We start from the raw sequence: 288,358 nt of genomic DNA on the forward strand, positions 1-288,358 counted from the left end.
AGGAAACCCTTACCCACTTGTTCATAGATTCCCAAAGTACCTGAACTGTCTCATCACAATGTACAGCACTGGTAGCTATACCGAAGTCCACTCAAAACTCCAAATGCTGTAGCCCTCCGGCTCATTTTGGGCTGCTTATACCTGTAGTTCTATCAGTAATTGAGGATGCAGTTTGACCACTGAATCTGAGATGTTTACTTGAGAATATAGTTCCTACAGCTCCTCTCCTGTCCACTGTAAATCTCTTCAGCAATGACACTGCTACATCAATCTATTAGTCAGTCTTATAATTTAATAACTATTTTTTCACCTGACCACATAACACATGTTTGAGGGTTTCTCAGGTAGGAACTGGAAATGACAGTTAGATAAGGTCAAGAGGACAAACCCATCTGACAATAACAAAAATGCATTCCTGTAGTTTCCCCGATTGGCTATTGTTCAAACATTAGCTATGCTCTGATATTCTGAGTATGTGATGTGAGATCCTTAGAGTTATGGTGTCTTAAGAAAGTTCTCCTGATAGGATTAACCTAGATGTATTGGTTTCATAGGAAAACCCAGACAAAGAGAGAGAGATATCTAAAAGTTCAATTTCCACCACCATTCAACCAAAAGGTAAGATATCTGCGTCCGTAGTGCTCCCAGTGTTTTCCTGTAAGCATTTGATCTTCAGGTGACCAACACATGCAGGTTTGTACAGATAACATCTGCAATGTACTCTCCTCCTCCTCCTCTTCCTTCTTCAGTTAAGGTTATTCTGAGCAAACCTAGTGAATCTGTGGTTGGGATTCAGTTTTGATGGCGTTTGTGGTGAAAAAGGTCCAATATGAGCATATTTCCTTGAAAGTGTCTTAGTAATACACATCTTCAGTGTCATGAGCAAATTATTTATTACCTTACAGTGCCAAATGACAAGCTTTCATTGTCTTGCAATCCCAAACTTAAGTTCTGATTTCAAAAAATGCTGAGGAAAATCATTGGGGTACTTTGAATAAATTTTAAAATTCAATGTTTCTCATGAGTAGGGTGGTGTAATTTTTTTTGAGTTGGGGCATATCATCACTTAGGGTTTTGGTTGAGTACTTGCTAACATAAGTTGGTTGATTATGGAGCTTGCTTATTGCCATATATTTATTGAGAACCACCAAGTGTGAGCTAGGAGTTTTGCTTGAAGAGGGTATGTTGATGGATTTACAAACAATAATGATGAGGAATCTGGAAGCCTGCTGTACAGTTGCCACACTTCCTCTTGAATGAATGTTCAAAGGACTGGTCTCACTCATTCCTGCCATACAATAGTAATTTGGACCTTTGTGTAGTTCATGAAAGCACTGGAATCATAGCTCTTCATCAGACCCCCTAAGTGTGCATTTCATTTGCATAGTAATAGAAACAAGCAGCCTTGACAATAAGCATGGCAAGTAGTAACGTGTAAACAGTAATTAGTTACGCGTCATTGACTCTTCCCTTAGGATAATCTACCGTACGGTTACAACAGTTGCACAGAAGGAAGGGGTTGTTTCCCTGTGGTCTAAAATGTCACAAAATATCAAGTTGGAATGGGGAAACGGAAGACAAATTAATGGGCATGGCTGCTGAATTGTGCAGAGATACTAAAAAAAACTGGTCTGATATTCACTTTATGCTGTGCAAAATGAGCATCAGGAGTGACAAACTGAATTCTTTTATTTATTTTATAAATTTCCAACTGTTGGTTAAACAGTGCCTGGTGTATTTTTAAGACCTTGACAGTTGTTAATTGGCTTTACATATTTTTGTAAATAATATTTTGAATCCGTATTTCTGGCTGTAGAGTTGTTAATGAACTTTTAATACTGGTGATGAGATGGCACTGAAATGCAGTTTGATCATTAACCAGAGCATATACCTGTCCTCCATTTTTCTCATATTTTCAGCAAGTTTGTTAAACAAAGCTTTTGTATGTAATTGTAATTTGTAATACTGTATGAAACTCCTATGCACAAATCTATTCTGCACATGGGCACAGACTGTTAAACACCTTTTTTTTTCTTGCCCAGTCAAGCTATATATGCATCGTTTAATTCAGCTCTTGCTAGATTGCAAAATGACTGCTTTTTAAAGCATCTTTAAATGCTCAGTTGAATGAAATGAGAAGACTGTTTAAAGAGTTGACAGCTGCATGGGCTGGGGGCAGACATTTTATGCATTGTCATGGCACCTTTGACAGCCTTCAGCTTCTGTTGCTTAGACAGTAATACTTCTACAATTATGGTTGAGCTGGTAAAACTCTGAAAACTGTGGGTAAGCGCACATTCTCCTATTCTGGCTTGTGTGGAAAGTCTAGCAACCGTGTTGAGTCTAGCAATAAACTGTCAATGTGACCAAAACTGTTTTATTATTTTGTTTTCATTTTAGTAGAGAAAGGTGCATTTTCGAGTGGATTAAGTAGTTGGAGAAAAAAAAGAGTTGAATTTATTGTGGATGTATTATTTGTGATTTTCAGTCTGAAATTTGCAAGTGAACTGAATGCAAGTATTGTATATTGAAATATTGCACCATTTAATAAGCATCATCAATGAAATGTAATTAGAAAGATACATCTATAGATAGACAGACCTTTATTTTTCCCCAGGAGGAAATTTGGCTTTTTGCAAAAGCTCTTTCAATAAATAAATACATAAATAGATAAATGAATATATGTACACACACCAGAATGACCAAACAGGAAGAAAATTTTAAAAATTTAAGAAAACATGTGACTTGGCAGCTCCAGTGCCAGTGAGGCACTATACAGGCATACTGCTGTATGTAAAAAGGAGCTCCATAGCATTTCTTGACACACTTCTGCTCAATAATTCATTGGCTCAAAGTCCTCAGTGTTAGTGCTCATTGTGAAGGATTATATAGGCACATCCTCTGTCTGACACACTATTATAAAGCACTTCACTGAACAAAAGTACGTTCAGGGCTCTGAAATAAATGTTGTTATACATAACTTCATAAAACTGTGAAACTGAGTATAAGAAAGCAGGAGTCATTTTCGGTTGTAAAGAAATGCTATGCTTAATCATGAGATATAAACGGGTGAAATTTGTAGGCCACCCTAACAGATCAATGACCAGTATAATCTGTGGTAGAATTATGACTGCTGGCACAACAGTCACTGCCAAGCATTGCCATGTAAACGCTGTACTCATACTTGGCATATTTTTAACGACAGCAGGACTGTGATGAGTTTAGCTAGAGCTGAGACAAGCTGGCCTAGGCAGGCAGAAATAAAATGAAAGTGAATTGAATGGCCAACTGCTCCTGGTGTCATACTGCTAAGAGGATCACAATTGATCTGTGTGCCCATGATTAGTTTACAATAGACCAGAAAGGGATAAGATAAATAGATATGTCTTTACAAAGGGAGGATTATAATGTGAGAGAGTTGCTTGCAGTGCTGGTCATGTAGAACTGCTCAAACCTTTTAGGTGCATTTCCAGTTTTTGGAAAAGATTGCAGTGACAACTCTCTGTCTGGATCAGTGGCACAGTGCATTAATCTGTAGCAGGGTAATGTGGCCAAAAAAAACTACAGCTGTGCTCCATAGCAGATGGGAATGTAACTGGCGGCTAATATTTATCATAAGGGTAAATAAAATTAAACACTGCTTTTATGTTATTTGTGGAAATGAGGGACTATTGCCATTTGCCTATCAGACCAAACTTGGAGTGGAGGGTGCAATTATTTATCTGCTCCACAAGGCTTACTTCCATCTGGACAAAACTAGTAGCATTGTGAGGTCTGTGGTTTTTGATTTCTCCAATACCTTCAATAGCATCCAGCCATCTTTTGTTTGGGGGGAGTCTCTGTACTTATGGGGTGTATTGATAAAGGGGATGAGACAGAGGAGAGGAGTCAGGTGGAGAACTTTGTTCTTGTTTCTCTTTGCAAAGAGAACTGTCTGCAACTTAATATCAGCAAAACCAAGGAACTGTTTATTGACTTTCACTGCATCAAAGAGCCTCTATGTCTGGTCACTATTCAAGGAGTGGATGTTGAAGTGGTCCACAACTACAAGTACCTGGGGGTCCACATCAATAACAAACTGGCTCGTCTTGTATAACAGAGGAACAATGTAAGAAAGGGCAGAACATGCTCTTTTTTCTTAGGAGAATGTGCTCCTTTTAATGTGGGAAGTGACATCCTTCATATCTTCTATAGCTTTGTGATGGTGAGTGTGATTTTCTAAAGAATGGTGTGCTTGGCCAGTAACATCATCTCATGAGTTGCTTCACCAAATCAACTAGCTAATATAGACTGCAGGCTCAGGACTTGCACTTAATCCACTGGAGGTAGTAGTGGAGAGGAGAATGAAAATAAAACCATCATTTAATGCCGTTATGAACAGTCCTGCACATTCTCTCTGACAAACTAACAAGGAGGACTTTCAGCCACCAGCTTATTCATCAGAAATGTGTCCGGAAATGTGAATGGGGCTGCCTCATACCTGTGCCAGCACTCCTTCGTAATGCTTCACTCTGACTGCTTTGTTACAACAATTTATTTAAACCGTAACAGCTACAATGTAGCTCAAGAATGCACTAGTGGGGAACAATAAAGTTTAAATGTTCTGGTGTCAGTGCCCATTATGCATGCTGATGTTTGAAACCTGTTACCTTTGAACTATGATCCGGTCACCATTCGCAACTTCTTTTTAGATTAGATAAACATTACTGATCCTAAGAGTATATTTAGATGCATACAGAAGCGGAAACATAACACGAAAGATGCAGACCCACAAGACCAATAATACAATCAATCAAACAGTAATAAATACATAATGAAATAAATAATAAATGTATATTGTGCAGAAATTGCAAAATGAAATTAGAGTAACAGCCTTTAGTTTAGAGGAAGCTTTGAATTACCTGATTGCAGTGGACAGAAAAGACCCCCAGAGGTGCTTCTTAGCATACTTGTGGTGGAATGAGCCTGTGTCAAAAAGTGTTCCAACAGAGCGCCTCCTGGAGGGGTGGAGGTGCGTTTTCTTGATGGCACCTAATTTTGACACCCTCCTCTTTTCCACAACAGCTTCTAGTGTGTCCAGTGTTCATCCTGTGATGGAGCAGGCTTTCCTGATAAGTTTGTTCAGGCATTGTGATCTTTTGTTGCTTCCCAAGAGACCAAAGCATAGAACACCACACTGGCTCTTATGGACTGGTAGGGCATTTCCGGCAGCTTGCTGCACCTATCAAAAGACCCGAGTCTCCTTAGCAAGTCCAGTCTGCTCTATCAGACCAGTCCAGAATGCCCAAGTACTTGTAGCTCTGCACCACTTCCAGACAGGACCAATAAATGAGGGGGAGAGACAGGTCTTCAACTCAAAACAGTTTTATGGGAATGTGTGTTTCTGTTTACTATGTACATTCCTTTTTCCAGAAATAACTGTTAATATTTTAGCAAAAAGTGGTTGGTCATACAACTGGATAATGGACATGTGGATTATGTGACACAAATAATGTGGGAAATTTTTTCTTTTTTCCATAGTCATTTTTCCACATCGTTTGCCATTGTACAACATGGATTGCCGTTATGCTCTATTACATCATAAACTTTTTTCTCATTCTGCCTGAAAACATGAGATTAAAGTTTTTTTTCTCTTTGACATCATTATAAACTTCATGGGGTAAGAACACATAAAAAATATTTTTGGGTTGTGTATTCCTTTATGTATGAAAATATGCAAATATCTCAAACAAACATACACAATCATGCATAAGCACTAGGCCTGGTGTGGAACATGAGCGTATCTCTAGGAAAATCAAGTCCCCTGTATTCACTCCTGTATGCACTTGTAGACTTGACTACTCAACCATGCATGCCTTTGATCATAGGCTGCTAGATCCACTTTGCCACTGTAGTTTTAAGTTGGAAAATTCATATTCTTACTTCATTAGTATGTTACTTGGAACAAAAAGTACTCTATTAAAATCATCTCTGCCTTCTCACCTATTTACTTTTTTAAGTTACCAATTATAGGGTGTTTTCTTACAATAGGTTCTTGACATGCTGATATAGGCAAGGCATGCAGTCAAGTGTGATTGATTACTTCCGAGCTTTACACCATGTGACCATTATATCCGAGAAGAAATATGACCCGTCTGTCTATAAAAGACTCTTAGGAAGCGAAATGAGAGCAAGTGCTCTTTAGCTGCAACTGTATCCCCTGTGTGTCCAAATTATAAGACATTAGGAGGCTAATTAGGTTTACAACACCAAGGGTATGTGTATTGGCTTATAGGACACAAATGCTTGTTTCCTTTTATGGCAGACCAATTTTCTCTTTTACTGTGTGTACGTGTGTATACTTATTTATTTATTTTTATGTACATTGTTTTAAAGCATCAGATACATTTAAAGTCAAAGTGAACAGTAAGAGTGTAGAGATTGTTGATGTGAAGCATTACTTCAGATTGAAATAATGTTTCATCTGATTGCCACCCCCCCCACCCTATTTCTAATTTTATTTTTCTCTTCCCGCCTTCTTGTTCTGAGTATGGTCCTAGTGAAGATGTGTACAGTGCATTGCAGCCATGTCTCTTTGTATACCCCACAGTGGCTCCTTACTGTATTTTCATTTTAAGAAATATGAAATGTTCAGATCAAGGCTTATGTTTATAGGTATGAATACACAGATGCGGCATGAAACCACTGATCTAATTAATTTTGCATTGCAGTCTCCAGTTATCCGCAGGATGACTTTTATTTTCCTTTTTTAGAATGTGTTTGCATATTTGTAGAGATTCATGTACATCTTCCACAGTAAAAGACTTTTGTTCCCAACTGTCAGACTAGAATAATACTGTATCTCTACAGATAAAATATTCCAATTTTTCTGCTATAGTGAGGGTGAGGGAAAAAAACCTGATAGAGCACTTGTACCTTTTTATCTGAATTATCTAGAATTCTTCCCTGTCAATAACCCTAAAGCTCAATGAAAAAACTAATGTGTACATGTTGTATCAAAACAACAGTTACCTTAGGAAGCAGTGGCCCAGTTTGCGTAAAAATAATCATACATTAAAGTTGTAATGATTTGGATTGAACAAACAAACAACTTATGTACAGCAAGGCTGCAAAACAAGTAGCTGAATTGTACAAGTAAGTTATTCTTCTGGCATATCTACTATTCATACAGGATGGAGTTTACAATTTTACTGTTTCTTTTTAAGTCCCTGAATAGTCTAGCCCCTTTTATCTTACTGAACTCTTATACCCTTACTCTCCTTCATGATCGCTGAGGTCTTCTGACCAGAAGCTATTGGTCATGCACTTGACTTGATCTACCAAAACGCGGTTCAGTCGCTCATCCAGGCAGATGGTGATCATGGAATGTTTGGTCAATAGTTGGCTTTTCAGAATGTCTCACGTCTTTTCTGTAGGCTTCTGGGGATGTAGCAGAACAGAATAAAGTGCCATCATGTGTATCTGGGTATTGTTGTTTTAAAGGTTTCTGCAAGGCTAGAGGATGTAGAACAGCATTTTCCAGGAGCATATCATTGAATTGCTTGCTAAAATCTGCCATGGCAGAGGATGCAGGTTACCACAGATACTGCCTCCCACACCAGGACAACCACTGTTCTAACAGAATTTTGTTTGAAAATGTTACTGTGGATAACATTGTAGTCCAAATATCTCCATATGTAAATCTGTTTCTCATTCCTTTAACTCGCTTGTCACTAACTGTGACCTGATGCCAATCCATGGACATCCTAAACTAGATAATCTGTGTAGACCGTTTTCACAATGACCAGAATTAAGTGACAAATGTTCATGTTGGTTTACTCAACTTCACTTCTTGTGCTCAAATAGGCCAGGTGTAAATTATCATAATTAAGTGCTTGTGATTGTTTCCATATCTAGTATCTGTCACAGAAAGTATACGACTGAGTACAGCCATATATACTTCTCTTAATGTTAATTGTTCTTGATTGTACCGTAGTGAAGTTGGAATTGGTTTAAAAGTGCAAGGTCAAAGGGAAGCAGATGCTCTCTATGTGGAATTGTGTATTATGCACAAGGAATGCTAATTTTTGACAAAGCAGTTTTTCATGTTGGTTTTTATTTAGCTGCAACTCCATCAACAGGAGCAGGAAGCATGTCTTGAAGTTATGTTCTTTTGTATTAACTATAGAAGTGATTTGCCAGTAAAGCCACATAGCACATTCAAATTTTCATGGGGACAGGAAAATTTCAGAATAGTGTAACATATGTGTCCCAATGTTGTTTTACTTATCCACACATTTAAAATAAAAATAGATCTAAATAACCTTTATCAACCTCTATAAGCCATAACATTGGCAAACTTCCATTCAATAGTGATTATCTTACTTTTCCTTGACCTGGATTTTTTTTTTTTTTGGGGGTATGTTTACCTTCCTTTTCCTCATACACTGATCTGCTGCAGTTCCCTCATATTCAATTTCTGCCATCTGTTTTAGTTTTCTGCTGCTTGCATTTCCCATAGCAAAACCTGACTTTATGTTAAAAGTAGGCTCATGTTGTTTCTAAAAAAAAATCAAACAAAAAAACTAAGTTCTTACCTTAGCTGGAAGGCAAAGGCGAGACTTAAAGAATAAGTTTTGTATTTATCAAGTCAAAGTTCTTCCTTCACAAACATGGTATATATGCATCTGCCACATAAAATTGTAATGTTAAAGGTTTTCTATAAATTACAAAAAAAAAAATTTACTCTTATTGGCATTTTACGGTAGATGCATAAGGCATCACCGGAAAATAAAAACTTAAAAACTTACTGAATATGCCCAAAACAGTTGTTGAGATTTAATCCATGTTTTGCAATTGCACACACATTGTAAAATAGTTTATATGTGTTGTTTTTAAATGGAAAAACAAATATTATGTGATTCAACCATTTTCAAAAGAAGACCTGAGTGCACGCCATCTCAATATTAGTCGTCTTCTGCATGAATCCTTCACCCTTCTGGGGTTTGATTTACTTTTGAAAGACCAAAGTACAGTAAACATTTTGTGCCACGTGGTTGGTTTTGCTTTGATTTACTTCAGTGTTTCTTTGAGAACTCACTCAGACAAACAGAAAATGTGTCCTTACCACAAGAGAAATACTACTAGGAATATATGATAAGATGAGTATTTGCGAATCCCTTTTCTTGTCACAAATGCTCATTGGAAACATGGAAGATGTGTTGTTTTATATCAAAACTTTTACCACTTGATCAGTGGGCTTTTATTTTCTAGATTTGCCTGATTAGTCTGTATTGTAAAATGCCAGTGAGGGCAGGGTATTTTTTTAACGATATATGGAAAATGCTTTATTTTAGAACTCAGTTTTGCAGATGCATATATACAACATTCGTGAAGAAATAAGTTTGACTTGAAAATACCTAAAAACAGGAGTTATATAGTCATACTGCCTAGTTTCAATAAAGATCCCAGCAGCAGGATTTTAGATTAACTGCCGGCTATAAAGAGAGCAATTTAAATTTTAGTAGTCTGTTCCTTTGTTTTTTTTGAGAAAATGCTTCAATTTTCCTTTATTTCTTTCAAAAAAAAACCCAAAAAAAAACAGGTCTTGAAGCCATGCCAATGTTGATTGATAGACCAGTATGAACAAGCAAGTTGCCTTCTAATTCAGCAAAACTTAATGAGTTGATATTATTATGGTAGTACAGCCATCCATTTTCAAACCTAGTGAATTCATTAGCTGGGTTGCAGGGATCTGGAGCCTATCCTGGATACACCGGATGCAAGGCAGCAACCAAATGTGAACAGTGACACAGCCCAACGCTGATACTTTTACATCATCAGATACTGTCTTTTTTTAGAAGTCCTAACACACACCAAATGGACCAAAGATTGCCCTCAGCACTGACTGCTTGCAGATCAATATCTATATATATAATTCACTAAGCCGCCGCCAGAGCAAGCAAGACACCCATGGAAGCACGCAGGACGGGGCCACGTCCACCAACTCTAAGACCATTGGATACGACGACAACTCGCAGAGCCACGCCCACCAACTCGGACGCAACGACACAGAAAAAACGGCGTAATTTATGTTTGTCTGTGGTAGAGTCCACATGAACCTCTGAGCCACGTTGACTGTTCATAGAGGCATGTTTCTCGCGGATGTGAATCGTTATATGCAGCGTGTAAAACAGTTTGCGAGGGGTATCCCATGGGATCCTTAAAACAATCCTTTAAAACTGAGGTTAAAACACAATGAAGGAAGCAGTCTTTAAAAACCAATAAGCCCTGTGCCTCTGTTTCATTAGCGTCTCACCTGCTTCACCGATGCAGGCCCTGCAACAGTCGAGATGCTCTCTCAGCAGCTGACCTTCTCTGTGCCTGACTCCACTACTGTCAGTCGCCTGATTAAAAATGGCCTTTTGAAGGGGAGCTATGGACCTGCTATACCACAGGAACACATTGTCTTCGAGCCTGCTCTCGCTCACTCTAATGTACCGGCTTTCTCTCTCTCCTCACTCGCTCGCACACTGCACAGGGGAGAAATACCCGCAGCATGACTCCACCCGGAAACCATTTCAGCCACACTTCCACGGCCCTCGCTACGGTGTGAGCGCGATGATTATTTATTTAAAAATGGCCTTTTGAAGGGGAGCTGTGGACCCGCTATACCACATGAACACCTGTGACATTGCCTTCACATTGTTTTCCTTTTATTTCTGATCCCGTCGAGCAGATCAGACACACAGGCAAACAACACTGAATAATCAATAGCTGCAACTACTTTGCCCGCCCCAACTCCTCACCTGAGTCAGTTTCGTCTGTGTTCAGCAATGTTTCCCAAACTCGGTCCTGGTGAACCCCTGTGCAGAGAGGCGTGGGTAAGCTGTTGAACCCCATTCGTGCTGGAAACCAGGGCTTGCAATTGTTCCCCACGAACGAGGAATTCCCAGTAAGTGCAGGTCATACGCTCGCACTGATTACGTCCCTGCCCTTTGTACACCCCCTAACACCCCCCCCCCCCAACCACAACCATCCCCCCCACCCCCCCCGCTATTACCATGGTCGGGTGACACAAAACACGGCGTCAATCCAGCTGTGAGCCACGTTGACTGTTCATTTGCCTTCCATTGCCACCGCTTCAAATGTATTTCATGGAAACAACACTTCTTTCAATGTTATACAGATTCCTGCATCACGCAACTGCACGCACGCTACACTGAATTGATCAACGTGTGTCTACCCGGCACAGAGAGGCATGGGTAAGCCATTGAACCTGATTACGTCCCTGCCCTTTGTACACCCAAGCTACTACCATGGTCAGGTGACTTGGTGGATTATATATAGAAAAGCAGCCAGAACCGCAAAGAACAATGAAAAGTCTACGTGGCTCAGAGGTGCATGTGGACTGTGCAAAGACGACAACGACTCAGGTGAGGAGTTGCGGGTGGGCACATGAGCAGGCAGTGCGTACTGAACGAGAAATCAGCAGACTAGCATGACGGAGAGGGCGGAATGGGCGTCCTTCCCCTCTCCTCCCATTCCACCCTGCGCGCCTGAGCGCCGTCCACCTCCGTCCCTTGCTCTGGGAGGAGAAGGCGCGACGGCGGTCCTCCAGTTTTCAGTCACGGACAATTGTATGTTGGTTCGTACTGTGCATTGTTGCAATGTTACTTTTCTTGGTGGTTTATTAAATTACGGATTTTTCAAATGTTCATTTTTTCCCTGTGCCTAAAAATCATTAAAAAAGCGGTCTTATTATGCGGCGTATGCTACGCCGCGGGTTGGCTTGTGTAATATAATTAGGAAATTCAACATACAGGTGATTAAATAGCAAAAAATCTAGGGAAAAAGTAGGTGTCCTGTACAGAGTAAAACAGTGGTTAGAAAAAATAAAAAAGGGCATAGCAAGAAAGAAGAATTATTAGCACAGTTGCTCCCGTCATATCTTTCTTGTGGGTAAAAAGTGAAAATATTTATTGCTTACGTTAGATGTAGTTACAGGTTTTAATTAAAAAAAGACATTGAGCTAAGCTGTTAGCTGCTGCCTTTTTCCTGGTATTGTTGCCAAAGAGGGATTATCTGTGTTTAAATTCCCATTTGTTGTACCATAGTATAATATTCACTTACCTGACTGTTGATTCTTCCGCCTAGAAAAAAAAATATATTTTTTTACCTAGATACAGGCCATCTTAGTGATGGTGTTTCAGAATGACATATTTCCCAGGCAGCTGAAAACAGTCTGTTTTCACATCTTTTAAGTACCTGTTGCAAAATAACAAAAAAATAATATTGGTTTTGAGTCGTGATTAAATGCAATAAAAGTGTTCCAGTTCACCAGAGGTTTTAATTTGTCTTATTGATTTTGTTTATGTTGCAAAGAACTTTATGGTTTTATTACTGAAACTGGCTATCATTTTAAGTGTTGTTAATCCTTCCATTAAGTCTTCAATCTATTAATCAGTAAAATTGTTTTAGGTTAAATGGTATTTGAAATTTTCCCCATTTAAAATAATTCAGGGCACAAAAGTAAGGACCTTGGTCGTCTTGTATGAAAAACATATTTAGCTTCCTTTTTAGATATTAGAGCTACTATGTCTGTGTTCATTGAATCATTATTTAGTTTACCTATGAAATAGAATGTACTAACCATGGTACCTGTCAAAGGCAAGTAATAGAATAATTAAAAAATGTTATCTTTTGCCCTCTATCTACCTTCAGCAACATTCCTCTGTATTTGCACATGTGAATGACTCTTCACTGATACTCCCTCTCTCAAACAAGTTTGCATAAAGCCGCCTTCTCAGAATCTCATTATTTTTGAGACACCTATCTTGCCTCCTGTCCAGTTTTATACTTGCCATCTTTGAAGGGAACTCTCTCTGCATGCCTCACATGCCTTTACTCCTTCTCATCCTTCTCACACTTGCAGTTCCTCTTTCGTCATGTCACCAAAGCCAAACTGACCAATCAGACCTTCATGTTTTATTATACAATAGATAAGTGTAATGCACCTTCAAAAATTATGATTTGCAATGAGAAATCAGATACTAATCTGATTTGAGAAAAAAACACATTACTACAGTACAGTATATTACTATAGACTATAGTAATACATAGGGAAAAGTAAATACATCCCATGAACGATATAAGTGATTCTGATTAGACGCTTAACTCTTAGACCAATAGGGAGGATCTATTGGTGGCTTGTTTTGCTTTAAGCATGTCCGAGCTCCTGTAGTTATCAGTTATTTAACTCTAAGAGGCACAACCTTCTTGCTGATACTTTTAAAATTCAGGTTTCATTCTGATTTTTCTTTTTGGTTTACCTCCATTAAACCACTTTCAAATCTGCTAACTCCTTTTGGGAATAATGACCCATTTAGAATGGTGAGTAGGCCAGGCAGCAATTGACACCTTTGCAGCTAAAGGCTGTCCTCTCACTTTTAAACACAGTGTAAAGTATAAAGTAAGTAAACCCCATGGAATGTTTTTTCTTTTTCAACATACAGTATGTGGACATATCAAAATGTGATCTTCATTTAAACAGTATCTATAAATAAAAGTGGTATAATATAGCACACATTAGGCCATGTTTACATTTTTTAATCCGTTGTTTAATTTAAATAAACATAAATGTAAACCTACCCATTCATTTACCAAACCTCAAATATCTTAAAGTGGAATCAGGTTCACCAGATGAGATGTAACTAATTCGAACATCATTACAGAGAGGGTATTGTGCAAACCTGTCTTTGGTTTGCTCTTTGTTGTTGACATGGGTGTTATCACCATGCCAAGATCAAAAGAGCTCTCTGAGGCTTTCAGAAAGAAGGTTATAAACCATATGAGTCTGGAAATGAACATTAAAAGATCTCAGAATAGTTGGAAATCAACCATTCCACTATTCTGTACAAGTGGGGAAAATTTCAAACAACTGTCAGTTTTTTCAAGCCATCCACCCCAGAAAGTTCAGGCCTAGAGCAGAATGTGAGATGTTGACAGAAGCCCAAGACCCCAGAATTTCATCATGAAACCTACTGGCAGATTTTTCCTGTATTGATGATGAGTCTACAAAGAGGTTTCAGAAATACGATTCTTGTGGAGGTGTGCCAGGAGAAAACCTATGCTGTCAAGAAACAACATCAGGGCAACAACAAAGTTTAGACATGTACAGCTAGGCAAAGACTAGGGCTTCTGGAGCAAAGTGCTTGTCACAGATGAGGCAAAGATAGTTAATTGACCACAAAACCAGAAGACATTTTTGGTGAAAACCAAAGACCGCATCAGAGTTGAAATGATTCAACTTTGTCATTGTACAGGTACAACAAAATGTAGTTCTTGCATACCACTTGGGGTCAGAGTGCAGGGTCAGCACTCCTGGGGCAATTTCAGGTTAAGTCCTAGCTCAAATCCCAACAGAACTCCCTTCTGGCAGTAATGGGATTCAAACTGGCAACCTTCTGGATACCAGTGCAGATCCTTAGTCTCAGAGCCACCAACCTGATAACAACTGTAAAGCATGGTAGAAATGTTATGGTTTGCTTTGCTGCATCTGGGCCTGTGTAGCTCACCATCATGGAATCCACTAGGAATTCTTTATTGGTCCGGTGGGTGCTTGAGGATAATGTCAGGCCATCAGTTGGAAGACTGAAGGTGGTCTTTGTAACATGACAATGACTGTAAACATACCAGTAAATCCAAAAATGGATGGCTGATGAAAAAGAAATTGAGGGTTCTGAAATGGCCCAGTCAAAGCTTGGATCCAAGCCCATATTTATGAAGTGTTTCAGAATAGGAAACTGTCCTGACTGACTCAAAAATCTAAGTGTGATGTAAATTCAGTCTTACTCTTAGGAGCTGGAATAAAGACATTTTGTTTTTTTCTCTAACTTCGCCAGGATTTGGGTTAAATTCTCGCTAGGAAATGCCACAAAATTGTGTTCAGGCAGAGATTCCCAAGTAAATCCCAGGAAAGGCTGAATGGTCTGGGAACTCTGGACAATGAACTCATAAAAATACATTGATTTTACAGGGATTGAATAATTTTTGTAACATTATAATATTCTTGTATACGTTATGTGATTGATCCATCTATTCGGAGATGCCATGTGCGGTTAGCCGAAATTAAAATGTTGGTACTATTATGTTTTTTGGCCACTGGGAAAAGGCAGGCAGTAGCAATGAATTAAGTATGTTACATCCAAGCATTTCTTTATAACAAAGTTTGAACCCCCTTGCACCACATGAGTTAATATGCAGATTCATACCTTTCACTACCCCTTCCACATAAGGTAATATTAAAGCAAGCTGCATTAATGCAAATTGGCACACACATCAAGATCATTAACCCAATGGGGGGTGAGTACTTATATGTCAATCGCATACAGTATCACAGTATCAACACCAAGGTGGCCATAGACATAAATTGTACTGTCACTGGTGATTGGCAGTGAATGTCACACAGGTATGCTGAGCTCTGCAGTCCACAAACCCCTGGAACATGTGCTTTACACCTTATAAGCCGGGAAGGTTCAAGAAGGCAGGTCTCACACGACTTTGGAAGATAATCGGGACAGTGCAAGAGTTAATGAAACTTTGGTAACAGTGCAGGAATAGCCGTGTCTAGTTTCATTAATTGTTTCTTTATCAGGTGTTTCCCATTTCAGTAACAGTGAGAAGGTGATTCTTCTGAAAATATGGCTGTAGATCATCCATCCATTTTCCAACCCGCTGAATCCGAACACAGGGTCACGGGGGTCTGCTGGAGCCAATCCCAGCCAACACAGGGCACAAGGCAGGGAACCAATCCCGGGCAGGGTGCCAACCCACCGCAGGACACACACAAACACACCCACACACCAAGCACACACTAGGGCCAATTTAGAATCGCCAATCCACCTAACCTGCATGTCTTTGGACTGTGGGAGGAAACCGGAGCGCCCGGAGGAAACCCACGCAGACATGGGGAGAACATGCAAACTCCACGCAGGGTGGACTCGGGAAGCGATCCCGGGTCTCCTAACTGCGAGGCAGGCTGTAGATCATTCATGGTTAAATATTCCTGTTATAGTTCTGAACTCTGCCTTCTCTTCTTCTTGTTCTTCTTTTTTGCTGTCTTTTATTGTTCTTCTATTTTCTTTCTTCTTTTTTCCTTTTCTTCTTCGTTGAATATTATTATTACCATTATTGTCTTTGTGGTTATCCCTCAGCATTAATATCAGAAAGCTACAAAAAACATCATCATGAGTGTTAATTTGTGACAAGAAGTGCCATAGAATCGTGACCCCATTCATTTTCAGTTGTTGTTTCAGCTGTTACTGGACCAGGATGCTTTGTAGCTTTTCACATCCTACTCTGAGGCAGGACAAATTCTGATCCTAGTCTGACATGTAGGGCAATTCCTGGGAATAATGCTGAGATGCTTGATAAATATGGGCCCTGGATCGCATTGGAATTTGAAGCGGGCTGTGCACTCAAGATACCCCTCAAATGTCACACAGCTGAAGGATTTCTGCATGGATTAGTGAGAAAAACTGTCACCCAGTCGATGTCAGTGACTGCTAGACAATTATGGGAAATGTTGCTTGAGGGGACAACACCAGCCAAGGATGTACTTACTTTTTCATAGATGTAAATGGCATATCTGTTCATTTTTTTCATTAAATAAATTATTGCAAAGTCACATTGTTTCATTTTTTCCATTTACATCACCTTCATCTACAGATACTATTTAAATAAAAACAACTCTTGCCATTTGTAAAAAGAGAAAAAAAAACATTTTATGGGGTGAGCTTACTTTTTCAAATGACTGTGCTACTATTGCATACCTATTGCATCTAATGTATAAAATACAATATACTATATGCATAGACATAGCCAGTTGTCAGATTCCAGGTTTTAACCCCGACTTGAAATCTATTTTATGACAGTTCTGATTGATCAAAGACATAATTATCATTCATGTCATTTCTCTCCTGTAATTAACTCCTGGCTATGCCCTTCCATATATGTAATATAAGTACATGCACATTTGATGAGATTTATTCATTTTCTGTGCCTACTCTATGCAATTCATGGTGACAGGAAAATGATGCAAACATATATACAATGCCTATTTGTACTTTATAATACACAATTTCAGCCTTCCAGCTGCTAATGGCAGTAATCAATTACTTTTTCTAATTATCTATATAGTCTTCAGTAATTCAGACTTTACGTAGTGTGATCGAGTGACAAATCCCAAACAATAAATATTGGGGCACCAACTTGGTTGTCCTCGTTTACTTCTGAACAAAAATAACAAAAATAAAAATGGTGCAGAGGCAGTGAAATAAACAAAAATAAAAAGGATTTGAAGCCAAAATTCAAATCTCTTTCTTGCTTTACAGCAGGTAAATCATACAGGAGCTCCTCCCGTGTTGTGCTCTCTTCACAGAGTGATGCCTCCTTCCATCAACCCCATGACTTATAGGTGGGAGACTAGAAGGGGCGGAGTCAGGTGCCTTCTTTGAATGTCTTCTCACTGCTGTGGACATAATAGGAAAGGACATGGTTAGTGACAGTGCTACCTCTTGACCTGGGGTGGTATTGCATACCTTAGAGGAGCCCAGAGAATGATCCGTAGACGCACATGTGGGACAATAGATACTGGTAGGGTGGAAATTGCACCCAGGTGTCTGTACTCGCAAAGTAAAAAATTACCACAGTTCTATACTGATTTAAACCAAAAACCTAAAATTAATAAATTAGACATTTAATTTTATTATTTATAAATTTTGCACAGGTGAAGATTGTTTTGTTAATTCAGTGTTAGTGCAATGTTTTTAATTCTGAAACTATGATGTTTTTTTTCTCACAAGTATTATGTTAATAACCAGGGAGTTCTAATTTGTCATTGTTGTGGTTTTAAAACAACAACTTTTAACAAATTATGCATGCCCAATGAGAAAAATACATATTTTTCATGTTTCAGATTTGAATACACTAGTGTAGACAGACAGCTTTTGAAAATACAGTAGAACAGCATTTTCTGATTCATCCATGCTAATGTGGACTAAGCCTAAGTTGCTCCTAGTCAAAGAAATGTTTTATTCAGAACTTATGCTTGAAGCACAGATGTCTGAAAGACGCACGTATTAGTTCAATATAAAATCTCTAGATTTTCTTATGCAGACTTTCCTCCATATCTTAAATCTTGTGTATTTTAGGGGAAATGGGCATGCCATTGTCTCATAATGGTGTAATGTAAGAGTAACACTCTCAGTATCAGGTTTATTTATTTTGTGAGTGAGTGTTGAATGATGTGTAACTTGGTATTCTGAGCCACTTAGTAACGATTGAAAAACAACTCTGACTTTTTCATTATTGTATGAAGAGACATGAAACATTACTGTTGAGTACCAGTTCACTCACACACTGTGCTTTTTACAGTGTCAAAATCTCGGTTAACTGCTGCTACTGTATTATATCTTTTATGTAACCTGATTTCTACAATTTTACAGCATACATAGAAAACAATATTTCTCACATTCTGGTTAAGTTAGGAAGACTTATTATCTCAGAGGGGAGTTTGTTTGCAGTGGGGAAAGTACAAATTATAAGCTGTACATAAGTTACACAGATAAAAGAAAGGCAAGAGACAACGTACAAAAACCATTGTTTACAATCAATTAACAAACCATAAAATTTCTACAAATAAAAATAATGAACTCCATACCAGTACATCATAATAATTCAGAATTCAACAGGATGCCTCCAAGTATTAGAATTAAAAATACATATAGCCCTAATGATGCTGGAGAATAGTAACAAGTTGCGTGTTGATTAACCCATGCAATTAAGAATTTTACTGTCAGTCGAGGGAAGGACAGAACTCGAAAGAAACGTTGAGGTGCCATCCAGGCCACTCTGTTTATGTGCAAGGCAAAAATTCTAAAAATAAGAGGCACATGGTTCTGCAAAGGGTAAACAAAACTAAGTTTAGCTGTTGGCTTCAAAAAGATCAGAGTCTAAGTCCATAACGTGGTCAGCTTGTCTCCTGAGTGAGACCCCACCTTTCGGGAACACCTTGTTTTTATAGCTTCCAGACCTGAAAGGGTGTGTGTGTTGCCCAAAGTTGACATCTTCTCCGAGCTGTGGGTAATAAGAGAGATGTTGGCGATCATTCCATTTGGTGTGATGGAGTAGTAGTGCTTACCTCAGACGAGCCCAGAAGATGACCCTCATATGTGCATGCGTGACTCTGTAATCTGTGTATGTGTCAAAAAAGATGGTTCTTCAGTCTGTTGCTATTGGGTGCCTAAACCTGCAGGCTGAATGGCAGCAAATGAAAATTTGGTTGAACTGATTAAACAGAAATAGAAACCAACAATTTCTGTCCATTAATTAACTGAGGAATTATAGTCCGTTGACAACGGTGGAGATTAAAATTGTAAATGAGAAAGTCAAAAATAAAGTCACAGTCTCTGAGACCTCAGACAACTGGCTATCTAGCCGCTCGTGGATTTTCTATAATGGAGTCTGTGCTGGCTGTCCAGTCTGATGAGTCTTTCCATCCAGTGATTCCAACGCTCCTTTATCCGAATTGACTTTTTCAAATGCAGGAGAGCAGCCTGGCAATACAGTACATATCAAGATACAGAGAAAAAAAAAGAATAGAGGAGGGTTAGTTAAGGGCAATAATTATTTTATTACTTATACAGTTAGGTCCATAAATATTTGGACAGAGACAACTTTTTCTAATTTTGGTTCTGTACATTACCACAATGAATTTTAAATGAAACAACTCAGATGCAGTTGAAGTGCAGACTTTCAGCTTTAATTCAGTGGGGTGAACAAAACGATTGCATAAAAATGTGAGGCAACTAAAGCATTTTTTTAACACAATCCCTTCATTTCAGGGGCTCAAAAGTAATAGGACAATTGACTCAAAGGCTATTTCATGGGCAGGTGTGGGCAAGTCCGTCGTTATGTCATTATCAATTAAGCAGATAAAAGGCCTGGAGTTGATTTGAGGTGTGGTGCTTGCATGTGGAAGATTTGCTGTGAACAGACAACATACGGTCAAAGGAGCTCTCCATGCAGGTGAAAGAAGCCATCCTTAAGCCGCAAAAACAGAAAAAACCCATCTGAGAAACTGCTACAATATTACGAGTGGCAAAATCTACAGTTTGGTACATCCTGAGAAAGAAAGCAAGCACTGGTGAACTCAGCAACGCAAAAAGACCTGGACATCCACAGAAGACAACAGTGGTGGATGATCGCAGAATCATTTCCATGGTGAAGAGAAACCCCTTCACAACAGCCAACCAAGTGAACAACACTCTCCAGGGGGTAGGCGTATCGATATCCAAGTCTACCATAATGAGAAGACTGCATGAAAGTAAATACAGAAGGTGCACTGCAAGGTGCAAGCTACTCATAAGCCTCAGGAATAGAAAGGCTAGATTGGACTTTGCTAAAGAACATCTAAAAAAGCCAGCACAATTCTGGAAAAAACATTCTTTGGACAGATGAAACCAAGATCAACCTCTACCAGAATGATGGCAAGAAAAAAGTATGGAGAAGGCGTGGAACAGCTCATTATCCAAATTATCCAGTGTGATGGCTTGAGCGAGCATGGCTGCCAGTGGCACTGGGACACTAGTGTTTATTGATGATGTGACACAGGAAAGAAGCAGCCGAATTAATTCTGAGGTGTTAAGAGACATACTGTCTGCTCAAATCCAGGTAAATGCAATCAAATTGATTGGGCGGCGTTTCATGATACAGATGGACAATGACCCAAAACATACAGCCAAAGCAACCCAGGAGTTTATTAAAGCAAAGAAGTGGAAAATCCTTGAATGGCCAAGTCAGTCGCCTGGGGCCTCATGTATAACGCCGTGCCTAGAACTCACACTATAACATGGCGTAAGCACAAAAGCGTACGCACAGAAAAATCCAGATGCAGGAATCTGTACATACGCAAACTTCCACGTTCTTCCGCTACATAAATCCCGATCAGCGCGGAAATTAACGCACATGCACGCGCCTTCGGTCCTGCCCCAACTCCTCCCAGAATTACGCCTCTTTGAATATGCAAATCAATATAAATAGCCTTCTGTGAAAAGACAACGGGAAAAGCACGGTGGAAAATAGAAGAATTTCAGCGAATACCAAGTGGAGGCAAAGGAATAACGTACTGTTTGTTGGTTTAAACAGTGGTATAAGTATAATCAACAAAAGGAAGTTGATCGAGTGACAGAGTGTCGGAGAAACTCGAAGGCTCAAGTTCACAAAGTCGCACAGTGCCCGAAATAAAAAAGAAATCACATGTCAAAGTCGCTGTGAAAAGGCAAGTCGTAGCCCACGATCTGAGTGTCATATGAAAGCTTATTAGGGTACAGACAAAAAAAATAGGCACACAGTGGGGAAAAAAGCACGAAATGTCAACTTTAATCTTGAAATTTCCACTTTAATCACGTAGTTTATTTTGCCATTAAAGTAGAACATCATAGACTTCATCTTAAAATCGTTTAATTTACTAGTTTCTCAAATCCCATTGTAACTAAAGTGGTATGTTAAATGCTTTGTTCTGTATTTGATCTTCTGTGTGCTCTATGTGTGTGAATCATTACCTGCTTCTTAAACGGGCTTTCTCTTTCTCCGACAGGACACATAATCCATTACATTCATGATATTACAGCTCTCTGAATAATTAAAATACTGAGATGTATACGTGATATCTTTTTCATGATGATAGGAATGAAAGCATGTCTCTTTTAGGGCGATTGTCGACAAAAGTCGACATCCAGGGATAGAGGGCGACAATCAGCTGTTAATGGCGACAAAACTCACTGTCACGTCGCAGGCATTCCCTCTGTGCTTGGAGGAATGCTAGACTCGTTGACTCGGCAGCTAATCCTTGCGTGTGCGTGAGTTGCGAAATGTAAACAATGGCAAGATGGCATCGACATGTCACAAGGGAGTGAAGCGAGTGCAGAAAAGAAAACACTCGGCAGACAATGTTTTGCGCATTATCGCGGAGTCGGACTCTGATTTTTCAGAATCGGATTTTATTGACAGTGATCAGGAGCTCGAACAAGAGAGTGAGAAGCCGGCATCAGCTGATCGGACACCAGCTGATGCCGTGCCAGCTGAACGCATTCGTGCAGCTGATGCATCTACGGCAAGGTTCGCGTGGGAGGAATACACAGACATTGATCCGTGGGAGCCGAACTCAAGCCGAACAGCAAGATGGCATGGCTTGCTGTTGGACACGACAGATCACCAGCTGCTGAACTACTTCAGGCTGCTCTCTCCTGATGCTGCTTTTCAGCTACTGTCAGACGAGACAAACAGGTAGGCAGAGAAATTTTTTGAATCGCGGGCTGCGCTTGCATCGCATTCTCATTTTTCAAAGTGGAAACCCACAACAAAAGATGAGATGAAGCGTGCTGTGGCATTACAAATAGAGATGGGACAGAACTGGTGATATAACTTCAGGGAGCATTGGTCCAAACATGCTTTGTCCCCTGGGGTCTTTGGACAGGTTATGCAGCGTGATGATAGGTACGTGATGCTGCAAAGTTTTATTCACTTCTGTAATAAACAGAAGCAAATCCCATGGGGTGAGCCAGGCTATAACGCCATGCATAAAGTTCAGCCCCTGCTTGACATTGTGGAACCAACATAGAAACAATTTTATCAGCCTGGCTGTGATTTGTCTGTGCATGAATCTATGCTAAAATTAAAGGGACACCTTTTTTTCTGCAAATATATGCCAGACAAGCCCACAAAGTATGGCATAAAGGATTTTGTACTGGCAGAAGCAAACACTGGTTTCTGCCTGAAAGTAATTACATATACAGTAAAGTATTTCTTTCAAAGAGAGAACTGTCCCTTGACAAGTCAGGTTGTGCTGGAGCTGCTTCAGGGCTATGAACATTTGGGTCATGTTGTGTACATTTGGACAATTTTTATACATGCCCAGAATTGTTCATGGAGCCATAGAGCAGAGGAATTGGAGCTTGTGGCACAGTGAGGGTGAACAGGATACACATGAAGCCAGACAGGCTGAAGATGAAAAGAGGTGACAATACGGTTTTCATGCGGGCAGAAGACTTGGTGGCAGTGGCATGGCACGATGGCAAACGGGTGACTTGTCTCTCTACAGTACACACTAACAATATATGTGAGAAAGTGCAGCAACAGACAATTGAAAAGTAGGCACCAAAGCAACACATATTGTAAGCAGTGCAATGTGACAATGACTGAAATTGGCTGTTTTGAGCGAGATCAGACTTTGCAGGACTTTGCTCTGTAAAATATATGTGATATGTATGTGAAATCATAGAGTATGCAGGCTCATACAACATGCAAGACAGTAACATTTGTCAAAAGTAAATATTTTTTTGTTGATTTCAATTGCTTTGTGTTCTTTTTTTAAAAAAAGTTAGTTTTTGGAAAAATATTCAGCCCTGGGAGAAAAGAAACAAAAAAAAAAATTAGCCCTAAAAGAGTTAAACATGGGAACACGGTGACGCAGTGCTTGTTCATGTCTCACGCAAGAGGCTTGCTGCGCCATACGTGACCTTCAATGAAATAATTTATCACAGCAGTACTGTCTCTTTCAAACGTACTAACCCTCCAATTCCTGTCCTTACTTTTCTTTCTCCAAAAACCCAATCGCCACACAATCAGCTATGTAATAGACGTGAAGCCATTTGTAAACTTAAAACGCCGATTCTTGAAAACTTTTAAGGAACATTGAAATATCTTTGTAGTACATGTTTAATTATTCTATCCGTCTATCCTTCCAGTGTCGCGTCAGCACCAGCAAGAGTACAACGCAATGCAGGAACAATCCCTGAACTAGCTAGCGCTGTGGCACCGTGTCCTCACATGTTTAATTATTAACAATACAGATTATTTAAATGAATTTAAAGTTTTATCTATACTAATAAAAAGGCAAAGCCCTCACTGACTGACTGACTAACTCATCACTAATTCTCCAACTTCCCGTGTAGGTGGAAGGCTGAAATTTGGCAGGCTCATTCCTTACAGCTTACTTACAAAAGTTAGGCAGGTTTCATTTCGAAATTCAAAGCGTAACGGTCATAACTGGAACCTCTTTTTTGTCCATATACTGTAATGGACTGCAGCTCGCTGGCCGTGGGAGGCTGAGTTGCGTATCGCGTCATCACGCCTCCCACGTAATCACGTGAACTGACTGTGAACGCAGTACGTACAAAACAAGGAAGAGCCCCAAAGAGCGCTGAAGAAAACATTCATTACACAATTGAGAAGGCAGCGAAACAATAAGAAGCGAAGCACGGTGTAAACCGTAAGTTTAAATTAAGTTTATAGAAACGCTCCCGCTGCCGTTTGCAATACCATATTCGCGAGATACAAGTTTAATCAGAAGACACAAGGTATAAACGAGACTTTGGATGACTTTGTAACGGAGTTAAAATTGCTGTAGCGAGAAACTTTTAAGTGCCGGGTCTTAGCTAACATTAAATAAAGCTGTGGACATCGCAACATCACACAAGAGAGCGGCTCACATGAACTGACTGAACGCAGCACGTCGGAAACAAAGCACCGTGTAAACGTAAAGTTTAAATTAAGTTCATAGACCTACAAAAGGTTGCCATTGATTTGAGGCAAGATTGCTTTTCTCCTGTACAACTATACGTTGCATTCTCAAGAGTGTGCTTGCACGGCTTGGTCATATTACAACCGGAGTGCTGAACTGACAACGTGGTATACATAGAGAACTATAACAATCCTAATAAACGAACAAAAAAACAGCGGAGAACCCATGGATTAAATAAAAAGGCTGCTTCCTTGGCGAAGCAAGGAAAAAGGAAGACCTTATATGGCGTTCGTTTATAAAACAGCGGAAAAGCTGTGTAAAGGCTGCTTCACAAAAAAACAGCAGAGCGCCTTATATGAGCAGGCAGTCAGCTAAAGAAGGGAATCAATAAATAACTATAATCGTAATAAACGAACAAAAAATAGCGTAGAATCCGCGGACTACATAAAGGAAATGGGTACCTGAACAGAAAAGTGAGTCTCAAATAGCTACACAATAACTATAACAATCGTAATAAACGAACAATAAAAGAATACACAACCGCTAAGCAAGGAGAAAGGACGGCCTTATATGGCATTCGTTTATAAAACAGCGGAGAGGCTGTATAAAGGCAGCTTCACAAAAAAACAGATCCTTAACAAATTGTTATTGGTATATTTTCCCTCAATTTAAAAAGGTTTTCTTTTCTTCTTAATAAAAATTTAAAAGCAGTACTTCGCCGCTGCCAAGCGCGGGGATTTGGCTATATATATATATATATATATATCCAGTAATCCCTCCTCCATCGCGGGGGTTGCGTTCCAGAGCCACCCGCGAAATAAGAAAATCCGCGAAGTAGAAACCATATGTTTATATGGTTATTTTTATATTGTCATGCTTGGGTCACAGATTTGCGCAGAAACACAGGAGGTTGTAGAGAGACAGGAACGTTATTCAAACACTGCAAACAAACATTTGTCTCTTTTTCAAAAGTTTAAACTGTGCTCCATGACAAGACAGAGATGACAGTTCCGTCTCACAAGTAAAAGAATGCAAACATATCTTCCTCTTCAAAGGAGTGCGTGTCAGGAGCACAGAATGTCACATAGATAGAGAAAACAATCTCTAGCAAACAAATCAATAGGGCTGTTTGGCTTTTAAGTATGCGAAGCACCGCGGCACAAAGCTGTTGAAGGCGGCAGCTCACACCCCCTCCGTCAGGATCAGGGAGAGAGAGAGAGAGAGAGAGACAGAGTTTGTTTTTCAGTCAAAAATCAATACGTGCCCTTCGAGCTTTTAAGTATGCGAAGCACCGTGCAGCATGTCGTTTCAGGAAGCAGCTGCACAAAAGATAGCAACGTGAAGATAATCTTTCAGCATTTTTAGACGAGCGTCCATATCGTCTAGGTGTGCGAACAGCCCCCCTGCTCAATCCCCATACGTCAGGATCAGAGAAAGTCAGCGCAAGAGAGAGAGAAAAGTAAGCAATCTAGCTTCTCAGCCATCTGCCAATAGCGTCCCTTGTATGAAATCAACTGGGCAAACCAACTGAGGAAGCATGTACCAGAAATTAAAAGACCCATTGTCCGCAGAAATCCGCGAACCAGCAAAAAATCCGCGATATATATTTAAATATGCTTACATATAAATCCGCGATGGAGTGAAGCCGCGAAAGGCGAAGTGCGATATAGCGAGGGATCACTGTATATATATATATATATATATATATATATATATATATATATATATATATATATAATATATATATATATATATATATATGTGTGTGTGTGAATGTATGTATGTATATATGTATGTCTATATATATATATGTAGATATGTGTATATATATATATATATATATATATGTATATATATATATATGTAGATATGTTTATATATATATGTAGATATGTTTATATATATATATGTAGATATGTAAATATGTATATGTATATATATGTGTCTGTATGTGTATATATATATAAATATATATGTGTGTATGTATGTATGTATGTATGCATATACACATTCATACATACACATACATATATATATATGTATATATGTATGTGTATGTATGAATGTGTATATGTATGTGTATATATATGTTGATATGTGTATATGTAGATATGTATATATATGTATATTTGCATATGTATATATATGTTTACATAACCTCTTTAACACACTACTTCTCTGCTGCGAAGCGCGGGTATTTTGCTAGTCTGTATAATATAATCAACATATTTTGCTGCATTTCATCTTAAAAATGATATCGTCATCATATATAAATACGCGCTTTATAAAGTGGCGCAGGTTGTGCAATATTATAACTGTAGTGCAAGTTTACAGTGAGGTAATTGTACTTATAAGTACAAACAGTTCTACAAGGAGCACTTGATGGACTGATTGAGTGCGTTTATAGCTCTTGTGATGAAACTTTTTCTAAACCGCGAAGTCTGTACAGGGAAGTCTCTGAAGCGTTTTGCCGTGGCTCAGGCAGCGTCTGCTTCATGCTGTGTACCGATAATTCTCTTTCCGATCAGCTGCTGCTGTGATTCCCCATTCAGATATAAATACTCCGAGTGGTGCAGTGAGAGTAATATGGAAAAAGATGATCTGCTGTGGCAACCCTTAGCGGGAGCAGCTGAAAGAAGAAGAAGATGCAGTGAGAGTTACAATGCTAAAGCAGTTAAGGTATTTGGAATACTATGGCTATTCCCTGGACCATTATATTGCTGCAGGTTAATTACAATCAGATGCATTACACTAATAAACAATATGCAGTTAGTTTCAGTGTATTTATAAAGCCACGTCAGGAATGTGGAGCTAAGAAAGAAAGGGTGACCACACAGGAACAGTAGCACTGCTTTGACGCTGGGTGCCGCCAGTCTGCAAAACCGAGCGGAGAAATTGCGTACGCCATGGTATGAGGTACCGTGGAAATGTGCGTGGCTTTACACCAAGTTTAGGTTTTATACATCGCGATTTGAGTGTGGAAATGTTCGTACGCAACATTTCTGTGCATACGCACCTTTATACATGAGGCCCCTGATCTTAACCCAATTGAGCATGCATTTCACTTGTTGAAGACTAAACTTCAGACAGAAAGGCCCACAAACAAACAGCAACTGAAAGCTGCTGCAGTAAAGGCCTGGCAGAGCATTAAAAAGGAGGAAACCTAGCATCTGGTGATGTCCATGAGTTCAAGACTTCAGGCCGTCATTGCTAAAGGGTTTTCAACCAAGTATTAGAAATGAACATTTTATTTCCAGTTATTTAATTTGTCCTATTACTTTTGAGCCCCTGAAATGAAGGGATTGTGTTAATAAAATGCTTTAGTTGCCTCACATTTTTATGCAATCGTTTTGTTCACCCCACTGAATTAAAGCTGAAAGTCTGCACTTCAACTGCATCTGAGTTGTGTCATTTAAAATTCATTGTGGTAATGTACAGAACCAAAATTAGAAAAAAGTTGTCTCTGTCCAAATATTTATGGACCTAACTGTATGTTTGTACAAATGAGTAACATATAGAAATGGAGTATGCACAGTTAATCAGCAGTTCTAGTCATGGCATTCTAGACTAAAGTATTAAGCTTTCAGCCTGGATTTAAAACATGAGATTATCTGGAAGATTGAATTTGTCTGAATAGTTCAGTAATGATATTGTGATGTTATAGTGTATCATTTATTTATAACAGTTGTGCACAGCTTGATCACTGATAAACAGATGAGGGTTGAGTGACATGCATGCCTTCACTCCCCGAGCAGCATTTCAAGTGGATTCCCATAAATAGTCTGTATCCCTCGATCCTGCCGTCTCAGAAGAATTTTCTTATTCTAGCTCAAGCATGCTTCAGGCCTGAAGGAGGGACTTGAGTTGCCTTGAAAGCTTGCATATTGTAATATTTTTAGCTAACCAATAAAAGATCTCCTTTATATATATATATATATATATATATATATATATATATATATATATATATATATATATATAATATATGGTGGTCCAGATCTAATTATGCAACTCTTAATGTAATGCAGGAAAACAATACAATTTCGGGTGATTGCCACTACCAGTCCGGTCAAACATTTCGTTGATTTGGGAGATCGTCTTCCTATGCACTGCAGGCGGTCCAAATTCCTCCAGCATCCTGCGCTGCACGTTGTTATAGTGTAATGAAAATTGCATAATTAGATCTGGACCACCCTATATATACTGTATATAATATATAGTTAATCTAGAGGTCCTTCAAGACCCCTGAGGTCATAATATAAGCCCTATTACCAGGTTTGAGGTTCCCGAGACTGCTTGGGGGCAAAGGTTTGAGGCCTCATGGGTGTAGTGGGGGTGGACAACCAATCTGGCCCTCTCCAGTAAACCTCTATAGGGGGGCTAACATCCATCAATCTCTGGTGCTGCTAGGGTGAGTCCTACCCATACAACATCAGAGATGAATGTCAGCTAGGACCTGGAAGTACTTATAGAAGGGTTCCTGTACTTACCTCATTTGCTCAGAGGATTTAAAGTTGGCAGTCAGTTGGTGACAAGAGCTTAGGTTGACAGAAAGAAGGTGGAAGGTAAACAAAACAGTAGAAGGTGAGCAGGGGAAATGTGTTAACAAAATAGTCAGGGGTTACTATTGTGTTGTTAGGCTCTGGTGGGAAGAGGTGTTTATTATATTCTGTTTATTAATAATAAACATTCTGAGCATTTTCAGAAAATTGCACTAAAAACCTGTTGCTGTCATCTAGCAGATATGTAGTGCTATTTAGTATTATTTCAGCTGATAATGGCAACTTTTAACGAGGTTGTGTCAGTTTTTATTTTTTTCTAGAATTTATGTGTAGAAAGTATAAAGTGTTATTTACTTATATTTAAAGGAATACTATACTGTAAATAACTAAATGTTTCTAGAGAAAGATGTGTTAGTTTTTTCCTGATGCTTGGACAGGCAGAAGTTCAGTTTTATATTTATAGATTATTTATGGATGGTGATGAATTGTGTTCTGAAATGTCTACTGAGCAGCGCCTTTTACCAGCATGTATCCCTTTTTCACTTTTATTAGTTTTATAAATTGCACTGCAGTTAATGAATTAGAAATCAATCAGACATACTGTGTGTTCTTCTCCTCCAATTTGCTGTGAAATTAGTTCTTACCGTGGCATCTCCATTTTATTCTCAGATGTTACAGCCAAACAAATATGCAGATATAGGGTGGCCAATTAATATTTTGTGTATCATGCTAATTTATAAACAGAACTGCGTTGGCAAGCAAAAACATAAATCAGGATTTTTTTTTTCAAATTCACAGTATGTAATTTTTTTTATTTTGTCCTAAAATTAAAATTGTAAGGTTTTGTAGCATAGCTTATTATTTGTTGTAGCACAGTGTATTATGTGATGTTTAATTTCAAAATGGGAAATTTTATTTTGCTAATAATACTATACTGTAAATTTTAATACAAAGCAACAAGTGATAGTCAAGTCAGGGGAAGATTTAAGAGCACTTTCTAGAAGAATCCGTCCTAATATAACGGCAGGGTTAATATTAGTGAATTCAGGAGGATATAGTCAGGTATTCTTTAATTAGTCATACCCACTAATGCAAACATTAGGTTTGTTCAATTGATTTGGTTTTGTAAAAAAACTTACTAGCCATTCATTACAGAAGTCTGTCTCCTTCGATGAGCTGCACTTAACCTTATCTTGCTGGATATCACCTGTGGCAGTGTCAGAGGTTTTACACTGTTGTGCAAATTCCTTGTTTGATGGGCCTGAAAATGTAAACATCATTTTAAAGATTCAGACACTTGTTGGAAGGATGTAGGTTAATTAGACACAGTAATTCAGTTAGTAGGCACAGCATGTGCACTCTCTGGTCCTTTTAACGGCATTCTTTTTGTCCAACTTAAAGTTGCCCATGAAGACGTTTAGAAGAAAAAAGCTGCAGTCTTCTATTTTGACTTGATAGCTTGTATTATTTATTGCTTTCCAATGAGATGAATAATACAGACATACAGTATGTACATTACTTAGGAGGAAAGCTTAGATAGTTAGGTGGATAGATAAAACTTTATTTATGACCAAGGTAAAATCTTACTTTACAGAAGCTCTCAACACTAGAATTACCAAAGCCTACAAAAAAAACTTGTAAACCCGGCCCACCTTAAATCTCTTTGCACCTCTCCGTCAGCGTCTTTGGTCTTGTAAATATGTTGATCAACACAAGCAGCAAGCAGCCTATTATCCTTTTCCCCCACCCACCGCTGCAGTTCAACTCGTAAAGGAGAATCTTGGAGTGAAGTGCTGGAGTTTTAGAGGGTAAATAATAGATCGTTATTTGGAACACATGCATTTCATATGTTTTCCATATCTACAACAATCTATGTAAACACATTGTTAAAACAGAAGTATTTTTCATGTTTTAGTAATAAATGACAAAATGTAGACATAAACTGTATAATGTGTGAAGGCTGATGTCTAAATATCAAACAAACACTTTCACAAAAGATGCAAGGATAATCCGATAGTTTTTGTGGTGCAGCGTTAAGAACTGCTGACATGTAATCCAGAGGTTGCGAGTTCAAAACCAGCTTTCTCGCAAATTTGATTTGTGTCTGTAACAGCCGGTGTAAATTTATAGTATTTGTAAAAGTTAGCATTTTTTTTTTTATTTTATTTTCTTAGTCACGATCATGATACAACAGTAAATACCCCCCACACCCACACCCTCCCCAGGCATTCACGGGTCCACTGAGAAAAGAAAAGAGTGTTCTTTGCTGACCTTGCAGAGGAACTTCGTCATCGCTTCTTACAAAAAAAGGCAATGGTAAAAGAGGATGCAACATCGACAAGCTTCTATTCCAAGAGCGCCGCTTCCCCCAAGAAAGCAAACTCGGTCAGTGTCGGACACCCCTTCAGTGTAATAGGAATCACAGCATAGAGAGAAGTGTGTACTTTGTAACAGGTACACATGTCGTAAATGTAGGAAGGACGGTCCTTTGGTGTGTGGGAACTGTTAACATTTGAATTTGATGATTGCATATAGCGCGTAACTGACCTCTCTGTACTATTCTTTCCTCTGCATGTCCTGGAGTACAAAAGAAACACCACCATGTAGATAAATTAATACGCACACACACATGCACACGCATACACACACACACAGTGCCAGTGAGGCATTATGCAAGGTGTATTGCTGTTGGTATAAGGAGCCCCAGTAATTGTTTCAAAGTGATTATTTTCATTTTGGGGATAGCATAGTATTTACACAGAATAAAGAACTGGAAAATAGCTTTAAAATGATATGAGAACCATTTCTATGCAACTTATATTTAGGGAGTTCTAGCGAGTTAAAGTCATAAAGACCCCCCACCCCCATGAGTTCAAGTTTATCTTAAATCTCCCTTAATAATGATCCAAGACATGTGTAATTTCAGTTCCACTAGTTACTCATATGACCAAATCAGCATGCCAAGTATCGTTAAAATCTATGACGATGATGTCCAAAAGTGTGATGATTTGACATGGAATTACCCCACTTTGGCCTGATCCAGTTGTACTAAAGAGAACCCTGTTATAATATTTGAGCTGGTTCACCAATTGATCCCAACCACAGAGAGCTCAAGAAAGGTAAAATGATGAAGATTGAATTACTAAATACTAACTGAAAATCAGTCTGTAAACTTCCAGTGTGAGTCTATGAAAACATTTTTGTCTATTCTATTATTAAAAATAAGAAAGAGAAGGAAAAGATAAGTCTAGGATGCAAAAGATTTGTGGCAAGTAGGGAAAGTTAACCAGCAGAATGCAGGGCAGAAAACTGGGAGCTGGAGACCAGAAGGTGAGCATGGGAAGGCATTCTCAGAACATATAGTAGGTGTAGTCAATTGTCCTCTTTCACAGTGGTTACATTCCTAGGAGGAGGTGTAAATGTTAATACAGTGAACCTGTGGGAAGTCCCAGCGACCACAAAAAACTGTAATCTTTCTCAAGAGATTTCTCAAAATACACTTCATGAAATTGTTTCTAAATAACAAAACACTATTTTTGATAATGTGCACTTTTCATAACACAAGTAACCAAGAAATAACCCCTAAAATGCAATTCGCATAATATAATTGTTAACATGCAAAAAACATTTTTTTTCTCAGCAGTCATTCCTTACAAATCTGTGACCTTTAGGCTAACATTTCCCAGAAAAAAAAAATAACTTGAGTCACTGCTATCGGGAAACATAGAGGCTGGCAAGGTCTCAACATCTCATCCAACACTCTGTCCTTCATGGTTGGAGATTATGAAGGATGCACTGGCTTGAAATAATCCCTTACTGATGTCTGTTTTATGTGCTGCTTGAGATTCTTCGGGTCTCACCGTCTGGGAGCACAGCAGAGGAGAACTGATGTTTAACCTTGAGGCTGTGATCGATGATGGAATCAGCAGCCTCAAAGTCTCCAGCCAACTGGTTGATTTGTTAACAACCTGCCGACATTCCATCACAAAGTTTATCTGACACCTTTATTTTCTCACTACACTGCATCACTGACTTAGCATGGTTGGATTTAGAGCCTGAAGGACTCGTACTATGCTTTTGGGGCACAATTGCAATACACAACTTGGTTTTTTAAGCAAAACATTGAAAATTTGCAACAGAAGGAGCTCTTTACTGTACAACGGTATGGTGAACCAGACAGGTATTGTAACTAGTTGAGTCCTCCTTGGAAAAAATGTCAAACATACCTCAAAATCTGACACGTTTTACGATCGGGGCTTGCACAGAAATCAGTAATTCAGCACTCCCTTTCCTATGGGTAAGTGCAAGTACAAATTCCATTCTCTTAATAAAAAAAAAAAATATTGCCGGTCCCTAAACTTGCACCTGTACTGTGCATAGCCGTGAATCCCTCAAATATGCAAGATTGCCAACGTGAAAGTAGAAAAGAGGTCACAAATGAAATTGTGTGTATACTTGGAAGTTGTAAAGTTAAACACGCAAATGTTGAGGAATTAATGTATCTCTAATGTTATACAGTTTATTCTACTTGAAATCTTTGATAGGAAAATGCCTTTTGAGGAAGAGTGCACCTATCGCAGGAACTTTGTTTTCAGGACCCAGTGAGTTTCTATACGATATAGGCCCAGGCCACTTATGGTTCCAGGCTACTTTCATGTGTTGCATTCCCATTGCACAACAGAAACTGTAACCTTAATGCAAAAATATGAGACGTTCAAAGAAGAGTGATGCAAGTGCGAAGTGAGCTTCAGAGGTTCACAACCCCCCTTTCTTATTTCTTTGGTGCAGCGTATGGCATGGCACACCAAGGAAGTGGCTGTGAGACCCCCCACCCTTAGTTTTTTTGAAGCATTATTGCTTCAGTGCTGTGCATAGTGCAGCACACCAGGGAAGTGGCTGTGAATAGTGAAGCAGTGCAAAGTGTGGTGCGATTGAGAGTTCACAACAACCCAATATTTCTTTGACACAAATGTGACTCAACGTAGGAGAGTATTGCATTGATTTGGTTTATGGCATGGCACACAAGGTAGGTGGCTGTGAAGAGCAATACAGTGTTAACTGTGGTGCTCCATCCTCACTGATGAACTCTCCTAACTACTAAAAGATAGGTAAGATGGGGCCAGTGCTTGTGGTCAACCAATCGGCACAATTCATGGACCAAGGCCCACACATGATGGCTGTTGTCTGAACGAACAGTACATTACTCTGGAGTAGGAGCTAAAACAAATAAATAAATATCAGGAACTACAAATGGCCAGCATTCCTGTGGTGGGAATGCTGCAAAAGTTTGAGTTTCTAAAAAGTCCCTAGTTTCAGGAAAAATTCCCTGTAGTGGGAAAGCACGTAAAGGCAACTTAAAGCCAAAGTGCAGCTTCTCCTTTATCCATGACTCTCATATAATATGGACCATGGCTACATTACATTGAATCTTCCAGAATTTTTGCCGTAATTGCCTTAAGCAATTACTGAATTACTGATATCTCAAGAGCTGCAGTGAAGATGTATTTATTTCTCCTTTATTCTTTAAGCTCAATTTTTTTTTTTATAGAAGAACTTGTTTTGATTATTTTTTGAAGGGTTTTTTTGAAGGGTTTAAGAAGATAGATAGATAGATAGATACTTTATTAATCCCAAGGGGAAATTCACATACTCCAGCAGCAGCATACTGATAAAGAACAATATTAAATTAAAGAGTGATAACAATGCAGGTATATAGACAGACAATAACTTTGTATGATTTTAACGTTTACCCCCCTGATTGGAATTGAAGAGTCGCATAGTGTGGGGGAGGAACAATCTCCTCAGTCTGTCAGTGGAGCAGGACAGTGACAGCAGTCTGTCGCTGAATCTGCTCCTCTGTCTGGAGATGATACTGTTTAGTGGATGCAGTGGATTCTCCATGATTGACAGGAGCCTGCTCGTCGCTCTGCCACGGATGTCAAACTGTCCAGTTCTGTGCCTACAATAGAGCCTGCCTTCCTCACCAGTTTGTCCAGGTGTGAGGCGTCCCTCTTCTTTATGCTGCTTCCCCAGCACACCACCGCGTAGAAGAGGGTGCTCGCCACAACCGTCTGATAGAACATCTGCAGCATCTTATTGCAGATGCTGAAGGACGCCAACCTTCTAAGGAAGTATAGTCGGCTCTGTCCTTTCTTACCCAGAGCATCAGTATTGGCAGTCCAGTCCAATTTATCATCATCATCCAGCTGCACTCCCAGGTATTTATAGGTCTGTACCCTCTGCACACAGTCACCTCTGATGATCACGGGGTCCATGAGGGGCCTGGTCCTCCTAAAATCCACCACCAGCTCCTTGGTTTTGCTGGTGTTCAGTTGTAGGTGGTTTGAGTCGCACCATTTAACAAAGTCCTTGATTAAGTTCCTATACTCCTCTTCTTGCTCATTCCTGATGCAGCCCACGATAGAAGTGTCGTCAGCGAACTTTTGCATGTGGCAGGACTCCGAGTTGTATTGGAAGTCCGATGTATATAGGCTGAACAGGACCAGAGAAATTACAGTCCCCTGCGGCGCTCCTGTGTTGCTGATCACAATGTCAGACCTGCAATTCCTGAGACGCACATACTGAGGTCTGTCTGTAAGATAATCCACGATCCATGCCAAAAGGTATGAATCGGCTCCCATCTCTGTCAGCTTGTCCCTAAGGAGCATAGGTTGGATGGTGTTGAAGGCTCTAGAGAAGTCTAGAAACATAATTCTTACAGCACCACTGCCTCTGTCCAAGTGGGAGAGGGATCGGTGTAGCATGTAGATGTGTAGATCAAAGGTGTACCTAACATTGATTCTGAAAGACAAAGCCCTCGTTCCCTCACATACATCTTAGCTCTTGCCTTGGTTTATATGACGAGATCTCAATCTTATATTCAGTACATACCTGTGATGTAGATTTTTGGTTAAAAATGGACTTGTCTACTGTTAGTAAAAGGCAGCATGTTGGTGTAGTGTGTAATGACGTGAAGAAACTACGTTCAAATTCTGAGCCAACTCAGTATCTGTGTGGGGTTTGCATGTTCTCATTGTGGCTGATTAGAGCTTATGCTGCATTCACGTTCTGGCAATCACAGGGATCTAAGATTCACACCATCTGAAGACGGTGATTTGGTATTTTTATTGTAGGGAACACGCACAGCCTTGAACCGGCTTGCACACACTTGCACAGAGATGACTGACAAGCGCAACAATGAATTGATAAATAATAAAGTTAATAAAGGATGTATTAATCAAATAATGAAAAGAAAAAACAATATTACACAAAACACATATGCAAATAACCTTCCCAGTTCCCCAAACAGCGATAATAATTTACCTTGTGATGTGTGGGTCACAGACTTGCACCAGGGAGTAGGTGAGTCAATGTTTCCCAAAAAAAAAAAATAGCTTTATTCTTGTCAAGATAGGAATATTATTAGAGTATTTATCCAAACGGGAGCCATCACTTCCGCACACGCAAACACAGCACGTAGTTCCCTTCTTCTGATTAAAAGAACAGATAGCTTTCCTTGAACGTGAGCCCTACGGCCAGGTCAGTGTCAGTTTTTAAGTGTTACCCGCATTAGTCTGCAGGTGACGGATGCATTATCCGGGAGGCCAGCGAACTTGCAGTTGCAGTGGCAGCGGACAAGCGGTCCCTGCTTGGGTTAACCCAGTGTCACTGCACAGCACATTTGGGACTTTATCAAGGTCTCAATCTCACAACATGCACAAAACTGAATGAAACAACAGGCACTGCTCAATAAACCATTAATACTAACAACAAAGTCCAAAACGGTCCACTAAAGCAGAAGCAGTTGATGTTGGATATTGGAATGAAAAACCCTGTGAGCAGCCTTCTGAATGAAGTGTCAAGTTTTTGTCCTACCAGGTTCCAGTTGTAGCGTGATCTGGCATTATTGGGCGCTTCCCAGACAAAGACATATCCAACCAAGACAAACTCTCATGGACAATAAGGCAATAAGGACAAGCACATTTATTCAGACATACTTTAATCCAATGTAGCTGTAGTTCTGGTTGTAATCCAAAGGTGTACTGATAGAAGTAACAAAAACAGACAGATGATCGCAATCCCTTGGGCATCTTTTTGGCTCTTTTTCAAACACCCTACTTGATTAATCTCCTTTCTAGCAACTCATGCACTCTGCAAATCTGGCCAATAGTGCTATGCTGCTGGGCAATGAAAGCAATTTTAAGTAATGCTGCTACAATGCACTACCAGAGCTTTCAGAGTTCAGACGTTTCTGAATTCAGTGCATGTATGTGAGTTTACAGTTGGAATTTAGGGAGATATATGAGGCTGCTGTATATTTGTTACTTGATGCGGAAATAAAAAGCAACTATTTTGTGAAAATAAGGAGTAAACTACGCGTATTAAATGTGTATTGTGTCACTCCAAATGCAGTTCAACCACAAAAATGCTTTTTCTGCTTGACCAGGTTATATTTTTTATTTTACACCATAGAATGACATGACATGTCAGCATTATACAACAAATTTGAGGATTTGATTAGCATTGTTTGATCCGAATTTTCCGACTTGGTATTTCAAATTCAAAGGCCAGTCGCACTAAATTTCTGAGTTAGGAACTTGGGTTTCCCCCTCTGTCCAAAATCACGTGAGTGCAGCATTATCTCAGAGTACTTATGTTTTCCTTCTGTGAATGGCCCTTATGATGGAGAGTATAGACTGCATCCAACAACCCTGCATATCAACTAACTGGGTTTGATAATGTTTTAATGGATAATAGTAGTTAATTACAAATTTGCAAAATGTACAATTTGGAGATTTTTTTAGTTCCTTTTTGCATTATAGGGATGGATAAAATAACAGAAGCATCACTGAAAATAGTTCATCTTTGAAGTAACTAAATCACAATTACAAATGCAGCTGCAATGATGAGCCATATTGGGTTGATTTTCAATTAGCAGAGGGTCATGAGGTCATTGGAAAGGGGTGTGTGGCAATCCCAATATCTATGCAAAAGGACGAAGGTCCAAGTCTTTAGAGTCCTGGTGCTTCCTATCTTGCTATATGGTTGCGAAACATGGACAGTAACCAGTGACCTGAGACGAAGACTAGACTCCTTTGGTACTGAGACGTGTGTCTGCCTGGGGGATTGCCAGCTAGGATCCCGAGTTGTTTTGTCGTATGATGTGTGTGGCAACACGCTGTACCAGTGCATGCTCTCTGGCCTGGCCTGACCTGACCTGACCTGATATGTTGGCCATAAAAGAGGTATGACGATCGACATTTTGATATGCGACTTTTCAAAGAAAAATGAAGTAACTAAAAGGTTAAATAGTTAGTCCTCAAATTGCAGGCGCATTGGTCACAAAGACTGCAAAATTAATTCATATGTCAAAGAGGAGCAGTCTTGAAAGTAATGAGAATGTATGCCAAACATGGATAAACTGCATTGACAAAGAGAAACTGCAAGACCTCTTACACGAATAGACTGATTCTTCACAAAAATATAGTCTCACAGATTACTACTCCAATGAATCGGTGCATCTGAGAACCAGTGTCAGAAAAAAGTGTATCCTGGGATCTTCACAAATCTGGAAATTACACCAGGGCTATCAGAAGCATACTGATTATAATTGAGGCCAATCCCCTAACCTGGCAAAGTAGGAAAAAATAATATGGCCTGATAAGACTTTCGCCCAATGGCGGTCTTCAGCCTACAATGTCTTTTGCCAGGTGGAGTCTACAATAGTTTGTGCAGACCTATTGTGGCGGTCATTGGGTCTGGCAATTACTATACGTGGTTGCATAACAGAAAAGTAATCGACCATCTTGCAGGATCAAATCTGATGATCATTGAACCTATATGTGAAGTTCTGAAGCATGGAGTGTGAAGTTGACTTCCACCTCTGTCATTCCACTAAGACTTGAGGGCTTTTCCTCTTGAAGAATGGTGGAACATCCCAACACCCACAGTTGAGGACTTATAAGATAGCATTTCAAGAAGGACTGAAGCTGTTCTGAAAGCCAAGGATAGTCCCTGATGTTAATATATTGTTAGGTGTTTCAAGTACAGGGTGGCCCACGAAAAAGTAGCCCACGTTACTATAGTATTACTGGCGGCCTTCCGTAAAGAAAGAAAGAACTTCTGTATTGCGCGCTTTGCTGGGACACCAGCGGCAGGAAACTTTGCAGCAAAAATGTCCCGCGTTTCCTTAATGGAACCCGTGAGAACGTACGCCTCCACTATCGCGATTCTTTGTGGAATGGGATACATGTCGCTCCGCTCGTACTCACGTTCGCACCTCTACTGTTCCTTCAACCCGGCAATATGATGCCTCCTTTGTCGCCGTTTCCCCAGACTAACAGGACCCGGGGGCGGGGAAGCGTGACGCAAGCCGCCAACGCGCCGTCCCCCAATAAACTCGGTGGAATGGTTGGGTTGACAAGGTGCTACGGGGAAGGATTCACTCGGCGCGCCACTCTGGCAGGAAGGTGGGCTACTTTTTCGTGAGCCACCCTGTACTTTTTTCTATTCTGTGTATGTAACCAATTCCTGGTTTTTGTGTTCTGCTTTGCACACATACTGTATGTGAAGGTCCAGAATTATAAGCTTTACATGAAATGCAGACACATGTTGTTTAGCAAGCTCCGCCTGAGAGAGATTGTCACCCTTTCAATGTTTTGTCAGGAGATTGCTTTTAGTATTATAGGATTCGTTTTATTTATTTATTAATTAATTTATTTAGAATAACACACTTTCCCCTGAAGCGGACGATAATTAGCACATGCAAGATCCCTCCCTGCTGTTTTCTTCTACATCAGACATGTCTATATCCATGGAGAATCAAAGCAGAAAGGATATAATCAGTAAGAGTCAACTTTTTCATTAGTCTACTTAGCGTCTAGAGAGCAGACTTTTAATTTCAGCTTTGAACAGGGAGCGAGCTGCAGCAGCTATACTGCCGACAGAGTATAATTGAACTTAGTTGGTTCTTTTTAGCTATGATTTTTTTTTAATTATGTGGATTAATGCTTATAAGTTTGAGATAATTCTGGTCTGTATTATTTGTTGATGAGCTTGTCTTTTTGTACTGTATGAATGCATGTACCCCTCATTACTTAATTGCAGTCCTCATTGCATAAAAAAGGCAACAAAATTTTTTTCTCCTTGAGTGCTACAGTGTATAACATTTCAAATCTAAAACAAATGTTGTCTTTTTGGCATACAGTCATATCTTGTTTTTCCAACCATTAGCATTTTTTTAAAGATTAATTTGGTGTTTACAGTTGGGACGGAACTCAAGGTTTTTTCAGTTGGCGGACAGCACCTTTGAGGCTACATGGTTTCAGTTTCCTGAGTGTGGAGGCGCGTCTTCTAGCTGAAGAGCCTTTCCTTTAGCTCCGAGTTCAGCAATGTTGTACTGTTTTCTACCACAAAATTTAAATATTGTCTAGTCTTACTGCTCCTGGCACAAAATATAGAGAGTAGGAGTATTACGCTTGATTTGCTATGTGTTTCTATTGTGGACATAACATAATAATTAAGTCATTACATGGTTGTCATGGTATTTTTTGGCAAAGGTTGACACAAGACAGGAACAAGCCATAGACACTATGACAGATACAGTGCCTTCCATAATGTTTGGGACAAAGACACATTTTTCCTTGATTTAATGCTCTGCTGCACAGTTTAAAATTGCAAAACAACCAATTCAGACATGATTGAAGTGTACATTTTAATATAATGGTATTTGCATATATTTTGGTGACAACACTTTTTCCACATGGTCAAGATTTTGTGCCATTTTTCAACTTTTAAAAGTTCCTGTGTTGCCTTAGCAATATGTTTGGATTGTTATCTTGTTGTAAGATGAAGCACCGTCCAATGCGTTTGGAGGCATTTACTGGAACTTGAGCAGATCAGATGTTTCTATACACTTCAGAATTCATTGTGCCCCTGTCGTCAGCGGCTCCATCATCAATGAAGATAAGTGTGCCAGTACCTGTGGCAGCTATACATGCCCAAGCTATAAGACCCTCACCCCCACCTTATTTAATAGATGAGGTGGTCTACTTTGGATCTTGAGCAGTTCCTTTTCGTCTCCACACTTTGCTCTTGCCACCACTCTGATAAGGTTCATCTTTGTCTAGTTTGTCCACAAGACCTTTTTCCAGAATTCTGGAGGCTCTAAGTCCTTTTTCACAAACTGTAATCTGGCCATGCTGTTTGTGTGGCTAACTAGTGGTTTGTATCTATTAGTGTGGCCTCTGTATTTCTGTTCATGACGTCTTCTGTGGTGGATAGTTGTCTCTGACACACACACATCTGCCTCCTGAAGACTGTTTCTGATCTGTCAGACAGGCATTTGGGGCTTTTTCTTTATCTACAGTGAGAATTCTACAACTACAGACTCTAAAGGGTACAAGCAAGCTGGAGTATCTTATAGCAGTGCTAATGAAACACACCTGAGGAATCACAAACATCTGGGATGCTGTGTGTCCCAAACATTATGGTGTCCTGAAATGCGGGACAATGTATAAAAAGTTTTGTTTTTTTTTTTGTAAAAAGACCTTCTTTGCTTTATTTATTTGTTGCTAGTATTGTTTAATTATTTATCGGTGCCACCTCTCTTATACACCATCCATACTAGCATGTTTTTATTTAAAAGAGCAGACATTAGTCTCCATTTTCACCTTTTATACACACTGCTCCAACATTTTCAACCCCCAAAACAAATGACACTTGTTCTGTTGTATCTAAATAATATTTAGTACGGATTGAATCCTGCATACATGTGCAATAGGAAAACAATTTACCGGTCGCTACTGTTTTGTGTTTGGTTTGGTGGCAGTCACTTCAAGGATTTTTCCACTTATGTGCACATGTCCATTATAGGCCAATGTCTGCATCATGCATTTTTGGTAGTGGATACTTTCATAAACAATGTCAAAACACTAGTGTGGACAGAGATTGTTATTATTTAGACATGCCATTTTTTAAATGAAAAGATCGTAGTTTAAATGTCTACCATGATTGCACCAATCCCAAGCAGCAACCACTAATAAGAATTTTAATAAGAAACACAGAGCAGTTTTGTGAGAATACAGAAAGCAGAAGAAATCCTGCGTTGTGTAGCATGCCGTGTGGCAATTATGATCAAGCACTCTTTGTTTTATATTGTGCCTTTATATCACGAAGTACGGGCACAAAGAGCTTACACATTTTTACAATGTAAATGTGATGACGCATATACAAATCTTACTCAGTCCTGTCATTACAGCACAGGAAGGCCAAGTGACTTTCTCAGCCCGACTGAACTGTTATCACATGCTTAACAGTCCAACTGGTTCACTGCTGGGCCACCCTTCCTTTTTTAACCAAGTATGGGATTTTGTCAGTGAGAAAAAGCATTAAGTGGTTTACTTAAAAAGATGGATGACAGGCCTGGGATTGCTCTTTCCTGGAATGGGTCAAAAACAACCTGCTGGTTTATAAAGTAGAAACTACTTAAAAATATTGCAGAAGCCTGTTTTTTTTTTTTAATGAACAAGCCTTAACTGCCCAGTTTGTGAAGTGAATAAAACAAAGAAATCCTTTTCCGGAGAAATTGTGGGGGGAATCTGTATGTCAGGGAGACAAGGGGATAGTTTAACTTTGTCTACGTTATTTTAATGTCCTCCAGATGTTCCAACCTAGTGCCCTCCACTGTGGTGGGGAAACAGCTGTGCAGCTGCTGCTTTACTCAGCTGACAACTCAGTTTGGGAGAGAAATGATGCCAGGAATGGACAGTGCGATCCTGCCTTAAAACAGATTAAGCTGTTCATTTTCTCAGAGCTCCTCTTTTTTTTTATCGATATTGAATAAAAAGCAGTAAAATGGTAAACTTATTGTACTGAGAAATATTCTTTTAAACCCAATGTTTTTATTTTTTATTCTTCCTCTGTTTCATTTGCTGCCTTGTAAGCCTCTGGGGTTTTGTCTTCCTGTTAACTTCAATTAATGTGAGTGAAATAGAACTGCAATAGCCCGATTTAAAGTTTCAGTTTGTTGTGATTGGATGATTTCATTAAAGGAGCCTGTTAGTAAACGTGGAGAATTTTTTGATTGTGAATGACAGAGAGTTTAAACAGTGAAAGGAAAAAGAACTCAGGGAATTAATCCAATTTGAAAAACATGATTCCGCAGTACAGTGGCGACTAGTACCGGGTGCCAGAATTGGCGTGTCTGACTTTAGAGCAGCAGCAACAGGGACGGCAGATAGAAGACATTGAAGCTTATTGTATTCCAATATGCAATTTTAAACCTGATTGATCAACATAATGTAGAAAATCTGACATGGCTACCTTATTCCATATATTTACAACATGAGTACAGTGTAGGGGGCTTTTACTGAAATATTGTGCCTTCAGAAAGGATTCAGACCCACCTCACTGTTTTCACATTTTCTTATGTTGCAGAATTATGTTAAAATAGTTTACATTTATTTTTTCTCTCCTGAAACAACACCCAGTACACCAGAATGATGAAGCATAAACTGGATTTTAGGAATATTTTTCAGATTTATAATAAAAAAAAAAAAAAAAAAACACCTGAAATTTTACCTTGACACAAACATTCAAACCCTTTACTATGGCACTCAAAATTTGTTTCAAGTGCACCCCATTCTATTGATCAATTCAGTTCAATTGATTGCACACAGTTAGAAAAGGCACACACCTGTCTACAGAAGGTCTTGTAGCAGCCGTGAGGTGCTTGGATTCTCATTGTCCCACAATGATGGTTGATTTAATTTGTTGAGAAACAAGGAATACATAGATAGAACTGTACTAGTCCCCAGGGAGAAATTAGATTTTTGTACAGAAGCTCTTTAAATAAATAAATACATACATAAATTGGTAGATAGGTAAATAAATATACATACTGTACATATACACACTTTTTTCTGGACAAAGAAGAAAATTAAAAAGAAAGAAAACTTCTGACTTGGCTGTGCCAGTAAGGCATTATGCAGATGTGGTTTTGTTAAGTTGAGCATGTGCCACAAAAAAATTAAGTGGCCAAAGGAAAGATTGACAAACACTTCTATGAAACATAACAACAAAAAGAAAATCTGTGGAGTCTGGCTACAGACCAATGTTGCCAGACCCTTCTATGGCTGATCCAGTTGCAAAACCCTAGCATTGGTTCACGTAAATAGTCAGTTATTTAACACAAAATTATTTTTAGATATTATGCTAACACTATAGTGTAAGTGTGTGTGTATATATATATATAATATATATAATAAAATATATATTATAAACTGCTCAAAAAAATTAAAGAAACACTTTGAAAACACACCAGATCTCAATGAGGGGAAAAAAAATCCTGCTGGATATCTATACTGATATGGACGAGGTAATGTGTTAGGAATGAAAGGATGCCACAAATGAAAATTATCAACTTACAGAGGGCTGAATTCAAAGACACCCAGAAAATCAAAGTGAACAAATGATGTGGCAGGCTAGTCCATTTGGCTGAAATTTCATTGCAGCAACTCAAAATCGTACTCAACAGTTTGTATGGCCCCCACGTGCTTGTATGCATGCCTGACAACATCGGGGCATGCTCCTAACGAGATGATGGATGGTGTCCTGGAGGATCTCCTCCCAAATCTGGACCAGGGCATCATTGAGCTCCTGGACAGTCTGAGGAGCAACCTGGTGGCGTCGGATGGACTGAAACATAATTGGATTTAGGTCAGGCAAGTGTGGGGGACAGTCAATGGTATCAATTCCTTCAACCTCCAGGAACTGCCTACATACTCTCACCACATGAGGCCGGGCATTGCCGTGAACCAGGAGGAACATATGGTCTGACAGTGGGTCCAAGGATTTCATCCTGATACCTAATGGCAGTCAAGGTGCCATTATCTAGACTGTAGAGGTCTGTGCGTCCCTCCATGGATATGCCTCCCTAGACCATCACTGACCCACCACCAAACTGGTCATGCTGAATGATGTTACAGACAGCATAATGTTCTCCACGGCTTCTCCAGACCCTTTCACATCTGTCACATGTGCTCAGGGTGAACCTGCTCTCATCTGTGAAAAGCACAGGGTGCCAGTGGTGGACCTGCCAATTCTGGTATTCTATGGCAAATGCCAATCGAGCTCCACGGTGCCAGGCAGTGAGCACATGGCCCACTAGAGGACGTTGGGCCCTCAGACCACCCTCATGAAGTCTGTTTGATTGTTTGGTCAGAGACACTCACACCAGTGGCCTGCTGGAGGTAATTTTGTAGGGCCTTGGCAGTGCTCATCCTGTTCCTCCTTGCCCAAAGGAGCAGATGCCAGTACTGCTAATGGGTTAAGGACCTTCTATGGCCCTGTCCAGCTCTCCTAGAGTAACTGCCTGTTTCCTGGAATCTCCTCCTTGCCCATGAGACTGTGCTGGGAGTTGCAGCAAGCCTTCTGGCAATGGCATGTATTGATGTGCCATCCAGGAGAAGTTGGACTACCTGTGCAACCAAACTCTGTAGGGTCCAGGTATCGCCTCATGCTACCAGTAGTGACACTGACCATAGCCAAATGCAAAACTAGTGACAAAACAGTCAGAAAAGATGAGGAGGGAAAAATGTCAGTGGCCTTCACCTGTTGAACCATTCCCGTTACCCCTCTAGTGCACCTGTTGTTAATTTCATGAATACCAAAGCAGCTGAAACTGATTAACAACTCCCTCTGCTACTTAACTGACCAGATCAATAGCCCAGAAGCTTCATTGACTTGATGCTATACTCGGATTAAAAAGTGATATGGAACAAGATGATCCGCTGTAGCAACCCCTAACGGGAGCAGCCAAAAGAGGAAGAAGAATTATACTAACACTATAGTACTTTGGCAGCCCGCTGATTGTGATGAAGATGGGCAGGGCTGTATGTGCGATTGTCAGTAACAGAGGTGCACAGTGTGCTGCACAGAACAAGTTTCGGAAAGGTTTGTGCTACATTATACAAGCCTGAGAACATTCAAGAATGCAGGAAGAGGCTTTCAAGTTAGAGAAAAAATATCAGCCTCATGCAGATGGTAAGGGTGTTCATTAGTGAATTGCAGGGAAGGAGCACAACAGTGTAAATGACAATCAGAGATCTTAGCCATGCTACATGATGGGAAACAGTGCAGGCATAGCTGTATTTGGTGATTTTATGAGCCATTTTCCTTGGCCTGTAACTGCGGGAAAACCCGACTAGGGACGTTAGGCTTCCCAAGACCCAGGCAGACAAGCTGTCCTTGTTAGATAAAAGCGCCCATTGTTGTGCTTAAAGGCTATTCAATGTGTGTCTCAATCTTTCCATCTCATTATTTCTTACAGTAGTTTTTAACATGAGAGTATTTCTAGATAATACAGCACCTGGTTAAATGCACATGCAATGTAATGATTTTAGCAAATGTAGAAATTAACTATCGTTTACTATCATGGATGTTACATGCTCATTAATTTATGGTGTTAGGCTTTATTTACAAAATGCAGCTACATTTATTTCTTTATGGTCAGCATCCATATCTTCCCTTGCATGCACACATATCTTTATACACTAAGTAAATGTTTTAGTCCTTGGGGAAACACTGAATGATGCATTTTCATGATATCCCTGTTCCAAGACTTTCAATTTTGCACCTTCAGCTGCATACCTCTGAATGGATTTACAGGGTCCTGAGGTTGGAGCAGCCACAAACAACAACAACATTTATTTATATAGCACATTTTCATACAAAAAAGTAGCTCAAAGTGCTTTACATAATGAAGAAAAGAAAAATAAAAGACAAAGTAAGAAATTAAAATAAGACAACATTAGTTAACATAGAATAAGAGTAAGGTCCGATGGCCAGGGAGGACAGAAAAAACAAAAACTCCACACGGCTGGAGAAAAAAATAAAATCTGCAGGGGTTCCAGGCCACGAGACCGCTCAGTCCCATTCTGGGTATTCTACTTAACAAAAATGAAATAGTCCTCTTTGTATTTAAGGTTCACCGGAAGGACTTGATGATGATGGTCATGCAGACTCTTGGCTTTTAATCCATCAAAGTTGGAACATCACGGTGCTTTGAGTAGATGGTGGTGGCGCAAGCCGCCACCACAAAGAAACTGGAAAAAGGAACAGAAGAGAGAGTAGGGGTTAGTACGGATTTTAGAGCCACCATGAATAGTTATTACAATGAATTGGATATACAGAGTATCAGGATTAAATTAAATTAAAGTGAAGTTATGAGAAAGCCATGTTAAAATAATGTGTTTTTAGCAGTTTTTTAAAATGCTCCACTGTATTAGCCTGGCGAATTCCTATTGGCAGGCTATTCCAGATCTTAGGTGCATAACAGCAGAAGGCCGCCTCACCACTTCTTTTAAGTTTTGCTCTTGGAATTCTAAGGAGACACTCATTTGAGGATCTAAGGTTACGATTTGGAATATAAGATGTCAGACATTCCGATATATAAAATGGGGCAAGATTATTTAAGGCTTTATAAACCATAAGCAGAATTTTAAAGTCAATCCTGAATGACACAGGTAACCAGTGTAGTGACATTAAAACTGGAGAAATGTGCTCAGATTTTCTTTTCCTAGTTAGGATTCTAGCAGCTGCATTCTGCACTAGTTGCAAATGATTTATGTCTTTTTTGGGTAGTCCTGAGAGGAGAGCGTTATAGTAATCTAGCCGACTGAAAACAAACGCATGAACTCATTTCTCAGCATCTTTCAATGATATAAGAGGTCTAACATTTGTTATGGTTCTTAAGTGAAAAAATGCTGTCCTAGTGGTCTGATGAATATGCGATTTAAAATTCAGATTACATTCAACAGTTACCCCTAAGCTTTTTACCTCCGTCTTGACTTTTAATCCTAATGCATCCAGTTTGTTTCTAATAGCCTCATTGTATCCATTATTGCCAATCACTAAAATTTTAGTTTTCTCTTTATTTAGCTTTAGAAAATTACTATTCATCCATTCAGAAATACAAGTAAGACATTGTGTTAGTGAATCAAGAGAATCGGGGTCATCAGGTGCAATTGATAAATACAGCGGTGTGTCATCAGCATAGCTGTGGTAGCTCAAGTTGTGCCCTGAGATAATCTGACCTAACGGAAGCATGTAGATTGAGAAGAGCAGCGGACCCAGGATAGAGCCTTGTGGAACACCATATATGATATCATGTGTCTTTGAGTTGTAATTACCACAACTAACAAAGAATTTTCTCCCTGCCAGGTAGGATTCAAACCAATTTAAGACACTGCCCGAGAGGCCCACCCATTGACTAAGGCAATTTCTAAGAATATTATGATCAATGGTATCAAATGCGGCACTCAGATCTAGGAGGATGAGAACAGATAAATGGCCTCTGTCTGCATTTACCCACAAGTCATTTACTACTCTAACGAGTGCAGTTTCTGTGCTGTGATTTGTTCTAAAACCTGACTGAAATTTGTCAAGAATAGCATGTTTATTGAGGTGGTCATTTAACTGCATAATGACTGCCTTCTCTAGAATTTTACTTAAGAAAGGCAGGTTAGAGATGGGTCTAAAATTTTCAAGAGCAGAGGGGTCAAGATTATTTTTCTTAAGTAGGGGTTTAACTACAGCAGTCTTAAGACAGTCTGGGAAGACCCCTGTATCTAATGACGAATTTACTATGTCAAGAATATTATCAATTAGCACACCCGATACTTCTTTGAAAAAACTTGTTGGTATTGGGTCAAGGACGCAGGTGGAGGGTTTCAGTTGAGAAATTATTTTATGTAAATCAGTTAAATCTATCTTGGTGAAAGAATTTAATTTGTTTGTAACGGAGTACTGGGGTTTAAGAGGATCCTCGGTGTTGGGGAGATATACAATGTTATTTCTAATATCATTAATTTTTTGATTGAAAAATACAGCAATAGCCTCACAGGTTTTACTGGAAGTACTTTGGAGGCATTCCTTTGAGTTACCTGGGTTTAGCAGACGATCAATCGTCGAGAATAAGACTCTGGGATTACTAGCATTGTTATTTATAATCTTAGAGAAATAGCAGCGCCTCTCAAGACGGACTGTGTTATTGTATTCTGTTATTTTAACCTTTAATATTTCATAGTGGATAGTTAGTTTAGTTTTCCTCCATTTACGCTCAGCTCTACGGCATGTTCTCTTTAAATCAGGCAATCTCTTACATGGTATAACAATGCTAGAAGATTTTTTAACTGTCTTTTCAGGTGCAACTATGTCAACAGCAGCTCTCACTTTAGTATTAAATTTTTCCACCTTACTATTTACATTATCGTCGCTATTATAGTTGGCACTATAAACGGACTGATTGCTTAGAATGTTTGTACGTTTTAAAGCTGCTGATGAGTCAAAGAAGCGTTTTTTAACAATATGCTTCTCATTAATGTTTTCTATCAATATTTCTACATTAAATAGTAGAAGAAAATGGTCTGATAGACCAATATCAATGACCTGCCCTAAATCAACTTTTAGTCCTTTAGTAATTACTAAGTCTAATGTATGACCTGCTTTATGTGTAGGTTGATTAACGAGCTGTCTCAAATCAAGAGTCCAGGAGGTTCATGAATTCTTTTTCTTTTTGGTCACACTGATTATCTATATGAAAGTTACTATTAAGAGTGTGTCATAGTTCGTAATTAAAACTGACATTAAGTCAGAGAATTCCTCAAAGAAAGACGCATTAAATTTAGGAGGTCTATACACGGATAATACTAGAACGTGAGAATCTCCATGAATAACAATGGCGAGATACTCAAAGGACTTGAATTTACCAAAACTGACATCTTTAACCGGCTTGAGTCAATGCTTGGCAAGCCGCAGCCTCTTTTTCCTTGGTGATCCGCACGAGTAAAACTGTAATCCGGAGGCGCAGATTCGATTAAAACTGCCGCGCCATCAGAGCCAAGCCACGTTTCACTTAGTGCAATAAACTCAATTTTTCTATTACAAATAAGATTGTTGATAAAAACGTCTTGTTAGTTAAAGCTCTAACATTTAATAGTGGCATATTTAATGTTTCGGAGGGACAAAGATGAATACTATGTGCGTAGTACAGGAACTAAGTTATTTTTGTTAGCGCCAACTCTGTGTGTATTTTTTATTTAATCTATAGTCTGTTTTTATAGTTTTAATACATTGTTCATCTAAAATAGTAATTGTAATTAAATTATTGGTGTTTATGCCGTATTGCCTAGATTTTATACGTGCATTTAGATTGGTTACTAGAGTATTAATGTTGTGTACTTTTGCAGACAAAGGGGTCTGCAGCTAAACCATTCTCTTGAGGCTTTCATCGTCAACTCCGAAAATGTAGGTGCTGAATTCAAAACTCAAAACAAAAAGACGTCCTGATAATTAAATAAATTAGATTAAATTTGGCATATTTAAAGGCATACTATGTAATCAAAATTTCTTCATAAATAGAGCTTGGCTGCTGTGACTACAAATTTGAACTTTCTTTTAAAGTTACAAATGCAGATGCCAAATTTTGTGACATTATGAACAGTGGTTTGGCCATTTTTGGTATTAGCCTTAAAAACACTCAACTTTGAAAGCTTCAGGCTGAATAGTTGGAATTTGCTCAAAGTCTAAGCAGCACTTAAGACTGCACATTGTGCATAAAACTTAGGAAGAATCGTTTTATTTATTTTTGAGTGAAAGGGTCCACAAAATTTTTACCGAAGTTTTAAAGCTTGTGAACAGAACAAAGCTGAAAGGTGTGACTTCCATCATTCATTGTTATGCTGGTGTCACATTATGATTATGTGACTTTTAGTCATGGGGCCCATCAGATTTTCTGACTGTAGTTGCTGATTTTGTTGCCAGACCATGTCTGTTTAAACAAATGACAGTCACTGGGAATGTCTAATTTAGTGACTGCTCACTGACCTTCTAGCATAGTCTTGCTTGCGCTTTTTTATGACAACCAATAACGTGCTCCCGGATGGAGCCAGTGCTGTATGAAGGGTTAACATGTATGGCAAGTTCGGCCCCAGTATCAGCCCTTTCTACCAAGGTAGGTCAAACATGAAACATCATGCAGATGAGCTTCTCTTCTGTTTGTGAGGTCCTAAACATCCATGCTCCTTATTCCTCATCACTACATTCAATTAATTATACGTCCAGTTGAGCATTCATTGGTTGTCAGCTCTCATGTGTGCAGAGCTTGGCTCAACGACTAGAGACAAAATTTGGCCTGTTTAATTTTGGGGTGAGTCGTGGAGTAGTTGGTATAAAACTGGTCACGTCACATTATGTGACTGAATCCCCTGGAGGATGCCACGCATTGCCTCTGAATCGCTAAGATTATGTAATAAAGGCTACGACTGAAGATCATCTGAAAAGTTCTGAAATGTAACATAGCCTTTAGTGATACTCTTTTATAGCAGTGATACTCTTTTATAGTTTTGAACGTTGCCCACGTACATGTGCAGAAAACCATCTTCCATGGCCTAACAGCTAACACCATGCTGTTCATTGTGTTAGGGTATCATTCTCACAAAAACCTGTGTTGTTGTGGATGAAAAAGTAAATTTTGGCTTTTTGTGACAAAAATCTGTTTCTTCTTAGTCAAAAAGTAGATAGATAGATACTTTATTAATCCCAAGGGGAAATTCACAGACATCAAAGTATGTCTGACAAACAAATTTACACAAATATCATTTGTTTTTATCCAATGAATTACTTCGTGAGTCGAGAATCTCGACAGTCGCTGTTGTAGGCACAGCTTTTTCCATCCCCCTCACCAGAGACCGTTGACATATTGGTGGCCTGCTTGAGATTGGTAGATGCCTTGTTTTTTTATAGGTTGAATCTAAATTCATGTGAAGAACCTTAATTAGACAGGGGTGAATGCCACTTAGTTTACTGTCTAACCACCAAAGGCAGTTTGTGCACCACTGCTTGTTTCAGTGTGCCTTAGTCAAGCTCATAATGACTTACTAGAACTAATATTTACTTTTTACAGTTAGAATTTGTGAAGATTTGTTTGTCTTTTTGACTTTATTATATTGTAGCAAAATATCCCAGTTAATTATTAGATGATTCCTTATTGTCATACATTGAAATGTGAAAAAAGTCCAATGTGATTTCTTTTTATAGTCGCTGTATGTCAAGGCTGGCAAATTAACCAATTCCCTTATCAGCAGAGCCATTTCTATCTTCGGAATATGAGTGCACTGGGAGGCAAAGTTAGTCAGTGAGTTTTAAAAAGATCAACTGCAGGTATTTCTATCATTCCCTGAAGATTCAGATATCATTCCTGCTGTTCTGGTTCTGTATATCTTGATTAGTGATGCTTCATATTCATCTTGAAACAAAGTGTGCACACTTTTAAACCTAGTGCTACCTCTTAACTTTAAGATGCAAACATGGCATAATGAAAAGGCAGTATTCTGCAATTGTCAGAATCTTGATTTTTGCTCGTCTTCAAACTTTTCTGATTGAGACCCAGCTGGGCTGCTGTTGCTGCGTAGGCAGATGTTGCTTTGTACTTGATGCCCATACTCTTTGGCCAAGGTATGTCCTGTCTGGTTAGACCACTATGTATTAAAGTTGTTATTGAACATCATCCCCATCTTTAGTTTGACGGCCATTTTCTGGGTTTAGCCAGGTCGGTTGGTTGCTCCTTGAATCTTTTTACTCCTCTTTTGTGGCCCTGGCCATCCTTTGGGATGAAACCCATTTTTACATGTCATCCATCACAACCTCTGGAAATCCTCCCCTGCACCTCCACCTTGGTGCACCTCCTCACACAATCATCCTATGCCTTTTGATCTACATGTCTCAACCACTGGAGTTTGTTTCTCCTCTGCTCAGCAGCTATCGGCTCCACACCAAGTCTTTCTTTGACGTCCATTTTTTATCTCTCTCCGCATATGTCTGATCGTTCTTCTATATTCCGTCCAGGTTTGCATTAACATTTTTGTTTAATGGCCACAGAGCATGATTCTCCTAACACACCTTTCGTAAACATTACCCTTCAATGCTGGAGAGAGTCCTACAGATGTCAGGGTGTGAAACAGCTCTAGGAATTTTTTCCATACACACCTTACCTTGGTTATCATTGCTATGTCTGCATGTCTTTAGACACTCATCATGTTGTCTAAGTAGCAGAACTTAACTACTTTCACGAAAACAGTGTCATTGTTGACTCTTAAATTTACACTTAAAATGTTGGCATTTTGGACCCTCTACAAACAAATGTTGCAGCCACTGGCCCAGACTTCCCTGAATGCTTGTGAATATACTGTACAGTGATGTTTAAGATTGGTTACATTTTCTCCACTTGTACTTGTTTTTTAATTAATTGTTTGTTTTTTGTTAATTTTGTTTTGCAGGGGTGCTTTTCACAAAGTTATTTTCTGATGTGAGGTCACTCAAAAAGTCAATCAGGTTAGTGGTTTATTTCTCAATATTTTTCTGGAAAAGGGGAAAAATTGTTGCATCAGCTATATGATGTTTCATGAATGTCTTACGTGCACAGCCCACTTCAAATCCCCCTACAGTATCTTGATGGGATTCAGCACTAGGCTTTGATTTGGCTAATCTAGAACCCTGCATTTCTTTCTTTTCAGATATTCCTTGTTGGAATTTATTGATATTTGTAGGGGGTCATTGTCATGCTGCAAGGTCCACCTTGTTTTGAACTTCATTCTTCTGATAGATGGTTTCAAACACCCTCTGACACAGTGAAGAATTCATAGTGGATTCTGTAATGGTGAGCTGCCCAGGGCTTGATGCAGCAAAGCAGTCCCAAACCATAAGAATCACACCATGTTTTACAATTTAAATGCTGTCTTTAGTTTTCATGTTTGTAGCCGCCTAGTAACTCTACCTTTGCCTTATATGTCCAAAGAACTTTGTTCCAGAAGGTCTGGTCTTTGCCAAGGTGTTCATGGGAAAACTTTAATCTTAACCCTGATGTTGTTTTTCTGAAAGCAAAGGATTTTTCTGGCACACCTCTCATGTGGATCTCATGTATATGTGCTTTAGTATCATCAGTGGCAAGAACTAAGTTTAGGTCCTATGATGAAGATCTAGGGTTTTTAGAGACTTCTTTAGACATTTAGCATTCTTCTCTTGGGCTGAACTTGCTGGGGAGGCCTGGCCTGGAAAAATTGGCAGTTGTTTGAAGTCTTCTCCACTTGTAGATGGTCTTCTGGATAGTGGAATGGTTAATTTCCAATTGTTTGGAGATCTTTTTATACCCCTTCCCAGATTCATAGGCATCAATTACCTTTTTTCTGACGACCTTAGAGAGCTCTTTTGAGTTTGGCATGGTGTTAACACACACTTCAACAACACAGAGCAAACCAAACTAAATGTCTTAGGTTTAAATGAGACGGGCTCAGTCAAGAGCCTCTCTAGTGATGTTCTAAATATTTGCACCTGATTGGACACTCTTAATTCTGCTTTGAAGTATTTGATCTAGTAATAAATGTAGGGGTGGACGTATTTTAACATGCACAGAAGTTGCATTTATGCCATTTTTTTAATTATACAATGCACTACAAATTGTAAATGTAGCATGATGTGTGTTATATTCCTTCACCTTTCTCTATAGATACTGTTTAAATGAAGATCAAATCTGGATATGTCCACATATGTTACAAAAAACAAAATTTCATTTCGTTTATACTTTATGGTGTGTTTAAAAGTGAGAGGATAGCCTTCAGCAGCACAGGCATCAATTGCTGCCTGACTTGTTCACCCTTCTAAATGGGCCATTATTCTCAAAAAGGAATGTGCAAAGTTGGAAATGGTTTGATGGAAGGAGCTAAACAAAAAAAAAAAATTATAATGTAACATGAATTGTAAAAGAATCTGTGAGACACTTGAGTCTCGTAGAATTAGGAAACTGACAGCCATCTTAGACTTGTAAAATAAAACAAGCCACAGATAGTTCCAACTGGTCCAGGAGTTAGTGGTCTAATCACAAACATTGCCTCCACATTTCTTTAACAAACCCCAAAGATGCAAGTGGTAAGAGCAAATTAGAACCTTTAAACAAATGTTATTAGTACTAGAGTGTTGTACCGTGTTAGCCATTATGAATGTAGTGAAAAGTTAAGCAAAATAACACCTTTTATTGGCTAACTAAAAAGATTACAATATGCAAGCTTTCGAGGCAACTCAGGCTGGCCTGAAGAAGGGGCCTGAGTTCTCATAAAGGGTGCTTTCCTGCTTTCGGATTGATTTCATGAGTTTGTGTGCACAATGAAATGCTGTATAAATCATCTTTGTGCCAGCATAGACTTATAGAGTAAAGCACCAATGGCCAGGAAGGTCTGCAGAGCTTCTCACACTTCTAAAGGAAAAGGTTGCTCTTTCAGTCAAATGCTGAAGGTACTCATGCAAGCTGCACCTCTGGAGCGCCAGCTCACTTCTCTTCCTATTTTAGGTTGCTTAACTGTTAAAGTTAAAAAAAACAAAACACACACACACAATCATTTAACTAGAAGTTAATGTAAAAGGAAAGAAATTATGTCATTCTATAAGCATGCAGCGAAGGAATATGTACTCAGTATTTATGCTACACTAAAATCAGTTTCATGGTTTTATTATCTGCACATAATATTGATTCAGTTTTTCTCTGATGCTAAAATTTATCAGAAAAGCACCAGGCCTGTTCTCCATCATTGTCCTGAACTGCCAACAATTTTGACTTGAGACTCTCCATTTGATACTTTTTCAAAAGTAGGTTTAAGAAGTATGAACTACAGTTCTACATTGTTTTCCATTATTATGGAATTTCTCTAAATATATTCAAACTCTGAGATGTTACTGTTTCCTTGTTTTAAAGTGTGCTTTGTATTGGGTAGGACAAAAACACATCAAATGTGATTAATTTATGAACAGAAATAACTAAATTTAAATGAGTAATAATTAAAGATTTTATTTCGGCTTTAAAAAATAATTGTATCTAATATCTGGGGTTGACTATGAGATGGGCAATTAACAATGTATAAACCTTGCTGGGCTTAACAGATAAGTAAAACATTTGCTGAGAGAGTCATTTTCTATATTGTAAACAGGAACGAACATAGGAGCAAAATGTTGGTGCACCAACTCTGTAATTCCCTTTTAATTAACTCGAAATAGGAAGTAGCAGAAAAAAAATTGCCAAATGCACTCTTTCACAGGCTTCTGTTTACTAGCAGCCAGGAACTCAGTCTCCAGCAGTTGCTGTGATGCAAAGACAACCTCCATCCACCAGATCTCCAGTTTATAAATGATCTTGCCCAGAAAGGGTGTGGCTTAGTGCATATGCTAGGGTGGGGCAAGGTGATGTCTCCAGGGAGCTTCTCTGAGGTGCAGAGGAAAGGCTTTTAGCATTACTGCCCTGTCTTGCCACAGGGTGGTATTGCCAGTCTTACCTGAGCCTATAGGCACTTGCATAATAAGATCAATGTGCATATTTAATTCCTGCATCACAGGATTATAATTTATACCTCAATCAGATAAAAGGCTGTCAAATTCAGTCATGAACAATGAATATGGCCCTAGTTTCCTGTATACTAGTACTACAATAGGGCTGAATTCTATTTTAATATCTATTAAGTGTGCCTTTAAATCACCTAAATATTTAGGAGTAGTTTTTAGTTCATCACATAAATCTATCCGAAGTTAATCTCCTCTTTATTTGTGAAAGAATGTATAACCATTTGGTGCTGCCTCAGCTAAGGGAACATCTTTGCTAGGCCAGAATTCAGTAAAAAGTTACAAATCAGATTTTGTACATGATATAATATCATATCCCAAAGAGCGAATGTTTAGCATGCAGTATTTTCAACTGCACAGATATGGTATTATACTTTTTGTTTTAATTTGAACTAAGTTACTAATACAAATAACCCCAAGTGCAGGGTCTGATTCTAACTTTTTATTGTCTGGTTATTGATTGATTTAGATTTTGCTGCAGGATTAAATGTTTAAGTTGTTCTACAGATTCTGGGTAGCAGCTACAGAATAAAACCAGCCTGTATACATAATAGCCAGTGATTTAAAATCACAAGACACTGGCTTAGATGGTGCTCCAGTCAGTTAGCCACGACTGTGCCTTTACCCTGTATTTAAGATCCACGGTGCAGTTCCTTTAACATTTTCACTGTTTCAAAGTAATGTCAGGTGCCTTTGAATTGCATAATATGTATTAGATATGATGACAATGATGGCCCTGTTCCTTTATAGCTTTCTCAAGAGGGGATCAGAGAGGTAAAGTCAATCAGGATGGTTAGTGATTTTAATATTTTACCTCTTCTTGATATACCAGTGACAGAGAGAAGAAAGTTATCCGTGCAGTAAGTTGTGCTTTAAGGCTTCCCTGTAGTTATGGTCAGTAATTTTTGTAGCTCTGAATATCTCTTTCAGACTAGCATCAGATTTACAAATATACTATTTATTTTTATATTCTTTTTGTCTGACTGTGGCAGAGGTTTTAAAACTTTGAAAAACTGACTGAGGAAAAAAAGACAGAAATTTACCCCAGTGTGTATTGCTTACATATGTGAACTGTTTGCCATATGTGAACAATAAATTAAAACCAGATTTAGCTGTAGAAACCACTAATCAAATACTGCTATGATAATGTATGGTTAGGGTTAGCCAGTGTGTTGTACTGACCTATAGCCAGACATTTATGGCTTCTTCTGAGGTTTCCACATCGTAATGTACTCTGTTGAAAATCAGTACTTGCACGTTGTTAATGTTGTATCTAAGTGGTTTTGCTGAAAGACATATTGATTAGAGTCTCCTTTTTTTGTACCACTTTGTAGTTTATTGGTGGATTTCAGTACTTTGCAGCATGACACACTCAGTGGAATTGATAGCTTCATATTTCTTTCTTCACAGTCAGTTTTGTAGCAAGTTATTCGGATCCAGTCAAAGCATTCAAGTACATAATCTTCTTTATTTTAAGTTATGTATAGTCAATCTACTTGCAATGTTCCATAGTATCTTCAGAAAGTATTCAGACATCTTCGGGTTTTTCACATTTTGTTATATGGCAGCCTTTCACTAAATTTATTTTCAATAAATATTTTCTCTCATCAAACAACACTCTGTATTCTAGAATGACAAAGTGAAAACAGGGCTTTATGAATTTTTGCAATGTTTTCCAAAAAAAAAAAAAAAAAAAAAAAAGTCACATTGACACAAGTATTAAGACCCTTTGCTATGACACTTGGAATTTGGCTCCGGTGTTTCCCATTCTATTTATCATCTTTGAGTGGTCCATTCAGTTGACTGGACAAAGGCACACACCTGTCTACAGAAGGTCCTACAGATAACATTGTGTCGGAGCAAAAGCCAAGACTTGAGATTGAACAAATTGATTGCAGAGCTTAGAGACAAGATTGTGTTGAGGCACAGATCTGGGGAAGACTTCAAACAAGTTCCTGCAGCATTGAGGGGTTCCAAGAGCACTTTGGCCTCCACAATTCTTAAATGAATGACGTTTGGAGCAACAATGATTCTTCCTAGAGCAGGCTGCCTAGCCAAACTAAGCATCTGAGGTACATTGGCTTGGTAAGAGAGATGACCAAGAGTTTGATGGTCAAGCTTTTCTGGGCTCCAGTGAACCTGTGTGGAGATAGCAGAAACTTCCGAAAGGACAACTACCACAGCAACACTCCACTAATCTGGAATTTATGGCTGAGTGGCCAGGTGACACTTGAAAGTCCATTTGGAGCTTGTGGAAAGGCACTTAAAGGACTCAAAAGACTTTGAGAAACAATTCTGGTCTAAAGAAACCAAGTTTGAACTGTTTGGCATCAATTTTAAGCATTATGTCTGGTGGAAACCAGACACCGCTCATTATTTGCGCAATACTTTTCCAACTGCTGGTAGCAGTATCATGGGAGACTAGACAGGCTTTAGGGAAATCTGAATGGAGAAAATTGTAGAGATATCCTTAATGAAAACCTTCTCCAGAGCACACTGGATCTCCGACTGAGCCGAAGGTTTACTTTCCAATAGAACAATGACTCCAATCACAAAGCACAGACACAGAAGTCACTTTAGGAACAACTCTGAATGTTCTTGAGTTTCCCACCCAAATCCAGACTTGAACCCAATCAGACATCCATAGAGTGACCTGAAAATTGCTCACCATTGACAATCTTCATCCAACTTGACAGAGCTCGAGATGATCTACAGAGAAGAATAACAGAAAATCTCCACATTCAGGCATGCAAAGCCTGTCGTGTTATACTCAAGGAGACTTCAGGCTGTGATTGCTTTTAAAAGTGATTGAATCAAGTACTGAGTAAAGGGTCTGAATATTTGTGTCAATGTGAGATTTCAGTTTTGTATTTTTAAATTTTGTTTTCACTTTGTCATTCTGGGGTATTGAGTGATCCGTGATGAGAGAAAAAATAAATTTCAATTATTTTGACTTAAGGCTGCAACAAAAGCAAATGTGTAAAAAGTGAAGGGGTCTAAATACTGTAAAATCTCAAATACAATGCAAATAAACTCATGTATAATGCACATGGCTAATTTAGCCCAAACTTTTCAGGTAAAAAAGAAATTAATGTATAATGTGCACCCTTAACTTTTCAAAATTTTATTAGAATTACCAGCCATTTATTTTAAACAATATCAATTATTGGAATAATTTTTTAATTAAATTAGGTTAATAGGTACATTAAATTTTTACAAACCTTATAATAAGAAGTAGATAAGTACTTATTAGGTAATAATTTTTTAATTTTCAATATTTTATTTTAAATTGCATAAATTTTTTTACATATCAGTAATCTATGTATAGGTAATAACAATTATTACCCAATCAAAAATACGTAATTCTAAATATAGATATGCCTAACTGGAAAAACAATTGTCATCACTGCTACTAGTGAGAGACACATCTTATGCTGTTGAGTCAATGCTATTGTCATTGATGCCATCGCAATAAATATCACCATCATTATCTTCATCTGATGATATCTGTTTATCCTTTCACAACACATCATCCTTGCTGCTGTCAAGATTATTAGAAACAATATTTTGGGAAACCATGTTGAATTATAGATGCATGTACAGTAATTGATTTCAAGCTGCAAGTATCCATTCAGCTAGTTCAGAGAGAGTTGGTTGACATATACGGCCACCAACAGTAAATATGTGATTACAGTTGTTTAACCATGCATTCCATTTATCCTTCATTGGCTTATTGACAGAAAGATTATAATAGACTAGACAAAGAACCCGTTTTGACAACGTAAGATGAAACGGGCACGAATGGAATAGTAAGTAATAAGTATAAGCACCACAAACCTGATATAGGTGTATTGAATGAATGCATAATTAGGCCTGGAGCTGTAGTCGACATCGACTTTTAGGCCTCTAGAGCTTTAATCGAAGTCGCCTTTCTGTTTGAATTTTTGCGGCCGTAAATCCGCCGCCTGCCGCGATGATGGTCGAAGTTGCCTTTCTCTTTGAATTTTTGCGGCCGTAAATCCGCCGCCTGCTGCGATGTTGGTAGAAGTCGCCTTTCTTTTTGAATTTTCATGGCCGTAAATCCGCCGCCTGCTGCGATGTCTGTCTCGTAAGGTTTTTCGGGCAGCTGCGCAGAAGGCGACTGCGCATTCGGCTTCGGACATGCGCAGAAGGCGACTGCGCATTCAGCTTTGTACGGACCCTGCCGCAATGTTGGTCGAAGTCGCCTTTCTCTTTGAATTTTCGTGGCCGTAAATCCGCCGCCTGCCGCGATGTTGGTCCCGTAAGGTTTTTCGGGCAGCTGTGCAGAAGGTGATTGCGCATTCGGCTTCGGATGGACGTTAGTGAGTGAGTGAGTGAGTGAAGAGACTGGCAAATTATATATAAGATGGGTCATAAATATAACAAATTCAGATTTTAGAGTTTTAAAGTTCCTCCTTTATAGAAGACATTCCATGTATACAAAATGAGTCAAGCACCAACTAGAAGGTTGTTTCCTTAGACCACTGGGACGTTTTGCCCAATCTCATTTTAACCAGTCAATGGTTAATGCTCCATCCTTTAGCGTGAATACGAATGTGTACTCCACTTGGGAATTTTATTCCTTTGGGTAGACTTTTTCTCTTAAAAAATTATGAAAGGCAGAAACTTTCCTCCATTTGCAGTGCATGCTAACATAACAGTAAAGTGAGACTTCTCATTTCCAGTTGTTTGACACAATTTTTGTGCCTTTTTCGTCTATAGTCCTACTGTAAGGCATATGAGAAGTCAAGGGTATCTGATTGGCGTTTCCAATTTGTGCAAGACCGTACGTGTGTTCCTTTCCCAATTGATAATGTACTTTTGGAACTCTAGGAGCTTTGTTTCATCATCATCTGGAAGATATTGCATGATGGTAATTCTTCTTCGAATTGAAAGACCATTCTGCTTCATAAAACTAACTACCCATGCCCATAAGACGCTTTAAAATCTGTTTTCATCACTAAAGATTTTTTAAGTCAGATTTCAATGCATGAAACACTTTTTCCCTGTACCCTCCAATTTGTTACCTAGTCCATTCTTTTTGTAGGTCTGTAAAACTTGGTGGGGCCCCATGATTTGCCTTTCTTTTCTAGGTAACACTTACAATGGCTCTTTGTTTTTGCGCCACAATCTGATTTTTGACTCAGAAATACAAAAATGCCGACTTGCTGCGCGATATGCTATTAGTTTCTGTATATTTTATTGCTAACAGCTTTTCTGCTGCAGTATAACTTCTGCTTGATTTTATTTTAAGGGTTTAAAATACCAGATGGTATTAAAATTATTAACCTACCAGCACTTGAAGGAACATGACGACCACCTGTCTATCCACTACTATCAAGTCTGTTGTCAGTAATTTCGAAATTACTGACTATAATGTGGTATAATGCACGTATGAATTGAGCGGATAATGTAAGATGTGAGCCGACGTCTTAAGTAGGAGGGGAGAACTGTAATGCAGCTCCTCCCAGCAGCAAAGATGTACCACAAATGGAGCCTAGTTCTTTATACACATACTGAATTTAAGTACCTGCATTCCTACTGTGCAGGCTTTTTGGATATACTTAATTAAAATTATGTCTCGTGTATAATGCACACCCCCATTTAAAAGCGAACTAAAATGAGTAAAAATTACATGCATTATACACAAGACTTTACAGTACTTCTAAAGACACTATGTAGGTGAAGAAAGTTTTCATTGAGAATAGTAACTAAATACCATCTGAATTTGTTGAAACACAGACTTTAGAATGTAAATAAATACACTTCTAAGAAGATGTGAGGTTGATGCAAAGATTAGGTAACTTTGACCTACGAAGTGGCAAGAAATATGTCAAAAACTGTTTTTCATGTCATTATGCTATTTTATGGCTTTAAGTACAACTCATTAATTAGTCGAAACACAAACTGGATGCACTGTTTGTCATTGTGGAAAATGAGAGGACCTATAATAATAGATTGTATGATTTATTTCAATCAGTTTACTTTTAATTCACTTTTTACCACATTCTTATTTATCTTGGCACAGGAATGGTTAGACATGCAAATAAAATTTTCACTGTATTCTGTACACGTGATAGTACTATTTGTAATATGTGGTAAAGGGGTCTTGAATATAATGTATATGTTTGTTTGTTCTTTATTTCACCTTATACAATTTCTTGTATTAGGAATTTGTTAGTTTTCGCATACCCCTTGGGGTCAAAGCGCAGGGTCAGCCATTGTACAGTGCCCCTGGAGCAATTACAGGTTAAGGGTCTTGGTCAAGGGCCCAGCAGAGTAGGATCTCTTTTGGCAGTGATGGGGATTCGAACCAGCAACCTTCTGGATACCAGCGCAGATCCTTAGCCTCAGAGCCACCACTCCGCCCTATAAATGTGAATTAAAGAAAGGTAAAATTTGGTGACTGAATAATAATGTGTCTTACATTTACATGTGGTCAGTTATTAAGCCATATTTTCACTTCTGTACCATCAACTACAAGCTACAACAACTGAGACTACGTAAAACCCAGCTTATTGGCATGTCTATCAGTTTAAAAATATTGAGCCTTAGTTTGGGAAAGTGAAACAGCTGGCTGTGTTAGGGGTTTGCCAGTGGAGTCGGTTGCTTAAATTCACTTTGGAGTGTTGCAGAGAGGAAGATGATGAAAAATGACCAAGCTGTTTTTATTTCATTAGGCTGTGTTTTTAACATTTTTATTTTTCAATGTAGAGTTAACCTTTACCTCTTCCTAATATTTACAGATGCAGGCTTATGCAGCTCATTAGTCTGGTTTTTTACTTGCTGATTACACACACAAGGGAAAAATAGATAAAGGTTAATCTGTCCTTAAAAAAACAGTACAAAGGTTAAGAGCAGAATGTTTTGGTTGTTGAACCTCGATTAATTACAAAACATGCACCTCCCAAAATCATGGTGTCATTAATTAAGGTAAATATCGATCCTCAGCAGCACAAGATCAAGACATCTTGATTTTGAGAAAGCTTTTGATAAAGTTAGAGGCTTGTGATCAAACTAAAAGAAGAGGGTGTTCATGGCTCAGTGTGTATGTAGGTAGGTGCAAAATGGACTTAAACTCGATAAGTAAAAGGTTGTAGTACAAGAAGCTTTTTCAGAATTACAGGTTTATAAAATCACTAGTCATTTAGCCCGTTACAATAACGGACGCTAGAACAGTAGTGCATAAACATTAGTAGGAACGTCTATATTAAATGGCAAGGAACCTTGATCTCATTTTGTTTGTTGGTCGTATTTTTCTTTGTCTTTCAGCCTTTCTTTTGTTGATGTTTACTTGCTGAGCTGACCGTTCTTCGTGGGCTGCCGCAGTGTATTGTGTGTCTTTAATTTTCTGTGACAGTAAAACTGTTTTGTACGTCCGCTGTCTTGTACGTCCGTAATATACCTTTAATTTTCTCTGGCGGTAATACAGGCGTGCGCGTCGGTAATATGCCTTTAATCTCCTCTGCCAGTAATACTGGCTTGTATGTGGCTGTAATATGAGTCACTATATTGTGTACCTTTAATTTCTTCTCGCAGTAATACTGGTTTGTATTTCCGTAAAAACGGCTGCAACTTTCTCTGACAGTAATATCGCGCATCGCACTGTGCCCCTCGCATGCGCACTTCACCAGAAGACACACACACACGGACACCTAGACGCACACAGGGATTTTATTAAAGAGGATTGTTACATGTACAGAGTACAGTGAAATTCTGACATGCTAATCAGCATCCAACATGTCGCTATTCTTTGGCTGTTGTTATTAGTGAGTAGAACTAGCATACCACACAATGCTAAAAGTGGTGTTTCTCAGGGTTAGTGGTGCAGCTGCTGCTCTTTTTAGCATACATAAATGATTCTGATAAGAATATACGTTAGATTAGATTAGATAAACTTTATTAATCACCAGTGGAAATGTAGATGCATTCAGCAGCAGTAACATAACAAACAAAGATGCATTCTCACAGAACAAATTACACAATCAATCATTAAATAATTAATGTACATTGTACACAGATTGCAAAATGAACTTAAAGAGTATAAGAATTTAGTTTGGGACATCTGGAAAGCATTGAATGCCTCAATAACAGCAGGCAGATAAGATTCCTATAGTCATTTCTTAGCATGGCATGGAGGAATGTTAGCCAGGAAAAGCTGGTTAAATTTGTAGATGATACCAAACTTGGTGGAAAGGCAGATAATCGAGAATCAGCTGAATCACCACAGAAATATCTGGACAGAATTCAGGCTTGGGCAGGTTTGCTAAGGTTTAATTTAATGTAAGTACATGTCAAATATTACACTTAGGGAGTAAGATTGGTGGATTTGTATACACAATGGGAGGTTTGAAACTTAAAAGTATAGTCATAGTGCACTTTTCACCATCTACAGTACATTAGATCTTGTGCAGAAGCCTTTAACAAAACTAATTTGATGTTATATAGATCAATGTATAGAGTACACGTCAAGTAAACTTGAGCTTAAGTTATACAATGCAAAAGCAAGACCTCATCTGGAATACTGTGTGTGCAGTTTTGGTCCCTGTGCTACAAAAGCAACAGAATAAAAAGTTCTGAGAAGAACAAATAGGCCGAGTCCAGGACTATGTGGTATATGAGCTATGAGGAAAGATTGAAGAAGACGAGCCTCCTCAGTTTAAGCAAAAGGAGACTTAAGGGGTGACATGATTGAAGTGTTTGCAATTATGAAAGGAATTAGTACAGTGCAACCCCATTTTTACTTGAAAATTATTTCTTCAACAAGAACATGGGAACACAGGTTGGAATTTAAGGGTTAATGTGTTCAAAGGTTTAAAACTGAGAATCATAGACACATGGAATAAATTGCCAAATGGTGTAGTAATGAATAGGGACCTCCAAAACTAAGATATCATTTTGGAGAAGTTCGCTGAATAAGACTGGTGCACACTGCTGGGCTGAATGGCCCATACTTGTGAAAATTGTTCTAATCATTGAATTTTCTTAGTCTATGAGTCTGGCAGCATTGAGCACAAGGCAGGACCTTAATAGTGTATAATATTCATTTGTACAGATCTGTTTGGAATCGTTGATTAATCTAACCTTCATGTTTTTCGGTAGGAGAAAGACTGGAGTACCTGAGGAAAGCTCACCCTAACACTCGTAAATATGCAAATTCAACACAAGGCATGACACAAGACTCTCTTCCACTGGGAGAAAAAGGGGAAAAAAACTGCCTGACCCAACATGCAATTTTTCTGTTGTTGATAGTATTTGATACATCAAGAAATTCAGGGGTCAGTTAAGGATGTTGTTGAACCCATAAAGTATTAATGTCACATTATGTTACTGCTTCTGTTTAGCAAATTTGGATGTTGTGGATTTGTGATATTGATATTCCCAAAGGACAGACACACTGGTTTCTGAAACTTGATTGGTGAGTTGTGTTTAGCTATTTGCACAAATTGTATTTCTTTTTTTGTTTTCTTTATTTTCATGTTATTTTTTATGGCTTCATATCAGCACTGTTTTGTTTTTTTCTGGGGATGCTGCCAATTTTGGGGCTTTCTATGGGCTCCGCCACATTGTTTTTGGCATCACCAGCGCCCATTGCTGGTTACATGGTTCAGATATTTCATTGTGAGTCATCTTATCACATAGCCAGTACAGAAGATATTAGCATCCTTTATTTATTAAAAGAAGACTTTTACCAAAAAAGCAATGCTCTAAAAAGATTTTAGGAAGCATTGCTTTCTCTTTGAAAGGAATTCCTGGTTTTTGCTAGGTTGGTTATATTGGTGGTTCTTAAGCTCAACAATAGTGGGTAGTAAATGAAATAGTGATGTTTTTCTCCTTATTTGTTACTAGTGAACCAATTGGTAAGAGTCTGCTTAGGAGAAAGTTAGCACTCTTCTGTGCAGCTGCACGCACTGAGCTCTCCAGAGAGAGATAAACATGCCCATTTTTTCTTGTCAAGTATTGAATGATATATTGGTTGATATTAGTATTACAAGCATACACCAGTAGTGTAGTAGTAGGAATGTTTTTGTAGTATATATTACTATGCATAAATAAACACATTTAAGAAGAAGCAACCTTTTTTTCTTCTATTTCTTTCTTTTTTTAAAAAAAAAATATTTTCTTCATTCCCAACCTGCCCAAGATGTTCACTTTCCACAGATATCTAGTGGTGGTTGTGTCTACTGGTTTTAAAAGAGAACTTCTCCTGGGCTAATTGCTCAAGATCTCTGTAATTATCAGATTATACAAGTGTAATAAACTATGCCGTTGATTAAAGCGTGTATCAAATTTCACTAATTTCTGCACTTAATATTATGTGCAAAATGCCTCTTGCAGAAAGCAGCAGTAGCAAAATCATACACACATTTGTGTGTTATAAGCAGAAGTGTCAGCTGTGCCCATACTGGTGGCCTGCACAGAAATGTTGGCTATTTGATTAGTTTTTACGATGAATGAAACCAAATCATGACCCAGCCATTTTATGCCTACATGTGTTTCCATGTACTTTAAATACTCATCTTCATAAATAATAATGAATGCAGGGTATTGACATGGGCACATACAATTTGACAGTTGTAAGCTATTCCAGATTTTAGGTGCATAGCAGCAGAAAGCTACCTCACCATTTCTTTTATGTTTAGCTCTTGGAATTCTAAGCAGACACTCATTTGAAGATCTAAAGTTACGATGTGGAGTGTAAGGTGAGAGGCATTCCGAAATATAGGAGCGAGATTATTTAAGGCTTTGTAAACCATAAGCAGTATTTTACACATATAGCTCACATTATTTATTATTTTATATTGTAAAATAATAATATATAATGTTAGTTATATTTCTAAACACAATCCAAGAGGAGACAAAAAGATGTACCATAAAACAAATGAATTCCAGGAAGACAATGAAATTGTTATCCCAAAGTGGCTGGGGAAAAAGAAAATGCAGCAGTTTCTACTTTTGATGACATGTCGTGTTTGTCAATGCTCTTATTTAAACTTTGTAAGTGCTGATGAAATATGCTTACAATATTTGAAATTTTATGATAAATTACTGTAATTCTTTAATAGTGGCCACTGGTCAAAACAAATATATTTTTAATTATCATTAACAAAAGAGAAGTACCAGTCTGTTCATGCAAACTTAGTCCCTGCTGTTTTATCCAAACAGTCTCTTAAGGGAATGTCAAATAAGAAAAAAATTGGATTTGACATTTATAAACATTATGGCTTGTACAATTATCATAATTTGTGATTCATCTATCCATTATTGAACCTGCTTAATCCAGTTCTGGGTAGCGGGGAGCTGAAGCCTATTCTGGCAGCATTGAACGTAAGGCAGGAACCTGCCCTGTGCAGGGCTCACAGTCATCTTTGGTCTCACCTGGCCAGTTTATCTACCACATCTGTCATTGGAGTTTGAGAGGAAAACTGTTAGCAGGAGGGAAAAAAAGCACACAGCAAATTACAATAACTGAATCCCAGTCTCTTGGAGTTGTGAAGCAGCAGATGTTCCACTGTGCTACACTCACTGATAATTTTTAAACATATTTTGAAATGGATTGTGCAGTTTTTTTTCCTGGTGAAAGACAGATGAATATGTGCCATGTTGTACATGTGTGGCTAAAATGTCACCAAGCTAGATGCACAGCGGGGACACCACTTTTATCCTTCATGGAAATTGCCTTTATTAATTGAGCTGGCCATTCAGTTATTTTAATTTGCCTAATTACTTGGTTAATTACATAGTTTAGTTTCTAACTGCCTTTAAAGCCACTTTGGCTAATGGAGATATAAAAATTGTCATAAAACCAGAAGACATAAACTGTCTAGTGCTGGTGTTGATTATGCATGACACAAACAAGTTTGCAAGTGTTCGTTTGAAAAAGCTGCAGCTATTGTACATTAATGAAAGAGCGAGCTGATATGGACCACTGCGAAACCTGTTTACAAAGAGTAGATGTGATTTGGGTTGAATGTCTTTCTAGCTCCTTTTAGTATACTTTTGCCAATAAAGTAAGGCAAGTTTAATTAAACAAAAATGATTGAAATCAAAAGGACAAAGTTGGGCATTTTTGCTAAACTAAAATTTTAAATATACAGAACATCTGAATTTAGGTTGTTATTGGTACAGTTTCCCTTCAAGAATATCTGTGTTAATTAGTTATTTTTTTTTGTTCTGCACTATTATTGCATTATTTACCATTCACTATTCATTATCTTATTTTTAGATTTGTTTCTGTTTGAGTGTTAGGCATTAGACAGAGCTTCCCAGTGTGTAAGATTCTTGTACATTATGGTCTGTGCAGGCATATTCTGACCAGCAAAAGCCAATACTTATCATGTTAAAGGAATACGCAACCCAAAATGTTTTTTTACCCCATATTGTTTGGAGTTATAGCCAAGAAAAAATGTAAACTAATGTTTTCATGGAGAATGGTAATAACAAAATTTCTGATGGAACAGATGACCAATGTTGGACAACCTGAAATGACACAAAATTAGTTTTATTCGTGCAGCCTAATCTCCATGTTAAGTCATTCATTTGTATGCTCACACTGGGGAACACTCGTGTGTGTGTGTGTGTGTGTTGTTTTTTTTTTTTTTTTTTTTTTTTTTTGCTGGAATGTTATTAAGTAAACACTTCTGAAAAATCAGAGCAGTGCATGCAGAGGAAACATTGATACAGGATCAAGCTTTTGATTTAAGTACAGTACCTCCCTTTCCTTCTCATTCATCGGTCAAGAATCCTGTCTCATTCAATGGGCATTATTGTGAAGAGTTATAGAAATTAATTAATTTCATTTTTAAATTTTAGGGATCCTCTCTGAGTAGAAGCTTAGAGCACACATTTACTGGTATTACAATGTAAATGGAGAGGTGACACAAACATGGTATATAAGGCCAAAACATTCACTAACCTGTCCTTACCTCAGGTAGCCTGACTCTAAACTTCACAGGCAGAATTCAGCCTGCACAGGTCCAATAGAGAAAACCGACTTAAAAAGTTAAAAATACTTTTTAAAATGTTCAAAGATATACAAAAATCCCCTTCAGGAGAGTTGATAGCCATTAACCTCTGGCTTGAAAAGACAAGTCCAACCAAGAATCTTTTTTATATAGATTTTAATGAAATAAGCAAAAAAGAAGGACAATAATGGGAAGCAGTTTTAAAGGGCAAAAGGGGATATGCCAAAAAAGACACCCCAGAGAAACTGAGTCCCAGTACTTTTAAAATCCAAGAATCAAAGATCAAATACAAAAATAGATTAGATAGATAGGCATAACTTTATTTGTCCCCAGGTGGAAATTTGGCTTTTTACAAAGCTCTTTAAATAAATAAATAAACAAACACACACTTTCGTCTGATAACCCACGGACCCCATGATCATCAGAGGTGACTGTGTGCAGAGGGTTCGGACCTATAAATACCTGGAAGTGCAGCTTGATGATAAATTGGACTGGACTGTCAATACTGATGCTCTGTGCAAGAGAGGACAGAGCCGACTATACTTTCTTAGAAGGCTGGCGTCCTTCAACATCTGCAATAAGATGCTACAGATGCTCTATCAGACAGTTGTGGCGAGCGCCCTCTTCTACGCAGTGGTGTGCTGGGGAGGCAGCATTAAGAAGAAGGACGCCTCACGCCTGGACAAACTGGTGAGGAAGGCAGGCTCTATTGTAGGCACAGAGCTGGACAGTTTGACATCTGTGGCAGAGCGACGGGCGCTTAGCAGGCTCCTGTCAATCATGGAGAATCCACTGCATCCACTAAACAGTGTCATCTCCAGATAGAAGAGCAGCTTCAGCGACAGACTGCTGTCACTGTCCTGCTCCACTGACAGACTGAGGAGATCGTTCCTCCCCCACACTATGCGACTCTTCAATTCCACCTGGAGGGGTAAACATTAACACTATAGAAGATTATTGACTATTATACCTGCCTCGCACTCTCCACTTTGCATTTTTTTTAACTTGCACTCCACTTTTATTGCTCTTTAATTAATATTGTTTTTATCAGTATGCTGCTGATGGAGTATGTGAATTTCCTCATGGGGATTAATAAAGTGTCTGTCTGTCTTCTCTAGACTAAAAAGCAAGAAAATTTAAAAAGTTACAAAAACATGGTTGTTGGAGTCACAGTGAGGCATCATGCAAGTGTATTGTTGTTCGTATGCAGGGGTTGCCAACTCCGGTCCTGGAGGACCACGCTGGCTGCAGGTTTTCATTCTAACCCTTTTCTTAATGAGTGACCTGTATTTGCTGCTAATTAACTTCTTTTGAACTAATTTTAATTGACTTACTCTTCAAGACTCAGATCCCTTAATTGTTCTTTTTCCTTAATTAGCAGCCAAACAATAATAAGATACAAAATGAGCCAAAATAACTGGTGTCCATCATACAATATCTGAAAATAAAGAAAGATGAAGGTCTCAGGAATGCTGATCTGCTCAGGTCCCCAAAACATTTTAACAGTGCTCTTAGAAAGAGAAAATCAACAATTTCGGAAATGTCTGCTAATGCATCACGAGAGCAGCAACAAGCCACGAAATTAAAGAATTGGTTTAATTAACAGCAAGAATCTGCACCTCCTTAAGCAGCTGGTTGGAGTTTGAGGCCCTGACTTAGTTGGTCTTCTGTTGGCTCCCTCACTTCACATTTCATTTCTGTTTGGGTGCCATTTAAGGAAAGAAATGATGCAATTCAGAGGAACGATGAAGAAATTCAGGGGAACAAATCTTAAGAAAGCAATTCAATTAAATTGAATTCACAAGAAGTTAATTAGCAGCACAAACATGGCACTCATTAAAAAAAGGGTTAGAATGAAAACCTGCAGCCACGATGGTCCTCCAGGACTGGAGTTGGCGACCCCTGGTATAAAGGAGCTCCAGTAACGTTTCTTGACACAGTTAATCCAGATACTGTAGAAACAATACTCCCAAAAGTGCATTCTTCAAACTTAAATGAACCACTGATCAGACCATCTCTCTCAGCTCTATATAAGGGCTAATGGTGGCCCTGCCTCTTGGGGTTTCACACACAAAACACAGGGAATGTAAATATACTTACATACAAAAACCCTGGCTGTAACACAGCGAACACATTGCCAGGAAAGTGCTAGCCCTGTTTGTGTGTCTGGCTGTGTTTTTCCTTTTTCATTATTTTATAAGGTCATATTGTGACATGGTTGTTTCATTATGAGTATGCCATTTCTTCTCTTAACATCACTATTTGTCAGTACTTCAAAACATTGGTAAACATCCTTTCAATGGCAACTTCGAGTTTTTAAGCACAACTGCTCCTGTGCTTTAAGGCCACCCCAAGTTGAGAGTTATTATTATTGGAGGACTTCTTTTTATTTGTTTCTGATAAACATTGTATGCAGATATTGCTTGTTAAAAATGAGGCAGTTTTCACATTTTGAAAAGTGTAAATTACATGGCATTCCAGCAGCTACAAATTAAAATCTTTGCTATTCAGTGGGAAGCTACCATGAACATTTATTATAAGATAAAAAAAATGCACCATTGAAGTGTTTGTTCCAGTTTACCCTGTGCCATACATTATTACTTCAGTGTACACTATATGAGCTTTTTTATTTTCATACATGTATTGTATCCTTTTGTAAATCTACTGTATGTTATTATTGAAAGCTTGGGAATACTGAAAGGGTTGTACTTGCTACCCTTTTCTTACATTTTATATGCAAAGTTTTACAGCCTGAACAATTTTGTTTTATATAATGTTTTTGTATTATTACTGGCCCAGAGGAATTGCAAATTTAGTGCTTTCTCTTAGCAGAACCGTCATTAAGCAGGAGCTCATTGTTGTTCTTGAAAGGTTTATTGTATATGCATTTGGTTATGTGTTCCAGCTAAAAGGGAAAGGAAAAACACAACAGATCAAATATTTATTGCACTTAGTTATGAAGTTTTGGGGAATAATTTGGCAGAACATGTCCAGTATGAAACGTTAATTAAGATGAAGCTGCCAAGAAGCAGGCAGCATTGTTGACGTTTCTATTGCTGCACTGCAGGTCACTTGGATTGTTCCTTAAACAATTCGTGGAAATGTTTTAGAGTTTGAACTTTTATTTTAGTAAGAGTAGTAGCCATGTTCAAGTAAAAACAGTAAGTATCCACTGTAGTATAGTTCCTTTAATTCTTTTCATTCTTAAGTAAAACATGTAATTATAGTGTGAAATGAAATTCAATCTCTGTCTTCCCTTTAGGAAAGTCATGTGTCTGTAGCCGTGATATCCTAAATTGTTCAAAGAAATGAATGCTAACAATGACATCAACTTGTCATAGTGTCAAAATAGTAAATTAATTAATATTTGGTCGATCCATCCTGGCAGTCATCCATATTTTTTAACCCTGTTATCCACTTCAGGGTTTCTGGGAGTGATTGGGAACCAAACCTGCACAGGATGCCAGTCCTTTACAAGTGTAGTCACAGATACACACTCACCCTCCCATGCTCGCTCACTCATGGCCAATTTAGAGTTGTCAAGAGTAGTAAACATGTTTTGTTTCACTTTTTAGTAAACACCACCCAGTTCCATTTTAAAGTGCTCAATTTTTATTTTGGCAGATAGTGGACAGGTTAATGAAAATTAACTAAAGGAACTGAAGTGCTTATTCTTATGTAACATTTTGAAATTCTGGAGATTTTCCTAAAGAAACTGTATATCCAGACTGTAATGGTGATTTAAGAGCCAAATCCTTTACTGTTAATGGTTAGTTTTACTTAGTTTGCTTAGCTTGGACTTGAATATTATATAGCTTAATGTCGATCATGGAAGATTCAGTTTAACCCCCTATAAGTTATAGAAAATCTTAACTCAGTGTGACACTGGAATAGCCCATAGATCGAAGTTAGACAGCTAGAAAGAAACATGAATAATTAGACAGATAGTCATTAAGGGCTGACTGTGTTACATAGCATGCTACATAGAAACCTTAGGACAGTGGTTCTCAAACTGTGGGGTGGTCCCCCTAGGGGGGCACGAAGTAACAAAAAGGGGGCGCTAAGATGTGAAAAAAAGAAAACAAGAATCGAAAATATGAAAAATACATCTATTGAAACCAAAATAAATTAACTTGAACTACATTCTGATACTAGAAAAATAAATATAGAGTTAGATAAATGTCGATAAAAGTTAAGTAGGTATAATAAAATATGCATCTATGATATATCATTAATTAAAAAAGAACAAATTGGTATTATTGGGCTCCTTTCAAAAAAACGTTAGGGGGGCGCGATTAAATCTGTTATGAAAACTCGGGTCGCAAATACTTAAAGGTTGAGAAACGCTGCCTTAGGACATGTATCCTAGATATTTAAACAGAATATCATGCGTTTTTCTTTTTTGTCTGTTTTTTGACTGTATTGTCAACTTTTTTCTTTATTTGTTATGTGAATTGTCTGCTTTGAATTTCACTAAAGTCTTTAAAGATGAAGACACCTGGGGCCTTATGTATAACACTGTGCATAGAATTCACACTATAACATGGCGTATGGACAAAAGCGGAAATGTGCAGATGCATAAATCTGTGTGTATGCCAACTTCCATGTTCTTCTGCTCCATAAATCCCGGTCAGCGTGAAAAGTAACACATGTGCACGCGCCTGCTGTCCTGCCCCAACTCCTCCCAGAATTAAGCCTCTTTGAATATGCAAATCAATATAAATAGCCCTTAAGCTCAGCCTTCTGTGAAAAGACAATGGCAAAAGCACGGGGGTAAATAGAAGAATTTCAGTGAATACCAAATGGAGACAAAGAAAAATGTACTATTTGTTGGTTTATACAGTGATATAATCAACAAAAGGAACTTGATTGAGTGACATAGTATGTTGGAAAAACTCGAAAGCTCAAGTTCACAAAGTTGCACAGTGCCTGAAATAAAAAAGAACTTGTCACATATCAAAGTCACCGTGAAAAGGCGAATCGTAGCCCACCGTCTTAGTGTCATATGAAAGCTTATTAGGGTACAGAGAAAAAAATAGGCACACAGTGGAGGAAAAAGCACGAAATGTCAACTTTAATCTCGAAATTTCCACTTTAATCACTTAGTTTATTTTGTCATTAAAGTAGAACATCATAAACTTCATCTTAAAATCATTTAATTTACGAGTTTCTCAAATCCCATCATAACTAAAGTAGCACGTTTAAATGCTTTGTTTTAAATTTGATCTTCTATGTGCTCTATGTGTGTGAATCACTACGTGCTTCTGGGCTTTCTCTTCCTCCGACAGGACACACAATGCATTACATTTGTAATATTGGAGCTCTCTGAATAATTAAATTACTGAGATGTATACGTGATATTATTTTCATGATGATAGGAGTTAAAGCATGTTATTAAACATGGGAATACGGTGGCTCAGTGATTGTTCATGTCTCACGCAAGATGCTTGCTGCGCCATGTGCGACCTCCAATGAAATACTTTATTGTAGCAGTCCTGTCTCTTTCAAACGTACTAACCCCCAGTTCCTGTCCTTACTTTTCTTTCTCCAAATACCCAATTGCCACACAATCAGCTCTGTAATAGACGTTAAGCCATCTGTAATCTTAGAACGACGATTCTTCAAAACTTTTAAGGAACATTGAAATATCTTTGTAGTATGTGTTTAATTATTCTATACATTCAGTGTCGCGTCAAACCCAGCAAGAATACAGCGCGAGGCAGGAAAAATCTGTGAACGGAGATCCAAATCCTTCCTAACGCAGCGACACCATGTCCTCACATGTTTAATTATTAACAATATAGATTATTTAAATTAAAGTTTTATCTGTATAATATAATAAACATATTTTGCTGCATTTCATCTTAAAAATGATATTGTAATCATATGTAAATACGCGCTTTATAAAGTGGCTCAGGTTGTGCAATATTATAACTGTATCGTAAGTTTACAGTGAGATAATTGTACTTATAAGTACAAACAGTTGTACAAGGAGCACTTGATGGACTGATTGAGTGTGTTTATAGTTCTTGGGATGAAACTGTTTCTGAACCACGAGGTCTGTACAGGAAAGACACTGAAGCGTTTGCTGTGTAAGAGCAGTTCAAATAGGCAGCATGGCTGAGGCAGCATGTGCTTGATGCTGTATACTGATAATTCTCTGCTGTAGATCTGTGATTCCCCACTCAGATATAGTGATATAAATACTCCGAGTGCTGCAGTGAGAGTAATATGGAAAAAGATGATCCGCTGTGGCAACCCCTAATGGGAGCAGCTGAAAGAAGAAGAAGGTGCAGTGAGAGTAACAATACTAAAGTAGCTATGGTATTTAGAATACTTTGGCTATTCCCTGGACCATTATATTGTTCCAGGTTAATTACAATCAGATGCCTTAAACTAATAAGCAATATGCAGTTAGTTTCAGTATATATGATAAAGCCGCGTCAGGGATGTGGATCTAAGAAAGAAAGGGTAACCACGCAGGAACAGTAGCATTGCTTTGATGCTAGGTGCCGCCAGTCTGCAAAACGTACCGTTTATACATAAGGCCCCTGGACAGTGGAGTGTTTTCTTTGTTTTGTATGGTGAGTCATACTGGTGCCTGCATTTGAACTATTGTGAACCATTTGGAAACCTCTCGTCAAATGCGGCTACAGGTGATAAACTACAGAAATGTATTTTATGTAAAATAATGATATACGTTTAATAGACAACCATGCACAAAATGTTCATCTTTTGTGTAAGTTTCTATGGGAGTTGTATATTTTAAAACATTCTTGTTATTGAGGCAATGTGTGGCATGTTAGTTGGATATGTAAGTAAGAATTTCACTGTACTAAAGAACATGACAATAGCCCTACTACTGCTACCAGTACTACTGTCTATTCTTGTTATGTTTTGGAATTTCATCTAAGACAGAATGGGTTAGAGGTCACTTGAAACAAGCCAGGGAGCAGGTCAGAATTTTACCTGGTCTAACCATGCTCCCATGCCCCAGCAAATGCTCACCTATCTTCAGCAGGCCCCTAAGGCTCTCTGTTAGCTTTAACTGAAGCAGGCCCAAAAATGTGGGAACTGCCAAAACTACTATAAATATCCCAAAGATATAACTAAAAGGGGTAGCAACAAACCCTCGGCTTGTATTGTTCATGACAACCTTTTATCATTTATGACCTTTTACATTTATGTGGAAACTGACACTTTTAGCAAATGTTTTACTTATTTGTTAAATTCAGTAGGATTTTGTCAGATTGTGAAAGGTCCAACTCATAATCATAACCACACATTAGATTTAATTATAACTTACAAAGTTGAAATTCAAAATTTAAATATTACTCCATTAAATGAAGTTATTTCTGATCACTACTTAATTACATTTGATTTAGTCTTGCCCTTGCCAACGCACTCACAGATTAAAACAAAGACGACATCTAGATTGTAATTCTGCTTCAAAATTTATAGATACTTTGAGTAAGTCGAGTGTAATTGTGGAAAACCATTTAGATCAGTTAACATCAAATGTAAACATGGAAAACAATTTAGATCAGCTAACATCACATTATAATGTGACCTTGAGAGATGCTCTGGACTCAGTGGCTACCCTTAAAACAAAAGTGATCAAAGCACATAGAAACTCTCCCTGGTTTAATGAAAAAACTCGAACTCTTAAATTAGAGTGTCGAAAACTGGAGCGCAGATGGAGAACAACAAAGCTACATGTCTTTCAAACTGCATGGACAGAGAGTGTTAAAAAATATGAAAAAGCTCTCTTTAAAGCTCGCTCAGAATACTATTCTACAATAATAGATAGCAATAATAAAAATCCTCCTGTACTGTTTAGAACAGTTGCTAAATTAACAAATGGGAATTCAGATCTACAGTGCAAAATACCAACAGATATTTGCAGTACAGACTTTATGAACTTCTTCAATGAGAACATTAAAAATATAAGATCCCAGATCTCAGCATCACAGTACAAACCGCATACTAGCTTAGCAGACCCTGCCTCACATTGCATTCAGCACTTTAGTAATTTTAATCCTGTAACAGAGCAGGAAGTCTTAACTTTAATTTCTAAAATGAATCCCACTACTTGTTCCCTAGATCCAGTGCCAACAAAACTAGTAAAATGTGCAATGGATGTTCTTGCAGCGCCTATCCTAAACATTATCAATAGTTCATTATTGCATGGCACAGTACCTGATGCACTAAAAGTGTCAGTCATTAAATCATTACTTAAAAAGTCAGACCTAAACCCACACATACTAAATAATTATAGGCCTATTTCAAATGTACCCTTTCTCTCTAAAATACTAGAAAAAGTAGTCGCCAATCAGCTTCAGTCACACCTTACGCATTACAATTTATTTGAGAAATTCCAGTCTGGTTTCTGCACTGGTCATAGTACAGAAACGGCACTAACGTGGGTTGTAAACGACATTCTGATATCCTCTGATGAAGGAAACTCCACTGTAATTATGTTAGACTTAAGTGCAACGTTTGACACCATTGACCATTCTATTTTACTGCACAGGCTAGAAAATTATGTTGGGCTTACAGGCACTGTGCTCAATTGGTTTAGTTCTTATTTATCATTATCGATTCCAATATATACAGAAATGTGCTGACAGTACTCCATCATTATACACAGAAATGAGATATGGTGTCCCGCGGGGCTCAGTACTGGGACCTTTACTGTTTTCACTTTACATGCTTCCACTTGGATCTATCATTAAGAAACCATAATGTTAATTTTCACTCATATGCAGATGACACCCTGTTATACCTTTCATTTAGATCAAATGGAGTTTCTCTGAAGTTGTCTTTAATTAGTTGTGTTAGTGAATTAAAGGAGTGGATGGATGATAACTTCTTGTCTCTAAACAGAGATAAAACAGAGATGTTGGAGGAAATGATGCTGATCACAACAATATTTGTCATCATTTACTGTAACTTAGTTGGAATCACCATTAATTTTACTGAATCAGCCCGCAATCTAGGAGTTATCTTTGACTCTAGCATGTCATTTAAAGCACATATTATAAAGTTGTCCAAATCATATTTCTTCCATCTTAAAAATGTGGGGAAATTAAGGCGCTTTCTAAATAAACAGGATTCTGAGAAATTAATTCATGCATTTATTTCTAGTAGGATTGACTACTGCAATGCGGTGTTCACTGGAGGTTTGAACTATTCTTTATATAGCCTCCAGTTAATCCAAAATGTTGCTGCAAGAATTATTACAAGAACAAGAAAGTATGAACATATAACTCCAGTTCTTAAATCCTTACACTGGCTCCTGGTTAAGTTTAGGGCAGATTTCAAAGTCCTCCTTTTAACATCCATCCATCCATTATCCAACCCGCTATATCCTAACTACAGGGTCACGGGGGTCTGCTGGAGCCAATCCCAGCCAACACAGGGCACAAGGCAGGAAACAAACCCCGAGCAGGGCGCCAGCCCACCGCAGGGCACACACACACACACACACACCCACACACCAAGCACACACTAGGGACAATTTAGAATTGCCAATGCACCTAATCTGCATGTCTTTGGACTGTGGGAGGAGACCGGAGTGCCCGGAGGAAACCCACGCAGGCACAGGGAGAACATGCAAACATGCCACCTTGCCACCCTCCTTTTAACATATAAAGCATTAAATGGCCAAGGTCCGGCTTACTTGTCTGAACTTATCATGACTTACAAACCAGAGTGCACATTAAGATCTCAAGATGCTGGTCTGCTTATGATTCCAAAGATTAATAAAATAACAATGGGAGGTCGAACCTTTAGTTACAGGGCCCCTAAACTGTGGAATGGTCTGCCTGCTACTATAAGAGATGCTCCATCGGTCTCAGCTTTTAAATTCCAGCTGAAGACTCACTACTTCAGTTTAGCATATCCTGACTAGAGCTACTGATTAACTGTACAGACTGCATCTCTGTTGTTAGTCATTAGCAGTAAAACATAAGTAACATGACATTTATAATTTGTTATTAACTCTCACCTATTCTGTTTCTCTTCTCGTTACTCAAACGTGGCCCACCTGCCAAGTTGTTTTGCCCACCTAAGGTACAGTCATCCCTGATGGAGGATCGCAGGAATCATGGGATAGAGGGGTCCTTTCATCGGATTGGCTGGCCAAGCAATGTTTCAGCTGTGGAATGGCCAAATGGTTGAGGTAGCTTGATGGTTGAGGTCTCCAGGACTCAAAACAAATCCAAATCATATTATTTTATATGTAACAGTGATATCATCTACTGTTAAATTCTGCTCCGTACTTGTAAAATTTTTATACTGTACTGAGGATTTGTTCTGTGTATTGTATTGTATTAACCCCCTTCTTTTTGACACCCACTGCACGCCCAACCTACCTGGAAAGGGGTCTCTTTTTGATCTGCCTTTCCCAAGGTTTCTTCCATTTTTTCCCTACAAAGGTTTTTTGGGAGTTTTTCCTTGTCTTCTTAGACAGTCAAGGCTGGGGGCCTGTCAAGAGGCAGGGCCTGTTAAAGCCCGTTGCGGCACTTCTTGTGTGATTTTGGGCTGTACAAAAATAAATTGTATTGTATTGTATTAAAGGACAGGTGAAGAGTCTTTTATAAGTTGAGGATTTATTTTGCAGCAAAATATTAAAATACAAACAAAATTTCAAATGAATAAAAAGGGGCACAATGGCGTTCCCTAAAAGGCCATGCTAAGCAAATGACTCCCAAAACATAATCCAAAAAATCAGTATCCTTTAAACGGAGCGCAATAAATCAAGAAAACCAGAAAAGCAGGCACAGAAAACACAATAGTCATAGAAATGCTTAGAAACAAATGACAAATTACCACTACCTTTCTCAACTGGAGTTAAACAAGTATCATATTCCATAAAAAGACCTGTATTCTTGAGAAACTGTTTTAGATAATTTAAAGCCATAATCCTGAGGATCATTCTGTGGAATTTTGCCAATTTGAACTTGTAACTTGTTCCTTTCCAACTCTAACGATCACCATCCTCTCTCTTGAGAATATCTTGAACACTCTACCAGTTCACGTTTGACTGCTTCTTGTTGAGAACAATACGCACACCTTCTATCAATATGTGTTTCACTAAATACAAATTATCATTCAACCTTATTTGCCCAAACCTTAAACTTGATAATATCACTTCCAGCCTTCTGTTCTTGTCCATCCGACTTTCTGAATGTTATACAAATGTCTCCCTGTTTTCTCTTCATCCTACTGCCTCTTCCATCCTCTTCCAATTTCAGTTTTTATTATGCTTTTGTTTCTCCTTTACCATTGGGTATGTGCATATACACTTCCATCCTCCTTGTTGCTTCTTTTGCCAAGATATCTACTTGCTCATTCCCACCCACACCAACATGTGCAGAAATCCACACATAACATACATAAAGTCCAGTCATTTTAATCCTCAATAGGGCTTGCATCATTTTATATTATTTCATATCTAGCCTAGCTTCCAAATAAAAATCTTTCAGATTTGAAAGCATTCAGCTGGAATGCGATAATATTATTGCTTTCAGTGGTCTCACCTCGAGCCTTCTCATCCAACTTAAATAGCCTAAGGGAGGGCTAAGGAGTAGTGATGCCAGGGTGGCCCCGCCTCCTAGGGATCCACCCAGAGAATACAAGGAACATAATGACATTTAAAGAGACAGTACATAATAACAAAACAACATATGAAATCAGCAAAAATAACATATGGACTTGAAAAATAATAACTTAAAATTAACACTGTCACTGTGTATGTCAGACTACATGACTGAATATCATGGGGCGCAACGCAACTGCCTCCAGCGTGCTAAGATTATTTAAGTAAAATCTGCAACTTAAAATTACTGGAAAAGTTGTGCAATGCAACATGACCTTATAGAGTAAATTTGGTATTTTTCAAGTCAAAGTCATTCCTTCACAGTTCTGCTATATATGAACTAGCTGTGCTACCCATCTACGATTAGCTGAAATCTGCGTAACCGATGCAGACTTTCAGTGCTAACGTGTGCAGTGCTCAATGTAATTCACGTGCCACTCTTAGTGTTATGGGAAATGTAAAAGCAGTGTTAACATTTGTTATGCGGCATCTGTTAAAATGACAAATGCAATGCATTTTATTACTAAAAATGTTTGTGATGCACCATCCTTTGTTTCTTCAGCGATTATGTTCTGCCATGGCTTGTAATTACAGACAGATGTGTGCTCAAATCATATGATTATTTTTTCCTAAATGGTGTCTACTTTTTGTTTATTACTTTCTGCGTTATTCTGCCTAGAGTAGGAGTCACGCTGAGTGGTAGAATTGTGGTGAAAAGGACACCTAAGTGTTTTCTTGTACTTTATACACACTACAATAAATCTGAACTGAAATGATTACAATGCATTGTGTATGTGTGTGTGTGTGTATATATATATATATATATCATATCTATCAAATCCTCTGTCTGTATGTCCACTTTTCTCGAGAGAACTAATTAACGGATTTAGATCGTTTTTTTTTCTATAATTTGCTTGAACATTCCGGCTGATTTTGCGACCTTTCTTATCGCGCTAAGTATCATAGTGTGACGATGTGGGTTTGCTACACGCTCCTATCATCCTTCCGGGAGCCCTTGAACCCGACACAGTCAGTAATGTCACCGATGAGCTTGGCAGTGAGGCATAACAATGAAGCAAGGGGATGGTGCAAAAAGTGCAAAGTGCTTTTATTTAAAAACAAAACCAACAACAATCAAAAACAAAGTGTTCAAATAAATAGTGCAGTGTATCCAATCTTTAAATAAATAATCCAATAAAAACAGAGGTGAAAAGTGGAGGTTAAAATCCATTAGAAAAAAAAAATCCCTTTAAAAACAACGAGGCTATAACAATAGCTGGAAGCTGTCCTTTGTACCACAAAGCCTGGTGTGTTTTTTAACTGGTGACTCCCATGCTTCTCCCTTCCAGGTTATGTACCAGGGTAGCCACCCTACATGCAGCTGACCTTCTCACCACTCGACTGGTCTGGCGGCTTCCCGATCCCTGGTTTCGGTTCTGCTCTCTACAGACTGAGACTTTTTGTTTCCCCCCAACGGCCAGGATGCTCACGTTGGGGAATCCACCTTCCAAGCCTCCCCACTCCCACTGTCTTCCGCGAAGAGCCATCCTTCTTCTGGTCACTCCCGCTCCTCACAATGCTCAGTGAGAGCGACCACTACCAACTGCCCTAGGTGTCGGCCAAACACCCCGCTGGGGCCCACTGTCCAGCTGCCTGCGAGCACTCTCTCTCTCTCTCTCTCTCACTCTCTCTCCCTCTCACTCATGCACCGGCTTTCTCCTCGCCACTTTCTGCCACCTTCTTATCCTGCAACCTCCGTCTCTCTCTTTTCTTTTTTCCTTCCTGCTAGCTGCCTTGCATTTCTATTTATCATGGGGACGTGGATCAGCTGTGGCAATCAGCAGCCCCTGGGAACAATTACGGATGCAGACGACTCTTCACCTATGCACTTAAGCAAGGACCGCCTACATCGTGAACACTACCACGCCCCCTTTCTAAGCCGTGAGTGCAGCGATTATTTATTTAAAAAGTGGCCTTTAACATGAGCTGTGGACCCGTTATACCACACATAGTTCACTCATGGTACCGATTTATTTGTGCAAATCCAAGAGACATGCAGCTGGCCGAGGGGAGAGGGCCCTCCTCACTCATGTGCCAACCTTGGGCCGTTGCTTACGTCCACACTTAGCTAGTAAATGAGAGAACTATTTAATGGATTTAGATCAGGTTTTTTACTATAATTTGCTTGAATATTCTGGTTGATTTTGTGACTTATCTCATCAAGCTAAGAGTCATAGTTTGCTTGCAGGAGCGCTATATTCGCACTAATCTGAGACAGAGGCTGCGGGGCGAGGGGAGGGGGATGTGTGACATCAGGAGTGGGAAGCTGGGTAGGGCCCTCCTCACTAACCTGTTTCACTACTTCGCAGGCAGAGGCGTGGGGAACAACTGGTTTTTAATAAAAGCCTTGGATTTTTGAAAGAGCCAAGCCACGTGCACTTTGTACTTTCGATGGCTTGTCTTGTGTATGCACAAAAATAAAATCCAAAAATGAAGTAGGAAGAGTGATAAAGCGAAATGAAGCACTACAAACTGATTATCAAATTTTTTAATGCACAGTGGGCCACTCTTGCTGAAATTATGGTAATAAAAAGGTAAGGTTAGTAAGTAAGTTAGTAAACTAAGGACATTTTTTACTGACTAAAGTCACTAAAACTCATTGATACCAATCATTCTATAAATATATTGGAAGAACCTACCAACTCCATGCACCCCAAGTGCAGTGAGTCAGAAATAACAGCCCTGCGCTACTACACTGCCTATGCTAAAATATCGATACTGAACATCTTAAACTTGAACCTGATTTTAAAATTGGGTGAATTTGCTGATAATTTGGCCCTAGTTTGTGGGTGTGTGTTTGCTGTGCAATGAACTGGTGCCCTGTTCATGAGTTGTTCCAGCCTTGTGCCCGTTGTTAACCAGGGGTAGGCTCTAGCTGCCTCATGACCCTGTTCTGGATAAGTAGGCTTGGAAGATGGATGGGACGATGTATGCCTATAATGTCTGTTCAGTTCTTGTCACTTGATTGCATGCTACAGGTGTGCTTAATATTCTCTCTCACTGAAGCACACCCTTGCTTTTTCAATTCAGCGACAGTAGGCAGTATCTTTGTGAAATAAATAAATAAGCTTCCGTGTAGCAAAAAAATATATGCAAGCACAAGTGTGACTTTTTAAATTATTGTCAAGTTGTGTACAGAACAGAGACAACAATTAACATCTGGGCACCAATAATTAATGCCAATAATGACACTTCTCAATGACTTTCAGAGGTGAATCCATTCAACTACATATTAATGCCTATGGTTTTAGAATGGGATGTCCAACAAGCTTATTATATACAGTAGTTGTGATGGCCAGGAGTCCACAACCATTTGGCCATCTTATATATAAAGGTTCCATTTTATCTTTAAGTCTAATATCAAGTGTATTTTCAAGGAAACATGTTGACTTCTGTGCAGACAACTTAGTATTTTGGCTACTAGAGCTGAGGTCCTTAGTGAAAAAAGGTTGACAACCATTGCTCTGCAGGCTGTCTGCTGTAACACATGACAGACTTCAAATGTATGGCTTCTTATTAAACAAAGTAAAGCATATCTCAAGCTTTTAAGGCAAAGATGTTACATTATAAATATTTTACAGTGCTATATGAAAGAAAATAATATGCAAGTGTTCCATGGAGAAAGAACTTCATCTTGTCTTTGGCATGTAACAGTTGAGGCAACATGAGTAGCGTCTGCAGCTGTTCACTTTTAGTAAATGTTGCATTAAAAGCTGATGGCAGATTGCAGCTGGCAACTGTGAGGTTGCCGGACTTTAAAAATGCTGCTGCAGTGCACAGCACTCATCTGTTACTCAATGTGTCATTGAAAAGTGTGAGCAGATTAGAAAAATCTTGTGCTGTCTAGTGACTGCTAGGATGGGCTCCATCTTCTAGCACCTTGGACTTTGGACTATTTAGGTTTGTTAAAATAATGGAGGTTTACACCAGTCCTTCTTCCTCACTCACTTGGGTGGACTGTTGTATGTCAGCTGTAATGTTATTTCTAAGTCAGTGACAGCACAAAGGCTGCAGTCTTCAAGCCCCTTGCTTTAATAGCACAGAGAGGCTCACTTTCTATACCCTTTGCCTATTCTCAGCAGTTCGTTTTACTTCCTTTTACTCCCTGTCCGTGTCAGTGTCAGAAATGACCAATAGTGTGGGTTGAGATTGCTAGCTGGCACTTTATTTGTTCCCTGGGGGAAATCAAGCTTTTTATAAAAAAAACGTAATAAATTAATAAATCCACCTTAATAAAAGCAAAAGTGTTTGTGTGTTTGTCCTGGTGCTACTATGTCTCTGTCATTCCAAAAGATGGCTCATCACAAACATTGTTTGCCACATCGCAAACATTAAAACTGTTTTTATGAAATCCATGCATGGCATGGTGTGCTGGAATTGTTAATGCTAAGGTCTATGTTGATTCCTTATATTTCAACCCATCTTAGACAGGTTGGATAACCAGTATTATTATATTTTGACAAAGAAGAAACCCCTCTCAAATACACATCAGGAAACTTCTGATCTGCCAGTCACAGTGAGGTATAAAAAGGACCCCCCTTAGTGTTTCTTTATATACTTCTGCTGAATAATTAATTGGCAGGAAGTCCTCATTGTTGGTGTGTCAGAGAGAGGATGTGCGGCGTTGTTCATAATGGTGCTCAGTTTTGTCTTCATTCTGTCCTTTGCTACGACCTCCAGGATGTCCAGAGTTGGTCCTGTAACTGAGCCTGCACTTTTAATTAGCTTGTTGATTCTGTGGGCCTCTCTTTATGTGAAGTTACCAGCCCCGCACACCAGAGTGTAGAAAATCACACTGGCCATCACAGAGTTGTAGAAGATGTGAAGGATGTCACAACTCACGTTAAATGAATGCAGTCTCCTAAGTAAAAGAGCTTGCTCTGCCCTTTCTTCTCTAGTTCCTCTATAATCCAAGACCAGTCCAACTTGTCCTTGATGTGGACCCCAAAGTACTTGTAGCAGTTCCCCACCTCCACATCTGCTCTCTGAATGAACTGCACAAAGACGCTTCATGCTGTTGCACCTTTAGCTCATGTGCTGAAATGTTGCCTGCAGCTTTGCCTGGGGTTTGGCAGATTTTGAAAGAATGACAAGTGATTTTTACTATTTATAATGAATTAAAAAAAGTATGGTCAATTTTAAACATTTTTATCATAGAATCATATTTTTGTATTTCTGTTTCAAAGATTTTATTAATTTATTTTTTGGTTTCCATTTTGCACACTTTATTTTTGTATTATATGATAACTTTTAAAATTTTGGGAGACTGGCAGTATTATGGCAGGCTTAATTCTGTTAATTTAGATATAAGCTCATGCTCATGACAGCCATTTTTCTCATTGTTTCTGAAAGACTTGAAAATTTTTACTCAAGATATTAATATATGTACAGTATATGCCATCATAACAGATCAGGAAATTTATTTTTTTTTTTTTGTTAGTGGCGATTTGGCACAAACTGAAAGATTATGTTGCTTTAAATGTTGCAGCTTCGGCACGTTTGTCTTGCATAGAAAAGCAAGAAACTGAGTAAGGGGTTTGGCTTTTACTTCGATTGAATTCAATTTCTTGTTTTATGGCACTCTTGTCAATGGACGTATCAGGTTTTGATTGTCACGCGTGTTTGGTTGCTTAGCAGCAGCTCCCCGTTACTTCACTATGGTTCTCTGTATTTTACTGCACTACAGAAAGAATCATTAAAACCGCAGGTGCTCACTTCTTTAAGCCTTCTTCCTCAAAACTGAAGAGAGAAGAGTTTGTTAAAATATAAAAAAGATTAATTGTAAAAAAAGAAAGACTCTTCTGGAAAACAGAAAAATAAAAAAAAGAGAATATATTCTTTAATTTAATTCATTCAATATTTTAAAGTTGTGACATTTAAATTTTTCTTTCAAATGTTACTGCTGGTGCCATTTGAGCTGATCAGGATTGTATTGTAAAATCTGAATTATCCAGATCAGCATGTTGGGCCTGGTGAGCTGGCATCAGCCTGATGAGTGTAGGATGTCTGTGTAAATCACCCCTTAGCACACATCACAAAATCCCAGTGTTCCCAGCACACAGACTTGTATAGGTTTATATGTCCATATATTAACTGGCCTAATAAGCTGGCAAAGAGAGCCAGATTATGTTTTTTTTTTTTTTTTTTTTTTTTTAAATTTCTAAATATTTGTTCATCTCTATTTATATTACAGCAGATTTTTGTTCATGTGTCTCTTTCCATTTTTATCTTATACTTTCTGCGAGTTGAGTACACGTAAGCACCTGGAATCAAATGCATGAGTGATCTCCAGCTGACTGAGAAACACCAAGCTTTTAAGAGTAAGGACTTGGGGAATAACATGTAGTAAGGATTACTTGTGTTCTGTGTGTTGTGTGTTGTATTTACCCCATTTGTGACACCCATTGCATGCACAACCTGCCTGGAAAGGGGTCTCTCTCTGCTTTTCCCAATGGCCTGTTATAGCCAATTGAGGTATTCCTTTGTGATTTTGGGCTATACAGTAATCCCTCGCTATATCGCACTTCGACTTTCGCGGCTTCACTCTATCGCGGATTTTATATGTAAACATATTTAAATATATATCGCAGATTTTTTGCCGGTTCGTGGATTTCTGCGGACAATGGGCATTTTAATTTCTGGTATATGCTTCCTCAGTTGGTTTGCCCAGTTGATTTCATACAAGGGACGCTATTGGCAGATGGCTGAGAAGCTACCCAATCAGAGCGCGTATTACGTATTAAATAAAACTCCTCAAATATATTGTGAGCACGGGGGCTGTTCGCACCCCTAGAGGATACGGCTGCTCCTCAAAAAACGCTGAAAGATTACCTTCACATTGCACCCTTCCTTGCTGGGCTTACATGTGGCTGCTTTGTCAAGCGATATGCTTCCCGCACGGTGCTTCGCATACTTAAAAGATCAAACAGCACGTATTGATTTTTGATTGTTTGCTTTTCTCTCTCTCTCTCTCTTGCTCTGACATTCTCTGCTCCTGACGGAGGGGGTGTGAGCAGGGGGACTGTTCACACCCCTAGACGATAGGAACGCTCATCTTAAAATGCTGAAAGATTATCTTCACATTGCTCCCTTCCATGCAGCTGCTTTGTCTGGCGGTGCTTCGCATACTTAAAAGCCAAACAGCCCTATTGATTTTTGATTGTTTGCTTTTTTCTCTCTCTCTCTTTGACATTCTCTGCTCCTGACGCGCACTCCTTTGAAGAGGAAGATATGTTTGTATTCTTTTAATTGTGAGACAGAACTGTCATCTCTGTCTTGTCATGGAGCACAGTTTAAACTTTTGAAAAAGAGACAAATGTTTGTTTGCAGTGTTTGAATAAAGTTCCTGTCTCTCTACAACCTCCTATGTTTCTGTGCAAATCTGTGACCCAAGCATGACAATATAAAAATACCCATATAAACATATGGTTTCTACTTCGCGTATTTTCACCTTTCGCGGGGGGGTTCTGGAACGCAACCCCCGCGATCGAGGAGGGATTACTGTACAAGAAATTAATTGTTGTGGTAGCCAAATAACACATTGATGTCTGTCCCAAATGTTCCATCAAGCCCAAAAGACCAATCAAAATTCAAAGAAACAACTCTCTCAAAGTAATTCACTTTTGCAGTTTTATCCAAATCTATATATATAAAGGAGAGTTGGGATCCGAGAGACTCTGTTTGTGTGTTTGTGGAGGGATGGAGAGTTAAGGCGGGTGTTGGAGTCACATGATCATCTCCCCTCCCAGCTGAGCTCCGCAGCTGATGCGGTCTTGCCGTTCTTTTTCCTTAGTGTTTAGTCCTTTCTCTTTTACTTATTTACTGTTTAGTAGACGCGCTACTTACTGAATAGTATTTTTTCCTTTAGTGTTTCTACTTAGTGTTTCTTAGTGTTTAGTAGACATGGTGTGCGAAAGGAGAGTTGGGATCCAAGAGACTGTCTTTGTGTGTTTGTGGAAGAATGGAGATTTAAGGGGGGGTGGGGGAGTCACGTGATCATCTCCCCTCCCATTCACCTCATTTCATTCACTTCATTTCGTTCTGAGCTGAGCTCCGCAGCTGACGCGGTCTTGCCGTTCTTGATTTGCTTTTCACATGGCCAACTATATGTTGCATGCTCAAGAGTAAGCTCAGTGCACAGCTTGGTCATATTACAACCGGAGGGGTGAACTGATAACATGGTATACAAAGAGATCCTTAACAAATAATTATTGGTATATTTTCCCTCAGTTTATTATTTAAAATTTTAAAGCAGTACTTCGCCGCTGCGAAGCGCGGGTATTTTGCTAGTCTTCTTATATAATACGCTACCATGGCTGTCTGTTTGTCTGTCCAGGATTTTAAATCACCTGTAGCTCGCAAACCATTTTAACTATTGACCTGAAATTTGGTACACATATACTACCACCTTCGCCGTCACTTTCCCTATCTCTTCATATCTTAAATCATTCTTGAGGCAGATTGAAGACTTAAGTGTCAATTTAAGTGACAAATTAAGGAAAACATACTAAGTAATTGCAACGCAAACACTGACTTAATCAGTTTTAACGCAAAAAGATGGCGACGAAAGAAGAGAAGAAGCGGCTGCTAGAGTGGAAAAAAGAACAGCTGCTCAGGAAGCAGCAAGCGCATCAACCTCTGAGCAAACGAATGGTAAACGTACAGAGAAAGAGTTTGAAAACTATGAATGGTCAAGTCAAGTGTATTCACTGCACGTTATCGTACAGTGTGCCGTTACTGGTCTCATATATTACATAAGCAGATGGGTCGATCTTTATACTGTAGTGCCTTTCAGGCATGCACCAATTGTTATGTCATCAATGTTTCTGGCTAAGATCTTCGTGGAAACTGGTGTTGGTGCCCATAACCAAACAAAAATGGTGTTGCAACAGGAAGCAAAGATATTTCAGAATTTAATGGACACATTCCAGAGAGGTGTAATTTTTGACTAAAGCTGTACTACCATTATGAAGGAGAGATACAAAGAACAAAAACTCTTGTCATTAAAAAAATGCATCTGCTTTTACACAAACATTGCATTTTATTTAAAAACACAAACAAAAAAAACACCTGATTGATTAATCAAAATAATAATCAACCAACTAATTTATCAGTAAAGTAGTTGTTAGTTGCAGCCCTACAATGATGATACAAAAAGCATCTCTTATCTACTGTATATTTATGTAGGTATGCACACAAACAAGCAGACAACAGGTAGATACAGTAGTCACCTTTTTAATTTAATATCTATTTTGAAATTGTGTTTCACTTTAGGAGCTAATATTAAATCAGATTTCAATTGTATAACAACCTGACTAGGTTTTATTTATTTATTGTTTTTGTGGCTTGTGTTTAGCTATTTGGCATTTCCAAGACATGTTTCCCCTTTTCTAGGTAATATTTGGGCTAGCAGCATAATACGATGACATTCGCCTACGCCAGCCTAATGTTGCACAAGTAGAAGCATGGAACCTGTAACTTTGAAGATGTCCCCTCTGCAGAGCAGGGCTGTCTCCTTCTGTTGCTCAGGAATATGAAAAGTGATTGCATGTAACCAGAAGGTGGCTGGTGGGGACACCAATGAGAGAATTCATGGATCTGCTGTTAGTGAACTTGTCTGAATTTCATCCAAATAGTGTAACACACTTATTAATATTTTTTAACTTTTAAAATTTATTTAGTTTAACAGTGCAAAGCCAATTTTTACTTTATTATGAAATATGGATAAATGGTGATTTCATTGCTGTCTGGAATTAAGGAAGCTGACCATGGTTTATTGTATAAGGAATTATTGTGTCTTTGGGGAAAAAAATTAATGGAATTATTTTTTTCTGAAAGATGCTAGTGTAATCCTATTTTCTTACTGCCCATGGAGTTGGTCTGCATGAATAGTGACAAAAGAGTAGTGCTGAGAATTAATGAAATATAGTGAAACATAAAGAAGGCACACAATGGACTGTGCTTACATTATGTAAATTGTAGGAGACACTGGAAAATTTACTCAAATGCTGAATTCCAGGATTAACGGGCTCTTTAGAAAGGCTTCCAGCTATAAATCACAGACCTCTGCTAGTATATCATACTTTTAAGGCTATTTATGATTTTATTTTGGATGCATACTCTTAATAAGCCACACAATTTTAATCTGCAATGAGTTAAATTCTAAGCAAATATAAATGAACGTAATATTATTTAAATAATACATTTAGTTTATCTTCTATAGAACCTATTAAATATGTGTGAATTTTTTAGTAAAAGTCTCACAATTTAAAATTGAGCAGTTTATCACAACACTAAAACCCCATGGATATAATGTTATAACTCGGTCATCAGTTCTTTGTTGGAAGTAAGACAGCTTGACTGGTATGATCTTTGCCAATTTTCACTAGCATGAGAAGATTAAAAACAGCTGGTAAAGCATTTTAAACTTGTCAGACACTTTGATAGGAGGTATAGTATGTCATTTATTAATATATTAAAAAGACACACACAGACATAGCTTTTCAGTTCCTGCTTTTGTAGCAAATAAAGAGGTTCTTACTAATGCAGAAATACATTTTCGGAGCCACCTAGCATCTCCTGGAAGTTGATTTTATCGAGTAAACACGAACTAAGCAACAGTCGGCATGTGTAAGCTAGATCCTCTATCTGAATTATTGCTAGTCTGCTTTCTGCTGGTCTGTCCTCACTGTCTTCTCTTCCTTCTAACTTTGAGCTTGACCATCTCTGCCAGGGCAGTGGCCATTTTATACTCCATCTGATGCTCATATCTGGGCATCCCTTCAAAGCTATGATGGCTCCAGATCACTGCTTTGTCTGATGGCCCCTGAGTTATTTGCATCCTTGCATCCAGGACTCAATGATCACCCCAACATGAAGACCTCTAACTTATGTTCCGCAGCTGTCAATGTACCCCAAGCCCTAACTTTTTGGGTCAAGTGTACACTCTCTGGAGATGGTTCCATTAATCAGGATACCTTCTGGGGATTTCCCTTCACTGTCCTGAGGCACACAATAACAGTATGCAACCTCTAGTAGTCCTCTGCTACTCTGTCCTGTCTCTCACAATATTGTTGATTTTTGTTTCCTTCTTCTGGGTTAGGGTTCTGTTCATACTCCAGAGTATGGTGGGTTTCTGCACAGTGTTAGAAACGCCACTTGAATCTTTAGTAAAAAAAAAAAAAAAAAATCTGTCAGGACTTTTACTGTGCTGAGGGGGATTTTACACTTGACATCATCAAAGAGCACATCTTTCACCCTCAGATCTATGTTGCATTAGGGCTTTATTTTCTGGGGAGATGGCAGTAACTTTTAGCTTGTCATGGAGGAATATAAGTTGGCAGAGCAAGCAGTTTCTCTGCCACACTGAATTTGGTTGAATCTAGTCTTTTAGTTCACAGTCCCTCACATATCTTCATGACATCAACTCTCTGACATGCATATTCATTCTTTCTAGTGTCTTTCTCAAATGTAAAGAACAGTTGTTACAAAGCCAAAAATCATCTTGCTCTCTACTCTTTGGCTTTGCATGAGCTGTAGCGCTATGCTGCTTTTCTACAGTGTAAGACTTTGTGATGTGCTGTTCAGCCTAAATCGCATTATCACCAAACACACACCTTACAATAGCGTTTTCTTAATTTTCAAATAAAATGCCCAATGTTACTAGCAAATCACCTTAATGTTCAGAGGAATAAATACCAATGTGTCACTTTCCATACACCCTTCAGTCTGAAGGAGAGAAACTCTGTCAAAAGTTCAAGCAGAAGGAATTATTCTTTCACAAAGACATTTTATTCTCTCCCTCAAGTCATAGCTAGACTATTGCCAGTGAATGAGATTCCTTAGATGAGTCGAGCGCTGGCAAAGACAAAAACGGGTATTATATACCATAAGTGGCTGTTAGTAGCAGTAGGCAGTTGTGAGTAAAGCCCTTTGAATAAGCATGTCCCTCTCGCTGTAAACAGATCAAGCAATAGTAAAATGAGATTTAAAAAGTCACTGGTTGAAAAGAAATGAGTCCTTTGTTGTGTTTATGATGCTTTTATGCATTGGATGCAGTTGTTTTACTGTTTGGAAGAAATTAACACACTTATAATTCTTGATGTTTTTTCAAAATTTGGATGTACTACTGCCCTCCAGGTTTTCTTTAATTAAATTGCCCATCCATCTGCAACAGAGGCCAGTGCGATCTTCTCTCAGTGTTGACGTTTGCTTTGATTTTTTGATTCCATCTTAAGATTCTCATTATTGACTTTGGTGATAAGAGAAGATTGAATTTTGGTCATGAAATTGCTTGAAATCCACTTATAGTGCCCTCTATAATGTTTGGGACAAAGACCCATTTTTCCTTGAGTTATCCCTCTGCTCCATGGTTTGAAATTACAAATCAAACAATTCAGACATGATTAAAGTACACATTGCAGACTTTCATTTAAGGGGATTTGCATACATTTAGATCTCACCATGTAGAAATGACAGCACTCTTTCTTTATGGTCCCAGACCCCACCCCCACCCCCCATTTCAGGGCACCATTAATGTTTGGAACACACTAATGGCAGGTCTATTAAAGCCGTCATATTTAGGACATCATTGCATATTCCATACGTGCAATGACTGCTTGAAGTCCTGTGATTCATAGACACCACCAGGTACTGAGAGTCCTTCTGGTGATGCTCTGCCAAGCCTGTAATGCAGCCATCTTCTGCTCCTGCTTATTTCGGGCCTTGTACCCTTATGTTTTCTTTTCAGCATAAGGAAGGCCTGCTCAGCTGGATTTAAATCGGGTGACAGACTTGTCCATTCAAGAATTTTCCATTTTTTATCGTTGAAAAACTCCTGTGTTACCTTAGCAGTATGTTTGGGATCATTATCTTGTTGTAGTAGGAAGTGCTACCAAATGTGTTTGGAGGAATTTACAGGAATCTGGCCTTCCTGTTTTTGTGGCTAAGTAGTGGTTTGCATCTTGCAGTGTGGCCTCTGTATTTCTGCTCTTGAAGTCCTCTGCAGATAGTCGTCTCGGACACACATCTGCCTCACACAGGTGTTTGGGGCTTTTTCTTTACCAGTGTGAGGATTCTTCTGTCATCAGCCTTCCTTGGCCTGCCAGTCTCTTTGCAATTACTGAGACCACCAGTGTGTTTCTTCTTAAAGATATTCCATAGAGTTGATTTAGGTAATCGTAAGGTTTTACCAGTGTCTCTAATGGTTTTATTCTTGTTTTTTAGTTTCATAATGGCTTCTTTGACTTTCATTGGCATGGCACTTGTCCTCATGTTGAACAATGTCAACCACAGACTCCAAAAGGTAGTCTGCAGGTGGAAACAAGCCAATGTATCTTATGCCTGCACTTAAGAAACAATGAAACACACCTGAAGAATTAAAACAACTGTGGCTCCAGTTGTGCCAAACATTATGGTGCCATGAATTGGGGGGGGGGGGGGGGGGGACATTGAAAAAGTGTTGTCATTCCCACATGGTGAGACCAAAATGCATACAAATAAACTTAAATGAAAGTCTTCAATGTGCACTTTAATCATGTCTGAATTGTTTGATTTGTAATTTCAAACTGTGGAGCAGAGGAGAAAATCAAGGAAAGTGTGTCTTTGTCCCAAACATTATGGAGGGCATTGTACATCTTCTCTTCCGGCCCCTTTAATTAAACTGCCTGTTCTTCAGTGTAGGCAGCATCATGGCACCAGAGTCCTCTTAAAGAATCTTCCTATGATTTATATCAGATCACTTTTTGTACAGTTAAGTTATTCAACTCTCAACAGTATTCTAAATTTTACTGGTTTTCAAATCATCAGTGGGAGTTTTTGTCCTATTAATAATGCATATTATTCTTATGGGACTGGTTATTTGCTTATTTGTTCCCTCCAAGCTAATTATAGTATGTGTGTACTGTACATAAAAAAATGTTGGAATTAAGACCATGGCAAATTTGTTGAATGAAAACACATTTTGCATGCAAGTAAAAAATAGGAATAAAAAGCTTGTTTCCTATATTAATACAGTATATATATTTTTCATAGTCTTTGCACACATGGGACTCTGTTCTATAAAGGCATTCGGATGCTTTCCGCCACAACTTTATGTATTCTTCTTTACATGGCACTCTGCAGATGTTATGAAGGACAAAAAAGAAAAATAATAGAGGAGCCAGGAAATCAAACTACCAAGGGACAAAACAAAGAGTAGTCAGATAAAAGGGCCAAGGTCAATACCAGAAAGTCAAAAATACTAATCATCAAAATGCAACACGTAGGGCTGAATCAGAGGTTGAAGAAACTAAGCAAAAGGTCCTGCCTGTCTAATATCCTTTCCCTTTTCACTAGTAATATGCTTTCTGATGTACTTTTATCTAGAAACTTGGAAGGAAGGAAGGAAGGAACGAACGAACGAACGAACTGTATTTGTTCCCAGGGGGAAATATGACTTTTTACAGATGCCCAATAAATAAAAATTATATTTTGACAAAGAACAAACCCCTTTCAAATACACACCAGAATGACTTTAAAGAAAGAAAATTTAAAAGAGACAGAACTTCTAACTTTGCTAAAGATAAAACAAATAGTCAGTGCCAGTGAGAGATTACACAGACATATTTCTGTTGGTATAAAGGAGCCCCCAAAGTGTTTCTTGACACACTTGTGTTGAATGATTCACTAGCTGAAAGTCCTCAGTGTTAGTGTGTCAGAGAGAGGATGTGTAGCATTATTCATAATGGCAGTAAGTTTTGTCTTCATTCTCTCTCTTCACTACTATCTCCAGGAGGTCCAGAGCTCGCCCCATAACTGATCCTGCCATTTTAATTAGCTTGTTGATTTGGTGGGCCTCTCTTGAGGTGAAGTTACCAGCCCAGCACACCACAGCATAGAAGATGACACTGACCATCACAGAGTTATAGGAAATGTGAAGGATGTCGCTACCCACATTAAAGGAACACAATCTCCTAAGAAAATAACCGTCTGCTCTGCCCTTTCTTATATATTTCATCTGTGCTCTGAGACCAGTACAGCCTTCCATTGATGTGGATCCCCAAGTGTTTGTAGGAGTGCACCACCTCTACATCCATTCTTTGAAAAGTGAATGTACAGAGAGGTTCTATGGTGCCACAAAAGTCAATAACCAGCTCCTTGTTTTTGCAGTAGTTTAGTTGCAGACAATTCTTTCTGCACCAAGAAACAAAATTCTCCATCTGACTCCTCTCGTCTGTTTCATCCCCTTTATCAATACACCCCATAAGTGCAGAGACATCTGAGAGTTTCTACAAGTGACATGGCCTGCTGTTATATTTATAGTTGGAAGTGTACAGAGTGAAGAGAAAAGGAGACAAGACTTTTCCCTGTGGTGCTCAAGGAAGCTGTCCTTCCAACCAAAGAGAAAATCAAACCTGTTTGATTTTTGACCTAGCCAGTCACAGACTAGTTGGTCTCAGTCGTGGGTTATGTCACATTAGATGATTACCTTCACAGGAGCATGCTGCTGCCTTCCTCCAACTGGATAAGCTGATGTAATGAAGGCTGTGACTGCAAATCTATGGAAAAGTAATGTGACATCACTTAAGCAAGTATGTGCAGCTACCCCATATTGATCAAATACTACATGCATCACTTGTGGTCTCTACGGAGTGATACTGAGCCAAACTTAAATGTTGCTTGTGATGTAAAAAGAAAAAATAGTCAGTTACACAAAGCTTTTTCTGGGTCGGTAAGTAAGTATGTCTGGCACCTCTGTATCAATCAGTTGCTACTTATGTTTTACATGCTTGCTTACTACAGCTTGGTGTGCAGTATTCACATTGCATGTTGCATTATGCCTCCATGTATATATTTATGTAAAGCAAACTCTTTATGACCAAATGTATTATACCTGTGCGTGCAGTCAAGTCAACGTTGACGCGGAAAAATTATTTTGCATTAAGCAAAATTGGCTCCTACTTGCAATGAGTGCAGTTCACAACTGTCAGTCAGTAGTCAGCAGTCATTGCACCACAATAATTTCTAAAAGAAGAAATAGTTTTTCCAAAATAACTCCTTCATTACTTTGAGTCCACATCCTGTGCCCGGGGTAATTTTGTGGAATTAGGTGGCATCTTTGCAATACATAACTGTAGAATGAGCACGCTTTAGTTGTGTGTAAAATCTGAAAAAGCCATTAACATTTCTGCACAAAACGTTAAACTAACAATGGGTGAGGTGCCAGTGCATTGCAGTGCATATTTTATGCACATACAACAACTACGCAGACTAACTGTTAATTGCACCAGTGCACTTAGTTATTTCCTTTGAGTTCAGTGTGTCATGTCTCTGCCCTGTGCCTGCCCTGGCCACTGGGTAGTGGCATCAACCAACCGCCTCACCTTTTCAAAGTAGCTGAACAACTTGTGAAAGGATTTTTCTTTTCCCTGTTTGAAGTGTTTGGGTATTCTTAATATACCAGGATAGAATATGAAGAACAAATGTATTTGAAATGTTTTTTATGCTTTTCCTATCTTGTGGAACCAGGCATTGTACATCATTTCCAAGCCCATAGGACTTGCCCAAAGGCCATGTCACATTACACGCCTTTTCCAGTGATATTCATTTGCAGACTTACATACTTTCCATAAACGTAGTGAGTTGGAGTCAGTTGCAGTTCACTCCTTTGACTGCTGTTGTGATTTAGAGGTTTAAACACGGCAAAGTGGGGTTGAGGCCTGTTAAAAGAACCATAAAGGAAGGTCAACAACCTAGCTAGCATATCCTAGGACACTAACTCCAAATTCAGCTAGATCACAACTCCTAGCTGCATGGCTCCAATGCGGATGAGCTGGCAAAACAGCTAGAAAAGTCCCAGAGTATTAGCTTAAAGCCCCACAAGGGTCAGGATGACCTTAAACCCTCCAGTTTGCACACAGAAGGGCAAAACAGGATTGATATAAATAAATAAATAATTTATTCACAAAAATAGAAAAATGCAATTTAAGAGCAAAAATAGGTTAATAGTCTCAGTACATAAAGCATAAACGTAACTCTTAAAACAGAAAACCAGAAAAGTCAAAGGAATTGTAGAAATACAGTCATGCGCTGACTTACGGCTCCATTTGGGGCTCGCCAGTTGGCCATATGTTGGTCACAAAGTATACAGGTCATTGCAATTGAGGGAGGCTCTGGGGGTCTGCTGTGGGTCACAGGTATGCATACATCAACTGCTGGTATGGAGCATCACAAGTCAAGCTTTGAGTCTTGGTGGACACATGCAAGGTCTGTGTAAGGGAGGGTGGTGGGAGCCAAATACGTAAGACTTAGCCACATACAGCAGCGCAGATTAAAACAAACTTTAAAGGACCCTCCAAGAGTCAGAAAATAAACGAGACCCTGTGAATAATAATAATAAGGAAAGATTTCTTACTTTTTGCAAGACATTTCTGTCATCTTTATGGATGAAAAAACTACAAATCACAGGTGTTTTTTTTTTTTTTAAACTCGGCAGGATCTATTCAATAACATTTTAGAATAAGCATTTAGTTTGAGCCAAAGATTTTCTTCCCTTTTTTATTTATTTATTTTTTTCCTACTCTTAAAGTTTTACTCTGTCTGTTGGCCTAGTTTTGTCAACTTTGACTTACTTGTATGGAATGTTACTTGCTTTTAATAAATTCAATAAATTGTTAAGAAAAAAGTACAAACCATCTGCACAGATCAGAAAGAAAAAAGAAATGTGACTTCAAAATGCTGTGTGGCATGAACAATCAGTGCCCTGAAGATTGGAACTCTGTGAGCACAATGATATCATTTTTTTTTTAAACTTATTTCTAGTATGTGACAAATCTTTGGTTGCAGCATCAGTGCAGGAAGGAAGACACAGCCGAATGACTGCTACCTCTGCAGCTCCACCACTGCTTCTCGTACTTCCTTTGTTCAGAGTGTATCATTCTGTGGTTGGAAGCACTAATGCAAGTACATACTAAACAAAAGGTGTACAGACATTGTGGCATGTAGTGTGGCTGGTTTTAACGGAACATTCTTGCCCTGTAGTTTTCATGTGGTACAAGTACAAATGGCCTTTACTTGATTGGCTGTAAATCAGCACATAACTGTATTCATAAAACTCCAACTAATGCTTTGATTTCCCGATCTGAGCGTACTCTGCTGTGGCCTTAAATTACCAAAGTGAGGGCTTAAAGATGGTGCTGTTAGGGTGACCCCACCTCCCAGGGCTTCACCCACAAAACACTAAGAATGCAGGCACTGTTATGTTTGATTTTGTTTTCCTTAGGGTGGCCACCTTGTGTGCTTTGAGTGCACCAAAGCTTGTTCTAGTTGCCAGGGTGACCTTTCCCATCATTAGAGGACATGGCCTCCTGGTAGGTTTGAATAGCCAGCCACTTCACCATGTCTCCAAGTTAAGGGAAAAAGCTTTGCTAAACCTGATGCAGATATGTCTTGTTTTCTGAATTGATATATCGAGTTCCTGATTTTCATTTTGTCCTTCTGATCTTGTTTTTCGTTTTCGTTTTGGTATTTTTCTGTTTTGTGTCTGTCTCCTGGTTTGCTGTTAAAAATCTTGTCAATTTTCTGACATTACAGGCACATTTAAAAGAAAAATACATAATAATTGAAAATATATAACTCACAAAATAACCATAAAATAAACCTAGACTGATGCATAAGAACCAAAATCATGTGGTCTGATATACCTGGTGACTCAGTCCAACCAATCTGTGAGTATCCCCAACAAAATCAAACTGGTTTGATCTGGTCTTAAGTCATAGGGACAGCTCTGTGTGTGAGAGAGCTGACAACCAATGAATTCTCACCTGAAAGTACAATTCATATCATGCAGCTGTCATGAATAAGGAGTGAAAGTGGACCTCACAAACAGAAGAGAGGCTCATCTGTTTGATGCTTCACATTTTACAAATAACAACAAAATGGAACAAAGAATTGAAAAAGCAGAGATTGTGGGTGAACTCGCCATACCTGTAAGCCCTTCGCAGAGTGTCCGGCTCCAGTATGCAGCATATTATTGACTGTCAGAAAAGGGGTGAGCCTGCAATACTTTGCAAATCTGAAACTGTGCTGGAAAGTTATCACATAGTTGTGTAATCTGAAATCCTTAGGTGAGGAGATCAGCAACTACAGTGGTCAAGTTGGATTCCCCCATGACTAGAAGTCTTGTATTGTGATATGAGCTTAAGTGGAAATCTATAATCGTAACCTTAAAGAGACCAAAGGGCAAATAATACGGCTGGTGCAGGAGATGACTGACGCTCCCTTCAATAACATGTGGAGTCCACTGAGTGCTGGCAAAAAGCCACAGTACCTCCTGAACAACAGATGACAACTTAAAGCCGCGAGCTTAGAAAGTTGGGCTTAATTTCCTCATCCAAGGGTACACTTATGGCAGTCCTACAAGTGACCAGTTGTACTTAAACAGTAAGTATGGTGACTTCATCAGAGAAATTTTGTGTTACTCTTTGGAGGAGGAATACAGTAGAGAAGCCTATAGATGCAGCCATTTAAAGAATGAATGAAGTTAGAGCAATCCCCTGACTGACTGGAGGTAGGGAAAAGTGTGGCAGATTGAGCTGCAACAGACCCCAGGTGAACACTGTGAAGCAAAGCTGGTGGTAAAACTGCACAAACAAAGCACCAAGCAGATCTGAGATATTACAGAACAGCAGAGGGAGAGTCTCAAAGCTGAGATCTGGACCCCAAACACTGTTTGCCAACATCACTTCAGTGATAGAAGGCAGCCAAGCGACTGGTACACCTGCAGCTTCATACAAAGAGGTTTGATTTCATGTACATGATGGACAGATCGCCACACTGAAGTGCAGCATTTAGTATTCCTGTTGCATTGTTAGCCAGCACTGCACTTGACATCCCTGCTGTGCCATCTGAGAGTGTAACGCTCAACATCTGCGCTATGCCACCTGGCAGCATAGTGCTTAATATCCTTACTAATCTTTCCTTAAAGAGACCAAAGGACAGGTGATTTAGCTGATGGTGGACATACCTGTCCCACCCTCCATTAAGATGTGGAGTCTGCTGAATGAATGTTGGCAAAAAGGCACATAACCTCCTGAACAATGCGTGGCAGCTTAAGGCCTCTATCTTGAAAAGTTGAGCTTATGCTTCTTATCCAAGGGTACACTTATGACGGTCCTACAAGGTGCCAGTATTTACACTGTAAGACTGGGTTTATACTTTATGTGACACGAAGCGTCACACAAGCGTTGTACTGTTTATATTTGCGCGTATTTTACGTAAATCAGGAAGATTCCACCAGGTGCAGTGCAAGATATCATCCCTTTGCTATGTTGTGAATTGCCTGAAACACCCATTAAATTCCGAGGACACCTTGCAACAATATCTCTGAAAAGGATGGATGTTTAATGATTAAATCCATGAATCCAGGGATGCGCCCATTACAGCAAGCATCGGGCATGAGGCAGAAACAAAATTGTTGGACGGGGCAACAGCTCACTGCAAGGTGAACACAAGCACACACACACACATGCACATACACTAGCATAATTTTAGCCTCATCAAATCCAAAACCTTCATGTCTTTGGAAGGAAACCTGAGCACACTGTGGAAACCATCCAGGAAAACGTGCAAACTCCGCCACTCGCTATTCATTATTTAAATGAAGTTAACAATTTATCTGTAAAATGTAACATACATACTTTAATGCATTTCATCATGAAAGTTATATCAAGTATAAATCTAAGGATTCTAAATGTGCAGAGAGCAAGAATATCATAAATTTAATTTGTTCTGTGTGGTGATTGCTGATGTCAGTTCAAGAGGAAGCCCTATCAGCACGTAGCGATCAACAACTGGGTCGGTTTTAAGATGACATTTATGATGGTCTACTTTTAATAATAAGTAAACTATGAGGTTAAAGTGGACATTTCGAGATTAAAGCTGAAATTTCCACTTTAATCACAAAATACACCTTTTCACTGTGTCCTTAATTTTTTTTCTCTGTGGCTCAAATACATTCTGATGCTGTTGTGCAAAATAAAAAAAAAAAAAACAACACAGGAGATGGTATGTGAGACTTTTAAAATGCATTGTGTCATTATGCTGAGGAATATGCAACGTTTGAATATAAAAGCACTATAAATGCATTTATATGTCGGCATTTTGCTTCACCACATCGAAACATTCATCAAACATTGAAGCAGGCATATCAATCCTGTAGGATCTCCAAAGCGGCTCTCTGTCACATGTAGATAGTAAACAGAGACTCCAACTTGATCACTCTGCGCCCCCTGACTATTTTGCTGGTACTGCAACTCGCGCATGTGTTGCATTAATTTCTGAGAACCTGCTCGGGGGACGCGTCAAATGAATGCGTGGCAGCCATGATGAGTGTGCATACACGTTCTGAGTGTGAAGTATAAACACGCCCTAAAGGAGCACACGTGGTTATTAACTTTATCAAAGAGGTTCTGTGTTACTCTGTAAAGGAGAAATAGTGGTAGGGAGGCCTAGAGACCTAGCCATTTAAAGGATGAATGAATTTAGAGCATCCCTCTGACTGTTGAGGTTATTGAGAGGAAGTGACCCTTTTAAGGGTTTTTCACCCAGTTTATGGCAGAGCACTTATGGAGTATGGAAGAGAGCTGTGGTAAACGGGCACTAACAGAGGAAAGATCCCAGGGCATGAATGAAAGAGATGGGGTAGACAAAGGAGTGCTCTGTGCTATTTGGTGGTTAGTAAATGGGTAGACCACCTTACTTGATAGACAGGGGCTCATGGCCTGTATAGGAAGAGCTAGATTGGCCACAGGGTTTTTTGTGTTACTTCTTTTGATTTTTAACTTTTCTGTTCTACCTTTATGTGCTCTTCGTTTATTTGGTAATAAGCACGGTCATTTAATTTAGGCAGTTGGCCCTTCAGTGCTGTATTTTCACTTGACCTTTGAGGGTCAGAGCACAGGGTCTGCCATTGTACATTGCCTGTGGAGCAGTTAAGGACATTGCTTAAGGGTTCAACGGAGTAGAATCCCTTCTGGAAGTACTGGATTTGAACTGGCAACCTTCCACATACCAGCGCAGATCCTCAGCCGCAAAGCCAACACTCTGCCTTCCTCTCTCACTTTAACCTAAAAATATGTTGAAGGTACCTTCCATATGTCATGTACAGTGAGTCAAAAGCAAAAGGAAAAAGAAAGCATCTGCCAAAAAGTGTAACCATCTCCCCTAAGCGTTATCCTACAGGAAACGGGCAACAAAAGCTTTGAGAATATCTAAAAGCTAAAAAAAAGTTAGATAAGATAACATCGAGCATTTATTTTCCCAAGTGTTGCCATCCTTGTACTGTGTGCCAAATGGAAGGGAAATGCTGTCACAGAGTTCAAACAAGGATGCAACACACAAACAGGCTGCTTTAATGAATGTTTCTGCATTATTTTTCCTGAATTTGGGGAAAGACTCCTTTTATTCGCTATTGTGTTTATTTTAGATGAGTAGAAATAGTGAGGTTAACAGAATTAGGGTAACAGCTGTTTTACGTCTTTAAAATAGAATCAGCAGTATTGTTTGAGGACTTTTTCCCTCCATTATATTAATGTCATCCTTTGGAACTGGCTAAACCCCTTCTTATAATGCAGGTTTTGTCAATCATGCCATTTGCAAATACAGTTTACAATACAGTTTATTTTTGTATAGCCCAAAATCACACAGGAAGTGCCGCAATAGGCTTTAACAGGCCCTGCCTTTTAACAGCCCCCCAGCCTTGACTCTCTAAGAAGACAAGGAAAAACTCCCAAAAAAAAAAAACCTTGTTGGAAAAAATGGAAGAAACCTTGGGAAAGGCCCCTTTCCAGGTAGGTTGGGCGTGCAGTGGGTGTCAAAAAGAAGGGGGTCAATACAATACAATACACAGAACAGAACAAATCCTCAATACAGTATAAAATAAAAAAATTTTTAGAAGTAAAAAAAAAAATAAAAAATTTAAATGTACGGAGCAGAATTTAACAGTAGATGATATCATATAATAAGATTTGGATATTTTTAGTGTCCTGGAGACCATCCATCAAGCTGCTTCCCCCATGTAGCCATTCCACAGTGCTGAAAAAGTGCTGGGCCAGCCAATCCGATGAAAGGACCCCTCTTTCCCACGATTCCTGCGATCCTCCATCAGGGATGACTTTACCTTAGGCAGGCAAAACAACTTGGCAGGTGGGCCGTGGCACCAAGTGCCACATTTGAGTACCGAGAAGAGAAACAGAATAGGTGAGGGTTAGTATCCAATTCTAACTATCATGTTACTTATGTTTTAGTGCTAATGACTAACAACAGAGATGCAGTATGTATAGTTAATCAGCAGTTCTAGTCAGGGTGTGCTAAATTGAAGTAGTGAGTCTTCAGCCAGGATTTAAAAGTTGTGACTGAAGGGGCATCCCTTATAGTAGCAGGCAGACCATTCCACAGTTTAGGGGCCCTGTAACTAAAAGCCGACCTCCCACTGTTATTTTATTAATCCTTGGAATCATAAGCAGACCGGCATCTTGAGATCTTAATGTGCGCTTTGGTTTGTAAGTCATGATAAGTTCAGACAAGTAAGGCGGACCATGGCCATTTAATGCTTTATATGTTAAAAGGAGGATTTTGAAATCTACCCTAAACTTAACTGGGAGCCAGTGTAAGGATTTAAGAACTGGAGTTATGTGTTCATATTTTCTTGTTCTTGTAATAATTCTTGCAGTCGCATTTTGGATTAACTGGAGACTGTATAAAGAACAGTTTGAACATCCAGTGAAAACCGCATTGCAGTAGTCAATAAAAAAATGCATTAATTAATTTCTCAGAATCCTGTTTATTTAGAAAGTGCCTTAATTTCCTAACATTTTTAAGATGGAAGAAACATGTTTTGGACAACTTTGTAATTTGCGCTTTAAATGACATGCTAGAGTCAAAGATAACTCCTAGACTGTGGGCTGATTCAGAAAAATTCAGAAAAGCATCTGGTAAAAGATAAATGTAATGATTGTCCATTAGCTTGAAATATTTATAAACTGGCATGATGCCCATCTCCTGGACAGCTTATTACGGTGTTCAAACATTACTTAGATTCATTCCAGCTGGGAGAACTTTTTAGTTTACTGTTGTCTGGCTTTCCTTCTCACATCCCAAAAGTTCTGCTTGTAGGGCTATTTGGTGACCATATACTAGAACAGTGGGAGTGATTGTGGGGATGTCCAGCGATGGGCTGGTGGCTCATTTTAAGGTTTGTTTCTGCCTCACAGTTGTTTGCTGCTGTGATTGGCTCCAACTTCTCTGACCTTAAACTAGTTTAGGAGGTTGTTTTGGCTTTTTGTGTTTAATATAATTTTAACAAATGTGATTTTCATTTTACTGATCTTTTTAATAATCTTGGCATTATCCATGTGCTCATAGTCATTTGTGTCCACTAGTGCTCTTTGTTAGTACAATATGAAAACTTTTACCTTTAGCACTGTTGTACCAGTATAAGGGTAGTAATTTGCGCTTTAAATGACATGCTAGAGTCAAAGATAACTCCTAGACTGTGGGCTGATTCAGAAAAATTAATTGGAATTCCAACTGAGTTAAATGATGACAAAATATTGTTATGATCATCGTCATTCCCACCAACAATTAACATCTCTGTTTTATCTGTATTTAAAGACAAGTAGTTCTCATTCATCCACTCCTTTAATTCGCTAACACAACTAATTAAAGACAAAATCGGAGAAACTTAATTTGATTTAAATGAAAGGTATAACTGGGTGTCATCTTCATACGAGTGAAAATTAACATGATGTTTCCTAATGAGAGATCCCAGTGGAAGCATGTAAAGTGAAAACAGTAAAGGTCCCTGTACTGAGCCCTGCGGGACACCATATTGAACTTCTGTGTATAATGATGGAGTACTGTCAGCACATTTCTGTACATATTGGAATCGATTTGATAAGTAAGAACTAAACCAAGTGAGCACGGTGCCTGTAAGCCCAACATAATTTTCTAGCCTGTGCAGTAAAATATAATGGTCAATGGTGTCAAATGCTGCACTTAAGTCCAACAACATAATTACAGTGGAGTTTCCTTCATCAGAGGATATCAGAATGTCGTTTACAACCTGTGTTAGTGCCGTTTCTGTACTATGACCAGTGCGAAAACCAGACTGGAATTTCTCAAATAAATTGTAATGCGTAAGGTGTGTCTGAAGCTGACTGGTGACTACTTTTTTTAGTATTTTAGAGAGAAACGGTAGATTTGAAATAGGCCTATAATTATTTAGTATGTGTGGGTCTAGGTCTGACTTTTCAAGTCAGTGGTTACCTTGGGTTGTTTGCTGCAGACCTTTGAAGTTGCCACTCTAATCAACATCGTTGTATTTTACTTGTACAGTGTCGAAGTGGCAAATCACACAGTGAATACTCTTTGATTTCTATATTCGGAACCACTCAGTCTTTGGTGCTAATTTAAGAGATTTCACTTATGGTGTAACGGCTGACCCACTCGTCCGAATGGCAGCTACACCACCAAGACCTGTGGCCTGGCAAAAGGAGGAGCTGTTAGACCAGACAAGCCTTACTTCTTCCAAATAACTTCCCCCAATCAATGGTTAAATAATCCACCAGGTTATCTATAATAATAAAAGGCAAAGCCCTCACTGACTGACTGACTGACTCACTGACTCACTCATCACTAATTCTCCAACTTCCCGTGTAGGTGGAAGGCTGAAGTTTGGCAGGCTCATTCCTTACAGCTTACTTACAAAAGTTAGGCAGGTTTCATTTCGAAATTCAAAGCGTAATGGTCATAACTGGAACATATTTTTTGTCCATACACTGTAATGGAGGAGGCGGAGTCACGTATCGCGTCATCACGCCTCCTACGTAATCACGTGAACTAAAAACAAGGAAGACATTTACAGCACGAGTCACACGCGGGAACGAAGGTAAATGACGTTAATTTTTGACTGTCTTTTAATACCGTGTAAGCATACATATTAACACATGTGCAATTAAACGTGTGCATTTACGGGGTGATTTCTCAGGCTTAAAACCTCACCTTTTATCAAACGCGGGAAGAAAGGTAACTGACGTTGTTCACTGTCTTTTAATACTGTGTAACCATACATATTAACACATGTCCAATTAAACGTGTGCATTTACGGGGTGATTTCTCAGGCTTAAAAGCTCGCCTTTTACTAAAAAGGTAAATGCAAAACTATTTTCAATCAGTTTATTGAAACGCTCCCGTTAAGGATTGCAATAACATATTCGCGAGATAAAAGAACGAAGTAGGGGGAAATGGAGGAACAGCGGCAAACAGCGAAGAGCAAAAAATTAATTAAACAATTGAGAACGGAGCGAGTTAAGCATACAAGCATGTTCATAAGGGAAACAAAGCACGGTGTAAAACGTAAGTTTAAATTAAGTTTATAGAAACGCTCCCGCTGCGGATTGCAATAACATATTCGCGAGATAAAAGTTTAATGAGAAGACACGAGGTATAAACGACAGTTTGCATCACTTTGTAACAGAGTTAAAATTGCTGTAGCGAGAAACTTTTAACTGCCGGGTCTTAGCTAACATTAAATAAACCCGTGGACATCGCAACATCACACAAGAGAGTGGCTCACGTGAAGTGACTGAACGCAGCAGGAGTGATCACTTGCATTAATCAAACCTGTTCAAAAAACACATTACACAATTGATAAGGTAGGAAAAGAATATGAAACAAGGCACGGTATAAACCGTAACTTTAAGTTTATAGAAACGCTGCCGTTTGCAATACCATATTCGCCCCTGCGAAGCGCAGTGATTTTGCTATATATATTAAACTATTTCAACCATTGTATGATCTGCTTCTCGCAACTGAAAGAGGGCACCGTGGCAGAAGTTAGCCGACTTGCTCACCAACCAGCACAAGCGTTACCTGGTAGGTAACCACCCATACAATCAGATTGTGAATCAGACTACGAATGCCTGCAATGTAATTACCCCGATCTACATGCTGTCAAATGAACGAACCTCACGCCGTGGCACAACGTTAGGGGCTTCGCCTCTACGTCCGAGGATCGATTCCCGTAAGGGAGTGCAGTAACTCTGTACTCCTGATGAGCACACAATTACGGCGAAACACGTGTCGCATACTATGCATCTTCAAAGCACGGTGTAAACAGTAAGTTTAAATTGAGTTTATAGAAACGCTCCCGCTGCCCTTTGCAATACCATATTAGATGACTTTGTAACAGAGTTAAAATTGCTGGAGCGATAAATTTTTAACTGCCGGGTCATGTCGCGTGTTCATGGGTAGGTACACCAAAAAATTTATACATTTATGCATGTAATGGGCAAACAAAAAATGTACTATACCCGAAAGCACTACAGTAGTACTCAATGTATCTTTACTTCTTAAATGTTAATGTTTTACTGTTTAATAATTTATACGATTCTTATATGTTATTCAGATTCTTTTATCAAAATACCAGTAACAGCGCACTCCACGATAACGTGGAGTGAATACACTTCACATGACCATTCATAGTATTTATCCTCTTTCTCTGTACGTTTACCATTCGTTTGCTCAGAGGTTGATGCGCTTGCTGCTTAATGAGCAGCTCTTGACCCTAGCGTCCCGCTGCTTCTCTTCTTTCGTCGGCATCTTTTCCCGTTAAAACTGATTTCTTTTAAAACTTAGTATGTTTTCTTTAATTTTTCAGTTAAGCTGGCACTTAACTCTTCAATCTGCCTCAACAATGATTAGCAAAGGTGGTAGACAATGAAAACGTCAGCCGTACGCATCCGCCACGCACGCACTGGTGCGCGCAGCTGTGAGTTGATTCTACAATAAAATAAAATAAAGATAAAAAGAGTAATAACTTGCACCACTGCTATTCAATTACACTTGCCTAACGCCTCTCCTAAGGGGAAATACTGTGGGATCTGGACATCCGTCAAAGCAGCAATCACAAGCCCGATTACAAAGCGGGAAGCTGTGATTTGTTGTCTCCCTCCCATGTAACAATCGCAGCCCGTGTTGCAACGCACTATGTATGTATATGTATATATGTGTATGTGTCTGTATATGTATGTGTGTATATATATATATATATATATATATGTGTTCATATGTGTGGGAAAGCGAATAGTAGACGTGACGTAGTATCTGTGTACCAAATTTCAAGTCAATAGGTGAAACGGTTTGCGAGCTACAGCTCATTTAAAATCCTGGACAGACAAACTAATAGCCACGGTACTGTTTTATAGAAGAACATTTTAATGTTTAATAATTTATATTTATATGCAATGTGCTTCTTATATATTACTTCATATTCTCAAATGATAATGATGTTAATGTTGTTTATATTGATTTCTATGTTATTGTAAGTGCTCTTTATTTGTGGAAAAATAAATTTGGCAATTTAACTTATTTTATACATACATTTTATTTTTTTCTCTTGCACTCACTGAGCGAATCCACTGGCTAATCAGCTATATATATATATATATATATATATATATATATATATATATATATATATATATAATATAGATAGATAGATAGATAGATATATGTGTATGTATGTAGATATACAAATATGTATATATATGTATATATGTTTATATATATGTAGATATACAAATATGTATATGTATATATATGTATATATGTGTATATATATGTAGATATACAAATATGTATATGTATATATATGTATATGTGTCTGCATGTGTGTGTATATATATATATATATATATATATATATATATATGTATATATATATATATATATGTATATATATATGTATATATATATATATGTATATATGTATGTGTATATATATGTTGATATATGTATATATATGTGGATGTGTATATGTATATATTTATGTATATACAGTATGTTTATGTATATATATGTTTACATAACCTCTTTAACACACTACTTCTCCGCTGCGAAGCGCGGGTATTTTGCTAGTATATATATATATATATATGTTATAAAATAATGTGTATTTGTATTGATAGTGAAAAGAAATAAACAACAAAACTATATATAATTCACTCCCTCCAAATCCCCCATACAACCCCAAAAGTGACTGGCACTATGTAATACTAAGAAGTGCAGCCATAAATATACAATACAAACCCTCCCTTGTCCTGACACTGAACATGAAACAAATAAGATACACAAAGAACACAAAACACACATGAAAGTCCAGAAGATTAAATGGAGGATGTTTAGTGAATGTGAACCTTGTCCAGCTGAAAGTGTCTTACCGCAATTATACTCAAATGAAATTGTTGGCCTGCTCCTCTCCCAAATGACAAAAAATGGTCTCACTGTCTATCCTCGGCATGTCAGTATAAACCGGAACCCTGGAGTTTTGTTTAACGATGGTGAAGTCATTGATATTTGGCATTGAAAGTGGAAAACAGGAAAAGGTGTAAAATGATCTGTATCGATGCTCTCTCTTGGCTATTTTCTCTTCGGTGAAGTGTCAGTATTGTAAGCGATTCTCCATTTTCCTTTCGTCCTCTTGTTTAAATAGCAATGGCCCAAATGGATTTGATGTGTTTGACAGGGAAACCTATCGAAAGGGGTCATGGTTCCACAGCATTATCCTTCTCCCGGTGTTTCCAGGGTACAACATTTAAACAGACACACATAGACCATATAAACAGGATAATGCTCTATAAAAGATGCGACTTGGCACAAAACACATTTAAGACGTCCCCATTCATGTAGCACCGCTACAATGGAATGGAGGCTGGAAAGAGTTTAAATATCTATCCAACTTGATCATTTAAGGAAAGTTGATGGTAGAGCTCGATATCTATGCAACATTGGTAGCCATTCCTGAGCAGAACATGGACCATTAACAAGACATGCAAACACAGCATGATCTTAACTCACCCCAGGCCTGTTTAGAATGGCAAGTTAATGCAATGAGTATACAGCTGTGCACTGACTGAGGCTTTCTTTAGGACCGGCTGTTTGCAAAGTGTACATGTCATTGAGATTGAGGCTCTGTGGGTTTGGTGTGGGTCACCAGTATGGTATAGGTGTGGAGAAGAACAAACCAGTTTTTGAGTTTTACGTTCCCTCAAGCTGGGCTCCCCTGTTTTTTTATTTTTATAAGTGTGTAACCACAGACCCCAGTAGACCACTGTAAAGTAGAGCTGGTGATATAACATCAATTTGTTTCTTATATAGCCTAAAATCACACAAGGAGTGCCTCAATGGGCCCTGTTTTTTCAGAGCCCCCCAGCCTTGACTCTGTATGAAGACAAGAAAAAACTCGCAGAAAATACAATGGTAGAAAGTACTTTGTTCTTGCACCGAGCTTCTTACCTAGAGCTGATGCAGAGCACCTCCACAACTCTAAAGGCAAAATACCGGAATAGATGAAACCACTCACTAAATACAGAACTTTCACATACAAGGATACATGTTTGTTAAAACACGTCATAAACAGAGTAAAAATTAGTTAACATAAATGCAAAACACCAATATCTGTCCACCAGTTAATTGTAGAACCACAGCCAGATTGTAGAAAAGGAGTCAGACAAGCCAGACTCAGTCAGAATCCTGGAGACCACGGCCAACAAGCTGCCTCCCTCCTACTGGCCATTCTGCTGCTGAGTCAAGTGCTGCCAGTCCAAATCGGATCACCCATAAAAATGTAATCTACAAACAAAAAGCTACCCCAGTTTGTACTTCTGACCAGTGTCATGCAGATCAACCATTTTTGTTATGACACACATTAAACACTCTGTAGTGCTAATATGACACTTTTATGCAACAATGAAATACATTTTATGCCGTGAACCAATGCCCTACCCTGATGCAGACCAGTGTGGTAAGTCTACTCGCTTAAGAGCACAAAAGACAGAAACACATAATTCTGAGTGTAAAGTGTTGCAGTATGAGAGGTGATCTGTGCCAAAATTAATACACACAATAGAGACCTGCACATTTGGCATGCAGACGCGCTTTTGCTTGGGTTATACAAGTACTCTTGGCATCTGAAATCTCTGCCACTTCTTCCTATGTACCATCACTGTGAAAAAGGAAAGTACTTTGCTGTGTGGGATTCCTGTTTATATATTCTTTAAAAGTGTGTGCTCTTTCACAAGTCCTCTTCAGGCTTGTCAAAGGGTGAGATTACATTCCCTGCCATTTGGGCTGTAGCTGCCCAAGTATCTGGTCCCACCCAGTGTGTGACGAACTGTCGACCAGTTGCTTCAGTATTTGTTTTTGTTTTGTTTTTTTTGTTTTTTTTTTGCAAACCCAGTAATGGAGTTATGGGAAATGTATTATGTATCCATAATACACAAAAAGAGAACATCACTAGTCTGCTCCAAAATAAGCCTCATTCCAGGCAGCCTGACTTTAAACGCAAAAGGACTGGTTTCAGTCCCTGTACAGGCCCAAGTAGGGTCCAGGCCTTTAAAGTTTAAAAATACTTTTACTATTCAAAATGCACAAAATTGTCCATTAAGGGCAGGATAACCATAAGCCTTTGGGTTGATATGGAGAAAAGGCCCACGAAGAATCTTTATAAGTAAAGAATTTATTTATTATAAATAAAAGAAGAGCAAAAGTAGTGGATAATTAGGTAGAAAAGGTTAAAATAAGCCAAGAAGGGTTTGCCTAAAAGGCAATTCAAGGTTAGCAAATCCAATTAAAAATCCAAACAGCAAAAAAATTCAAGAACAAACACTTAAGATTGGTCAGTTTGATGAGTGACGCCGAGAGGAAGTGGTGTGGCTCTATTGGAAGAGGAAAAGGCTACCACGAGGGAAAGGGGTCAGGTGCATATCATCATACCAGACCAAATGGAAAAACCCGTGCATCAAATAAAAACATGATGTCTATGTTTATTGCTTAGATTTCAACTAATCTTATATGGGTAGCACAGCTAGTTTTTAATTATATAATAGTGGGTTTATATTGTGAAATAAAAAAAACTAAAATATCGAAGATAAGCATGATATATGACTTAAGGCCAAGTTGCACTTAACATTACGTGTGCATTGCAGAGTTAAGATCTGTAGGATATGATATGAATTGGTTGGACCCACACAGTCTTCACACCAGCTGATCAGCTTATCTTTAAAGCAGAAACTTGGAGCTAAACTAAATAGTTTTGGCACCTCAGTCTTCTGTGCTAATGGATACAAGAAAGGTGCCAGATGCTTGTAAAAGCTGTTTTGTTAATAAAAAGCCAAGAAGCCTGCTGATTGGTTTAAAGTCAGCCGATGGAAAGCAAAGCAGAATGTGGCTCACTCCATTGGCAAGTAACAGAATCAAAATTCAAACAGAAATGTTGGGACTGAGCTGAGTAAAGGGCCTGAAAATATTATGTCATAACATGAAAGGCAAAGTGAAAGAATTTCACAAACTTGAAAGAAAAAAAAAAATCTTGTGCAAAGTTCCTGTGATGCGCAAATGTAATTTTATCTCTTGCAATGCTGGGAACTTTAGTTCTTTCAATTTGGCAGGCCTGCATTTTTGTAAGAGATCAAGCAGCTGTTCTCACTGTGCTTGGCAGGCCAGATGGACCCAATAAACGAATGCATGCCTGCTGTACCACTAAAGGAAATTAAAGGCTGCTTGTTAGCTTACAATATACAGTATGCTGTTCTTCAAACCTGGAAAATACCTGTGCAAGAAAAGTCAGATTCCATTGCAAATACCGTTCAGAATTAGACTGGCACTGTGCCCTAATAGCTAAGGTGGTGGGCTGTAAACCATAAGGCCGCAGTTTTTAAACCCCACCTCAGTCTCATTGTGATGCCCAGAATGTGTCACCTAATCAGCCAGTGTTCACAGTATAGAATAATGGAAACCATTTTAACAGCGAGATTTGTATAAAAGCATCTGGTAAAAGATAAATGTAATGATTGTCCATTAGCTTGAAATATTTATAAACTGGCATGATGCCCATCTCCTGGACAGCTTATTACGGTGTTCAAACATTACTTAGATTCATTCCAGCTGGGAGAACTTTTTAGTTTACTGTTGTCTGGCTTTCCTTCTCACATCCCAAAAGTTCTGCTTGTAGGGCTATTTGGTGACCATATACTGGAACAGTGGGAGTGATTGTGGGGATGTCCAGCGATGGGCTGGTGGCTCATTTTAAGGTTTGTTTCTGCCTCACAGTTGTTTGCTGCTGTGATTGGCTCCAACTTCTCTGACCTTAAACTAGTTTAGGAGGTTGTTTTGGCTTTTTGTGTTTAATATAATTTTAACAAATGTGATTTTCATTTTACTGATCTTTTTAATAATCTTGGCATTATCCATGTGCTCATAGTCATTTGTGTCCACTAGTGCTCTTTGTTAGTACAATATGAAAACTTTTACCTTTAGCACTGTTGTACCAGTATAAGGGTAGTGAGATTAACTGGACTTTCCCATGCACTCGTTGAGTTTAATGTGTTTCATCATCACCTACGGTGATTGTCCTCTCGTCTAAATGTCAGCAAATTAGATTTGTTTGTGGAGAAACCAAATATGCAGGACTATTTTTCAGATGCAAAGTTGTCTGTGATCATTTAAGTAAAGACCCTAATTGTGGGCTCATAGGTTATTGCTGGTCACTATCGCTAGTGTTAGATCAACAAAAATTGAATGATGAGCTGCATTGAGATTTGATATGGAGTAGAAAAGGTTTAATTGAAATTCAGTTAAAAAGAAAATTTTGGTTGTTATGTTCAGATGAGAAGACTATGCCAAGTGTGGAAGCCGGCTCGGACACAGACAGGCGGACACGTTCAAGTCACCCACAACACGTTTATTATACATTATTTACAAAGTCAAAAGTGCACCACAAAACCCCCAAAAGTTCCCAAAGTCCTGGCCAACACAATGCCTTATCTCTTCAGGCTGCCTCCTTGTCTCTCCTCCTTCTCCACTCCCGACTCTCGCCACTCTGTGAAGGGAGGCGGCCCCTTTTATATGCACCCGGATGTGCTCCAGGTGCTCCCTGGCAATCTTCCACCGGCACTCGCCAGTGTGGCGGAAGTGCCGGCTGCGTACCCGGAAGCATTCCGGGTGTCCCTGCTTTTCTTCCCCCCAGCACTTCCTGGTGTGACGGAAGTGCTGAGGTCCAGGGCTGCCAAGGCATCGGGGCGCCCCCTGGCGGTGACCACGGGCCCCTACAGGGTCGAACTTCCCAGCTCCGTACCCATGGCCCCCAAAGGAACCAAGGCAGTTGCCCCCTCGTGGTCTGGAGGAGCTACAAGCCCTCCTCCAGTCTTCCTGGGTGTCCCGGCTGGGTCCGGGTGCCACACAAGGTGATCATGAAACCAAAATACATGTAAATAAAATTAGACATGAGGATACATGTTAAAATGAAAACAAATGTTTAATCATTTTAAAGTAAAAAAAAAAAAAAAAGGAGATCAGAAAAAATACTCAGTAATATTAGTTTATAACATAAAGTTAAGAAACACAAAAGTAAAGTAGTGAATGACATTATTGCAACATAGAAACAGCTATCTTCTCAATCCTTTGTTAGTTTCTGAGGTTAAATATGTTGTCTTTTTGATCATCGCCAGTCATTTTGTGTGTTTCAAAAACCAACTGTATATAGTTTTTGGAATTTTATGCAAAATATTGATGGGGGTCTACTCCATTCCTGATTGACATAGTCTGTGGGGAGAAAAAGGCATTCAGTTTGCTGATGTACTGTCTTTGGAAGGCATCAGAAAATTTGTAAAAACTTGATCCTGAGCTGCCCTGTGGGACATCCTGTGACTTTGCGGGATCCCCTCAAGGTTGCTGGATATCAAGGCCGGCCTATGCTCTGGTACTGTGAGTGCTGTGAAGAGTGGAGGCAGAACCTCTGTGTTTTTCCCAGTTGATTCTGGGGTTTGTCAGGGGTGTGTTCCTGCTCCTACTCCATTCAAAGCTTGCATGGACTGGGTGTTGAGCAGGGTCATGGGGTCCAGCGGCTGTGGGGCCTCTGTTGGTGAAGAAAGATTCACTGATCTTGACTCTGCTAATGATGCTCTGATCTTCATGGAGTCAATTGAAATTCTGATTGGGGGCTCTTGAGAGACTGAGTGAGGAGTCTGAATTTCTGGGCTCGCAAGTGTCCTGGATAAAAACCAAGATCCAGGTCTTTGATGACCTCTTAGGCACAGCCATCTGTAGTGTGTCTTTCTGCAGAAAGATTGTCGACCTCGTCGAGAGGTTTACTTATCTCGGCAGTGACATTCATGTTTCTGGTGACTCTTCCTATTAAGTCAGTAGACAGATTGGGGGAGCATGGGGGGTCATGAGGTCTCTGGAAAGGGGTATGTGGCGCTCCCGAAATCTATGCAAAAGGATGAAGGTCCAAGTCTTTAGAGTCCTGGTGCATCCTGTTTTGCTATTTGGATTGTGAGACATGGAAGCTATCCAGTGACCAGAGAGGAAGACTGGACTTCTTTGGTACTGAGTCTCTTCGGAGGATTCTTGGGTACCACTGGTTTGACTTTGTGTTGAATGAGCGGTTGCTCATGGAGTCCCGAATGAGGCACATTAACTGAATTGTGAGGGAGCGTCAGTTACGGCACTACGGCCATGTGGTGTAGTTCCATGATAGTGAGCCGGCTTGCAGGATCCTCATTGTTGAGGGCCCGAGTGGTTGGCTGGACCAGGCCAAGGGGATGCCCATGTAATACCTGGCTGTGGCAGATAGAGGGTCATTTCTAGAGGGTGGGACTGGACTGCTTGTCTACCTGGGGGGGTTGCCAGCCAGGATCCCGAGTTATTTTGTTGTGTGCTGGGTGCAGCAACACGCTGTACCAGTGCATGCTCCCCAACCTGACCTGACCTGACTGAACTGATCTTGATCTCAACTTTAATACATTGTAATGGGTATTCATTGTTTTTGTATTGGTCTTTGCTCATTGCTTCTTTTAATCCTTTTTTATGTGATGCGCTGAGGTAAGAATTCCTTTATGCTTGTTATATGAAGCAAATAAAAGTGAAACTTATGCAATAATATTTTTAAATTGTGTCTGATGAAAGTTGTAATTTTATTTGCTTTGTAAAGCTCCTAGTAGTACATAGTATTAAAAGTTGCTTTACAAAATAGACTGATTTTTTTAATTTCTAGCAAAACAAAGAATTATCTCAAAGAAAAGGTATTTAGTTGATTGAAATGTGTGATCATGATCATTTACAGACTTTTCAGTCATACCTATTTTGTCCACAGCAGAAAAAAGTGACCCAGATCCTTCTCTCAAAGATCTTGTATTTTTAGCACATTTAGAGCAGTAAACTTTCAAGTTTTAATTACTTTAGTGCTTTGCATTTTAAGTCACTTATATTATATGCCGCCATTTCTGATTAAAGTAATAACCGTGGTTGACGGGGTTCAGAATTATGGGATTTTTGACTCCAAACAGGGATGTGTGGGAATTTCTAGACATTTCAAAAGGTTGTCCCCTACAACCAGAGGTCATGAACAGTAAAGAGCACTGACATGCAATACTTCACAACTGGTGGAATCCAACATAAACTAAACCCAGACCAAATTTCAGAGACTCTCAGTTACATGTTACAGTTGTTCCTGCCAAGTCATGCGCCCAGCAGCTCCAGCATGCTCAGCTTTTGTACACAGTGATGATACTGAATGTTACACAAAATACAGTGCTGTGACTTTTTTTCCCCCCTTCTCAAGCTTGTTATTATCAGTTAGCAGATTCTAAGTTTGCTTCCACAAAACGTCATATTGATGATGAGTGTGAGAACCACGTCTCTGGGTTGATATACACCCTGTCTGGACTGTGCGGACACGACTCATGTTTATTTCAGCATTCTGAGCAATTTAGGAGGGTAGTCACTTTACAGTTAAGTTGGGTGAGGGTCACTTTTAGAAATGAATTAGAACACTGAAGGGGGGTTCGGCGCATCCATCTGTATGTCCGACACTCTGCACCTTGCTGGTGGTGTTTTGGTTGTTGCAGTATTGGTATGCAGTACATTCATTTTTTTTATTACACAGACGTGTGTGACAGTTCAGCTAATTAGAAGTTAAGCAAAATGACACCTTTTATTGGCTAACTAGAAAGATTACAATATGGAAGCTTTCGAGGCAACTCAGGCCCCTTCTTCAGGCAAGCTTGCATGTTGTAATCTTTCTAGTTGGCCAATAAAAGGTGTCATTTTGCTTAATGTCTCAGTACATCCATAATGGCAAACATGGTACACAGTTCAGCTAATTAAAAGTGTAGCATCATGTAATATGGTTTGTATAGGGAACAAGAGGGACACATAATAAGACTAAATGGATCTTTAGGAAGAGTTTGAATTATCAATCAGAGGAAAATCAAGTTTTAAACACCAAGCCGGATTTCTGCAGTTTCTTTTGAAAATCTTCATGTCCTTTTATTACACAATCTTTATTTATTTATTTGTTTTACAATACTGTCATCTTCAGATGCTTCTGTTCTGCTTCTGTTCTTTGTGGTCAAATTCACTCTTAGCTGCCAAACGTTTATTTCTGATATACTACTATTCCAGTTGGATAATTCAGAATGGATTAATCTGCTGAAATGGCATCTCCTAGGGCTATTAGATCAAATGTTACAATTCAAATATTAATATTTTACAAATAAGACTTATTCAAATGCAAAAATTAACATTCAAATGCAAACTGTTTTATCGTGTTTTCAGATGACATGCACCAAGCACAAATGGTATCAACTGACCTCTTAGGTTCTTTTCTTAATGGAGAATAGAATGAAATGTCAAAATCAGCTTATTGAATAGTTACCTGTAGCCTCTTACCTGTGTCATTGTGCGTTATGTCCCTGGCGTATTTAACCCTAGGATCCTCTAAGCTGGCTGCTTGCTGACTGGGGCTGTCTTTTATTTTCACTCTTTTACTTTAACCCCATTAACTGCCAACAGAACGCTTCCCAAAAGCAACCTTTTGAGCTCTTAAAGGTGTACATCTAGACAAGGAATATGCAGTCTCAACGCTCAGCTCGCTAGTAATCAGTCGGAAAGACTGGCTTTAGGCTTTTACTTAAACCTCTCTATAATTAACTTTTTTTGTACTTCCATTCTTTCCACTTCTTCTTCTTCTTCCTCCAAGTGTTGCTGCACTTCCACCCCTATAAAACCTTTGTCAGTTAGCTCTCCCTCAACATATTCTACTAATTTGTCAATGTCTTCCACTTCAACATCTAAATTAAGTACGTTGGCAAGTTCCACAATTTTTTTTATTTATGACAATGAGATGTTCATCCTTGTCAAACCAATCGAAATTAATCACAAAATGTTTAGGACTTTTTTCCTTATGCCTTGCATACAATTTTCTGTCACTTCCTCCCAAGCCGATTCAATGATTGTCATGCAGTATAAAATGTTGTATGATTTCCAAAAATCATGAGGGGTTACTTCATCACTTTCTGTTGCTGCTACAGCTTTGGAAAAAGTTGTGTGCAAATGGTAGTCTTTGAACGTAGCTTTAGCCACCTGGTCCCTTGGCTGTAGGATAACAGTAATGTTTTTAGGTAGATGCACTACCTTTACGTCTGAGTGTAGATCATCAAGATGTTTGGGGTGGACTGGGGCATTATCAAGCAGGAGGATAATTTTAAATGGAAATCCTTTTTTCAGACAGTAATGCTTGACCAAGGTTATGAAGCAAGCAGTTAAAGAACCAATCCTCAGATTAAGCTTGTGTCATGCATGCCTCGTTATTTGCACGTCAGTGAATGGGCAGCATGTGCTTGCTAACCTGCTTCAATGCACGTGGGATCTTGGAGTGATAGATGAGGAAATGCTTTAACTTGAATCCAACTTCAAGTTCAACATTTCCTCCCAACAATAACGTGATCCTGTTCTTAAAAGCCTTGAAACCGGGCATTGTTTTAGCTTCTTAGTGTATATAGGACCTTTCTCTCAAAGAGTTCCGGTTTCTTTGCCGCTGTTAGGATGTGGGATTTTGCCATTTGTTAAATGTATGTCAAAGAATGTAGAAAAGCATTAATTTGTTGAACTGTCGTGGGTACAAATTACTAAAATTGTGTGCATGTTTATGAGAGTGGGATGATCTACACCTCTTTGGTATACACGGGACATAGTAGGGTGTACTTTACTGTAACTGTTTAAATTGTTATCAGTTTCAAAATAACAACCAGTTTTTTTACATTCTTTTCATATGTCATTTATATATATTTTGTGAGCACGGGTCTGAACACCATCAGACAGAGACCAACACTTTATAAAAAACACGGGTTTATTAAACCAAAAGTCCCACACAGCACACAGTGCTCCCGCACCAAGCACCCTTAACACGGGCCTTCCTCTCAGTCTCTGTGGGCCACCTTTCCTCTCCTCACGGGAGCTTCGTCCTGCTCCCACTCCCGACTCTAGCTCCATGATTGTAGGAAGGCGGTCCCTTTTATTTCCACCCGGATGTGCTCCAGGTGCTCGATGACGTTCTTCTGGCAGCACTTCCAGGTGTGGCGGAAGTGTCGATCTCCCAGGCTCCACGACGGTCGGGGCACCCCCTGGCGGTGGCCACGGGCCCCAGTGGGCTTGAGCCTCCTTGCTCCTTCCCCGTGGTCCCCTCAACATCCAGGGTGGTTGCCCCCTCGTGGCCCGGGGGACGTATAGACAGAGGTGGGTAGAGTAGCCAAAAATTGTACTCAAGTAAGAGTAGCGTTACTTCAAAATAATATTACTCAAGTAGGAGTAAAAAGTAGTCATCCAAAAAATTACTCAAGTAAGAGTAAAAAAGTATTTGGTGAAGTACTGAGTAACTGTTTGATCATAATAAATGATTTATTTTTTAGAAATACTGCATATTCACTTGCCCTCCAAATAGCACAGCTGATAGAAAATAACATTAGAACAAGGCAGCTTCTGAACGTACAAGAATTCTCACTTTACTTTGACTGTGTGTGTCTGTGCATGTTTGGTTAAAACGTGCTTGTTCTTCATTCATTGAAGTGATGGTTAAGCTTCAGTAGGAGTTGGCTCTCAAGGTTCCTGCAGTGAAGCTGTGACCGCTTAGCAGTGATCAGGAGCCCTGTATATGACTAAAAAGTCTCTCACAGGCTGCAGACGCAGGACGTTTGTGTGTGGTCATGTGACTGCATGGCTGCGTCTGATTAGTGAAATGGAGTCATGTGATTATTGTTGCTACATCCGTTTGGTGAAACGGAGTCATGTGATTATTGTTGCTACGTCTGATTGGTGAAACAGTCATTCAGTAGATCCACTGGCGACTTCTCTCCAATTAAAATATAGCGTACAGTAATCCCTCCTCCATCGCGGGGGTTGCGTTCCAGAGCCACCCGCGAAATAAGAAAATCCGCGAAGTAGAAACCATATGTTTATATGGTTATTTTTATATTGTCATGCTTGGGTCACAGATTTGCGCAGAAACACAGGAGGTTGTAGAGAGACAGGAACGTTATTCAAACACTGCAAACAAACATTTGTCTCTTTTTCAAAAGTTTAAACTGTGCTCCATGACAAGACAGAGATGACAGTTCAGTCTCACAATTAAAAGAATGAAAACATATCTTCCTCTTCAAAGGAGCAAACTAATCAATAGGGCTGTTTGGCTTGTAAGTATGCGAAGCACCGCGGCACAAAGCTGTTGAAGGCGGCAGCTCACACCCCCTCTGTCAGGAGCACAGAGAGAGAGAGAGAGATAAAAAAAATCAATACGTGCCCTTTGAGCTTTTAAGTATGCGAAGCACCGTGCAGCATACTTAAAAGCTGCACACAGAAGGTAGCAACATGAAGATAATCTTTCAGCATTTTTAGACTAGCGTCCGTATTGTCTAGGTGTGCGAACAGCCCCCCTGCTCACACCCCCTACGTCAGGATCACAGATAGTCAGCGCAAGAGAGAGAGAGAGAGAAAAGTAAGTTGGGTAGCTTCTCAGCCATCTGCCAATAGCGTCCCTTGTATGAAATCAACTGGGCAAACCAACTGAGGAAGCATGTACCAGAAATTAAAAGACCCATTGTCCGCAGAAACCCGCGAAGCAGCGAAAAATCCGCGATATATATTTAAATATGCTTACATATAAAATCCGCGATGGAGTGAAGCCGCGAAAGGCGAAGCGCGATATAGCGAGGGATTACTGTATATAAATGTGTAAATGAAAAAAAGTAACGAGTCGAGTGTTGCCCAGTGTAGCAGAGTAAGAGTAGCGTTTCTTCTTCACAAATGCACTCAAGTAAAAGTAAATAGTATGGTGCAGTAAAACTACTCGTAGAAGTACAATTTAAAAAAAAAAGTTACTGAAGTAAATGTAACAAAGTAAATGTAACTCGTTACTACCCCCCTCTGCATATAGAACACCTCCCGGTCCTTCCAGGCGTCCCGGCTGGGTCTGACCCCCAGCCTCCTGTGACAATTTATACATCGTTTCTGTTCAAGTTGAGAGGGAGGGAACAAAATATGGTGATTGGTGTTGGCCTGCCAGAATGATCTGAATGTTCTGAATGATCATTCTGTGTGACGGATGCAGTAAAGTGTATCCAGTTAGCCTGGTTGAGGGGTTGACTGACTACAGAGTCTTCAACATTTACAGTGACTATAAGAACAGTTATTTTGAGTTTTACATTTGTAATTAATTTAGACCACTTTGCAGAGATCTAATTTCACTTTGGCATTAACACTAGAATTACCAGAGCCTACGAAAAAACTTGTATATCCGGCCCACCTTAAATCGCTTCTTAAATCTGTTCACACCTCTCCGCCAGCATCCTTTGTCCTCTAAATGTGCTGATAAAAGACAAGCTGCCAGCAGCCGGCTATTCCATCCCCCCACCGACTTAGAACGTGAGCGAAGTTTTCCCAGCTCACGCCTTGATTGATTATGTGGGAGTGAAGTGGAGTTTTACAGTGGAAATAAGAGATCATTATTCTAAAATAATCTGTGTAAACACATTGTTAAAACGGAAACTTTTTCATATTTTAGTAATAAATGTTACAAAATGTAGTAGGCATAAACTATAGAATATATAAAGCCCGAGTTCCAAAGATCAAATAAACACTTTCACAAAAGCTTCAAGAATGATTCAACAGCTTCTGTGGCGTAGCGCGTTAAGATTTGCCTCTTACCGCAGAGCAGCTTTTCCTTGCCTCACAGACCTGAGTTCGATTCCCCGCTGGGGATGAAGTGTTGCTTTTTTTTTTCTTTTCTTTTAAACCTCAAACGGACATAAAATTTATACATTGGTATGCACTGTCAGTTACTGAGATCGTTATATTTTCATGTGGGATGCTCCTTTTAAAATATTTTTTTAATAATTGAGACTGCAATTAACAGGAACAACTGTCCTTATAACTTATTTTTAAGATCCATAACACACAGACAGACAGAGCACTGCGTAATAGAGAGACAGACAGGCAGAGTATGAATAAACAGGGAAGCCACGTGTACTGAAAGAAAAAAAAGAACAACATGTGCGTTGTCCTTGCTGCCGAGGGGGAGGGGTGATGTTAGAGCGCCTGCGCTTATTCAGTGCAGCTGGGACAACGCACATGTTGTTCTTTTTTTCTTTCAGTACACGTGGCTTCCCTGTTTATTTATACTCTGCCTGTCTGTCTCTCTATTACGCAGTGCTCTGTCTGTCTGTGTGTTATGGATCTTAAAAATAAGTTATAAGGACAGTTGTTCCTGTTAATTGCAGTCTCAATTGTTAAAAAAATATTTTAAAAGGAGCATCCCACATGAAAATATAACGATCTCAGTAACTGACAGTGCATACCAATGTATAAATTTTATGTCCGTTTGAGGTTTAAAAGAAAAGAAAAAAAAAAGCAACACTTCATCCCCAGCGGGGAATCGAACTCAGGTCTGTGAGGCAAGGAAAAGCTGCTCTGCGCTAAGAGGCAAACCTTAATGTGCTACGCCACAGAAGCTGTTGAATCATTCTTGAAGCTTTTGTGAAAGTGTTTATTTGATCTTTGGAACTCGGGCTTTACACATTCTATAGTTTATGCCTACTACATTTTGTAACATTTATTACTAAAATATGAAAAAGTTTCTGTTTTAACAATGTGTTTACACAGATTACTTTAGAATAATGATCTGTTATTTCCACTGTAAAACTCCACTTCACTCCCACATAATCAATCAAGGCGTGAGCTGGGAAAACTTCGCTCACGTTCTAAGTCGGTGGGGGGATGGAATAGCCGGCTGCTGGCAGCTTGTCTTTTATCAGCACATTTAGAGGACAAAGGATGCTGGCGGAGAGGTGTGAACGGATTTAAGAAGCGATTTAAGGTGGGCCGGATATACGAGTTTTTTCGTAGGCTCTGGTAATTCTAGTGTTAAAGGGTCTTTTTCTGCTGATCATTGCCAAAAAAGTAAATTAAATCCACTTTGATTCAATGTTGTATAACAATAAAATATGAAAACTTACCAAGGGGTGAATACTTTTCATAGGCACTGCATATACCTGAAAAGGAAAAACCAGTTAAATATAGGAGGGAAAGGAGGTAACAAAAAGTGAAAAAGAACATTAGAGATGATGAAAGAAGACATTTAGAGGTTAAAGAAATATGTAGTCCAAGGCTGAGGATGAGCATAACTTTTTTTTTTTATTACTTTGAGAGAAGTAATTGATGCCTTGTGAAAGAGCACCAACAGATCATTTCATATGTGTATGTTAAAGGGATGCGAAATGTTCTATTCAGTTCATTGTACAATGGTTAGTTCGATGAGCAGGACCCTCTTCTCCGCTGCATACTATACAACCTCTCCTGTTACAATTGAAAATGCCTGCCAAGGAACGAAATTCAACTTTGTGAAGTTTACATGAATTAGGAGGTTGGTAATAGACCATAGATGGACTAGGAAAAGGCTACAGTGGAAGGATCTGTCAGTAAAATGGGGTCCTGTGGGACAAATCAGGTGTTAAGGTGGAAAAGGAGTACCAGTAGATGCTGGTTTAATTTTTCAGATGTATGCAGCTTTTGATTTCAGAATTGAAACATTTATGTACACACATTTGTGTCTGTGTGCGTGTATACAACATATCTATATATATATATATATATATATATATATATATATATATCTGTATATATCTGTATCTATATATATATATATATATATATATATATATATATATATATATATATATATATATATCTGTATGTATATATATATATATATCTGTATGTATATATATATATATATATATATATATCTGTATATATCTGTATCTATATATATATATATGTATGTATATTATGACCACAAGAGGGCACCACTGAGCTTCAAACCTCAGACACAATATTATCCAACACAGTCCTGGGTTCAAACAAAGGATTTTACTACACAAATAAATCCTCAAATGTACAAAATCAACCAAACCACAATTATAAAAAATTAAATCTTCTCATTTTCTCTCCTTCTGCTCCTCCTGTTACGTGTTGCTAGCTGCCTCCAGATTCTAACTCATCCAGGTGGTCTTACTTTTAAGATGGACCCAGGATTGCTTCTGGTGCCATAGTATGTGTCCTCTTGAAAGCTCTTTCAGATCATATGGAAACCAGAGAAATCCTCCCCGGACAGGAGCCACTAATGGCCCCCAGTTACCCTGACAGGGGTGCACTTTCGGACTCCAACTCTCATGTACCCCTGTGGGTGTCTAAAGTGGGACACATTGGGACGACCACTGCCACCAGTCATATAAGGGATAGACCTGCTCCTGGCCGCTGGTCCATCCTTTTTATGTCTCCGGCCAGGCAAGAAGCGATTTCTTCATCCAGCCGGCATGCCTGTCTGTCCTCCATGGTACTTACTATATATATATATATATATATATATATATACAGTAATCCCTCCTCCATCGCGGGGGTTGCGTTCCAGAGCCACCCGCGAAATAGGAAAATCCGCGAAGTAGAAACCATATGTTTATATGGTTATTTTTAGAATGTCATGCTTGGGTCACAGATTTGCGCAGAAACACAGGAGGTTGTAGAGAGACAGGAACGTTATTCAAACACTGCAAACAAACATTTGTCTCTTTTTCAAAAGTTTAAACTGTGCTCCATGACAAGACAGAGATGACAGTTCTGTCTCACAATTAAAAGAATGCAAACATATCTTCCTTTTCAAAGGAGTGCAAAGCAAGCAGTCAAAAAAAAAATCAATAGGGCTTTTAAGTATGCGAAGCACCGCCGGTACAAAGCTGTTGAAGGCGGCAGCTCACACCCCCTCTGTCAGGAGCAGGAAGACAGAGAGAGAGATAGAGAGAGATAGCGAGAGACAGATAAAAAAAATCAATACGTGCCCTTTGAGCTTTTAAGTATGTGAAGCTCCGTGCAGCATGTCCGTCAGGAAGCAGCTGCACACAGCCCCCCTGCTCACACCCCCCTACGTCAGAGCAAGAGAGAGAGAGAGAGCGAGAAAGTAAGTTGGGTAGCTTCTCAGCCATCTGCCAATAGCATCCCTTGTATGAAATCAACTGGGCAAACCAACTGAGGAAGCATGTACCAGAAATTAAAAGACCTATTGTCCGCAGAAACCCGCGAAGCAGCGAAAAATCCGCGATATATATTTAAATATGCTTACATATAAAATCCGCGATGGAGTGAAGCCGCGAAAGGCGAAGCGCGATATAGCGAGGGATCACTGTATATATATATATATATATATATATATATATATATATATATATATATAAAATATAATATGTGTGTGTGTGAATTAGTGAAGTTACACTCCCCAACTGACTTAATCCAATTAATTCATAAAAATTGTTTAAATTTAAAATTAGTTCAATACAGATGAATTTCAGACATCTTCAGTATAATGTTACCTTGAACAGTTAAGTTTTATGAATTTGTGTTTTATGTTATATAAACAAATACACAAAATCTTGACAAATTCATTTAACCGTCTTGGGCATGGGAAAGATGCTACATGAATAAAATATTTTATTATTATTATTACTGGCTTATATCATTGAGCCAAGCTAATCTGAAATTATGTATCCATGATAGCTGCTATATACAGTAATGTAAAATATAGTTATTTGCTGCTGACATTTTCTTTAGGAAATCTCCTATCCATCAATTTACAAAACAAACATAATACAATTTTAGGGTTCCTGCTTTTTCAGGGAGCTAATTCAGTTTTTGGTCTACTTTATGACCAATTAAAAATGAGAGGATTGAATCAGTGACAATTTACATCTTGCTTATGTTTCTTTTCAAATTTAATAACAAAGTCGAAAAGTGCACTTTTGTATAAATGTTTATAGCTTTGCCCTTTTTAAATGAAAATAAACGTAGACAGTCTGCATCTTAAATTGTTTACCACACTGTAATATAATCATCTTTACCTTAAGGGACCATTTATAACTAGAAAAATATGTTCTGATTTTGGCAAAGCTAACTGGATGCTCAGGTTGTATCTATGACATTTTATTCTGTCATTGGACTGTACTTTTGAATGCATTTCAATCAATGAGAATTTCTTCATACGGGCTTAATGCATTAAGAATCCAGTGTGAAGTAATGTTAACTGATGAGATGAGCTGAGCCTTTATGAATGTAGCTTGGCCTAAATCCACTTCTATGCATTCCATATTGGGGCTCAGTGACCAGCAAGCATCTGTCAGTAGTTGTACTATGTTGATTCCATCCATTCTGTCTAAGGTAGATTGCTTTGATGCTATAGTCCATGTGTTTGGTAACTCCTTTGACTTTCTAAACCAAGCCCCATTATTTCATTTGACAACAAAGATTTTCCTTCCTGAACATTTTTGGGTGTATTTTATGGATTTGTGCATGCTAATCCCAAAAAACATCTTTAAATTTTCTTATCACATAACATTTTATTTCAATTGTCTATTTTAGTGATTTCCTCTCAAGTTGTAAGTATAAATATACAGTACAAGTACAACTGGAACATATAATAATAATAAGTCATTACATTTATATAGCGCTTTTCTCATCTGTGGCAATCTAATTAGGAACGCTGCTCACGATATACCAAGTCCTGTTGTTCCATTTCTGAATGGGACAGCCTTACCAAAAAGCCTCATTACATTAAAGAGAACTGGCCACACTGTAAGCATTTGGTTCCAGGGCAGAAACATGTGGCACGTAAATCACTTGTCAACCCAACAAAGATATATTTTTTGCCTCCTCTTCATTAAAATTTGGATTAAGGAAAATTTTTGTGCAAGCCACAAGGAAAGTGAAGGATTTCAATATTTGGAATCAACTGATGCCAAAATTAAGGAAGCCATTTTTGAAATGTTGTCAATAATAAGCAGCTTGAAGATCTACTAGCAGGGCCAGAGGAGTTTGCATTCAAGAGCGATGTTGAGAATTTTCTTCATAATTTCAAAGCACCAAAGTACACTCAGCCGAAAAACAACATTCATCAAGTATACAAAACTTACAGTAAGTGTGACATGGCACCAAAGAATCAATTTTCTGCCTTCTCCCATTCTAATCTCAGTGTGGTCAGTGAGAAACATGGTGAAAGATTTCACCAGGACATTGCAACAGTGGAAAATCGATATCATCACAGGTAGAATCCATCAATGCCCTCTGACTGTTTTTGGACACTGAAACGAAAAGCATGAGATGTCGAGTACAAAGGAAAATCAGCAGCAAAGCTTTTTTACCAAGTGAACTAATGTCATGTGACCGCATCATTAAACTAAATTTAATAAAGTTTATGTCATGTGTCTCCATATTTCATGTTCTATAGTTAATCTGTCATTGTAACTCTTTCAGGCTGAAGCTGTCTAGTATAATCACCAAAAATGTTTCAGGAAACATTTAATAATGAAAAGAGTAAGTTTTGGGACAGTTTGATCAAATGAATTGTTTTATTTTATACACATGCAGTTTTTGTTTCATGTGAAAATGATTGTTACAACACTTTAGAAAGTTATCATTTATTTGTGAATTTGTGTTGATCCCTGTCAGAACAATATGTTGTTTGTACTTTAACCATGTCTCCTCACAGTTCCAGATGAGCCTCTATACAGAAACAAAATTGCTAGCAGTTGTCGGCAATTACTGAAGAGTAAATGCAATAACTGAAGCTGTTGTCTAGGCTTGGTTAAAAGCTGCCTGCTTCTCGTGGTAGAGGTCATGAACCAAGATGAACGTTAGTGATCGACTCTATTTTTCGACAGAAAAAATATGCAGGTTTAGAAATGTGAATGTAAGTGAACTACAGAAGATTGGATGTTGCAAAATCAACAATATTCAGTGTCCTGGAAAAGGGAAAGTACTCGAAAAGAGTATTGAATTACCACGGACTCGAACATTAGGAGTTTGTGGCTGATGGCAGGAGTGTTGTTAGTTATGAAAGAAAAACCATTGAATTCACAGCCAGAGGTACTGCGCCCACTTCGAGATTTTTGTAAGTTAAAGACTAACCTGAGGAAGTTTGGTCGTCTTTGTTTTTTGTTGCATGCAACTTTGTTTTATTTTATGTACTACAGCTTTTAAGATTGAGTAGCATGCTAGGCTTATAAGGGGGAAATGCATATTATGTGAATTGAGGACATGCGAATTTGAAAATGGATGGCATGTTAGAACAAAGAAGCATAAAATTTCAAATGCAGAGTTGTATGCATGTCAGAGAGAAACACAAACCTTTCTCATAGTTACAGAAAAGTGAAAGAGGCAAGGAAAGCAGTTAGAAATGTGGATAGTCCTAAACACAGCAGCCCATCTTTTGGAATATAGCAGAGGTCATGTCCTGGATTTCTGTGTTCCTGACTCACTGGCCTTTATTGATGTTATTACTGATGACAGTAACTTAATTACTTGTAAGATATATGTGCATGTTTGGATCAAAATGCCATAGAAAATCAATTCAGCCTGTACATACAGCACAGCTTACCCCGTAGCAAGAATATGAAATTTTAGTCCTTCTAGTTCCTCCTACACTCTGGAGGTCTTCCTCTGAGGTCTTTTCATGAACCTTTATCAGTGGACTCTAATTTGGCCTAAAGATTCAATTTTTTTCTCCTTGTTTTTTCAGTCTTGGTTGAAGTCTTATTATTATTCCATTCAGCTGTCCCAACTATACTAAGCCTCATATGGCAGCTTGTCTACTGTATTGTTCTTCTTTACTTCTGCTCACTTTAAGCGTGTGATCACTGTACATTCAGAAAATATTCCTGCCCCTTCACTTTCCCCTCACTTTATTGTGTTGTAGATTTAATTTAAAATGGGTAAATTTGTCATTTTTGCCCATCAGTCTATACTCAAATGACAAAGTGAAAACATGTTTTCAAAAAGGTTTACAAAATTTATAAAAAATCGAGAACTGAAATCTCTCATTCATTTAAGTATTGAGACCCTTTACTTTGGTGCTCCAAATTGTGCTCAGGTGCATCCTTGTTGGCTTCAGTTCTCCTTGAGATGTGTTCAGAAGTTGATTAGAATCTGCCTAAGGCAAACTGAATTGACTGGACATCATTTAGAAAGGTGCGCACTTATGTATGGAAGGTCCCACAATTCACACTGCATGTCAAGACAAAAAAAGCACAAAAAAGGAACCCTCTGTAGACCTCCATGATCAAATTGTGGTCAGGCAGAAACTAGGGCAAGAGTAGAACTCCATTTCTAAAGCTCTGAGTGTTCCCTGAAACACAGTAACCTCGGTAATTGTAACATGGAAGATGTTTGGAACCAGCGGGACTCTTCTAGAGTTGGCTGTCCTGTCAATGTGAATAGCCAGGCAAGAAGAGCCTTGGTCAGTGAGGTGATCAAGAACTCAATGGTCACTCTAACAGAGCTTCAGAAGTCCTCTGCTAAACTGGGAGAACCTGTCGGAAGGACAAGCACCTCAGCAGCACTACATCAATTGGGCGTTTATGGTAGACTGGTAAGACAGACACCACTCTTGACTCAGCAGCGTATTGACAGTTTAAAGGACTCTGAGCACCTTAGGAAAACGATTCTCTGGTATGATTAGACAAAAATTGCACTCTTTGCCAGAAAAAGTGCTTAGAGTTATGCTCAAAGATCAGGCACTGCTCATCACCTGCTTAACACTAGAATTACCAGAGCCTACGAAAAAACTCGTATATCCGGCCCACCTTAAATCGCTTCTTAAATCCGTTCACACCTCTCCGCCAGCATCCTTTGTCCTCTAAATGTGCTGATAAAAGACAAGCTGCCAGCAGCCGGCTATTCCATCCCCCCACCGACTTAGAACGTGAGCGAAGTTTTCCCAGCTCACGCCTTGATTGATTATGTGGGAGTGAAGCGGAGTTTTACAGTGGAAATAAGAGATCATTATTCTAAAGTAATCTGTGTAAACACATTGTTAAAACAGAAACTTTGTCATATTTTAGTAATAAATGTTACAAAATGTAGTAGGCATAAACTATAGAATGTGTAAAGCCCGAGTTCCAAAGATCAAATAAACACTTTCACAAAAGCTTCAAGGACAAAACAACAGCCTCTTTGGCGTAGCGCGTTAAGATTTGCCTCTTAGAGCACAACAGCTCTGCCGCCTCTCAGACCTGAGTTTGATTCCCCGCTAGGGATAAAATGTTGCTTTTTTTTTTCTTTTTAACCTCAAACGGACATAAAATTTATAAATTGGTATGCACTGTCAGTTAATGAGATCCTTATATTTTCATGTGGGATGCTCCTTTTCAAATATTTTTTTAACAATTGAGACTGCAATTAACAGGAACAACTGTCCTTATAACTGTTATTTTTAAGATCCATAACACACAGACAGACGAGCACTGCGTAATAGAGAGACAGACAGGCAGAGATATATAAATAAACAGGGAAGGCACATGTACTGAAAGAAGAAAAAAGATCAACGTGCGTTGTTCCTGTAGCACTGAATGAGCTCACCCGCTCTAACATCACCCCTCCTCCCCATCTGACTCTCTAAGTAACAACAACGCACGTTGATCTTTTTTCTTCTTTCAGTACATGTGCCTTCCCTGTTTATTTATATATCTCTGCCTGTCTGTCTCTCTATTACGCAGTGCTCTGTCTGTCTGTGTGTTATGGATCTTAAAAATAACAGTTATAAGGACAGTTGTTCCTGTTAATTGCAGTCTCAATTGTTAAAAAAATATTTGAAAAGGAGCATCCCACATGAAAATATAAGGATCTCATTAACTGACAGTGCATACCAATTTATAAATTTTATGTCCGTTTGAGGTTAAAAAGAAAAAAAGAAAAAGCAACATTTTATTCCTAGCAGGGAATCGAACTCAGGTCTGAGAGGCGGCAGAGCTGTTGTCCTCTAAGAGGCAAACCTTAACACGCTACGCCACAGAAGCTGTTGTATTGTCCTTGAAGCTTTTGTGAAAGTGTTTATTTGATCTTTGGAACTCGGGCTTTACACATTCTATAGTTTATGCCTACTACATTTTGTAACATTTATTACTAAAATATGACAAAGTTTCTGTTTTAACAATGTGTTTACACAGATTACTTTAGAATAATGATCTCTTATTTCCACTGTAAAACTCCACTTCACTCCCACATAATCAATCAAGGCGTGAGCTGGGAAAACTTCGCTCACGTTCTAAGTCGGTGGGGGGATGGAATAGCCGGCTGCTGGCAGCTTGTCTTTTATCAGCACATTTAGAGGACAAAGGATGCCGGCGGAGAGGTGTGAACGGGTTTAAGAAGCGATTTAAGGTGGGCCAGATATACGAGTTTTTTCGTAGGCTCTGGTAATTCTAGTGTTAATAAAATCGCTATGGTGAAGCACAATGGTGGAAGCATTATGCTGTTGGGGGTGATTTTCATCAGCAAGTAGGGGCAGACTGGTCAGAATTGAGGAAAGGATGAAGGCATCCACATATTGAGGGGTCCTGCTCTACAGTGCACATCACCACAGTCTGGGATGACGGTTCACAATTCAGCATGGCAGTTACCCGAGGCATTCAGCCAAGACAATGCTGGAATGGCTTTAAGACAGATCTCTTGACTATCATTGATTGTCCTAGCCAGAGAAAAAGTGTGGAGAGGCCTGAATATGGCAGTTTACAGACAGACCTGGAGAGGGTCTGCCATGAAGAATTGGATAAACTGCCCAAATCCCAGTGTGCAACACTTGTAGAGATGTACCCAAGAAGATTTAAATCTGTAATTGCTCTCAAAGGGAATACTACAATGTCCTGAATTATGGGTCTGAACACTTCTATAAATGAGAGATTTCAATTTTTGATTTTTATTATATTTGCAAAACTTTCTGAACACATTTGTACTTTGTCATTATGGGTTATTGAGTTTAGATTGATGGGCAAAAACTGGCAAATTTATCTATTTATTTAAAATTAAATCTATACCACAATAAAGTATGCATAATCTGTCCTCTTTCTGAATCCACTGCATAATATGTATTTTTTGAAATGCTATATGGGGCACCTAGTGATGTTTTTTTTTATTAGAAGTGCTACATTAAATGAAAAATTTCAAAATGTTCTGAACTCTGCTGAGCATTTGGCCCAGATATTGAATGGCAAGACATAGAAATATACCTGTTTCAGCAGTCTAATAATTTGAATGGGTTGTAAAGAGATTAAATACATACAGTGACCAGTTCTTGTAAATAACAGTGTCCTTCATAACAATACATTAAATTAAATTCACTGGCAGTATTGAATTTTAGAGTTTGATTTTAAGACTGTGCTCCTCTGTATATACAAGCATTTTGGAAGCTGAAGTGGCAGAAAGAGTAGAATTCAGCCTCCATGGTGTTGTGCCAAAATCTGGTCTTTTCTGCCACATGATCAGGGTTAGTCTGTGATGTCTGCTGCAGACACCAAAGATGAGTGGGAGGCTGTGATGGAGTCGTACTCATCCTTAAGTATAATTTTAAAGATTCAGGTGTACTGATCTCTGTTGTAATAATTTTTCTGAAAAGGGCATCATGGGTGGTGAAACTTGGGGTGAAGTGAGACATCCCTCTTCTCTTCTGTATTTCACAAAATGAAGGTTTGGGCTTACCTATCATTAAAGACATGGAAATTCTCTACTCGTGGTGCTACAATAAAATGTTAAAGGGTAAAACATCTGACTAAAATGAAATCCACAGCAGCAACTTTAAAATGGCGACATATATCTGTGGTATTCATTGTTGCCTGTTCTTGTATGCCGTGATTTTACAGAAACTGATGCCAATGGGCACCAAGTGCTGCCTGTGGCTGAGTTATCTTTGTTGGCTCCAGTGTGGGCTGAGATAAATTCACTTACAGCTGTACTTATCTTTTTGGACAGAAGGTTCTGTTGTTTGATATTGAGGCATCTACTTTTCCATAAAATGTCTTATCTATTCATTATATGTCTCTAATGGTGTTAACCATTAAGCAATTTGCTGCTTTCTGATCCAGTTTGAAAATATAAACTTGTGTGTTTCCCTCGAATTTGTCCATTTTGTCAACATTCTGATGTTGCGCCAGACTAATTGTTAAATTAAGATTGTGGGGGGTGTTGTCACTTCAGCAATGGCTTCTTTTTAATGAAAATTTGTTTAACTGTTATTAAAGTCTGTGTGGTTTTATTTTACTTTATTACTTTATTTTTTAGATGTTGGTCCACAATTGGTTATAATTGTCTAAAACCTCCCTTTGATGCTGCTTTAATCATTGGATCAAATGTTTTAAAATCTCCTCTTGATTTAGCAGACATTTATTCTTTCTGTATGTTGCAAATATTTGCCTGGCTTGTGTCAGACATGCTTTACCAACATACATGAATAATTCTCTAAACTCTTATCTGCTTGCCTGGCTCTTTTCACAGGTCTTAATTGTTAACCATCCTTTTTATACGGAAATATGGTTTACATATAAAGCAAATCATTTATTATAATCCAATATTATCTCAAGGTACAGTTATTGTGTGTTACTGCACAATGAAAACTAAAGTTCTAAACTTCCATTGGGGATGCTGCCAGGCTTTGCTAACAGTGTGTCCTATTGAGTTTTTTAATTTACTTTAGAACAATTCCATCGATATGGTGTGTTGGTTCAAATATATTATTATTTATTTTGTTTTTTTTTAATTTACTAAACATCATCCTTCCCCATGAGTCCTTTATACACCCTGACCCGGAGGTGCCTCTATTCCATTACCCACAAGTCCGTATTCCTTCCGGGTCAGGGTAAACAGTTCTTTTTTTCACCCCGGGAGCACGTCGTTCCTTCCTGTCACGTGACCGTGACGTACTCCCGGGTTATAGGGCACATACGAGCCTACGAGCCCCGCTACAGCGACGCCTGGTGGCCCCCAAGGTATCCAGCAGGGCTGCGTATAAAAACTACATACTATCCATGAGGCCCTGCTGGAACTCGGGGGACGTTCAGGCTGTTGGGAGAGCTCCTCCTGGCGGCCTGGGGGTGAGAGCCGGAATCGAAAGCCGGCAATCCACCACAGTACATAAATAAATATACACACACACTGGAATGACTATAGAGCAAGACAAATTTAAATGAAAGAACATTACATGAGTGTAATGGAAATAAATTATTGTTACTCTTATTAACGTAATGATGAATGGAATTCCAATAACTTCACTTTATGCTCATGAGATAACCAAATTCACCAATCAAGATTTATAAATGTTTAGCATTAGTCTAGTGCAGGGGTTTGCAATGTCGGTCCTGGAGAGCCACAGTGGCTGCAGGTTTTTGTTCCAACCCAGTTTCTTAATGAGAAGTCAATTATTGCTAATGACGCACTTATTGCTTAAGTGCCATTTTGATGCTTCATTTTAGTGGTCTCGCTTGTTAAGTTTCTCCACCATTGATTGCTTATTTCAATCTTAAACTGCTGCATTTTAATGGTGTTTTAATGGCTCCTTATTAGCAATAAAATGTAAATGACAAAGCAGCCAGCAGTTCTCCATCCAGTTTGTTTTCATTTACATCTGTGTGTGTTCATAACGTTTGATTTAATAACACATGTAATAGAAAATGTGACGGACTGGAAAAGCACCCATTTAAGGATTCTAATTATTTGGATGATATCCTTGGAAAGGAAAAAATCTACAATGTAAGAGCCTTACATTGCACAGACTAACAAGCCACAAAATTAAATAAAGTGCAAGACTGGCAAGGATTGGTTTCTAATTAAGCAGTTGGGTTGGAATGAAAACCTGTAGCCACTGTGACTCTTCAGGACCGACATTGCCCACCCCTGGTCTAGTGTAACAAACCTTGGATTATTACTCATGTTAATGCAATTATGAATGAAGTGCCAACATTCTTCAACAATAAATGAGACCGCATAAGAAGCCTTAACATGCAGAATGTGGTCCAAGGTTGTGTGTCAATGATAATGTGAAGCTTTTAGTCTTCACACTGAATGTTATTCTAAATCCATGCATTATTGGAAAGGAGGAAACATGGCAGAGCTAGAGGAGGCTCAAGCTGACTTACAAGCTGTGGAAATGTAATTTTAAGAATATACAGTCTTTAGATGCCTTTCTAAGAGAAGCAGCTGCAGTTGTGGATCTTAAGCACCAAGACTGCATACACACTGCAACTAAAAGTGACTTCATTCTGATTTTTGACTCATGTGATATTTTTGTTTGTTTGTTTAAATTAATTTTCAAGTGATCCAAGTCTGATTTGTGTACAAATCTCTTTACTGAGTATGCCCTACATGTGCAAAATTCATGAAAATAAACATAATCCAACAAATGTGAAATAATAGACCATCACGAACACAAACAGAATGCTTGCTGCTGCATTACTTCATGTTTTTTTCAGTGTAGGTCATCTGTAAATTCATTAGCTCATGACGAGACGGAAGAGAAATAGAAAATGAAAAATTGTAGCTGCTGTTGTGAGTGCAATTATTCCTGCAAATTTTGTACGTAGAACCTGTGCACATGAAAGAGTGGAGCACAGACTGAAGGCAAATTCAAAATGTCAAGGGTGAAGTTCAGTTAAATATGTTCATAAGGAGCAGCAAACACATAGACAGTGGGCTGTACCTGTCAACCCAAGTGATGGTTATGTCCACCACCTTGCTTTTCCAATGACACACTGAGTCAATATTGTAATTCAGCTTTGTTTTTAACATAGAGAGATTATAAAGGTTGTGTAAACATTGATGTGAAAGTATGTAAGCAGTGTAAATTTTTGATAATTCTGATTAAAGTGATCAAATGCAATCCACATTCAAGTCACATATGTCTGGATCAGGTTTAGTACCACATATGAAAGTGGTCAAAATCCGATCTGAAGAGTTCTGATTCCAAGTGTTTTTCTTGTCATACGTATCCAAAAGATCAAGTCTGTATTACATGCTGTATGAGTGAAAAAATTGGAACTGAGCTTCCACGTGAAAACATACAGTATTACTCTTTTCAAGGGTATTTCATCAGGTCACTGTTATTTAAGTTATTTTAGGATGGTGTGTGATCATTTATTCACATCGAACATGAGAAATGTGACAAACGAGAGTAAACCATTCAGTCCATCAAGCTCATTTGTTTAGCTAATATTCAAGCTGTCCTAATATTTATTGTATTTATGTAGAGCAAATATAACAAGGTAAAAATTACATTTTTTTGGTAAGTTATGTTTGACTGGATGCACTGATGGCCTAAATCAGTAGTGATTGTTGACCAGAGTTCAGTCATGCGCAGACTTACAGCTCCTTTTCGGACCAGGCATTTGGCTGTATGGCAACAATATCTACAATTTATTTCTTGTATAACCCACAATCACACAAGGATTGCCTGTATGGGATTTAATAGGCCCTGTTTTTGATAGCCCCACCCAGACTTAATTCCCTAAGAAGACAAGGAAAAAAAAATCTTGTAGGGGAAATAGATGAAAGAAATTATCTGAAGGGCAATTTGGAGAGAAACTCCCCTCCAGGTAATTTGGGTGTGCAATGGGTGTCAAAAAATGGGGTAAATACATTACACGAACCAGAACACAAGTAATCCTCTTCACAGAGCTAGATGGCTAATCTATCATTGCCACCCCAGAAATACAACACGACAGAACAAACTACTTTGCGCTTGCACAGCGCTCCTCACCAAGTGTAGAGGTCATTGTAGTTGAGGCTCTGTAGGTCTGGTGTGGGTTACCAGTATGCATACTTTAACTGCCAGGTTGGGCATCCCAGATGAGACAAGGAAATATACAGTACCTGAACAGGAGGCCAAAGCAACAATGAGAGCGTATTCGCTGACGGACCAGAGAAATAACATTGTCCAGCCGGAAGGAAATAACGGACAGAGCAGCAATAGCTGGGAATCGGGAGCTGTTGCATTTCCTGTATGCTGTGTGGCAGTCATCTTCATATGGGAACCTGGTCTGGACACCTGCTGGGATGCTTGGGAATTGGAGTACAGAAGTGCTGCCTTGTCAGTGTCTCAATGTATTGATAGAAGGCGCTGTTGAGAGATGACTACCCTACCTTTTTTTTATGGCCAGGAAGTGTTTCCCGGAGGATATGATGTGTCACCAGAAACATTCCCAGGTCCGGCATAAAAGGGAACCCGCTGCCACACATGGATGAGTCAGAGGGCAGTGGACAACACTCAGTGGAGGAGAGAAGGAGGGAGGATTGTGAGAATTGTTTGATTTATTGTATACTTGTGGCTTGTTACTGAACAGAGGGAGGGGAAGAAAAGAAGCTCCTGGAGAGAATAAAAAGTCTTTATTTGATCCTAATAACAATGTGTGGTGCTATACTGTATGTGGTTTGTGATTCTCTGCCACCCCCTTGTGGTCACAGACTGGATCATGCCTTTGTTGGGTTGCGGGGTTGCCATTGTTGGTTCGTGAGTGTGCCACAGTCATGTCTTCTAAGCCAGTGTTTATCATCCACTGGATTGCGCCGCCAGTGGGTTGCGGATTACTGCGATTTGTGAGTGGGTTGTTGTGGTTCGCCTAAGCAGTAGGCAGCATTGCAGGATGTATTTCCTTATTTCTAACTGAGCTTGTATCACCAAGGGGAGCTCACAATTATGCTTGTTTCTACAAGGAAACAGTTTGCAGTTGCTGCTAGTGGGTCGTCGATGAATTTTAAAAACTCTAATCAGGGGTGTGGTGCCATAAAAGTTGAGAAAAACTGGTGGAAGGAAGGCAGGTGGTGTGGGCAGAGTACATAAGAATTAGACATGTGCTGATCAAAACAAACCTTTAAGGGCCCTCCAAGAGTCATAAAACATATGAGACCTTATGAAGAAATTAATAATAATATGGTTTTATTACTATTGCTGGTTTTGGCAATTTCTAGTACATTATTAGCCTGTTTTCTTATGGCCTGCGGTCAGAGACAACAAACCTTCTCAATTCGGTTGCCTTTACATTGATTATATTTAGTAATCTTATCAATGCATTTTGTTCACTTGAAGTAATAACTTTTTCACATCTGAACAATGAATGTTTCATTATCTTGCACACTAAACAAGTGAAAGGGACACCAAATTCTAAGGTTTTATTTTCCCATCAGTCTCCTCTATGTGCTTCTACAACACATTTTCACTGTTGAGAACGGTTTTGATCCTTATTTTAAATTATGGGAGAGATGGAGGCCTTCCTATTTTGGTAGGACGATATTTCAATGTTTGAAAAGACACAAGTGCAAGTCTGTGTCTCATAAAGTAATTGCATCTTTCTTGGAAATTTTAAGAAGACCTACTACCTCTTTTGATCATATGCTGGAGTATCAGCATCAGGTTCTTTAAGGTAAAGATGGAGAATCGAGCTATTTATGACTTTGTATGTCCAAAAGATAGTATTAAAATTAATTGCAATTTTAAGTGGCAACCAATTCCTATGTGGCAAACTTACTTTGTTTTGTGAAAATAAAATAAGCTATCTTCATGCAACACTCAGATCATTTTTTTCCGAATCAAGCAAATTAAGGAATGATGTACTTTTTATGGCCACTTTCTATCTGTTGTCTGAAAATGTAATGGAAAGAGCATGTTCTCAGTAATATATTGAAGTTTTTAAATATGGCTAACTTACTGTATTTTTTGATATCCTACTCATACTTTTGACCCAACTGTTAAGCATAATTTGTATAGTAGATTGAAAGGAAAGATTAGGAAAGTGGTCCACATTTTTAACTTACATATATTAGAGGAATGCTTTGTTGCAAAATTATATTTGTGGCACAATTGATTAAAGTATGCAACTGTATTCTCCCTCTATACAAGTACCTGCCATAATGTTTGAGACAAAGACACATTTCTTCCTTGATTTACCCCTCTGCTCCACCGTTTAATATTAGAAATCAAACAATTCAGTCATGATTAAACTGCACATTGCAGACTTTCATTTAAGGGGATTTGTGTACATTTCAGTCACACCAAGTTGAAATGACAAAACATTTTCTGCATGCCCCCCCCCCCACCCCATTTCAAGGCACTATAATTTTTAGAATAATTGATGTCACCGGTGTTTGTGATTCCTCAGGTTTGTTTCATTGCTTCATAAGATACCTCACCTTGCTTTTACCCTTTGGACTCAGTAGTGTCTGTTATTCAACATGAGGACAAGAGTTTATTATGCCATTATGAGGCTGAAAAACAAGAATAAAACCATGAGAGACATCGGTAAAGCCTCAGGATGACCTAAATCAGATGTATGTGTGTGTGTGTCAGAGACGACTATCTGCAGAATACTTCATGAACAGAAATACAGAGGCCACACTGCAAGATGCAAACCACAAGTTAGCCACACAAACAGGAAGGCTGGATTACAGTTGGCAGAAAAGGACTTAAAAGAGTCTGCAGAATTATGGGAAAAAGGTCCTATGGACAGATGAGACAAAGATGAACCTGATCAGAGTGATGGCAAGAGCAAAGTGTGGAGACAAAAAGGCAGACCACCTCATCTGTTCCACATGGTGCCGGAGTTGTTGTGTCTCAGGCATGTATAGCTCACACAGGTTCTAGCACTCTTACCTTCATTGTTGATGGAACTGCTGACGGCAGTTGCACAATGAATTCTGAGGTTTGTAGAAATATCTGCTTAAGTTCCAGTCAGTGCATCCAAACTCGCAGGATGGTGTTTCATTCTACAACAAGCTAATAATCTCAAACACACTGCTAAGGCAAAACAGGAGATTTTCAAAGCTAAATAACAGACATTTCTTTAACAGCTAAGCCAGTCACTCAAATTAAATCCAATTGACCATGCTTTCCATATGCTGAAGAGAAAACTTAAGGGGTCAAGCCCCAAAACAAGTAGGAGCGGACGATTGCTGCATTAAAGGCTTGGCAGAGTATCACCAGAGAAGATCCTCAGCACCTGGTGGTGTCTATGAATCACAGACTTCGAGCAGTCATTGCATTCAAGGGATATGCGACAAAGTCCTAAATATGACGGCTTTACTGGACCTGCCATTGCTGCATCCGAAATATAATGGTGCCTTGAAATGTGGGGGTCGTGTAGAAAAAATGCTGTGTGACCGAAATATATGCAAACACCTTTAAATGAAAGTCTGCAATGTGCACTGTAATCACATCCAAATTGTTTAAATTGTAATTGTAATCTGTAGAGCAGAGGAATAAATAAAGGACAAATGTGTCTTTGTCCTAAACATTATGAGGGCACTGTAAATGTCTAAAGTGTCTTAATAACCTTCATCTTTCGGTCTATACAGTACATTATATGTTGCTAAGGTATAAGATGGCCATGAGTACTGGACTGGACAGCCTTGGTTCTAGCATCTGCTACTACAAACAATAAGGTGTCATAATAGTTGACTTATAAGATGTATAAATTATTTTTGATTAATTTGAAAGGGAATATTTCAGACAGAGAGAGAACATCAGAGATAGTTTTACTTTCTATACTGTACATTACAATTGAAGAAACTCTGCCAAATATCTGCTGAATTATGGCAGCCTGGTTAGGATGAGAATAATAGGATGAGCATCTCACTGCCCCATTTATTAGATGAAGTATTATTTTTATCAGTAAAATTCTGACAAAAATAAGCATACTCTTTCTGTTTTACATTTTTTTTATTTGTCTGGCCAATACTCAGAGGAAGCAGCCTCTGCTTTATGTTCTCCAGTGTTTCACAGGAGAGGGTAAGTCAGACATATTCAACACCTGATCATGCTTGAATGATATGAGTGTTAGAGCTCATTTGGGAAGAAAGCAGCAGACAGCAATAAGTGCCAGTGTGAATATTCTCAGAAATTCTGTATCGGTTTCACAGAAACTGTTACCTACTGGGGTAGCCTGCCCATGGACCCGTGTCTCCTAAGCTGCTCTTCAGTCCAAGACTCCTTCGCAGGGCTGTGGGTTCCCAGCTTTTTTGTTGAACATTTTTGTCACTACAGTACTTTATATAGCTGGGTGGGCAACTCTGCCACAGTTTAAGGCCACTGTTAGTGTGACAGTGCACATCTGTAGAGTAGCAAATTATTGTGCGTCATGTGAAAAGACTTCAGTAGATAGGCATATCATTTGATTTGCCTACCATTTTATGTTCCATGAAAATCAAGTGGTAATAAAAAGATGTTTCAGTTAATGCCACATTTCTTATACATAAATGACTGCAGGACAAGTTTTAATTTTGTCCCTTCACATTTTTAGCTTAATAGAATTACCCTGGATAAACTGTATACTGAAAATCCATTCAGTTTCAATGAGAGTCACATTCTTTTGCTGAACATGTGTAAATCTCCACACTCGTTACCAGTGCTTCTGTTAAGGTCAGTTTAGATTTTGCGGTGAAGTAAGATTTTCTAAAATGTTTTCACATAGAAAGAATTTTGTGGTGATTCAGAGAGAGTGGAGGAACCTCTTTGTCAACGTATGACTCACAGCAAACCACAGACAGTGGTAAAGCTAGGGCTTAGTAAGCTGCTGAGGAGTTCAGACTAATCTGAACTGACTGCAGGAGGGTTTTGTCAGCATTTTCTGACATTCAGTTTAATATACAGAAATGTCTGGGTAAAAGTTTCTTTTCTGAGAATAATACTGATTTATTTCCCCATACTGCACCCATTTGAAATGTTGAATGAAAATTTCAGGGCCTTTTTTTTTTTTTTTTTTTTTTTAAGTAACGTCACTTAGTTGAAATTGCCTTTATTGATTTATATAATTTACTGCGGATGTAAAAGCCTGGCTTGCTCTTTTTGTCAAAAATAATGCAGTTCAGTTTTATTAATGCAGAGCTCATATTGAGTCCACTGCTGCTCTAATAAAGCACATGAGCAAAACAACACTTCATGCTCATTGGGAGGGTTGGGTTGATAGTGCGGTTGACTGAGTGGCAGTATCTAGCACTAGTTTCTTCAGGAGCCATCTTGAGCGAGTAAACACTGAAGTGTTGGAAGACATTCAGCTTGAGGCAAATGGAGGTGTGCCACCGTCATCAGGAAAGTGTGTCTAGTTCTTCAGGCAGATGCAGAAAACTGAAGCTGTTATTCCTGAAGAGGTCCAACATGACTCTTTGTACATGGCAAGACGTGGAAGTTGAGAATTGACCTTGGATGAAAACTGCAGTTCCCTCAGGAGGTCATCACATCATGGTCAACTATTGTGCTTCCCAAGAGAAAGAGGAGTAGAAGCCACCCACGAGAGGACATGGGGTCAAGTATTCTGAACTATCTGCCAAGTTCAGTGAGGCCAGGGTGAATCCTATTAATTACCCAGTTGAGGCAGAATGCCATAGATTTGTTAGCTTGTCAAAGGGGTTACCAGAATTAAGCAAAAGACAACAAGAAGATAATTGATGTATAAGGGCAGAGAATGGTAGCTTTTGCGTGTGACTCAAGACGGAGCAGTGGTTGCTAACATCATACCAAAAGTTCAGCCATAGGTCGTGGCTGAGAGACTTCAGTGCCACTGCGCCTCCACCACCGGGAGATTTACTGAGGTATGGAGAAAAACATCAATAAACAGTGGTTTCCAGCTAATGACCATGTAACTGGCCAAAGGAAACTTTTGGAGGAGTGCCGGGCAGAGATGCCAAGCAGATGATAGTTATGTTCAAGGCATTTAAGGATGAAGACCTTCTACCAAAAACAATATGTAAGACTTGAATTGCATTTTGTCCAAATTAAAATAAAACCCATTAGATTGCACATTCTCTGGACCCATTTCATTACTGAACAGTGATTTTAAGATTTTGGCAAAGGCCCTACCAAATATAATGGAAAAGTTTTTCATATTTATCATTTGAAAAGATATGTAATTTGTTATAGGAAGACAAATACCATGAAACCATTGAGAATGTTCCCTTCTTCTGGACAAACAGATTTCTTAAGTTTTGCCATTTCTTTATGCAGAAAAAGTCTTTAATAGAGTCTAATGAAGATATCTGTCTGCAGTACCACATACTTTTTAGATTCTGACCCAATTTACAGCCATGGATTAAAATATTATACTCTAGCACAAAAGTAGCTGTTTGTGGGAATCATGTAAATTTGGAATATTTTGCTTTAGAGCATAAAATTAGACAGTGCTGCTGGGAACAGAATGTGGTGTTCAATTTAAAATGAGAAAAAAATAAAATTTTCTCAGAGGAGTTATCCTAACCATCTTTAGAATTTTGCAAGAATGTATTAATGTTTTCCTTAAGTAAACGTGCTGAGCCTCTGTTAACCTTTTGTATGCTTAAATACCTTTACATTACAGCTACATAATAGATTATCCATTTTCATTGTATCCAGGTGGACTGCGGATTGTGTTGAAGCTGAATTTGACATAAAATATGATATCACTTATGATATGCACATTTGCTTTATTGCAAGTATTCTTATTAATACATCTGAGAAAGAAGCACAATGTGAGTCTCATAGGATGCTTCTGAAATGATGAATTGGAGCAACCTCATGCAAGGTACAGAATCGGGTTATTTGCTTGCAGAGCTTCAATACTTTTATGAGGTAGTGCACAAACCTCACCACTCATAGCTTCAAAATAAACAATCAAATCTTATATTATGTACCACCTTTCGATGGTTTAGCAGCCACAAGGTGACCCTGAACAGTTCTCTTGCATTTACCCTATTTTAAAATGAGCATCTTTTTAGATAACTAACAAACAGGAGCAGCAGGTTACATTATGCATGTGATTTTATACATTACATTACCATTATTTAAATGCTCCATACAACATATTTGACTTGCGGTAGTTTAAAACTTGAGCCCATAGGCTTCTTAGCATGCCGGGGATACAAATAGTTGTATAGTTTTATCGCTCAAAAACCAAATTGTAAATGTGAAACATTGTTAGAAATGTCCATGACAGAAATATTCCATGCCATTACTTGAACCAATGCGTTTCTGAAACATTTTCTGAGGGTAATCACTTTAAATAACATACTGACATTTTTAACAAATCCTTTTTAAATCTATTATATGGGAATGTTCATCCAAGGTACTTGCATGGGAGACCAAACACAGCCTAAAGATGATCATCTTTTACAATTTGGTTTTTAAAGCATTGAAATTTCTACCATTGGTTTTATCCACAATATGATGAGAATCCTAGGAACTTGGTTTGGAAGCCATTGAAGCTTATGGAATGTTGCATGTTGTATGGAAGATTTAATTAATTGCAATGTAAATGATAAAGTGAACTGTATAAAATAATCTGTTGTTTTTTTTTGTTAATGATTTTGTATAGTGCAGATTTTCTTTTTTGATGCGATGGTTTGGTGGGGTTGCAGAATTTCTCTTTAAACAACTGTCAAGAACACCATTTTGATGTTTCTAAGATCATCCTTTAAAACAAGCCTAAGGGAGTCTCTTATAAGAACAGCTCAGTTCTGTGTGCTAGACTGAGTAAGGCTAGGAGAGCATTTGGTTTATAAAGCACCCTATATCTTTGTATATCTTTAATTGTTTTTGGTGTGCCATCTGGGTCGTCACATTTAATGTGTAACAGAAACAAAAGGTACACTCTTTGGTGTATTTGCCTGTGGATTATTTGGCTACAAAAGGCTACAAAAAAGATTTTTGGCTTTTAGACTCCATTTAGGGTCAGTCTGCTTGGGAGCTCTGTTCGGCTGTTTGCTATTGCCAAAATGACAGCTCCTTCTGGGAAGCTGGTACATTTGTTTTGTTTTTTCTTCATGCAATCAAGTCAAACTTAACAAACCAAAATTCAGTCTATCTTTATATATTGTGAAACCTGACACAGACAGACGGACATCGTTTTAAAGTCACCCAACACACGTTTATTTACACTATTTACAAGTATGATGAAGCACACAACCCAGTGCCGCAGCACCAATCACCCCAGTCCAAGCCCTCAATAAAATGCCTTCTCTCTCAGGACCACCTCCACTCCTCTCCTTCGACCTCCGTCCTCTTCCACCTGACTCCAGCCCTGAATAAAGGGTGGTAACCCCTTTTATAATCACCCAGATGTGCTCTAGGTGCTTCCCGGCAATCTTCCACCGGCACTCCCCAGTGTGGCGGAAGTGCCGGCTTGCATACCCGGAAGCACTCCGGGTGTCCCCGATCCTCTTCCCCCCAGCACTTCCGGGTGTGGTGGAAGTGCTGAGGTCCAGGGCTCCAAAGGCATTGGGGCGCCCCCTCGTCGTCTGGGGAAGGCGTAAGCCCTCTTCCGGTCCTCCGGGGCGTCCCGGCCGGGTCGCTCCCCCCAGCCACCTGTGACAATATCTAAACGTTCCAAAATAGTTAAATAAAATCAAGTCTTTAGCAAACATCTTATCATTAAATGTGAAGCTATGTAAAATACTACAGTCAGTCAGTCAGTCAGTCAGTCAGATATTTCAAACTCACTTAGTCCTGAACAGGGTCACTGGAGTCTACTGGAGCCTATCCCAGCTAGAATAGGGTGCAAGGCAGGAGCAAACTGTGTACAAGGTGCCACTCCATCGCAGGGCAATTCTACAGTTAAAAAGTTTAAATTTCATATGATCTCATCATCCAGAAATAGATGGTATGGAAAGTCTTAGTTGTATAGGAAAGGCACACTGAAGAACAATCACAAACTCCTACAGAATGTTTTCTATAAAAATGTAATTTTATGTACCAACACATGTGGTTGTCGTCATCATTTTGCTTATTATTGAGACTTGGGGATCTTGATTCCAATTATATTTGCAGGATGGAGATACATTTATTTGTAAAATACTAAAAATAACTAGGAAATACTTGGACCTCTGATCCTTAAATAAAGGAGGACCATTAAAACAAGCTGAATATTTCCATTTTGGCAACAGATGTTTTTGTTTGTAAGGAGTACTCCACCTAAAAATGATATTTTACATCACTTTTACCCCAATGGCTTTATAGTCATGGCCAGGAAAAAATTGTAATCTTGTGTTTTCAGGCAGAAAGGAGGTAAGAAAGTTTGTGGTTCAACAGTCGCAGTACTGGGCCGATGCAGTACTACAGCAAACAATATTAAGATGTCCATTAAATATCCATGGAAAAAAAATCTCACTTTACTCATGTCGGGTGTGAAGCTTTGGGGCAGCCAATGAATAAGAAAAAGTCCTAACCAATGAAAGAGGTGGGCAGGAGGGTCTTCACGTCAAACGCTAGCTCACATGTGTGCATGCGTGTTCCTTCTTCGTTCATGAGAGTGCTTTCCAGAAGCAGTTTATTTTCAAAGTCAAAGTGAACTTTATTGTCGCCTCAACCATATACAAGTATACAGATAGACAAAATTGCGAAGCTCAGGGTCCACAGTGTAACAACATGATGTGCAAATAATAAATTAAAAGTAGAATTAAAACTTAAATTTAAAATTAAAACACAAACAAGATAAGACATTGTGCAAAGACAAGACAAAGAAGTAGCAGCAATATTGATGTGTAAGATATGTAATATAATAAATAAATAATAAATAATTTCTGTGATTATCTTTATCATCAGTGTATGATAATAGTTGTTTAAGACATGTGTAAACAATGACAGGTCAGAATGTTTCACAGCAGAAGGATATCAAGAGTGTCAAAAAACTTAAAGGTCAGTCTGAGATTTTCAGTTCTTTTCTACATGCACACTAGTCTTTGCAGGAAAGTGGCTCACTAAAATATTTTTAAATACATTGTTTGGATGTTGTGAGTAAGCAACTGGATGGCTTTGCATGTTAATTATGCAACACAAGTATCGTGAGATTTTTTTCATAGACATTTTTGTATTGTTTACTGTTGTACCTCATTGGCCTTCTACTGCGACCATTGAATCATAAACTGTGTAACCTCCTTTGGGCGTAAAAACATTGGATTAAAAATTTTTCTTGGCCATCATGGGGTAATTAATGTAGGATTTTGAGGATTATTAATCAATAACACACCTACCCAGGAGGACGCCATAATAATGTTGTATTTGAAAAAGAGTTTTATTTATTTATTTATTTTTTGCTTAATTATCAGTTTTGCCTTCGGTAATACCAGTAATTAATCCAATAATTCGGCCAGACTCCTGCTTTATTTACCTTACCTTCCCTGGTTATAGGAGATGAGTCTCAGGCCTTTAGACTTATATCAAGGTAACTGAAGGACACTTGTTTTAAGAAACAGAACAATACAATTTTTTGATAGATACAAGCAGACAAATATATAGCATATGAGGTGAGACACAAAAATAACCGGACTGGTAAAAACAATACTTATTGATGAATTACAGCATTCTAAACATTGTCACCTTCTATACTTTAGAAATTTATTGATAAATTTCAGTCAGGTTTTAGAACAAATCACAGCACAGAAACTGTACTCATTAAAGTAGTAAATGACTTGTGGGTGAATGCAGACAGAGGCCATTTATCTGTTCTCATCCTCTTAGATCTGAGTGCCGCATTTGACACCATTTATCATAATATTCTTAGAAATCGCCTTAGTCAATGGGTGGGCCTCTCTGGCAGTGTCATAAATTGGTTTGAATCCTACCTGGCAGGGAGAAAATTCCTTGTTAGTTGTGGTAATTACAACTCAAAGACACATGATATCCTATATGGTGTTCCACAAGGCTCTATCCTGGGTCCGCAGCTCTTCTCAATCTACTTGCTTCCATTAGGTCAGATTATCTCAGGGCACAACGTGAGCTACCACAGCTAGGCTGATGACACACAGCTGTATTTATCAATAGCACATGATGACCCCGATTCTCTTCATTCACTAACACAATGTCTGACTTGTATTTCAGAATGGATGAATAGAAACTTTCTCAAGCTAAATAAAGAGAAAACTTAAATCTTAGTGATTGGCAATAATGGATACAATGAGGTTATTAGAAATAAACTGGATGCATTAGGATTAAAAGTCAAGATGGAGGTAAAAAGCTTAGGGGTAACTGTTGACTGAAATCTGAATTTTAAATTGCATATTAGTCAGATCACTAGGACAGCATTTTTTCACTTAAGAAACATAGCAAAAGTTAGACCTCTTATATCATTGAAAGATGCTGAGAAATTAGTTCACGCGTTTCTTTTCAGTCGGCTAGATTACTATAACGCAATCCTCTCAGGAATACCCAAAAAAGACATAAATCGTTTGCAACTAGTGCAGAATGCAGCTGCTAGAATCCTAACCAGGAAAAGAAAATCTGAGCACATTTCTCCAGTTTTGATGTCACTATACTGGTTACCTGTGTCATTCAGGATTGACTTTAAAATTCTGCTTATGGTTTGTAAAGCCTTAAATAATCTCGCCCCATCTTATATATCGGAATGTCTGACGTCTTATATTTCAAATCGTAACCTCAGATCCTCAACTGAGTGTCTCCTTAGAATTCCAAGAGCAAAACTTAAAAGAAGTGGTGAGGCGGCCTTCTGCTGTTATGCACCTAAAATCTGGAATAGCCTGCCAATAGGAATTCGCCAGGCTAATACAGTGGAGCACTTCAAAAAAACTGCTGAAAACACATTATTTTAACATGGCCTTCTCATAACTTCACTGTAATTTAAATCCTGATACTCTGTATATCCAATTCATTATAATAACTATTCATGGTGGCTCTAAAATCCGTACCAACCCCTACTCTCTCTTCTGTTTCCTTTTCCGGTGTCCTTTTGGTGGTGGCTTGCGCCACCACCATCTACTCAAAGCACCGTGATGTTCCAACAGTGATGGATTAAAAGCCAGAAGTCTGCATGACCATCATCATCAAGTCCTTCATTGAGAACCCTAATTACAAAGAGGACTATTTCATTTATGTTAGGTAGAATGCCCAGAGGGGACTGGGCGGTCTCGTGGCCTGGAACCCCTGCAGATTTTATTTTTTTCTCCAGCCGTCTTGAGTTTTTTTTTTTTGTTTTTTCTGTCCCCCCTGGCCATCGGACCTTACTCTTTTTGTATGTTAACTAATGTTGTCTTATTTTAATTTCTTATTTTGTCTTTTTTTCTTTTCTTCACTATGTAAAGCACTTTGATCTACTTTTTGTATGAAAATGTGCTATATAAATAAATGTTGTTGTATACATTCATGCAAAATGCATCTCACTGATTCCCTGTCAGTACCAGCCAACTCTGAGATAGCTCAAACACCTAGGCGACAATCATTTTGAACAATCTGATTCACTGTTTTAATGTTTTCATCCGTCCGAGACTAGTGTGGACAACCTGGCCGTTGAACGTCTTCCACATTTTCTTGTCCTTCCTTGAAACATTTGTGCCACTCAAAAACTTGTGTGCTAGACAAACTGTTATCATAGTACATTGTTTTTATCATTTGATAAGTTTCTTTGGCCGTTTTGTTCAATTTTGCGAGAAATTTAATGTTGATTCGCTGTTCGATATTTTTTTTTTATTTTTTTATTTTTTCCCCCCCACTTGATATTATCGCGGCAACTTATGTAGTGATTGTTGTGCAAATACTGACTGGGCTATTCACAGGATATACCTAGCCGGTCGGCGGTTTGAGAAAGCATGTAGGAGGGGATATAGTTCTATGATTCACATCCGGCAGATCTCCAGACAGTTTTCCAGGGAAGCCCCCAGCCCAGTCCGGTTATTTTTGTGTCTCGCCTCATATAGGCAGGCTGTTTACTGGTATTTAGAGTTCTACTCTATCTTGGCACAGATAAATAGATTTACGATACTAAGTCTTTATGGATAATGTCCTATGTTGTGTAGAGTTGTTGCTTTGTTGTTGATCCAGGTTCAAGTGGAAGATTCTTCATGCGTTGGAGTGTATTCTTTCTCTTTGTTGTGTGATCCTTGTCAGTGCTGTGCTGTTGCTTTCTCAGATTGCCTTCTGTTGTCTTTTGACACTTCATTGGGAAATGGTGTTACTTATCCTGGCCCAAAAGTTTAGATGCTGAAGTTCCTTCCTTCGAGTCGTGGCTTCTCAGCCTCGTCAGACTATTTTGGCTTGACAGAATGGGTCTCAGCTTCTGGTTCACAAAAAGAAGAGTTTGCTGGCTTTGGCTCTCCTGTACACATGACTGAGGGCTATCATGGCTGATAAAGTTTCTTTTACTAAATACTGACTTGAAGGGGGTGAATACTTATGATTATTCTGTGTTTTATATTTGTAATCAATTTACATCACTTTGCAGAGATTTAATTTCAATTTGACATTAAATATTTTTTATGCTGATCACTCTCAAAAAGATCAAATTAAAAACAATGTGATTTAATGTTGTATAACAATAAAATATGAAAACTAGTGGGATGAATACTTTGTATACAGTAGACCCCAGTGAAGTTGCGGTTCAGAGTTTGCGGCCTCAGTCATTTGCAAATTTTTCTTCAGAACCTATCTAATAATTGTTAGCGGAAAACCGCAAATATCCTCCGCAATTTTTATGGCTTTTATTGTGGCAATACTGCACTGTAGAGAGACATGGAAGCAACTGCATTGGAAAACGCGGCTTTGGATGGTGAAAGTAGCCAATAGAATTTGAAACTGCAACTCCCAGCAGTCCCTGCAGTGGCTCTGATTGGTCTTCTGCTGAGGGTGCTAGGGCTGTTGGGGTCAAAGGATGTCAGCGCGGCTTTTAAAAAGGGGGCCGGTGACCAAAAGCAAAAAAAAAGTTTTTGTAATTTGTGTTTCAAGTTCTTGTCTCTCTGCCTGCCTTCTGTTGGGTTACCTGTACTTATTCGTTTTGTCCTGGATCATTTCGTGCGTGTGGATTGTCTGCCATCTGCCTGTGTACATGAGGATTCTAAGTGGATTCATGGCCATCCTGCAAAGAAAGGAGCGCTCCTGAACCTGTCCACCCGTCTTCACCATTTCAGGAACTAGCAGTAGGACTATCTTTACATTCCCATTCAACGTGCGGATCTCTGGACTATCTATTTTCATCATTACATTTCATCCGTTGCCGTTTTTCATGAACGTTTTTCATGATTTACTGTGTGTGTTTTGTTTGTGCTTTGTTGTATTTAATGTGTAATCACCGTAAGGGGAACAGGGGTGGTATCGTTGTTTTCATTTATTTCATTTGTTTTCATTACATTCTTTATTTGCTGTTTGATTACCGGTTTGCTTTGTTTTTGTCTCTGTTTGTGAGTGCGTGCAGGTCGGGCCAAGGCTGGGTGCGTCCCTGGAGTCTCCACCATAAAAGTAAATAAATCGCCGTCTTCTAGACGGTGTGAATCTTAGCAGCACCGGACTGCTACAACGTTATTCATTTCTTCTTGCTGCTGATTGACTGTGATGCATCCCCAGCTGAGTGTTCTTCAAAAAAAACCCTCTTAAAACATGCTGGTAGACTACCTTCACATTGCTCCCTTACTTGCAGGGCTTACTTGCGGCTGCTGTGTTGCACGATATGCTTCTCGCGCGACGCCACGCATACTTAAAAGCCTGAACAGCACGTGACCTTTTTGGCTGATTGCTTTGTTTCTCTCTCTTCCTCCAGTCATCCTCTGCTCTTGTTGCAGGTCCCGCTCCCGTTGTGCTCCCCTATGATGTTTGCTTATTCTTTAATCGATAACTAACTGCATACTGAGCTTGTTTTACTTCTGAAAGAGACATGTTTGTTTGAATAAAGTTCCTGTCTCTACAATCTCCTGTGTTTCTGAGCAATTCTGTGACCCAAGCGTGACACCATGCAGCACTGCAGTCTCATTGTCCCTGGGATTGAGCCGCTGCACTAGACTAGCATGCCAGCATCAGCGTTTACCTGTGTGTGCTTGAGTGCAACCAGTTCAAGCACAGTTGGCTCGGTGATTTCATCCATGGCGTTAGTTGCACCTTGTACATTTTGTTCCAGTAGTTTTTTAAATAGTTTTTACAATTCATTAGCAGTGTGTAAAATGATCAGTGTTGCAGTAATTGTGATGCTCTTTGCATGAAAAAAAGTGTTCCATTAAAAATTAACTTTTTCTTTGTGAATTGTGACATTTACTTAAAGTGCAGCAAAAAAAGTATTTGGTGTCCAAGTATTAACACCCACGTATGTGGCAGTTTAAGAGTTAAAGCCCCTAGATGCCGCTGAAAGGCCCTACACCTTCTAACGCTTCTGGCAATGAAAACACGCTTGCATGAATTACAGTAGATATAGCGGTAACATTGGTATTTTACATTCTAGCACTGCGTGAGACATAGCAGTACAGTATTGTGCAGTATACAGGTTTAACTTTACATTCTTTTTTTTAGGTAATGTATTAAGATGAGTTTGAAATTAAATTAAAGTGTTTTGGGGGCATATTTAGGGTGAAAACTATAAAAATAGGCATTTTTTTTTAACCACATCCAAAATTCGCGGTTTTTCACAGTGCTCTAGGAACGTAACCCCCGCGAATTTTGGGGGCGTACTGTATACACTGTAATTTAGACATTGTGTATTTTTTTATTAGGCCATCAGTGTCATCTCCCAAAAGAGCACTCATAGTGGGGCACGTTTAAGATCTGAGGCAGGCCCCACTGTTCACCTTACTTTGTGCTACTTAATTAAGCACATGCTTGGTGTGTGGCTGGCTGCCCACTGCTGTTTACACTTCACACAGTTTGCGTTTATCCTGAGACTGTTGGATTCTTTGATATTTCCACGCTTGAAACCCTTTTGGACTAATGCTGGGCTCTTGAGGCCCTGTCGTTTTCATATTATAATGCCAGTCTCCAGGGTTGGTCTCCAGTTTAAGCTTCTTTAGCTTGATTTTTATTCTATCTTCTCCAAGATGGAGTGACCTTGTAATTTTACCCTCACAGCTGCTGATCCTAGCTGGAGTTTGTATTTTATCTCTCTGTCCACATGGGTTGTCTTCGGATACCCCAGACAGATCTGTATGTTGCGTGTTTGGCCGTTCTGAACTGATGCTGCATGGGAGAGTGTGACTTGCAATGGACAGCTCCTTGAATAGCCCTGTTCTTGTTTCCAGTGCTGGCTCCTGTGATGCCCTGTGCCCACGGCCAATAGCACCCTTTGCTTTCAGAGCATCAGTAGATCCATAACAGGATGAACCAGTGGCAAGTGAAGAGACATAAAGTAGATGTTAGCTCAGTGTTCAAATTGAAAATTATTTTTTTAAAATGCATAAGAGCTGTGTAAATAAATAAATCATTTTAGAATCATAAATTCTCTTTAAAATTAAAAAAGAACAGCAGCATGGAGACACCACTAGGAGGGTTTCATTTAAAAGTCAGGTAATCTGAAAAGGTGTCTCTGTTATCCTTCCAACAAACCATACCCATAACAGACCTCCACACAGTGCTGTACAAGTGCGTTCTTTGTTTAAGCCCTCTTAGGATAATTGGTAAAGATCCCAGCAACTTTTGCACACAGCTCCCATTGCAACATTGCCTCAAAAGCTTATCTATTCCCTGACTAACCCTCTTGCTCCAGAAATCCCCTCAATCTTTCACAGCTCCTCCATAAATAATCAACGGGCCACGGTTCCTTTGCTCCAGGTCAACAACTCCATCCCTAGGGCTCCACACATGGCTCTCCTCTTTCTGTAATCTGCTGTCAATACTGCTTCTCCTGTTCCAGCACTCAGCCTCCCTTTAAAATCATAAGAGCTAAGCAGCACTTGCTCTTCCATTAATTACTCAGATGCTCTGGATTTTGCACTCATTAGCCCCAGGTAAACCAGTTCAGCTGTGACAGCTCATCTAACACGGGGCATCACAGCCCCCTCGTTACTCCAACTTGAAATGAATAGGTTTGGAAAGTGGATAAACGTTACATACATAAAGCCGATTGTTACCTTCTCCATAAAATGTTTTGTTCTTGTGTGACTGAATCCTAAATCTCGACCTCCTCTGGTTCTTCTTCCAGTTTCAGGTTGGTGTGTTGCTTTAATTTTGACAAACGTAAAACCAGGGACGGTGTGGTGTGGAAGAAACAAATAATTTGATTGTGACATTGTGTGTCTTTGAGCTGTGCTGTTGTTTTAATATAAAGTGTTTCTGAATGATTTCAAGATGAATGAGACTACATTGTGTGTGCTGATTGTATCAATAAACCATCAGAAGCTTTTTAAAGTTGTGTGGTGCTTCTGACTTGTGTCAGTTTTGTGTTAATAGTCGGAAGCAGCACACACCGCAAATTGTCTGTGAGTGTTTTCTGACATCTTGTTCTGCTGTCCTGCTGAAACTCTCCAACGTTGCAACTAAGCTGATATTTAGCTCTGCCTCCTTTGGTTTTGGAGCAGCACATCTATGCTTCTCTGCTCTCTGAATCTCCCTCGTTTTCTATTATTCAGCTATAATTTATGCCACAATACTGTGATTAGCACTGCCGCCTCACACCTCTTACCCTACTTACTTGCCTTGTGCCCAGTATGGCTGGGAAGGACTTCAGTTTCCTGCCATTCTAATATTAGATCAAGTCCATAGGTGCCAGGTTTCATAACTGTACTTATCTCAAAGCTGTGAGAGGCATTCACTCTTGAGTCTTCTGCAGAAGTTTTATTTTTTAGCTATTTTTGGTTGTTTGAGGACCATCACAAAATATTACGTCAGTATATCAAGTTGTTGCATATTTGTATTAATGCTGTATTTCAACATTTTAAGCACTGTGCAGCTGGTGTTGCACAAATTAAGAGAAGTGTTCAGTAAGTAAGTGAGTGAGTTATACAGTTTAAGAATAACTTCTGTTCCACATAGTGGGGAGACAGCACTGCCCAGCACTCCCACCATCTTGTTATCCTAATTCTGTACACCATCTGGTTTACTGTGCCTAGCTCAGTGGGTGTCCCAAATCTTATTAATGAGGTTTAATTTTACCAGTCTACTGATTTGTGTGCTTAACAGATATTTTCCTTAGTTTTTTTGAAACTTTTACATTTAATGGTAATTTCATTTATTCAAAAGCCTGGTTGTTATTGATATTGGCATCTACTTCTACTCCATGCCAGTGCTAGGTTATTTTGCACCCTAGGCCAAGCTTATTAGTGTGCCAACCAACTGTTTGGTAACTAACCCATGCGGCTGGGTCAAACCCCTCCCGCTCCCCCTTATGATCTGCACCCTAAGCAAATGCCTAATATACCTTAATGGTGGCGCTGGCCCTGCTTCTACTATATGATAAAATACTACTGTCTGTGGTTGTGTGAATGTTCTGTCCCTGCAAGCAATCTGATCGTTCAGTTTGGCTTTAATGGCTCACTGGTAGGAAGGATTATGCGATACATTAGGGGTGAAAATTTCAATTTTTGATTGTTTCTATTTTTTAAATTTTACAAGGAAGTTGTTAAAATTGAGCATTGCAACAACAATAACAAAGTGAATAACAAACCGAGTGACACTGGATTGCTAAATACTCACAAGGCTCAACCCGACTCAAACCGTCAAAGATATGAGGGATTTTTCACAGTGGGTAACAGTAATCTACCATTAGCGGTAGTCAAAAATCAAACAGGAGGTGAACAATGCAGCTCAGAATGTCTGAGAGTGAGAAGCGGGCTTTATGGGAACGCGAAGAAGAGAGGTTCAGACACATGAGGATACAAGAAAGGCATAGGATGAACGCTGAGGGGTACACACAAGGCAAGAGTTATCAGATATTTTGTATTTATTCTGTTTTTCATATTTTTAAATTTGTTACTTGTTTTCGATAGGTAAAGTAGCTAGTGTTTATATAAATGTTTTAGAGGTATCCTGTGTTATTGTTGTTGTTTTTTTTATTTCTCTTTAGTTTATATACTGATTCTGGGTGTCATGAATTTTAATAATAATTCTTTAAAGTCTAATGAGTTGCTTCTTAAGCCCTACTGTGTCTAGATTTTGGCAATTTATCCTATTTTTAATGCTTTTCCACATGTTCTCAAAATCAGCAAATGTCAATTATTTTTAGACATTACATTAACAAATTAGTTTTGATTGCTGCCTCCTGGTCCAGACACCCAACTTTAATTACTGTCTGGATCACTGGCCACTTGGAGTTTGCATGTTCTTCCCATGCTTACATGGACTTGGTTGTCCACCCACAATTCTAAGATGTCCAATTTAGGTCAGCTGAGCACTCTTAATTAGCTGAGTCTAAACAGGGAACACTGTGTGTGTGTGTGTACCCTGTGTTGGAATGGCATCTCACCCAGAGTTGAGTTTTTCGTTGAGCTAAATGTTGCTGGGATTGGTTCTGTTTGCTTCTAACCCTGTAATAGAAATCGTCTAGGCTTTGAAAACTGATAGAATTAGTTTTTGCTGGTATATTTTCTGTCAACCTTAATTAGAAAATATCTAGTCAAGAAGGTCTTTGTCTTGTGTTGGTATGTCTGTTTCTGTCTTTGTATGTGAAACTGCTTTTTAGGCTACTGCAGTTTATTGTTACCCAGTTAAATACACCAAGTATGATTTTATCATCTAAACTTACCTTTTTTATCATATTACTATGAAGTTGTTTTCTTTCACTATAAATCTGCTCGTGGGTGAGAGAGGGTTATAGTGGCTTGTAATGGCCACTCTCTATTGTTTGAGCTTAACCATTGTCAGATTCTCAACTCCAACTTCATATTGTTAAATCAAAAGAACCCTCAATGTGAGTATTTCCGATAAGCAACCACAAGCGTACAGATATTGGAATGTTCGAAGCTTTCAGTTTCTCATTTAGTGTTTTGTTACTTTTAAAGTAAGATTCTAAATGTGCAGAGAGTTGGAATATCATACATTTAATGTGTTCTGTGTGGCGATTGCTGCTTGCCACTGCTGTCAGGTCAGAAGGAAGCTCCAGAAGCACGTAGCGATTTACAACTGGGTCGGTTTTAAGATGACGTTTACGACAGTCAACTTTACTGATAAAGTAAACTACGAGATTAAAGTGGACATTTCAAGATTAAAGCTGAAATTTCCACTTTAATCACAAAATACACCTTTTCACTGTGTTCTTAATTTTTTTTCTCTGTGGCTCAAATACAGTGCTGTACATTCTGTTGCTGTTGTGAAGATGCAAAAAAAAAATAAAAAAAGATGGCACAGAAGATGGTACGTGAGACGTTTAAAATGTATCGTGTCATTACGATGGGGAATTTGTAATGCTATATAAAAGCACCACAAATGCATTTGTATGTTGGCATTTTGCTTCACCACATCGAACCATTCATCAAACATCGAAGCAGGCAAATCAGTCCCGTAGGATTCGCAAAGTGGATTTCTGTCACATGTAGATAGTAAACAGAGACTCTGAGGTCCCATTCCACCTTTTAGGACACTGTGCCCCCCAACTTTTTGCTGGTACCACAACTTGCACACAAGTTGTGTTAATTTATGAGGACCTGCACAGAGAAGATGTCAAATGAACGCCGGTGAACGCGTGGCAGCCATGATGCGTGCACATACGTGTTCTGAGTGTGAAGTATAAATGAGCCCTAAGTGTTAATCTGCGTGTCTTCTTTTAATCCACTGATAACGTATGAAGCTTTGAAGCAGCAAGAACAAAGGAATACTCCACACAAATATGATTTTTGTATTTTACGTATCATGTGTTATGGCCCATTCAAAGTTTTGATTTCACACTTTCATGAAGATTGAAGATAAAAAGTTGCTGTTCTAATAGGCTTTGATGGGGATCAGCAAATAATATGAGGGTAAATCAAAAAGTAAAAGCAATTTAGAAGTGATGCTATAACTGCAAGGGTTAGAAGCTGACTCAATACAAAATGTTTGCGATGGCTTATGGGTAGTTCAAACACACACACTAATCTACTTGAAGCCAAGGTCAGATGAACATGGACGCTCCACTGCGGGATTGCAGCATTGCTGAACAATGCTCCGTGGTGAGATTTCTTTGGGCAGAGGGAGTGAAAACTGCTGAAATTCACCAAAGTATGTTGTACAGAAGTGAACACGGCATGACTCGATGAAAACTTTATGAATTTAATGGAAAGGTTTCAAGTGGGAAAAACAAGTGTAACCAAAGAAACTCGATCTGGATGACCATCAACATTGTGCACACAAGCCCACATCGACATGGGCCATGGTTTAAAATTTGGGAAACCCGGTGCTTGATAGCTTACAAAATGTTTGCATTTATTTAGGGCAATACAATACAATACAATACAATGTATTTTTGTATAGCCCAAAATCACACAAGAAGTGCTGCAATGGGCTTTAACAGGCCCTGCCTCTTGACAGCCCCCTAGCCTTGACTCTCTAAGAAGACAATGAAAAACTCCCAAAAAAAACCCTGTAGGGAAAAATGGAAGAAACCTTGGGAAAGGCGGTTCAAAGAGAGACCCCTTTCCAGGTAGGTTGGGTGTTTTGTGGGTGTCAAAAAGAAGGGGGCAATACAATACAATACACAGAACAGCAGTAATCCTCAATACAGTATAAAAATAAGTAAGTACGGAGCAGAATTTAACAGTAGATGATATCACATATGATTTGGATTTGTGTAATATTTCGATTTGTTTACCAAACTTATTTCCATTTGTCCTTCTTCATCATGTAAAATTTGAGTAGTGAACTTAAAATAACTGATGTATTTAAGTCTGCATTCATGTGGCGGTCCAGTTTTTCAGTTTAATGTATAAATATTCCAAGTGCTATGGCAACAGGGTAAGCTGATTTGTGTTTCTATTAAATAAAATGTATTTTAATATATACTGGTTTGTCATGGTGTCAGTGAGTGGCAAAGTGTTGCATGGTGGTCTGACATACAAGTAGGAATTTCACTGTTCCCTGCATGTGACAATACGACTATTGCCATGCATGTAGAGTGGTTCTTGGGGCATCTTTGTTTAGGCAGACATATTTAACTTGATTTCAGAAAGGCCTTTAAGTTTAGTGAATAACTGGATTGAGAAGATTTTGAGGCTGGGTTTCATTGCTACTGAATTTTTAAACCAGTTCTTCATCCAGTATCTAAAGGATCTGTTGTCATTAAGTCTACATCACATTTTTTTAGGATATACTAGGAAGTAGGTTGGAACATAGAGTGCTGTCTAATGTTGGCTCATTTTTTTAGGGTACAGGGCTGTGCTCAAGGCCTTAGTCATCCGTAGAGATAAAGGCGTGAGTGTGTGTGTGTGTTTCTTTATTTCTCCTAAATAATGGCTATGCATTTACAGTGTTTAGCACGCTGAAGGGCTTGTTGCATGAATGATATAAAAGTGAAGCAGATCAGCTTTACCATCTCTCAGCTTTGCTAAGAAAAGAACATTAAGAAAGTATCATTTTATATTATTGCAAGAGTGTACCTGATAACCTTGACTTGCAGAAGATTTAAAACTGCTTAAAAACAGAGGCCCTTGGTCAAGGTTCTTATGAACAACAGTTACTGTGTGTGCTTTTGAGTTTTAACATATTGCTTGTATTTGTTTAAATGAGTTCTTCAATATGCTGACTTCTCCTTTCAGCGTGTCACTTTACAATGGCTGACTTTTTTCTTATCGATGCAAGCCAGCTTTATTGCTGGCTTTACATCAGCTAATCGAAAGCACTTTGCCCATTAAAAATTAAACATTTGGTGAAGCTTGAGGTTTTAAGTACAGTAGCTGATGAACTGGATGGCTTAGTCCAAAATTACAGTTTAAAAGGCAAAATTAGATCCCACCCAGTGTTCATAGTACCACTGTTCCAGATATGTCCTTAATCCAGCTGATACAACTCTAGAAGGGAAAATTGCTAGAAGTCAGTGTTAGCATAACTCAGAACATGACACGGGTGATGAGGTAAGAAAACCTCCGGCAGTATAAAGCACTTGTCATGAACAACATAAATGAAGCGGACTGCCATGTTCAAGTGGTAACATGAGAGGCATATTCACAGATGTGCTGCCGTGGGGCTTTCACTCCATGGAAGTATAGCTTGAAATGTGAGCTGGAGACCAATGCGTTAAAAGTTGGGGTTAAGTTTTTTTAAGTGAAAAAAAATTCTTTGATGATTAGAGTTTTAGAATGTGACAGGCAAAGATTAGCCTAAAAACATAAATATGGGGAAGTCCAGCTGTGACTTTTTTGCTTGCTTTCTTATAACCCCCGTCTCTTGTGCTTAGTGTTCTAAGCATTAGCTTAAGTTGTTAGACTTGCAGAGGGCTTAGTGTTAAAAATATACACATTGTAATGTATAGTGGATACTGAAAGTCTAGATAGACAGAACTTTATTTGTTCCCGGGAGGAAATTTGGCTTTTTAAAAAGCTCTTTAATTAAATACATAGATAGATGAATCCTCTTAAAGAAAATCCCTGTGTGCGTCCAGGTGTCCGTGTGTGTGTGTCTTCTGGTGAAATGCGCATGCGCGGGGCACGGTGCAATGCGCGATATTACTGTCAGAGAAAGTTAGACGTTTTGCGTAAATACAAACCAGTATTACTGCGAGAGGAAATTAAAGGTACACAATACAGTGACGCATATTACAGCCACATACAAGCCAGTATTACTGTCAGAGAAAATTAAAGGCATATTACCGACGCGCACGCCTGTATTACCACCAGAGAAAATTAAATGTATATTACGGACGTACAAGCCAGCAGACATACAAGACAGTATTACTATCACAGAAAATTAAAGACACACAATACACGGTGGCAGCCCACGAAGAACAGTCAGCTCAGCAAGTAAACATCAACAAAAGAAAGGCTGAAAGACAAAGAAAAATACGACCAACAAAAAGAATGAGGTCAAAGTCCCTTGCCATTTAATATATACTGTTCCTACTAATGTTTATGCACTACTGTTCTAGCGCCCGTTATTGTAACGGGCTTAATGACTAATGTGTGTGTGTGTGTGTGTATATATATATATATATATATATATATATATATATATATATATATATATATATATATATATATATATATATATATATATAGTCCTGCGGTGGGTTGGCACCCTGCTCAGGATTGGTTCCTGCCTTGTGCCCTGTGTTGGCTGGGATTGGCTCCAGCAGACCCCCGTGACCCTGTGTTCGGATTCAGCGGGTTGGACAATGGATGGATGGATATATATATATATATATATATATATATATATATATATATATATCACACACACACACACACTGTGGTCTGAACACACACCAGAATGACTTAAAAGGAAGAAAATGTAAGGAAAAGAAAACTTCTGATAGGCTGTCACAGTCCAAATTAAGCATTATGCGGATGTATTGCTGTTGGTATAAAGGAGCCCCCACAGTGTTTCTTGACCCCCCCTTCTGCTGAATGATTCGTTGGCTGAAAGTCCTCTGTGTTGGTGTGTCAGAGAGAGGATGTGCAAGCACTGTTCATAATGGCACTCACTGTAACTAAGCTTGCCCTTTTATTTTTTTGAAAGCTGAATATTTTTTTTACAAAAAAGTCAGTTTTCTGAATAGCACACAAAGCAGTGGTTTCACATAAAACATCTATTGCTGAGTGCACTGGCTGCCAGTTTGCCAGGAGTGTACGGCAGGCCTGCTGCCTGGCAGTCTTTGCGTGGTGGCAGCAGCAGTCACAGTGCATCTCAATCTGGGTGGTACCTCTTCTCATTGTAAGTGGCGGTCCTCCCAGACAAACATTGCCATAGGTGTGTCAGCTACACGAACCTGTTCAGCACTGTGATTAGCTGGGAACCAATTAGCTGATGCTGGTACCTCACATTTTTTTTCGATCACTTGCATCAAAATCAAAGTCTGACATATCAGAGTCCAGTTCAGAGTTAATATGCAAACCATTGTCTCTGGAATATTTTGCTTTACTCATTTGCTTCAATCTCTCGCTAGATGTTGATGCCATTTTTGCTGACATTTGCTCCTCGCTAATGATGCGAGCAGAAGGAATGTTGGTCAAACCAATGAAGCTAACTTTCCTTCTAGGAAAGAGATTCCAACTAAAATGTGACTGCAGGTTTTGCCACCGTTTACAGCTGATTACTGCTGTCAACCCCTCCTTTAGACAAAAGTCGACATCTGCCCTGAAAGGTTTAATTAGCTTGTTGATTCAGTGGGCCTCTCTTGAAGTGATGTTACCAATATTTGTCTCATCAGACCCTGGAATCTTTCTCCTCATTCTCTCAAAGTCCTGTAAGTGCTTTTTGGAAAACTCCAAGCGAGAGTTAGCCACTTTAACATAAATACCTGAGTGTTGCTAAGGTGGTTGTCTTTCTGACAGGTTCTACCATCACAGCAGAGCACTTCAGAAACTCCATTAGAGTGAGCATTGTGTTCTTGGCCTCCTCCCTGACCAAGGCCCTTCTTGGCCCATGACTCTATTTGTCCAGATATCCAACTCTATAAAAAGTCCCGGTATGTCCAAACATCTTCCATTTTACAATTGTTGAGGCCACTGTGCACCTGGGAACTCTCAGAGCTTTACAAATGGTTATTACCCCTTGTTCCAATCTGTGCCTCACCACAATTTAATCACAGAGTTCTACAGAGAGTCCCTTGGACTTTATTTCTTTTTTTTAAGTGAGTGCCTTTCCAAATGTCCAATCAATTTATTTTGCCACAGTTGGACTCCAGTCAAGTACTAGACACATCTCAAGGAGAAGTACAGCAAATAGAATATACCTCAGAAGAATTTGGAATACCACACCAAAGTCTGAATACTTATATGAATGAGAGATTTCAATTCTTGATTTTGAAGACGTTTGTAAACCTTTCCAAAAATGTGCTGTCCCTTTGTCATTATGTGCTAGAGTGTAGATTGATGGGCAAAAATAGCACATTTGTCCATTTAAAGTTAAATCTACAACACATTGAAGTGTTCAGAAATTGAAAGGGCCTGAATACTTTCTGGATCCACTGTATACCATTATTTTAGGAAATGTGATAAATTTGCCTCTTTAGGCCATGTCTTCCAGTCCTGGAAAGAAGTCCTTTGTTGTGCATCTCATCATGATGAACAGAGCTCTGTTTGCACCACTCTTCTTTTAAACTGCCTGCCTTTAAATTGAAAATGTATCTAAGTGGCTTTAGTCTGCAATCTTGTGGGTTTGCTTCATATAAACAAACTTTACCACATTCATATAACATCTGCTCAGATACTAACAGTTGCCAGGCTGCCATTCACATTTCTAGTACTGTGTTGTTGTGCTGCCTCAGGCTGACATTGTGAGTAAGTGTCTCTGAGCACTTCCAGCCTTTCATTGCTTGCATTTTCTTGCCTTTATTGGTGTGAATGCTGCTGTATATGCGGTGCGATTGTGTTCTTTTCTGAAACCTGAAAGAACACTCAACCTGGCATCTCCATAGACAGTGAATAAACAGAGTGTCCCTGTCCAGACAAATTAGGTTAAAATATACTAGAAAGACTAGGATCAGCACACAATCCACCCAGCATGGAGTATAGTTGGGTTACCATATCTTCTTCAGCTCTCTCCCCAATCAATTGTGGTTTTTACCTGTATGCAGGATGGAGGTTCCTTTCTTCAATATTTTTTTTTTTTTTTTTATAACGAGTTGTTTGTTATGTTCATTTGATCAAATCTGCATTAAATGTGGTGAACATATATTTATTTATATTACTTTCTTTTATAACATTAACATACTTAAGGCAATAGTTAAATAAGATGTTCCTTACAATTTACTAACCCCCCCAAAAACCATTTTAAAAATAACCCAGCTTGATGTGAAGCAGCCCAGTTTGGCAACTATAATCAGAAGAAGTGCGCTTGACCTACGTTCAGGTCCTAAGCTGGGTGGAACGCTTGAACTCAAACAGTATCAACGTTGCTTTATTATCGATGAAGTCAGGAAAAGTGAACGCATTATCCTGAAGAAGAGGAAAGAGCACAATGTGTGGAGTACAAGTTAGGAGAGATTACACTGAACTTGTCCTCATCTGGAGTGCTGTGTACAGTTTTGGTCTCCATGTTGCAAAACAAAAGGTGTAAACCTAGTGAAAGTCCAGAGGAGAAAGACTAGGCTGTTTCTGAGACTGAGAGGTATGAGCTATGAGAAGAAATTGAAAGATTTGAAGTTTCTAATTTTTGAAAGTGTTTCCTCATACAAACAACCATAGACTCATGGTGTAAATGACCAAGTAGTGTGGTCAAGTGCAGGTTCTTAATAGCTGCCAGATCTTGACTCAATGCTATATTGTAGAATCTAGTTGAAAAGGACTAGCAGGTTTGTTTGGCTGAATGGCCTGTTCTTCTCAGAGGAGCTCAATGGATGTTCATCCATTGAATGGAGAAGTGTAAGGTGGGGCAGGGTGAGTGGGTATTGGAGAGAACAAACAAAATGACTTCCACTCCCTCACACGTAGCCGCAGTTAAGCTTCTGTTATGAGAATATTCTGTCTTGAAAGTGGATTTTGAATTGTCAGATTAGTGCAGTCATGTCGTCCATGCTACTGCAGTCGGCTATGGTCTGCAGTGAGCCTCTACTACAATAAGATCATTTTGGAAATGGAAGAAGAAGCACCAGATTAAGATCCACAGTCCATCTATGCAAATTTTCATTTTCTGATCCTGCTGTTCCTTCATAAGAAAATGGTGTAAATAAAACAGGATGATGTGCTAACCTGTTTTTTTAATGAAGTGTAGCATAAAGAATGACTGAATGTACAGGTGGGCTGGGTCATCAGGGATTGCTAAAAGGACTGGTAGTTTGATGCTCTTATAGTCAGTCACTGAAGTGACTTTGGCCATTGGTGGTGAGAAAAAAGGGAGATACTTGGCCATAGGTGGACAAGTCACCCAACTAGCAGAGGTTCAAACATGTTTAAGGTGGTGCTGCCCATATTCTGTTGTTGTCTTTATTTCATAATCAGAATGACTTTTATTCACCAGCACTTAATATGCAGGAATTTGACTTGATATCTTTGAAACTGTTTATAACACGTTATTTAAATGTGATGTTGTATTCTAAGTTTAAGAACATACATTATCAACATTTGCAGAATAGTACAATTATAAAGGAGATGTTCAAGTTAAACTTTGTGTGTGTATGGCATACACTGGAGTAATTTTCATGTTAAGGGTCTTGCTCAAGGACCCAATGCGCCATCTTTTGGCATTGTAATCAGACAGACACTTATCCTTTTATTAAGGAGGAATAAAAAGGCAGATTTAGAAGACATTAGTCATAGGGAGACTTAAATTACCCAGATATGACCTGGGTTAGCCTTACAAATAGTAGAGTAGTTGAGCAGGAGGTTTTAGGTGTAATCACTGACTGTTTTTTTTAACACAGTATGCTAAAGCAAATGCAAGGGGAAGCCTGTCTGCATGTGGCATTTTATAAGGGCGTTGACGTGATTAAACCATTAAGATCTAGCGGTCAAATTATAATACATTTCACTGTGTTTTAGCAGATTGCATATTTAAAAACTACAAGGGCTAACTTTAAGCTTTGGTAGGGGAAATTTTGAGCCAATGTGGTAAAGCTTTTAGTGTGGAGACAGTTGAGGACATGTGGAGCTGGTATAAAGTGCTTTACATATAATGCAGATATACATATTACATATAGATATTACATATAATGCATATGATCCCAAAATGAAGAAGTAGTAAGGGAATAAAGAAAACTTCGCAGTGGACAAATAAGGAGGTAAAGAAGAAATTACAAAAGAAAAGATAGCTGTAAGGCTTTTAAAACTAATCATTCCAACACTAACCAGAGCTGTGGAGTCGATACACAAAATCTTTGTCTCTAACTCGGACTCCTCAATTCTGGTACCACCAAGTCAGACTCTCTTCTTAGACTAACATATTTACTGTGTTGACTGAAAGCACATAACATACAAGATACAAGTCACTTCATCACTGCCAGTGTGAATCAATAGGCTACTTTTTAGCCCTCTCACATTTTAAAGTTTGGGTTTAAAGGCCACACCAATAATGTTGTGGGTTACAAACACTGAGTAACATTAAACATAAGAATAAACTTACAAAATTAAAAAAAGAGCAATATTTTTTATCAAAAGTCTAGAAGAAAAAAGTCAGTGTATGTGAAATGGGAAATTTACATTTAGTCAGAAGTCCGCCTCTGTATTTTTTTACCGACTCCGACTCCAGTAGCCCAGTAATTGCTTGTGACTCCTCAGCACTTACATTAACATTAGGACTTGTGATAGCATGAAAGCAGCAGTGAAACAAAAAGATGTTTTTCAAAATTTCAGTGTTAAAAGAACAGTCAAGGAGGAGGTGAAGTTATATAACAAATGGTGAGGCCAAGCTAAAATGTACAGATGGTGCAAAAAGCAAATTACTCTGAGCTTACTGTTTTTGAGGTTTACAAGTGTGAAGAAGACGATAAGCTCCCAAAAGTAACGGTACTGCTAAAGAGACACTTAGTGATTTGGAAATTGTCAAGGCAGAAATACTGGTTACATTAAATTGGCTGAAATTTAACAAATCACCAGGACCAGACAACATTTATCCAAGAGTTTAAGGAGGTTAAACTCTTGATGCATATGTTTGAACATTCTTGCACACTGAACGTGGGGAAAAACCTAGGGACTAGAAGTCAACAAATAGTAGCCTGTTGTATAAAAAGGGTAATTGGGTTGATCAAAATAATTGTAGACCAGTACGCTTAACATGCAGCCCAGGTAAGTCAAGGGAAAGAATTATAAAGGAAAAGACTGAGAAACACCCATCTTGAAAAGGCATATTAACAAATAGCAAGGCTTTAGACGAGGGAGGTCGTGTTTCACTAATATGCTGAAATTCCATTAGGAAGCAAGAAAAGCATACGATCAGAGAGGTGCATATGGTATTTATCTTGACTTTACGAAGGCTTTTGATAAAGTCCCTCACGAGAGGCTAGTAATCAAACTAAAACAATTCAAGATGCTGAGTAAAAAAATTGGCTTAAACCCTGAGAACAAAGGCTTATGGTTAGGAAAACCTTTTTCAGAATTAGGTGATGTTTAAAGTCATGTCTCTCTGGGATCAGTGCTGGGCCACTGCTCTTTTTAATATACGTAAATGATCTGGGGAAGACTATAAGTAAAAAGCTGTGCAAGTGATACTAAACAAAGGGAAGGGGCCAATAATGGAGAATCAGCTAAATTAACACAGAGGGACTTGGACAGCATACAGGCTTGGGCAGATTTGTGGCAGAAATTAATGTAAGTAAACGATCAGGACACACAGTTTTGACCATTTGGGGTCCTGTGTCTTCTTAAGCTGAAAATGAACCATTTATTATCTATATTATTCTTTTGCTTCTACAAACCATGAAAACTCAATCTTACATTTATTTAAATATTGGTACAAATATATATTATCTATTTATTGCTTTGATTGGGGGGAATATTACCTCATATTCCTGCTAGAATATGTAGTCATTATCTGTTGCGGAAATCAAAGCTGTGGTTGCCCTTAATTATTGTGGAGAAATTTTTTTTTCCCTGCAGCCTGCTGAGATTTTTAGAATGTAACAGACAATAAATGGATAGCTGCTGTAATGCAATTAAGGAGAAGGATTCTGCCTTTTATTAGGCCTCCAAGGTTTTAACTGGGCTACGTATGTTTTTCCCTGAAAGAGATGCTTGTTGCTTAGACTAAAAACCATTTCTTCTTATTTTAAAATGCCCTGCCCTGCTCTTTTTCCTGAAATACTGCATACCCTGGGGAGTTTGTGATCAATTTAGCATGCTTTAAGTGGAACAGTGGCTATTCACTACGGTCATGTAAAATGTTCAGCTGTTAGAAATGAAACAATCTTAGAAAATCATTACATCACTTTTAGATTTATCATGAGGGTTTAGTCACCTTTTAACTTAACGTCTGTGCTATTTTTCTAGTTTCAAATCTGATTTACCACTTACTCCTATATATACAGTAAGTTCAGATGTGACCTAAATTGTCCTTGTAATAGTTTATTTTATTAAGTGTTAATCTTTAGATGCAGATTTTATTACAGCACAAAAATGTGTGTAGAGCTATTACATTTTTCTTTAAATGAGCCATACTAAGCAGAATTAAACTTCAAATCAAAAGAAAAAAAATTTTTGATGTTGCTTATAATTCGTTTGCCCTGAAAATCCAAAATAAATATCAATGGATACACCACCCTCCATGTTAATAAATATAATTTGTTCATCTGTCTTGGAGCTTTTTGTGCTTTCACATTGTGTTTCAGAATAAGGGCTTTCCATTTTTACTTTCCTGAAAGAGTAGACAGATATTAAAATTGGAATCATTTATATACAGTATATAATAATATTATTTATGGATGAGTTTAGTTATATATGACAAGAAGAGTAACAGGTGAAGTTATGTGTATCTTTTAAAGTACTCAGAAATTTAAAGAAAATGGCATTTAGAAAATGCAATTGAATATTTGAATCTTTGAATATTATGTTGAGTGTGTGTGTGTATGAATGTGTGTATACAGTTAGGTCCATAAGTATTTAGACAGTGATACAATTTTCATAATTTTGGCTCTGTGCATCACCAGAGTGGATTTGAAATGAAACAATCAAGATGTGATTGAAGGTAGACTTGCAGTTTTAATTTAAGATGTTTAACAAAAGCAATGTTTGAGCCATTTAGAAAAGACAGCCATTTTTATACATGGTCCCCCCATTTTCAGGGCGATCAAAAGTATTTGGACAAACTAACATAATCATGAATATAATGATCATTTTTGATATTTGGTTGAAGATCAGGTGGTCATTGACTGTAAAGGAAGTCTGAACCCATGGCCATCTCCATTTGCTCGGCTCACCCTACTGATGCTTTTCCAGACCTTTACTACAGTTGTCTTCAGGTGCTGCTTGTTCATTGGTCTTTCTTCCATCAGTTGTGTCTTCAGCAAATGAAATGCATGTCCAATTGGGTTAAGGTCAGGTGATTGACTTGGTCTTTGAAGAATATTCCACTCTTTTGCCTTAAAAAGCACTTGGTTTGCTCTCACAGTATGTTCTGGCTCATTGTCCATTTATACTGTGAAGTGTCGTCCGATCAGTTTTGCAGCATTTGGCCGAATCTGAGCCGACAGTTTAGTCCTGTATACTTCAAAATTCATCCTGCCAGCAGTCATATCATCAATAAACGCTAGTGGCTGACTTCCATACACAGCCATGCATGCCCATGCCATAACAGTGCCTCTACCATGTTTCACAGATGACGTGGTATTCCTTGGATCATGAGCCATTTCTTCTCTTCTCCATACTCTTCTCTGTCTATCATTCTGGTACATATGGATCTTAATTTCATTTGTCCAAAGAAAACTGTTCCAGTATTAATATTTCCTGGCAAAGTCTAATATGTCCTTCCTATGCTTGAAGTTTACCAGTGGTTTGTACTTTGTAGTAAAACCTCTATCTTTACTTTTGTGAAGTCTTCAGGTGATTGTAGACTTTGGCAATGATAGGTCTATCTCCCTGCGGTGGGTTGGCACCCTGCCCTGGATTGTTTCCTGCCTTGTGCCCTGTGTTGGCTGGGATTGGCTCCGGCAGACCCCCGTGACCCTGTGTTCGGATTCAGCGGGTTGGAAAATGGATGGATGGATGGAGGTCTATCTCCTGGAGAGTTGTTCTTGGTGAGGTTAAATGTTGTGAATTATTTTTTCTTCACCAAGGAAAGAATTCTGTGATCATCTAACACTGTTGTCTTCCATGGTTGTCAAGGCCTTCTGGTGTTGCTGAGCTCACCAAATGTGTTCCTTCTCTTTAAGAATGTACCAGATGGTTGATTTGACCAGTCCTGGGGCCTCATGTATAAACAGTGCGTACGCATAAAAATGTTATGTACGAAAGTTTCCATGCTCAAATCGCGATGTATAAAACCTAAACTTGGCGTAAAGCCACGCACATTTCCACGGTAGCTCATTCCCTTGCGTACGCAATTTCTCCGCTCGGTTTGGTTACCCTTTCTTTAGATCCAAATCCCTGACGCGGCTTTATCATATACAATGAAACTAACTGCATATTGTTTATTAGTTTAATGCATCTGATTGTAATTAACCTGTAACAATATAATGTTCCAGGGAATAGCCAAAGTATTCCAAATACCATAGCTGCTTTAGCATTGTTACTCTCACTGCACCTTCTTTTTCTTCTTTCAGCTGCTCTAGTTAGGGGTTGCCACAGTGGATCATCTTTTTCCATATTACTCTCACTGCATCATTCGGAGTATTTATATCACTATATCTGAGTGGGGAATAACAGATCTACAGCAGAGAATTATCGGTATACAGCATTAAGCACATGCTGCCTCAGCCATGCTGCCTATTTGAACTGCTCTCACACGGCAAACGCTTCAGAGCCTTTCCTGTACGGACCTTGCGGTTCAGAAAGAGTTTCATCCCAAGAACTATAAACGCACTCAATCAGTCCATCAAGTGCTCCTTGTAGAACTGTTTATACTTATAAGTACAATTGCCTCACTGTAAACTTGCGATGCAGTTATAATATTGCACAACCTGAGCCATTTTATAAAGCAAGTATTTACATATGACAATGATATCATTTTTAAGATGAAATGCAGCAAAATATGTTTATTATATTATACAGATAAAACTTTAACTTGATTTAAATAATCTATATTGTTAATAATTAAACATGTGAGGACACGGTGCCGCAGCAATACCTAGTTCAGGGACTGTTCCTGCCTCGCACTGTATTCTTGCTGGTGCTGACGTGACACTGGAAAGATAGATGGATAGAATAATTAAACACATACCATGAAGATATTTCAATGTTTCTTAAAAGTTTTGAAGAATCGGTGTTCTAAGCTTACAGATGGCATCACGTCTATTACTGAGCTGATTGTGTGGCGATTGGGTATTTGGAGAAAGAAAAGTAAGGACAGGAATTGGGGGTTAGTACGTTTGAAAGAGACAGTACTGCTACAATAAAGTATTTCAACGAAGGTTGCGCATGGCGCAGCAAGCATATTGAGTCAGACATGAACAATCACTAGCACCACAGTGTTCCCAGGTTTAATACATGCTTTAGCTCCTATCATCATGAAAATGATATCACGTATACATCTCAGTATTTTAATTATTCAGAGAGCTGTAATATTACGAATGTAATGGATTCTGTGTCTTGTTGGAGGCAGAGAAAGCCCGGAAGCACGTAGTGATTCACACACATAGAGCACATTGAAGATCAAATGCAAAACAAAGCATTTAACATGTTATTTTAGTTACAATGGGATTTGAGAAACTAGTAAGTTAAACGATTTTAAGATGAAGTTTATGATGTTCTACTTTAATGACAAAATAAACTACGTGATTAAAGTGGAAATTTTGAGATTGAAATTGACATTTTGTGCTTTTTTCACACTGTGTGCGTTTTTTGTTTTTTTTCTCTGTACCCTAATAAGCTTTCATATGACACTCAGACGGTGGGCTACGACTCGCCTTTTCACGGCGACTTTGATATGTGACAGCTTCTTTTTTTATTTCGGCACTGTGCGACTTTGTGAAATTGAGCTTTTGAGTTTCTCCGACACTGTCACTCGATCAACTTCCTTTTGTTGATTATATCACTGTTTAAACCAACAAATAGTACGTTTTTCCTTGCCTCCACTTGGTATTCACTGAAATTCTTCTATTTTCCCCCATGCATTTACCATTGTCTTTTCACAGAAGGCTGAGCTTAAGGGCTATTTATATTGATTTGCATATTCAAAGAGGCATAATTCTGGTAGGAGTTGGGGCGGGACAGAAGGCGTGTGCACATACGTTACTTTTCACACTGACCGGGATTTATGTAGCAGAAGAACGTGGAAGTTGGCGTTCGCACAGATTTATGCATCTGAATTTTTTTGTGCGTAAGCACATTTCTGCTTTTGTCCGTATGCCATGTTATAGTGTGAATTCTACACACAGCATTCGTTATACATGAAGCCCCTGGTGTTTTTGCCATCTCCCAGATGGGGTTGTTTCGTTTTCTTTGCCTAATGATGTCCTGTTTTTACTTGCATAGACAGCTCTATAACTTCTTTTAAAACATACACATTTTATTTTATATGGCTTGTCTATTTTTAACTTGTAATCTTTTTTTTTTTTTTTTAAGCTTTATTGGATCTAGGCTGAGTGACTTGTTTTTCTCGTCATACACATTTCATTGTATGTTGACCCTGTGTTAACCTATATATGACAAATAAACCTAAACCTAAACCTCTTTGGACCTCATATTGAGAGTTAACATCTACAGCTTCCAAATGCAAATTCCACACTTGAAATCAACTCCAGACCTCCTATCTGCTTAATAGTTAATGAAATAATGAACGACCTGCTCACACCTGACTAGGGAACAACTTGTCCCTCAATCTTCCAAGCTCCTGAAAATGAGGGACCCAAATGGCTGTCTTTCCTAAATGGCTCATACAATATTTCTGTTTAAACCCTTTGAATTAATGCTGAAAGCCTACACTTCAATCACGTGATTATTTCTTCATTCCAAATCCATTGTGGTGGCGTATAGAGCCAATATTATAAAAATGTCACTGTCCAGATACCTAAAGGCCTAACTGTCTATTTATAAATGTATATATGTATGAATGTATAAATGTCTACATGAACAATGTGTGTGTGTGTGTATATTTATATATATATAATACATACATACATACATACATACAGTACAGTAATCCCTCCTCCATCACGGGGGTTGCGTTCCAGAACCCCCAGCGAAAGGTGAAAATCCGTGAAGTAGAAACCATATGTTTATATGGTTATTTTTATATTGTCATGCTTGGGTCACAGATTTGCACAGAAACACAGGAGGTTGTAGAGAGACAGGAACACTGCAAACAAACATTTGTCTCTTTTTCAAAAGTTTAAACTGTGTTCCATGACAAGACAGAGATGACAGTTCCGTCTCACAATTAAAAGAATGCAAACATATCTTCCTCTTCAAAGGAGTGCGCGTCAGGAGCAGAGAATGTCAGAGAGAGAGAGAGAGAAAAAAGCAAACAATCAAAAATCAATTGGGCTGTTTGGGTTTTAAGTATGTGAAGCACCACCGGACAAAGCAGCTGCACGGAAGGGAGCAATGTGAAGATAATCTTTCAGCATTTTTAGACGAGCGTCCGTATTCTAGGGGTGCGAACAGCCCCCCTGCTCACACCCCCTCCGTCAGGAGCAGAGAATGTCGGAGCAAGAGAGAGAGAAAAGCAAACAATCAAAAATCAATACGTGCTGTTTGATCTTTTAAGTATGCGAAGCACTGTGCGGGAAGCATACAAACTTGACAAAGCAGCCACATGTAAGCCCAGCAAGGATGGCAGCAATGTGAAGGTAATCTTTCAGCGTTTTTTTGAGGAGCGGCCATATCCTCTTGGGGTGCGAACAGCCCCCGTGCTCACAATATATTTGAGGAGTTTTATTTAATACGTAATACGCACTCTGGTTGGGTAGCTTCTCAGTCATCTGCCAATAGCGTCCCTTGTATGAAATCAACTGGGCAAACCAACTGAGGAAGCATGTACCAGAAATTAAAAGACCCATTGTCCGCAGAAATCCGCGGACCAGCAAAGAATCCGCTATATATATTTAAATATGCTTACATATAAAATCCGCGATAGAGTGAAGCCGCGAAAGTCGAAGCGCGATATAGCGAGGGATTACTGTATGTATGAATGTATATATATTATATATATATATATATATATATATATAATATATATAATATACACATGGGGGCTGTGCCCCCTGCTCGCTTCGCTCACCAACCCCTGGGTTTGGTTATCCGGATATACAATTTAAAGAGATTGTTATTTTCATTTCATTCATTTTTTATTTCTTGATATTTGCCAGTAATAAAGCTGTAGTGAATGAGTTAAGCCCCAGACTCACGGGACGTTAAAGTGTCTCAGAGAATTTTTTTGTAAGTAGTGTCGTGCATGTAGTCTCGCGGGACCTCAAAGTGTCTTCTGTGCAAGTAGTCTCATGGGACTCCCTCGTCTCCCTCCCAAGATTTTTTTTTAATAATAGAGAGATATGTACGGTATTATGTATATACATGTTTATACACACCACACTTTTACTTTATTCACCCGCTTCAGCTTTGTCCTCCCTCACTTTCTCTTCCTCGTACTTCCATTCCCATCCTTGTTTTGCCAACATGTTCATTGCCTCTCCTCATCTCATTTCCATACTACTTCAACCAACTTTCCTGCACTTTCTTAGATATCTCTACCACTTGTGCCTCTGCTTGTCTCATTTCTTATTCTGTCTTTTTTTGTATCTCTACACATTCATATCAACATTCTCCTTTGTACCACATCTAACTTCTTTTTCTGTGTTCCCTTTACTACCCACATCTCAGCTCCATACATCATTGCTGGTCTTAACACTCTCTTAAAGACTTTAATTTTTCGATCACAGAATACTCCTGATACCTCCTTCCAGTTGTTCCATCCACTCTATACTTCATTATCTCTGCATCTAGTTTTCCATCTCGGGCTACCACTGATCCTGGATATTTAAATTTATCCACTCTTTCCAATAGCTCTCTCTGCAGGCTAACTTCTGAATCCTGATTATCATTAAACCTCATATATTCTGCCTTGTTCATATGTATCTTCAATCCTCTGTCTTCCAAAGTCCTGTCATCAGCAAAAAGCCTGCACCAGGGGGATTGGTCTTTTATCCCACGACTGTACATATCCATGACCAGATCAAAGTAGTAAGGGCTTAAAGAAGACCACTGGTGCAGATGCACCTGACTGATTGTATGTCCTCCACAATCTTAAAGACATTTTGATCTAAATGCTTATTATTGAATACTTGATATTTGTTTCTAAAACAAATATAAATTGTTACCCTGATTCTTATACATGCATTTCTTTCAAAAACATTTAAATTACAAAAATATTTTGAAAATACCTTTTTCTAATCAAGTAGTTTTCATTAGAACTTAAAGTGAATTTACAGTTGAAAAATCTTGAAGCACAATCCTTATATCATCTTAATTACTAAGCATGCCTTTTTTAAACTTAATTTGTGACATTCCTTTCCTTGTTACACGTAATGCATCAGAGCCAATTAGTTGTGTTCTGACAAGGCAGCGTGGGTGTAAAGAGCCTTGTTTGGTAGAAGGCCATTATTTCTGGCTATAGTAGTCCAAAACATGGCAAGAGCAACTTTACTTTAACAAACAAAGGTGGTAAATCTGGGAAGTTTTAAGAACACCATCAGGTGCTATGATGAAACTGGATCTCATGTGGACCGCCACAGGAAATACAGACGAAGAGTTACCTGTGCTGCAGGGGATTAGTTGGTTTGAGTCACCATCCTCAGAAATCGGCAACTAACAACCCCTCTGATTTCAGCCCAAATAAATGCTTTATGGAGTTTGAGCAGCAGGCACATCGCAACATCATCTGTTCTGAGAAGACTACATACATTAGGCATTAATAGTAGATTTGTTACAAAGAATCTACTACTGAAGGGAATGAAGAAAAAAAAGACTTGCTTGAGTAAAGAAGCAGAGGCAGTGGACATCACTCCAGTGTAACTTTAACTTGATGAATTCAAATTTGAGGCTTTTGGTTCCAACAACTGGGTCTTCATGAGATACAGAGAAGTTTAACAGATAATGTCTGCATGTGGTGAACCAACCGTGAAGCATGGGTGATGAGGAATGATGGATTGGGGGTGCTTAACAGTTATTTAGAATCGAAGGCACTAGTAACCAGCAAGGATATCACAGTGACCTAGCATCTCATCTGGTTTATGCACAGTTAAGCTGTCATTTGTTTTTGAACAGGACAAAAACATAAAACACTCCTCCACACGGTGTGACAGTTATGTGGCAAATAAGGAAGAGTGATGGAGTGCTGCAGCAGATGACCTGGCCTTCACAGCCACTCAAGCTAAATCCAGTAGAGATGGTTTGAGATTAGCTGGACTTGAAATTGAAGGAAAAGCAGTCCACAACTGCTCAGCATATGTTTGAACAAATTTAAGACTGAAATGTATCAAACGTAGCTACCTTAGGACACTGGTGGAGAGAATGTCAGCACTGTGCAATGCTGTAATCAAGTGAAAGGGTGGCCGCTGGATGAAGGATCTGAAATGTAAGATTGCTGGGATTTAACACTTTATTGGTCACTGCATAATTCCTTATAAATTACTTCATTTTTTTTTAAGTCCTCCCAATTATTGTAAAACAGCAATAGTAAAAATAATATTCCGATGTGGATATCCATTTTAATTACACAGCAATTGAAAATTTCTAAAACAAATTGTTTCAATGTCTATTGAAGACACACCTCACTTTTTCTCCAACTTCAGCTGGGCAACACATACATATGTCGTTCCTGTCCATACACAGGACAACTTGTCAGATTCAGTTTTCTCCATTTATTGCTAAACTTCCTTTAATATTAAAGCTTATATTCTGGTCTTCATCCTTTTCTAAAGTCTGGCTGTCAGTCCTTTTTTTACAGGAACTTCCTACAGCAAAGTGACGTAAGAGTATAGTAATACTTAACATAAAGGAGCACTACAGCCAAACATAAAGGAGCACTACAGCTAAGTCGCCATAAAGCTTAGAAAAACTGAATGGAAAAAATCAGTCTTTGAGATCCACTAATTTAATCACCAGTTGAGTCGTGTGTGTGTGTATGTGTATATATATATATATATATATATATATATATATATATATATATATATATACACATATATATATATATATATATATATATATATATACACACATATATATATATATACACATATACATACTGTATGTATGTGTGTGTGTGTGTGTGTGTGTGTCTGCGCTATATACAGTCATATGAAAAAGTCTTGGAACCCCTCTTTGGATTTTTGTTTATCATTGGCTGAGCTTTCAAAGTAGCAACTTCTTTTTAATATATGACATGCCTTATGGAAACAGTAGTATTTCAGCAGTGACATTAAGGTTATTGGATTAACAGAAAATATGCAATATGCATCATAAACAATTAGACCGGTGCATAAATTTGGACACCCCAATAGAGATATTACATCAATACTTAGTTGAGCCTCCTTTTGCAAATATAACAGTCTCTAGACACCTCCTATAGCCTTTGATGAGAGTCTGGATTCTGGATGGAGGTATTTTTTGACCATTCTTCCATACAAAATCTCTCCAGTTCAGTTAAATTTGATGGCTGCCGAGCATGGACAGCCTGCTTTAAGTCATCCCATAGATTTTCGATGATATTCAAGTCAGGGGACTGTGACAGCCATTCCAGAACATTGTACTTCTCCCTCTGCATGAATGCCTTTGTAGATTTCGAAACTGTGTTTTGGGTCATTGTCTTGTTGGAATATCCAACCCCTGCGTAACTTCAACATTGTGACTGATGCTTGAACATTATCCTGAAGAATTTGTTGATATTGGGTTGAATTCATCTGACCCTCAACTTTAACAAGGACCCCAGTCCCTGAACTAGCCACACAGCCCCACAGCATGATGGGACCTCCACCAAATTTGACAGTAGGTAGCAGGTGTTTTTCTTGGAATGCGGTGTTCTTCTTCCGCCATGCAAAATGCTTTTTGTTATGACATGCAGTTACATGCATTCAAATCAGCAAAATTACAAGGGTACCCAAATTTTTGCACAGCCAGTTTTTCACATTTGATTTAATTTCATACAACTAAATACTGCTTCACTAAAAATCTTTGTTCAGAAAACACTCCAGTACTCAGATGTTCCTAGGAAATGAAAGACATACCACTGTTATCTTTTTTGTTGAAAGTAGAGTAAATTACTATGCAGGCTGAGACGGGCTCACAAACTTTTTCATATGACTGTATATATCTATATAGCAGGTTGAACACAGGCAATGACAAACTGACAGAATATCACTTCCGGTAAGGTTAATCCATCGTCCTCAGTTACCAGCCTTGGAGTTGTTGTCAATAGGATTCTGAACTTTGAACTTCACACCTTGGTTGCAGTGAAAATATCCTGTCATCTACGTAGCCTTGCCAGAGTCTGCTCCTCTTTCACAGAAATGCTCTCCACCAGTTGGGTTGGCTTGCTGCTGTTCTCCTTTTCATCTTCTCGCTGCACAAATTATTAGCAGACTATGACTGATTCAGAATTCTGATGCCAGTGTCCTGTTTTGGACTAACCCCAATGATCACTTCCCACCTCTGTGGGCTCGAATACTCTGTCTTCATGCCTGGTTACTAAACTATCTTCTGAATTCTCATTGACATACAAAGCTGTAAACTCAAAACACTTTAGCTTGTGTTTCATCAGTGCTTGTCTGGTACTGTATTCCATTCAGACCCTAGAGATCTTCTAACGCTTGCAAAGCCTAGTTATGTAGCTCATCTGTCTTTGTTGTTTCTGCTCTCTGGAGTTTCCTCTCTCTGTAGCTCCATCATTCTCAATGCTGATATCACATCCGACAACCCCCTCTTTCTATTGTGTATTTTAGATTCCTTATGCCTGTGTTTTAATGAATGACAGACACTTTTTAGCTACTATTTTCATTATTGCTGTTTCATCAGTTTGCTTGTTTGAACCCAGTGCTATACTTCCTTTTTTGTTATATCTTTATGCTTTATAATGTATTTGAATGATCTTGTATTGTACTGGATGGCCACGTGCTGCATGAGTGATCCATTGGTCTTATTTACTGAACCTGATTTGATTGACTCTTTAAACTAGGGCATATCTTATGTAAAGATTCAGTGAAGAAGGAAGGCAAGTGTGGTTAATTTTTTAATGGATCATTTAGTTGGCAACTAAATTATGAAACATGCAGTTTAAAAGACTTATCTAGGCTAATGCTGATACAGTTTAATAAAGCAAGTACTCAATAATAACCATATGTTTTATGTTTTTTTTATTTTATTAATTTTAATTAAAACAACAATCCATACAATAAAATCAAACTTCACAAAACCAAATTTCAACCCCCGACCAAAAGAAAGCAAATCTTTCAAGTAGTAAGAAAGGATGAGTATCCTTTTCCCAATATAAAAGATTATTCTCAAATATTATTAATTAGATCCTGCCATATTTTTAAAAATGTTTTGAACAGATCATCTAAGGGAGAATTTGATTTTTTTTTACAATTTCAAATAGAATAGGACATAGGTTACCCACTGACTTAAAGGTGGTGGAGTCTATGTGCTAGTAGTGAGGTAAAGGCAATTACAATTTGCTTGTCCTTCTTCACTTTAAGCCCTTCTGGGAGAACACCAAAAACAATGGGTTAGGAACGTTTGTAATACTAAGGTTGTCTGATAAGCATGCAAAGGTTTTTGTCCAAAATATTGTTAACTTGGTGCACACCAAGAACATGTGGCCCAGTGTTACAATGTTCACAAGATGGATCTGGCCTTGGATACATTTTAGACAGTTTTAATTGAGATAAATGTGCTTTAGAAAAGTTTATGATAAATAATTGAGTGCTTTGCACATATGGAGCTAGAGTGTATTCTGTGCATGGCTGCCTTCCACTACTTTTCTGAAATGTTAAGTGAAATATTCTTTCTCCATTGTACCCTGGGATCTTTGAAAGGAAGGGATTTTAAAACATTTTTATAAATTGTGGAGGTGGTATCTGAGTCTTCATGACTAATCGATATTTATTCTGGAATAGAACTGGGTGGAAGGTGAGGAAAATTGGGCAAGTTCCCTTTAGCAAAGTTGAAGTGGAAAAATTGTGTCAATGAGGAGTTAATTTGGAAGCATAATTGTTTGTAGGATGCAAAGACATTATGTATGCACAAATCTGTAAATGTTTTAATCCCAGACATTTTTCAAGCATTAAACACTGTGTATATTTGAGAGGTTGGAAAAGAGTGTTTGTCATGTAGAGATGCAGCAGATAAAAGCTTCTCTGTTATGTATTTTAAGTAGGCATATACAGTGCATCAGGAAAGTATTCACAGCGCATCACTTTTTCCACATTTTGTTATGCTACAGCCTTATTCCAAAATGGATTAAATTCATTTTTCTCCTCAGAATTCTACACACAACACCCCATAATGACAACGTGAAAAAAGTTTACTTGAGATTTTTGCAAATTTATTAAAAATAAAAAAAATTGAGAAAGCACATGTACATAAGTATTCACATCCTTTGCCATGAAGCTCAAAATTGAGCTCTGGTGCATCCTGTTTCCCCTGATCATCCTTGAGATGTTTCTGCAGCTTAATTGGAGTCCACCTGTGGTAAATTCAGTTGATTGGACATGATTTGGAAAGGCACACACCTGTCTATATAAGGTCCCACAGTTGACAGTTCATGTCAGAGCACAAACCAAGCATGAAGTCAAAGGAATTGTCTGTAGACCTCCGAGACAGGATTGTCTCGAGGCACAAATCTGGGGAAGGTTACAGAAAAATTTCTGCTGCTTTGAAGGTCCTAATGAGCACAGTGGCTTCCATTATCCGTAAGTGTAAGAAGTTCGAAACCACCAGGACTCTTCCTAGAGCTGGCCGGCCATCTAAACTGAGCGATCGGTGGAGAAGGGCCTTAGTCAGGGAGGTGACCAAGAACCCGATGGTCACTCTGTCAGAGCTCCAGAGGTCCTTTGTGGAGAGAGGAGAACCTTCCAGAAGGACAACCGTCTCTGCAGCAATCCACCAATCATGCCTGTATGGTAGAGTGGCCAGACGGAAGCCACTCCTTAGTAAAAGGCACATGGCAGCCCGCCTTGAGTTTGCCAAAAGGCACCTGAAGGACTCTCAGACCATGAGAAAGAAACTTCTCTGGTCTGATGAGACAAGGATTGAACTCTTTGGTGTGAATGCCAGGTGTCACGTTTGGAGGAAACCAGGCACCGCTCATCACCAAGGCAATACCATCCCTACAGTGAAGCATGGTGGTGGCATCATCATGCTGTGGGGATGTTTTTCAGTGGCAGGAACTGGGAAACTAGTCGGGATAAAGGGAAAGATGACTGCAGCAATGTACAGAGACATCCTGGATGAAAACCTGTTCCAGAGCGCTCTTGACCTCAGACTGGGGCGACGGTTCATCTTTCAGCAGGACAACGACCCTAAGCACACAGCCAAGATATCAAAGGAGTGGCTTCAGGACAACTCTGTGAATGTCCTTGAGTGGCCCAGCCAGAGCCCAGACTTGAATCCGATTGAACATCTCTGGAGAGATCTTAAAATGGCTGTGCACCGACTCTTCCCATCCAACCTGATGGAGCTTGAGAGGTGCTGCAAAGAGGAATGGGCGAAACTGGCCAAGGATAGGTGTGCCAAGCTTGTGGCATCATATTCAAAAAGACTTGAGGCTGTAATTGCTGCCAAAGGTGCATCGACAAAGTATTGAGCAAAGGCTGTGAATACTTATGTACATGTGATTTCTCAGTTTTTTTATTTTTAATAAATTTGCAAAAACCTCAAGTAAACTTTCTTCACGTTGTCATTATGGGGTGTTGTGTGTAGAATTCTGAGGAAAAAAAATGAATTTAATCCATTTTGGAATAAGGCTGTAACATAACAAAATGTGGAAAATGTGATGCGCTGTGAATACTTTCCGGATGCACTGTACATGAAAACCTTTCTTACTATGCTGAAGACCAATGCCATTAAACACTTTTTTTCAGTTAAGAGAATACAACGGGCCTCCTTTTCTCAGCCCCTTACCAATGGTTCCTTTGTGTTACAAGCACATTGTGCGTGAGTAGGTGAAGCAGACCATAGGAGTGCGTGTGTGTGTGTACTGTATAGTGAGTAGATACAAAACAGTAGGCTTATCCAATGAAGCATTTTGTTTTTCAGGCTTCATTATACAATATTTGCACAATCTGAAATTTTCATAAAACAAATATACTGTATGTTAAGATTGGATTATCCATCCATTATCCAACCCGCTATATCCTAGCTACAGGGTCACGGGGATCTGCTGGAGCCAATCCCAGCCAACACAGGGTGCAAGGCAGGAAACAAACCAAGGGGCAGGGCGCCAGTCCACCGCAGGGCGCACACCCACAGCCACACACCAAGCACACACTAGGGACAATTTAGGATCACCAGTGCACCTAACCTGCATGTTTTTGGACTGTGGGAGGAAACCGGAGTACCCGGAAAAAACCCACGCTGACACGGGGAGAACATGCAAACTGCATTCAGGGAGGACCCGGGAAGCGAACCCGGCTCTCCTAACTGCGAGGGAGCAGCGCTACCACTGCGCCACCATGCCACCCAAGATTAGATTAGATAAACTTTATTATTCCCATGGGTAAATTCAGAACACTTATAAATCAAAACATGGTAAAATAAATGTAAATCAGTGCAAAAACACACAATTTTAATGTAAAGTTTGTGTGCTTTTTCATTTTTGATAAAATAAATCTTTATAACCTAAAATTTTTGCACTGCAATAATGTAAATTGTGGTGTGCATTGATTTAGCAAATTCAAGTAGTAGTAGTAGTAGTAGTAGTAGTAATAATAACTTTTTTTTTTTTTATATAGCACGTTTTGCATACAGTACTCTGCACATGTGACAATAACAAGCTTAATGTGCATCACAGGTAAATTAATGGGAGGAATTATTAAGAGAAAGTCTGAGGAACAAACAGCAAAAACAGGATTTTACTGAACAGTCAGAATGGGTTCAGAAGTGGGAGGTTGTGTTTTACCAACATGCTGGAATTCTTTGAGGAAGCAACTAAAGGATATGATCAAAGTGGAGCATATGATAATATTTATCTTGACTTTTAGAAAGCATTTGATAAGGTGCCATTTGATAGGTCGGGCATCAAAATTAAAGAAGTGGGAGGAAAGGGTGATGTTTGTAGATGGGTGCAGAAGTGGGTCAGAGGCACACGTTGATAGGGCAAGGAACCCGATCAGAACTGGCTGAAGTTAAGAGCGATGATCCACAGGGGTCAGTGCTAGCTAGGTGGATTGGCAGATGACTCCGAATCCGTTGAATCATTACAGAGGGACTGGGACAGATTTGTGGCAGATGAAATTTAATGTACTTAAATGTAAAGTAATATACATAGGAAGTAGAAATGTTAGGTTTGAATAAACAATGGGAGGTCTGAAACTTGAAAGTACACCTCATGAGAAGGATTTAGGAGTTGAAGTGGACTTGACATTATCAACTCAAATTGTTCAGAAGCCATTATGAAGGCTAACACAATGATGGGTTATATAATGCCCTGATGTGTGGATATCAAGTCTAAGGAGGTTATGCTGAAGCTTTATAACATTGGTAAGGAAGCACCTCCAGTATTGTGTGCAGCTTTGGGGCTACAAAAAAGACTAGGCTGATTGATTCCAGGCCTAAAGGGAATGAATTATGAGGAAAGATTGAAAGAGCTGAGCCTTTTCAGTTTACGCAAAAGAAGATTAAGAGGTGACATAATTGAATTGTTCAAAATTATGAAAGGAATTAGTCCGGTGGATTGAGATTGTTACTTTAAAAAGAATTCATCAAGAACATGTGGTCACATTTGGAAACTTGTGAAGGGTAATTTTTGCACAAATATTAGTACATTTTTCTTTACACAGAGAACCACAGACACACGGAATAAGTGATCAAGTAGTGTGGTAGGCAGTTGAACTTTCAGGACCATCAAAACTCGACTTGATATTTTAGCGGACTTAGGTATCTAAAACTGGCAAGCTTTGTTGGGCAAATGGCCTGTTCTCATCTAAATTGTAATGTTCTAGTAATGCTATATACCTAGAATGTAAAGTGAATGCAATTTTGTTCCGTCCAGATTTAAATTTATCTTTTTGTTTCCTGACTTACCATCAAACATTGCTCCAATAATGGCTGCCCTTTATTTCCTGTGTGAACGCCTTACTGACCTGTTAGCTGTGGGTCCTGACTGGATCTTCAAAGAGGTTATTTTACTATATTTCCTTCTCAGATAAATTAAAATATCAACACTCTACATGAAACTGAGACCTCTTCACAGTGACAGTATCCCCTGCAGTTGAAACACTCATTTACTGGGTACTGGGGTAGTCAGGACTGATGTTGGATTGGATCGGAAATGTAAGCACTGAGAATGTGGCTGCTTTCTTTCTCTCCACCATGCTAATAGATGTCTTTTGAGCGCAATGCAATATCCACTGCTTCATAATTCCACCTAGCTGTAATTTAATCCATTTTTTAATCAGTATCAGTGTAAGGTGTATTGCTATCTTGAGTTCTTGTTCTCACAAATGTAGGCTTGTGAGAGCTGCAGTAGGAGCATCTGAATATATCATGACAACTGTTCCAATAAGATGATAAGCTTGTGGTGCTTTGGTGGTAAAATCAGTTTGAAAATATCCCAAATTTAATCCACTGATTCAATGTTGTATAACAATACAAACTTCCAAGGAGGCAAATATTTTTAGTAAACACTATATCTATTTTTAGTCCTGAAGACCTGCCTACAAATGTTGCATCAAGGTGCCATTTGCAAAGCTTGTCCACCATCTTTAGTTTCACTTGTTGTCTGCCCCACTGGGCCAATATACTTATCTGATGCACATTATGTTAACAAGTGCAGCTGTGTTATAGCTCTAATTGGTCTTGTAATTGGCATGTGTTAAAGGCCTACTTGTAATTGAGTAATTTGCTCAGTAGGAATCCAGATTGTAACCTTCTATTTTAAATAAAAAAAAAAGTACAAACGAGGGCATGACAGAGAGCAGCCACTTGCAGGAAAGTTTGGGGTATAAAAGAGAGGAGGTATGAATTTATTTCTGCCAGTGGTTGCCGAGGCCATTGGCTCTTCTTGTGGGGTCGTTCTAGTTACGGTCAGGTAACAGGATGCACATTTCTGAGGAGTATTATCTTATTCTCAAAGGGGTCAGAACTAGCCCTGACACTCAACTACTCAAGACTGATTAAAATTTCTTTAATTTTTGGAATGAGGGAGAGTGTATCCCAATCCATCATGTGCAGCTCTATGGCACGGAGTATAGGGCCAGTTACCAGGGCTATGACCTGGCAAGTGAAACCTGTAGTTAGTTACAAGGATGATTGGGGTTTACCTACCCATCCTGCTTCACCTCCACTGGCTCCCTGTGTCTCATATTATTAACCTACAAAGCTTTAAATGGCCTCACACCGGACTACATCAGTGACCCTCTTCATCGCTATGGTCCTGTTCACCTACTAAGGCCCTCTGTGGGTGACAGGGCCTTCAACTGTATAGCACCTAGACTTTGGAATGACCTCCCTAAATTAAATAGATTAGCTGACTCCATTCATTCTTCTAAAAACAACTTAAAACTCATCTGTTCAGGAACGCGTTTTAACTTAACCTGACATTCTGCCCCTTCTTTCAGGTAACCTCTCTGTCCAGATGCTCAGGATAACTTGTGTTTGTGTTATATCACAAATATATGATTTGTTCAGGCTTTTCTTGTTGTTTTTTTTACTGTAGTTTATCATCTTCTATTCTGTTTAATGTTTTGTATATCCTGTATTTGTCTGTTTTAGTGTACTACAAAGAAAATATTTGTATCCAATGTTACATACACCCTGCTGTTCTTTCTGAGACTCTGTGAAGCACCATGAGCCTGGAAAATGTGCTATATAAATAAAGTGTTGTTATTAATATTACTAACCAGATTACCTGTTGATAACAATTTACACTTTATATTGTGCAAAATGTGTTTGTTGAATCTATGATAATCAAAAGATACACAGCACTCATAGACTAAACCGAGAGCCATTTTTGTTCAAATATTATTTTCTAAACAGTAACAGCAAACAGTTGTACTGACTGAATTGAAAAAAGCCATTGTTGGATGTAAGCCTGATATTTAAATTGTTACGTTTTTTGTCATTTAATTAAACATATTAAGAAGTGTGAAGGCATAATTTAAAAGTTTGTACTCATGTGTATCGTTTCTTATTCTACAATAAACTTCCATTTTTTTTTCTTCCAGCTGTAGATAACTGCAGAAATACGAGAGTGCTGCTGTGCATTAAGGTAAATTGGAATTCTTTGTTTGACACTTTTAGGAAATCCATGAACTCAGAAAACAGCTTGTGTTAATAACATTTGTTTATTTACTTTATTCGAGGGTACAGCAGAGGTTTTGCAAAGTTGTTTAGCTAACAGCTAAGCTGTTCCAGTATGCCTTCCAGATGTTTTTAGAAGCAATTGGGGTTACCACCTCAATAGATGTATATTAGGAGCCCATAAATTATTGCCTTGATTTGTCCCATTATGTTTTTTGGAATTATATTATTATCATTGTTAAATTATTAATTATTAATTTTTATCATTATTTTTGATGTCGTTATGACACCATTTTGTTCAACATTTTTCTACAGTGTTTAGTTTCTATGGGTGCTGCCTGTGGTAATTTGCCTAAGCAGCCATTACCAAGGAAAGGGAAAAATAACCGCTTTAAGTATCTTTAACATCGGGCAAAAGAGAACAAAAGAAAGAAAGAAAGAAAGAAAAAGAAAGAAAGAAAGGCACTTACCTATTTTTGTTCAGCAGTAGTAAGGCAAGGAGCAGCTTTCGCTGGTGTTTTAGTGCTGCTTCAGCGGGACAATGCAGTGAGGCACCTGCGGCCCGGTGTCTTGGTCACTATGAAGGCCTTCATAGCTTCACACGGTGTCCATTTTCAATACTAGCAGCTTGTGGCCACCTGCTGCTTGATTAAGAAAAAGTAATTAGTTTTAATACTAAGAGTATTTAGTTTAGTTTTGTAAAAGGGATCCTGAAGTTTAATGTAATTGGAGGTTTAGAAAGAGAGGTATTGTCTTTCCTGCATTAAGGAGTCAGAAAGTGCTCGAGTGCCTGCGACGTGGCTTGTATTTTAATAGATTCCTTGCATAGGCAAGATGTGATTGAAACCGTCAATATGACCGAGTCACACAATTGGTTATTGGATAAACTAGAACTCCAGGATTGGTCTGTAAAACAGTGCGGAATATAAAAGGCACTTCCTACATGCAGGGGTCATCTGTCTTTTGTTCGAGTCGTCGTGGTGTGTATTTGGTGTAGCTCAGCTTTAAAAGTAAATCAGCCATAGCGACTTGTGTCTATTTGTGGATATTTATTTTCTTTCTCTAAATACAAATATCTCCTAGTGTAGTTTTTGGGGGAGGTATTTATGTGAATTAGGTTTGTGGTGCACTTTTTGTCTTTTTTTTTTTTTTGTAAATATTTTTCTTGTAGATCATATAATTTTGGGAACTTTGATATTATGGAGTATCTTCCGATCTACTTTTCCATTTAGGAAGACTGCCATTTTCTTGTGTATATACATTTATTGTTCCTGTTGTTTTTTTTTCATTTGGGACTTACTGTACTTATTGTAAATATTGCAAACTTTAAGTCTTTTTTGGGATAATAATTCTTTACACATTTGTGTGTTAATTGCGGTGTGAACTGTAAAAAGAGCCAGCATGACACAGTTTGATGTGCACCTGTAAATAAAAAAACACTTTTGTTTTTGAAACTCAACCTTTTTGTGTATGTATGTGTATGTGTGTTTGTGTGTGTGTGTGCGCGCCTCCCTGTCGAACATCTCTCTTTTCTGATTCCACTCGGTCCTAAACAACAAGACGTCCAGTGTGTAGTCTGGTGCCCAGTTTACCACTACATGGGTGTCACACTGCCACATTGTTTTCAGCAGTGATGTCCATTGACGGTCATGTGACTTAGCCATTTTGTCACACATCATCAAACCACCATTATAAAAAATGTTTGCACAATATAATTAACTAGCACACAGACTTTGAATCGTCCAAAATAAGACTGCAGCAGCTGTGCTCTAAAGTGTGTCAAAACAAGAATTACCGCTATAGCTAGGCAATGATTTGGTTTTGACCATTCACCTCTTCAATTCCATTTTGGTTTCAGTGAGTGATTTTATGGACTTCAGCCAGTACCTACAACTGTTGATTATCCCAAAATGAAATATATTCATCTTCGCCACCAAAATCCTTTTTTCGACTTGTTATCCTAACATTCCCAGGACTTTATGTCCCATAGTAATTTTTCCAGATCTCCACAATATGTCTTGTGAAGTGCTTCCTGCTTTATGTTTGAGCATTCTGTCTCTCAGTAAGGCATTGTTCATAAAATGAGACATAAGTTTGAAAACTCAGCTTTCTTTTAAATGTTTTCCATCCACACTAGTGTTCTCTAAATGTAGTGATCCATAATGAAGTATCAGGCTTTCTATTTGGGAGTGCATGGTTTATTGCCCAAGCTCACTGTTTGCATACGGAGTAAATATAAAGTAAGATGAAATGCAAAAACAAGGTAGGAAAAGCAATACTGGCTGCTTTGTGTGGACAGACAATGACATACAGTGGCTTTTAAAGGTTACCACTGAGTATAAGGTTGCCAAATATATTGAAAATATAGCCTAGGAGTCGAGCCAAAACAAATAACAAAACATTCAAGTGTTTCATGTCGCACAATTCCTAAGTATTGATTTTCTGTTTTTTTGGATTTTGCTTCTGTTTTATTGGTTCTGACTAATGGATTACAATTTGGGACTTCTTTGCTTTGGGTTGCCTTTTAGACAAACCCTTTGTTGTCTTCTGCTGCATAGTCATCCATTTCTGTGTTTCTTCACAAATAAAGAAGTAGTTTGAGCTTTCAAAGTCAGTGTCCCTTTTAGGCCTGCTTAGGCCAAGGCCAGTATGTTGAGTTTGGCTTCAGGTTTCCTGGATTAAGCCTTGTTTGTGAATGCTTTTAGATGCCTACACCCTCCTCACATTTTAGTGCACTCAATTCATAACATATCTGTCCTCCTCTGTGATTTTCACAAGAAACTCAGAAAATTAACTTTAAAATCAGAAGTCAAGAAAGGAATGTATGAGCAGAAATATAAACGTGTCATCACATTTTCCAACACACTTAATTCAATTCAAGCAGCTTTGGGTAAATACAAGGCAGGGAATAGTGCCAGTCCCTCACAGATCTCACTCGAGTATTGTTCCAATTTGAAAGTGCCAGTTAATCAAACCTGTATATCTTTTAGGGGATTAGGAGGAAAACCTGAATAGACACCAGGAGAATGTGCTGGGAGAAAGTCCACTCAAAGTCAAGACACGAGGTGTGAAACCAGATCACGGGCAACCCTTTCCATAAGGGTGCAGCACCACCAGCTATAACACCCAGAAATGTAAATGTTCAAATTTAAATATAAAAAAGTGTGAAACTTAAGAATATGAACGAATATTGTGAATTTGTTTCAGGTGCTTCGCTTTCCTTTTACCTCTGAAAGATGTACAGTGTAGTTTAAATGGCAACTCTTCCTGTGCGACTGTGCTCTTCATCTGGGTGATACCTTAACTAGAGCTGGACTTCGGCCTTCTGCAATAATGTACTAGATTAGATTAAAAATGAGAAATTTATTGGTTTAATAGGTTGTTATTATCACGTCTACAGAGTACAGTGGAAATCTTACTTGCTTGTGCTAATTAACGTGCAGCATGTTGCCACTGTTTGGTGCTGTGATTATAGGTTTATGGGTTTTCTTGACTTGAATAATCTCAGAATGCGTTTGTCATAACCTAGTAGCAGCAAACTGTGTACTAAATATGGTAATGCTTTATTTTTCCGCAGCGTCAGTGCTTCCTCTGTCACTGAAGTAGACGTTTTCTTAAAAGAGGCCATATTTACATATGGAACACTAAGGCTTTAAACTTGGAAATAGTTATATAAATGGGGATACATTTGGTGGCATCAGCACCTGCTTTTATTGTTACCCAGTGTAGTGCATCCTCACTGGCTGCTCTGCATCCTGATGCGGCAGCTGCTTAGCTCAGGAGTCTGGACCACAAATCTCTTGCAACCAGTATGGTGTGCCCCTGAGCCCCCTAACCTCAGACACAGTGACTCCAGGTTCATATTTGAGATTTTATTTATGTTTTCAATTGAGAACCAGCCAGAATCAACACAAGAATGTATTAACTAAGCAGTTTCTTCTCTCCTTCCTCCAAGTGAGTGCAAACTGCTGCCTAATGACGCTGACTCCCCGAAGGGATGTGGCGGGCTTCTTTTCATCTGGGCCCAGAAATTCTTCCGGTGTCATAGCTGTGGTCATCCACGATACTACTGGGTCAAACAGAAGCCAGGACAGTCCCTCCCCAGCAGCACTCTTGCAACACCAAGGGATCCTGACAGGGCAGCTCTTCTGCACTCCAACTCCCAAGCAACCTTGCAGCAGTCCTAACTGGAACCAGCCTCAAGGAGGAACATTACCACCTATCGTATGGTAGAATGAACTACCTTCGACATCCATGCTTACCCAGTCCAGATGGATCGCTAACCATCCTGGCAAAATTGCAGCTCCTTCCATGTTATCCTTCCATTATGGCCTCTTGGCTGGGTAATAAATCATTCTTCACCCCAGTTGGGATGTCAGTCCCTTACACCCTGTAGATGGTGATAACGTTCATTGTGTTATAACTAAATGCTTTTATGGGCCCTATAATGGCGTGGCAGTGCTGTAGGATTTGTTTTTGCCTTATGGCAGAAGTTGCCGGGATAAGCTATGGCCTCCTGACAACTTTGAAGTGGATTAAGCAGGTTTGATAAATAGATGGGAGGAGTACATTCAAATAAATAACTCCCACAAGTGTATTATTATATTAATTTATTTATCTGTGACTTCAGAATGGATGATCCTGTTTTTGGTGTCTTTCTCTCTCTCTCTCTCTCTCATGTGATTCTGTATCCCTTTATTTAAATTCTTAAGTAATCCGCTGCTTTAGCTTCCATTGTACATTTAATTTGGCTGACAACTTTATCTAAGGTGATTTACAACATTTGACATATAATTGGTTATGTTTCTTTTGTTTTGCCAGTTGGACCAAAGGCAGGTGAAATGACTTGCTCAGGTTCACACAGTGACAGTAACAGGATGTGAACCAACACCCTCAGGGTTTGAAGTCCAAAGCCTTAACCACTACACCACACTGTCTGCCTCTGCTAGTTTTATTCTGATCTTATGTAGCTTCCCATTTTTTTCTGAGTTAATTTTATTTGCTAGACATTCAGAAAACATTTGAAGGATAAATAAATGTTGAGGTTTTTTTTGTTCCTATTCAGTATTAATTCCGTACTAAACCAGCTGTATTAAAATCAGTGGAGTTCTGCTCAGTGGAGACTACTGTACTCTGCCTAATGAACCTGAGACTGTGTGGTACCCAGTGTGTGATGGAGGGTGACCTCATGTTTCCTGGATCTGTCAGGGTTTAAAGCGTCTCCCTCTCAGCTTCTGACTTGGACGATTCCTTTAACAGACTCTTAATGACTTCCCCTGTCAGGAATGAGAGGATCAGTTCAGATTTGATGGTTCACAAGAATCATTAAAATTTTGAAATTTGGAAGCTTTTGATAATCGCTCAGCAGCCTAAACATTATGATTGTATTGCAGATGAGCTTCACAGCTGTGTCTGGCTACCATCTGTGTGAATGAACTCTGTCAAAGCACACCAGTGCTGGTTAAGATACTTGAGGGCATTTTTTGTTACTAAACTATTTAGTTATGGTAATCATCCTTGCCTTGCATTATTATTGCATAAAATGGAAAAACTGTGTTGAAAGATAATTTTTAAGCTGGTATTTGGATTCATGCTTTCATCACAGTTAGAGTGCCTGTATTAAACTATTCACCCCCTTAGAAGTTTTTACATTTTATGATTAAACAATATTGAATCACAGTGGACTTAACTAATTCAGCCTAACATCAGCAAAACTTTTACCCCACTAAACAGCCTCTATGTCCAGTCACTATTCAAGGAGTGGATATAGAGGTGGTCCACTCCTACAAGTACTTGGGCGTCCACATCAATGACAGGTTTGACCGGTCTCAGACCACAGAACCACCATATATACTGTACTCGCGTATAAGTTGGGACAAATCGATCATAAAATCAAACCCCGACCTATATGCCGGTTCAAAAATACGACAATTTTTTTTTTTTTTTTTAAAACACATCTTCTTGCTCCCTCCAATCTCGCACCAGTTTCTCAGTCACATTGAATTTTGTTGCAGCAGCGCAGTTACCAATTTCTTTTGCTAATTCAACGATGTTTAATTTAAAACCCGCTTCATATTTTCTTCTGAATGAAAGCTCCATCGTAGATAAGGGATGCTCTTACACTAAACGTGTATGAGGGTGTGAGATTCAAAAAACAGAAAACAGTGTAAACATTGCTTTGGAATTGTTCGGGTGTTACTGTCTGGTCACGTAGGCACAGAAAAAAAAAGGCAGCGTGCTCCGTCGTTACTCTCTCATGTGGGCATATCATAATCTCTTGGACCAATAGCATGAGTTTTCTGCATTCGACTTACACGACCGACATTAAAAAATACCGGAAATTATACATTAAAATCAAGCCCTGACTTATCCGCTGGAGAACTTAAACGCGAGTATATACGCCATATACAAAAGGGCAGTGCAGGCTCCTTTTCCTAAGGAGACTGCTTTCCTTTAATGTGGGAAGTGACATCCTTCACATCTTCTATAACTCTGTGATAGCCAGTGCAAGTTTTCTGTGCTTTGCTTTGCTGGGCTGGTGATATCACTCCAAGACAGGCCCACCAAAGCAACGGGCTAATTAAAAGTGTAGGCTCAGTTAAGGGATTCATTCTGGAGTCTCTGAAGGTATTAGTGAAGGAGAGAATTAAAACAGAGCTGAGTGCCATTATGAACAATGCCTGACATCCACTCTCTGACACACTAACACTGAGTACTTTCAGCCAACGAATTATTCAGCAGAAGTGTATCAAGAAACGCAATTGGGGGTCCTTTATACCAACAGCAACACGTTTGTATAATGCCTAACCGTGACAACAATGTCATAATTTTTCTTCCTTTTTAGTCATTCTGGTGTGTGTTTAGACAGTATATATATTTTTTTATCTTTGTTATTTAAAGAGATTTTGTAAAAAGCCATATTTTCCCTTGGGACAAAAAAGTTCTATCTATTTTCTGCATTCACACTTGGATTTCTTCTCGGCTAATCGTGGTGCAGTCAGTGTCTAACATGGTGAAAGGTGATTAAACATGCTAAATTGAATGAAAAGTGAATTTCTTGTTTTGTCCAAATTCCTACAAGATACAGTTAATGTGAAATTATGTTTTTGTTCTGAAAAAGTTTGTTGTCCAGAGTCTTTAGTCATTTAAAGGTGCACTTTTACTAATTCTGCCTTTGGAAGGTTTACCTCCGGTGAACAAATGCATTGACCTGAGTGAGAGGTCCGTAGCAGTGTGGTGGTCTAAGAAGTGAATGGAGACTGAAGCCTGACCTAACTTGGCTTTGTCAGGGTTACAGCAGGTGCAAAGTTCACTTTTCCAAAAGTCTTCACACTGTTTACTTAACACTGGTCTAAGTTGACCAAACAGTGGGTTACTTTGTATTGTTTGTGAACTATGTAGATATTTTGTGTTGCACTAATGGAATGTCAATAGTTTTCTTTTTGGAATTGCCCTTTGCAAAACACTGGAAAACAAAAAACATTTTCAGCCAAATGGAAGGTTTTGTGATTCATTTTTCAAACATGTTCTATAGTACATTTTATACAGTAAAGATGTTTTATTCAGTTTCCTAATATGTTTTGAAACAGGCACATGTATAAAAACAACTATACAGTGCCCTCCATGCTGTTTAGAACAAAGGCACATTTTTTCCTTAACTGATCAGTTTAAAATTACATAGCAAACAATTGAGATGTCACTAAAGTGCGCATTTCAGACTTTCAATTAACGATATTGGTGAACGTTTTGGCCACACCAAATAGAATTGAGAACACTTTTTCTACATGCATCCCCCCATTTCAGGGCACCATAATGTTTGGGACAATTGGCGTCCCAGGTGTTTATGATTCCTGATGTGTGTTTCATTGCTTCATAAAACACCTCGGCATGCTTCTACCCTTTAGATTCTGTAGTTCCCATTGTTCAACATGAGGGCATGAACTGTGCCAATGAAAGTCAAAGAACAAGAATAAAACCATTTGAGACATTAGTAAAACATTAGGATGATCTAAATCAACTGTCCGGTATATCATTAAGAAGAAAGAACGCACTGGTGGGCTCAGTAATCACAAAGGGACTGGTAGGCCAAGGAAGGCTGGTGACAGAAGAATCCTCACTATGGTAAAGAAAAAGCCCCAGACACCTGTGTGACAGACCAGAAACAGTCTTTAGGAGGCAGATGTGCATGTCAGAGACGACTATCTGCAGAAGACTTCATGAAAGGAAATACAGAGGCCACACTGCAAGATGACAACCAGTAGTTAGCCACACCAACAGGATGGCCAGATTACAGTTTGTGAAAAAGGACTTAAAAGGAAAAAGGTCTTATGGACAGACGAGACAAAGATGAACTTGATCAGAGTGATGGCAAGAGCAAAGTGTGGAGATGAAAAGGAACTGCTCAAGCGCTAAAGCAGACCACCTCATCTGTTAAATGTGGTGGTGAGGGTGTTATGGCTTGAGCATGTATGGCTGCCACAGGTACTGGCACACTACTCTTCATTGATGATGGAACTGCTGATGGCAGTCGCACAATGAACTCTGCGGTGTATACAAACATCTGATCTGCGCAAGTTCCAGTAAATGCCTCTAAAGTCATTGAACGACGTTTCATCCCACAAGAAGATAATGATCTCAGACATACTGCCAAGTCAACGGAGGAGTTTTTCAAGGCTAAAAAATGGAAAATTCTTGAATGGCCAAGTTAGTTCACCGATTTAAATCCAATTGAGCAGGCCTTTCATATGCTGAAGAGAAAACCTAAGGGGACAAACCCCCAAAACAAGCAAGAGCTGAAGATGGCTGCATTAGAGGCTTGGCAGAGCATCACCAGAGGAGATCCTCAGCACCTGGTGGTATCTATGAATCGCAGACTTTGAGCGGTCATTGTATGCAGGTGATATACATCAAAGTCCTAAATATATCCGCTCTAATAGGCCTGCCCCTGCTGTGTCACAAACATTATGGTGCCCTGAAATGGAGGGATCATGTAGAGTGTTGTCATTTCTATGAGGTGTGACCGAAATGTATGCAACTCCTCTTAAATGAAAGTCTGCAATGTGCACTGTGCAATTCACATCTGAATGGTTTGATTTGTAATTTAAACTATAGAGCAGAGGGGTGCGTCGTAGAAAAAGGTGTTTTTGTCCTAAATACTATGGAGGATGCTGTATAAAATTTTAAACAAAAAAATCAAGATGCTTCAAACATAAAGATGATCCATGATGTGTTGGTTGGTGCTAGTGGTTTTTAGGACATTGTGTAATGAGTGTTATGGTGTTCTTATTGGGAAAAGCTGCGAGTTAGCGTTCTGGTGGACTGAGTTGGTTTTGAGATATTTATAAACTGTTTTAGTGCTTTTAGGGCATTTTAGAGGTGAGATTCACTGGTGTGCACAACTGCATGCTGGTAAAGAGAACTTTATGGAGGGCTTCCAAAAAGTGAATTCCCTTTTGAACAATGCTTGTTTTTTTTTTTTAAAAAAATAAATGTAATTCTCCTCTCCCTTCTTGTAGTGTAAAGGAAAAGTAGCTGCTCTTAGTAGTGAGAAGTAAAAAAATGGAAATGTATAATCTTTGACATATTACTGACTTTAGTTTGCTTGTACACGTGTCACACGTTTTGCTTATTTCCGCTTTATTTTCATCGAGTTTCAGCTGTACTTCATAGCCTAATAATCCTTGTTCATTACCCAGAGCGTCCATGCTGTTTAATTAGGTCAGCTTGCTCTGTAACTTTTTGTGCAGAAAGCAAACTGCATTTACTGTTTCACCTGATGAAACTAAAAACAGATGACAAATTCTAGACAGTTGAAATTACAATAGTGGAATTTTCACCTTAGGTTTTAAGCCAGCCTCTGTCGTTTAAGTACATCAGTACATTGGAATATCTTGGAGAAGAGTTGGGTAATCATATTATTAGCATACAGTAACCCATCTCAGTTCGCTGCTTCCTTTTCCTACAAAAGAAAATACCCTGGGTGGCTCATCTTGTCTAGACTGCCATAAAGTCCAACACTGGGTCAGGTAACCACAAGCAGATTGCTCAAGCAAAGTACGGGTAACAGTTGAATTTTCAAGAGTTGTTATTTTTTTTGGAGGTTTGATTCTGTTCCAGCTTGAAACAAATTGTTTTTTTCCCCTCAAGTGTATTTTTTATATTTTAAAACAAAAACAACAAAGTATTTGTTTATGTATAGGTTTATTTTCATTTAGTTGAGCCTGGAAGCAATGCACAGCTTCTACCTCCGGCTCCCTGGGGAGAGGACTGTGTCCCCTAAGTTACGTTTCAGCTGAAGTCTGATCCCTGGCTTGAGTGTGCTTTTCTTTTCTCTATCATTTGTGCTGTTTTGAATTACCATATAGACATCTAATTTTGTAATCTTTGTATTTAATATTATTTTGTTCAAGTACAGTATTATTTAATATTTATGTGTTGTGTTTGTTTTTTGGATATTGCCCTTGTGTCCGTTTGGATAGAACCCCACGAGGCAGGTCCACCATCATGTTGAAGAAGTGCCCTCTGACTACTTATTAAGGTTTATGGCAGTGGACTGACAGTGAGTTTTTGAGTTTTGTAGAGTGTGTGACCTCCAGTGTGTGCTCCAGCTCCACAAAACCTACACAAACAGATGCAAGTCCAGCACAACACACAGGCTTTATTTTTCTGTTGGAAATTCTTCCCAATAGTTTTCCACAACATAATAGTACAGTAAAGCACCAAGCACTATAATAAAGCAGCACTTTGTTGTGTTTTCTCTCTGTTCTTCTGTCTACCTATATCTGCCTGCACACCTCCTTTAGTAAGCTTCATAACCTTTCTGTAGGCTCTGGCTCCTCGAAACTGACACCTGGGAGTACTTTCGGTGGGCCCATTAATGGAAGCACTTCCAGATGAGATGGTGGCCTGATAAAGTAGGGCTCCCCAGTCCGTGCAGAACACCCTGGTGGCACCTACTGAGCCTAACAGGGCTGAGTAGCACGACTCCATCTCCCATGAAGCCCTGAGGGAATCTGTGGTGCTGCAGCAAACCAGGGAGGCTCCCATCTAACCATCCCGGGGAGATAGTGCCCTGTGCACGCTTGCTCCCCTGGTCCTTCCATTACACAGGTGTCTTGGCCAGGTAAGAGCACCGGACGTACGCCACAAGTGTTTTAGTGTTGGACTTGGGTATTGATACCAGCTTTCACACCTAAGTACCTGCACCAAAATGGTCCAGAAGCAAATAGTGGATAATTCCAAAACCTCCCATCCTGCTACATTCTGTCTGGTATGTTGTGCCGCGTTACATACTGCTTCAATTTTGATAGCTGTGAACTCTATACTGCGCCAAAGAGATAAATTGGGGTGGGGTTTTTGGTACAGAGATTGAGTGGAAAGTTGAAGATTACTTCTAGTTCCAAAAATGCAGATACCGTGCCATTTAAAAATGTAGTTTTTTTGGTACTTTTTCAGTACCAAATATTCAGGTCAACCCTTGTGTGGATTATTATTATAAAAGTTTTTTGGATTTACGGTTATTTTGTTGTACTGTTTCAGGATTCTGCTTTTGAATTGCGGATAGGACATGTTTGTTATTGGATATCTTTTTGGCAAACCCTTTTTGGGAGTTTTTCACACTTCGTTTTTTCCTGTCTTCCAAGTTTTATTCGTTAGTTTCATTATGTAATAAATGAATTAAAAGAAGTTTGTTTGCTTTTGTCATTTAAGCCAGAGGTTTATGATCATCCTTTCTCCTGAAGGACATTTTTGAGCATTTTGAACTTTAAAAGTCTCAGGCCTTGCTTTAGGTCACTGTATGCTTGAGTTTGGGGCTAGGCTGCCTGGGATAAAGCCTGCTTTTGAGACCCTGACCTAGTGTAGCCTGGTCTGGCTTTTGTTTATTTTGAGTCCTCCTCATCCTTTTTACAATTTTGGTGTTGCTGACACATACCCTCCTATAGGAATCTGTTTGCCTTCTTGATGCTAACATCTTCACTCCCTGTGCCCAAGGAAATCTCACTATGGCACGTTGTTCAAGAATGATGCAATCCCGTAGCGGAACGTCCATGTTCATTCCACCTTGGCTTCAAGTAGAATAATGGCAGAGTACTGCATAAGCCATCGCAAGCATGTTGTATTGCATAAGCTTCAATCCGTTGCAGTTACTGCACAATTTTCAGATTGACTTTACTTTTTAATTTATCCTCGTAGTTCATCACAGTTATCTTGGTAGATGAACATTTTAAAAATGTAAACATAAAGAATCTGAAGTAATCAAATAAAGTGCCAAATAAATACAACCAACACTTTTGTAAATGACCACCTATAAACATGTCCTGCTAGTTTATTGTTATATTGGCAGAGGCTATAAAGACATAGACTTGAGTAAAATGTAACAACTGAATCTGCAGATTTATGAAATAACACCTTCTTACCTTTTATGTGTTCTATCACTCCAGCTAACAAAAATGGCACCAGCTTCCATCCGTACCTTTCTTTCTTATCTTCTGCCTTGTTTTGCTTTGTGTGCTTTCTGATTTTCTGTTTACTTAAGGGCAAGTTTACGTTAGAAAATTTTGCCTCTTTTGAATGAGGGGCAGATCTCACAATAAAATAAAAAGGTGGGCATGCAATACTCTGAAACTGCGTAATCCGGCCTAGAAAGGCATTTAATGTGCATTATTCTATTGCTGATTAGTAATTCATTTGTAATCTTCAATAATGAACCCCATAAAATTTAGTTTTCAAGTACTGTATTTTACATTCTCTTCTGACATTTGCCATTTCATACTGGTTCTGCACTGTACTGGTGCACCACTGGTATTGTGTCTTTTGACATAAGGGACTCCATAGCTTTGGCTTTAACTTCATGGCGCCTGAATTGTAGTATTTTGTCTAAATTCTTTAAAACTAGTTACATTTTAAGTGAAGCCCAGTTTGAACATTGTATGTGTAATGTCTTTATCTTTATACGAAGCCAAAACATTTTCTCTGCTGGCATGCTGGTTGCCTTGGGCAATGCATACCATGTTTTTGTACCTCACTTTAAAATTTCTGCCACACAAGAGTCTGTTATTAGTGGAATGCTAAAAATGAATACTTAGCATTCATTTCCAGTGTGACATGTAACATAAGCATTAAAAAACGAACACCTAAAGATATTTAAGGATGTTTTTTTTTTTTACAAATATTAAAAAAGAAATAAACTTCATTTTTCTTCCCCAACCAAATTTTTTGTTCCTATTGGCCAAATCAGATTTGTATTAGACAGAATAATGAAGTAATACTGCATGTATGGCTAACATCTCTAGGTTATACCACAAGTAATCAGCTTACTGGAATTTCATATAAAACCCACCACAATACTGAAGTTTGCAATAGTATAAAGAACAGCTCAGTCCATCATCTTTCATCTGAATGAAGCGCGGTGCTTTGTAAGACAGTCAGTGACAAGTACAGGCTGCTTCAGTAACATGCGGTGATTGAATTTCTTAGGTAGTTGAAAATCCCTGTGGTTGATATTCCCACTTGACGTGGACACTAGAAGTGTCCAGTGTTCAGGGTAACACGTTAAAAGTGACGTGTGTTACATTGTCAGGTAACTTATTTAAATAATGATTAATGAAACGCTGTATTTGTTCTACTGAAGCAAAAATACCTGCGTTACTTAATGAATTAATTTATTCTCTACACCCCAAAAATAGACAAGCTATTAATTGTGGATATGGCGTAACATTCGGTTTTGTAGCAGTGTTTCATATATTTAAAAGTAACTGTGATAACAATGCAATTCCATGTGTTAGAAGACTACATTAAATAAGTGCTTATTTTACATTAGAGTTAAAAAGTAGGGCACAAATAGGCTTGTGGTGGCTCAATAGCTTTCTTAAACTGCAGATTCCAATTCATGTAATGTGAAAATGGCATAGACTGATGTGTGTTGGTGGTGAAAGGTCTGTGACAAATTGTTTTATTTTCTTAAACATAACATTTTTGAAAGTATATAATAATCAGCAATTCAAACAGTACCTATTACAGTAATCCCTCCTCCATCGTGGGGGTTGCGATCCAGAGCCACCCGCGAAATAAGAAAATCCGCGAAGTAGAAACCATATGTTTATATGGTTATTTTTATATTGTCATGCTTGGGTCACAGATTTGCGCAGAAACACAGGAGGTTGTAGAGAGACAGGAACGTTATTCAAACACTGCAAACAAACATTTGTCTCTTTTTCAAAAGTTTAAACTGTGCTCCATGACAAGACAGAGATGACAGTTCCGTCTCACAATTAAAAGAATGCAAACATACCTTCCTTTTCAAAGGAGTGCGCGTCAGGAGCACTGAATGTCAGAAAGTGAGAGAAAACCAAACAAATCAATAGAGCTATTTGGCTTTTAAGTATGCGAAGCACCGCCGGTACAAAGCTGTTGAAGGTGGCAGCTCACACCCCCTCCGTCAGGAGCAGGGAGAGAGAGAGAGAGAGAGAGAGACAGAGGAAAACAAACAGTCAAAAATCAATACGTGCCCTTTGAGCTTTTAAGTATGCGAAGCACCGTGCAGCATGTCGCTTCACGAAGCAGCTGCACACAGAAGGTAGCAACTCTTTCAGCATTTTTAGACGAGCGTCCGTATCGTCTAGGTGTGCGAACAGCCCCCCTGCTCACACCCCCTACGTCAGGATCAGAGGAAGTCAGCGCAAGAGAGAGAGAGAGAGAGAGAGAGATAAAGAGAAAAGTAAGTTGGGTAGCTTCTCAGCCATCTGCCAATAGCGTCCCTTGTATGAAATCAACTGGGCAAACCAACTGAGGAAGCATGTACCAGAAATTAAAAGACCCATTGTCCTCAGAAATCCGCGAACCAGCAAAAAATCCGCGATATATATTTAAATATGCTTACATATAAAATCCGCGATAGAGTGAAGCCGAATATAGCGAGGGATCACTGTAATACAAAATGACTGATGATAGCACTAAATCAGTATGAATATTACCCAATGAAAGGAGAAAAGCAGCTTGAGTTGGTTTGCCATCATCAGCTGTTAATACATCTTGAAACACAGTAATTTGTTGAAATTATTAAAATAAATAAGTAAGAATTTTGTAAGGAACTGATTCATTGAATAAAGGGAATTTGGATGGTCATGAAGATCAGGGACTTGTGTACATCTGGGACTGAAAGATCAGGTGCTGGGAGCCAAAGATGAGGGGCTTAAGCCACCTAAGCCTCCCACCTCCAACCACCACTGTTCATTTCTAAATTTGTCCTGTGTTTATATCAGTTAGGGGATCTTCACCTTTCACGTGTTATTAATTAGTTCAAACACCATTTAGCTGCATGTTGATAACAGCAGTTCTTTATCGTAATAATCTGCAGATAACATCAGTTTGTTCAGTTCAGTCTTGTATATGCTTATGAAAGAGACATTTATTAGTTAGTTAGGTTAAATTGATACAAGTATTTTCTTAGTTGTGTTAAAACCTTTGCATATATATTAGTGCATAGTCAATGGAAGGTTCTATTATAACCCCTAAAAGCTAAATTGTCGATGGAATATTCTAATTAATTCTTGCCATTCTGACTAGAGACTAGTTCAGTTTATGATTTGCCTTGCAGTTGTTAAGGCGTGAAGGTCAAACAATTTGAAACATATTGAACGTACAATGAAGCGAAGCCTAAGTAAGTTTGCCATATAAAAGTAACACAACCTTTAAGCATAGAAAGTAACGGAAGTTCAACATGAGAAAGGTAAGATTGTAATGAAACAGAGAGCAAACTTTATTTCCCTTTTCACTTTTTATTCTGCATGTGTAATAACTTTTTCCAATTTTTTGTGATTAGTTCTTTTTAAATTTTCACAAAACTTTTTAAAAACAAACTTTACTGGACTGAGGAATTTCTTTTGTTATGTGTTTGACTCATGCTGGATCTAAACTGTTAACTCAGTAGCTACTTGATTTTGGGAACCTGTAAAAGACGCAGCTACAGCTTACATAATTGCTTTCCCCTTCCATTTATTTCCAGAGAAGTGACTTACTTTTGTACTCTATTTGTTAAGCTTACCTAAAGCAGCAGGAGAAGGGCGCTGCTACGTGAGCTGTTGGCGCATGTCCAGTCTCAGTCCAGCATTAGAAGGGCTTGCATTGGGCATCCAATCATTTGTCAAATGGGTAAAAGAGGAAAATATTCTAAATATACAAGATCACGCTATCAGCCCCCGAGGTAAAACCAATTCCTAGTTGAAGTTGTACAGAGCGTGTCTCCATTTTAAGATGGGCAAGTTTGCAAATTCCCCAATGCTTTTCAAAGGGAAATTTAAAATTTTAAAACTTTGTAGAGCATGATCAGTTTTAGATATCTGAATGAAAATTGAACTGTCTTGCCAATTTTTTGTTTGAAGAATAAGTTTGCCACATCTCAACAAAATTGGTCCTTGGAGGGGCTGAGTTGTATCATGCGGACAGACAGGCAATCAGACAGATATGAGCTTTTTCAATATATGTGAAAAATGACTGTGCTCTTTCACCGAAGTATTGGGTTTATTTGGTAACATTGTGCATGTGTGTGCCCCGGCAGCTATTGACATCTAGTGAGGAAGGAGTGAAGGATGAGCTCAACTTGCAGTCGAGTGTAAAGATTTAATCAAACATTTTAGAAATACATTTTATCCTGCATATGCAGAGGGGTGCATTTATTCGGCCCAGTTTAGGGTCACAGGAGCATTGGGTGTAAGGCAAGAAGCAAACATGGTTGGACGTTGGTCCTAAGCGTGACTCAGTCATTCAGCCAATTAGAAAGGAGTGAGCTGCATGCAATCCAGTAACAGGCACCTATCAGTTAAGTGCCAGTTTAGTTTTGTTCCTGCAGTTTGCTATAAATAAATTTGAAGCAGTATGATTTGGTGGTGCAGCAGCAGTACTACATATCAGATCATATACACACTGCATATCTTTGGGGGCTTGTATTAGGGATGGAAAAAGGCAGTGGATGCTATTATTATTATTAACTTCACAACACATGAAGGACTAAATATAATTATAAAACAATCAAATGATCAAATTTTGGCAGTGTTTCAAATCAGTTTAGTGAAGATTCATATATGGGCTTAAGGTTTAACCATCCCCAAAGTCACACATTGCTACATCAGGTCAATATCCCCCAAAACTCTGACTTAGACGGTCATGCAGCTTTTATGGCCTTTTGGTTCCTATCTATCATAATACAATACATGGCGTATAGTGGGTAGAATTGCCAGCTCAGAGCTTTAGAGACCTGGCTTCAGTTCTCTTTGAGACTGTGAGATTTTCTCCAAATTTTCAATTGGCAAAAATGTGCATGTTAGGTTGATAGGCACCATTCACCCTGCCTGGATTTTCTCCTTATATGTCCTATTGTCCATTTTGAACAATAATAACAGCTCAGTTGTTTGATAGGATCTGCCGAGTCGAATGGAAGTGTACAAACTCCAGACGTAAACAGTTTTCACATTGTTCTGAAAGATGGACAGCCCTGAAGATAATTAATGGATTCTCAATGTGCATCTTCTATTACACATAATGACAGACTGCATTGTAGTTTATTTTTAGCAGACACCTTTCCCAAGGTCACCTACAAGATCAGGCTGCATTAGAATTGATTTTATTTATGTAATTTTCACAATTGGACCGTCAAACGCTTAGATAAAGTTACTAGCTCAGGGTCACACAATGGGTGCGAAGAGAGAATTGAACTGGCGACCTTGTGGTTTAAAATCCAACGCCTGCCCACTTCAGCCTGCCAATATTTTTATTGAAATTGGCAGTGGTAGAGATGATGAATATCAGTGGCACCTTAGGGATCTGTTTGCTGACTTACCTGTTGTTACCTTGAGGGGAAAGGTGGAAAGGTAGTAAGTAAAATTATATATTAGCAAACTTTATTACCCTTAGACTTGTTGCTTTTAATATGCAACTATTGCACTAGGTAGAACAATTCAACTTTTTGTTGTCATATGAATCAATATTGGTGAATCTTGTAGTATTTTTACTGCTGCATTCAAATACCTAATCCGATTTTCTCATGCAAGGATTTTAAGTGACATGTTTAAAATTTATTTATAAAAAAAAAATATATATAAATATCTATATATATATACACCATATATACTGTACATGCTGGGAGTGTCGGGTTACTTCATTGTCATCCCATCCATACAGTGTATTGCAGCTTACAGTGGCACAAAGTAACCCAGGGCTACAGTGCAACATATTGTGATAAACGGAAGGACAACTGGTGTCCCAAGGAAAAGTTGGGGTGCTAGCCAAGCCACCATGTTTAATGTAATTGTCCAATTTCTCTTGCTAAATTAACCCTAGCCTGAATGAATCTATTAATTTTTTACATACAAAATTTCTCATTTAAATATTTACCAATGTTGTTTCTTGTCCTAGAGTGTGTATATAAACATAGGAAACTTCAGTTTCTGTATTACATCTTGCCTGAAGAAGGGGCCTGAGTTGCCTCGAAAGCTTGCATATTGTAATCTTTCTAGTTAGCCAATAAAAGGTGTCATTTTGCTTGGCTTTTCTGTAATTGTCCAATAAATTGAACACAAACAAGCACTCTGTGGTGTAATAGAAATCAGGCTTTGAAAGTGCCGTCTTGGCCAGCTGGCCCTGAATCATAAGGGGTCAGTCACGGGGAGTTCCATCACTCGGAGGCTTTTCCTTGAAGTGAGACTACCTCCTTTGGGAATGTCTCGGTTTTATAGCGTACTGGTCCACATGGACAGACCCTCTGGGACACTGGGGGCGGAATTCATTTTCCCTGAGGGGCCAGTTTCTTGGTGCTGTAGAGACAAGAGATCACATGGTTAGCGATCACGCCCACCCCCTTAATAGAGTCCAGATGGTGATCAATGTGTAACAGTATACATAAACACAGGACAAGTGAATGACAGCTTAAGAACTGTATTATAAATAGATAAATAATAGGTCAGTAAGTAAGTAAACAAACTAAACAAGTAAATAATTTAAAGCAGCAGTGGTAACAAGTGTTGCAAATGTACTGCATGCGAGAAAACTACTAGTAGTAGATCTGAGGATGGGGGGCAGCACAAAGTCAGAATCCACACAGTCAAGGGGTAGAAGCTGTTACAGAACCTGCCAGAACTGGTTTGAGTGCTACAGTACCTTCATCTAGATGAAAGTGCGACAGAGAGACCATGGGAGGGAAGGAAGCAGTCCTTCACAATGCTGTAGGCTTTGTGGGTACATCACTTTACAAAGGTGTCTTTAATTGTGGGCACAGAGGTCCCAATGATTTTGTCTGCTGTTTTAGGACCTTACGGTCAGAGACAGTGCAGTTCTCAAACCAGACAGTGATTCAGCTGGTCAGAGCACTCTCGATGATGCCCCTGTAGAATGTAAAAGGTGGAAGTGTACAATTTTCTGCTTCACATGGCCTCAGGAATATCCCCTTATGGATACAGCAGTAGTACCAGTTGCCTTAGTATCACTTTTCCTTTTCTGAAATGTCCTGATGAAATAGTTTGCCATGCTTGTTGCTGACTGCTCTGACATTTCTAGGGTAAAAGTCCAGATGAGAATTCAAGAAATGAAAATTCTTAAGATGTGAACAGTCACGTCGATGTCTACACTTTGACATGTGGTTACCGATTTGCATGGAGCTGTGCCCTCAGATAGGGGGCAGGTTCCTGTGTCAACATGTGCAACATGTTACAAACTCTGGCACAACAGACTTGGTTTATATCCTTCTTGAAAATTATAAAATGTTCACAAACACCAATAAAAACATTTTAATCCTGAATTTACTTAAAGAAACTGTACACCTAAATAATTACTTTAAATATTTTTTACTAAATAGATAGCCTTTAAAAAGACTGATGGTGCATATGTACAGACAGTACAGAAATGTACAGAGTCCACGTTGGAGGTAAGCATGAAAAAATACTTTTAAAGCACCCTAAGTTGTTCTGTGACAAAATCTCTGTTGACCAGTGTTATTAATACAGAGAGATTCACTCGAAAGAGGCCCCGATTATTCTGTCGTAACTCCCATTAGGATGAAGCAATCTGAACCAAAAAAATATTCTGTATACCTGAACGTATGTGTAATTGATTGCATTACATGCGATGCTGGAAATGGTTTCCATTTTCTGCCAGACACATTTCGACACGGCGCTGCATGTTCCTGAACATATCGGCAAGCGTCTCGGGGAATAGCAGCAATTTCACGTTGGATGTTTTCCTTCAAATCTTCCACCGTGTGAGGTTTGTTCCGATAGAATTTTCTTTTAAGTATACTCCAAAGGAAGAAGTCTGGTGGTGTCAGATCCAATGACCGTGGTGGCCAAAGCCCCTTTGAAATTACCCTGTTGCTGAAAGAAGGACTTGGTTTCTACCATGCTCCTTGCTGATGTGTGACACGTTGCTCCTTCTTGCTGGAAGTAACCTTCTGTTAACTCACAATCATCCTACTGATTCTGACATCGCTTAAATGAATTGGTGACCCAATAGGTTCACACCATAAAGACGCACTGCTCAATACTGTACATGACCATCCTGATGAGAAGTCGAGTGACTGAGTGAAGGGGTACAAGCGGTATGAACCCAGAAGTTGCAAACGGAGGTTAAACGTCACAATGGCTGTAACGGCGCCTACCTCATTGCTCCGACGCAGGGGCATCCTGACTTGTTCAAAGCTTCATACACTGAGGAGCACATTGCATGTTGTTTCATTCAGATTGCTTCATCCTAGTGAGAGTTATTACACAATATTCGGGACCTCTTTCGAGTGACTCTCCCTGTACTATAAGGCCTCTTTTTTAAAGTGTTTTTGTTTTTTTCCCATCTAGTACAAATACGCCCAATTGCAATAAAGAACTCCATAGGGTGTCTAGAACTGGCCCTTGAGGGATACCCAGGTTGTCCATCTGTCTTTCCCAGGCTAAGGGGTGACAGTTGTGGAGGCAGTGGTGACCTTGGGGCCCTTTAAGGTTCACCTGGCAGTTCCATATCCCTGGTGTTGAGACTTGAACAAGTTTGGTTACCTGTTGCAGGCCTTTGTCTCAAATACCTGTGTATGACATCCCTAACCCTGCTCAGCCCTTCAATGAAACCCCTAAAGTAATACCCACCTCCCGAACCTATGAGACCAGAAACATACAAGACTCTACACCAAATTAATATGAAAAGCATTTATTTTATGTATTCAAGCGCAAGAATAAAGTACAAAATTAGAAGATTAAATTAAAAAATTTAAATAATAGGAAAATGATATTCTTACAACAATTTAGCAGTGATGATGCTGATTCAGTCCTTCCTCTTTGTCCTCAAGATGATTTCTGCACTACAGGTAGTCCCCAAGTTACGTACATCCGACATACGACTTACGAATGGGGCCGCAGCTGCTCCTTCAGCTGTCTGGGGGACGCAACGCAGGCTTCTCAGTAATTGCCGCTCCGTCATTTTCGGCCTGGGGACGCTGGAAGCTGTAGCTGGAGGTGGTGATTTCGCAGTTTGTGCAGTGTAGTGCCCCTCGGGTGGCTCCGGTTGATAAATGGGGCGGTGGGTGCCGCACCCCATTCATTCTCAGTAGGCAGCTGGGTGCACGGCAAGTGGTGACCCGGGGTCCATAGTCGCTGGAGACACAGCTACCGCCCGTGTGCAGGACAGAGGCTTGATGGGGCGATTCGCTGCCCGCCCACCACGTCGCTGCAAGCGGTTACCCGCTTGTGGCTGAACAGAGGCCATTGAGGGTGAATGGGGCGGCGGGGGGGCAGCATTGTATAATGTGCTTCGGGTGGCTGCCTGTTGAATGGGGGTGGTGGTGGGTGATTCACTACCCGCCTTTGGCCGCACCCTGTTCGTTCTCGGTGGGTGGACACTGCAGGCAGCATACTGTATGCAAGTGGAAGTGACTGTGTGGTGGGCGAATGGTGAATTGCCCCTCGCCGCCCCCATTCAATCTCAATAGCAAGCCTTCTTGTACTGTTACGTACATAGCAGGACGTTGTCTCTCGTCAGTACACCAGACGTGCTGACAAGGGGTCCCTTTCTGCTGTGATAGCGTGTACAGTGCTGTGCAGTGGAGCTCATCTTAACCTTTTGTCTTCACCCCTCAACAATGTCTCTGAAACACAAACCTGATGCAAGTGCTGGTGATACAGTAAAGAAAAGAAAAACCATCACCATTGAAAATAAAGTAGAAATAATAAAAAGGTCAGAGAGAGGTGAAACTCCATCATTCATTGGCAGAGCATTTGGTTACAGTCGGTCAGCAACTGGGCGGAGTGGTGGCTCTGAGGCTAAGGATCTGCGCTGGTATCCAGAAGGTTGCTGGTTCGAATCCTCGTCACTGCCAAAAGAGATCCTACTCTGCTGAGCCCTTGAGCAAGACCCTTAACCTGTAATTGCTCCAGGGGCGCTGTACAATGGCTGACCCTGCGCTCTGACCCCAAGGGGTATGCGAAAACTAACAAATTCCTAATACAAGAAATTGTATAAGGCGAAATAAAGAACAAAAAAAAAAAAAAAAACAACAATAGCATTTATTAAAATAACGTACTTGTTCAGACTTACATACAAATTCAACTTAAGAACAAACCTACAGTCCCTATCTCGTACGTAACCCAGGGACTGCCTGTATTACAATTCTGATTCTGTTTGTGTAAGACATATTTGGTGCCCTAGTGCCCAGATCCTGCTGTCCATTGATTAATTTTGTCCCATCCTGGACTTGCCCTTCTCCAGTGGTATACCACTGATCACTGATAACAGATCAAAAATCAGCTTCCTGTTCTACATTTTTTAGAGACCTAAAGATAAAAATGATGGCTCAAAAGTTCTGTTCCCTGTGCCTTCGTTCACAAGGAGTTATGCTCTTTAACTGACATTGAAACCCTCATACCGATCAACCACAACATTTAAACCACCTGTCTAATAATGTGTAGGTTCCCCTCGCGCCAACAGAACAGCTCTGACCCATCGAAGTATGGACTCTTCAAGACCTCTGTAGGTGTCCTGTGGTATCTGGCACCAAGACATTAGCAGCAGATCCTTTAAGTCCTATAAGTTGTGATGTGGGGCCTCCATTAATCAGACTTATTTTTCCAGCACATCCCACAGATGCTAGGTTGGATTGAGATCTGGGGAATATGCAGGCCAAGTCAAGACTTTGAACTCTTTGTCATGTGCCTTAAACCATTCTTGAACATTTTTTTTGTAGTTCAGCAGGGCGCATTATCCTGATGAAAGAGGCCGCTTCCATTAGAGAATACCATTGCCATGAAGGAGTGTACATGGTCTGCAACAGTATATAGGACATCATAGTGCCTACTGTAAAGTTTGGTGGAGGGATAATGGTGTGGGGCTGTTTTTTTGGGATTTGGGTCAGCCCCTTGGTTCCAGTGAAGGGAACTGTTAGTGCTACTGCATACAAATGCCATTTTCTGTTCCAGCATAACTGTAGGCCTGCTCACTCACTGAAATCCATAAAGACTTGGTTTGATGAGTTTCATGTGGAGGAATTCGATTGTCCCTACACAAAGCCCTGATCTTAACCCAAACAGGAATGCTGATTGTGAGCCAGGTCTTCTCATCCAACATCAGTACCTGACCTCATAAATGCTCTTCTGGCTGAATGGACCACAAATTCCCCCTCTAAAATCTTCCCAGAAGAGTGGAGGTTGTTACATCCACACTGGGGGGTCAACTCCATATTGATGCCGATGGTTTCAGAATTGGATGTCTGACAAGCTCATATAAGTGTCATGGTTAGATGGCAATAAACTTTTGTCCATATCATGTATCTTCGTTTTTTCTTCGCCTTTAATCAGGTTAATACACTTTCTTTGTTATTATTTTACACACATTTGTCAATGTCAATGTCACTTTATTTAAATAGCACATTTAAAACAAACGTAATGCTGTGGCCAAAGTGCTTTACAAAAATAGAACAAATTAACATAAAACATAAGTAGAAATAAAATATATGAACATTAAAATAAAATACATAATAAATAGAAGTAATGTTATATACATAAAAAATAGAAGTGATGTAATATAATCACAAAGAGGAAGCCATCAGTATTACTGAAGGTCACTGAATGCAAGTGAATAGAAATGAGTCTTTAGTCTTGTTTTAAACAGTTCAATTGTAGACGACTCCTTTATATGATGAGGTAAAGAGTTCCACAGGCGAGGTGCGACAGCTGCAAAAGACCTGTCCCCCTTGGTTTTACACTTGGTACGAGGGACAACCAGAGACAGCTGACCAGAAGATCTAAGCACTCTAGATGGCTGATGTAAAACACACAGTTCAGATAAATAGGCAGGAGCAAGCCCATGTAAAGATTTAAAAACTAGCAGCAAGATTTTAAAATCAATTCGAAAACTGACAAGCAGCCAGTGTAAAGAAGCTAAAATAGGAGAGACAGTCATACTTTCTTGCCCCAACCAGAAAGCGAGCGGCAGCATTTTGTACCAACTGTAACCTGTGTATCAAGGATTTGTTAATCCCAGAATACAGCGAGTTGCAGTAATCGAGACGAGAAAAAATAAACGCATGAGTAGCTATCTCAAGATCCCTAGAAGATAAAAAAGGCTTCATCTTAGCTAATAGACAAAGTTGGAAAAAGCAACTCTTGACTACAGAATTTATTTGTTTCTCAAAAGAGAGGTTACTATCAAAGGTAACACCAAGATTGCGGACTTGAGGTTTGGAAAAGACAGAGAAAGAGCCGAGAAGACCAAGACTAATTTGGGCTTTAGCTGATGGACCCACTATAAGCACCTCCGTTTTATTTTGATTTAGATCAAGAAAATTATTAGCCATTTATATAAAAGAGAGTGAATCAATGATTAGTGCTACTGTTTCATAACTCCAGAGTCTTGACTTCAAAGCATAACCTGGTTATACCCTATAAAGTCTTCACAGTTCTCCTTGTGTCCAACCGCTTTCTTTGGGTACATTGGCTTATTCCTGTGTCCACTGATCATCTGATTTGAACTAATGATTCTGGCATGAAAGTCTGTGATGGTGCCTTATGATGGACTGGCAGTCCATCTGGGGTTGGTGCTGGCATTAGGGCAACATAACCTGTCTTTGGAACAAGCAGGTTTACAGAATGAATGAATAAAGCATTTTGATTAGACAACCTTGATCTGTGTTTGTTTAACTTATCCGGGCAATAAAGAGTCGTTCTACATTTCCTCAGTTAGTAAGAAGACAAACTGGTAACCCATTCTGTTTTTTAAAATTTATTTTAAGGTTCAATAGTTTCATTTGTTCCATACAGCATCGATAAAATAAATACAGATTTAACTGGTTTTTAACAGCAACAAAATAAGCTTTGAGTCTTATCTAAAAATGGCATAATTCAAATATTAATCACACCTATCATTTTTGGTATTAAAAAACAGTGCAGATTTTGCATTTCACACTCAGTCCAGAAACAGCAGTGTAGCCAATTAGCACTGGAAATTTAAGAGAAAGGCATTGCTATTCTGAGTTGCTGTTTTGCAGGATTTTTATTTAATTAAAATATTTTTATCTTCAGAGAAACACTAAAGGCCTGCTGTTAAAATGCTTTATGCTTTTGGACAAGTGTGCGTCAGTTTGCCAAGTCCATGTTTAACAATACAGATTTTAGGTCAAGGGAAGTCATTGTGCTTATTGTAGAGTAGGAGTTCCCAACCTGGGGTGTGAGGTGGCATTTCAGGGGGTGCGACAAAGAGGAAAGTTGCGTCGTTATTCGTCAACATTGAGTAAGGTGTTTTGTCCGCGTTTATCGTGGTGCAATCGGTGTCTTGCAATGTGCTGTCATTTGTAGGTCAGTTATTATTCAGTACTGCTGATCTGTGATATGAAAAGTATCAAGCATTGCACACACAATTGTCACCTGGGAATGAGCCCCTGAATTGTGCATTTTCATGGCTTCTTTGCTGCTGGTGGAGTGTTTATGAAGGAGAGTTATTATTATTTATTTTTTTTTTTTTTGAAGAGAATGGAATTTGGGCTTTGCAATGATCTGTAGAGAAGAGTGGGGTCTAGTATGGATTTCTGTGCAGGCCCTGATTGTGAAACCACACTGATATCGAGGTTTGATTGACATTTTTTTCCAGTAGGGGGGTTCAAGGGGGATTGAATTGGATGCAACACCCGCTGCTTACACTCAGCCCATCTTTCCTGCTGGCGGACCTGGCAGTAGCGCAGCAATTTTAACTGTGTGGCACATCTTTTTTTGAATGGCAGTGAGGGTGTTATCGGGGGCCAAATCTCATCGACTGCGTTTCATTGCTTAGTGGCATGCAGGCACCTGTTGCTTCATGGGGTCTCCAAACCCCCAAACCCCTTGATCATTGATCGTGTGTTATTTCATTGTGGCACTTGATTCCCTGGATCATCAATCAAGTATCTAAGCTTCACGGGTCAAACATTTACAACATTATTGATATTTATAACAGTTAATTGCTCAATTTAAATTGTATGCACTGAGTTAAAAACTTTTATTATTATTTTTTTTGTTTAATTTGTTCACCATCTGTACTATATGTGGTTTATTAATGGTTCAAAAATGAGAAATTTGACTTCATCTTCAAATGTGATACTACTTTTGTAGGGGGTGCCAACATAAATTGAACATTTTCTAGGGGTGCATAGAAAGGGTTGGGAACCACTGTCGTAGAGTTGCATCCCTTTTTTATTTTGGGCTTTTATTCTTATTTGTCATTCATGTTTGCATATTGCTACCTGTGTAACATCAGTTCTATTTATTTCTCCATTTACCCAATATTGTAGTCCACTTCCCTTGTTCCAGGTAGTCCAATTCATTCACCAGTCGTCACTGGAACCCTGTGACGTGAAAACGGTTTTGTGTTCTTTACTGTGCGAGCTCTGACCAAGTCCTGATACACCCACTATTTTATACTTCAGTCATCAGATATTTGTAAGCAGGGCTTCATTGCAGTAGAGCTATGTAGCCAATAGTAGATGTCTACTTGTTTCTTTAAGTTAATCCATAAGTCAGCTGGATTTTGTAAAACATTCTCTTATACGCTTTTGCTTACTGAAGTTATTTAGTCCTCCACAGCCTGAAATCGTATGGACTTTCCATTATGTACTTCACCCACCGCTTCTGCTGGCTGATGAGTCTCCGTGCGCTCATCTCCCTCACTCGGCTCTTTGAGTATTCAGTGCTTTGGCTCAGTCTTGACATGTTTAATATTTCAGTTGAAAACTTTGTTTTCATGAGAGACCCTGAAGAGCGAATTGGGGGCAGTTTGCCACTAGTTCCTAAATTGTTTGCTAAATGAAATGCAGAATAACTTCTACAGTGTTTTTGAATTCAAGCATTGCTTATTGGAAAATCTGAATTTTCACTGCCAAACTCGTAATGAGACCTCTCACAGTCCTTTTAATAAGGACTGCTGGTTTAACATGAATTGATTATTTAGTTTAACGTTTTTTTTCCTACCCAGTGGGAAAGGCAGTTTTTCATTTGGACTGGCATACTAAACATCTTCATAAAAGAGTTAGGCTCATTCCTCCGTTCCAGAAACATTATCTGCCGCATGAGATTCTAAAAAGAGATGTTGGACTCCTTTTCTTATGGCAGCATAGTGATTTATTTCCATGTTAAGTGTTAGAGTAGAGCACGGTTTTAAGACGTTAAACTGCCATTTAAGAATCTGGAAGTGTCCGTGCACAGCAGGCTGTCTGTGTCTGTTTGCAGTGTGTAGCACTGCTTGGATCTTTAATGGGACTTTTTCTGGATGGCAGCCAGTCATACCAGAATGAGATGTACAGTAGAATTATGTATACAAGTTAATTTTACAAAAGCCTGAATGAATGCTTTGTTACAAAATCTCCATTTACAGAGTTTGTCTTTTGCTTACCGAGCTAATGATTTTACAAAAGACTGGCTTTACACAGAACATTCAGAATTATCTTCAAACATTTTATTTCAAGCCATGAAGACAACCTAGTGCTAATTCTTTCAGCTCAATTTTGGAAAGGTTTGCAGCGCCACATTATGGATGTCCTGAGAACAAGGCTTGACCAAGTAAAAGATTTTTTTTTTACTGTTGTATATATTAGGAGTGCATATTTATTTGTCTTTTCTTATCTGTATAGATGAGGTTTGTCACTTTGCATGGTTTGTTTCAATCTTAGTTTGCTCATGTGTCCTTCACTTAAGTGCATTTTGTTCTTGTGCTCCCAATTCCCTGCTCCTTCTAAGTGTTAGGCATCTCAGGGAAGATGAGAAGTGCATCAGTGACACCTCTGTTGGGACGAGGTTGTTTAAAACCATTTAGTCAGTGCCAGGAGCTGTCAGTTTCAGGAAGGATCATGTTCAACACGAGTTGCTCATTTTGGAAGTTGATAAATATAACATCAGATCTTTCATGTTAAGTCCATGTATTGTGAATCCATCAGTATATTTTGGCATAAAAGGGCTGTAATGAGTGGCAGGGACCTTTCAAACTACACTATCTGCTGTTAGAATGAAACAACATGTTACTGAGGACTCACAGGTATGTTTGAATAGAGGAATCGCCACATTTTAGTGCAAGAAGGGTTATAGTGGATGGCCCATACACAGAATTTCAACACGTTATGTCACTGTGACTTTTTGTGTTTTTTTTTTTGCTTTTGTATTTGGTATTCAATGCTAAGGCCATCAAACATCCCTGACAATCCTAAGGTTATAATTGAGTAAAATACGTTCTGTTATTACCAGTTATTCCATCTGGAAGAATTGTGTTAGGAGATGTAATTGTACAAGGATTATTGTGAGAAAGCAAAAAGGCCAGGAGATGGTATTTCTTTCAACGACAAAAAAGTCACAAAACTGAGAGATTAAAGTATAAAGAGGCAACTAGCAATCACAGGGCAAGAATCAGAAGTTGTAGGCAAACACGAGAGTCAGTAAGCCAAAAACAACCTTACCACTAGGGCCTGCTTGGAAAACAAGCTCCTTCTCCTACATGATAGTGGTAACGCAGACTGACACCATCTTGATGTCACAAATCTGATGGTGAGATTGCATGACACAGTTCCATGGCCTCGTGTAAACAAAACTAAGATGACAGCGAAATTAAATTTAAATAATCAAAATTAAAGTTAGCCAACAAAAATGAAATCTATATGCTAAAGAACTAAAAATAAACAGTATACTTGTGTAAAATGTGCTTATTGTTGCACAAATAGAACAAAGGAATTGGCTGTAATTCATAACGCTGTATGGCACGGTATAGAGTTGCATACACTATTAAAGAATTGCATCCTGTGGCACATCCAGCCAAGCACCTGTTTCTCCTGAAATCAATGGTGTGGACTCTACTTGACACCCAAGAATGTTTCACACATTGTTTCTATGAGAAGTCCAGCAACCTTTGGCTGGTTCTGAAATTGGCCAGTCATCACATTGTCCTGTTGGATAATAGCACACAATGCCACACAATGTCGAGTGGATGTATCGCTGCACTGTAAGATTGCCCTGACAAGTAGCAAAGGAAGATGGCTTTGTGCCATGGCATGCATAAACAGTCTGGTAGTTTGTCTTGCTGTGATATTGACTGCATTACATTGTTCTCTAAGTTGCTCCATGCACAAATCTAGTCATTGTCAGCCTCAAGAGATAAGTGGGAGTTATCACTGATGGTAAATTGGCACACGGTCACAGCATTTCATGATTCTCAAGCCAAAAACTAGTCCAGATTCCTTTGATTTGGCTAGCAGTCAATGGCAGAAGTGATAATGATTGTTTGATTATCGATGAGATGTTACCTGATGATCCATTGAGAAGTTTACATCCATGTAGATGATATAATAGGGTTTCATACAGTTTGTCAATCCTCCTATGTTGATATTCCTTTGGACATTCCACATCATTCTTGATATTTCGGAAAGCCTTCTGCCTGCATTGACCACTTGCGTATCTATTTGTCGATCAAGTGCTGTGATATGTTAGTTTGACTTCATCTCAATAAAACCCAGTGGTTTGACGCCTCTGTGACCTGCTGCTGTTATTACTGGCATACACATCCTCAAGGCCTTCAAAGGGTGCTTGAGGTCAGCATGATCCAGCCCTTTTTGGACAGCACTCTTTTATGGTCAACCTGGAACACTGCTGTGTAGTGGGGATCATAATGGACACGTAAACTTCATCATTTTGTGTTCTCGTGCCAATTTAATGCAAATTGATCCACTGCTTGTATGTATGTTCAGAAATGCATTTATTATTTTCTTTTCTAAGTGTATAATGCAAGTTGCAGACTTGAGAGACACTGTTAATTGTTGTTAAATAGATTATTTTTTATTATACAGCTAGCAACACTAGGATCTCCAGTCCACGAAGAAAGATGGTGCATGTGCCTCTCATGAAACACAGCACCCCAAGTCACTACACTGAGGTGGCTGCTTTGTCTTTCACTATCATCTGATGTTGCCGCAGGTCTTTTCCTGACAGACATGCCATTTGCTCAATGAACCTGAAGCCCAGTAACGTGGCAGAGTTAGCCTGCACCTCTAATCCTTTGGTCATGTACGACTTTCTCTTGAGCTGTTTCTCCTGTCGACCATGGCACGCACCGATGTGGTTTTCCGGTCAGCCATAGTATGCCTCACAAGTGGTCACATCTCTACCTGCAGTGAGAGACTCAACGGCAAATTTAGTAGTCTGCACTTCCAATAATGTCTTAACCCGTATCATTGAATAACGAAGACCAAAACTTGAGGCCAATGGGATTGCAAGTTTTTGCGTGACAAACCCTTTTTATATATAGACAGTGTCACAAACTCGACAACGAGCCATAGCAAAGTTTGGGGCAGCCAACCGTATATTATTTCCATTGCTGCAAATTGAAATAAGTGATAGCACTGATGTGCACAAATTGGAGTCCAAAACAGAACTGAGGGGATAGGGGAAAGGTGGAGGCTTTTAAAGGCCAGTATAGGAAGTGAAGTCAAAGGGGCTGGGACTGGGACCAGAAGGTTCTTCATCCATAGGCTCAGGGCTGGAACCGGAAGGGTCTTCATCCATAGGTTCAGACCCAGAAGTAATATCAACAGGGCCAGGTGGAATTTCCTGTGAATGGAAAGTAAATCCTTACAATGGCTCCCGGTTAAGTTCAGGGCAGATTTCAAAATCCTCCTTTTAACATATAAAGCATTAAATGGCCAAGGTCCGGCTTACTTGTCTGAACTTATCATGACTTACAAACCGGAGCGCACATTAAGATCTCAAGATGTTGGTCTGCTTATGATTCCATGGATTAATAAAATAACAGTGGGAGGTCGAGCTTTTAGTTACAGGGCCCCTAAACTGTGGAATGGTCTGCCTGCTACTATAAGAGATGCCCCATCGGTCTCAGCTTTTAAATCCCGGCTGAAGACTCACTACTTCAGTTTAGCATATCCTGACTAGAGCTGCTGATTAACTGTACAGACTGCATCTCTGTTGTTAGTCATTAGCACTAAAACATAAGTAACATAACTCTCACCTATTCTGTTTGTCTTCTCGGTACTCAAATGTGGCACTTGGTGCCACGGCCCATCTGCCAAGTTGTTTTGCCTGCCTAAGGTAAAGTCATCCCTGATGGAGGATCACAGGAATTGTGGGGTAGAGGGATCCTTTCATCGGATTGACTGGCCCAGCGCTGTTTCAGCTGTGGAATGGCCAAATGGGGGAGGCAGCTTGATGGCTGAGGTCTCCAGGACTCTAAGCAAATCCAAATCATATTATGTGATATCATCTACTGTTAAATTCTGCTCCGTACTTGTAATATTTTTATTTTTATACTGTATTGAGGATTTGTTCTGATCTGTGTATTGTATTGTATTGACCCCCTTCTTTTTGACACCCATTGCACACCCAACCTACATGGAAAGGGGTCTCTTTTTGAACTGCCTTTCCCAAGGTTTCTTCCATTTTTCTCCCTACTAGGTTTTTTTGGGAGTTTTTCCTTGTCTTCTCAGAGAGTCAAGGCTGGGAGGCTGTCAAGAGGATGGGTCTGTTAAAGCCCGTTGCGGCACTTCTTGTGTGATTTTGGGCTATACAAAAATAAATTGTATTATATTGTATTGTATTGTAATGGTCTGCAGAAAATACAACACACAAAACAGAACACAGGTAATCCTCTTCACAGAGCTAGGTGGCCAGTCTCTCATGACCACCTCAGAAATGCAATACCATAGTACAAACTACTTTGCTCTTGCACAGCGCACCCACCAAGTCTAAACACAAAGTGCTGAAATAACTCTGACTTTTGTAAGCATAGATTATACCACTTACTAAATACTAAATACAGAAGAATCACATATAAGGATACAGATTTGTTAAAATACATCAAAAACAAAGTAGAAAATATTTAACATAATTGACAAAAAGCCCACCTCAGACCTTCCATACGCCCACTGTAGAACATGTACACATGCTTTCCTGTCTGATGGGAATGCCCTGGTTTCAGAAAACAGTCGGCTCGCTCTTTGTGCCCTCTTTACATTTCACCTCTACAGTTCTCACTCACTCGGTTATTTTAATAGATATCACTGACCAGCTTTTTCTGACCTCCACCATGTAGGGTGCCCCTAGCTGATGTTAAAACACAAAGCATCTATTGGGATTCTCCCTTATACACTCACTATTTTGTGCTTTCTTATACAGAAGCCAACCACATCACTGAGGTGGGCCACCTGCTGTAAATTATGCATTTGGTTTCAAGGTGAAAAAAAAATCTTAGCATTGAATTTTTTTTTTTACATACAAAATTGCAGCCAGCTGTTGGCTTCAGAGCCTTTGTATAGAATGTGTTTCATTTCAAGATATCATACATTAAATCTGCTTTGATTTTTGAGCACATGTCTGATGTCTAGAGACATTACTTAAACAACATAACAAAACAGCCAGCTCCGAGGAGACCTGAAATATTTGTTCAGCTGAGTTTTCTGCATTTCTTTTATCTGCATTTTTCCGTGATGGGGTCAGTGCAGATAAACTTTACGTTAACTCTGTTACTTCTTTTACTGTTCTCACTGGCCTTCTACACTCTATGCCATACATTTGGTAATGTGTGATACTGTAGGTCATGAAACTGAATTTAGGGATCAGTAATGCTGTGCCATATCAATTCATTCATTCATCCATTTTCCAAACCTACTTTTTTGTGAGAAGAGTTGTGAGGAAGCTGGAGCCTATCCCAGAACAACCCCTGAACAGGGTGCCAGTCCATCGCTTGGTGAACACATAGACATACACACACTTGGGCCAATTTAACTTCTCCAGTCTACCTAACCTGCATGTCTTTGGATTGTGGGAAGAACGCATGCAAGCTGAGGACCCAAAACGTGAACCCTGGTGTCATTAATGTGAGGCAGCAGCACAACCACTGCACCACAGGGCCGCCCTGGTCCTTATCCATTTTATTTTAATGTCATGGTATGCAGTAATAAATGTTTGGAGTCAATTAGATACTCACCTACATCTTTGTCTCATCAAAAACAGGTGAAGAACCTTGAATTGATGGCACTGTTAGAACTGAGCAGATAACGAAAACAGAGTAATCTTATTTGGGGTGGCTGTCTCTTACCTTTATAACTAGGCATGAGATAATACACTCAGACCACGATACATAAAATGTCGTAATGCTGGCTCACCTTCAATTTCTTCACACCTCTTAATTAGCATCTTTGTTTTGCAAATAACAACAACAACATTTATTTATATAGCACATTTTCATACAAAAAGTAGCTATCTGTCTCAATCAGCACAAGCAGCAAGCAGCCTGCTTTCTCATCAAATTTACACCAGAATGTTACAGACTCAATGTAGATGTATATTTTTATTATATTATAGTAATAATAATAATAGCAGCTCACTTCTCAAAATGAGGAGAGCCCAGGCTTCAACCTTTTGCTTATGTGGCAGCAGCTGTTAACTCTGCAGCAGCCAAGCAGACAGTTGACTTTCTGTCAATTGATATATGAGCTTCGGTTTTTACTCATTGACCACAACATACAAACTGAATCATTTATTTTTCATTGGTTATATTCTTGAATAAAAGCGCACTTGTTTTGTTACACCTTGTTTGAAAGTGTTTATTTGATATTTGCACTTCAGTCTTCACACATTATACACAATGTCTAAATTTTGCCAATTATTAGTAGAGCATGAAAAAAAGTTTCTGTTTTAGTTATGTGTTCAACATTTCTTGCCTCGCATTTCCTGTCATCCTGCATTTTCCCACGGAACACACATGAAATGTATGTTTTCCAAATAACAAAATATTATTAACCCTGTACCAGTGCATGCTCCCCAATCTGACCTGACACAATTCCGGGCAACTCACACTGAGATAAAGAGACTTGAGCTGGAAGAACTTCAGCTGCGTCAGTCGGGGATGGGATCTGATCGACACGTTTGCAAAGACGCTGATGAAGAGGTGCAAGGGAATTAAAGGTGGCCCGGGATTACAACTTTTTTCATAGGCTTCAGGGATTCTAGTGTTAAGTAATTTTGAAATGTTAGCTTCTTATCTTCATTAGTCACACTTACTGTCAGATCCCTTCACAATGTAGTGTGTTTTTTTCTGTCCATTGTTCTGCACTTTGATCTACTAGAGTACTCAGAGCAGTTTTTCTTCTCCTGTGCTCTAAATGTATTGTTTTGCATCTGATTCTTTCCCATTCAGTCTTAAACCTGAGATCCATGACTGCTGTTTAATGCTAAAACGTTTTTATTCAAGCAAATAGAAAATAACTGTCATAATTCTGATTTTCTTTTTATTACAGCGCTTTAAAGGCCCAACTTTAAAGAGCCTCATCACCCAACATGCTGTGTCCCACAATTAATCTCTGTCTTACGTGGCTGATAGTTTGACATTTAATGTCTACAACCATAGGGTGTAATTATATATATTCAAGACACCTTTATTACAATATTGTTGCATCTGTAGAGGAGAAAAAAATAGACAGAGTGGTCCCTGACTTGATACGGTGCCAATCCCACTTTTCTGGGTGAGTCTACAGGTGCTGACTGTCTTTTTATTTTGAATGTTGTGATGTTAACTGTACCCTGTCGCTTGTTTGTTGGACACTCCTAAAATATTAGGACAAATCCGCCTTCGACCAGTCTTGCCTGTTTTTTCTTTGCTTGCTATTCTCACCTTTTCAGTCATACTAAATGACCAACATTCCTCCTGATCTTAAACCTCCCTGCTTGTGCCTGTTTTGCAGTAAGACACATCAAAATATGTTTGCACCATAGGACTAACTGAGACTTGGAAGCGGGACCTCACTGTGCTTCATAATTTTATAGCCCAGTTATACTCTGTAGAGGTGACAATCTTAAAAATCCATGATATAAAGTTACTGCAATGCAGTCTGTCCAGATTGAAATATATCTTTTTTTTATTTTCTGAGTTTACATCAAGCATTGCTCTGGTGTTTCTGATTTATGGGACATGATCTTTCTTCAGTCCACAGTTTACACTGATGCCAACAAACACAAAATTAAGTAGCATGCTAACATAATGGAATACATTAACAAGACTAGAAAGAATACACCTCTGAAGGAGTATTGTTCTCTAGTGTTACAAATTCAGTTTTGGCAGAATAGGCCATATTTACATTTTTCAGGATCCACGTTTACTTTGTCCTGAAACAAAGATATACCATGCTAGAATCAACATACACCATGTTAGGATAAATGCTGTAAATGTGCAGTTCACTTGTTTTAGTACACACTCACTTAGGTAACTTACAAAATCAAAACTGTACACTATCCCTTTCAGGTTCTGGCTCAGAAGTTTTTGATTGTCTCTCCTTTATGAATGAAGTTACAAGGAGGATGTTTACATAAAGCTAGTTAAGGTTCCCGGTCATCTGCCACAAAGGTTACTATAAAGATGATATTTTTCAGGGTCAGTCAGAAACTGTAGGTGCACGGTAGGAATCAACCTTGGGCAATGACAGTCTGTTAAAGACACACCAGTGCAGCCATGGCAGGCCAATTAAGAGTAGCCATTTATTGTAAGCTTTGTGTTTTGATTGTGCAGGAACAGTACCGGATTAGCCATTACAAAAGGAAAATGTATAAACTTTGCCCAGACAGTGACTGGGTCCAGGATGTGAACTTTGGAACTTGGGAGCTGCTTGTTGCCACAGTGTAACAATGGTGTTCAAAAAGTAACATAGAACAACATTCTTAAACTTGCTAATCTCATCTAATTCAGGATCATGGAGAAGCATCGAGTACAAGGCATGATCCAGCCCTGAGTGGGCAAAACTCCACAAAAGGCCGCATTTGATCCCACACACATGAGGACTACTTAGAACTGGCATTAAACCCAACACTACTGAGTTTTTAGTTCAATTATATAGGAATTAGATTTCTAACCATAGGTTATATACATGCCCGATTTATGTGAAGTAGAATTTTACCTCCAATTCTGTAATTTTGAAAAAGAGATTTCTGCCTGATACTGTTCTCTCTAGTGTTAAGGCTGAAGTCAATTTACTGGTTCATTGTGTAAAAATGATTAAATCACTTTTATGAGTTAGATATCAATAGGCCAATTTTTACTCCAAATCACTTGATTGGTTAATTGAATTATCCCCCCCCAAAATTTTTTTTTAGTGTTTTATGGTAATGTAGTTGTGGTGTTCCTTTAAGCAAAGTATTATGGGAGCTGAGGATGTGAGAACATTATTTTAAAGTTGGGACTTCTTGTTAGCAGAGAACAGCCAGACTGACTATTATGTTTTCATTTAAAAACATAGACATTAGTGTACTGTTTTGCCTTTTGTCCACACTATCCCAGCATTTTTAACCTCCAGAAATAGTAACTTTTGAAAATGCTCTCAAAAGCCATAGACTCACATAAACTTGTAAGAGCATTCTGGTTGTTTAATGCTTCTTATGTAGCCTTCCTTGCTTGGTTCTTGCTCGTTACAATGTTTCATTTCCTGATTGATCTCCCTTCACAGAAGAAAACCATATTCCAATACAGCAGACACAAAGAAGTTGCTTACCTGTGTGCATTTCAGTTGCATTTTGTGCAGTTTGAATGGTACATAATTTACTAGCTCCTACAGTTTTGTGATTAATCTTGCGGATGGCTGCATTCAATAATTTTTTTTTTGCCGATACATGCATGCCCAGTGTAGGTGAACATCTATGTCATATGCGTGTTCAGTCATTTTGGTATGGGCAAAGATCCTTTTGTAAATAATGTGAAAATGCTAGTGTGGAAAGAGATTATTTTTATTTAAAAAGGCAATTTTTAAATGAAAACGTTGTACTGTGGAATATAGCCTTAGTAGAGAGTAGAGAGAAAAGACCGGGATATTGGATTTTTCATTAAAGTTGAGTGATAAACATAGAAAAGGGAATATGAGAAGCCATCCTTTGCATGGAGAGGAGAGGCAAACTCATGTGTTGCCCAGCTAAACTTGGACTGGAAGAAAAGAGAGAGGCATTTACTTTGGCAGAAATTAAAAGAGAAGCTGCTTCAGTGAGTTCAGAATATTTCATTTTATCTTTTAATTAACTCCTTGTTTAAGTGTGTACAAGTGAGCAAGTTAGTGTTTAGTGCAGCAGCTCATATTTTTGTTAGAAAAAGAATAAATGAAGAATTTGCACTCTTTGCTTAATAAAGAATATCTTGGTTAGCTTAAGAGTCACGGGGGACTTCTCTCTACTTTTGTTTCAAAGCGATTGCAACTTTGCGGGATTCATTGCTTCAATGTGATACAAAGTGTGAAGTGATTTGGAGTTCATGGTGGATACTTAATGCTTACTGCTTTGATGCGTCCGCAATTTCATGGAGCACCCAATTGCTTTAGAACTGATTTGGTACCAGCACTGACATCCGAAAGTTGGTATTGATGCCAAAGTCAAAATTTTCTTACCGATCCAACACTAATGCTGGATTAACGAAGGAACTGAAATGTAGAGATGGATTAGTGAAGTTCTACCTGCACATATCTAGTTATGCTGGAGCTTAGTGTAAAAAAAATTTGAAAAGGGCAAGGACGAAATTTCGTGCCTGAAAAAAAAAAAAAAACCCTTGTGGGAGCATCTCCAATGTGAGTAATAAAATCTAAAAGCAGTGTTGATTGCAGGGATGTGCACTGGAGTACTTGCCAAAATAACAAAGGAAAATGTTAGCTTTAGAAAAGCTATTCCACTGAAATGAGGAAATGAGCGACGTTCAAATGTGGCCTGCGTTTGGTGTACAACGAAGTATTTGTGAGTAGCAGAGTATTGTCCTAAATTATATGTGACCAGTTCTGTTGTGTTGACAATGTGAGGAGAACCAATGACACAGAACATCTAAGTAGAGTTTAGTCTTTGTTTTCAGTCAAACGAGAACAATCAGTTAAACATGCCACTACAAACAGAAAGATGTTTTAAAAACGAATTGCATGTATAAAGCGGTGCATCTTCAACAAGGAACAAAAGCGTTGTCAGCTGTCAGACTGTTTTGTAGTTTTTGTATTCTATAAGTATTCTTTATTTACTAGGAAATGTATGTAAAATGAGTCATTGCCAGATAAAGCGAAAGGAGAAAATTCTTTGTTTGGCTTTTCTTTTTCACCTGACAGTGGAGTTTGGTTTATGTGCCTGCTTGCAGCAGTACGTCTATGGATTTTTAATCTGTTGGCATACCTTCCTCCTAATTGTTGCTCACGTCAAACAGATCACACCCTGGTAACTCTTGTAGACGTGACATGCTAAAGTTTAATCAATATATCCCATAGTATTAGATCATGGAAAGGTTAATGCTATCTCATTCACTAATAAAAATTGTATTTTTTAGCACTTGTCTTTTCTAGCTCAGTATATTGATACTTGAAAAGCCTGGAGTTTATTTGAATTTTAAGCTTTACTTACTCGAGGAGCGGCCATTTGATTTACAGTGCATCCGGAAAGTATTCATAGCGCATCACTTTTTCCACATTTTGAAATGTTACAGCCTTATTCCAAAATGGATTAAATTAATTTTTTCCCTCAGAATTCTACACACAACACCCCATAATGACAACGTGAAAAAAGTTTACTTGAGGTTTTTGCAAATTTATTAAAAATAAAAAAACTGAGAAATCACATGTATATAAGTATTCACAGCCTTTGCTCAATACTTTGTCGATGCACCTGTGGCAGCAATTACAGCCTCAAGTCTTTTTGAATATGATGCCACAAGCTTGGCACACCTATCCTTGGTCAGTTTCGCCCATTCCTCTTTTCAGCACCTCTCAAGCTCCATCAGGTTGGATGGGAAGCGTCGGTGCACAGCCATTTTAAGACCTCTCCAGAGATGTTCAATCGGATTCAAGTCTGGGCTCTGGCTGGGCCACTCAAGGACATTCACAGAGTTGTCCTGAAGCCAGTCCTTTGATATCTTGGCTGTGTGCTTAGGGTCGTTGTCCTGCTGAAAGATGAACCGTCGCCCCAGTCTGAGGTCAAGAGCGCTCTGGAGCAGGTTTTCATCCAAGATGTCTCTGTACATTGCTGCAGTCATCTTTCCATTTATCCTGACTAGTCTCCCAGTCCCTGCTGCTGAAAAACATCCCCACAGCATGATGCTGCCACCACCATGCTTCACTGTAGGAATGATATTGGCCTGGTGATGAGCGGTGCCTGGTTTCCTCCAAACGTGATGCCTGGCATTCACACCAAAGAGTTCAATCTTTGTCTCATCAGACCAGAGAATTTTCTTTCTCATGGTCTGAGAGTCCTTCAGGCGGGCTGCCATGTGCCTTTTACTAAGGAGTGGCTTCCGTCTGGCCACTCTACCATATAAGCCTGATTGGTGGATTGCTGCAGAGATGGTTGTCCTTCTGGAAGGTTCTCCTCTCTCCACAGAGGACCTCTGGAGCTCTGACAGAGTGACCATCGGGTTCTTGGTCACCTCCCTGACTAAGGCCCTTCTCCCCTGATCGCTCAGTTTAGATGGCCGGCCAGCTCTAGGAAGAGTCCTGGTGGTTTCGAACTTCTTCCACTTACGGATGATGAAGGCCACTGTGCTCATTGGGACCTTCAAAGCAGCAGAAATTTTTCTGTAACCTTCCCCAGATTTGTGCCTCGAGACAATCCTGTCTCAGAGGTCTACAGACAATTCCTTTGACTTCATGCTTGGTTTGTGCTCTGACATGAACTGTCAACTGTGGGACCTTATATAGACAGGTGTGTGCCTTTCCAAATCATGTCCAGTCAACTGAATTTACCACAGGTGGACTCCAATTAAGCTACAGAAACATCTCAAGGATGATCAGGGGAAACAGGATGCACCTGAGCTCAATTTCGAGCTTCACGGCAAAGGCTGTGAATACTTATGTACATGTGCTTTCTCAATTTTTTTATTTTTAATAAATTTGCAAAAATCTCAAGTAAACTTTTTTCACGTTGTCATTATGGGGTGTTGTGTGCAGAATTCTGAGGAAAAAAATTAATTTAATCCATTTTGGAATAAGGCTGTAACATAACAAAATGTGGAAAAAGTGATGCGCTGTGAATACTTTCCGGATGCACTGTATGTTATAGGGGGTATACACTGCAGTTATTTTATTTACAGACTGTCTCTTTTTCATTATGAATTAAAACATTTATAGCTCCAACTTGCCACAAAAATGTATTTGATAAACTCTAATGAAAGAGTCTTTGAGAAATTACTTCATATAGTCATAGTTTTAGAAGAATTATAATCCTATGACATCCACACCCAGAGCTGGCCAGAATTAAATGAGCAAATGAACAAGGCGCCAGAGAGAATACTTTTCAGGCCCAAGATGTGGAGCTGAATGTTCAATGAAGGTTAGACGTGTTCCTCTAGAAGTTTGTTGTTTTATTAATACTTGATGGCTTCAGGCTGGCTGAGCTTTGTGGAGGGCTAATCTAATTGTGGTTTGGCAGCACAGATTTATTGTGCCATGTCATTGCGCAAAAATGAATTGTTAACCACTGTTAGCTCTGATTGTTTTTCATCTTTCTTTGTAACTGTTGTTCTTTGAAACAGCAACCAGTGATTGACAAAGGACTGAAGTGCAGATATTAGAAAATACAGTGCTGCAATTGTTCACTAATTATCACCACCATCCTGGATTAAGATGCTTCTCATTCTGTAGGCAACATGTTATACTTATAACACAAATGTGTTAAAAGAAAGTAAGTAATTTAGTTTAGATTTAAAAAAAAAATCCCCTTATAAATGCATTAAAAGAATTCAAGGAGGAAAATACTTCTCTCGGGTTTAATGATGAATGGCAACTGGTAGTGCCACTTATGCGTGGCATCAGATCTCAGTCCAGACTCTCATGTGTGGCTCCTAGCGTGTGGAACAAGCTGCCTACCTTCATTAGAAATTCGGACTCCCTCAATGTGTTTTAGAAGTGTTTGAGGACTCTTGTGTAGTGAGTTCCTGTCTAACTGATATTCGGTTAGGTTTTTGTAGCCTAGAAATTGTAAGTATCTTGCATTTTGTTTTGACCTCTTCACTTTGTAAGCTTGTCCTATAACATTTGTTCCCAAACAGTCCCCCAGACTGATATTTACTCGATTGTAGTGAACTCTTCTGTAAGTCATTTTGGATAAATGAAGCACCTGCTTAGTACCTGCTAAGCAAAATAAATGTCGTAAACGTCTTCAATGTTAAGGCAAGTCTCATTTGATTTTACTAAAAGTTGGGACACCCCAAAATGTGAAAAGGATACTGTGACGATGCGGGTTAGCTCCACGCTCCTATTGTCCTTCTGGGAGCCCTGGACCCGACACCGTCGGTAATGTCACCGATGAGCTTGGCTGTGAGGCACAACAAATGGAGCAAGGGGATGGTGCAAAGTGCTTTTATTAAAACAACAAACAAAAACAACAGTGTCCAAATAAATATGTGCAGTGTCTTACCAAAAATCTTCAATAAATAAATAATCCATTAAAACAGAAGTGAAATAGTGGAGGTTAAAATCCATTAGAAAAAAACAATCCCTTTAAAAACAACGAGGTTAAAACAACAGCTGGAAGCTGTCCTTTGTACTGCAAAGCCCGGTGCGTTTTTTTAACTGGTGACTCCCCTGCTTCTCCCTTCCAAGCTATGCACCAGGGGAGCCACCCTACATGCAGCTGACCTTCTCTCTACTCGACTGGTCTGGAGGCTTCCTGATCCCTGGCTTCGGTTCCGCTCTGTCCCGACCGAGACTTGGCTTCCCCAACGGCCAGGACGCTCATGTTGGGGAATCCACCTTCCAAGCCTCCCGACTCCCGCTGTCTTCCACGGCGAGCCATCCTTCTTCTGGTCACTCCCGCTCCTCACAATGCTCAGCGAGAGTGACCACTACCAACTGCCCTAGGTGTCGGCCAAACACCCTGCTAAGGCTTACTGTCCAGTTGCCTGCGAGCACTCGCTTGCTCGCTCTCTCTCTCTCTCTCTCTGTCTCCCTCTCACTCACGCACCGGCTTTCTCCTCGCTACTTCCTGACGCCTTCTTCTCCTGCAACCTCCTTCTCTCTATTTTCATTTTTCCTCCTGCTAGCCGCCTCGCACTTCTATTTATCACGGGGATGTGGATCAACTGTGGCAATCAGCAGCTCCTGGGAACAATAACAGATGCGGACGACTCCTCACCTTTGCCCTTTAGCAAGGACCGCCCGCAGCTCAAACTCCCCTGGGAACCGCTTCCGCCACACTACCACGCCCCCTTTTTAAGCCGCGAGTGCAGCGATTAATTATTTAAAAAGTGGCCTTTGACATGAGCTGTGGACCCATTACACCATAGATACGTCAGTTGTTTTTCTATAGTTTCTAGTGGACACAGACCTGAGACTAAAAAAAGACCATTCTGGTAAGATGGGACTGTGTTAATCTTTATTTGGGTTCATTGTCACGCATTTTTTGTGATCAGACTGTGACTGGAATGCACTGGACCACATTAAAAACAAGATGTAAGTTCTCTTGTGATCAGATCTCTCAGACCTCTTTCAGAGGTGGTCAGAAACAAATTGTGACCGCACTTAGCACACACGTGTATGTAAATGCATTTTCTAGTCACATATTGTACAACAAACCAGTAAACAGGATGACAGATACTGTAGGTTGTGTAACAAGGTATGATATGTGAACCAAAAATTGTAGTCAAGGAAACATGCAAATGTTCATTAGCTGCAACTCAAAAAGAAGCCATACTAACACTCTGATTGTGGATATGGAAATCCAGAATCTTGGACATTTCAATTCTGTGTGGCTGATTAAATACTTAAGCAGCAGTGGCATTGCTATCAGGCAATTCAATGCTTCCACCCGATGTACTTGTTAAATTTATTTTTATTTATTTTTTGATTGATTAATCGATTGGGTGTATTATCTGGATATATCTCCCTCCTGGATTTGGCTTTTTTTGTTTCTGGATTTCCTTTTTAAGCATTCCTTTATTACCTCTTCTTTGATATTTTTGTATTTACCGTATATACTCATGTATAAGTCTGGTCTTAAAACATGAAATATTGATCATAAAATCAGACCCCGACCTATACGCCTGTTCAAAAATGCGACACTTCATTTTTTTTGTTTTTTTACACCTTCTTGCTTCCTCCAATCTCACATCAGTTTTTCAGACACATCGAATTTTGTTGCAGCAGCACAGTTACCAATTTGTTTTGCCACTTCAAAGACTTTTCATTTAAAACCAGCTTCATATTATCTTCTGATTGAAAGCACCATCGTAGATAAGGGATGCTGTTACGATAAAAAACACAAATCAGTGAAAACGTCGCTTCGGGATAGTTTGGGTATTACCGTGGGGTCACATAGGCACAATACATAGAAGAAAAAGGCAGTGTGCTCTGTGGTTACTCTCTCAGGTGGGCGTTAGCATATCATAATCTCTTGGACCATTACCGCAAGTTTTCCACATTTGACTTACATTATAAAATACCGGAAATTATACTGTAAAATCAAGTCCCGGGAGAACTTAAATGTGAGTACAGTAATCCCTCGCTACTTCGCGGTTCACTTTTCGCGGATTCACGACTTCGCGGGTTTTTAAATACAAGTGATTGCCCGCCTATCGCGGAAGTTATGTTCCAGACCCATCAGCAACAGGAGAAAATCCGCGATATAGAAAGACCATATAAATAAACATTTTTTTAGTTTAAGCCTTAAAATACCCATCCCACATGCTTTAAACACACGTAAACTTATAAAACACACTTTGTTAACACATATGATATGTGGATGTTGGGCTAAGGATATGAGTAACATCTCACTATTATAAAACATTTTAACTTCACGCAAGACAAGACAGTGAGACAGGAAAATTGGTGATGTACAGTACAGGCTTTTAAATTATTGACACGCGGAGCGACAACCAGCATAAAGCCAGCACAAAGTCCACTTCTCCTTAGCGTTCATTCAGCTCCCCACCCCCTTGACAATGCGAAGTGGCAGGAGCGTACTGCGCTTCCGGGGAGGGGGGGTTTGAGCGAAGGTGCGTTCAGCTCTCACACACCCACACACACACACACACAAATTCCTCGCGTAGAGCGACAGGCAGGCATTTTGGCAGAAGCAGCACAAAGTCCATTTTTGCTCAGCGTGAGTTCAGCTGCCCCCCTTCACAAAGCGAGTGCAGACACATTGACGTCTGATCGCTGCGTGCAGTGTGCAGTGTTGGTCTGCGGTGTTTAAGAATGCAGAAAGTGTTTAAGAGCATAGGAAGTGTTTATAGGAGCGTGGGAAAGGTTAACAAGAGAGTGAGAAAGGTTTATAAGAGTGTGGGAAGGGTTTATAAAGCCTTAAAATATGTATAAATAATAAAATAAATATAGGTCGCTACTTTGCGGATTTTCACCTATCGCGGGGGCTCTGGAACGTAACCCCCGCGATAGGTGAGGGATTACTGTATATACAGTACTTTTTCTTTATGCTCTTCATTATTATCTTTACAAAGCAGTAGAGTTTTTATAATATTGCTCTGTCCCTTAATTAATCCAGGGGTTTTCTGAAGATTCAGGAATGTTTTGTTGTGCCTGTAGTCCAAAACCTATTTTAAAGGCAGAGAGAGAGCCTTTTTTGAACAGAAGACCTCAAGGCTGCAGCTAGATTTGGAGGGCTTGGGTCTCCAATTTGACATTTGTGGGACAGAATATGTAACATTAACGTGTTAAGTTGCTTTTTATTTTCATAAAAAATATAAACAAACCCTTTAACTACTTTTTATGCATTTCAACGACAAACTCACTTTTCTTTTGAAATGGCAACCAGAAATTCATGCATAAAAAATAATGTGGGAAGCTGAAACATCTCAAGTGGTAACTCAGAAAATTCCCTTAGTCCATGAAGGTAGCAAACTGTCGGTGTCCTTTCTCAACAAAAAGGCTGACACAATCTACTTTTAGAAGGGATGTTTTGTATTTACTAAGCCAATCCGAGCGGGGGGCAGACATGCTGTATCCGGCTGCAGCACTGGTGACATGTTTGGTGTTCTATTTGTACAGGTTTGGCTGTACACTTGTGTTTGTAAACAGAAAAGACGCCATTGACATCATGGTACACGTTTGCAAGTTATAGCTTTAAACATTAGGAGTCTTTTCCAATGATTTAATACATTCCTTTTCAATTATGGTACACCACAGTTTTTCGGTTTGGATATGTGCAAGCCTTCCTTTCCTCTGGAATTAAAGATTACGCACTGTTGCTTTAGCATGCTCTTGCATATTTCTGAATTTAAAGACGTTTTTTATTGATATTTCTTTCAGTCTAGAGTAATTAGTGTCCTAATTGCTGGCCACAGCAGTATCTGTTGCACTGGAGACGCTCATTTAACAATTATCTTCCAAGCAATCTTCTTAGTGTTTGAGCACTGTATCATTAAAAGGATGTTTTTTGCAAAATTTCTCTTTTTGTTAATTTAAAAGCAAGTAATATGTTTTAATGTAAGATGTGTTCCTCCCCTGAATATTTATTTTATTTCTGTTTGGCTGAGCAATGTATTCCAGTCCTTTCCTATTGTTGATGCCTTGGCTGGTGGCTACTTTCTCACCTTTTTCCCTTTAATATAAAGACAAGTTTTTTAAAACTCATGCTTAGCAGGTTCAGTGCTGTGACAAAAAGCCCTCAGCATATCTGAATTCCACATCAGTTGCGGCGCTCTCGGGGTTACAGCTTGTTCAGTCCTGTCAGTACTTGACCCACTCCCATTGTCAAGGTCAGTTCACGTGAATCATTTCTCCTTCGGTCTCAGAATCCTGAAGTTTACGTTTTACATCTTTGCTGTGACTTATGTTTGGATTCTTTGGGCTGACATCCGCTATCATGGGTTGTGCTTCTCTTTAACTGCCAGCTAGTTACCCACTTGTCACCCAGTCCAGCTTAGCTATTGGCAGCTCTCCTGGCGACTGTATGATATGTTTTTGTAATAACTTTGTGTTCTTTTACTTTCTTCTGTTTTAATATTTGTGCTCTTTTACTAGTTGCCATTTCTGTTTCATTCAGCCTCCATTTTATGTGACAAACAGTAAAATGTTTTAAATCAGTTTGAATTAAGTATCTTCATTCTTTTTAATATTCTATTGATTGATTTAAGTCTATCTATCTATCTATCTATCTATCTATCTATCTATCTATCTATCTATCTATCTATCTATCTATCTATCTATCTATCTATCTATCTATCTATCTATCTATCTATCTATCTATCTATCTATCTATCTAAATAAAATGGTCTGTCCATCACTCACACGGTTACTCACAATCTTCTGGTGTAGAACCTTGATCTGGGTCTTGATTGAAAGCTTATGAATGGCAACCTGGTGGGCATAAATGACCCGCAATTCTCAACAAAAAAAAAACCAACAAGTGATATCCACTATAATTGCACAAAGAAAAATAAAAGCAGCGACATCTGCTGATCGCCAAGTATGTTGCAGAATGAGAAAGAATAAGCAGACAAGCACATAGACAAACAAGAAGTGATCCTGAATATAGCCTAATATGTTGTAGACGTTTAAAATATTTTAGGTAGAGGAAATCTGGCAGTCACTTTTCTGGTAACGAGAAAAGTATAATGTAATAAAGGCACGGTTTCCGCATGCACATCTATTAATAATCCTCCAGGACATGCTAACATAAGTGTTCAGAATTCAGCATTAAGTTTAAGTGTTGTGTTTCTTGATCATTGAACATCAGACTTTATTAAACATACATAAGTGATGGCAAAGTGACCTCTGGTTTTTATGACAAAGTGGTCCCAAATCAAAGTGATATGCACCATAATGACAGAGAGAAAAAGAAGAGCAGTGACATCTGCTGAGCATCAAACAAATCTCAGAAGGCGATTAAATGGCAAAGAATGAGGAGGGAAATGCACTGAACCACATTGACCAGCAAGAAGTAATCCTGAGTACAGAGCAATTGAGCAACAGACAGACTCTATGGCTCATGGGCATGCAAGTGAAAATCTAAGATACAGAAATGCACAGCGACATTCGAGATAGACATCCGAGCATTGCTTTTACATCCTCAGTTTAGACGAGCACTGTCGTTTAATATTAAATTTGCACTCCTGCTACATTTTCTCAATTGGATTGAGGTGCTGGACTTGGCTAGAGCTAGTGCAGACAAATCTTTCTCTATGAATGTGGGCAACTAATTTAGGAAAATGAATGCATAATATTCCAAAAAGTTTGTAACTTTGTATCCCTTCCTACCCGGTGAAATATGAAAGGGCATTATTAAAAACAGATTACATTTTCTGTTTCCATTGCATAAAATCATTTTCAGGTGCATTCACTTATAATGCACAAAGGACCTTTTGCAAAAGCTTCAGTCTGTCTGTCCGGCCACATGAAGCAACTCAGCCTCATGTGGACCAGTTTGGTTGAGATGTGGCACACGAATTTGATGAGACAGTTCAATTTTTTTTCAGATATTTTGAACAAATAGTGCTGTGCACAATTTTAAAATTTCCCATTGAAAACCACTAACAAATTTTCCAACTTGTCCATCTTAAAACCGAGAAATACTTTGTGTGACTTGAAATGTTTCAGTTTTACCTTGAGAGCGGTTCCTTGAACTTTATATTTTCCTCTTCTACTCGTCTGATAGGCGCTCGGATGCCCAATGCGAGTGAGTCAGGCACCTTCTCCTACTACTTTAGATAAGTTAACTAATACATTACAAAAACAGTCACTTCCCTGGAATAAAAATGGAAAGGGGAGCAATTATGTCAACATATATAAGACTGAATGGACTGAACTAATATTATCTACAGATTATTATTGTAAGGGACTGACATTATCAACCAGCAGCTAAATGATGTTTGAATTAATAACACGGGAAAAGTGCAGCTGCCCTAACTGATATAAACACTGGACAGGTTTAGAACATTAGAACAATCCACACAAGAACAGGCCATTCAGCCCAAAGAAGCTCACCAGTCCCTTTCCATTTAATTGTTCTACAATAACATCAAGTCGAGTTTTGAAAGTCCCTAAAGTCCTACTGTCTACTACACTACTTGATCGCGTATTCCAAGTTTCTGTTGTTTGTTTTTTGTAAAGAAAGATTTCCTAATGTTTGTGTGAAATTTTATTCTGAACAAGTTTCTAACTGTGCCCCCTTGTTCTTGATGAATTCATTTTAAAGTTACAGACTCAATACACTGGACTAATTCCCTTCATAATTTTAAACACTTCAATCATGTCACCTCTTAATCTTCTTTTGTTTAAACTGTATAGGCTCAGCTCTTTTAATCTTTCCTCATAATTCAACCCCTGTAGCCATGGAATGAGCCTAGTTGCTCTTCTCTGAACATTTTCTAGAGCTGCTATGTCCTTTTCGTAGCCTGCAGACCCAAAACTGCACACGGTACTCCAGATGAGGCCTCACCAGTGCATTATAAAGCTTGAGCAGAACATCCTTGGACTTGTACTTTACACACTGTGTTATGTAATGTAACAATTAAAAAAATGTTTTAAAACAGTTTAAAAATGTACAGTGGCATAAGGAGGTGGGAGGCTTTGTTAGCTTAAACCCCTGAACTCTGGTGCATAGCCCCTGATCTTTCAGTCCCAGATATACAAGAACAATCACGGCGGACCTTTGATCTTCTTGCCCATCATGTACATTAGTGTCATATCAGTTCTTTTCCAAGTTTTTATTTATTTATATAATTTTAATGAATTCCTGTGTTTCAACCAATTCAAGGAACTTATTTCAGTTCCTTTTCTCCATTCATAGGTTAATGACGATACTGATTTTTTACTAGTATTGGTCATTTTGTGTTAATAGATATTTTTCAATTACTGATTATTGGATACTACTCTATTGGGTATATTTTCAAAAATGTTATATTTAAGAAAATAGAACAAGAATTAGTCACGGACCCTCAACTATTAACACACATCAATCAATGCCATTTAAACATTATTGAATTGCAGCCTGTTGTGTGTGAAAGCCATTGAGCCAGAACAAGCTTCTTTGCGATCCGTTTTTAACTCCATTGTAAAGTTGCGTTATAAAGCACATATTTAATGTCGTCTACTAATACGTGGTATTGCATTCTTTTACATGTATTACTTTTGAATATGACCTGTTGTTACAAAACTATTTAATAAACAAGAATATAATAACTGACTCCTGAATGAAGTAAATAAAACATGTGAAATGCTCTAACTGTCATATCAGTTAACTTAGTTGCTGAACACATCTGAATGTTGTGCCATGCATACATTGTCTAACATGTTGAAATTTAGTTGAACCCATGTATGCTCAAAGTGTACTATGCCCAGAGGTGTGACCAGAACATCATATGTGGGTGGGCATTTGGCTTGTCTGGGGGGGCAAAAAATATCCATCCATCCATCCATCCATCCATCCCCATTTTTGTAGGGGGGTCAAATAATAATAACAACATAGTTTTATATAACATATAAAAGCAAAAATTGTGGCATAAATCATAACCTATTGTTCAAACAGAGGCAATGGAACTTGTATTATTATTTTTTGTGAACAAATACAGAACTACATCTACAAGGTAAATATCAATACAGTCAAATGTATACAACATATGAGAGCAAGAACAGAAACGTGGCTTATTGTAATCATGGGAAGCTATAGGACATCAGTTTCCAGTGTTTAACCTGGATATTATCTACAGGACCAGTCTGTGGTTACTCTTGGCAAATTCTTAAATAAACTCATTCATGTCTAGATTTTCTGTGATGTTTTTCCCATGTGCCAGAATGACTAAATTTCTCTTCCATGAATGCAGCATTGTTCGGCGGAGTGGAGTGAGAATGCGGTTCAAAGTAGAGAAAGAGCTTCCACATGCAGCTGAAGACACACCAATGATGAGTGCTGTGATGCAGACATGGCTCTGACGTGTGGGATACTAGACGCGTGTTTGTGGAAGCCGCCACCGTCTTTTTCTAGAGCTCTTTTCCAATTAGTGTAGCCGTGTTTGGTGAATATGTCCTTGTGGTCCGAATTGGAAACACTAAATTTCCCGCAGGCAAAGCAAAAGCTGCCATCACAGACAACAGAATACTCAAGCCATGGTCGAGACTGATACCAGCTTGCACTAAAACATCTGAGTGTCTTTCCGAATGTGTGCTTAGGATAATTAATTAAAATGGGCTGGGATGGGCTTTCCAAATTTAAGTCAGGCAGACCGGACTGTATATTTTGTTGAAGGCAGAGGTTTGGAGTACCCGACACGGGCACAGAGCTGGAGGATTGTGTAGGCTTATCTACATCTTTTGGAGTTTCAGTTCCCGATGTGGGTGCGCTGTGCTCCGTATTGGTAGCAGCGGTGCTGGGCTCAACCGTGGAGCCAGCAGCTTGCGGAGGGACAGAGGTTGAAGATGTCTGCTTTTTAATAAGCCACCTATGCATAGCCTTTGGTGTTACCAACCAGAAAATATAAGAAGAATGGAAAGTATACGCTGTTTTAATTAAAGAATGTGGCCAACAGGTTCAAAATGTGCTGCAAAATGTGTGGCTAAGTGAACTGTGAGCTGCACGGTGCCTGTCTAGTGGAGGAGGCACTGACGGATACGCTGCCAAATTCAAACGGGCCGATTGGAAAGCAGTTTTGAAAATCAAATGTTTTTCTTCTCCAGAATTTTCATTGGACAGACAGAGCATTTCGCAGGGTGGGCACGGCTTGTCTCTGGGGGGGCAGTGCCCACCCCCGTGATCACGCCTCTGACTATGCCTATTTGTCATTTACAATATTTAATATTATAATCTCACAATATGTTTGAAAAATACGATTAGTGTCAGCCATCCACGTGACATTGAGGTTTGCATATATAAATGTTTCACTGGGTTTTATGGGGCTTGAAAAACTTCAGCCTGGACCTCTTTTGTATTCTTGCAATTCCACAGGGATGGGAGAAGCTGAATCACAGCAAACGTGTTAGTTGTTCTTTGCTACAGAAGGTGTTTCACTTAGGCAGACTGAAGTTTTAACAGAGTTAAACTCTAGATTTTCCAGCTTATGTGAGGAGAGGAGCTGTTAGTCTAAACTAGAAGAACTTGTAACTGCATTTGCAAAGGCCGTGTTATTGGAGGCATTTGGCTGTATAGTGAGGAATCTTGTGTTGCACTTTTTAGCCCTGTCTGGGTGTACCAAGCACAAATGTTCACCCCCTTGGCTAAAATGTTCATATAATATGCTACAGTGCATGGTTGTTTTAAGTTTCTCCACGGACTTTCTATGGATTGTAATTAGGAAATCATACCCAAGGCAGAATAAAGGAGACTGGGTAAGTTAAAAGGAGGATAAAGAGAGAAAGGAATCAAGTGGCTAGATGGGCAGAATTGGGGGTATGAGCCAGCGTGGTAGTGAGAGGGCAGGTGGTCAGTGGCTTCACGAGGGAGCAAGAAGTACGGTGTCCAGTGTGGATTGTCCCACTTTGAGCACTATGGAGGAGCGAGGAGTGATCGGGTGGACTCCTAGGAATCCTCTAGATGGCGGGGAGGGCATAGGGAAGATGAAGGTCAAGCTTCAATTGTCCTGGCAGTCACCAAAGAATGCTGGTTGGGACAAGAGCCAGATAGAGGGACCGCAGCTGTTGGTGTCTCAACCCGGCTACAAAACCCGACTGGTGAGATGGTGAGGCAGAGGGAGACTGACTCACTGGACTGGCAAGAAAGGAAAGAAGAGGTGTTTGCATGGTTTGATAGTTGCATTTTGCTTTTCAAATTTGCTAGTTTTTGCCCTCAAAAATGCAATGATTTTACGGATTATTTATTTGGAAGAAGTACTCCAGTTTATTTGTTTGATTTTGGGACACGGTTTGAAATAAAAAGCACTATTCACTGATTTGCACCTGCTCCTGTTGTTGTGTGTCCTCATTCACCCTAGTCCATCTTGATATCATGACTGCCAGTGACCCAGGTTTAAAGAAGTAATGCCAGCTGTGGGCAACCTGGTAACTTGTAGCAGAGATTGAGTTATTTCTTGACCAGTTTGCTTTGTGGGGCTTCCACCACTTAAGTGGATCAGTGTCCGAGTCTGGGAAAATGACGTTGCTATTGTTACCTGCTTTTTAGCTGGCTTTTCAGAGCTGCCGCTAACTTAGACATTCTGTGGAGCGGCACACTTCTCCCATTTGGCTGCATGCCTCTGACAGAAATGCTGGAGTAGGTTTTTGTGCTGCTGCTTTTAATTTCCACAGATTTTAGACAGACTTTACAGCAGACACCAGTTTGTTTGACAAAACAACCATTTCCAAATGACTGAGGGGTCACTGCCAGTTTTAGGCACAATCTCCTCACTAGTTGACAGTTGTGCTGGCATCTTGAGGGAGTGAGGCAGGTTGACAGACGGTGAGTCAAGTTTGCTGTAAATACCCAGCTTAGACTGAATCCAGATTTTCATTTTTACACATCGCCCTAAGCCAAAAAAAGATCATTTTCCCATGCATGTTCACCTGCAAGTACAGCCCCAATCTCCCCTTTAAACACCCCGGGGTCACATGACCACACACACCCACGCAGCCTGAGATACACCATTCTTATTAAAAAAAGGAAAAAACAACAAACCCGCTGCACTATGAACCTCTAATGTGCTGTACCACACAAGTGGGCCATCAGAGAAGGTCTTTAATGTGTGTGTGGTTGCATGTTTTATTTATTTGTTCTGATATAACTTGGATTTACACTTTACAGATCCTCATGGGAAAATTATCTTGTGCACTTTACCCATGCTAACAACTCTGAGCAGCATTCAGGGATCAATTCTAGCTCTAAAGCCACTTTCTGTAATGTCTGTTTATACAAATAAAGCTGTCAAAAATGTGTGTGAGAAAAAAAAGTAAAAATTTGAATAATGCCTTTTTTTGTTCAAGAAATATTGATGAATATTGTAAATCTGGTGTTAGATGTGAAAAGAATCTTGATTTTATTTTAGGCCATATTTCACAGCCCTTTAATATGTAGAGATAGTCAGTGTGTGAATATTGTGTGTCTTATGGGGACTGTTTCTGAGGGTGCACGGAGGAAGAATTTGGGTGTGATACAGAAACTTGTATGTCTTCCTCTTCTGCCCTCAGAACAGAGGAATATGATTCTTTCCAGCAAGTCTCATCTCTTCCACTACTTTTTGTAACCAGGAAGTACTTTCAGTCTGGTTGGCTGCAGTTAAATGGAGTTATGCAGTATTATGTGTGTGTGTGTATTTTTGTGTATTTCTCAGTTATCACATGTGAGGATTCTAATTCTGATGTTTATTTAATGTTTGGAACATTTTTTTTACTGTTTAATTTTTTGTTACTTTTTTCTTAACTTTTCACGCGACATTACAGTACAGTACAATAGAATTTATTTTTGTATAGCCCACAAGAAGTGTGGCCCTGCCTCTTGACAGCCCCCCAGCCTTGACTCTCTAAGAAGACAAGGAAAAACTCCCAAAAAACCCTTGTAGGGAAAAAAATGGAAGAAACTTTGGGAAAGGCAGTTCAAAAAGAGACCCCTTTCCAGGTAGGCTGGGCGTGCAGTGGAGGGGGTCAGTACATCCATCCATCCATCCAGTTTCCAACCCGCTGAATCCGAACACAGGGTCACGGGGGTCTGCTGGAGCCAATCCCAGCCATCACAGGGCACAAGGCAGGAACCAATCCTGGGCAGGGTGCCAACCCACCGCAGGACACACACAAACACACCCACACACCAAGAACACACTAGGGCCAATTTAGAATCGCCAATCCACCTAACCTGCATGTCTTTGGACTGTGGGAGGAAACCGGAGCGCCCGGAGGAAACCCACGCAGACACGGGGAGAACATGCAAACTCCACGCAGGGAGGACCCAGGAAGCGAACCCAGGTCCCCAGGTCTCCCAACTGCGAGGCAGCAGCGCTACCCACTGCGCCACCGTGCCGCCCGGGGTCAGTACAATACAATACAATACAAAGAACACAAGTAATCCTCAATACAGTATAAAAATAAATTCTGCTCCATACTTGTAATATTTTTAACAGTAGATGATATCACATAATATGCTTATTGTCTGCATTGTCCTGTGGACACATTTGCTGCACTGGTGACAGTATAAATATGACGATGATTGCACTAAGCATTATCCCACAGTGGATAAAACAGCCTTGTCAGAATCTCTGTGTTGTCTTTTTCTCAAGTAGTTCCTAGCTGTATAATTGTGCATTTTGATTTAGACTTTGCTCTGACTTCGACACTCAAATCACGTCTTGTACGTTTGATTCATAGTTGCCTGGTTCTGTTTGATTTCACAGTTTTGACCCATTGCTCTCCCAGATCACGTCTGTTTTTGTTTATTATATGTCAGTTTCTCAGCATTGCGAGGAGAGAAGAAGGAGAGGAGAATGTTAGCGACAGTGCCCCCTCTTGCCCCAGCAGGTTATTACATGCTTCGTTTGAACCTGTGAGGAGATCCTCTGTCTCACATGCATGACGGTACACTGCTAGTCAAAAGTTTTAGAACACCACAGCAGCTTTTTCTTCAAATTTAATCAGCTGAAATGCAATGAATGACCTAAAATGGTGAAAAGGTGAGGAGTAAACTTCCAGAGGTTTAAATTTAAAGTTTATGTTAGCAAAAGGTGAAAAAAGGAAATGTCAGAAAATTATAAAGTCCCTTCTTCAGGGAACAACTGATAGGATACAATCTGTAGATGTTCTGCAGTAATTAAAGTAAATTAACCCTTGCAAGTTGACATAAACAGTTTGCACTGGTGTCCCAACTTCTGTTAATTACTTAAAAACCCTCTGTCTCTCCTAAAGCAGAATTGGAACAGACTGTGTTACTACTAGAGGTGTGAACTTTCACTGGTCTCACAATTTGATTCGATTATGATTATCATGTCAACGATTCGATTCGATATCTCGATGCATTGTGATGCATCATGATGCAGCCCATCAATTTTTCGTTATGTTTTCAAATACAAATGCAAGCAATGAGATGTAAGCTCCCATTTTTATTTAACAAAACCTGAAAATGTAAACAGAAATTGTCACTATTACATTAAATTGTAAACAGAAACAAATAATGTCGACATAGCTTATCAAAATGTAAACAGAAATCGTGACCATTACATTAAATATGTAAACAGAAATTAATAGTGTAGGCCTAGCTTACATCTTGTATGAATATGGTCAGTCTTCAAAAACAAAACATTCTGCGGTGCTATGATATACAAAATAAAATCTATAACATATAATAACAGCACTGTATACAGGGTACTCCCTGAAACTGCACAACATTACAAAGACAAATTTACAAATTACAAATTAGTCAATGTTCAGCATTTGGGACTTTTGAATATGAACACCAGTTGAACAACATGTTCTGGTTTGGGAGTGGATCTTTCTGCAGTGACCTCATCTCTGGCTGTGGGGAAAACCTGCTCTGCAGAAACTACTATTGTGCAAAATACAAAATAAGAAATACAGAAAATAAAATCTTTAACATCAGCACTGGGTACTTTTTGAATGTGCAAAATATCACAAGCACTAGTTTTATTATTTGAGAATTTGTAGGTTATTGTGCAAGAACACCAGTTGATCTACGTGCTCTGGTTTGAGAGTGGATCTTTTTGCAGTGACCACAGGCATTTCTGGTTCACTTTCAAAAGGTGGCTGGCTGTAGTGCTGCGATGGAACAATGTCGATATACGTCTGATTCTTCCCAGAAGTCTGGCGAGTGTGGCCACTTTAAGTGCCCGCTGAGAGGCGAGATTCAGCGTATGGGCGAAGCATCTTATATGCTGGAATTTTCCGACTTGAGCTTCAATCAACATGTTTGAAGCATTTTCCATCACGAGCAACACAACTTTATCTGATAGATGCCATTCTTCCACAGCATGAGTCAGTAGCTCCGCCAGATGCGCACCTGTTTGAGACTCAAACACAGCTCTCGTCTGCAGCACATGGGACATAATCTGCCAGTCCTTGCTAATGTAATGTGTTGTCACTGTAACATAAGACTCCGTTGCCACTGAAGTCCATGAATCACATGTTATTGCTGCCTGACTAGCTTTGCTCATTGACACTGTTATCTGGGCTCTGGTTTCGTGGTAAAGAGCTGTTATAACCTTTTCTGTAAAGTGGCTGCACGATGGGACCTTGTACCGCGTCTCCAGCGTCTATAGCAGGTGCTCAAACCCGGCGTTGTCCACATCGGAATATGCCGTAAATCTTTTGCTATGAAGGCTGCCATAGCCTGGGTTATTTTCTTCCTTTTCTCACAGTTGGGCAGTATTGTGGACAGTCGCGTAAATTCTTGCCTGTGCTGAGTTTGGGATTTCTCTGGCCGTTATTGTTAGCATCACAGGGTGGAAACAGCTAAAGTGATTTCTTAAGTTGGTAGTGTTCCCAACATATTTAAATTTTTGTGTGTAAGGCTTTACACACCGCATACGACTTGTCCAGTTCATGCTTCCCAATCTGTTCATAAAATCCAGAGCGTTTTTAATCTCTTGGCCTCCCTCCGCCATGCTCTACCGGCGAGTATGCAGTGAGTGACATCAGTGAGATGAGTTACTTCTACATGGAGCAGCGATGTACTCGGATCAGGCAGCCACAGTCACTACCGGGATGACTTTTTAACTAGAATTTTTATGCCGAAGCCAGAAAATCACCACGCAATGTCATTATGATAAAATTTATTATGTTTTGCCACTGCATCGAAGCAGAATCGTCCATGTCTGCATTGCGATGCATCGATTATGTGATTAATTTCAACACCCCTAGTTACTACACCCTCTAAAGTACTACTTGGACAATATTTCAGTGATATGGCAAGTAAACAGCAATTAACAAATGAAATGAGACAGAGCATTATTACCCTTATAAGTGTAGGCCTTTCTTTAGAGAAGTTGCGAAAAAACATTCAAAGTGTCAGTGAGTCCAGTGGTGACCTACACAATCCAAAGGCAATCAGTAACTGAAAGAAACTGATAGGAACAGATCTGTCAGACCCAAAGTCACAACCCAATAAGAAGGCAAGTTTCTGTGGGTCACCAGCTTGTGTGATCACAGGCGCCTCACAGCACAACAGCGTCAGGCACAGCTTAACAGTGGAGGTCATCAAAAGCAAGTCGTAGTTTGAACTGTGAAGAGGAGACTTTGTGCTGCTGGTCTGTCAGGGCGAGTGGCTGTAAGAAAGCCCTTCCTTAAAGGACCAAATAGGGCCTTGAAATACCGGCTGTGGACTACTGCAGACTGGACCAAAGTCTCTCCTTCAGAGTATAAACCGAGACTTGTTTCTTTCAACCTCTGTTAAATTGTGCTTGAAGCTCTTGTGTTGTGAGGTGCCAATCATGCAAGCTGGTAACACTCAGAAACTTGTCTTCTGATTGGGTTGTGACTGTCATGTCAGTTTCCACGACTAGAAATGCTGGGCATGTATTAGATTACTTAACTCTGTGCTGACCTTCCAGCACAGCCATACTTGCCCCTTTTTCTGACAGCCAATAATGTGCTTCCTGAAGGAGCTGAAGCTGTACGAAGTATTGACTGGTATAGTGAGTAAAGCCACAGTCTGTGCTGTTTTTTTTTTTCTTTTTTCATATCCTATCATGTTGTATAAAACATGAGACATTAGACAGATGAGTCTCTCTTCTGTTTGCAAGGTCCTAAGCACCTGTTGCTGCGTTACATGCATTGTACATAATCTGTTGTGGACTATTTGAACTGAGTTGCTGGGTATGTCAGACTACACATTCGGCTCTCACAGGAGTGCACCTCCAACCAGCTACGATTAAATGAAGCCTACATGAAATGAAGACTGAATGAAAATGAATCCTACACCTGAAAATTGCTACAAACGTTATGTAGTATGTCATGGCCTTCAATCTAATTGTGTCTCGTGTTTAGGTAAAGGGACACTGAATTTATCAAATACACTCACTCAATTAGTATTTTCTTGTTATAAAGTTTGTATTTGTAAAAATGCAATGATGACCTCATGTGACAAGATAACCAGTACTACACCCCTGAATGTGATTTTTCTCAAACTGTTGTAAAAAGGTGCTATATTAGCACCTGACCCGGCACAGAGCGACACGGAGGCACATTAAAATAAATGAACTTTTTTATTTTTCTTCACCTCTGGGGCACGTCTTCCCCATGACCCCCTCAGGTACAACACAGTCCCAAGTATACCAAAAGCACCACCACACACTTCCTTTCTTCCACCACCACTCCTCCATCATGCTTTGTCGTCCTCCTCCTCCTCCCAACTCTGGCCATTGAGTGGTGGTTGCTGGACCCTTTTATAGTCCACCACGAAGTGCTCCAAGTGATTGATTGCCGTGTTCTGGCTGCACTTCTGGGTGTGGCAAATACGCTGCCCATACGGGATTAGGAGTCCCAGCTGCGGGACCCAACAGGGCTACACCCAATTCCAATTCCCATGAAGCCCTGCGGGAAACTGAGGCACCGCTCCAGCCCAGGGTGGTGGCCATCTAGTGTCCAGGGGGTGGTATTGCACAGTCCATGGCTGCTCCCCCTGAACATATAACAAAGGGTTGTCCTGGCTGGGGTCCTCCACACTGTTTTATTAGAGGAAAACTGAATAACAATCTTAGCTATTAATATCTGTCTGAATTTGGTATTGGCTTTACTGGGAACTGTCATCTTTAGCTGTTAACCCATAAGTATTTTTAGAAGGTATGTGTAGAGACAGGCTTGGTGGAGAACATCTGGAACACCTGCTAACAGTTGTAAAAAGGGGGATTTCAGTGTAGCTGGCACAGCATGCCCACCATAAGTCTGCATCAACTATTTCCCAGCAGGCATATGTATCTGTTTCTAACTAACAGATATGAAAGGAATCCAGATGTTTATGGGCATGGAGTCAAATTGGAAAGCATAGGTTATTTCTGTTAACAGTGGAGAGTGTGCCTCATGGCGGATAAGAGACACATAGGAAGGTGTTTGCTTCATTGCAGAGCAGTTATGGCTCCTCTCCACCTGTTATGATGTAATGCGCAATAGCGATAGTTTACATGTTTGTATAGGTGTTTAGGATCGGGGTGAAGTTATGGGGGACGTGAAGAGAATGCTGGTCCCCCTTTGCCCTTACATTCCTTTATTGACTTTTGGAAGTTTGTGTGCTACTGGATATTATTCCATAATTCCCTGCACTTTGTTCAAGTTCACACTTTTTGCCCATATTGGCAGGATGGACTCCTCCTTTCTGTCTCTCACAGCTCTGCTCATTACATTTCCAAATCATACAGTATAAGTAGTTGCCAAATCATTTTAGTGTTGATAGCTATTAAATGCATGCCTGTACTACACAGTGGATTCAGGTGGTACTTGGGCCCCTTCATGTTCTGCAAACTTTACTGTGGTGCGAGTTTAATTTTAAATGGATATATTTGACATTTTGCCCATCATTCTTCCCATAATGGCAAAGTAGAAACTCTTTTAAGGAAGGTTTCTAAATTTATTAAAAATCAAAAACTAAAATCCCTCATTCTGATTCAGACCCTTTTCTGTGGCACTCAAAATTGTGCTCAGGTACATCCTTTTAGCTTTAAGTCTCTTTGAGATGTGTCCAGAACTTGATTGAAGTCCATCTGTGTAAACTCAACTGAGAAGGGTCCACGTGTACCTGCATATAGAAGGTCTTACAATTCACAATGCATTTCAGGACACAAACCCAGCCATAAAGTCCAAAGAACTCTCTGAAGACTTCTGTGATCAAATTCTGGTGATGCATAGATCAGGGCAAGGGTGTTAAACCATTTCATAAGCTTTGAGTGTTCCCAGGAGTGGCTTCAATAGTTGTGAAATGGAAGAGATCTGGAACCATCAGGACTCTTCCTAGAGTTGGCCCTCCGGCCAGATTTAGTAACCATGCAAGAAGAGCCTTAGTCAAGGAGGTAACCGACAACCCAGTGGTCACTCTTTCAGAAGTCCTCTGATGAGATGATAAATCTGTTGGCAGGACGACCATCACAGCAGCTCTCCATCAGTCAGAGGTGTATGGTGCCACTCTTAAGTAAAACGCATTTGACAGTTCAAAAACGCTCTTGTAGAGCATGAAGAAAAAGATTCTCTTAACTGATGAGATGAAAATTTAACTCTTTGGGCCGAAATCTGAAGGTCAGGCACTGCAGTAATACGGTAAAGCATTGTGCTCTGGTGGTGCTTCTCAGCTGCAGAGGCTAGGAGACTGGTCAGAATTGAACCGAGGAAAAGGATGAATGCAGTGAAATCCTGAGGGATCCTTAAGGAAAACCTGCTCCAGAGTGCATGCAACCACATACTCGGGCAATGGTTCACTTTTCAGCACAACAATGAAGCCAAGATAATGCTGGAATGGCTTTAGGACAAGTCTCTGACCGTCCTTAAGTGGCCCTGCCAAAACCCAGACCTAAACCCAATAAAAGAGGTGTGGAGAGACCAGAAGATGGCAGTTTATAGACACTTGCCTTCCAATCTAACCAGGTATAAGAGGATCTGCCAGAAAGAATGGGATAAACTGCCCAAATCCAGGTGTGTAAAGCTTGTAGGGCCTTACCCAAAGAAGACTCAAAGCTGTAATCTTTTTTAATCCAGTGCTTATTAAGAAATATAATATGTAAATGTGCGAAGGATAAAGGGCTAAATCATATTTAGGAAGTAATGCTTGTATTGGGATTCTCCCCAATCCACCTGCTGCCAGCTAATTCTTCATTTATCTAAGAGATGCAGACAGGCACGGTAAACATGAGGCCTCTGACACCACCAATCTGTTGCTTTTCGTTTATGCAAACCTCACTCTGCATGACAAAGTGTGTCCCAGTTCATCTACGTGCCAAATAAAAAAAAATCACGATTGGTTATTAGAGCTGCTAATATTTCTACTATGTACTAGTACTAAATGAAAGAGATGAACATCAAACTGCAAACCTGATGCATCATCCATTGTCACCATGCTTATACATTGATTTCATTTTTCAAATCTAAAGTCACTTTTATAAATGGATTTATTTAACCTTGCTTTAAAAGTATAGCTAATGTCAATAAAGAAAAAATCTAAATCTTCATCAACTTTTCAGTTGGAAGACGAATAAACTTTGATATCCACACCTTACTGCAGGTGCACATTGTGTCTGAATTCAAATTGTTTGATAATGCAGGCTGACAGGAGCCCCTGAGTGACATGTGCCCGCTACGTGTGCCAACTTTTGTCTTGTTTGTGTTTGTCCATCTTGCGACTGTTTTGAAGCGAATACAGTTCTGAAAATGCACTTTTAACAGTACTGAGCAGCTGTAATTGTGGTCTCTAATCAGGAGTGCCCAGTACTTCTTACTTACGAGCTGTGAGCTGCATGAACTTAACGTCTTGACCTCTGTGAGCCGAACACTTGAACTTGATGAATACGGCCAAGCGTCTTTCACTTGAACTGGCTGTTTGGTGGCTGTTGACAAATAATTACTTGTCCTTATGTTGTTTATTTATACTGATATTTTATTTGTTTGAGCATTCAGTCAGGTTTCATGCAGCTGAAAGTGTTAGGCAAAAAATTATTTTTTTTTCATTTAATGTAAAGTAAAAATATTTGTTTCAGTGTATGCTTTGAAAACTTGTACTATATTTACCTAGCTATGGATTCAGTGAAGAAAATATTTAAGAAGATTTCTGAAACAGAGAATTCTTTATCCAATCCATATACATCTACTAGTTGTTTTTCCTGGCTTTTCACAAAAAAATGATAAAAGATATGTTACACGCTTAAAATAAATTAAAAGCAGATGTGACGCTTATGTCTCCTCATCACAGCAGAGAGACTAGTTTTTTTTAATAATGATTTAGTATCTAATGCTTCTCAACTTAAGCCTTTTCACAATTTTTCAATGAAATGAATTGTAATATTTAGAGAAAATGAAGTAATGTTGTAGCAAAGAAGAGCACTGAAATGTTACAGAGCATGTAGGAAGCACCACAGTCGTACTGTACAGCTCAATCGCTGAGGGACAAATGAGGGTCTAGTGGCCCACTCCCTGAGCAGCAATTCTGGTAGAACCCCATCGTCTCATCACAAATGGGTCACTTTTTATTTGCTCTAGACAACAGCATGGGACCTTTTTTGTTCTTCATTTAAAAAGCATTCTGGAAAGAGAGAACAGATTTTTGATATGATCAACCATTTAAGAGCTATTGAGCAACAAACGTAACATTTCATTCTTTTTCAGCATACTAACATCCATCCATCCCTTTCCAACCCGCTGAATCCGAACACAGGGTCACGGGGGTCCGCTGGAGCCAATCCCAGACAACACAGGGCACAAGGCAGGAACCAATCTCGGGCAGGGTGCCAACCCACCGCAGGACACACGCACACACTAGGGCCAATTTAGAATCGCCAATCCACCTAACCTGCATGTCTTTGGACTGTGGGAGGAAACCGGAACGCCTGGAGGAAACCCACGCAGACACGGGGAGAACATGCAAACTCCACGCAGGGAGGATCCGGGAAGTGAACCCGGGTCTCCTAACTGCGAGGCAGCAGCACTACCACTGCGCCACCGTGTCGCCCGCATACTAACATATTTTAAAAATTTTAAGAATTTTTGATGTCAACTTAAACACCTCCCATTGGCATTGTTTGTTACACAGTCATTTCTAATTCTTTTGAAGTAAAAAACATGCCGATATCATGTTGTGTTCTGGTGATATTGAGATTAGAAGGCACAAAGGTCTTGTGAGAATGGCAGCTTTTCTAAATATTTCTTACATAGAAAATTTCAAATTTGATTAGCCTATAATCTAGGTTACATTATATGAAAAATAACTGCAAAGTTTTGTAAAAATCGGTGCAGTGGTTTTTGTGTGATGCTCTAACAGGCCAACACATACATACAAGACAGGTAATAGTACATATTTTAAAACAATTCTATTTCTTGCCCTTTCAGTGCCTTTCCTCAGTATCTGCGTGTGTCTGCGCCTCTCTTCACCGGTGCTCCCTTTCTCAAGCACATTCCTATCATGCCAGCTTCTCAGGCTTTGTCATTATTTTTGAGGCGCTAAACTCGCCTTCTGTCTGGTTTTATTCTTTCCATCTTTGAAGGCGACACTCTCAGCAAGCACCTTTACTCCTCCTTGTGTGTTTCATGCTCTGACCTATCACACGAAATACAAACTGACCAATCAGATTGCTCTGAGGGACTGGACACACAGACTTTAGTGTTCAGACTTTAGCATTTTATTATGTAGTACTGTAGATATACACCAGAATACTGTACAGCATATATTCCACTAATGGAATTAGCTACTAGCTACAAAATTATACACATTTAATGTCCCGTGTTTGGCCATGTGTCACTGCACTATATGTCCCCGGTCAAACATACTTGAAACTTTGCAGTTTAATTTGTAATTTTTTCAACTTTTGTGTCTAAGGGAACAATATGTTTTGAGTTCACTATGTATTGTACTATATCTTGTTAAAGTGGATTGTGTGAGCGTAAGGCTAGCTACATTTTTTTTTCTGTCTAAAAAGTAGTTTGTGTCTTACAGCAGTGCAGCTGTTGGGTTGTTTTTCTCAAATGTAGTAGTCAGTCTAACATAGTGGTGGTTATTAAAGTCTTGACTGCCTGTCAGGAGAAAAAGCGCATTAGTAAAAGGTTTGAAATATTTGAATTGAAGAAAGGATTTTCAGTCAGTGAATTAGGGAGAGAGGCAGATCTTCAAGTGAAATGCTGAGTATTCTTGAAATTACATCTTTCCTGTTGACATCCAAGGCAGCTTTTCCAGGAAGTAATTGTTAATATTTTAGTGAGAAATGCACATATTTTGACCACAGGAATGAATAACGGACATATGAACTATGTGACCCGAGTTACATAAGAATTTTTCTTTTTCACATTGTTTGCCAATGTCTTGAATGGGTCACTGCAGGGTTCCTTTGAGTTTGAATCTTCAAAATGTAATTTCACATAAACATACGATTAAAGTGATTAAGTACCATATAAAATATATACTATGTGTTTATTTTTATATTTTTTGGGCGGAGCCTTTCATTAATTCATGGTAGTTGTAATCTGTTTTAATTTTGTTTAAATTAATTTTTAATTTAGCTGTTTTCCTAAATGTTCACTTTTTAAAGAACTGTGTGGTTGGGCTGATATAAATTTTCTCTTCAGTCTCTGGTTATGTGTTTGTTTATTGGTTTTCTAATTCCTGCCTTCTCCATTTCACTGGGCTTTATGATGTGTGTCTTGAGTTTTGGTTATTTGCCTTTTGACCTGTTTTGACCCGCCGCTTATTACTTTGGTTACAGTTTATCTCCCAGTTCTTTTTCTAACTCAATCCTTTTGCCGTCCTATGCAGTCAGCACATCCAAATTAAAAAAAAAAATCATATAATATAAAATATATATAATTTATCAACGCTAGTGAAAGCCCTGAGAACCAATGCTACGCTGACGTGAGGAGTGCTGAATATGAGCTACAAGGAAGGACTGAAGTGTTAAAGTTATGCAGAGAGTGAATGTGTTTGCTGCCATGTGTTAATATAAAAGGAGAACTTGGGGACACAGATGGAAGTTGGTTAAACCATAAATTTTGCACTAATGTGAAAGTATTTCCCCTTTCTGAGAACAGAAGATCCAGGGAATACATTACCAAGACGTATAAAGATACTAGTATCCTGGTGACCTTTTTAAATTTTAGTTTTTTTGTTTGTTTTTTTTTAATCTATTTTTATGTGTTAGGTGAATAGACCAGAAGACTAAAAATGTGATGTTCTCAATGAAAAATAACAGTAAAGTGTTTTTGTTTTTTCCTACATTTCTAGATAATGGTCTCCAACACTAGAGTAATAGCTAATGGTGCAATTGAAAAAAGCATCTAGAATGCACCTGGCCAACTGTCGAGCTTCAAACATCAGTCAGATCAAACCCCTCCATGATAGCTTGTCTGGCCTTTGACTTGCTAATTACTTATATTAAATAGTTACCAAGTAATCACTGGAACTTTTATTCCAGTATGTCTTTGTGTGTGTGTGTGTGTGTGTGTGAGACACCTATTTTTGTGCTTTTTACTGAAACATTTTAAGTATCATAACATTTATAAAGAATCTGCAGTAGACTTTTTGTGATATTTTACAGAAGCTGAAAGAGTGTCACACCTCCTTTGGCTATCCTAGCCATCGAAATATGCATATGACCCCTGGACCCCCTAAGACCTATCATGTTTCTGAAGGTCCCGGCCCCTGTGCTGCCTAGTTTTTTACGCACATTTTGGCAATACCTGCTGCTGTTGAACAGCTGGAAAGCTATTTAGTGCTTAAGCAAGTGATTCCAATTTAATTAATATTTTTGTTTATGGTTTAAGCACATCTTTTGTATAAGATCATTTGCTGTTCAGAAAATACTGCAGTCAGGCTACCTCTAAAAAGACCAAGCAGTGTCGTGTGTCACATTGCGAGTGTATCTATAGGATGAAGATGGATATTTTCCATTTCCCCTTCAGGGTACTTGTCTGATGTTTCTGTGCATGAAATCCTATACATCTGTTTTCTGCTGAGCCTCAGGGTGAGCTCATTGATGTGAGGGCTCTGTGTTAGCCTTCACACAGTCTGTATTTCCAACCACTATTTGAGTCACAGCAGTTCCAGCTACTCTTCTTGTTTTCATTCTTTTGCCTTTTAAGGTTTTCTACTGTTACCTGCCTTACATCTGGAACTAGATACTTTTTTTTCTTTTCTTCTCCCCTTGAACTTTGTCTTGTAGCCACACAGACTCAATGGTAATTATGTTGGTATTTCTGTGAAGAGCACAGCTAAAATCACAGAGAGTATATTGAATTCCAATAGGACATTGGTCATTTTCTCTACCACACAGTCATAGTCTGTAATCATCACTTGAGTAGCTGCGTGATGCTATGTTATTTTCGAGGACTGAATAATGAGCACAAACAATGTGTGTGGTAAAATTAATCACTCTTTACCTCTGTAGTAAGTACAGTATGTAAGCATTATTGAATCTGTCTACTCTATAATAAAGCACTTCTGTGTGTGTGTGTGTGTGTGTGTGTGTCCTGTCCCTCTGAATAATCTAATCGGTCAGTTTGGCTTTGATACAAGTGGTCAGTTTTGCTTTGGTTACTGAGTCGAATGCAATTGAGAGAGGAAGTGGTGAGTAAAAGAGGTTGAGAAATGTGGGGATCCTGAGGAAAGTCGTTGGAGGAATGCCGAGAGTCGCCCTTACACAAATGAAGTGTTTGCAAGAATTCAAATGATGTTTTCACAGAGGGTAAATGGGGGCCATCTACCACTGGTGGTAGTCAAAAAAAATGGACAAGGTGCATTGAAATGACAAAGTCTGAGAAGCAGACACTAGAGTACCTAATTAAAAGAGGAAGCACCAGGCAAGAAAGATTGAGATACACAAAAATACTGGAAAACGTTGAGGAACCAGGAGAGGCAAGAGATATCAAATATTTCTGAACTTATTCTATTACCCTGTCAGGTAACATAGCTTAAAGTTTGTAAAAGAAATCATGGTCAGCATCTCTATAAGCAGGTATTGGATAATATCCCATAAAGCAGGCCAACCATAGCCTGTCCAGAAGAAGACAGAGTAGATAAGAATAAGAATAAAATGGAAGAACAGTGGGAGGAATGCACAATAAAATTTTACACTTACCCATGTAATTGGTGGCTGCTGTTGAGGCCGCACCAGACCAAGGGGTTTTGTTGGGTTGTGTGTTAGGCCTGAATGTACTTCAGAGGAGCTGGGAGATGACATTAGAAGTACTTTCAGGTTGGGACTTAAAAGTGAGCTTGGTGTTGGGAAAGTAGTGGTGTATAAGGGCTTGTCTGGAATGAGTGGGCAGAGTTGGCGTGTAGGAAGCGGGCAGAGGTAACCAATATTTGCATGAACGAGTGTGCTCATTATTTTTATATCTTTTGTTATTACTTTAACTCCTGTGTGTATGTTACTTTATGTCATAATCAGATTCTATATTAATTTTTTGTAGTAATTTGGGGTTACTGAGGTCATTGAATGCAATGGCTTTATTTATTTTTTTACTTTGATGCATTTTTATGAACTTTACTTTTTGGATTCTCTTTCCTGCATGCCATATTGATTTTGTAGAAATGGCGCCATTGTTGTTGTGCAGATGCTCGAACTTATGATTGGAGGTGCGCACCGGGTGACACCTTTGCCATGATGGGAAAAAGGCGAGCACCTCACATTTCTGGATTGTCGGAGTATTCAGATTACTTCTAAGAACATGGCATGCGACTTATTATTTTCATTTGATCTCTTGGTTTTGACTTATTTTGGTTTCCTAACTTTGATTTTTGTCTTGTATTGGTTAATCAATTGTACTGACTTCCTTGCACCTGATCCTCTCACCACATCAGGTTCATGTTTTGAGCTCTGTTTAAATACTAATTTCTTTACTAACTGGCATTGACCTTTGTTTGCTTTTCTGCCTTCATTTCCTGAACGTTAATGTACCACCATCTATGACTGATTTTTCCTCTGCAGTCATTAGATGAATGGATGGATGGATGAATGGTACTTTATTTGTTTACAATGGGAAATTAAAATTTCACAGAAGCTCAAAAATATATACATATATAAAATAAAAATAAATATTATAATAGACGCAAACAACCCCTCCTCACTCCCCCAAACACACATAAGAACATCTGGCTTTCGTGACAGAGAGCTGATGAGGTCAGACCTGCTCAGATTGTACCCTCAGGTTTGCATTTAAAGTCATTAATATCTGAATAGACCAGTTCTAGCTTGAAGTGCCCATGAATGGAAGATGCTAATAGACATTTATTTCTTGAAGTAACCAGCATTCAGAATGATTCATTATTAAGATAATGGTAACAGAGTGAATCATTTCATTTCATTAACCTAATCTGTGTATGGAGTGTAGCTAATAAATACCACCTTTCTTTATCTGAATTTCCCTGATTGTTTTTTGGGTAAAGGGACGTTGGTGAATGAAAATCCCAGGAGATCAGCAGTTACAGAAATATTCAAACAAGCCGGCTGGAACCAACAGTCGTGTCATGGTCTAAATCAATGAGATCACATATTTTCCCCATTCTGGTGTTTAATCTGTATATTAACTGAGTCTCCTGGCCTGTACCGCCATGATTTAATACACTGTGCTACTGCTACACGATTGGCCGATTAGATAATTGCATGGATAAGGAGGCGTTTCTAATAATTTGCTCAGCGAGTGTACTTTCATATACAGCTTCCATGTTTCTCATTCTGTGCCTGAATGGTTAGGTGTGCAGTATGTAATCGTAAAGTAGATTTGTCATCTGTACAGTACATGGAAATTCTTACTTCAGGACCAACCAACATGCAACACTTCTCCACTCTCCAGCACCATGATAGAGGAGACTGTGTTTAAGTACATGACTTCATTTTATTTAACAGAAACACAAATCGGCTTACCTGATATACAATATGTATGTTTTATACCTGTTATTTATGTATGTATTTTTAATTTGGTATGCGTACTTGCTTTTTTTGCTGTCTGTCCATATATTCTTTGAGAGCATTAACAGCCTTTTAATAACAGCAACCTAAAGCATAAACTAATGGCTTTTGTTAAATAAGTGAGAAAATAATGAAGCATACCTTTTATGGAGATTAATGCTCAAATGAAAATGAGAAAAAAAAATAGCAGAAAATTTTTGCCAAGGATGTGCAAATGTACATTGACCCAGTGTTAGGAAGATTGATATGTTCTGATTTAACCAGTACTTCTTTTTTTCCATCTTCGGTTTAATGTAGCTGTAATTTGAGAAGAAAAAAGCCAACACCTTGTGAATTTGTTTGTTTTTTTATTTTGTGCAGCAAAATCTTCAATTTTATTTTTTTATGTTTCTTGCTGCCTTATTTAGAATGCCATGGGTCCTAAAGGCATTACAATTTAAAATATACATCTGACCTTGCATTGCAGATGAACTATTTCAATTCCTATAGTTGTATCTTAATACACTGTACACCTTTCCCACGGATTCATCCAGGAAGTGATGTCAAATGAGCCATGGGAACGCTTGTTGAGAAACTCTTCACACGGCACATGGAGCTAAGGGCAGACAGGCACATGCATTTATTCAGCCTTCCTTTGTGTGTAATGCAATGCCAATATGTTTTTTTGTTTTAAATTATATTTATTGTGCATTCTGTTTGCCATTTATATAAAATATACAGTAGAACATCATCATATACAGTATATGGGATTACATTCCTAGGCACCATGTATGGTGAGATGTCCCTTAACAACCCATTGAATTTCTCTTAAAATACAGTTAACTTGTTTTTTCCTGTAGTCATTAATATGCAAAATTTGAATATATATGTGTACATCTGTAGTTTCATATACCAGTTTTCATTAATTGCTTTCATCTGTCTTTGTGGCAGGAGGTTGTCCCAGTAGCAGTAAGTATACTACAAAATGAATACCAAGGTTATTTTTCAAAAACATTTTTAGCACACCCTACCTCTGTTACACAAGTAGTTTTCTTAACTATAAACATTTTGAACACTATAACTTGAGCACACAGGCGTCTACCTGAGCAGAAATATTCCAACATGGTAAACATATTTATAAAAATATAACGGGTCAGGTAAACAACCCTTAATTTTAAGTAATACAGTCCAGAAGGTCAGTAAAATGTCTGACCGTGAATATTCATATCGTTGTCCATCAGGCCGAGGTGTTTCAAGACTCTATCCGTTCATCAGGGCTATTTACCATAAGCGCAAGGCAGAAGCCAGCTCTGGATGGAGTGCCAATCTGTGGCCAGGCACAGTGCGTGACTGCTCAGCTATTTTGATAACCTTCGATTACAGCCACATTTGAATATAATATTATTTGTAGTGCTGTGACAAGTTAGGAGACAAAAAGGCAAAAGGGTGGTTGGTCCATGATCCATCCATCCAACCCGCTATATCCTAACTACAGGGTCACTATATATTAATATATAATATATATGTTCTCCCCGTGTCTGCGTGGGTTTTCTCCCACAGTCCAAAGACATGCTGGTTTGGTGTGTTGGCGATCCTAAATTGTCCCTAGAGTGTGCTTGGTGTGTGTGTGTGTGTGTGTGTGTGTGTGTTTGTCCTGCGGTGGATTGGCGCCCTGCCCGGGATTTGTTCCTGCCTTGCGCCCTGTGTTGGCTGGGATTGGCTCCAGCAGACCCCCGTGACCCTGTGTTAGGAGATAGCAGGTTGGAAAATGACTGACTGACTATGACTATATATATATATATATATATATATATATATATATATATATATATAAAATAAGCACTTAAGCCCAAAGCAACAATTCTTATTTATATAGCACATGTGCCAAAGTACCCAGCCTTGCCCGGGTATATTTGTAGAATGGGTTAAGAAAAGAAAAGTTTGTGTTTTTTAAATGGTGACCCTGTTGTTATTGCTGCCTCTCCCAACCATTATCCACACTGCCTCTTGATCAACGTCTCTGCTGTGGTGAGTCCTGAATTTCTTCTTTTTGTGTCCAGTTGGATTCCAGAATTATAGGGATTGTGGTGCCGTGAGCATGTCTGACTCGTCTTTTTAGTTCAAGGTGAACAGTTTGTAGTGCTTAAATTATGAAGAAAAGCCAACAAAGCAGGAGTTAAACATCATTTGTATTGTGCTGCACTTTCACTCTTGATCAAGCCTCACCCAACAAAACCCTGTAAAAACACACAATACTCCCTTTTATATTACCGTAAATAGAAGCAGCACGTGATGTTGCCCCGGGTAAGTAATGTTAAGCCATGGTCATTTTGTCTGCTAATTTGGCTTCAGTCTGTTCTGACTGGAACTCCCGAGGTCAAAATTTGGGGTTTCAAAGTTTTTTGTCTTGTCATAGACAGCAACTATGCATAATTTGGTCCATATTGGTCAAAGGGTGTAGGATTATATAGTGAACATACAGACAGAAATTCTATTTTATACATGTAGATTTTCATAGCTTCAGAGCACAAAGTGATTTTACAATAACAGAAAAATCAAAAGGATTACAAAAAAGGAAGTGAGAATAGTAAAGGGCAATTACTTATAAAAAAAATAAAAAAACAAGAAAAAAAAACTATATGAATATGAAAGTCCAACTTAATAAACAAATGCTACGGTCAGATGGCCAGAGAGGAGAGGAAAATCAAAAACTGCAACTGATGAGGGTCGTGGAAGAGGTAAATGTGTGGAGGTGCTAAGGGCATTCTAATACACATAAATATGTCAACAACTATTGATCACCACAGTAGGATGATTGTCTTAAGGTTAGTGGGGCACAATTTTATATGTACATTCATTGTTTAAATGTTTCTTTAGCTTCCACAAATAAATAGCATGCATTTAATTTAACTGCTTTTTGCCAAAGCTCATCAAATGACAGTGAAGTGTAAAGTGACACTGGCTAAATTCATAATCTTGCCTCGCATGAAAGGAGGTTTACTTTGATTTGAATGTAAGTTAAAAAGGGGGGCCAGGAAAGCCTGAAGGGGTACTGTTCCACACCAGGACAGTGTTGCCATTATTCAGTGTCTTTTAAAAGTTTTCAACCCCTTTTACTTTTTCACATTTTTTGCCTTGTGCTAAAACCATTTATATTCATTTTTTCCTTCATCAAACAAGACTCAGTACATCAGAATGACAAAGTAAAAAACAGGATTTTTGAAATTTGTGCAAATTTAATTAAAAATAAACAAAAAAAAAAACACAAGTATTTAGGCCTTTTTCAAATTTGACATCATTGAGGTGTTTCTTTACATTGTTTGGAGTCAACTTATGGTCAGTTCAATTGATTGCACATTATTAGGAAAGACACACATCTGTCTATAGAAGGTCCACAGTTGACAATGTGTATCAGGGCAAAAACCAGGCCCCGAGGTCAAAGGTAATGCCTGCAGGGGCACCGATCTGGAGAAAGCTACAAAAAACAGCATTGATGGTTTCCAGGAGCACAGTGGGCTCCATTATTTTTAAATGGAATAAGTTTGGAACAAACACAACTATTCCTAGAGCTCATCACCTGGCCAAACTGAACAATTGTGGGAGATGGGCCTTAGTAGAAGAAGTGACCAAGAGCCTGGTGGTCACTCTGTCTGAGCTCCAGAGAACCTGTGTGAAGATGGGAAAAACTACAAGAAGGGCAACCACAACCTGCAACACTCCACTGAACTGGGCTTTATAACAATCTGGCCATATGACACATGAAGGTCCGCTTGCAGCATGAAAAAATCACTGAGACTATGAGAAATCAGATTCTCTGAAGACTGAACTGTTTGGCCTCAATTCTGTGTGTTACATCTGTAGGAAACCAGGCACTGCTCATCAGGGGTGCAATACCATGCCAACAGTTATACAGAATAACAATGACCCAAAGCACAACACAAAAGTCTACAAATGAAATTGTTCAGAAAATAGAACAAAAATGAAAGTTTTGGAGAGGCTTATAGAATCTCAGTGCAATCTTGTGCCTTTCTCAGAATGCAGCTTCATTTATAAGCCATTTATGTTGAGCGTTCATGTGAATGTAATCAGCATATGTGCTTGTTTATAAAACTGCATTTCCATAATAAAGGAAGAGCTCTGATTCCTTTGTAGCTTGAAATCAGCACAAAAATATTATTAATGCGTAAGCTGCCAGAAACAAAATATTACATGGAATTGAAGTTAATAATTTCCATCACTTTTTGCAGTGATTATGCATTAAAAATAGCTGTAGAGCACCAAAGCACAAAATGAATAACACCTTTCTCTGACTGGGGTACTGAAAGTGATAGTGTTACTCTATTTTGGTGTTGGCTCTAGAAAAATGGGTATTGAATAATGACTCTATAAACACGTAAACGCCTTGGCAAGGCCAGAGTTAACTGAACAGGCATCAAGGGGTCGACAAATCAAGGAGACACCACATTTAAAGGAGTTTAAGTGAGCAGTTGTAGCTGTGAAGATCGGTCCTGTTTGCTTGATTGCGAATTACAAATCCGGGTCACCTGTAAAGAGGTCTCACAATCAGACTTTTCAAACCAACATGAGCAACTGAATGAGGCCAGATAGTCGGCACACAAATTGCAGGTCAAAAAAAAGCTTCCAAATTATTTAATGTGTCAAGAGGAACAGTCTCAGAAACAGCAACAACAGATGACAAACATGGACAAACTACATCAGTGAAGATAAATGATTGTCACAAGTCAGATCTCACTATAGACAGATGGTTCGCAGGATATTTGCTAAATGCTCCAAAAGTACAGCCTCAAAAATTATCAGACAATTGAATCCACACCTCCATGACCCAGTCTGAGCAAGTTCTGTATGCTGTGAGCTTCACAAAGCTGGAATTAATGGCATGGCTGTCATTTGGAAACTACACTACCCTGCATAATGTTTGGGACAAAGACACATTCTTCATTTGTTTATTCCTCTGCTCCAGAGTTTAGAATTACAAAACAATTCAGATGTCATTAAAGTGTACATTACAGATTTTCATTTAAGGGTATCTGCAAATGTTTCAGTTTGACCACGTAGAAATGACAACACTTTATATACACCCCCACCCCCATTTCAGGGCACCATAATGTTTGGGACAGTTGGCATCACCAGTGTTTGTGATTCCTCAGGTGTGTGTCATTGCTTCATAAGACACCACGGCTTGCTTCTACCTTTTTGGAGTCTGTAGGTGCCATTGTTCAACATGAGGGCAAGAGCTCTTTCAATAAAAGTCAAAAAACCATTATGAGGCTGAGAAACAAGAATAAAACCATTAGAGACATGGGAACACCCTTAGGATAACCTAAAGCAACTGTCTGGAATGTCATTTAAGAAGAAAGAACACAGTGGAGAGCTCAGTAGTCACAAAGGGACTGGTAGTTCCAGGAAGACCTCCACTGCTGATGACGGAAGAAAACTCACTGTGGTAAAGAAAAAGCTCCAAATGCCTGTCTGACAGATCAGAAACAGTGTTCAGGAGGCAGATGTGTGTGTGTTAGAGACGACAATCTGTAGAAGACTTCATGAACAGAAATACAGACACCACACTGCAAGATGCAAATCACTAGTTAGCCACAAAAACAGGATCAGATTAGTTTGTGAAAAAGAATTTATGTAGAAATGACAACTTGTTTTACATATGGTCCCTTCATTTCAGGCACAATAACGTTTGGGACAATTGGCATCACTGGTGTTTGTGATTGCTTGCTTCTACCCATTGGTATCAGTGGTTGCCATTATTCAACATGACGGCAAGAACTGTGCCAATGAAAGTCAAAGAAGCCATTATGAGGCAGAAAACCAACAATAAACCATTTGAGACATCAGTAAAACCTTAGGATTACCTAAATCAACTGTCTGGAATATCAGTAAGAAGAAAGAAGACACTGGAGAGAGCTCAGTAATTCCAAAGGGACTGGTAGGCCAAGGAAGACCTCCACTGCTGATGACAGAAGAATCCTCACTATGATAAAGAAAAAGCCCCAAACGTCTGTCTGACAGACCAGAAGCAGTCTTCAGGAGGCAGATGTGTGTGTGTCCGAGACAACAATCTGCAGAAGATGTCATGAAAGGAAATACAGAGGCCACACTGCAAGGTGCCATACAGGATGGGGAGATTATAAATTGTGAAAGAAGAGCTTAAAAGAGCCTGCAGAATTCTAGGACAAAGGTTTTGTGGACAAACGAGACAAAGATGAACCTGATCAGAGTGATGGCTAGAGCAAAGTGTGAAGACCAAAAGGAACTGCTCAAGATCCAAAGCAGACCAACTCCTCTGTTAAACATGGTGGTGGGGGTGTTATGGCTTAGGCATATATGGCTGCCACAGTTACTGGCACAGTTATTTTCACTGATGATGTAACTGCTGATGGCAGTCACATAATGAATTCCGAGGTACAGAGAAACATCTGATCAAAGATAACGATCCCAAACATACTGCTAAGGCAGCACAGGAATTTTTCAAAGCTAAACAATTGAAAATTCTTGAATGCCCTAACCACTCACCCAATTTAAATCCAATTGAGAAGGCTTTTCATATGATGAAGAGTAAAGTTAATGGAACAAGCCCCCCATAGCAAGCAGGAGCTGAAGATGACTGCATTAAAGGACAGTTAGAGCATCACCAGAGAAAATTCTCATCCAGGTGGTGTGTATGAATCGCAGACTTCAAGCAATCATCGCATGCAAGGAATACGTGACAAAATCCTAAAAATGACAAAGGCTTTAATAGACCTGCCTCTGCTGTGTCCCAAACATTGTGGTGTCCTGAAATGGGGGGATCATGTAGAAAAAGTGTTGTTGTCATTTCTACACAGTGTGACCAAAATGTATGCACATACCCTTAAATTAAAGTCTGCATTATGCGCTTTAATCAGATCTGATTTTTTGATTTGTAATTTTAAACTGTGGAGCAGGGGGGCAAATCAAGGAAACATCTGTCATTGTCCAAAAACATTATGGAGGGCACTGTATATATCCAAAACACATAACCTTGTGAAAAGAATCTGGATCGTTGAGTAATGGAATATGGTCTGATGGCTCGTCTATCCCCCTGTTTCCATCATCTTTATAGGTTTACTAGCTGAAATACCCAGCGTTGCCCGGGAGGAAAATAGTGTTTTTTTTTTTGTTTAAGAAAAATATAATTAAAAAAACACAACTTTAAAAATAAATTAACAAACAATGAAGACTCACTAATGTGTTTGTCTTGCGGTCTTGTATGTATGTTATCATCCAGTTGATGTTCGAAACCATCCAACTCTATTTAATTTGAAAAGCAACAGGGTGGTGCTGAAACATAAAGAATGCTGTGTGAGTGTCAACTGGATGATAACATGCATACATGACTGCAAGATCACCCCCCACTGTACCCAGTAGGGGGTGGGTTAGGGTTGATTTCACCCTACAATATTTTAAGTTGACCAATAAGAAACTTGTGTACCAAGTGTCATGAAAATCGCTCCAGCCATTTGGTAGTGATGCTGGAAGATATATACACATACACACACACATACATTGACTTAATGAAAAAGGACAAACTTTAAAAATCAATAGACGCTGGCACTATATCTGATCGTGTTCAGCTGTGACGGGAAAGCTTTCCCCGTGTGGGGAGAAAAGCACATACCCGTGATATCGCTGGCAATCAGCAGCTACCCTCTAAAACACACATAGCTCTGATTTCTCTCTCAAAAATGTCAAACGTTACTCCTTAACAATCTGTAGATGATAATGTCTATTGAACAAACAGGTATCGCTAGCTAAGCGGAGGCACGGTGCACTCCAACACGTGGCGACAGGTAGAGCGACTCGAACAGAGGCCGGCGAGTGAATGAGGAAGTCCCCGCCCCCTCTGCTCTCAGCCCACAACCACTCTGTTGCATTTGCATAAATTCATTGGTACCGGGGCGGCACGGTGGCGCAGTGGTAGCGCTGCTGCCTCACAGTAAGGAGACCTGTATTCGCTTCCTGGGTCCTCCCTGTGTGGTGTCTGCGTGGGTTTCCTCTGGGTGCTCCGGTTTCCTCCCACAGTCCAAAGACATGTAGGTTAGGTGCTTTGGCGATCCTAAATTGTTCCTAGTGACTGCTTGGTGTGTGTGTGTCCTGTGGTGGGCTGGCACCCTGCCGGGGAATTATTCCTGCCTTGTGCCCTGTGTTGGCTGGGATTGGCTCCAGCAGACCCCCGTGACCCTGTGTTAGGATATAGCAGGTTGGAGAATGACTGACTGACATCAATACCACAAGCGAATTATGGTACTTAAAGTGATGTGAGAAGTTGCAAAATCAACCGGAAAGTTCAAGCCAATTATAAAATATAACCAGGTCTAATTCCATTAAGTAATTCTCTCATGAAAAGCAGACAGGTATACAGACATGAAATTTTTAAAACCGTTTTTTAGCGAGCAACTAATATTCCAAGGGTAACCTACATTCCAAATTTCAAATCCTCATGGTTCGGGAGATTTCGTGATGAGTGAGTCAGTGGTATTTGGCTTATATATAATCTAGATTTATATCTATATCTCTCTCCTAGTAATAATATATATACAGTGCACCTGGAAAGTATTCACAGCGCATCACTTTTTCCACATTTTGTTATGTTACAGCCTTATTCCAAAATGGATTAAATTCATTTGTTTCCTCAGAATTCTACACACAACACCCCATAATGACAACGTGAAAAAAGTTTACTTGAGATTTTTGCAAATTTATTAAAAATAAAAAAATTGAGAAAGCACATGTACGTAAGTATTCACAGCCTTTGCCATGAAGCTCGAAATTGAGCTCAGGTGCATCCTGTTTCCCCTGATCATCCTTGAGATGTTTCTGCAGCTTAATTGGAGTCCACCTGTGGTAAATTCAGTTGGTTGGACATGATTTGGAAAAGCACACACCTGTCTATATAAGGTCCCACAGTTGACAGTTCATGTCAGAACACAAACCAAGCATGAAGTCAAAGGAATTGTCTGTAGACCTCCAAGACAGGATTGTCTCGAGGCACAAATCTGGGGAAGGTTACAGAAAAATTTCTGCTGCTTTGAAGGTCCCAATGAGCACAGTGGCCTTCATCATCCGTAAGTGGAAGAAGTTCGAAACCTCTAGGACTCTTCCTAGATCTGGCCGGCCATCTAAACTGAGCGATCGGGGGAGAAGGGCCTTAGTCAGGGAGGTGACCAAGAACCCGATGGTCACTCTGTCAGAGCTCCAGAGGTCCTCTGTGGAGAGGGGAGAACCTTCCAGAAGGACAACCATATCTGCATCAATCCACCAATCAGGCCTTTATGGTAGTGGCCAGACGGAAGCCACTCCTTAGTAAAAGGCACATGGCAGCCCGCCTGGAGTTTGCCAAAAGGCACCTGAAGGACTCTCAGACCATGAGAAAGAAAATTCTCTGGACTGATGAGACAAAGATTGAACTCTTTGGTGTGAATGCCAGACGTCACGTTTGGTGGAAACCTGGCACCATCCCTACAGTGAAGCATGGTGGTGACAGCATCATGCTGTGGGGATGTTTTTCAGTTTTTTTATTTTTAATAAATTTGCAAAAACCTCAAGTAAACTTTTTTCACGTTGTCATTATGGGGTGTTGTGTGTAGAATTTGGAGGAAAAAAATGAATTTAATCCATTTTGGAATAAGGCTGTAACATAACAAAATGTGAAATAAGTGATGCGCTGTGAATACTTTCCGTATGCAGTGTGTGTGTGTGTGTGTGTATATATATATATATATATATATATATATATATATATATATATATATATATATATAATATAAAAAATATATATATGGTTGTTCGAGTCACAAACACAGAATGACTCCCAAAAATAGTTGCAATAGCCAACCTGGCCAACTTTATTCAATTTCAAAAGCAACAGGGGCACGGTGGTGCTCAAACATAAAGAATGCTGGTAGTCACCTCCAGTTTGCCCTCTGGTGGTCGTTCCGAGTGTCAACTGGATGATAACATGCATACACGACCGCAAGATCATCTCCAACCCTTCCCAGAAGGAGGTGGGTTGAGGCTGATTTCACCCAACAGTATTTTTAGTCGACCAATGAGGAACTTATCTACCAAGTTTCATGAAAATCTTTTCTTCCGTTCAGACGTGATGCTGGAACATACATACACATTGACTTTATACTGTATATATATATATATATATATATATATATATATATATATATATATATAGATGTTTGGAGAAAGCTAAAAGATGTCTTCTACCCACAGTTGCCTGTAGCCAAAGGTTACACTTGGCGCGATATTCTGTAATGGTATTGTCAGCCATTTGTCAGAGGCTATTGGGTGCAGTGATGGCTCTGTGTGGTGTATTATGACAACCATCAAATATGAAGCTCTTTTCTGGACCTGGTACACCCTGTGGTGCAAGCACTGTTTCCTCATGATGTTCCTCTGCTCAATTGATATAGCTGCCATACACACTGCTAATCTAATTCAGGAGTTCATTGAGCAGAAAGATAACCTGAACTGCCTTCCATGGCTTTCCCAATCACCAGACCACCAGAGCACTAGATCTACAAACTGTGAAATAGATTTCAAAGTCCTTTAACCCTTGATGAATGGAGGGCTTATCTTATCTATCTATCTATCTATTGAAGAATGGTCCACTACACACAGTTCAGGACTTGAATGACAGCATTCCAAGTATGACTGAAGCTGTTATGAAGGCAAAGGTTGACTGTGCTCCTTGGCAGGCCTTTAGTATTAGTATATTGTAGGCTGTTTCCACATTTGTGGCCTTCCCTGTACATTTGCATTTTTAAACAGCTTATCTAGGATTAGTGCTTATTTCTACCTGCAGCAGGCAGATTTAAGAAGTGTTGCTCCTAGATAGCCCACCTATTAGTTGCCTTATCATGTATTAAGAAATGAAACAGCGGCTACCCTTCAGGTCCTTTTTAAATGTCTGCTGATCTGTGCTTGAATTCAAAACTGGCTCATGATTGTTGCTGTTTTTATATGATTTGTCTGTCAATTACATTAAACAGGCAATGTCCCCTTTTGTCCTGACCAAGGACATGTTTGTGCAATTTGTAGAGTTACACATCATGCATATTTAATAGACTGTATACATATTTCAAAAGCTTCTGTTCTATGACTTGCCATGATGTATGGCCTGTCTGTTTTAAAACATTTCAATATGGCCAAAGTTAATCATTACTCATTGGTCAGCAGAGATCCACTCTCTAGTAGTATTAACAAAAAAAAGATAGTTTGCAATGAAATTAATAAAAAAAAATAGAGCTAATTTAATAAATGATGTCGTGTGAGCCGACTGTTTCCTCTTTAAATTGCAGGGTGACCAAGTGACCTTGGCAGATGCGCCCACGGTCAGCCAGCTGTAAAATGCCATATCAACATATTGACCGCATATAATTAAGTCAGTGGATACTGGATGAAAAATGACATGTGGATTAGTGTGATGACATTATGTCGAAGAGAGAAGTCAACTAGACACAAGTGACAGTGACATTTATTGGAAGGGGCAAAGATTGGCATGCTTTTTCAAATGCAGTCCACCTTATTCTAGCACTTTTAGCTGTCATTTGTTAAATTGGTTGTAGGGTACTACGCTATTTTAGTCCATTCACATTAAAGTGTCTAAATGTAACTGGAAATGGATCATATCTTTCACTTACAAAGAGGATGGTATTTAAACACAGAGAGCATACTTTGGTATTTGTAAGGAATTACTCATTTTTACTGACTTTGACTTTATTTGGCAAGCCCTAGTTGACATTTGGCTAAATGAGACATGTAATTTATTTAGCTGCTGAGAAACCAAATGAGCGCATGTAAAGGGTAATTTCATAAAGTAGCAATGGCACTGTGGTAACAAAAACAAAGCTTCCACAAACCCAATATACCTTAAAAAACACACAGTGAGAATCGGCGTTACTGTATGTTAGTCAGAGCTAAAGTTTTAATATTCAGACATTTCTATTATTGTGCAGTGCAGGAGTTTAAGCCCCTCAGAATCCCCTTTGGTTACTGCTGTTATAAGCAGATGAGTGTCATGTAACGTATTTATCAGAATAACATTATAAAGTGGCAGAGCATGTAGTTTAGGTTCATGTGGAGAGATTAAGTATGTTCACTGAGGTATTATGGAAATTTTATAAAGTGCCCGTTTTTAAAAATGATGCACATAAAATATTAATCATGATAATTTTAAGGTTTTTTTTTTAAGGTTGGGAGGCTAAGTTTTTTGTGAGCCACAAAATGAAGGAACACTAATAAAGGCAAGCGGCACTAATAGGAAAGAGAGGTAAAATTAAACTAGGATTTTGGTTACAAAATAACAGGAATAACAGAAAATCCATCCATCCATCCATTGTCCAACCCGCTGAATCCGAACACAGGGTCACGGGGGTCTGCTGGAGCCAATCCCAGCCAACACAGGGCACAAGGCAGGGAACCAATCCTGGGCAGGGTGCCAACCCACCGCAGGACACACACAAACACACCCACACACCAAGCACACACTAGGGCCAATTTTAGAATCGCCAATCCACCTAACCTGCATGTCTTTGGACTGTGGGAGGAAACCGGAGCGCCCGGAGGAAACCCACACAGACACGGGGAAAACATGCAAACTCCACGCAGGGAGGACCCGGGAAGTGAACCCAGGTCCCCAGGTCTCCCAACTGCGAGGCAGCAGCGCTACCCACTGCGCCACCATGCCGCCCATAACAGAAAATAAACTCAAAATAACTTCAGATTTTTTGATTATAAATGCACTTTTTGTAGTAAGGATGTTAGTTAGTGCTGTGTACCAATAAATAGATAATAAATAGTCACGATCATCCCAGGAGTGAGGAAGCAGCTTCATGGTTTGTTATTTAAGCTCCTTCCACAAGTATGGTGCCATCCGTGATGTTTGGGACAAAAAGACACATTTTCCTGCTCCACAGTTTAAAATTTCAAATCAAACCATTCAGACGAGATTAAAGTGCACGTTGCAGACTTTCATTTAAGGGTATTTACATACATTTTGGTCACATAACACTTTTTCTATGTGGTCCCCCTGTTTCAGGGTACCATAATGTTTAGGACACAGCAACGGAAGGTCTAATGGAGCCATCTTCAGCTCCTGCTTGTTTTCGGAGCTTTTCCCCTTAAGTTTTCTATCTTCAGCAAGTGAAGGGTGTGCTTAATTGGCCAAACAGTCACCCAGTTTAAATCCATTCAAGAATTTTCCATTTTTTAACTTTGAACGCCTGTGTTGTCTCAGCAGCATGTTTGGATCATTATCTTGTTGTAGTATGAAGCACCGTCCAATGAGTTTGGAGGCATTTACTGGAACCTGAGCAGATCAGATGTTTCTATACACTTCAGAATTCATTGTGCCACTGCTATCAGCAGTTACATCATCAGTGAAGAGAATTGTGCCAGGACCTGTGGCAGCCATACATGCCAAAGCTACACCCCCACCACCATGTTTAACAGATGAGTTGGTCTTCTTTGCATCCTGGGCAGTTCCTTTTTGTCACCACACTTTCCTCTTGCCATCACTCTGATCTTTGTTTTATTTGTCCACAAGACCTTTTTCCAGAATTCAGCAGGCTCTTTTAAGTCCTTTTTCACAAGATGTAATCTGGCCATCCTGTTTTTGTGGCTAACTAGTGGTGTTCATCTTGCAGTGTGGCCTCTGTGTTTCTGTTCATGAAGTCTTCTGCTGATTGTCGTCTCAGACACACGCACACACACACATCTGCCTCCTGAAGACTGTTTCTGGTCGGTCAGACAGACGTTTGGGGCTTTTTCTTTACTACAGTGAGGATTCTTCTGTCATCAGCAGTGGAGGTCTTCCTTGGCCTACCAGTCCCTTTGGAATTATTGAGCTCACCAGTGTGTTTTTTCTTCTTACTGATATTCCAGACAGTTGATTTAGGTAATCCTAAGGTTCTACTGATGTCTCAAATGGTTTATTGTTGGATTTCTGCCTTTTAATGGCTTCTTTGACTTTCATTGGCACGTCTCTTACCCTCATGTTGAACAATGGCAACCACAGACAGCAAAGGGTATATGCAAGCAATCACAAACACCGGTGATGCCAATTGTCACAAACATTATGGTTCCTGAAATTTCTACATGGTGTGACCAATATGTATATAAATACCTTTAAATGGAAGTCTGCAATGTGCACATCTGAATTGTTTGATTTGTACTTTTAAACTGTGGGATAAATCAAAGAAAATGTGTGTGTCCCAGACATTATGTTCCTATGTTTTGTAATATTAATAGTCTAGTATATGTTTTGTATGACAGCAACAACATTTATTTCTATAGCACATTTTCATATAAAGGATGTAGCCCAAACTGCTTTATAAAATGTCAAAGAAATAGTTGTTAGAAATTAAATATAAATTGAATTACTTAATAATAATAATATTGAATAACTATCAAAATATCAATATGGGCTTAAATGACATAGATTTACAGTATATTTAATAAAAAAGTAGAGTAGTTCAATGTGGTATCATATTCTAAATCTGTAATGATGAGTCTGATGATAAGGTCAGATGGGTGGGGGAATAGAAAAAACAGCAAAAACAATCTGAGGAATTCAAGACCAAAAGACCTCCCAGTCCCCACTGAGCATTCTGCCTCACATAAATGTTCGTAAGTCACTCCTCGTTTGTTTCCAGGTTTCAATCCAGAGGGTCTTGTGGACGGCCAGGCCACCCGCCTCCATTCAAGCATCAAAGGTGACAGCACTGTGCGTCGATCAGGTGGTGGCGCAAAACTCCACCACAGAAAAAATGGAAAAGAAAGTCGGGAAAAGCAGAAATTAGTAATGATTACCAATCCCCAAAGAATATAATAATTAGCTGCATGTATAGCTTATTAGGAATACATCTAAAATATAGCTACGAAAAAGACAAATTAAAAAAGTGGGCTTTTAGAAGTTTTTAAAAATGATCCACAGTATTAGCTTGGTATATTTCTGTTGGAAGTTTTGGTGATTAACAGCAAAGGGCTCCCTAACTGTTTGTTTAGGCTTATGTCTTCAATTAATAAGCAGACTGTTACTAGAAGATCTAAGGCTACAACTTGTAGGGAGATATGAGTTCCAAAATATTGTAAGGAGCTAGATCATTTAAGATCTATAAACCATTAGCCTTTTGAAAACTCACTTCTAAATGACACAGGCAACCAATATAATGATGAGAACTGGTGAGATGTGCTCAGATTTTCTTTTTCTGGTTAAGATTCTTGCTGCTGCATTCTGCACTAATTGCAACTAATTGAAGTATTTCTTAGGTACTCCAGTTACAAATACATTACATTAATCAAGTCGACTAAAAGCAAAAGTCTCATAGCACCTTGTGATGTTATAGATACAGGGGTGCCCAACTCCAGTCCTGGAGGGCCGCAGTGGCTGCAGGTTTTCATGCTAATCCTTTTTTTAATTAGTGATCTGTTTTTGCTGCTAATTAACTTCTTTTGAATTAATTTTAATTGACTTGGTTTTTAAGACATGTTTCCCTGAATTTCTTCATCATTCCTTTGAATTGCTTCATTTCTTTCCTTAAATGGCACCCAAACAAAAGTGAAATGTGGAGTGAGTGAGCCAACAGAAGACCAAATAAGTCAGGGCCTCAAACTCCAATCAATTTCACTCCAACCAGTTGCTTAATGAGGTGCTGAGTCTTGTCGTTAATTAAACTCGTTCTTTATTTCCATGGCTTGTTGCAGCTCTCGTTGTGCAATAGCAGACATTTCCGAAATTTTGATTTTTTTCTCATTTAGTCAAGAGCAGATCAGCATTCCCGAGACCTTCACCTATTTTCAGATATTGTATGATGGTCACAGTTTGCTGGTCCTGTTTTGGCTCATTTTGAATCTCATTATTGTTTGGCTGCTAATTAAGGAAAAAGAAACAATTGAGGGGTCTTCAAGAGCAAGTCAATTAAAATGAATTCAAAAGAAGTTAATTAGCAGCAAAAACAGGTCACTAATTAAGAAAAGGGTTAGAATGAAAACCTGCAGCCACTGCGGCCCTCCAGGACTGGAGTTGGGCACCCCTCTTATAGGAGGTCTAACTTTTGAAGTGTTTCTTTAATGGAAAAATACAGTGTTAGTAATCTGGTTAATATGTGACTTTTAAGGTTTAGGTGCCTTAATAGTTTACCACCATTTTGACTTTTAATACTAAGGAATAAAGTTTTTTTCTAAGACCATCAGTATTTCTGTTTTTTCCAACCATTAAGATTTTTTTTTTTTTTCGTTATTTAGCTTGAGAAAATTACTACTCAGCGATTCAGAAATACAAATATGACATTGGATCAAAGAGACCAGAGTATCAGTGTTATCCTGTGCTATAGATAAGTAAAGCTGTGTGTCATCCATTTAACTGTTGTATGCAGTTCACGTTTTGTTTTGAGGTAATCTGGTCTAAACAGAGATTGAAAAAAGTAGATCTGTTGTAGATCTATTGCAGGACTAATGTAATCTAATGCAGATTGAAAAAAGAAGTGGGCTCAGAATAGATCCTTGTGGTACCCAATACACAATATCATAGACATCCAAACTACACTCACCACAACTAACAAAAGAATTGTCTACATTTTAAATTCAGACACCAATTTAATACACTACCAGAGAGATCCACCTATTGTCTAAAATAATTTATAGGAATGCTGCGGTTTCTGGTGTCAATTTCTGAACTCTGGTCTAAGAGATTAACAATAAACAATAGCAATTAAACAATGGCCTATTTCAGTACTAACCTTCAAGGCATTTACCGTAGATACTCGCATATTAGTCGATCTCGCAGATAAGTCGAGTGTATTGTTTAAGCCGAAAATTACGAAATTTGTTATGACCCACGTATAAGTCGAGGGTAAAACTTGACAGCTATCAGAGATAGAGGGCGACAATCAGCTGTTAATGGCGACAAAACTCACTGTCACGTCACAGGCATTCCCTCTGTGCTTGGCGGAATGCTAGACTCGTTGACTCTGCAACTAATCCTTGCGTGTGCGTGAGTTGCGAAATGTAAACAAAGGCAAGATGGCGTCGATATGTCACAAGGGAGTGAAGCGAGTGCAGAAAAGAAAACACTCGGCAGACGATGTTTTGCACATTATCGCTGAGTCGGACTGTGATTTTTCAGAATCGGATTTTATTGACAGTGATCAGGAATCGAGCAAGAGAGTGAGAAGGCCGGCATCAGCTGATCGGACACCAGCTGATGCCGCGCCAGCTGATCGGCAGCCAGCTGAACGCATTCGCGCAGCCGATGCAGCTACAGCAAGGTTCGCGTGGGAGGAATACCCAGACATTAATCCGTGGAAGCCGAACTGGCAACCGGACTTCACAAGACAGCATGGCTTGCTGTTGGACATGACAGATCACCCGCTGCTGGACTACTTCAGGCTGCTTTCTCCTGATGCTGCTTTTCAGCTACTGTCAGACGAGACAAACAGGTAGGCAGAGAAATTTTTTGAATCGCGGGCTGCACTTGCATTGCATTGATAGAGTGCATTGCCTTGGTTCTTTTGATTACAAATCTGGTTGCACGTGGCAGCTAATGGTATGTTTGTTATCCAAAACCTGCAAAAGCTAATGCTCAAATTCAAGTATTTCACAGTTTAAAGAATTATTTAATGAAATTAGAAAAAAACTAGCTAATTAGCAATAGTATTGCTGGCTTATAATTATTTCAAAGACTATGGGAAACGGCAGATGACCGGTGACTTAACACCGTGAAGCGTTGAGTGTACAATGTCATTACCCAAATTCTATGGACAGTTGTGTTGCCCCGCGGATAAGTCGATTCTGTTTTTTTGAATGAATTTTAAGGCATAAATTTTTCGACTTATACGCGAGTATCTACGGTACTACTTTAACCAGTGCAGTTTCTGTAGTATGACTTCTTTGTAGAATTAGCACATACATAATAAGAATAAGACTGCTCTTCTACAAAATTCTGGTTTTGAAGATGCCACAGAAATGTGCCAAGTCACTTGTATACAGCTGCGTTCTGGCTTTGTCTGCTACTTGTGGAATGTCGTGTGGCGATCTAGCAATGGGACCTGAACGCAGGCTGTGAATCTGTGACCTCATCTGGGTAATCTCTAATTTTGTCCGCGAAACCTGTCGTTTCCTATGTGAGATGTGGTGTTATAAATTAAAGCTACCTTGATAATACTGTGTGCTCTAAGATGAGTCTCACTTCTTGTTAAACTGATCAATGTAATACTATAGTATTATGCTTAAAGCTATTACTCCAGGACCAATAATTTACTCTTTGCTACTTTTTTTGCTGCATGATATAGTTTCTGTGGCGATGGCATTGGTTTCTGTACTTGCACTGTGATTTTCTGTGTTAAGTTGCCTTAATGCTTTCTGTGGTTTTAGTCATTTGCACTCATTTCTAAATGCTTTTTACTATCAATGACAGCAATTCTGAAAGACTTTGCCTAAACTGTCCTTTGCCCTGGCAATTAGTGGGCATTTTAATGAATTGCCAGTTTGAAACACTGTATTTTGTAGTTAATTCAGTATTGGTATTCTAGTAGAAAAAGCGAAGGGCGTATGAAGAAAGCAGTTTTTTGATCCTTGACCCTCCTCTTTGTGTGTGGCCTCCATTATTAGCAGGCCGTCTTCAATCCCTGTTTGGTGTGGGAGGGGCCAAATGTTTGTGTTTTAAGATGCATTCCATATGTTGCCTGTGCCTCTGAGCAAGTGAAGGGCAAAGCACATCTGTTTCATGTCCTCTTACTGAACACAGCCAATTTCCTCATAATTGTATTGTCAGTTTAATGGCAGCCACTGCTGACCTGGGCAACGTCATCCTTTGTGTTCAGTCCATTTGAAAAATTAGATGGAAAGAATTTGTTCACCTTTGGGAGTGGATTGCTTTCAAGGTTTGTGCTTAGCCATCTGTACTTAAGATTTGTAGGACTCGTTTTCATTTGGTTATCATTTTTGTGCATTAGCTTATTTTCAGTACACGGCCAGTTAGGGGACCAGCTGTAACAAAAAGCAAATAAACAGCGGGTCTCATAATTTTATGTATCACTGAGCTGTGGTAAGTCTTTATAATGCCCCATTCTTTATTGTTTTCTTTTAAACCTGTCCTTCAATTTGCAAGAAAATATTTTTAAATTTATCTTGTCTGCTGGATTGAAATTTGTGTATCAAGTGAACAGTTTGATGGCAGTATTTGAACAGCTTATGCACACAATGTACCTTTTTCTAAAAGTAATATCATTCATGGTTATATACAATAAACAACACAGGGAATATTCAGATTCAACATAAATCTTTTATTCTGTGTACATTATTAATTGTAACTGCTGTACAAAATAAATAGTTTACAGTGTATCTCTTATTCTTAAGCGTGATATGTAAATTGCTAATTCTGAACAATGAAAGAGACCAGAGAGATAATACCAGTTAAAACAATGTAGCAGGCGCATTTGTTTCACCAATGCCATGTATGTTTAATTTTAGGACTCTTTTTAATTTATTAATTTCCTAAATAAATATTCCTTACTAATTCATTTTGTATATATGTATGTATGTATATATGTATATGTGTTATATATGTAAATGTGTTTATACACTAGCGACTGGGAGCCCGATCAAATTGGGCTACAAATTCTACGTTTGTGAAATCAATACTTTCTCTGCAAAGAATTGTTTGTTTTTTTTAAGTCCCTAAAATGATCTTGTTATCATGGCACTGATTTGTGCCTAAAATAGACCTTTTCAGCCGATGTAATGAAGAGCTTCCTGTTTAAACGGGGCTGAGAGATGTGAACTCAGCTCTTCGACGCACCTCATTTGATTTTTTCCGGCAAACAAATTTTCAAAACAAACTGTATTTTACGACTCTAATCAGAGTCGGAGTAATAATTATGTTGGCGTGGCGGATCATGTTCTGCCAGTCCCTGACTGGTGCATGGTTGATTAACGTCACCCACAATGTTGACATTTGGTTCAACGACCATTTCTATAGAATCCCAATCCATATACTGTACATCGGATTATCGAAAGGTTCGGAGTCCATTGGAACCTCGGTTGAACTGGCTGATTGCTGGGTAAATTCTGCTTGGTGGTCCATATCAAAAATTTCGTTATATACACAATTTTGAGTGAACACTCAATCGGACCCTTTAATGAGCATACCTTATGCAGGTGTCTCGATGACTTTGATTTTAATTTTGTCCTTGTTCTTTCCTCTTGAGAAAGCAACGTATAATTGGCCATGTGATAATACTGGCTGTGGCAAGTAAATTCCTACCTCATCAAAAGACTGACCTTGTGACTTATTAATGGTCATTGCAAATGCCAAGGTCAGAGGAAATTGTCGCCTTTTTATTTGAAAGGGTAGATCAGTCTCTGATGGTGAGAGATCAATTCTCGGCATAAGCATTGGTTTTCTAGCTGCTATACCTGTCAGGACTTTAGCAGAAATATAGTTTGCATGCAAGCGTTTGACAATTAATCTTGTGCCATTGCACAGACCCCTTTTGGGGTTCAAATTCCGTAGTAGCATGATAATAGCACCTACTTTCAGATACAACTCATGAATTGGCATTCCAGATGGAGTAAAAGTATTTAAGAGCTCGACAGGATAGTTTGCATTGTCTTCCTCATTGTCAGACACAATTGAATCAATGCTGATGTAAGTTCGTCTTTCTCCTTCGAGACGTGTAAGTACTTCTGCATTTATTCTGTGCACATCCTCATTCTTTGGAGTAAGAATGGCACGGTTGGCCAATGTTTGCATAGGCTGTCAAATGCGCCAGAGTGGTGCTCCGGAACTTTGTCCTCAGTAATATCTGTGTGATTGCACATGGCAATGCCGTGCCGCTTAGCATTTTCACGCCACAAGGCACGGGCTGCTCGATGTCTTTCAACCCGTGTTGCATTTGCAGCTGCTCGAGCTCCTTCAGTCGCTTGTGCACGGCTGGCACGATTTCTTTCAGCATTAGTAGCATTCTATAGCGCACATTCTTCATCTGTCCTTTGTGTCCGATTTGCACAATTTCTTTCAGTGTTAGTAGCATTTGTAGCCGCACGCTGCTCATCCGTTTCTTGTGCACGTTGTGTACATCTGGTCACATTAGCAAGTCTACGTTCCTTGTCAGTCATGTGACTTCATTTCCTACACATCCTTTCCGCGGCTGCTGCTGTTGTGGCTGCGTTGCAATCGTCACTCATTTTAGATCTGAGATCGGCTAAAATTTAAACAATGACTGTTGTTAATACCCAGTCGAGGTATTGACGCGAACACCATACATACGGATACTATCAAATTATATATAAGAATGCTCTGCTCCCCATAGTGGTAAGACGGATGAAGGGGACAGTCAAGTGGATGGAGGAAGAGGATCTAAGGGTACAGGAGGGAATGGCAACATGGAGGAGGTCAGACAGATATGGAGGGGCAAGGTTGTGGATAGCCTTAAAAGTTAACAGAAGAATTTAGAATTGAATGCGGAACTTAACTGGAAGCCAATGACGCTGCAAAACACGGGAGTGATATGGTGAACAGAGGGGGTTCTAGTAATGATGCGGGCAGCTGAATTCTGGACCAGTTGAAGCTTATAAAGAGACAAGGGGGCTCCGCCCCCTGCTCGCTTCGCTCCCCTACCCCTGGCGTTGGGTATCCTGAAATACATTAGTCGAGCTCGTTCGTTTTGGAGCCGTGCCCTCTTTGCTTGCGGCATTTTAGATGCGCGTTATAGGCGCCTGCGTTCATTGATTTTATCCAGGCGGGCTCGTGTTTGTATATCCGTCATTCGAGCTTGTTCGTTTTGAACCCGTGCCTGCTTTGCTTCCACAGTTTCAGACGCACGTTGTAGGCGCCTGCGTTCATTGATCTTATCCAGTTGGGCTCGTGTGTGTATCGTTGAGCTGTATTGTGTTTGAATTTGGTGTAAAGCGTTCAGCGGTTTGTACAATCCCAAGCAGCACATTATTCCTAACTTCACTCCGCAGTAGTGCCACTCACAATATGGCGGTGACGCCTGCGCCTTCCGTACTATCTGGGGTTTCACTATGCTGTGTAGTGTGGACGTTTGTGGCATCCGTACTCACTTCCGGTTTCACTTTGGGCGGGGCGCCGAATCCTGTTGTGTGTGTTCTCTGGGGCTGTGTGTTAGTTGAGCTGTATTGTGTTTGAATTTGGAGTAAAGCATTCAGTGGTTTGTACAATCCCAAGCAGCACATTATTCCTAACTTCACTCCGCAGTAGTGCCACTCACAATATGGCGGTGATGCCTGCGCCTTCCGTACTATCTCAGGTTTACGTTAGTTGAGCTCTTTCGTTTTTGTGGCTGCGGTGTTTTAGACGTGCGTTGTAGGCGCCTGCACCTTCCGTACTACGTCGGGTCTGACTATGTCGTGTAGTGTGGGCGTGTACGCTTCCGTACTCCTCCATCTGGTCTCGTGTCTGTGTGTTCGGCACCTGCGCACTATGTCTCCTGGGTCCATTGCCGTGTACCTGTGTCTGTGCCTTCCGGTTTAGCAAGAGACCTGCATCTGTGCCTTCCGGTTTACCATTCTCGGTTAGTAATATGGATTCGCGAGAAAGACCAAAGAAAAGGGAATTGCAATAATCCAGACGAGAAGTGACAAGGCTGTGAACAAGCCTTATAGCAGTGACAGCGGACAGTAGTGGTGTGGGGAGTGAGGGAAGGGCGAATACGATTAATGTTACGCAAGTGGAAATATGCAGACCGGGAGATATTATTGATGTGGGTCTGCAAAGATAAAGTACTGTCAAGGATGACATCCAGACTCTGTGGGGAAGGGGAGACAGAGGAATTATCAATAACAAATGAAAAATGATCAGTTTTGGATAATGTTGATTTAGTACCAATGAGGAGAACCTCAGTTTTGTCACTATTTAATGTAAGAAAATTTGAAGAAAACCAGGATTTGATTTCTGCTATGCGATCAATAAGTGAGGATGGTGGAAAGGAAGGAGTAGGTTTGCTAGTGAGATAGAGCTGGGTGTCATCAGCATAACAGTGGAAGCTAATGTTGTATTTACGAAAGATTACCAAGGGGAAGGAGGTAAACAATGAAAAGGAGGGGTCCCAGGACAGAGCCCTGGGGCACACCTGAAGTAACAGTGGTTGGTTGGGATGTGAAAGTTTTAAGCTGAACAAACTGAGTGCAGCCTGAGAGGTTGGATCTGAACCAATCTAGTGGAGTGTGGGTAATGCCAATCAAAGGTAATCTATTCAGAAGAGTAGTGTGACAAATAGTGTCAAAGGCTGCACTCAGATCAAGGAGGATGAGAATAGTAATTAAACCAGAATCAGCTGCCATAAGGAGGTCATTAGTAATTTTGTAAGTGCCGTTTCTGTACTGTGGAGGGGACGAAAACCAGACTGGAACTGTTCATACAGATTATTTTGAGATAAATGAGAATGAAGTTGAATAGCCACTATTTTTTCAAGAATTTTGGAAATGAAGGGTAGATTAGAAATAGGACGAAAATTACTGAAATTATTCGGATTAGCACCAGGTTTTTTCAGTATTGGGGTTTTTGCAGCAGTTTTAAAAGATGAAGGAACAGTACCAGTAGTGAGAGAAGAGTGGATTATAGCAGAGATAAGGGGCACCAGAGAGGGGAGGCAGGCTTTGACCAGAATTGTAGGGAGGGGGTCCAATTGACAGGTGGATGGCTTAGACATACAGACAAGATCTGAGATTTCTGAGATAGTAGGAAGCTGAAAAGAGGAAAATGAGTAAGTTGGTGGGTGAAATTCAAATGAAGTACGGTAGGAATCCGTATGATTCCTATCCGAGACTGATGAATCTTCTGGATTTTTTCATTAAAATAGGACTATAAGGGAATTGCAATAATCAGTTGAGTAAAGGTGAGAAGGTAAAGAATCCGGGGGTTGCCTGCAGTCTTAATAGCACTTACAGAATTTCAAAACATCTCTGGTCTCAGAATTAATCTGAATAAAAGTGTACTCTTTCCAGTGAATTCTCAAGCATATAATATTAGATTAGACACCCTACCTTTTATCATTGCAGATCAGTTTAGATACCTAGGGGTAAATATCACAAGTAAACACAAAGCTCTTTATCAACAAAATTTCGCCGTCTGAAAAAATTAAGCAAGACTTGCATAGATGGTCAACCCTTCATCTCACTCTAGCTGGAAGAATTAACGTTGTTAAGATGAATATTCTTCCTAAGCTTCTTTTTTTATTTCAAAACATTCCAATATACATCAATAAATCATTTTTTAAGCAATTAGATTCAACAATAACCTAATTTATTTGGAACTCAAAACATCCATGTATCCAAAGAGCGACCCTACAAAGACCTCAGGCAGAAGGTGGCGTGGCTTTACCTAACTTTCAGTTTTATTACTGGGCAGCAAACATACAAGCTATAAAAACCTGGACACAAATAGATGAACATACACAGGCCTGGTCCACAATAGAAGTAAAATCCTGCAGTACTTCTTTATATTCCCTGCTTTATGCCCCAATAAATGCAAGGTATCGGCAATATACTAATAACCCAATTTTGCTTCACTCACTCAGAATATGGAACCAATGTAGAAAGCATTTTAAGATGGAGAAGCTTTTATCTGTGGCACCTCTGCAAGAGAACCACCTCTTTCAACCCTCGCAAACATATGAAGTTTTTAATATCTGGAAAAAATTTGGGGTTAAAATGCTCAGAGATCTTTTTATAGACACCATCTTTGTATCCTTTGAACAATTACATTCCAAATTTAACTTTCCAGCTACACATTTCTTTCACTATCTTCAAATTAGGAACTTTGTTAAACAGAACCTGCCCAATTTTCCTCATCTTGCACCCTCGTCCATGCTGGAAAAAAATATTGCTGAACTTCAAGGACTTAGACACCATCTCTTGCAATATATAAAATTATTCTACAGTCCCTTCCTTTCAAAGATCCAAGAGGACAACGGGAAAAAGATCTCTTAATCAATATATCAGAAAGGGAGTGGAAAGTAGCAATGCAGAGACTTCACTCGAGCTCCATATGTGCAAAGCATACAATTATTCAACTCAAAGTTATATATTGAGCTCATCTGTCTCACCTAAAACTGTCCAAAATGTTTCCATGGCAAGATCCAACCTGCGAACGCTGCAATCAAGTCCCAGCCTCACTGGGTGGCATGTTTTGGGCCTGCACCAAATTAACATCATTCTGGACCAACATTTTTAAGTGCCTTTCAGACAGCCTTGGTGTCACAATCCCTCCTAACCCGTTAATAGCTGTGTTTGGTGTTCTTCCAGATGGGTTTAAAGTGGAGAAGGACAAGCAAACGGTGATTGCATTCACTACACTTTTGGCACGTAGACTTATTTTGCTAAACTGGAAGAATCCTAACTCTCCTCTTTTAAGTCAGTGGGAAACCGATGTTTTATACTATTTGAAATTGGAAAAAATCAAATACTCAGTTAGAGGATCTGTACAGAATTTTTTTAAAAACCTGGCAGGATATAATCAGTAAAATTTTAGAATAAGCTCTTAAAGCACCAAGGAAGCAATTATCTCCACATTTCTTTTTCTTCTCCATTCATCTCTACTGGCCTATTAAACTCATCAATTTAGCTATGTTTACAAACCTTTAGTTTTACCCCGTTGGCCATGCTCTCTTTCTCAGGGGTGGGGGTCGACGTGTTTTTCAATCCTATTTTATGTAAAAATTGATCGATTTGTATGAATGATTACAATAAAATTAATAAAAAAATAAATAAAATCCGGGGGTTGTGTGATATTATTAAGCAGTGAAAACAATGACTTGATGTTGCCTTCATTGGAAGAAATAATGTGAGTATAATAGTTAGATTTAGTTTGGGCAATACAGTCCTTGTAATAAAGTATATGATTTTTGTACATCTCTTTGTGAACCAAGAGTCCAGTTTTATTATACAACCGTTCAAGTTGTTGGCCTTTGGCTTTCAAAAGCCGAAGTTCAGGCGTGAACCAGGGAACAGAAAAGGAGAAAGAAACAGATCTAGTTTTTAATGGAGCAACAGAGTTAAGAATACCATTAAGTCCAGTGTTATAGTGTGAGACCAGTTCGTCAGGAGTGGATAAATTATGAATGTCCATAAGGGAATCCGTACTAGAGGAAAGAGAGTCTAAGTTAATATTCTTAATATTACGGAAAGACATGACACGGGAAAGCTTAGTAGTGGAAAGTGCAAGTTTAACATTGAATGAAGTAAGAAAATGATCAGTTATGGGGAGTTCATCTGCAGTACAATCAAGCGGGGTAACTCCAGAACAGCAAATCAAGTCCAAGATATGTCCTTAGAATGAGTGGGAACATCAGTATGCTGCTGGAATCCAAAACCCTCAAGGCAGGATGTAAAGTCTCTAGTAATAGGGACATTGATATTATCCATATGTATATTGAAATCCCCCAGAAGTATTATGTTTGATGAAACAGTACATAAGTGTGTAAGAAAAACAGCAAAGTTGTTCAGAAAGTCATTATTTGATTTAGGGCCGGTAAACAGTTGCAATAATAGTAGGAATAGGTCCAGTTAATTGACACAAAAGAGATTCAAATGAACTGAAGGCAGGAACAGACAACGGCAGGACCTTCCACTTCTCACGATACAGTAACGCAGGTGCCACGGGTTTGAGAAATGTAAACAAACCCTGGGGCAATGGATTCGTTAAGTTGGGAAAAGTCATGAGGTTGTTGCCATAGCTTGGTTAGACAGAAAAAGTCAAACGTATGATGCTCGTAAGTGAGCAAAGTTGACAGTGGTGTTATTGCATTTAGCAACGGTGGCAGCTGACCGGGCTAGACTGGCTAACACACTGTGGTCAGTGACTCTGCCTAAATTATGTGGAGGACGTTGAGAACTGGACCAGATGGAGTTTATTATTTTCGAACTGTCAGCTTGGATACTCCGGCGGGACCCGCGGTGGATGTATCTCCGATGGGGGAGGAATACAAAGTCTGGGTGGAGATACAGCCCAGTAAGCGGAGGCTTGGACAGGTGGAAGCACAGTCGGAGGAGCTCGGCAGCTGAGTACTGAAGCAGGCCTGTCGCAGGTAGGATAGCGAGCGACAGGAGGGACCAAACAAACACAAACCAAATAAATATCCTACTGGTCCACATGTTAAGCGAAGACGCAGACAACTCAGATGTCCGGAGAACAAAGCCAGGTAAGTCTCAAAGCGGGGATAGGCTGAAAAATAGCCCATACACAGCCAAATCAGCAGTCAAGCTAGAAATCAGTCTAGCTTTAAATGATTGAAAAATAAAACTCAACGAATAAATCTGCCCAAAATGAAAATGAAAACAGTTGCTTAGTCCATTAGATTGTAAATTAATCATAAAAAAAGTTAAAAAAGATAAAAATTAAAAAGTTACCAGCGAGCAGTGGCGACCAGTCACGCCAGCATTCGCTCAACCGGAAGTCCTTATATCCATATATCATATAATAATATATATTATATTATATTATATTATATTATATTATATTATATTATATTATATTATATTATATTATATACTGGTCATTTAGCCCGTTACAATAACAGGCGCTAGAACAGTAGTGCATAAACATTAGTAGGAACAGTCTATATTAAATGGCAGGGGTCTTTGACCTCATTCTTTTTGTTGGTCGTATTTTTCTTTCTTTCAGCCTTTCTTTTGTTGATGTTTACTTGCTGAGCTGACCGTTCTTCGTGGGCAGCCGCCGTGTATTGTGTGTCTTTAATTTTCTGTGACAATAATACTGTCTTGTACGTCTGCTGGCTTGTACATCCGTAATATACCTTTAATTTTCTCTGGCAGTAATACAGGCGTGCACATCAGAAATATGCCTTTAATCTCCTCTGCCAGTAATACTGGCTTGTATGTGGCTGTAATATGAGTCACTGTATTGTGTACCTTTAATTTCCTCTCGCAGTAATACTGGTTTGTATTTCCGTAAAATGCCTGTAAGTTTCTCTGACAGTAATATCGCGTATCGCACCGTGCCCTGCGCATGCGCAATTCACCAGAAGACACACACACACGGACACCTGGACGCACATAGGGATTTTATTAAAGAGGATATAGATATATATATAAGATATAGATTTATATATATATATAGATATATATTTATATAATATATAGATATAGATATAGATGTATACAGTGCATCCAGAAAGTATTCACAGCGCATCACTTTTTCCACATTTTGTTATGTTAGACTTATTCCAAAATGGATTAAATTCATTTTTTTCCTCAGAATTCTACATACAACACCCCATACTGACAATGTGAAAAAAGTTTACTTGAGGTTTTTGCAAATTTATTTAAAATAAAAAAACTGAGAAATCACATGTACATAAGTATTCACAGCCTTTGCTCAATACTTTGTCGATGCACCTTTGGCAGCAATTACAGCCGCAAGTCTTTTTGAATATGATGCCACAAGCTTGGCACACCTATCCTTGGCCAGTTTCGCCCATTCCTCTTTGCAGCACCTCTCAAGCTCCATCAGGTTGGATGGGAAGCGTTGGTGCACAGCCATTTTAAGATCTCTCCAGAGATGTTCAATCGGATTCAAATCTGGGCTCTAGCTGGGCCACTCAAGGACATTCACAGAGTTGTCCTGAAGCCACGCCTTTGATATTTTGGCTGTGTGCTTAGGGTCGTTGTCCTGCTGAAAGATGAACCGTCGCCCCAGTCTGAGGTCAAGAGTGCTCTGGAGCAGGTTTTCATCCAGGATGTCTCTGTACATTGCTGCAGTCATCTTTCCCTTTATCCTGACTAGTCTCCCAGTCCCTGCCACTGAAAAACATCCCCACTGCATGGTGCTGCCACCACCATGCCTCACTGTAGGGATGGTATTGGCCTGGTGATGAGCGGTGCCTGGTTTCCTTCAAACGTGATGCCTGGCAATCACACCAAAGAGTTCAATCTTTGTCTCATCAGACCAGAGAATTTTCTTTCTCATGGTCTGAGAGTCCTTCAGGTGCCTTTTGACAAACTCCAGGCGGGCTGCCATGTGCCTTTTACTAAGGAGTGGCTTCCGTCTGGCCACTCTACCATAAAGGCCTGATTGGTGGATTGCTGCAGAGATGGTTGTCCTTCTGGAATGTTCTCCTCTCTCCACAGAGGACCTCTGGAGCTCTGACAGAGTGACCATCGGGTTCTTGGTCACCTCCCTGACTAAGGCCCTTCTCCCCCGATCGCTCAGTTCAGATGGCCGGCAAGCTCTAGGAAGAGTCGTGGTGGTTTCGAACTTCTTCCACTTACGTATGATGGAGGCCACTGTGCTCATTGGGACCTTCAAAGCAGCCAAAATTTTTCTGTAACCTTCCCCAGATTTGTGCCTCGAGACAATCCTGTCTCGGAGGTCTACAGACAATTCCTTTGACTTCATGCTTGGTTTGTGCTCTGACATGAACTGTCAACTGTGGAATCTTATATAGATAGGTGTGTGCCTTTCCAAATCATGTCCAATCAACTGAATTTACCACAGGTGGACTCCAATTAAGCTGCAGAAACATCTCAAGGATGATCAGGGGAAACATGATGCACCTGAGCTCAATTTCGAGCTTCACGGCAAAGGCTGTGAATACTTATGTACATGTGCTTTCTTAATTTTTTTATTTTTAATAAATTTGCAAAAACCTCAAGTAAACTTTTTTCACGTTGTCATTATGGGGTGTTGAATGTAGAATTCTGAGGAAAAAAATGAATTTAATCCATTTTGGAATAAGGCTGTAACATAACAAAATGTGGAAAAAGTGATGCACTGTGAATACTTTCCGGATGCACTGTATATGTATAATCTATATATACAGTATATATATATATATATATATATATATATATATATATATATATATATATATATGTATGTATATGTATGTAACACATGTGATTGGTCTGCCATTACAATCAGGTTGGGACCCATACAATCAGGTCGAGACTCAGACTAGGAGTGCAATGAATGTAATTACTCCGATCTACAGGTTGTCAAATAAACGAACTACACGCCGTGGCACAGCGTAAAGGGACTTCGTCTCTGATGCTGAAGTCCAAGGTTCAATCCCCGCAAGGGAAGCAGTAGAGTGTGATGAGCCCAAATAAGGGCAAAACACGTGTTGCGTACTCTTTGCATTATTTGACAGTAAACTATGCAATACTATATATATATGTGTGTTACATGTAATCACATCTTGCCTGAAGAAGGGGCCTGAGTTGCTTCGAATGTTTGCATAATGAAATCTTTTTAGTTAGCCAATAAAAGTCTCATTTTTCTTGACTTCTCACTTTATTCAGGTAAGCCTATTCAGTTTTGTTTGAGATCAGGCCTACCACAGCTGTGTTATTATCAAACTTGACAATGATGTTAGTCATGTGCAACCATGCAGTCATGCGTATAGAGGGAGTACAGACGAGGACTCAGAACACAGCCCAGTGTGTTTAGACTGAGGGATGATGAGGTGTGGCCACCTACTCAAACCAGCTACAGTCTGCCTGTCGAGACATTACAAATCCAGCTGCATAGTGAAGTGCTCAGTTGCAGGTGCCTGAGCTTGGTGATAGGAGTAAGGGGGATTATTGTGTTAAATGCAGAGCTATAGTCTCTAAATTGCATTCACACATAATTCCCTCTCTTGTTGTCCAGGTGGTCCAGTACTGTATAAAGGGTCAAAATGATGGTATCCCACGGACCGATTTGCAAACTGAAATTGATCCAATTCCTATGGCAAAGAAGAGCATATGTTATTCTTGATTATTCTGTCAAAATGCTTTATTGCTCTAGGCCGGGGCTATTCGTTTACATAATCATTTGGGCCAGATTTTCAAACCAAGAAATTTAGGTGGGGTAGACATTTTCAACAGCTGGAAGCAGCAGGTAATAAGAAATTATTAAAAAAGCAACAGCTGAACAGAATCTGAGGTAGTAGTAATACTTTTTTCAACTTTTGAAATAAAAAGTAATCATTTTGGTCATATCTGACCTAGGCACATCTCAAAGTGCATAAAAACAAAATAGTACACAGTATTAGCAATAACATATGACCCAGACATATCACAAAATGCATTTAACAGAATATAAAAGTACTATTAGTGCCCAAACCAATACCAAGTGATAACAGTATCTAACACATATGAATACAACATCTACTGCACACTGTGTCATTTAAAAAAAAAACACGTGTGATTAGCAGTGCCTTTCTTTGTAAACAAATGTTGCGTTTGGGTCAAGCTTGAGGTACTATGAACGTATATAAAGTCTGAGAGTCCTAGCACTACATGTTTTATTTGGTGAAATTGACAAATAAAGTATAATAATAAGCATAATTCTTCTCTTTATATATAGTAGCTCTTTACTTACTACTCATAGCACTTTGAAAATTCCACACAGGGGGCACCCAAGACCTGAATCCCTGATCTCCTTTTTGTGAGGCAGCAACACTTCAATTATTCCACCTGCGCAGATTTACTGTGCTACATAATATTGTGCTTGATAGTTTAAAATTACAAACAAAGAATTTCTGAAATCGAAGAATATTAACAGCAGGTTAATAAGGAGCGCTGCATTCTAGAAAAAAGTTATGTAGTCCCACAAAGCAATCAGTGCTTAATGTGATTGAGTTTTAAAGAAAAGTCTAGATTTTTTGCATGTTTTCATCAAATGCAGTCTTTCTAATTTATCCTTTGCTTTGCGTTTCAATGGCTGATTGTCGTCCTCGTGACAGCCATGAATCTGCAGGATTGAAATGTGTGAATGGTGGGCTAGTCAGCTGTATGAAGAGAAGTGCAGAGATGGTGCTTGTCAGTAACGAGGCTCTCAGTGGAGTAACAATTAGATTCATTTGCAAAAGCCCACTTTCGCACGCACTTGATGAAACTGGAATACAGCTAAGGCTGAGCACACAATTGATTTGATCTTTTATGTAATCAATGCCACATTCAGCTGTTGCAGCTGACATACCTGTACAACATACCAGTCCATATAGTCACAAAAAAAAAAACTAAAAACACTGTATCATAGACTACTTCCACCACTTCTAGATATACAACAACTTGCTACATTGTGGGTTGAATGATACTCTTCTATGCGGAGTGTTGAATTGATGGTCTGCATTACTGTAGTAATTTGTGTAGGAATTTCTGAAGGCTCGCGAAATGTGTTTTTCTTGTTTTTTGTCTACCTTTCTGGGAGGACCACAGGCTGGGCCACTTGGAGGTTGCTTCTGGG

Source organism: Erpetoichthys calabaricus, chromosome 17 (assembly GCF_900747795.2).
Source record: "Erpetoichthys calabaricus chromosome 17, fErpCal1.3, whole genome shotgun sequence".
Classification (NCBI taxonomy): Eukaryota; Metazoa; Chordata; class Cladistia; order Polypteriformes; family Polypteridae; genus Erpetoichthys; species Erpetoichthys calabaricus.